The sequence below is a fragment of the Ranitomeya variabilis genome, chromosome 7 (genome assembly GCF_051348905.1).
Source record: "Ranitomeya variabilis isolate aRanVar5 chromosome 7, aRanVar5.hap1, whole genome shotgun sequence".
Lineage (NCBI taxonomy): Eukaryota > Metazoa > Chordata > Amphibia > Anura > Dendrobatidae > Ranitomeya > Ranitomeya variabilis.
Window position 1 is genome coordinate 204,302,210 of NC_135238.1, and position 236,771 is coordinate 204,538,980.

The 236,771-nt window shown below is 43.5% G+C and overlaps 1 protein-coding gene across 1 annotated transcript; it reads left to right on the plus strand.

The window, feature by feature from the left end:
- Window positions 1-22,671: 22,671 nt before the first annotated feature.
- On the plus strand, window positions 22,672-182,928 carry SLC25A12 (solute carrier family 25 member 12). The gene is made up of 18 exons (XM_077272706.1): window positions 22,672-22,822; window positions 26,011-26,058; window positions 80,996-81,138; window positions 83,519-83,634; window positions 86,983-87,122; window positions 88,840-88,986; window positions 90,976-91,114; window positions 93,100-93,193; window positions 94,013-94,097; window positions 120,651-120,735; window positions 123,826-123,978; window positions 155,054-155,106; window positions 157,378-157,458; window positions 168,757-168,897; window positions 172,172-172,310; window positions 175,793-175,951; window positions 177,555-177,645; window positions 182,278-182,928. Exons 1-18 carry the CDS (start codon window positions 22,811-22,813, stop codon window positions 182,471-182,473), a joined length of 2,022 nt encoding a protein of 673 aa, XP_077128821.1. The 5' UTR covers window positions 22,672-22,810; the 3' UTR covers window positions 182,474-182,928.
- Window positions 182,929-236,771: the final 53,843 nt, after the last annotated feature.

Sequence of the window (236,771 nt, forward strand, 5' to 3'; positions counted from 1 at the left end):
TACTGTACAATGTATTAGGGATATATACTGTACAATGTATTAGGGATATATACTGTACAATGTGTGAGGGATATATACTGTACAATGTGTGAGGGATATATACTGTACAATGTATGAGGGGATATATACTGTACAATGTATTAGGGATATATACTGTACAATGTGTGAGGGATATATACTGTACAATGTATGAGGAGATATATACTGTACAATGTATGAGGGGATATATACTGTACAATGTATGAGGGATATATACTGTACAATGTATGAGGGGATATATACTGTACAATGTATGAGGGATATATACTGTGCAATGTATGAGGGGATATATACTGTACAATGTACGAGGAGATATATACTGTGCAATGTATGAGGGATATATACTGTACAATGTACGAGGAGATATATACTGTGCAATGTATGAGGGATATATACTGTACAATGTGTGAGGGATATATACTGTACAATGTATGAGGGGATATATACTGTACAATGTATGAGGGATATATACTGTGCAATGTATGAGGGGATATATACTGTACAATGTACGAGGAGATATATACTGTGCAATGTATGAGGGATATATACTGTACAATGTATGAGGGGATATATACTGTGCAATGTATGAGGGGATATATACTGTGCAATGTATGAGGGATATATACTGTGCAATGTATGAGGGGATATATACTGTACAATGTATGAGGGATATATACTGTGCAATGTATGAGGGATATATACTGTACAATGTATGAGGGGATATATACTGTGCAATGTATGAGGGGATATATACTGTGCAATGTATGAGGGATATATACTGTGCAATGTATGAGGGGATATATACTGTACAATGTACGAGGAGATATATACTGTGCAATGTATGAGGGATATATACTGTACAATGTACGAGGAGATATATACTGTACAATGTATGAGGGATATATACTGTACAATGTGTGAGAGATATATACTGTGCAATGTATGAGGGATATATACTGTACAATGTGTGAGGGATATATACTGTACAATGTATGAGGGGATATATACTGTACAATGTATGAGGGATATATACTGTGCAATGTATGAGGGGATATATACTGTACAATGTATGAGGGGATATATACTGTACAATGTATGAGGAGATATATACTGTGCAATGTATGAGGGGATATATACTGTGCAATGTATGATGAGATATATACTATACAATGTATGAGGAATATATACTGTGCAATGTATGAGGGGATATATACTGTACAATGTATGAGGAGATATATACTGTACAATGTATGAGGGGATATATACTGTACAATGTATGAGGGGATATATACTGTACAATGTATGAGGGATATATACTGTACAATGTATGAGGGGATATATACTGTGCAATGTATGAGGGATATATACTGTACAATGTATGAGGGGATATATACTGTGCAATGTATGAGGGATATATACTGAACAATGTATGAGGGGATATATACTGTACAATGTATGATGAGATATATACTATACAATGTATGAGGGATATATACTGTGCAATGTATGAGGGGATATATACTGTACAATGTATGAGGAGATATATACTGTACAATGTATGAGGGATATATACTGTACAATGTATGATGAGATATATACTATACAATGTATGAGGGATATATACTGTGCAATGTATGAGGGGATATATACTGTACAATGTATGAGGAGATATATACTGTACAATGTATGAGGGATATATACTGTACAATGTATGATGAGATATATACTATACAATGTATGAGGAGATATATACTGTGCAATGTATGATGAGATATATACTATACAATGTATGAGGGGATATATACTGTGCAATGTATGAGGGGATATATACTGTACAATGTATGAGGAGATATATACTGTACAATGTATGATGAGATATATACTATACAATGTATGAGGGATATATACTGTGCAATGTATGAGGGGATATATACTGTGCAATGTATGAGGAGATATATACTATACAATGTATGAGGGATATATACTGTGCAATGTATGAGGGATATATACTGTACAATGTACGAGGAGATATATACTGTGCAATGTATGAGGAGATATATACTGTACAATGTATGAGGGATATATACTGTGCAATGTATGAGGGGATATATACTGTACAATGTATGAGGGGATATATACTGTACAATGTATGAGGAGATATATACTGTGCAATGTATGAGGGGATATATACTGTACAATGTACGAGGAGATATATACTGTGCAATGTATGAGGAGATATATACTGTACAATGTATGAGGGATATATACTGTGCAATGTATGAGGGGATATATACTGTGCAATGTATGAGGGGATATATACTGTACAATGTATGAGGGATATATACTGTGCAATGTATGAGGGGATATATACTGTACAATGTATGAGGGGATATATACTGTGCAATGTATGAGGGATATATACTGTACAATGTATGAGGGGATATATACTGTGCAATGTATGAGGGGATATATACTGTACAATGTATGAGGGGATATATACTGTACAATGTATGAGGGGATATATACTGTACAATGTATGAGGGATATATACTGTGCAATGTATGAGGGATATATACTGTACAATGTATGAGGGGATATATACTGTGCAATGTATGAGGGGATATATACTGTACAATGTATGAGGGATATATACTGTACAATGTATGAGGGGATATATACTGTACAATGTATGAGGGATATATACTGTACAATGTATGAGGGGATATATACTGTGCAATGTATGAGGGGATATATACTGTACAATGTATGAGGGATATATACTGTGCAATGTATGAGGGATATATACTGTACAATGTATGAGGGGATATATACTGTACAATGTATGAGGGGATATATACTGTACAATGTATGAGGGATATATACTGTGCAATGTATGAGGGATATATACTGTACAATGTATGAGGGGATATATACTGTACAATGTATGGGGAGATATATATACTGTACAATGTGTGAAGGGATATATACTGTACAGTGTATGAGGGATATATATATACTGTACAGTGTATAAGGTGATATATATACTGTACAGTGTATAAGGTGATATATATACTGTACAATGTATGGGGAGATATATATACTGTACAATGTATGGGGAGATATATATACTGTACAGTGTATGGATGGGGAGTTATATATAGTGTACAATGTATGGGGAGATATATATACTGTACAGTGTATGAGGGGATATATATACTGTACAATGTATGGGGAGATATATATACTGTACAGTGTATGGAAAGATATATATACTGTACAGTGTATGGAGTTTGGAGTGTGACTGAGGTTGTGGACAGGTGTCTTTTATACTGATAAGCTCATACAGGTGCCATTACTACACTCCCTGACAGAAGTTATGTCGCTTATCCATGTTATGTAAATAAAATCTTATTGTCACGATCCAACAAGTCTGTGGCAGAACTGGTTTCCCTCAGATTAAAACCTTTTTTCCTTTCAGGTCATCGGGGGTTAATGCAGTTTTCCTCCCCCGGTGGCCGCTGGTGTTATTGCATTGCTGATAGGTCAGCTGATGTTTGTGACCACTCCCACCATCCTTCAAAAGGTCACCTGATGCATCAGCTGACTGTTGGTTATACAGGTCCTTCTGGAGATCAACCAAGTTGGAGAAAGAGCTTGCTGAGTGCTGCGGTTCTTCAGCTGAATTCTTATCTCGTGCCTCACTCTGCTGTTCGCTGCATTGCAGCAGAGAAAGCTAAGTTTGATGTCATTGTTTCTTTGTCCCTTTGTTTTCTGTATCTTCCCCAGTGTTCTCACCTGCCAATTCCCTACTTAGGGATAGGTGCAGGGCAAGTGAGGGACTAGGTATCCTGCTCGGCGACAGGTTGAAAAAACCTGTATAGGGACGTCAGGGAGATCAGGGCACATCCTTAGGAGAGTGCAGGAGGTGTCTATTTCCCCGTTCCCAATCGCAGGGCCCACCGTTGTTAGTGTCCCCGGTGTTCCCCTGTGTGTTTCGCCGTTTTGTAAGCAACCACCCGTTGGGTCGTGTCACTTCGTGACATTATAACCAACCATCCCATTTCTTCAGGTGTGCCATGTAGGCCTTTGCCCAATTGCTTCAGATCCTCACCGAGGAGTGTAAGGTGCTGCGTGGTGAGGTGGTGCAGCAGCTGCAGCAATTGTTGGGGTTTTGGGCTTCGGCTCAGGTACAGGCTCAACCAGAACCCAAGATTTCTCTTCCTGACAGGTTCTCTGGAGGGAGAGATACATTTTTTTTTTCAGGAGGCCTGCAAGTTGTACTTCAGGCTCCGCCCTCGTTCATCAGGGAGTGAGGAACAGAGTGTGGGGATTATAATCTCCCTTCTTAAGGGTGATCCCCCAATCCTGGGCTTTCTCCCTGCCCGCCGGTTGTCAATCTGTACGGTCGGTGGATGAGTTTTTTTGTGGCATTGGCGCTTGTGTATGGGGATCCTGATGGCGTCTCCCTGGCGGAATGCCGACTGCGTAAAATCAAGCAGGGGGGGGCGGCTGAGGAGTACTGCTCGGAGTTCAGGAGGTGGGCCACTGACACACAGTGGAATGACCCTGCCCTTGCAGGATACTCTTGTGCAGTACTCCTCCCCCAGGTCGTTGAGGCCGCCATGTCCCTTGCCATCCGGGTGGATAGACGCTTGAGGGAGAGGCATACACCAAATGTGCCCCCGGTAGTCCTTGCTAGGGAGAGGGACACTCCTGAGCAGGTGGACGAACCCATGCAGGTAGGAGGAGTTGGTTCCCAAACGGTTTTGCCTGCGGTTCACCGTGGTGTGGGGGCATGTTTTTACTGTGAGCCGGCTGGTCATTTCATCAATGTCTGCCCAGCTTTCGCCAAAATACCTGTACAACCTAAGAAGCCGCGTCCCCCTGGTCATGTGGAGGGAGGCAAGCAGGGAGTGTATATTTCCTCCATTTCTTCCCCTCAGTGTACCTTGTCTGCTGAAGTGATAGTTGGCAGGGTAACTAAGTGTATACCAGTGCTTGTGGACAGTGGATCAGGTGTCAATCTGGTGGATGCTCATTTTGTCCAGACCCATGACCTGAGGTGTAGGACACTAACTAAACCTCTAAGCGTCCAGGCCATTGACTCTGTACCACTCAGCCAGGGGTGGGTGACCCAAGTCGCAGATGATATACACCTGCGTATAGGGACTCGTCATGAGGAGTCCCTGTCATGCTACATCTTGGGGGGAATGCCAACACCCATCGCTTTAGGACTCACTTGGTTGAAAAAGCACAACCCGGTCATAGATTGGCGGTCAAGGGAAGTGGTCAGCTGGGGTCAGTCGTGTGAGGACTGCTGCCCGGGGGCTACTGTCTCTGCTGTTCTTCTACAACATACCCCTCTTTCTCCAGTGGGGGCAGCAGAAGTGTTGTCAGGGAGTAGGGGCAGGGCTCAACCCTCACCACATGCTAACCCTGAGTGTTGTAGTCCCCTTAGGAGGAGGGGTCAGGGGAGGGTGGTGGTTGCCTCTGAGCTTGGTGGGGGTGTGAGTGTGATGACACAGTGGGACGCCTCTGTTGTCAATTCCTCAAAGAATTCACCGTCTTGTGGCAGACGTAAGCGTGGAAATAAACGTTCAGGTCCGGACCTGTGTGTGTGTGTGTGTGTGTGTGTGTGTGTGTGAATGAGTATGTTTGGGTGTCCACCAAAAACTTCAGGTGGAAGTGTGCAACTGTGACCTGGAGTTCCAGGGTGATTGGGCCATATCGAGTGTCAGCCATTCTCAGCCCGGGGACTTTTCAGTTGAAGTTACCCCCAGTTATGCATGTGCACATCTCATTCCCCAGGTCGGCGCTCTGGAGATTTGTGGCGCCTCCGGAGCCTACGTTATTGGCATTTCCATCAGGCCACGTTTGCCATAAACCTGAGGGTCAAGTGACTGCCGAGATGAACTCTGGTGGATCGAGGTATCCTCACCATAGGTTGTTATTTGGTGAGGTCCGGTGTTGACTGTCCAGAGGCCCCTCATTGAAAGGGGGGTACTGTCACAATCCAGGTTTGGTTCTGTGGCAGATCTGGTTTCCCTCAGATTAAAACCTTTTTTCCTTTCAGGTCATCAGAGGTTAATGCAGCTTTCCTCCCCCGGTGGCCGCTGGTGTTATTGCATTGCTGCTGGGTCAGCTGATGTTTGTGACCACTCCCACCATCCTTCAAAAGGTTACCTGATGCATCAGCTGACTGTTGGTTATACAGGTCCTTCTGGAGATCAGCCAAGTTGGAGAAAGAGCTTGCTGAGTGCTGCGGTTCTTCAGCTGAATTCTTATCTGGTGCCTCACTCTGCTGTTCAGTGCATTGCAGCAGAGAAAGCTAAGTTTGGTGTTATTGTTTCTTTGTCCCTTTGTTTTCTGTATCTTCCGCAGTGTTGTATTAGTGCAGCGGTGGGACCAGTGCTCTCACCTGCCAATTCCCTACTTAGGGATAGCTTCAGGGCAAGTGAGAGACTAGGTATCCTGCTCGGCGACAGGTTGAAAAAACCTGTATAGGGACGTCAGGGAGATCAGGGCACATCCTTAGGAGAGTGCAGGAGGTGTCCATTTCCCCGCTCCCAATCGCAGGGCCCACTGTTGTTAAAGTGTCCCGGGTGTTCCCCTGTGTGTTTCGCCGTTTTGTGAGCGACCTCATGTTGTGTCGTGTCGCGCCAGGACAGTCACTTCGTGACACTTATAACCTGATGTTAAATTCATCCATTGCTTGTATCAATTATTATTTTGAAAGCTGAAACCCTCCAAAATGTGGTTTAGGTTAAGAAAATAAATTGGCATCAATGCAGAAATATTGATCAGTTAATGGACACAGAATGGTCAGATTTTGGCAAGACAAAAGTTTTGTCGCCTGGTCATATAATACACCCAATCCTAGTTTACATCCTCACCTGTGCTCAGTAAATGATTGGTTAATTAGTGTGTGTGTATAAAAAGAAACCCAGCACCCCAGACCTTAACTTGAACTGCAGCTTGAGCTCTAACAACATGCCAAAAATCCACGCTGCGACCAAAGCCTGGATTATCAAGAGGCTGAAGACCAGATCCACTGCAGAGTGTCAGGACTCTGAACATTTTTTACCTTTTGTGCATTACTGCCCTTTTCCAAGATGGCATCTTTGGTCTCATGTGCACTGTCTTCCTGCTATAAAACTCCACCCCAGCCTTCAGTCTGTGCTAGAGCATTCTGCCTTGCATCCAGCTCCTGACCTCTGATTACTCCCTGGCTATACCCCTGCTCCAGTGAACCTGTGTGGTGATCCTGCTACTCTCCTCTGAGTTCCTGCTGCATACACAAGTTTCCAGTAATCCTCCTTCATCTGCTGCTCGTGTTTACTTCCATCTGCATTTGCTGGACATGTAAGGCTACTTTCACACTAGCTTCGTGCACTGCACGTCGCTATGAGTCGATTTGGAGAAAAAAACGCATCCTACAAAAGTGCTTACAGGATGCATTTTTTTCTCCATAGACTTTTATTAGCGACGCAGTGCGACGCATTGCCACACGTCGCAACCGTCATGCGACGGTTGCGTCGGACCGTCGCCACCAAAAAACGTTACATGTAATGTTTTTTGGTGCGTCGTCTGCAGCATTTCCGACCGCGCATGCGCGGCCAGAACTCCACCCCCGCCTCCCCGCACCTCACAATGGGGCAGCGGATGCGTTGAAAAACAGCATCCGCTGCCCCCATTGTGCGGCGCTTCCACATTATGCGTCGGTGCGCCGCAACATCACATTGCGATGTGCAGTGCACGACGCTAATGTGAAAGTAGCCTTAGCTGTTGCTGCTTTGCAATAACCTGAGACTATTAACCAGGCCTCCCTGGTTGAGCTAAGATATGATTTGAACTGCCTAATAAGCATATCTATCTGTGTCTAGACTAAGTCAAGGATTTATTCATGTCAAGTATCCTCAAGAATAACTGTGCTTCATAGACTTTCTGCTTGATTGCATTTCCTCTGAAGTTTCCTATAGACTGCTAAGCTGCGTTTATTATTTGCACCAAGTGTTGTGGACTTGAGTTTCTCTCTGCACCTGTTTGAATCACCGTCTGATAATATAGACTTTACCACTTATAAAACTGTGTCCTGTAGTTGTCTTTTTCCACGCAAAGAGTCTCCTGAGTTATCCCCTATAATTATTACACAGAGGTGGCTGGCACCTTTAACGTGTCTCAGTGTCAAGTACAAAGAATTAAAAAAAGATTTGAAGAGAATGGAGATGTGTTTGACAAGCCCAGGTCCAGCAGACCCCGCAAAGCAACTGCTCAGGAGGAACGTTTGTTACTTAGAAAATGCAAAGCAAGCCCCTCTTCCACTGCAGCAGAGCTCCAACAGGCCTGGTCACCTCAAGTCCGTGTGTCAACTAGAACAGTTTGTAGGATTCTGTCTCGAAATGGCCTCCATGGTCGAATCAGTGCCCAGAAGCCAGCACTAAACAAAAAGGCAAATTAAAAAACCGTGTGGCATTTGCAAAGTCCCACAGCCTGCTAAACAGATGGATGCTGGGAAAGTGGCAGACGGTGGATTTCTCTGATAAATCTTCAGTAGAATTACACCACAGCTGCCGCAAATACTGCAGGAGACCTACTGGAGCCCGTATGGATCCAAAATACACCCAGAAAGCAGTTCAATTTGGTGGTGGAAAGATCATGGTCTGGGGTTACATTCAGTATGGGGGTGTGCGAAACATTTGCAAGGTGGAAGGCAATATCAATAGCCTAAAATATCAAGAAGTATTAGCTACCTCTTATATTCCAAATCATAAAAGGGGTCAAATTCTGCTGCAGGATGGTGCTCCATCTCATACATCCATCTCTACAACAAAGTTCCTCCAGGCAAAAAAAATCAAGGTGCTCAAGGACTGGCCAGCCCAGTCACCAGACATGAACATCATTGAGCATGTTTGGGGTAGGTTGAAAGAGGAAACTTGGAAGACAAAACCAAAGAATCTAGATGAACTCTGGGAGGCATGTAAGACTGCATTCTTTGCTATTCCTGATGACTTCATTAATAAATTGTATGAATCATTGCTGAACCGCATGGATGCAGTCCTTCAAGCTCATGGAAGTCACAGAAAATATTAAATATGACTCTAATAGCACCACAACTTCATTCATCAATGTTATGCAACATATATTTATTTTAAGTTAATTATTTGTTTGAATACCACATTACTTTCTGTGGGCGACAAAACTTTTGTCTTGCCAAAATCTGACCATTCTGTGTCCTTTAACTGATCAATATTTCTGCATTGATGCCAATTTATTTTCTTAACCTAAACCACATTTCGGAGGGTTTCAGCTTTCAAAAGAATAATTTACACAACCAATGGATGAATTTAACGTCAGGTTATAAGCTTTTATTTACATAACACAGAAAAGCGACATAACTTCTGTCAGGGCGGGTACAGGTAATGAGTGGAGGACAGAAGAGCCTCTTAAAAAAGAAGTTACAGGTCTGTGAGAGCCAGAAATCTTGCATGTTTTTAGGTGACCAAATATTTGGACCAAATATTTATTTTCCTGTTATGACCCCAATGGCAGAGGGTCTCAGGAATAATGCTAAGTCTGTAAATACAGAAAACCAGCTCATAGGGCAGTGGTAACTGGGCTGACCATATAACTAATCCTAGCACCACAAATACCAGCAGCCGGGGAACGTTCCTACGTTGAACCTAGACGTCTCGCGCCAGCCGGAGAGCTAACTACCCCTAGAAGGGAAAAGAAAGACCTTTCTTGCCTCCAGAGGAAATACCCCAAAAGTTGGATAGAAGCCCCCCACAAATAATAACGGTGAGGTAAGAGGAAAAGACAAACATAAGAATGAGCTAGGTATTTAGCAAAGAGAGGCCCACTAGCTAATAGCAGAATATAGAAAGATAACTTATATGGTCAGCAAAAAATCCTATCAAAAATATCCACACTGGAAATTCAAGAACCCCCGAACCGTCTAACGGCCCGGGGGGAGAACACCAGCCCCCTAGAGCTTCCAGCAAGGTCAGGAATCACATTTAGTACAAGCTGGACAAAATGATAGCAAGCAAATAACCCAAAAAACAAGGAAGCAAGACTTAGCTTAATTTTGCACGAACCAGGACCAGCAAACAGGAGCAAACAGAATGTGTCTGATAACACCGATGCCAGGCACTGGACTAAGGTTCCAGGAGGTTTATATAGCAACACCCCTGAAGTAACGACCCAGCTGGGTGCAAACTGAGGGAAGGAAATCCCAGAGTCATATCACTAGTAACCACAAGAGGGAGCCAAAAAAGTCTAATTCACAACATTTTCCACCATAATTTGCAAAATAAATCTTGCCAAATCAGACAAGGTGATTTTCTGGATTTGTTTTCTCATTTTGACTCTCATAGTTGTGGTCTACCTATGATATCAATTACAGGCCTCTCTCATCTTTTTATGTGGGAGAACTTGCACAATTGGTGGCTGACTAAATACTTTTTTCCCCCACTGTACCTTTAAGAGGATATTGGGAAGTCTGCTAATTGATGTGGATGGCCAGAATAATAATATGGTGGTGTGAGCAGGTGGTTGTTTAGTGGCCATAACAATAAGTGGAATAAAATGAAGAGAAATATACATTCAAATTTGCACCAAATCGTGGAGTTTTTGCCTGAGATTTTCCTGTGGACTTGGGAGTTGTAGATTGTCTAAAATAAATAATAATTTCAGCTGCGCTCCCACGATGACTTTTTGGTGCATTTGAGGTTGCATACTTTTGCTGCATCAAAAACACAGCATCTTACAGTTCCAGCAAAACTGAATGGGATTAATAAAAATATCACGTCCACTGTGCTTCTTTTATACTTGGCGTAATCTGACTTGCACAGTGTGTTTCAAATCCACATGTCAATTTCTTTTGCGGGTATGTAACATGGCGCGGAGCGGTAGCTGTGGGCAGCTACTCATCTCTTACGCCCCAGCACGTTACATGAAGGTGGGGGTCCTGGCTGGTTGTGTGGACTTTTGGTGTGAGGGTGTTATGCTCGTGCAGGCTGCATGTAACCGTTATTGCTAGTTTGCCAGGACCAGATGTTTCACAGTTCAAAGAGAGAGACCACCATTCAAAAATAAACTTTTTACTGAATGGGAACTTGGTAAGGAATATGTACAAAAAATAGCGAGTACACAACTTCACGAACGTTTTCTTCACAACTCGGAGCATTTTTCAACATACTTTCGACTCCTTACTCTCTTTACTTGTCCTCTGCAGTCAGTGTTCCTCATTGCTCCACCGCACTACAACTCAGCTCGACACCACAGTTCAGGTTCGCAAGAGTCCTTTACTCAGTCCGTGGGTTCATGTTTTCTTTCCTCTTAGGGGAGCTATGGTGCCAGTGTGGCCAATACTTATCTTCTCTAATGTTAACGCTCTGTAACTTCTGCCGGGGCACTCTGTTTTTCTCATGTACTCAGTCCTGTCTAGGCCCATTACCTCTAGGAGTTAAACTCTGGCCTGCTAGGCATCCTCTCCCAGGACCCGTCTTCAGAGAATCACTCAGACTCTCACTTTTCCTCTTTACTGCTCCAGATCACGCTATCTCTTACTCCTGGTCTCCTTTCATGTTTGAGACACCCGAGAATGCAGCACTGCTCACATTGCATGTCAGGTCCTTTCTTGATGCACTCCAGGCCCTATCGGACTCACTACCAGGAAACAGTCTTTCTCACTTCAGCTTGGCTCCTCCCACTCTGGGCTAGTCCCAAACTTAACTCTAACTGTCCCTATTACCTGTCTGTTGCTGGGCAGAATACAGCTTCATCACCAACAACACAGATCAGTACATATACAAACATCATCAACACATATTACTACTCACATTACACAATATTATATTACACATGTTATTCCAGGGTGAACATGGGCAAAATCCATCTCCTTGCAGGTACGCTGAGTTTTATGTGTGGATTTTCCCCATAGACTTGCATTAGGTGAGTAAATCCGTAGGTAAAAAACGCACATGCAGCAGAAACACATAAAAATGCATACAATGTGCACCTAGGTACTGTATCAAAGTTTTCTCAGAGCCAAATACCGGAAACTTTCAAAAACAAAGCAGCTGTATTTAAAGCATGACACCTCCAAAAAGAGACAAAAATTGCAATGTCAAAAACTTGATAAAAACGCATGGGAAAAAAACGCACTGAAAAACGCAAGTAACCTAATTTAAATAGCTGCAGAAATTCTGCAGCATCAAAAACTCACCAAAAGATCATCGTGGGAATGTAGCCTAAAACAGGTTGTTAAGGCGTGGAGCTCTAGTCTGCAGGCACTGCATGTGACTGCTAACTTGTGACTCCTCAAGGCAATGTGAACATGACGTCTTATAAAATTGGGTGAACTTTTTGTGTCTTTTTTTCGTTAGTTTCCTAATTGTTATTCCAACAGTTTTGGTTGCCGCCATTTTTTAGAGGGTTTTCACATGGTATTTATTATGTCTTTTTTTTACATGGTAGTACTCCATATATCAGATACTATATGGCATTAGACCCTGTATCAGATACTACATGGCACTACCCCGTATTACATACTACATGGCACTACCCCCTGTATCAGATACAGGAGGTAGTGCCATGTAGTATCTGATACAGGGGGTAGTGTCTTGTAGTAGCTGATACAGGGGGTAGTGCTATATAGTATCTGATACAGGGGGTAGTGCTATATAGTATCTGATACAGGGGTAGTGCCATGCAGTATCTGATACAGGAGGTAGTGCCATGTGGTATCAGATACTGCATGGCACTACCCCTGTATCAGATACTATATAGCACTACCCCCTGTATCAGATACTACATGGCATTACCCCTGTATCAGATACTACATGGCACTACCCCCGTATTACATACTACATGACACTACCCCTGTATCAGATACTACATGGCACTGACCCCTGTATCAGATACTACATGGCACTGACCCCTGTATCAGATACTACATGGCACTGCCCCCTGTATCAGATATTATATAGCACTACCCCCTGTATCAGATACTACATGGCACTACCTCCTGTATCAGATACTACATGGCACTGCCCCCTGTATCAGATACTACATGGCACTGCCCCCTGTATCAGATACTACATGGCACTGCCCCCTGTATCAGATACTACATGGCACTGCCCCCTGTATCAGATACTACATGGCACTACCTCCTGTATCAGATACTACATGGCACTGCCCCCTGTATCAGATACTACATGGCACTGCCCCCTGTATCAGATACTACATGGCACTGCCCCCTGTATCAGATACTACATGGCACTGCCCCCTGTATCAGATACTACATGGCACTACCTCCTGTATCAGATACTACATGGCACTACCCCCTGTATCAGATACTACATTACATCAATGAGCTGGCTACCGCCCTGGAATCCTCCTCAGCACCAGGTCTCACCCTCCACGACACGCAGGTGAAATTCCTGCTGTATGCAGATGACCTGCTGCTGCTGTCACCAACCGAGAAAGGCCTCCAGGACAACCTGAAAATCCTAGAGAAATTCAGCTCCACCTGGGCTCTACCGGTCAACCTAAAGAAAACCAACACCATGGTGTTCCAGAGGAGAAAGAGAAAATCAGACCAGAACCCATCATTTGTCCTCAACAACTGCGACCTCACAGGAACGGACAAATATACCTACTTGGGCCTAGAGATTCACCGGTCAGGGAGCTTCAAACAAGCCATAGAGACCCTGAAAGACAAGGCCTGCAAAACCTTCTATGCCATCCAAAGGAAACTCTACCATCTGAAGCCACCAGTGAGGGTCTGGCTAAAAATCTTCGACTCCATCATGGCCCCAATCCTCCTGTATGGCAGTGAAGTCTGGGGTCCTCACACCTACCCAGACTGGTCAAGGTGGGATTCCAGTCCAACAGAAATATTCCACCTGGAATTCTGCAAACACCTTCTCCAGGTCCACCGGAGCACCACCAACAGTGCTTGTCGGGCCGAGCTGGGCACATTCCCTCTACACCTAACAGTTCTAAAGAGGGCGCTGTCATTCCGGGCTCACCTGCATAGGAACAATCCAAGCTCCCATCACCATAAAGCCCTGATACATGTAGGTGAAACAGAAAAACCAGAACCCTCGGAACAGCCAAGCCAAACCCAACTGGACCAGAACACCAATCATAACAACCTGACAAAAGCCGGAATCAGGAAGATGGCAGAAGAAGGCCAGGAGAGGTATGTCAGTGACTGGAGGAATGATATCAACAACTCACAGAAACTGATCATGTACCGGAGCCTACAGAGAGACTACAGACTGGCCCCATATCTGGAGAAACTCCCGGACCCCAGAGATAGCAAGATCCTGAGCCGATATAGACTCAGTGCCCACAGTCTGGCCATCGAATGTGGCCGACACAGGCAGAACTACAAGCCCAGGGAGGAAAGACTGTGCCAACACTGTGATCAGGAGGCCATAGAGGACGAAACCCACTTCCTGCTACACTGCTCCAAATACTCAGCAGTGAGGGACACTCACTTCAGGAGACTCTCACATCTTTTCCCGGACTTCATCACCATGAAGGAGGAAGAGAAGACATATATCCTGCTGGGGGAAGAAGAGAGCGCGGTGGAGATAGCAGCGCGGTATGTGAGCGAATGTCATAGACTGCGAGAAAGAGAACTATGATGCCATGGACTATAGCCCCCACAATTGATCTGCCCCATCCACATTCCCTATGCCATGGACTATAGCCCCCACCCTGGATCTGCCCCCATCCACCTCCCCTATGCCATGGACTATAGCCCCTACCCTGGATCTGCCCCCATCCACCTCCCCTACAGCTCCTACCCAACATCCCCACAGTCCCTATTCCAATTGCCTTTATACACTTGCTTTGGCAAAACTGATGTGTATTTGGTCCTGCCAATAAAGATTCTTTGAATCTTGAATCTACTACTAGGGCACTGCTAGACCTAATATTAACCAACAGGCCAGACCGCATATCAAATATAAGGGTTGGGGGTCACTTGGGGAATAGTGATCATAAAATAATAAGTTTTCATGTCTCCTTTAATAAGATGTGTAGTAGAGGGGTGACAAAGACCCGAAACTTCAGGAGGGCAAATTTCCAACGGATGAGAGAGGATCTTGGTGCAATTAACTGGGACGATATCCTGAGGCATAAAAATGCACAAAGGAAATGGGAGACATTTATTAGCATCCTGGATAGGACCTGTGCACAGTATATACCGTATGGGAATAAACATACTAGAAATAGGAGGAAACCAATATGGCTAAATAGAGCTGTAAGGGGTGCAATAAGGGACAAAAAGAAAGCATTTAGAGGATTAAAGGAAGTAGGTAGTGAGGAGGCATTAAATAAATACAGAAAATTAAATAAATTCTGTAAAAAGCAAATCAAGGCAGCAAAGATTGAGACAGAGAGACTCATTGCCAGAGAGAGCAAAAATAATCCCAAAATATTCTTTAACTACATAAATAGTAAGAAACTACAAAATGATAGTGTTGGCCCCCTTAAAAATAGTCTGGGTAAAATAGTCTGGGTGAAATGGTGGATGAGGATGAGGAAAAAGCCAATATGCTAAATGACTTTTTTTCATCAGTATTTACAAAAGAAAATCCCATGGCAGCCAATATGACTAGTGATAAAAATTCCCAATTAAAGGTTACCTGCTTAACCCAGCAGGAAGTACGGCGGCGTCTAAAAATCACAAAAATTGACAAATCTCCGGGCCCGGATGGGATACACCCCAGAGTACTGCAGGAATTAAGTACAGTCATTGATAGACCATTATTTTTAATCTTTAAAGAGTCCATAATAACAGGGTCTGTACCACAGGACTGGCGTATAGCAAATGTGGTGCCAATATTCAAAAAGGGGACAAAAACTGAACTCGGAAATTATAGGCCAGTAAGCTTAACCTCTACTGTGGGTAAAATTCTGGAGGGCATTCTAAGGGATGCTATACTGGAGTATCTGAAGAGGAATAACCTCATGACCCAGTATCAGCATGGGTTTACTAGGGACCGATCATGTCAGACTAATTTGGTCAGCTTCTATGAAGAGGTAAGTTCTGGACTGGACCAAGGGAGCCCAGTGGATGTAGTGTATATGGACTTTTCAAAAGCTTTTGATACGGTGCCACACAAAAGGTTGTTACATAAAATGAGAATAATGGGGATAGGGGAAAATATGTGTAAGTGGATTGAGAGCTGGCTCAGGGATAGGAAACAAAGGGTGGTTATTAATGGAGCACATTCGGACTGGGTCGCGGTTAGCAGTGGGGTACCACAGGGGTCAGTATTGGGCCCTCTTCTTTTTAACATATTTATTAATGACCTTGTAGGGGGCATTCAGAGTAGAATTTCAATATTTGCAGATGACACTAAACTCTGCAGGGTAATCAATACAGAGGAGGACAATTTTATATTACAGGATGATTTATGTAAACTAGAAGCTTGGGCTGATAAATGGCAAATGAGCTTTAATGGGGATAAATGTAAGGTCATGCACTTGGGTAGAAGTAATAAGATGTATAACTATGTGCTTAATTCTAAAACTCTGGGCAAAACCGTCAATGAAAAAGACCTGGGTGTATGGGTGGATGACAAACTCATATTCAGTGGCCAGTGTCAGGCAGCTGCTACAAAGGCAAATAAAATAATGGGATGCATTAAAAGAGGCATAGATGCTCATGAGGAGAACATAATTTTACCTCTATACAAGTCACTAGTGCGACCACACTTAGAATACTGTGCACAGTTCTGGTCTCCGGTGTATAAGAAAGACATAGCTGAACTGGAGCGGGTGCAGAGAAGAGCGACCAAGGTTATTAGAGGACTGGGGGGTCTGCAATACCAAGATAGGTTATTACACTTGGGGCTATTTAGTTTGGAAAAACGAAGGCTAAGGGGTGATCTTATTTTAATGTATAAATATATGAGGGGACAGTACAAAGACCTTTCTGATGATATTTTTAATCATAGACCGGTGACAGGGACAAGGGGGCATCCTCTACGTCTGGAGGAAAGAAGGTTTAAGCATAATAACAGACGCGGATTCTTTACTGTAAGAGCAGTGAGACTATGGAACTCTCTGCCATATGATGTTGTAATGAGTGAGTCATTACTTAAATTTAAGAGGGGACTGGATACCTTCCTGGAAAAGTATAATGTTACAGGGTATATATATTAGATTCTTTGATAGGGCGTTGATCCAGGGAACTAGTCTGATTGCCGTATGTGGGGTCGGGAAGGAATTTTTTTTCCCCATGGTGGAGCTTACTCTTACCACATGGGTTTTTTTTGCCTTCCCCTGGATCAACATGTTAGGGCATGTTAGGCTATGGGTTGAACTAGATGGACTTAGGGTGTGTGTCCACGGTCAGTAAACGCTGCTTGTTTGACGCTGCGCAGAGCTGCAGCGTCAAACACGCAGCGTCCAGATGTTCCAGCATAGTGGAGGGGATTTTTTGAAATCCCGTGTCCACTATGCGTGGAAACCCGCATGCGGCGGGCCTGCGACTCCGGACATGCTGCGCGTCTTTTCAGATCGCAGCATGTCCGTTCACCTTGCGGGGACACAGCGTCCCCGCAAGGCATAACACAGGGCCCTATGGGAGGGGGGCGATGATCCCGGATGTGTACAGTTAACACATCCGGCATCATCGCATCCCAGAAGGGGGCGGGGCTTGGCGCCGAGCGGCTTTGCCGTTCCGGCGATACCGCCGGACATCCTGAACGTGGACACGCAGCCTTAGGGTATGTGTCCACGTTCAGGAAACGCTGCGTTTTTGACGCAGCGTTGATCCGCAGCGTCAAAAACGCAGCGTCCAGATGTTACAGCATAGTGGAGGGGATTTAAAGAAATCCCGTCTCCACTGTGCATTAAAAAACGCATGCGTTTTTCCTGCGAAAACGCACTTGTGGTGCGTTTTTTCAGAACGCAGCATGTTGCTACAATGAGCAAAACACGCAGGAACACCGCAGGTGACCTGTCAGTGACCTCAGGTGCATTTTTGGTCAGGATTTTACCTGCATAAAATCCTGACCAAAGCCTGAAGCAAACCTGAACGTGGACACATACCCTTAAAGTCTTCCTTCAACCTTAATAAGTATGTTACTATGTTACTACATGGCACTACCCCTGTATCAGATACTACATGGCACTACCTCCTGTATCAGATACTATATAGCACTACCCCCTGTATCAGATACTACATGGCACTGCCCCCTGTATCAGATACTACATGGCACTGCCCCCTGTATCAGATACTACATGGCACTACCCCCTGTATCAGATACTATATAGCACTACCCCCTGTATCAGATACTACATGGCACTACCCCCTGTATCAGATACTACATGGCACTACCCCCTGTATCAGATACTACATGGCACTACCCCCTGTATCAGATACTACATGGCACTACCCCCTGTATCAGATACTATATAGCACTACCCCCTGTATCAGATACTACATTACACTACCCCCTGTATCAGATACTACATGGCACTACCCCCTGTATCAGATACTACATGGTACTACCCCCTGTATCAGATACTACATGGCACTACCCCCTGTATCAGATACTACATGGCACTGCCCCCTGTATCAGATACTACATGGTACTACCCCCTGTATCAGATACTACATGGCACTGCCCCCTGTATCAGATACTACATGGTACTACCCCCTGTATCAGATACTACATGGCACTGCCCCCTGTATCAGATACTACATGGCACTACCCCCTGTATCAGATACTACATGGCACTGCCCCCTGTATCAGATACTACATGGCACTACCCCCTGTATCAGATACTACATGGCACTACCCCCTGTATCAGATACTACATGGCACTGCCCCCTGTATCAGATACTACATGGCACTACCCCCTGTATCAGATACTACATGGCACTGCCCCCTGTATCAGATACTACATGGCACTACCCCCTGTATCAGATACTACATGGCACTACCCCCTGTATCAGATACTACATGGCACTACCCCCTGTATCAGATACTACATGGCACTACCTCCTGTATCAGATACTACATGGCACTACCCCCTGTATCAGATACTACATGGCACTACCTCCTGTATCAGATACTATATAGCACTACCCCCTGTATCAGATACTACATGGCACTGCCCCCTGTATCAGATACTACATGGCACTACCCCCTGTATCAGATACTACATGGCACTACCTCCTGTATCAGATACTACATGGCACTATCTCCTGTATCAGATACTATATAGCACTACCCCCTGTATCAGATACTACATGGCACTACCCCCTGTATCAGATACTACATGGCACTACCCCCTGTATCAGATACTACATGGCACTACCTCCTGTATCAGATACTACATGGCACTACCTCCTGTATCAGATACTATATAGCACTACCCCCTGTATCAGATACTACATGGCACTACCCCCTGTATCAGATACTACATGGCACTACCCCCTGTATCAGATACTACATGGCACTACCTCCTGTATCAGATACTACATGGCACTACCCCCTGTATCAGATACTACATGGCACTACCTCCTGTATCAGATACTATATAGCACTACCCCCTGTATCAGATACTACATGGCACTACCTCCTGTATCAGATACTACATGGCACTATCTCCTGTATCAGATACTACATGGCACTACCCCCTGTATCAGATACTACATGGCACTATCTCCTGTATCAGATACTACATGGTACTACCCCCTGTATCAGATACTACATGGCACTACCCCCTGTATCAGATACTACATGGCACTACCCCCTGTATCAGATACTACATGGCACTACCTCCTGTATCAGATACTACATGGCACTACTCCCTGTATCAGATACTACATGGCACTGCCCCCTGTATCAGATACTACATGGCACTACCCCCTGTATCAGATACTACATGGCACTATCTCCTGTATCAGATACTACATGGCACTGCCCCCTGTATCAGATACTACATGGCACTACCTCCTGTATCAGATACTACATGGCACTGCCCCCTGTATCAGATACTACATGGCACTGCCCCCTGTATCAGATACTACATGGCACTGCCCCCTGTATCAGATACTACATGGCACTGACCCCTGTATCAGATACTACATGGCACTGCCCCCTGTATCAGATACTACATGGCACTGCCCCCTGTATCAGATACTACATGGCACTGCCCCCTGTATCAGATACTACATGGCACTGACCCCTGTATCAGATACTACATGGCACTACCTCCTGTATCAGATACTACATGGCACTACCTCTTGTATCAGATACTACATGGCACTGACCCCTGTATCAGATACTACATGGCACTACCTCCTGTATCAGATACTACATGGCACTACCCCCTGTATCAGATACTACATGGCACTACCTCCTGTATCAGATACTATATAGCACTACCCCCTGTATCAGATACTACATGGCACTACCTCCTGTATCAGATACTACATGGCACTGCCCCCTGTATCAGATACTACATGGCACTGCCCCCTGTATCAGATACTACATGGCACTGCCCCCTGTATCAGATACTACATGGCACTGACCCCTGTATCAGATACTACATGGCACTGCCCCCTGTATCAGATACTACATGGCACTGCCCCCTGTATCAGATACTACATGGCACTGCCCCCTGTATCAGATACTACATGGCACTGACCCCTGTATCAGATACTACATGGCACTACCTCCTGTATCAGATACTACATGGCACTACCTCTTGTATCAGATACTACATGGCACTGACCCCTGTATCAGATACTACATGGCACTACCTCCTGTATCAGATACTACATGGCACTACCCCCTGTATCAGATACTACATGGCACTACCTCCTGTATCAGATACTATATAGCACTACCCCCTGTATCAGATACTACATGGCACTGCCCCCTGTATCAGATACTACATGGCACTGCCCCCTGTATCAGATACTACATGGCACTGCCCCCTGTATCAGATACTACATGGCACTGACCCCTGTATCAGATACTACATGGCACTGCCCCCTGTATCAGATACTACATGGCACTATCTCCTGTATCAGATACTACATGGCACTACCCCCTGTATCAGATACTACATGGCACTACCCCCTGTATCAGATACTATATAGCACTGCCCCCTGTATCAGATACTACATGGCACTGCCCCCTGTATCAGATACTACATGGCACTACCTCTTGTATCAGATACTACATGGCACTACCCCCTGTATCAGATACTACATGGCACTACCTCCTGTATCAGATACTATATAGCACTACCCCCTGTATCAGATACTACATGGCACTGCCCCCTGTATCAGATACTACATGGCACTGCCCCCTGTATCAGATACTACATGGCACTGCCCCCTGTATCAGATACTACATGGCACTATCTCCTGTATCAGATACTACATGGCACTGCCCCCTGTATCAGATACTACATGGCACTACCCCCTGTATCAGATACTACATGGCACTACCCCCTGTATCAGATACTACATGGCACTACCCCCTGTATCAGATACTACATGGCACTGACCCCTGTATCAGATACTACATGGCACTGCCCCCTGTATCAGAAACTTACTACATGGCACTACCCCCTGTAATACATACTATCATTTGTGTAACGAATATGAATGGAAAAGTCTTTCTCTTCCCTTGAATTAAAGGGAACCTGTCACCACGTTTTTGGAAGATGGGATAAAAATAGCGTTAAATAGTGGCAGAGGTGGGCGTTACATTAGTGTGTGTGTTATGCGTTTATTACCCACCTAAGTTGCCGAAATAACTTTGCAAAGTCTCCGTTTTCGCCTGTCAATCAGGCTGGTCAGGTCGCATGGGCGTTGTCTTCCCCCAGATTTGGCGTAGTTTTCCGTTGGTGGCGTAGTGGTGTGCGCATGCCCAAAGTCCGGAATCCTCTTCCAGGGGATTTAAAATAGCGCGGTGTTCGTTATTGCATTGGTGATCGGTGGGCGCGGCCATCTTCCTTTGGCCGCGCGTGCGCAGAAGCGGCGCTCTGCTGGCCGCGGCTTCAGGAAAATGGCCGCCGCGATATCCATCTGCGCACGCGCGGCATCCCGCGGCCATTTTCCTGAAGCCGCGGCCAGCAGAGCGCCGCTTCTGCGCACGCGCGGCCAAAGGAAGATGGCCGCGCCCACCGATCACCAATGCAATAACGAACACCGCGCTATTTTAAATCCCCTGGAAGAGGATTCCGGACTTTGGGCATGCGCACACCACTACGCCACCAACGGAAAACTACGCCAAATCTGGGTGAAGACACCACGCCCATGTGACCTGACCAGCCTGATTGACAGGCGAAAACGGAGACTTTGCAAAGTTATTTCGGCAACTTAGGTGGGTAATAAACGCATAACACACACACTAATGTAACGCCCACCTCTGCCCCTATTTAACGCTATTTTTATCCCATCTTCCAAAAACGTGGTGACAGGTTCCCTTTAAAGTGAACCCCCGTCAGTGCTGTCAGTGCAGCTGACCAGTGTCAGTCGGTAGGGCTGCAGCCTGGAGGAGATGTAACCCTAGCCCTGACGTTACCAGGTGACACATATAAATAAACTGCCCATTCTGGCCGGGCTCTGAGGAAGGGGGAGTGGGCGGAGGAGACACGTTCCCGAGCAGCAGTGCCAGGCGCAGAGTGGGCAGCAGCAGCAGCAGCACAGGACGCGCGGGCCCGAGCTCCCGGGAGCGCGCCTTCACCAGCTCTGACATCACACAGCCTCAGCATGGCGCTCAAGGTGACTCCAGCTAGCTGCTCTTATTGCTTCATTGCTTCTCCATGCTTTGCCTCTTCTCCTAGCCCAGCTGCCACAATGGCAGAGGCCTCCTGCCCGTGGGGGCGCAGTGCCTGCAGCCTGAGTGTGTGGAGCTGGGGCGCAGGGCTGCTGCTGCTGCCGGGCCCTCACATCGCTGCTTTGTGCTGTCATGTCCCAGTGCTTGCTTCTATGTGTCCTACCTGCCCAGTGCTCAGGCTGGTGCCCGAGCTGTGTGGTGCCCATAGCTATGTGCCAGGATGAATGAGGCAGGAGCAGGGCTTCCCAGGTGCAGCTGCCCATAGACCTGTGGAGATTGTGCGGAGCTCCTGATTCTTCCAACAATAGCCATTTCTGTTCTTATGTATTGTTTCGTTTTTTTTTGTTTTTTTTTTTTATTATCTATCTTTATCATGTCATTGTGATGAGATATTTTTTTGTATTTTATTTTTAAAAAATGTAACAGTATCATTATTATGTACTGCAGGTCATAGCCTGAAAATAAATTCCGCCTATGGAGAGAAGGCTATATATCTGAAATGCACTTTATAATAAATTCTTACAAAATGCAGTGCAAACCTGTGCAGTTGATAAGATTTTCCCTTTTTTTTCTTTATAAAGTACATTCTTCCCCCCCTTATTTTTTATTCCCCCATGCATCTTTATTGCACTGGGTGTAATGATTTTTTTTTGCGTGTGTGTTTTTTTTTTTTTTTTTTTTTTTGTTTTTTTTTGTCATAGGCTTGTTTGTACACAAAAAAAAGCATAAAATAAAACCAGTCTAAGAAAAAAGAAAAATTGAACAAAATTCATGGTTGTCTTTAGAAGTGAAAAAAGGGGGTTCAATAAAAGGCTAAGCTCCCATGATGAGTTTTTGACGCTGCAAATTTTTAAAAAAATGTAAGTAACCTATTTCACTTAATGGGTGCAAAAAATCTGCAACGTCAAAAACTCATCATAAAGCTCACCTGGAAATGTAGACTTACTGTATGGTCTCTCATTATATGTTTGTTGCAGATTGTGTTGTGGAAGGTTCTGTCTGTCCTTCTCACCTAAAACAACTCCGTTGAGAAAAATGGAATAAATTGGAATTCACCCTTAGGCTGGGTTCACATTACGTTTAAGCAGTCCGTTAACGCTGCCATTAAGTATTATTTCGGGCGCATTGCTAGCGCACACCCAAAATGGGCATGCGCTAGTGATGTGCCGTCATTGAGTGACGGACCCTGGGACGCGGGCTGCAGGGTTTCCGGGTCCGTCACCGCTAGCGCAGATAGAGCATCTGCTAGCTCTATCTGCGCTAGCATGTCGGCACTTGCGTTAAAGCAGCCCATTTAACGCATGTGTTGAACGGGCTGCTTTAACGCAATGTGAACCTAGCCTTAGGCCGGGGTCACACTTGAGAGTGTGCGAGAAACTCGCGCATTAATACCAGGCACTGCCGCCAGCACTTGGGACCGGAGCATGTATTTCTATGCAGCCGCACGCTCCGGTCCCGAGTGCTGGCAGCAGTGCCGGGTATTGATGCGCGAGTTTCTCGCATCACACTCGTAAGTGTGACCCCGGCCTTAGTCTGTATTCACACACAGTGCAAATGCTGCTTTTTTGCTGCTCTTTATCCGCATGTTTCCGTGCCAAAATATACAATAACTTCTTTGGTTTTTTCCTTTTTTTTTTTTTACGATGGAAAAACTGATTTTTGCTCCGTCTTTTCATTTACTTGATGTAGATTTGAAGCAGCCATTTTTGTTGCACTTGTTTAGTGTAGAGCAGCTTTGATTCTGCAATTAAAAATGTGACTACTTTTTTTTTACATGTGTTTTTATTTCACCCCCCTATAGAGGGAAAAATATGCACCAAAAATGCACAATTCAAGCAGAGTCTTTATACGCACAGTGGGCCTCAGGTTTCATTTCATCTGCTTTGCTTGGACATAAAATGCAGCAGAACGCAGAACAAAAAGCCCTACGGGAAAAAAAATAGTATTTATGCTACATGAGAACATGGCGTCAGAGTACCTTCACACGGCGGATTTAATGTGGATTCTCTGCAGTCTATTTACAATGTTTCCGCACCGAAATTTTGTTGAAAATTTCACCCAATTAATTGCAAAGTGTTAGGTGAATTCTCCCGAGAGAATCGACATGCTGCTGCTTTTTAAATCTGCACCGCAGGTCAGTTTATGTGTGGAAAATGTATACACGATCTACAAAAGATTTTTAAAATTACAACTTAACTCGCACTAACTATATTATGCTGCTGGTTTTCCCCACTGAAATTTTGCATAAAATACACATTCTATACATTTACCCAGTTCACACAGGCAAGATGTTCTGCAGATTTTCTGTCTGGATTTTTCGTATTACAGTACCAATGTTTTATGAAATTCATCCACATGCTGAGGATTTTCCATGATTTTTATGCTGTGGATGTTCATTGTGATTCGCAAAGCAAATGGGAAAATCCACAATGTGGACCTACCCCAAAAAGAGAAACTCTGACATATAAAGAACTTGCCATTCCTAGTGTCATTATTCTAAAGAGTCACCCACCATTAGAAATCTGTCATCTTTTGACAAAGATTCTTGGTGAGAATTAAATTTTTCTTCTTGCCCGCTGCCATTTAAAAGGGTTTGCAACTACTGTCCAACTCAGAATTAAAGGGCTATTCTACTCTTGTACTGATGACCTGTTTTAAGGATATGTCATCAACATCCGATCGGTCCGACACCTGGTACCCCTACCAATTGGCTGTAAACCCTGTATGGAGCGGAGCATCTCCACTGTGTAGTGGCAGCTCCCCAGTCCTGCAGAGCAACTCCTATGAAATTGAATAGTAGTTGAAAACCCCTATAAGGCTATGCTCACTTCTGCAAAAGTATTACTGTTTTATTGTAAGGACACAAATATGACAATCACGGCAGTGCAAGACCCCATTTATCCATCAAACACACTCAACAGACCCCTTAGTCTAAAATGGGCTTTATAGGGTTTCTGTCATGGTGTCCGGTGGTGTTCTGATCTAAACCCACTGAATGACCATTTATCACTCTGTAAACTATTTTCTCTCCATCTTTAGCCATACTCAGTCTAGCAGATCTGCAAACTAATAAAGGGTTATTAAAGGAGTGCCCCCACAAAAAAAATAACTTATTCATTTATGTTCATTGCAGTTTACCAAAAGAGCTGATCCCAATGAGTTGAAGACCATCTTTCTTAAGGTAAAGACAATGGTTAAATATTTTCATTATAATTAATGATGTTTATAGCAATCATTTTGTTATTATGGGTAAATATTTGGGTGATGTAGACTAAGTGAGAGTAATTAGTTTTATATTGTATCGCAAGGTGACATCCCTCTGGAGAACAGTGCATTTTGATTTGTTCTTTTGACTTACTCTTTGCAATTATAGTTGTTTTGTTTTTTTTAGTGCATAAATAGAAGATGTCAGATAAGTGTCAAATTCGGGGATGCCTGAAACCCACTAACACCAGGAAAAATGTCATCTCCATTTTCATTGGAGAGTTGAGTGAGTGCATATAGAGCATGGATGGGCAATTAATTATCCCAAGCCCTCACATAGACCCCTATATACAGTATGAGCCCCCAAATAGCCTCTCTATATACAACATAAATTCCCAAATAGCCCCCTGTATAGAGCATGAGTCCCCACATAGGCGCCTGTATGCAGTATGAGTCCCCATATAGCCTCTCTATATAAAACATGAGCCCTCATATAGCTTCTCTATATACATGAGCCCCCCACATAGTTCTCCTATATACAACATGAGCCCCCACATAGTTCTGCTATATACAGTATGAGACCCCACATAGCTTCTCTATATACAACATGAGCCCCCACATAGTTCTATATACAACATGAGACCCCACATAGCCTCTCTATATAAAACATGAGCACCCATATAGCCTTTCTATATATCATGAGCCCTCAAATGGCTTCTCTATACAGGTAGTCCTCGACTTACGACGTTGATCCGTTCTTACACGGCGTCGTAAACCGAATTTCGATGTACGTCGGACCATACATTCATACAGTACTGTACCATAATAACAGTACAGTACTGCAAACACTTAGCCTATCCAAACACCTATCCTAACACAGTACCGTACATAATTAGGGTGTTATGGCGTGCAGGAGACTCGTTTTCCTCGTGTAACCGGGTACAGTGTAGAGTACTGGACTCTATTCTTCTGCCACTGCACGTAGTTGCATGTAGTTCGACTTACGACGCAAAACCGTGTAAGTCGGAATGAGGCATCGTATAAAGCGTTGTAACCACGAAACGATGTAACTCGAGACCGTTGTAACCTGAGGACTAACAGTATACAACATGAGCCCCTCACATAGTTCTCCTGTATACAACATGAGAGAGAGAGACCCCAGAGTAGGAAATGCTACACATGCTCAGTTTTAAAAACGGAATCTGTTGCCGGATTCAATCATTTTACGGATCCGGCGCCATAGGCTTCCATTATAGCGGACCCCGCCGGATCCGTCGCTGTCCGTTTTTTTTTTTGACGGACACAAAAAACGTTACTATGTCAATTTTCTCCGGACGCCGGAAAACAAATATTTGACGGATCAGGCGAAAAACGGATGAAACGTGAGGCAATCTGTTGCTAATACAAGTCTATGAGAAAAAACGGATCCAGCAGCAACTTTTGCCCGATCCGTTTTTTTCAGAATTTGCCAGATTGTGCCTGACGGCAAAAAATGGTGTGAGTAGCCTATACAGTACAACATGAGCCCCCACATAGGCTCTCTTTATACAACATGAGCCCCCACATAGTTCTCCTATATACAACATGAGCCCCCCAAATAGTTCTCCTATATACAACATGAGCCCCCTCATAGCTTCCCTGTATACAACATGAGCCCCCACATAGCCTCTCTATAAACAATATGAGCCCTCATATAGTTCTATATACAACATGAGACCCCACATAGCTTCTCTATATACAACATGAGATACCATTATAGTTTTCCTATATACAACATGAGCCCCCCCACATAGCTTCTCTGTTTACAACATGAGCCCCCACATAGGTCCACTATATGCAATGTGAGCCCCCCACATAGTTCTCCTATAGACAACATGAGCCCCCCACATAGTTCTACTATATGTAACATGAGCCCCCCACATAGTTCTACTATATGTAACATGAGCCCCCACATAGTTCTACTATATGTAACATGAGCCCCCCACATAGTTCTACTATATGTAACATGAGCCCCCCACATAGTTCTACTATATGTAACATGAGCCCCCACATAGGTCTACTATATGCAATGTGAGCCCCCCACATAGTTCTATATACAACATGAGACCCCACATAGCTTCTCTATATAACGCATGAGCACCCATATAGCCTTTCTATATATCATGAGCCCTCAAATGGCTTCTCTATATACAACATGAGCCCCCCACATAGTTCTCCTGTATACAACATGAGCCCCCACATAGCTTCTCTGTATGGCTTCTTTCACACATCAGTTTTTTGCAGTCAGGCTCAATCCGGCGTATTCTGAAGAAAAAAAAAACAAAAAAAACCAGATCCGTCGCAAATTTTGCAAAACTGATGTAACGGATCTGTTTTTTCTGCCGGATCCGACAGAGAGAGAGACCCCAGAATAGGAAACGCTACACATGGTCAGTTTTAAAAACGGAATCTGTTGCCGGATTCAGTCATTTTACAGATCCGGCGCCATAGGCTTCCATTATAGCGGACTCCGCTGGATCCGTCGCTGTCCGTTTTTTTTTGTTTGTTTTTTTTTCCGGACACAAAAAACGTTACTATGTCCATTTTCTCCGGCCGCCGGAAAACAAATTTTCGAAGGATCAGGCGAAAAACGGATGAAACGTGAGGCAATATGTCTCTAATACAAGTCTATGAGAAAAAACGGATCCAGCAGCAACTTTTGCCGAATCCGTTTTTTTCAGAATTTGCCAGATTGTGCCTGACGGCAAAAATGGTGTGAGAGTAGCCTACACAGTACAACATGAGCCCCCACATAGTCTCTCTATATACAACATGAGCCCCCACATAGCTTCCCTGTATACAACATGAGCCCCCACATAGCCTCTCTATATACAATATGAGCCCTCATATAGTTCTCCTACATACATGAGACCCCACATAGCTTCTCTATATACAACATGAGATGCCATATAGTTCTCCTATATACAACATGAGCCCCCCACATAGGTCTACTATATGCAATGTGAGCCCCCCACATAGTTCTCCTATGTATAACATGAGCCCCCACATAGCTCCTCTATATACAACATGACAACATGAGCCCCCACGTAGTTCTGCTATATACAACATGAGCTCCCCACATAGTTATACTATATACATGACCTCCCCACATAGTTTTCCTATATGCAACGTGAGCCCCCACATACATAGTAACATAGTTATTAAGGTTGAAGGAAGACTTTAAGTCCATCTAGTTCAACCCATAGCCTAACCTAACATGCCCTAACATGTTGATCCAGAGGAAGACAAAAAAAAACCCATGTGGCAAAGAGAAGGCTCCACCTTGGGGAAAAAAATTCCTTCCCGACTCCACATACGGCAATCAGACTAGTTCCCTGGATCAACACCCTATCAAGGAATCTAGTGTATATACCCTGTAACATTATACTTTTCCAGAAAGGTATCCAGTCCCCTCTTAAATTTAAGTAATGAATCACTCATTACAACATCATACGGCAGAGAGTTCCATAGTCTCACTGCTCTAACAGGGTGTGGATCGCTGTGACATCAGACGGCAGTTGAGGGCATAATGCAGCACGTGGGTCGCTGTTTTTGGCTTTTTGGTATTCTCGGTCCTTGGACCGGAGTGGCACAGCCGGAGGGCCGGATGCAGTTTGTGGGCTGCACTTTGCCCAGCTCTGATATAGAGAGTTCTCCCCATTGTAATCAAAGTAAAATACTTTTTATTTTGGAGAGATGTTATCAGTCACAACTTTCACATTCCCATATGACATTTATAACATATTTGATAACAGATTTAAAAGGAATCTGTCACCTCATTTTTAGTATAAGCTGCGGCCACCGCCATGCAAAGTACTGCAGTGCGCAGGCGCTGGGCTTCTCTGACCTTTCCCGGGGCCTGCGCACTGCAGTACTTTGCTCTGCCCTCAACAGGGCAGACAAAGTATGCCTGCGCGGGAGCCGTGACAGGAAGCAAGGAAGAGGATGTCATCGTATGAAGATGGGAGGCTCCAGACCATGACGCCCATCGGACCGGACCGCACTGCATCTTTCAGGTTACATTGGGGGCTTATCTACAGCATTCCAGAATGCTGTAGACAAGCCCCTGATGGTGGTGGCCGCAGCTTATAGGCGAAAAATGGGGTAACAGATTCCCTTTAAGAGAACCTTCTGCATACCTACATGGAACAAAATGCCGTTTTCAAATTAAGGTCTTTAATATTAAGGGAAAAAGAAATCTAAACCTACAGGGTCCTGTGTGAAAAAGTGATTGGCCCCTAAACCTAATAACTGGTTGGGTCATCGATAGCAGCAACAACTGCAATCAATCATTTGCAGTAACTGGCAATGAGTCATTTACAATTCTCTTGAGTATTTTGACCCACTCATCTTTGCAGAATTGTTGTAATTTAGCCACATTGGAGGCTTTCCTAGCATGAACCACCTTTTCAAGGTCATGCCACAGCATCTCAATCAGATTAAAGTCAGGACTTTGTCTAGGCCACTCCAAAGTCTTAATTTTGTTTTTCTTAAGCCATTCAGAGATGGACTTGCTCGTGGGTTGTGGATCATTATCCTTTTACATAACCCAAGTGTGCTTCAGTTTGAGGTCACGGACAGAATTCATGGTTCCATTTACCACAGCAAATCTTCCAGGTCCTGAAGCTGCAAAACGGCCCCAGACCATCATATTACCACCACCATATTTTACTGCTGGTATGATGTTCCTTTTCTGAAGTGCACCTTCCAAAAAGTTAAACTTTTTGTCTTGTCAGTCGACAAGTCTTGGGGATCATCAAGATGTTTTCTGGCAAAACTGAGACGAGCCTATATGTTCTTATTGCTTAGCAGTGGTTTTTGCCTTGGAACTCTGCCATGAAGGCCATTTTTGCCCAATCTTTCTTAGGGCTCATACTCACTTGCGTGAAATACGGCCGAGTCTCGCATGGTAACACCTAGCATTTCCGCTGGCAATTGGGAATGGAGCGTGCAGCTCCATGTATTGCTGTGCGGTCGCACGCTCCGCTCTGGAGTGTCGGCGGCAGAGCCGGGTTTTAACCTGCGAGACTCGGCCGTATTTCACGCAAGTGAGTATGAGCCCTTATGGTGTAGTCAGAAACGCTGACCTTAAGTGAGGCCTGCAGGTCTTTTGGTGCTGTTGTGGGGTCTCTTGTAACCTCCTGGATGAGTCGTCGCTGTGCTCTTTGGATAATTTTGGTCAGCCGAACACTTCTGAGAAGGTTCACCCCTGTTCCTTCCATGTTTTTGCCATTTGTGGATAGTGGCTCTCACTGTGGTTTGCTGGAGTCTCAAAGCTTTATAAATGATTTTAATACCTTTTCCAGATTTATAGATCTCAATTAGTTTGTTTCTCATTTGTTCTAGAATTTCTTTGGATCGAGGCATGATGTCTAGCTTTTGAGGATCATTTGGTCTACTTCACTTTGTCAGGCAGGTCCTATTTAAGTGATTTCTTGATTGAGAACAGGTGTGGCAGTAATCAGGCCTGTGTGTGGCTAGGGTATTTGAACTCAGGTTCCCAAAGATGTGATAAAACACAGTTAATATATATTTTAAAGGGGAGGGGGCAATCAGTTTTTCACACAGGGCTCTGTAGGTTTAGATTTTTTTCCCTTAATAATAAAGACCTTCATTTAAAAACTGCGTTTTGTTTACTTGTGTTATATTTGTCTAATATTTAAATTTGTTTGGTTATCTGAAACATTTTAAGTGTGCCAAACATGCAAAAGAATAGGAAATTAGGAAGGGTCAAACACTTTTTCGCACAACTGTACGTGTGTGTGTGTGTTTATATACATACATATTTCAGTGTGAGCAATAGTTTATTAAGACAAAAGGGATGGGCTATCAATAATATAGGGCCCCTATAATTCAAGGGTCAACAGACATACAGCTCTGGCAAAAATTAAGAGACCAGTGCAAAATGTTCAGTTTGTCTGATTTTTCTATTTATAGGTATATTTTTTTTTTAGTAAAATGTAAATTGTTCATTTATTCTATAAACGTCTGACAACATGTCTTCGAATTTCCAAGCAATAATTTTTGCATTTTTTTTTTCTGACAAAGAAAAATGGTCAAAATAAAAAACAAAACAAAAAAAAACCCAGGGCTTTCAGACCTCAAATAATGCAAAGAAAAGAAGTTCATAATTTATAAACAACAATACTAATGTTTTAACTCAGGAAGAGGTCAGAAATCAATATTTTGTGGAATAACCATGATTTTTAATCACAGCTTTCATGCGTCTTGGCATGCTTTCCACCAGTCTTTCACACTTCTTCTGGCGCAAAAATGTAAGTAGTTCTGGCCTTAGTATAAACTGGTACAAAACCCAGGCTTGCCGCAAAGGTTAGCACCCTAAATTAGCGCAAATTGCACCTTGTCGGCAGACCCTGATGTGTCCTATAAATACAGCTAAGTCCATATATATTTGGACAGAGACAACATTTTTCTAATTTTGGTTATAGACATTACCATAATGAATTTTAAACAAAACAATTCAGATGCAGTTGAAGTTCAGACTTTCAGCTTTCATTTGAGGGTATCCACATTAAAATTGGATGAAGGGTTTAGGAGTTTCAGCTCCTTAACATGTGCCACCCTGTTTTTAAAGGGATCAAAAGTAATTGGACAGATTCAATAATTTTAAATAAAATGTTCATTTTCAGTACTTGGCTGAAAACCCTTTGTTGGCAATGACTGCCTGAAGTCTTGAACTCATGGACATCACCAGACGCTGTTTCCTCCTTTTTGATGCTCTGCCAGGCCTTCACTGCGGTGGTTTTCAGTTGCTGTTTGTTTGTGGGCCTTTCTGTCTGAAGTTTAGTCTTTAACAAGTGAAATGCTGCTCAATTGGGTTGAGATCAGGTGACTGGCTTGGCCATTCAAGAATATTTCAATTCTTTGCTTTAATAAACTCCTGGGTTACTTTGGCTTTGTTTTGGGTCATTTTCCATTTGTATAATAAGAAATACCGTGCTACAAGTGCCTAGGACTAAAGCAAATCTGTGATCTTAGCAAATCATAAAAGAACCTTCCCAAGCACGAAGGTTACAACCACCACCTACTGCAAAATGGTGGTATATATATATTTCACCCACTTATGCTGCAACTTGCTATACCATATAATAATATTTAAAAATTTAAATTAAATTATATATCTGCAGACCGCAATAGGTTAAGTGCAATATGGGATGGCTCCATAATTCCCAGAGTGCTATTATGGCAGAAACAAATCCTAAGCAACTAACACATATATATCCAAACAAACACCTTGTAATGTGGGATATGCATTGGGTGATTAAGAATTTTCCTTCTATATAGAGGGATAATACATAAGTGCCGTTTCTGAGTTGGCAGTTCTAAGCAGATATGAGGGTGTAATTGAACTAAGGGTGGAGTACGCAGTGGGGTACATGCAGAGTTTCTATATATGGAGCACTGAACAATGGGCGGTAACCCTGATGAAGGAGTGCTTTACACACTGAAACGCGTTGGTTAGAATTAGCCCTGTTGAGGCTCCATAGGCCAGTGACGTCACACACTGGTTGTCAGTGTCGGCCATTTTCCTCGTGCATCCAGGGACGCCGCCGGCCGGGACGTCTCTGGCTCTGCACGCAGTAGCGCTTGTCCTCACCTACAGTACCCGCTGCTACTGATGCCGGTACATGCGTGTTTATCCTCAGAAGTGGACGGGGGTTGTATTCAGCCACAGCGAGCACTGCCGTGTGTGGGTCCCGCACCTCGGTCCTCTGGAAGGAGACTAGCCGCTCAGTATTCTACACACCCCTCCATACATTAGGTATGTAAGCAAACATATTACCAACAGGCACTGTCAACTGTTCTAATATTATTATATGGTATAACAAGTTGCAGCATAAGTGGGTGAAATATAGGGAGTTCAGTGTTTCCCTTCCCTCATTTTTTATATAATCATTAAGCTGGCTTGCAGATTAACATTATGCAGTAGGTGGTGGTTGTAACCTTCGTGCTTGGGAAGGTTCTTTTATGATTTGCTAAGATCACAGATTCGTTTTAGTCCTAGGCACTTGTAGCGCGGTATTTCTTATTATTCAATTGATCCTTGCTTTATTGACGGATTGGGCGCAGTATCTGTCTGATATACCCGCAGCACTTGTGTGGTTTTCACTTTTAGTTATAGCGCCAGTGTATTTTATCAATTTGTGTTTTCCATTTGTAGTATGAAACGACGACCAATCAGTTTGGCTGGATCTGAGCACACAATATGGCGGCTCTGAATACCTCAGAATTCATTCGACTGCTTCTGTCCTGTGTCACATCATCCATAAACACTAGTGACCCAGTGCCACTGGCAGCCATGCATGCCCAAGCCATCACACTGCCTCCACCGTGTTTTACAGATGAGGTGGTATGCTTGGGATCATGAGCTGTACCGCGCCTTCGTCATACTTTTCTCTTTCCATCATTCTGGTAGAGGGTGATCTTGGTTTCATCTGTCCAAAGAATGTTCTTCCAGAGCTGTGCTGATTTTTAGATGTTTTTTAGCCTTTTTATTCTTGATGCTTGAGTGGCACCCTGCAGTGAACCCTCTGTACTTACCTTCATGCAGTCTCCTCTTTATGGTAGATTTGGATATTGATACGCCGACCTCCTGGAGAGTGTTGGTCACTTGGTTGGCTGTTGTGAAGGGGTTTCTCTTCACCATGGAGATTATTCTGCGATCATCCACCACTGTTGTCTTCCGTGGGCGCCCTGGTCTTTTTGCATTGATGAGTTCACCAGCGCTTTCTTTCTTTCTCAGGATGTACCAAACTGTAGATTTTGCCACTCCTAGTATTGTAGCAATTTCTCGGATGTTTTTTTTCTGTTTTCGCAGCTTAAGGATGGCTTGTTTCACCTGCATGGAGAACTCCCTTTACCGCATGTTTACTTCACAGCAAAACCTTCCAAATGCAAGCACCACACCTCAAATCAACTCCAGGCCTTTTATCTGCTTAATGGAGAATGACATAACGAAGGGATTGCCCACACCTGTTCATGAAATAGCCTTGGAGTCAATTGTCCAATTACTTTTGGTCCCTTTAAAAACAGGGTGGCACATGTTAAGGAGCTGAAACTCCTAAACCCTTCATCCAATTTTAATGTGGATACCCTCAAATGAAAGCTGAAAGTCTGAACTTCAACTGCATCTGAATTGTTTTGTTTAAAATTCATTGTGGTAATGTCTATAACCAAAATTAGAAAAATGTTCTCTGTCCAAATATATATGAACTTAACTGTAGCTGGGTACTCACCTGGTAACACATAACTAGTAAGCACCAGGCAGACCAGGAGGTAAGGGGGCCACTACCAACTCCATGGCAGGTAAAATTGAGCATTATGATGTGATATTGACCTGCAAAGGGCCCATATATTCTTGCACAGGGGCCTTCTTCTGTCTGTGTCCGCAAGTGGTAACCATGTAGGGTGAAGCCCACATATGTGCATAAAATACCAATCCTTCCAAAGGGTTCATTTGTAAATGTGGCACAGATTTTATATTGCTAGATCTTGAATAAACTCTAATGGTGTCTGTTTCAGTCCGTTAGTAAATTCCAGTAATTTACATTGCATCAGTCACCTCGGTTTATTAACACTCTCACATGCAGTAACATGTTATTAACCGGTTTCACCACTTGCATAGTACAGTGTGGCGCTGGCCCACATACCTAAGAGGTCTTTTGCAACCTGATTCCCTCCCAATAGCTCTGTCTCCTAAAGAAGGTCGACTGAATATTGTATCATTATAAAGCTTCATTGGAAATCAGCCAGGCTCATATGAATGGTGAATGGACAGATCAGCATCCGAAACAAATGATTTATATACTGTAAAGCTTCTAAGGATTATAGACTAATTGCCATGCGAGCATGTCACAGTAGCTCTTTATTATATCACACATTGTTCCATTTGTGACACGTCCAATTTTTCTTGGCGGTAGACGTTCTCTTTTAGTCTTTTGGATATCTTTGAAGATGACATTGAATAAATTGACTGGGCATCTGCTTTATATCAAATAGACGATGGATAGATTAAAGATGTGGTCACGGGCTACAGGTACCGCAGACGTATTTTGGGGATTCAGACACCGCCAAAGCGGTCGTAGGAAACAAGGACTAACTAGGGCGAACTAACGGAAACATGGGATACGGGACACTAACAGGCTGTGGAAGGGGGACCTGGCAACATACAGTTGCATAACAAAGCACCTAACAGAACTACAGGGGTTGCTCAGGCACTTCCCAAAAGGGGTGGGTGCCTTATATAAAAGGTATATCCCAGCACTTGACTGGTAGACACCAGGTGCAGGTGAACACACATTAAACTAAATGCCTTCCAGCAGTTTGCTGGGAGCATTTACCATGTGCGCGCTCTGCCCAGTAGCGTAGCTACTGGGGGGGCAGAGGGGGCCATCGCCCCGGGCCCAGTCACATGGAGGGGCCCACTCAGAGCCGCGGTCGCTTTAGTCATTAAGCAATAAGCGGCCGCGGCTCTCTGATGTTTCAGAGTACAGGAGGAGGCAGAAGTGCAGGCTGCAGCATCGTCCCGGGCCTTGTAACATGATGCAGGAGGGGCTGGGGCCCACCCATCCAGAGCCGCGGCTGCTTCAGTGTTAAGCAATAAGCGGCCGCGGCTCTCTGCAGGCCAGACATGGCGACGCGCTGCTGCCTGGTCTCCGCTCAGCTGGACTGGAGAGTCTGCACGCTGCACAGCAGCCAATAGCAGAGTCTCACTGCGAGCGCACGGTGAGGGCTGGAGCTGGAGCGCTGCAAACCTGATAACATCTTGACAGGCTGGCAGCGCTGCAGATAGCTCCGCCTCCACCCCAGGTCTGCTGCTCCTATTGGTCCGCTGTTCTCAGGTCCTAGTCAGCACTCAGCAGCATCTCTTATTGTGCCAGGAGCCCAAGATGGTGCCTGGCCTGCCACCTGGACAAACTGACGGACGGGAGAGAGAGACAGGAGTCAGAGGACGGACATTTTCATAAATGTAAGGGCTGCTGACTGTGAAACAGTGCAATGTTCGACTTCTTTTAAATAAATTAAAGCACAAATGACACTGCACATGATGTTAGTAATGCTGCTGTACTGTGGGAGTGAGGTGAATGTTAGGGGGGAGGGGGAGTTGAGTTAGGGTAGTGGGGGGTGGGGGGTGCTGTAGGGGCCTGCCTGCTGTATTTCTTTTCATGGAGTACTATCTAATAGTTGTCTGGGTGGATGTAGGGGGCTTATTATATTTTCAGATGTTAGGCTATGTCTCCACGTTCAGGATTCCCTGTGCTTTGGATGCAGCAAATACCCCGCTCCACCAAAAGCGCTGCCCCCTGTTGTACGCGCGGTGATTCCGCATCGTATTCATAGACTGTGTTATTCATCTTGTGGAGATGAAGCATCTTCACAAGATAAACAGACATGCTGCGGTCTATAAAAACGCGCCGCATGTACGGTTACGCAGGTCTACCACCTGCGTGTTTGCCCGCATAGTGGAGACGGGATTTCATAAAATCCCATCCACTATGCTGTAACATCTGGATGCTGTAGATTGGATGCTGCGGCTGTACACAGCGTCCAATCCGCAGCAAATCCGGAAGGTTTCATGACCATGGAAACACAGCCTTGGTATAGCAAGCCCTCATACAATAACCATGGCTCTAGCTGCACTTTATTTAAAGGGATTGTCTCATCTCATGCTGCAAGTTTGCAGGTACTCCTATGCGGCTGCAAAATTGTGACCCTTCACAACTCACATACTAAGGATTCGCCATTACCCATATCGACAAGTATGTGATTTGCTTACTCCTGGCCATGTTCTAACTGTGCAGCCTCAATAAGGCCTCTTTCACACGTCCGTTTATTTCCAATACCAGAAAAAACAGTACCAGACATATCCATGTCCGTGTGTGTAATACGTGCGGCACACATGTAACTGAGAGGCCCACAAGAGTGTTTAAAACCACCATAAGGCTGTGTGCACACGTTGCAGATTTTTCGCGTTTTTTTCACCTTTTTTGCGCTATAAAAAGGTGAAAAAAATGCATACATTATGCATCCCATCATATAGAATGCATTCCGCAATTTTTGTGCACATGATGCGTTTTTTTCCGCAAAAAAATGTATCGCAGTAAAAAATGCAGCATGGTCATTAATTTTGTGGATTTTTTGCGGATTTCCCACTATATTATTGCATTGGAACCTCCAGAAAAATCTGCAAAAAAACCGCACCAAAAACGCGCAAAGAAACACATGCGGATTTCTTGCAGAAAATGTCCTGTTTTGCTCAGGAAATTTCTGCAAGAAATCCTGAACATGTGCACATAGCCTAATTATGTAAACAAACATTACTCCGGTTAAGGCCAGGATCACACACCGCGAGATACGGCCAAGTCTCGCAGGTTAAAACCAAGCTCCGGCACTGTGCCAGCGTAGCGTGCTGTCGCACAGCAATACATGGAGCTACACGCTCCGCTCCGGAGTACCGGTGCCAGAGCTTGCTTTTAACCTGCGAGACTCGGCCGTATCTCGCGTATGTGTGACTCTGGCCTAAGGGGCCCACTCAGATGTGTTTCGCCCCCCCCTAGCCTGAACCCTTAGCTACGCCTCTGGCTCTGCCCCTTTAAGAACAGGTGAGTGCTTGCACCTGCGCCCTAGGCAGAGCGCCGAGACAGTGCGGCGTGCACAGAGGAGTGAGGAAGAAGGAGCATGCCGGGGATCGCACCGCCAATCGGGTCGGTGACTAAGCTGGCATCCCTGCATGGAGGCATAATGGGACACCATGCAGGTGCGCTGGACATAGCTCTATACTGTATGCATGCCCCCAACCGATCTGCAAGACAAGAAAATGATCTTTTTTCTATTCGCCACGACAGCACCCACTGAGAGAGGGGATCCGCCCCTGGAAACAGGAAACCTACAGAGAGATAAAAGGGGCGGCCCCCCCTCGCTCCTCAGTTTGGTTTCCTGTTCCTAGGTGGGAGACCTCAGAGAAACTCTGCTACGATTAAGAAGAGGATAGTTTGCCTGGACTGCCGCCTGTACGTCTCTGTTGAGCGACAGGGGCTCCAGAGTGAGTATCAGAGTCGGGGATATTCCTGTTGGTTTCCCCCACTTCTGTTCGCATCCGCATGATGCCGGATAAAACAACAGATTCCCTGCTGGGATACTGTTGTGTCGCCCCCCCCCCCGCAGAATAATGGACGACCCTTCGACTATAGGGTAAGTGGTCGCTGGTAGAATTTCACCTTACCCCTTCTATCTGCGGTGGTGGTGCGGCACGGGTAGCGAGGCAGCCTCGGTAAGCGGTGGCTTCAGCCGCATGAAGGAGAGGAGCGCGCGCATGCGCGGTGTGGCTGGCGTCCCGGAAGTGGATGGTTAAACTTCCGGGGGCGCGAGGTCAGCTGGCAGTGAGGACAATCCTCCGATATAGCGCAGGTGATAAAAAACTGCATGCCGCACTCGGGGACTCCCTGCTGAGCAGGTACTAATTAAAGGAGTGCCTGTATATTTCAATGTCTTCGTGTGTAGCGGACTGCAGCTCCGCAATTTCATTAGAGCGCACCCATCCCCCATCAGGAGTCTACGTCTGGAAAAAAAAAAAAAAAAAAGGGGGAAGGGGTGTGTTCCCTTAGGAAGCCTACACTATATATGGCAGATAGAATATTAGTGTGTGCGCAACATGTCGTCCCAGGAGGATATCGAGCGCCCACTGGAGGATTTAATCCTACCTAGTGGTGATGCAAAAAAAAAGGCAGTGGACACTCGAAAATGAGTGACTCCACTGAGAAATCGGTGAAAAAGTCAGGCCGTTCTGCACCAAAAGCTGATCGTACGACCCGGCAGCCGGTATTTAACTTTATTCCTGGGTGAATGCGTAGGTGGCTTTATGGGGGCTAACGGTAGTTTCTCCTACTTCTGTCTTATAGGCTAAGCGGACGGAGAAAACTAGGCACAAGCAGTGTGCGATGTGTAAAGAGCCCCTGCCAGACTCCTATATTAAAAAATTATGTCAAAGTTGCATAGATTACACCCTGCAGCAGGAGAGTTCGGTCAGAATGAAAGAGATACGTCTCATGATCAGGGAAGAGCTTCAGTCCTTGGGAGATAGTCCGGCTGTGAGTGTTGAGAGGAGGACCAGGAGAGCACCTTCACCTGCAGCAGACACGTCAGCAGAAAGCGGGGAGGTTAACTCAGACATCTCTCAGAAGTCGGGTTCCTTGGATGACGAGGATTATGTCTGTTTCCCTACAGACAGTGTAAACAATTTGATTAAGTCAGTGAGAGGTACTATGGGGGTGTCAGAGTCTAAGGAACCTGAGACGCCTCAGGACGTTATGTTCGCCGGTCTTTCACAGCGGAAAGGCCATGTGTTTCCGGTAAATCAGGCCATCAAGGACCTTGTTAAACGGGAATGGAGCAAAGGACAAAAGGGATTTGTGCCAGTCTCATGTAAAAGGCGGTACCCCTTTGACGATGAGGACTTGACCACTTGGTCTAAAGTACCTAAAGTGGATGCGGCTGTGGCATCCACCTCTCGCCGTTCCTCCCTGCCGGTGGAAGATGCAGGTTCCTTATCAGATCCTATGGACAGGAAGTCAGATGCACTTCTTAAGAAGTTATGGGAGGCCTGTGTAACGGCGTTTAAACCTGCAATCTCAGCCACATCTACTAGCAGGTCTATGCTAGTTTGGCTGAACCAGCTGGACCAAAACATCAAAAGTGGTGTATCCAGGGAAAAATTGCGGGCTGCTATTCCTTTGATTAAGGGGGCTGCGGCGTTTATATCTGATACCTCTATAGACTCGCTCCTTCTGGCAGCCAGAACAGCTAGCCTCACTAATGCGGCTCGTCGTGCGTTATGGCTAAAAAACTGGAAAGGAGATGCCCAGTCCAGGTCCAAGTTGTGTGCCATACCCTGTCAGGGTGAGTACCTCTTTGGAACCGTATTAGATGAAATACTCACTAAGGCGGGTGAAAGGAAGAAGGGGTTCCCTAATCCCTTTATTCCTTCTTACAGAAGGGCGTTCAGGAAGCCACCATTCGGCAAGAGGGGAGGCTTTAAAGACCGTTGGAATAATAAAGAATTCAAACAAAAATGAAATGTATTCAATAAACGCCCCTTTAAGCCAACGGATAAATTCCGTTGATCCTGTTTCACCAGTGGGAGCTAGACTTCTAAAATTTATTGATCAATGGAAGGAGATAACGGTCAATCAATGGGCCATCAATTTAGTATCTTCGGGCCTTGTTTTAGACTTTATTCGAACACCTCCGGACTCCTTCCTTCTCACTTCCTTAAAATCTAGGCCTCAGCAGGAGGCCCTTGAAAACGGAAATTAAATCCCTCATATCCAAACAAGTCTTAATAGAGGTTCCGCCATCTCAGATAGGGAGGGGATTTTACTCTCCCTTGTTCCTGATTACTAAGCCTGATGGCTCTTTCAGAACTATAATTAATTAATCTGAGAAAATTGAACACCTTTATAAAACCCAGAACATTTAAAATGGAATCTATTCGTTCAGCTATTAAAAATTTGTTTCCAAATTGTTACATGGTAGTACTGGATCTTAAGGATGCTTATTACCATCTCTCTATACACCAGTTACACCAGCAATTTCTTCGGGTGGCAGTGGTTATAGATGGGCAGGTTTGTCATCTGCAATACCGGGCAATGCCATTTGGTTTATCCATGGCTCCAAGGGTTTTTACCAAATTATTGTCGGAAGTAATGTCCTTTCTGCGGGTAAAAGACACACTTGTAAATTCCGTATTTAGATGACCTGTTGATTGTAGGTAAAAGCTTCCTACAGTGTGAGAAGAGGTTGGAGGAAGTAGTGTTTTCTTTACAGACACTTGGCTGGATTGTCAACTGGGAAAAATCCAGACTCACGCCAGTAACATGTCAGAAATTTCTTGGGCTCCTTCTGGACTCAGTTGACCAAATATGTAGGCTTCCTGATGATAAAAAGACCGCCATAATACATAAAGTGAGCTTAGCCATCAGGAAGCGTAGTATGTCATTAAGAAGTGCCATGTCCTTACTAGGTTCACTGACTTCTTGTATTCCTGCGGTTCAGTGGGCGCAATTCCATACTAGACAGCTGCAGAAATTTGTATTAGAAGAGGACATTTAAGAAGGAAGGAAGTCTGGATAAAACAATTCTTCTAACATCAGAAGTAGTACACTCCCTTAGATGGTGGTTAAATTGGGGAAATCTGTCGAAGGGAGTTTTATGGGTGATCACTCCTTCCAGTAAAGTAACCACAGATGCTAGTCCCGAAGGCTGGGGGGCGCATTTTCAGAATCAGACGGTTCAGGGTCTCTGGTCTAGATCAGAGCTTGATGATTCCTCTAATGTGAAAGAGTTGAGAGCTATATTTTATTCCCTACTCCACTTTCTCCCTCAGCTGAGAGGCTCTCACATAAGGGTCTTCTCCGACAACACCACCGCAGTGGCCTATCTGAACCATCAAGGAGGTACACGATCAGACAATCTTATGAGGGTGACTTCAGACATCATGGAGATAGCCGAAGGTCATCTACTATCCTTGTCAGCGGTACATATCAGGGGCATAGACAACTTTCGTGCCGATTTCCTCAGCCGTCACACTCTTCATCAGGGGGAATGGATGCTCAACAGGAAGATTTTCAGGTTAATAACAGCCAAATGGGGTGTACCCCAGATAGACTTGTTTTCCACACGAGCCAACCGTCAGGTCAAAATGTTCACCTCTCTATGCAGAGAGGACGATCCGGACATATTCGATGCCCTACATATAACATGGACATTCGACCTGGCTTATGCATTCCCCCCATGGAATCTGCTGCCCATAGTAATAAGAAAGATAAGAGAAGAAGGGGCAAGAGTTCTGTTGATAGCCCCATTCTGGCCCAAGAGGCCTTGGTTTTCGTGGCTCAGGGCAATGTCAATTACAGACCCCTGGATTCTGCCTCAGACCAAGGACCTTCTGTCTCAAGGACCATTCCTACATCCTCAAGTAAAAGGCATGAACTTGACTGTCTGGAATTTGAGAGGCGGTTACTAAATCTTAGAGGGTTTTCTAGAGGGTTAATAGATACCTGTTGTGAATGCCGTTCTCAGGCTCCCTCCTGTGGTCATGAGTGGTACTGTGTGAGTTCTGTTCTTGGGCTCTCTTGTGGCCTTTAGCGATACGGCTGGTTTGTAGGTGGCTCAGCTGTCTCGTTTCCTGCTATTCTGGTTCCTATTTAATTCACCTGGACCTTTACTGGTTGCCTGCTGTCGTTGTATTCAGTACTGGTTCTGATCTCTCTGGACTTCGCTTGTGACCTGTCTCCTCCTGGAGAAGCTAAGTCTTGCTAGTTCATGTTTGCTCATTATTTCCTTGAAAATGTTTCTCAGTATATGATGAGTTTAGTCCAGCTTGCTTATATGTGATTTTCTTGCTTGCTGGAAGTTCTGGGGTGCAGAGTTGCGCCCCTCACATCGTGAGTCGGTGTGGGGGTTCTTGTAATCTCTGCGTGGATTATTTTGGATAGCATTTTAATACTGACCGCACAGATTCCTTGCTATCTTCTGACTATTTAGAGTTAGCAGGCCTCATTTGCTAAATCTGTTTTCATTTCTACGATTGTGGTTTCCCCTTAACTCACCGTTATTATTTGTGGGGGGCTGTCTAAACTTTGGGGTATTTTCTCTGAGGCAAGTGAGGCTTTGTTTTCTCTCTAGGGGTAGCTAGTTTCTCAGGCTGTGAAGAGGCGTCTAGGATTTTAGGAAACGCTCCACGGCTGCCTATAGTGTGTGTTGATAGGATCAGGGTTGCGGTCAGTACAGCTCCCACATCCCCAGAGCTTGTCCTTTTACTTAGCAGGTCAGTTTTAGTGATCCTTGCCATCAGGATCATAACAGATACCCTCATGAGGAGTAGAAAGCCTTCCACTACTAGAATTTATGTTAGAATCTGGAAGAAATTTCTTGAGTTCCATACTGCACAACTTTCTTCGGAAGTTCCTATATTCTCAATACTAGAATTTCTACAGAAAGGTCTGGAATTGGGACTCTCGGTTAGCACTTTAAAGGCCCAAATTTCGGCTCTAGGAGCTCTCTTTAATTTTGATGTTGCGGGCAATAGATGGATATCTAGGTTTATTTCCGCATGCGAGAGATCGAAACCAATTAAGATACCACCGGTTCCTCAGTGGGATCTAAATTTAGTCCTGGATGCATTGACACAAAGCCCTTTTGAGCCTCTTCATACGGCCTCATTGAAACATGTCTCATTGAAGACGATATTATTAGTGGCATTGGTATCTGCTAGAAGGGTGAGTGATCTCCATGCCTTATCAGTAGATCCTCCATTCCTATCAGTGACTTCTGACAGAATAATTTTGAAGACAGATCCATGTTATCTCCCTAAGGTAGCCACTAGTTTTCATAGGTCTCAGGAGATTTTCTTACCTACTTTTTATAAAGACCACTCAACTCCAGAAGAAGTAAGACTTCATACCCTAGATGTTAAAAGGACTGTTCTGGCCTATTTAGAAAGAACTAGGGACTGGAGGAAGAGTAGGGCTCTCTTTGTGTCTTTCCAGGGTAAAAACAAGGGATCCAGAGTCACAAAGAGCACGCTATCACGCTGGATCCGAGATGCTATAATCTTGGCATACAGATCTAAGGGAAGAGATCCTCCTCTGCATGTGGGAGCACACTCCACTAGAGCCTTGTCGACTTCCTGGGCAGAAAGAGCGAACGTGCCAATACACCTTATATGTAAGGCTGCAACTTGGTCTTCGCCTAATACCTTCTATAAGCATTACAGATTAGACCTGTCTGCTGCTTCTGATCTAACCTTTGGGGTTTTGGTTCTTGACTCAGTTAACCCACCCAATCTATAGTCTCTGTAAATCTCTCAGTGGGTGCTGTCGTGGCGAATAGAAAATACCGGATTACTCACCGGTAATGCTCTTTTATAGAGCCCACGACAGCACCCATTCACATCCCTCCCTTTTTCTTTAGTTGCACGTGGTGCCTTGGTAAGGAGGTGTAAATAATAGAATTATATAGTGAGCCTATTAACTAAAACTCCTGGCGGCGGTTCCTCCTATTCTCTGTAAAACAAACTGAGGAGCGAGGGGGGGCCGCCCCTTTTATCTCTCTGTAGGTTTCTGTTCCCAGGGGCGGATCCCCTCTCTCAGTGGGTGCTGTCGTGGGCTCTATAAAAGCGCATTACCGGTGAGTAATCCGGTATTTTTTTTTATACTTACCTGCGGGGCGGTCCGGTCCGAGGGGTGTCGCTTTTCTTGGTCCGGCGCCTTCCTGTTTTTACCGTGCCGCTTTCTCCTTCTTGCTTCATGTGGAAATGTCCCTACGTCATTCACACAGTGTTTCCCGGCATTGCGCTCCTGCGCAGGCGTACTTCTCTACCCTGACTATGGCAGAGTAAAGTACTGCAGTGCGCAGGTGCAGGGGCCCTTTGACCTTTCCCAGTGCCTGTGCACTCCAGTAATGTGTTCTGCCCTCAACAGGACAGATAAGTATGCCTACGCAGAAGCGATATGGTGGAGAGACTGTGTGGATAACACAAAGCAAGAAAGAGGACGGCATGAAGAAGGTAGGCGCTGGACCAAGAAGAGCGACACCCTTGGGACTGGACCGCCCTGCAGGTGAGTATAGTAAAAGGTCTTTTCCTTGTCTTGCAGGTTGGGGACAGGTATACAGCATTATAAAATGCTGTATATCAGGCCTGAAAGGTGGTGGCTGTATCTCATATCGGACAAACCTGGTGACAGGTTCCTTTTAAAAAGATCTGTTAGACCTGATAAGGCTGGGGTACTTTACCGACTGGCTGTATAATCCTATAATAAAAATGAGCTGGGCATGTAAAATGTTTATTTTAATATTCTTCAGGGAAACTTTCAAAAAGGATTCAACATCAATTCTTCAATCAATTTTCAAAGTAATTACAGCAGTCTCATCAGGTCTAAGAGAGCTATTTAAAGAAGCACTCCCATCAAAATTGTTATCCTCTTAATATATTGTTAATATATTGCAGTCATCCTATTATATAGCACTGTGTACTTACAATTGCTAATTTTACCCTTCTGCCCAAATAATTCTTCTCTTTTCCGTTAGGTTTATGACGTCACGTGATTAAAAACTGTCTAGCTGAATCTTTCTAAGCTTTATGGAGAAACAGGAGGTCAATCAATTTTCCCAGTATGAATCATTACTGCAAAAGTTCCTGGCGGGAGGGAGCACCTGGGTCAGGAGTTGAAGAAAGTAATGATAAATTCAGGGACAAGAGTCTTCCTGTTTCTACATAAAGAAGAGAGAAAAGAGAATTATCTTGGTAGAAAGGCACAGTTAGCAATTGTAGGTACACAGTGCTGTATAATATGATGATCGCAATATATTAAGTGGATAAAATATTAAAGAAGTCCTCCTATCAAAGTTTTTGCCATGCTCACAGATGGCGCACGTAGTTTGTGGACACACTGTGCCACGAGGCCGGGCTTACCTAGGAGGGGGGTAGCTCAGCGGCTAGCTAGTGTTCTCAGGAGCTCCTGATAGTCAAGTCAAACTTGAGCTGCAGGTAGCCATCAGGTACCGCTTCTAGGAACTTCCTGATACTGCAGCAGTTGACCCCAAGGGTCATGCACACATAAACCGACTGGTCTCAGGCTCTGAGCAGACTGCTCCTCGGGCAGGACAGATACTGACCCAGAGTCACAGACAAAGCTGAGTTCAGAGACTGCTATAACAGTCCGGATATACGAAGTACACGTTCAGACACGCAGGTCTCGGGAAACTGATTCAGGCACTGGCCACACATGGACTTAGGGTAGCAGGTTCAGGCATTGGCCACATACAGACCAGGGGAGCAGGTTCAGGCACTGGTCACACAAGGATCCGGGGTTCAGGTTCTGGCATTGGCCGCACAAGGACGAGGGTTTCGGGTTCAGGACCTGGCCGCACAAGGACTAGGGTTCAGGTATTAACTTCAGGATACTAGGACACGGGATGATCTGGCAACATACAGTTGCACACACTACCAACTACTATGAAGCTATTGGGGTTGCTCAGGCACCTCCCTAATGGAGAGGGAGCCTTTTATACTCAGATGCCTCCCTGCTATTGGCCTTGGGGCATTTTACCATGTGCGTGCGCTGCCCCCTCTAAGAGCAGGGGAGCATGCACGCACTAGACACGCTGCCGGAAAGTGTGCCACAGGAAGCAGGGAGCACGTCGGGGACCATGATGTGCGGTTGGGGCGGTGAGTATGACGGCACCCCTGCATGGAGGGAGAAGGGGGAAACCATGCAGGAGTGCCAGCATTAACGTTACACCTATGCAATTTGTATTGTGAAATTTGGTGAGAGATCTACCTAGATAGAAAATATATTGATTAGAATTAGATAGTCGATAGAGACAAATAGATAGATGGGATACAAAAAATACTGATTCTGTTTAGCCTGTGTGGCGACTTTTTATCTCAATAAAACAAGGCCTTTTTCAAGTTTTGTTGGAGTATTTAGGAAGAGGTGAGAGAATTTGCCATCAGGATTATTCTTCTTCCCCTCGGAAGAAGCTGCACGCGAAACGCGCGTCAGGGGTGTTCTTGTCGGCTGATTACCACACAGGTCTTGCCTCTTTTGATTAAGCTATGCATTTTGCAATTACTATATCAGGCAATTCTTATTCCCTTTTTCTTTTACTCCTACTTAGGATTTCTTCTATCCGTCTTATGTTTCATTGACCAGTTGGTTATATTTACATAAGGATGCTTTAGTGTAGTGATTTCATATTACACTTTGGCTTTATTCCTATTTACCGTAGTATTTTCCTATCCGTTTCTATGTCTCATTGAGCATTTGTTTATACTAATATATGGATCTAGTGTAATAACTGTAGAAATGTATTCCACTATTTATTGTTATAAGCGTTTGGATCCTCCTGCTTATTAATATGCATTTGTTTCTGCGGGATTTCCCCATGGAGTTTGCCACTTGGCATATTCCCTGGCAGGTTTACCATTATATTGTTTGCGTAATATTTATTTGCCAATACAATTTGTCTCTTTGTTTTTGCCTGAGTAGCTTTTGTAACTTTGGCATTGGGGCTCCCTGTACATCTTTAGTCCTTTGTCTGACATCCTCTTTTTATGTATTTTTTACTATGTTTGTATTTTTTTCAATAAATAATTTTTTTTTTATTTGGCTGTTTTATATTCCTTGTTCTTTGGAGGTTTCTGGTTTCTACCTGTTGTACCCAGCATCGGCACAGAGCTCCTGCCGGTGATTTAGCTGCTCCATGTCAATAGAAAGGCTCTTCTTCTTCCATGCTAGTCTGTTGATGGAGTATGAATGGTAGCGTCATGCTGGGTTGACGGTGGGCTTCCCGCAGATAGGCAGCGGGAAGCTGGCTGTCAATCAACATAATGTCAGCAGTCCCGTCCCGTCAACAGAGCTGAAGAGAAGCCGCCTGTCGACGTCACGCCAGAGGAAGGCACTGAATCGCCAGCAGTAGTGGTCTGTGACTGCTCTGTGTCAGCAGAGATCGACATCGAGCTTGACAGGCTAGTAGGTAGCAACCCCCTGCCTGTTAGTGCATGGGCACATTGTAAAAAAAAAAGTCTCTGGTAACACTTTTAAACTTCAGTTTTTCAGCAAATACTTAAAGATATTTAATAAAGACCTCATTACAATCGTCATTAGGAGGCTGATGCAACACTTCTAACACCTTTCAGGTCTAAATCCTACTATTAGGTTTTCTTTAGTAGTAGTGGTCTTCTCTTATGGGCGCTTTTGAGCTCCCCACGACTCGAGTCAAAAGACAACTTCAACCCCTGTATCCACTACAGTTATGTCCCCTGTTAATGCCTTACAATTTTGGATTATCATATACGACTTCCATAGAAGCAAAATGGGAAAATGACTGTAAAAATTGTGCAGAATCGACTCTTAATAATAGATACAAATGTTGTGTCGTGTGACCTGTTGGTTGTGGGTTTGGGGGGAGCCATGTCTGTGACATTTCAGTGAATGGTCTTTAAATGTCATTTTAAATGTCGTAACTCTTTCTATTCTGCAGCTCATGATGGACATTATCTTACATTGGTGGTCTCTTTATTATAGAGTATAGAGAGATACATTGGAAAGTTTCTTATTTTCACATGTTCTATTCATTTATGAAATAAAAATTAAAGCAATGGCTATTCTTTAACTTAAATTTTTTTAAATATTTTTCACCATTCATTGAGAAGTAAGGCTATATGCACACGTTAGGAATCTTTGCAGAAATTTCCTGACTCAAACCGGACTTTTTCCGCAGGAAATCCGCATGGTTTTTTTGCGCATTTTTTTTTTTTTTTTGCAGATTTTGCGCATTTTTTTTTTTTTCCGGAGCTTCCCCAATACAATATATAGGGGCAAAAACTTGAAAAATCCGTAAAATTAATGAACATGCTGCGTTTTTTACCGCGATACGTTTTTTTTCGTGGAAAAAAAAGGCAACATGTGCACAAAAATTGCGGATTGCATTCTATTAATAGGATGCTTAATGGATGTGGGGTTTTTTTTTGCGTTTTTATAGCGAAAAATCCGGAACGTGTGCACACAGCTTTAGAGCAGAAAGAAAACAGTGCAATATTTCTACTAAAGTGTAATTTAATAAAATCAGTATGTTTTGTCAATGACCCAGAAATATATATATTTTTTTTAAATCAATGAATGTCTCTTTGCTTCAACAATCTGCATGGTTCTGTATGAATATACAGTGCCTTGCGAAAGTATTTGGCCCCCTGGAACTCTTCAACCTTTTCCCACATATCGTGCTTCAAACATAAAGATACCAAATGTTAATTTTTGGTGAAGAATCAGCAAGTGGAACACAATTGTGAAGTTGAACGAAGTTTATTGATTTTAAGTTTTTGTGGAAATTCAAAAACTGAAAAGTGGGGCGTGCAATATTATTCGGCCCCTTTATTTTCAGTGCAGCAAACTCACTCCAGAAGTTCATTATGGATCTCTGAATGATCCAATATTGTCCTAAATGCCTAATGATGATAAATATAATCCACCTGTGTGTAATCAAGTCTCTGTATAAATGCACCTGCTCTGTGATAGTCTCAGGGTTCTGTTTGAAGCACAGAGAGCATCATGAAGACCAAGGAACACAACAGGCAGGTCCGTGATACTGTTGTGGAGAAGTTTAAAGCCGGATTTGAATACAAAATGATTTCCAAAACTTTAAACATCCCAAGGAGCACTGTGCAAGCGATCATATTGAAATGGAAGCAGTATCATACCACTGCAAATCTATCAAGACCCGGCCGTCCCTCTATACTTTCATCTCAAACAAGGAGAAGACTGATCAGAGATGCAGCCAAGAGGCCCATGATTACTCTGGATGAACTGCACAGATCTACAGCTGAGGTGGGACAGTCTGTCCATAGGACAACAATCAGTCGTACACTGCACAAATCTGGCCTTTATGGAAGAGTGGCAAGAAAAAAGCCATTTCTCAAAGATATCCATAAAAAGTGTTGTTTAGTTTGCAACAAGCCACCTGGGAGACACACCAAACAAGTGGAAGAAGGTGCTCTGGTCAGATGAAAACAAAATCAAACTTTTTGGCAACAATGCCAAACGATATGCATGGCGTAAAGGCAACACAGCTCATCACCCTAAACACACCATCCCTACTGTCAAACATGGTGGTGGCAGCATCATGGTTTTGGCCTGCTTTTCTTCAGCAGGGACAGGGAAGATGGTTAAAATTGATGGGAAGTTGGATGGAGCCAAATACAGGACCATTCTTGAAGAAAACCTGTTGGAGTCTGCAAAAGACCTGAAACTGGAACTGAGATTTGTCTTCCAACAAGACAATGATCCCAAACATAAAGCAAAATCTACAATGGAATGGTTCACAAATAAACGTATCCAGGTGTTAGAATGGCCAAGTCAAAGTCCAGACCTCAATCCAATCGAGAATCTGTGGAAAGAGCTGAAAACTGCTGTTCACAAAAGATCTCCATCAAACCTCACTGAGCTCAAGCTGTTTGCCAAGGAAGAATGGGCAAGAATTTCAGTCTCTTGATGTACAAAACTGATAGAGACATACCCCAAGTGACTTGCAGCTGTAATCATAGCAAAAGGTGGCACAACAAAGTATTAAGTTAAAGGGGTTGAATAATATTGCACGCCCCAATTTTCAGTTTTTGATTTTCCACAACAATTTTAAATAACTAATAAATTTCGTTCAACTTCACAATTGTGTTCCACTTGTTGATTCTTCAACAAAAAGTTACATTTGGTATATTTATGTTTGAAGCATGATATGTGGGAAAAGGTTGAAAAGTTCCAGGGAGCCGAATACTTTCGCAAGGCACTGTACCTCTCAAATAGGTCAAATCTGGGATGACACTGGATACAAACCCATATGTATAGGCTAATAGCAAAGAAAGGAAAGGAAATCCAGCTTCACAAACTCATAATCTTCTTCATTTAGGTAAGTATATACAAATGTACAACATGGTTAAAACAAGCTTGCTACTGACTTTATGTCCATGTTGTCCATTTGTGTATACTTGCCTAAATAAATGTTCCGCACCTGTTCCGGATTCTTGCCTTGCTTCCCTCTCCCCGTTCTGCTATTTATTGGCTGAATTGGTTGTCCCTCCCCCATTCTTCGTTTTAATTTTATACTATAGTGAGATTTTATCATATATTTGTGATTGGTTGGTAATATACTACTGTATATCCCAAGCAAATATCAGCTACCGGCAGGTACGACTAAGGATAAAATTATCTGTTTGAAATGCATCAGTAGGGGATAACGCTAGTGACTTTCTTAACGATGTTTGCAATGAAGACTGAAAAATGTTAACTTCTTAACAGGTCTGGACCATATTTCTTTATTAAATTATGCTTTTCTCTGAATATCTACCAAGACTAGTCTATGCCCATACATTTCTGTGAGCTGCATATTGCTTTTTTTTATATGTGATATGCTGTATGTGAGCAATTGTTCCCTAAATTATAGCAGAACCTGTATAGCAACCTCAAGAAGACCTTTCCTCGGATTCTTTATTTTAAATCAAGTACCTCTTGTAACTGGTGCTGCTCTGCTGTTTCTGGAACAGTTCTTCTTCTTCTGTGCCCCACTATTCCAAAGTTATCCCCTCTAGTGTTACACACCTGTCCCGGGTCCTGGCTCAGCTCCTTTCGCCCCTGGTCCACTTAACTTTCTGGTACTCCACATCAGGCTTTGCAAGTAGCCCAGCATGCTCTCATGTGATCATCTACCAAGGTCTACATAAGGCGTACCAAGATGCACACGTGTCTTGGTATTAAGATTCTGTGCACAACAACTTGCTCAGTACCTTTCTGCGGGCTCCAGGACCTCTGCTACCTGTCTGCAGGCTCTGGGACCTCTGCTCCTTGTGTGTGGTCTCCAGGACCTCTGCTTCTTGCCTGCGGTGTCCAGGACCTCTCCTACCTGTCTGCGGTGTCCAGGACCTCTCCTACCTGTCTGCGGTGTCCAGGACCTCTCCTACCTGTCTGCGGTCTCCAGGACCTCTCCTACCTGTCTGCGGTCTCTGGGACCTCTCCTATCTGTCTGCTTTCTCCAGAACCACTGCTATTTGCCTGTGGTCTGCAGGACTTCTGCTACTTGTCTGTGGTCTCCAGGATCTCTGTTGCCTGTCTGTGGTCTCCAGGACCTCTGTTGCCTGTCTGTGGTCTCCAGGACTTCTGCTACTTGCCTGAGGTCTGCAGGACCTCTGCTACTTGCCTGAGGTCTGCAGGACTTCTGCTACTTGCCTGAGGTCTGCAGGATCTCTGCTACTTGCCTGTGGTCTCCAGGATCTCTGCTACTTGCCTGTGGTCTTCAGGACCTCTCCTACCTGTCTGCGGTCTGCAGGACCTCTGCTACCACCTGTCTGTGGTCTCCAGGACCTCTGCTACTTGCCTGTGGTCTCCAGGATCTCTGCTACTTGCCTGTGGTCTTCAGGACCTCTCCTACCTGTCTGCGGCCTCCAAGACCTCTGCTACCTTGGTCTTTTTTTGTTACAGGGATTAATATATTAAAATAACTTAAAGGGAACCTGTCACATTGTAGATGCAGTCCAATATGTGGACAGCATAGTGTAGAGAAGGAGAAGCTGAGCAGAATGCTATGTAGATTTTTTTGGAAAAGATTCACTGTAACGCGTATTTTATTCACTGAAATCCCTGATGTTTGTGGGCTGTCCTACAAGTGATTGACAGCTATCTGCATGCACCGTCGCACAGGAATGACTGTCAATCACTGAATAGGATGGCCCACTGGACTCATATACTTACAAACATCAGTGATTTCAGTAAACAATATACAAGATATATACTGAAACTTTTTTCACAAAAATATATTATAGTAATCCGATCAGCTCCTCCTGCTCTATAACCACCTGCCTGTAGATCAGATACCATTGTCAACATGTCAGGTTCCCTTTAAGCTTCAATATAAATTAGTCAACAATATTTATGATGACTTTCCAATGATATATTGTGTAGTTATATTTGCAGTAAGCAAAAAAGCAAAATAACAAAAATCTTTTCCTTTTGTTGGAATGCACGAACATAACTTAAGACCCCAAGAAATAAGATATATATCATATGGACAACCATTGTGCCGTCAATCTATAAGCTATAAACCATTGATTATATTCTGCTGCAACTTCTTTCCCTGTGGCAGATTTGTAACCGGTAAATGAGCACACCCATATATCAGTATATTTTTCTCCTAGAATTAACACTTTACTTATTTTTCAGTGCTGAGCTATAGTTTTCTGTACACATGCAGTAGCTGTCCGATGAGCACTTGAACTTGAATGTTTGGCTTAGCCAAGTTTGCATATATTTGCAATGGTAACCCAATGTAATCAGACTGTTTAACCCCTTAAGAAGCGGGCGATTTTTCTTTTTTTGTTTTTGTTTGCTTTTTCGTCCACCCCCCCACCTCCTTGGTCCAAGAACCATAACTTTTTTATTTTACAGTCCACATAGCCATGTGAGGGATTTGTTTTGCAGGACGAGTTGAACTGTTGAATGACCCCAATCATTTTATTCTGTGATGAAAGTGGAGAAAAAATTCCAAGTGTGACGAAATAACAAAAAAAGTGCAATTCCGCAATAGTGTGTTTTTGTTTTTTTTCTCATTTACAGCCCTCATTTTATGGTAAAAAAATTACCTGGCGATATGATTCTATGTCATTATGATTACAGACATACCAAACATGCATAGTTTTTGTTTTATTTTTGTGGTTAAAAAGAAAAATGTATAAAAATTTTTTTTCTCATGACGCCATTTTCCTATGGCCGTAATGTTTTCAATTTTCAGTATATGGAGCTGTGTGAGGGCTTGTTCTGTGTGCACATTTTTTATTTTTTTTTTTGCTTTATTGCAGCTGCCGAAAATCTGCATTTCTGGCAATTGATTCCCTTTCTGCTCACACTGTTTATTAATCGGATTAATTTTATAGATATAACTGTGTGTATTTTTTTTTATTATTAACTTTTAAGGCAAAAGGTGATTATTTGAACTTTTACTTTTTTATTCCCGTCTTTTTTTAAAACATTTTTTTTTCTAATTTTTCACTGCATTAAATTAGTGTATGCAAAGGTCACTGTAAATGAAGGTAGAACTGTGACATAATACAGAATTCACCAATGATAACACCTCTATACACATCTGATAATTATCTGATACTTTAATCCTGCCTGTGACTATAATGAGGCTTCTGAAAAGTCTTCTGTAAAGCGGAGGAAGTCTTAATCACCAAAAAAACAAAACTTGCCAGTGTGAATTGCAAGATGATTTTTTTTTTTTTTTCAATACAGAAAGTCATTTGAATAAAAAATGTTAAAAGTTTAAAGAACATGTGCCGTATAAATACATGTGGTTTTTCTGACAATGGATATCTTTAAAATTCCTGACCATTTTGAAACAAGAACTATACTTTGGAGCAACACCACACCATTGATATAATGGTATCAAAGTTCATAGTACCCATAGGTACATAAAAATGAAGGGCCCTATTCATCAAAGCTTTCTCCCAAAAATTGTAACGTAAAAGCGCTGAAAAAGCACTCGACTCTGAGTAACACCAATATTTTGTGTCTATGTAGGGATGAGCAAGTGCTCTTTACTCGAATTTGCCTAGATTGCTCAGGTCTGCACTAAGTAGTGCGGGTGCTCAAGTAAGATGTTCGTGGCCACATGTTTTGCTGCTGTTAAGCATCCACAAAACATGCGGTGATTATCTGACAAATACGGGCAATCTCTGCGTGTTTTGTGGTTGTCTAACAGCTGCAAAACATGGGGACGCAAATATGTCACTCGAGCACCCGCGATACTCGGTGAAGACCCGAGCACTCTTGGCAAACTCGAGTCACGAGCACTTGTGCTCATCATTAGTCTTTTGGTGTTTTCACACCAGTTTTTCCCAGCTCGGACAAAATGGGCAGTGCTGGGGCGGGACGGTGTTGTGGCAACCGCCACTCATAAAATTCATGATCTTCAGGGGCTGGAGTTTCATCAAGACTGCCAAAACTGACATGAACAAGTGTTTGCTATAACCCCAGAATGCCTGGTGCTACACAATATGAAATTCTATAGAATACCGTATACTGTGGTGTGTATATATATATATATATATCTATACGGTGTGTGTGTGTATGTGTGTGTATGTATGTGTATATGTATGTGTGTGTGTATATATATATATATATATATATATATATATATATATATATATTTTTTTTTTTTACATTTTCCATGAAAACTCATACTTTTATTAATCAAATGAGTTGCCAAATGAAATGAAAATCTAGTCCAGACATTGACAAGGTTTGAAAAAAAGATTTTTATTTGAAATAATTTTATCCTTCAAACTTTGCTTTTGTCAATGAATGCTCCCTTTGCAGCAATTACAGCATTGCAGACCTTTGGCATTATAGCAGTTAATTTGCTGAGGTAATCTGGAGAAATTTCACCCCATGCTTCCAGTACCCTACGGTCAAGCTGCTCCCACAACAGCTCAATGGGGTTGAGATCTGGTGACTGCGCTGGCCACCCCATTACAGATAGAATACCAGCTGCATGCTTCTTCCCTAAATAGTTCTTGCATAATTTGGAGGTGTGCTTTGGGTCATTGTCCTGTTGTAGGATGAAATTGGCTCCAATCAAGGGCTGTCCACAGGGTATGGCATGGCGTTGCAAAATGGAGTGATAGCCTTCCTTATTCAATATCCCTTTTACCTTGTACAAATCTCCCACTTTACCAGCACAAAAGCAACCCCAGACCCTCATATTACCTCCACCATGCTTGACAGATGGCGTCAGGCACTCTTCCAGCATCTTCTCGGTTGTTCTGCATCTCACAAATGTTCTTCTTTGTGATCCAAACACCTCAAACGTGGATTCGTCTGTAAATAACACTTTTTTTCCAATCTTCCTCTGTCCAATGTCTGTGTTCTTTGCCCATATTAATCTTTTCCTTTTATTAGCGAGTCTCAGATATGACTTTTTCTTTGCCACTCTGCCCTGAAGGCCAGCATCCCAGAGTCGACTCTTCACTGTGGATGTTGACACTGGCGTTTTGCATGTACTATTTAATGAAGCTGCCAGTTGAGGACCTGTGAGGCGTCAATTTCTCAAACTACAGACTCTAATGAACTTGTCTTGTTGCTCAGTTGTGCAGTGGGGCCTTCCACTTCTCTTTCTACTCTGGTTAGAGCCTGTTTGTGCTCTCCTCTGAAGGGAGTAGTACACACCGTTGTCGGAAATCTTCAGTTTCTTCATTTCTAAGAACAAGAATAGACTGTTGAGTTACACATGAAATATCTTTTTTTTTTTCTGGCCATTTTGAGAGTTTAATGAAACCAACAAATGTAAAGCACCAGATTCTCAACTAGCTCGAAGGAAGGTCAGGTTTATAGGTTCTCTAATCAGCCAAACTGTTTTCAGCTGTGCTAACATACTTGCACAAGGCTTTTCAAGGGTATTCTAACCATCTATTAGCCTTCTTACACAGTTAGCAAACACAAAGTACCATAAGAACACTGGTGTGATGGTTGTTGGAAATGGGCCTATATACACCTATGAAGATATTGCATTACAAACCAGAGTTTGCAGCTAGAATAGTCATTTACCACATTAACAATGTATAGAGTGTACTTCTGAATAATTTAATGTTAGCTTCATTGGAAAAAAAACTGAGAAATTTACTTATTTTTTAAAGAAAAGCAAAGTGAACCTAAACTTTGGAACAGTAGTGTAAATACATACTAGCTATTGAACCCGTTCTTTGCCCAGGTGGCAAGCATTTTTTTATGAAACAACACCGACTGTGAATCAATTTCTCCTGCTGTTGTGCAAATGGAACAGACAACAGGTAGAAATGATAGGCGATTAGCAAGACAACCCCTATAAAGGAGTGGTTCAGCAAAGGGTGACCACAGACCATTTCTCTGTTCTCATCCTTTATGGCTGTTGTTTTGGTCACTTTTGCATTTTGTCATTGTTCTCACCCCTAGAGGTACAGTAGCATGAGACACTGTCTACAACCCACAGAACTTGCTCAGGTAGTGCAGCTCATCCAGGATAGCACATCAATGCGAGCTGTGGCAAGAAGGGTAGCTGTGCCTGTAAGCACAGTGTCCAGAGCATGGAGCAGTTAGCAGGAGACAGGCCAGTACACCAGGAGACGTGGAGGGGGCCTCAGGAGGGCAAGAATCCAGCAGCAGGACTGCTATCTCCTCCTTTGTGCAAGGAGGAACAGGAGGAGCACTGCCAGAGCCCTGCAAAATGACCTCCAGCAGGCCACAAATGTGCATGTGTCTGTTGAAACTGTCAGAAAAAGACTCCATGAGGATGGTATGAGGGCCCGACATCCACAAGTGGGTGTTGAGCTCACAGCCCAACACCGTGCAGGGTGATTGTCATTTGCCAGAAAACACTAAGATTGGCAGATTTGACATTGGCTCCCTGTGCTCTTCACAGATTTGAGCAGGTTCACACTGGAGACACCATGGAGAACACTATGCTGCCTGCAACATCCTCCAGCATGTCCAGTTTAGCAGTGGGTCAGTAATGGTGTGAGGCGGCATTTCTTTGGAGGGCCGCACAGGCCACCATGTGCTGGCCAGAGGTACCCTGACTGCCATTAGGTATCGGGATGAGATCCTTAGACCCCTTGTGAGACCATATGCGGGTGCAGTGGGCCCTGGGTTCCTTCTGATGCATGACAATGCCAGGCCTCATGTGGCTGAAGTGTAGCAACAGTTCCTGCATTATGAAGGCATTGATGCTTTGCACTGGCCTGCCCATTCCTCACACCTGAATCCAATCGAGCACATCTGGGACATCATTTCTCGTTACATCCACCAACGCCACATTGCAGCACAGACTGTCCAGGAGTTGTCTGACACTTTAATCCAGGTCTGGGAGGAGATCCCTCAGGAGGACATCCGCTGCCTCATCCGGAGCATGCCCAGGCATTGTAGTGAGGTCATACAGGAACGTCAAGGCCACACACACTACTGAGCATCATTTCCTTGTCTTAAGGCATTTCCACTGAAGTTGGATCAGCCTGCAATTTGATTTTCCACTTTGAGTTTGAGTATTATTCCAAATCCAGACCTCCATGGGATATTCATTTTGATTTACATTGATCATTTTTATGTTTTATTGTTCTCAATGCATTCCACTATGTAATGAATAACGACTTGCAACTGGAATATTTCATTCAGTGATATCTGGGATGTGGTATTTTAATGTTCCTTTTTTTTTATGAGTAGTGTATAATGTCTTCATCTGAAAAGTAACTGGGGTATGACCTGGCTAGCTATCGCTAACTTCATGTCATTTCTATTGTATACTGTCTCTTTCTTTCTCTGTACATATAAATATATTGCAGTCTCTTTCTTCTTTTATATTAATATTTCTCTAGATGATTTGTGATGGGAATGTGCAGCGCTGATCGTTGTTACTATTGTTTCTCAGTGTAGTTGCGCTCAGACAATTGTATTCAGCAGTCAGCAAGTGGTCTGAGCCTACGTATAAGAAAGAACGCACATGCAAAGTTGTTCACAAAAGAAAGATACAGTTGAACCCGTACATTTTGTACAATGCAGCAGACGCTGTTCTTTTATAGACGTGAAACAAAGGAGATAGATTTTTCAGTTCTGAGCAGGTTAGTCGTTCACATGACAATTTGCTGGAATTGGTGCTTCATTCTCCAGTACTTATGGATTACAAAAGTTATTAGCTGGTTGTCACTGCTGTAATACAGGGTTTTTTTTTCAAAAAGTTTTAAAAAATCTCGACAAAAAGACAATGCATTTTTAACATGGATTATGGTGCTGGGGAGCACAACTTGTCTGCAACGTATGAACTTGGCCTTCGTACGAAAGGGAGGTTTTATGAGATAATTATCGTTTGCACAGACTAATACAATTGGGCACATACTCCAATTTGTTATGCTGTAAGAATCAGGCTGCACTCAGATGTCATCCAAGTGCAGTCCTATTGTGAGTGTGACGATTCAAAGAGGGAAAAACGGAAAGTGGACCCTCTAAACCGTGAAGACGAACCCCTCACGGACGAGCTGACCAGATAGACCGCCCGCTATACAGGGAGAGTTAGGGGCAGGCCCGTAAGGGACTATCGCCACGGAAGCTGGAGGACCAGGACGGGAGAAGACCAAGAAGAGGCGGAGATAGTAGGACCACAGGATAGGTGAGTACTGCAGAGACACAGGACTGGTGGGTAAACTGCAGCAGTGCAGGGACTGGCGGAGGAACTGCGGGAACGCAGAGGCTAGCAGGATACAGGAAAGACAAGATAAACCCAAAGTCAGAGGGAAAACAAACTTCACAGAGACTAAAGGTACCGTCACATTAAGCGACGCTGCAGCGATAGCGACAACGATGCCGATCGCTGCAGCGTCGCTGTTTGGTCGCTAGAGAGCTGTCACACAGACCGCTCTCCAGCGACCAACGATGCCGAGGTTCCCGGGTAACCAGGGTAAACATCGGGTTGCTAAGCGCAGGGCCGCGCTTAGTAACCCGATGTTTACCCTGGTTACCAGCGTAAAAGCAAAATAAACAAACAGTACATGCTCACCTGCGCGTCCCCCAGCGTCTGCTTCCTGACACTGACTGAGCTCCGGCCCTAACAGCACAGCGGTGACGTCACCGCTGTGCTTTCACTTTCACTTTAGGGCCGGATCTCAGTCAGAGCAGGAAGCAAACGCTGGGGGACGTGCAGGTGAGCATGTACTGTTTGTTTTTTTTTACTTTTACGCTGGTAACCAGGGTAAACATCGGGTTACTAAGCGCGGCCCTGCGCTTAGTAACCCGATGTTTACCCTGGTTACCAGAGTAAAACATCGCTGGTATCGTTGCTTTTGCTTTCAAACACAACGATACACGGCGATCGGACGACCAAATAAAGTTCTGGACTTTATTCAGCGACCAGCGACATCACAGCAGGATCCTGATCGCTGCTGCGTGTCAAACTAAACGATATCGCTAGCGAGGACGCTGCAACGTCACGGATCGCTAGCGATATCGTTTAGTGTGACGGTACCTTAAGAGCGGCCAGGAACACCTGAAGGAACAAATGATAACCAGGCACAGAGGGACGGCAGGAAGCAGTTTAACCCCTTCCCGACCTTTGACGCATACGCTGCGTCATGAAAGTCTGTGCCTTCCCGACCTATGACGCAGCGTATGCGTCATGGAGGGATCGCGTCCCTGCAGATCGGGTGAAGGGGTTAACTCCCATTTTACCCGATCTGCAGAGACAGGGGGAGTGGTGCTTCAGCCCAGGGGGGGTGGCTTCACCCCCCCGTGGCTACGATCGCTCTGATTGGCTGTTGAAAGTGAAACTGCCAATCAGAGCGATTTGTAATATTTCACCTAAAAAACTGGTGAAATATTACAATCCAGCCATGGCCGATGCTGCAATATCATCGGCCATGGCTGGAAAACCTGAAGTGACCACCCCCCACCCCACCGATCGCCCCCCCCAGTGCTCCGGTGCGTGGTCCGGTCCCCTCCGTCCTGTGCTCCGCTGCCCCGTGCTCCTGCCCGCTCCCCCGTCCTGCTGTCCGCTCCCCCCGTCCTCCGATCACCCCCCCTGTGCTCAGATCCACCCCCCCACCACCCCTTCATACTTACCGATCCTCCCGGTGTCCGGCCGTCTCCTCGCTGGGCGCCGCCATCTTCCAAAATGGCGGGCGCATGCTCAGTACGCCCGCCGGCCGGCAGATTCCTTTCAGGTACATTTTGATCGCTGTGGTAGGTTCTACCACAGCGATCAAAATAAAAAAAATAATAAATAAACCCCCCCCCTTTATCACCCCCATAGATAGGGACAATAATAAAATAAAGAAAATATATATTTTTTTTTTTTCCACTAGGGTTAGGGTTAGAACTAGGGTTAGGGTTAGAACTAGGGTTAGGGTTAGGGTTATGGCATGTGCGGATTTGGCAGCGGATCCGCAGCGGATCGGCCGCGGATCCGCAGCGGATCGGCCGCGGATCCGCAGCGGATCGGCCGCGGATCCGCAGCGGATCGGCCGCGGATCCGCAGCGGATCGGCCGCGGATCCGCAGCGGATTGGCCGCTGCTCCGCAGCGGATTGGCCGCGGATCCGCAGCGGATTGGCCGCTGCGAATTCGTAGCAGTTTTCCATCAGGTTTACAGTACCGTGTACACCTATGGAAAACCAAATCCGCTGTGCCCATAATGCGGAAAATTCCGTGCAGAAACGCTGCGTTGTATTTTCCACAGCATGTCAATTCTTTGTGCGGATTCCGCAGCGTTTTACACCTGTTCCTCAATAGGAATCCGCAGGTGAAATCCGCACAAAAAAACACTGGAAATCTGCTGTAAATCCGCAGGTAAAACGCAGTGCCTTTTACTTGCAGATTTTTCAAAAGTCGTGCGGAAAAATCTCACACGAATCCGCTACGTGGGCACATACCCTTAGGGTTAGGGTTGGAATTAGGGCTAGGGTTGGAATTAGGGTTACGGGTGTGTTGGGGTTAGGGTTGTGGTTAGGGGTGTGTTGGGGTTAGGGTTGGGATTAGGGTTATGGCTACAGTTGGGATTAGGGTTAGGGGTGTGTTGGGGTTAGTGTTGAAGTTAGAAATGAGGGGTTTCCACTGTTTAGGCACATCAGGGGTCTCCAAACGCAACATGGCGCCACCATTGATTCCAGCCAATCTTGCATTCAAAAAGTCAAATGGTGCTCCCTCCCTTCCAAGCCGCGACGTGTGCCCAAACAGTGGTTTACCCCCACATTTGGGGTACCAGCGTACTCAGGACAAACTGGGCAACAACTGTTGGGGTCCAATTTCTCCTGTTACCCTTGCAAAAATAAAAAATTACTTGCTAAGACATAATTTTTGAGGAAAGAAGAATGATTTTTTATTTTCACGGCTCTGCGTTGTAAACTTCTGTGAAGCACTTGGGGGTTGAACGTGCTCATCACACATCTAGATAAGTTCCTTGGGGGGTCTAGTTTCCAAAATGGGGTCACTTGTGGGGTGTTTCTACTGTTTAGGCACATCAGGGGCTCTGCAAATGCAACGTGACGCCCGCAGACCATTCCATCAAAGTCTGCATTTCAAATGTCACTACTTCCCTTCCGAGCCCTGACGTGCGCCCAAACAGTGGTTTACCCCCACATATGGGGTATCACTGTACTCACAACAAACTGGGCAACAAACATTGGGGCCCAATTTCTCCTGTTACCCTTGTGAAAATAAAAAATTGCTTGCTAAAACATCTTTTTTGAGGAAAGAAAAATGATTTTTTATTTTCACGGCTCTGCGTTGTAAACTTCTGTGAAGCACTTGGGGGTTGAATGTGCTCATCACACATCTAGATAAGTTCCTTGGGGGGTCTAGTTTCCAAAATGGGGTCACTTGTGGGGTGTTTCTACTGTTTAGGCACATCAGGGGCTCTGCAAATGCAACGTGACGCCAGCAGACCATTCCATCAAAGTCTGCATTCCAAAACGTCACTACTTCCCTTCCGAACCCCGACGTGTGCCAAAACAGTGGTTTACCCCCACATATGGGGTATCAGCGTACTCAGGAGAAACTGGACAACAACTTTTGGGGTCAAATTTCTCCTGTTACCCTTGTGAAAATAAAAAATTGCTTGCTAAAACATCTTTTTTGAGGAAAGAAAAATGATTTTTTATTTTCACGGCTCTGCGTTGTAAACTTCTGTGAAGCACTTGGGGGTTGAATGTGCTCATCACACATCTAGATAAGTTCCTTGGGGGGTCTAGTTTCCAAAATGGGGTCACTTGTGGGGTGTTTCTACTGTTTAGGCACATCAGGGGCTCTGCAAATGCAACGTGACGCCAGCAGACCATTCCATCAAAGTCTGCATTCCAAAACGTCACTACTTCCCTTCCGAACCCCGACGTGTGCCAAAACAGTGGTTTACCCCCACATATGGGGTATCAGCGTACTCAGGAGAAACTGGACAACAACTTTTGGGGTCCAATTTCTCCTGTTACCCTTGTGAAAATAAAAAATTGCTTGCTAAAACATCTTTTTTGAGGAAAGAAAAATGATTTTTTATTTTCACGGCTCTGCGTTGTAAACTTCTGTGAAGCACTTGGGGGTTGAATGTGCTCATCACACATCTAGATAAGTTCCTTGGGGGGTCTAGTTTCCAAAATGGGGTCACTTGTGGGGTGTTTCTACTGTTTAGGCACATCAGGGGCTCTGCAAATGCAACGTGACGCCCGCAGAGCATTCCATCAAAGTCTGCATTCCAAAACGTCACTACTTCCCTTCCGAGCCCCGGCATGTGCCCAAACAGTGGTTTACCCCCACATATGGGGTATCAGCGTACTCAGGAGAAACTGGACAACAACTTTTGGGGTCCAATTTCTCCTGTTACCCTTGCAAAAATAAAAAATTCTGGGCTAAAAAAATATTTTTGAGGAACGGAAACACATTTATTATTTTCACGGCTCTGCGTTATAAACTTCTGCGAAGCACTTGGGGGTTCAAAGTGCTCACCACACATCTAGCTTAGTTCCTTGGGAGGTCTAGTTTCCAAAATGGGGTCACTTGTTAGGGAGCTCCAATGTTTAGGCACACAGGGGCTCTCCAAACGTGACATGGTGTCCGCTAATGATTGGAGCTAATTTTCCATTCAAAAAGCCAAATGGCGTGCCTTCCCTTCCGAGCCCTGCCGTGTGCCCAAACAGTGGTTTACCCCCACATATGGGGTATCATCGTACTCAGGACAAACTGGACAACAACATTTGGGGTCCAATTTCTCCTATTACCCTTGGAAAATTAAAAAATCCTGGGCTAAAAATCATTTTTGAGGAAAGAAAAATTATTTTTTATTTTCACGGCTCTGCGTTATAAACTTCTGTGAAGCATCTGGGGGTTATAAGTGCTCACTATGCATCTAGATAAGTTCCTTGGGGGGTCTAGTTTTCAAAATGGGGTCACGTGTAGGGGAGCTCCAATGTTTAGGCACACAGGGGCTCTCCAAACGCGACATGGTGTTCGCTAACGATTGGAGCTAATTTTCCATTCAAAAAGTCAAATGGCACGCCTCCCCTTCCGAGCCTTGCCGTGCACCCAAACAGTGGTTTACCCCCACATATGAGGTATCAACATACTCAGCAGAAATTGCCCAACAAATTTTAGGATCCATTTTATCCTGTTGCCCATGTGAAAATGAAAAAATTGAGGCTAAAAGAAATTTTGTGTGAAAAAAAAGTACTTTTTCATTTTTACGGATCAATTTGTGAAGCACCTGAGAGTTTAAAGTGCTCACTATGCTTCTAGATAAGTTCCTTGGGGGGTCTACTTTCCAAAATGGGGTCACTTGTGGGAGCGCTCCAATGTTTAGGCACACGGGGGCTCTCCAAACGTGACATGGTCTCTGCTAGCGATGGAGATCATTTTTCATTCAAAAAGTCAAATGGCGCTCCTTCCCTTCCGAGCCTTACCATGTGCCCAAACAGTGGTTTACCCCCACATGTGAGGTATCAGTGTACTCAGGAGAAATTGTCCAACAAATTTTAGGATCCATTTTATCCTGTTGCCCATGTGAAAATGAAAAAATTGAGGCGAAAATAATTTTTTTGTGAAAAAAAAGTACTGTTTCATTTTTACGGATCAATTTGTGAAGCACCTGGGGGTTTAAAGTGCTCACTATGCTTCTAGATAAGTTCCTTGGGGGGTCTAGTTTCCAAAATGGGGTCACTTGTGGGGGAGCTCCAATGTTTAGGCACACGGGGGCTCTCCAAACGCGACATGGTGTCCGCTAAAGATTGGAGCCAATTTTTCATTCAAAAAGTCAAATGGCGCTCCTTTCCTTCCAAGCCCTGCCGTATGCCCAAACAGTGGTTTACCCCCACATATGAGGTATCAGCGTACTCAGGACAAATTGGACAACATCGTTCGTGGTCCAGTTTTTCCTTTTACCCTTGGGAAAATAAAAAAATTGTTGCTAAAATATCATTTTTGTGACTAAAAAGTTAAATGTTCATTTTTTCCTTCCATGTTGCTTCTGCTGCTGTGAAACACCTGAAGGGTTAATAAACTTCTTGAATGTGGTTTTGAGCACCTTGAGGGGTGCAGTTTTTAGAATGGTGTCACTTTGGGGTATTTTCAGCCATATAGAACCCTCAAACTGACTTCAAATGTGAGGTGGTCCCTAAAAAAAATGGTTTTGTAAATTTTGTTGTAAAAATGAGAAATCACTGGTCAAATTTTAACCCTTATAACTTCCTAGCAAAAAAAAAAATTGTTTCCAAAATTGTGCTGATGTAAAGTAGACATGTGAGAAATGTTATTTATTAACTGTTTTGTGTCACATACCTCTCTGGTTTAACAGAATAAAAATTAAAAATGTGAAAATTGCGAAATTTTCAAAATTTTCGCCAAATTTCCGTTTTTTTCACAAATAAACTCAGAAATTATCGACCTAAATTTACCACTATCATGAAGCCCAATATGTCACGAAAAAACAATCTCAGAATCGCTAGGATCCGTTGAAGCGTTCCTGAGTTATTACCTCATAAAGGGACACTGGTCAGAATTTCAAAAAACGGCAAGGTCATTAAGGCCAAAATAGGCTGGGTCATGAAGGGGTTAAATACCTAAAGGCAGGGTAGCACTTCCGGGTAACAGACCTCCAGAACCATAGGGAGGACAATAAGGAGGACCGACTTCTGGGTACTAGTCCTCCAGGACCATAGAGGAGACGAAGAGGAGCGCCGACAGAAGATCAGAAGTGCACACGCGCAGCACTGAACCTGGTATGGGCGCGCGCACGAGAAGCAGAGGCCGGGATCGAGCGAGGAGGCGGCAGCAGCGGTATGATACAATTCTCTGGTGCAAGTATCCTAGGACCGCTCATTTCCCTATAATCAGCGTAAACAGGTGGCTGATCGCCTGACAAACTAGCAATCTGCTCTTATTGGGTAGAATTAATTTTTAGTTTCAATATTTTATTTAAAGTTTTCATAACAAATTACAACATTAAAACATTGTCAGCCCTCCATACAAGGAAGTACGTAAATGATTGAAAGAAAATATCACAATAAGGATATATGACAACAAATAGCCTCGAGGAGGGTTGGACACGAATACCAACAAAAAGGACATGACGAAGACAGACTAGGGGTAGTAACAAAAAGGGAAATAGCACCAATACAGTCAGGAAAGAATAAGAAATAAATTATAGGGGTAGACCAGGTATTTGAGTGGGATTGAAATCCGAAAAGTAGTTGCATCCAGGTTTATTTTAACACAGAAAGCAAGGACAATCTAACAGTTATCAAACATATAACCACATATGGAGGTTCTGGGCTAGCACTCCTCAGTCAAATTATGTTAGTTTCACAAAGTCTAGAGTGGGTCTAAACCTAAGGAGACAGTATAAGCGCCCTGCCTAGAGGGGCGCCAAGGTCAAGGTCAAGCCACGGGCTCCATATCTGAAAGAAAGCATTCCAATCGTCACTTCTAATTGCTTGGATTCGTTCACAGAGCATTATCTCGTTCATTCTATCTCTGACCATCGAAATGGACAGTGACGGGGATCTCCATTTAGCAGCTATGTGAAGAATTAATTTTTAAAGAGAATCTCTCACCAGGTTTTTGTCACCTAATCTGAGAGCAACATAATGTAGAGACAGACACTGATTCCATTGATTTATTGCTTACTGGGCTGCTTGCTGTAGTTTTGATAAAATCACTGTTTTATCAGCAGGAGGTTATCACTAGAGGACTAATGGACTAAGCCTGCTGCCATGTAGTCTTCCATATTCATGAGTTGTATATAACCCCGCCCCCATCACTGATTGGTAACTTTCTGTGTGCTACCAATCAGTGGTGTGGGTGGGGTTATACAGAGCTCAGCATTCAGAGGACTGCTAGATCTACAGTGGATAAAACTGTGATTTTTATCAAAACTACAGCAAGCAGCCCAGGAAGTGATACATCGTTAGAATTGAGATCTCTGCCCCTACATGATACTGCTCTTGATGGAGAAGCAAAAAACTTGCTGTCAGATTAGATTCCCTTTTAAAGGGGTCATTATAAATTTTTTGAAACGGCACTTTTATGAGGACACTATAGGGGAATCCTTTTTATTTTTATATAGTAATAGCATTGTTGTTCCCACTCTAGGGTCCAACTCTGCAGTTGTGTGCATGCGGTATGTGGATTAGTAGCCCACTCATGTACTTACCCCTTCTCTACTAAACCTTGATTTCGGAGTATTTGTTACTGCCCCCCTATATGGCCGTACAATCATCCAAGTCATCAGATAAGTGGCCCGCCTACAGGGTGTTCCTTGCTAAATACAGTTATCTCTTATCCACACAATAGCTGATAACTGTGTGATGGGTGCGGAACGGCACAAAAATTGGGAATTCCTCTTTCTGCTTCTCTAATGTCTGCAGCCATTCGGCATTGTGCGGGAACGTGACAATAGTGGGAAAGGTCCCGTTTTCTTGTCCCAAATTGTATGATGGATCTGTAGGTCACTGCTCCTTGAGGTCAGCACCTGTCAAAGGTCAGTGACTCTGTTCTAAAGATAGAAGCAGTAGTCCTCTAAAGGAAGGGCTGCAGAATAAGTGAGGGATGGAGCGCTGCTCTGTGTCATCACCAGTGCTGGGAGATTGGCTTCTTGTTTAGAGGGCGCCAGTGGTCCTCTTATTACACTCAGCACAGTTTTCTCTGGGTGCTGCACTTGCACCCATATTTTTCTTTCATAACAAAAGCTCCGTTAAAGAGAAGTCACTTGCCATAAATATGTAATTTTTTGCTAGTGTAAATGCCGCTGTTTTCCTGAATCCGGCCTTGTTTTTCCTTTGTTTTTATGCCTCTCCATTCCTGAGATACGGCCTCCTCTTCCCTTTATGTAAATTTTTTTTTTCCTTGCCAAGTGGGCATGATCTTCAACTCTTCTGTGGGCGTCTTCTTGAAGACCATGCCCAGTTGGCTAAAACATACAGATTTAGAAGGAGACCTATCACAGGAATGGAGAGGCACAGGAACAAAAGGAAAACGACGCTGGATACAGAAGAAGAGTGGAATTTACATTAGGTAAAAATATATATATTTATTTATGGCAAGTGGAAAGTCCTTGTTCAGCCTTTAAATTCAGCTAATGTGTAAAGAAGCCTATAATAAAGATACATATACCACATTTTTTTTCCTCATTGGAGCATTTGGAACCTGTGTATGATATTTCCCTATTGAATACACCAAACATGGCCTATAATGTAAAAAGAGTGTAAGAAATGCATAAATAGACCATAAAGGGGGGACCTGTCGCCTTAAAGGGGTGGTCTGGCTCCTAAAATGTATTTTCTAACGATCTATCCTTACACCCTAACCACTATTGTAATTTTGTTTTATTACACAATTCTCTACACTTCTCCCTAATATTTAAATGTGCCTTTTTTATCTACTGTACTTCCTGTAACTTTTCATTTCAGAGAACTCACAACCTGCAGCGTCCACCTCCCCTCCTGGAACAGGGTGACACAGGGGGCAGCCGTGCAGTTACTAGTTTCTTGCACTGCCCCACCCTCTAAAGACGTCCTGGGTGATGGACGCTATTAGAGATGCGAGTGCAGCTCCGGCATTCTGCTTCTTGACTCCTCTCAAATTAAATGTCACAGGAAGTACAATAAATGCAAAATAATAATTTAGGGATGTGCTAGATAGGGAGAAGTGTGTACGGTGTTGTGTATTAAAGGGAAATACAAAAGTGGTTAGGGTGTAAGGATAGATATTTAGAAATTATATTTTAGGTGCCAGACCACCCCAGTAAATGTAGATGAAGTGTGGAATGGGGTGGTAGCCGTGGGCAAGGGACTGACTCCCGACACCCTGGCACACTATGTGGAAGAAGTGGTCCTGGCTCGGTGTGTGGGCTTTGGGTGTGTTCGTACAGGCTGGCCAGGACAATAAGACAACTTATCAGACCAATAGTTCACCGTAAACATTAATTCTTTGCTTAATGGTTCCAACAGTTCCTCAGTTACTCCTTTATGCACGGGATAGCAGTCACATAACTTCCAATTTGTTTCAGTTTCATGGCCCATCATCAGACGCAGTTTCAGTTCCCGCTGGGTTGTTCCCGATGTTCTGGTCCCATGAGTTCCAACCCAACACAACAGTACAGTTTGTGACAGTCACCTTCCCTTCCAGCGGTTCCACATCTAGTCTCCTTAGCGGTCCCATCATGATCAGAGTAAAGCCTTGTGCTCCCAGACGCTTGGGGACAACCTACTCAGGAACTTTAGTATGCTCACCCGCCAGTGAAGTTAAGCCAATACGTTGATGTTTAAGGGGCCTGGCCATTAGTCTGTTCTCCGGCTCATTCACTCTAGGACCATTATTTAGCGCGTCGGTCTCCAGCCCCCTCGTTCTCGTCCAATACTTAAACTACTGCTCATTGATCATACTGTCTACAGTCCGGTCTCCTTCTGCTGCAAGTCACCCAGTGCATATGGCCTCGTCAGCCTACAGACTAGATGTCTGTCCTTATCACACACTAGGTCTACCTCTCCTAACGACCACACTGAGGAACAGTCTCTGTCTCTAGCAGTTGACGCCTCCCACAGTGGGCTAGTCCCAACATTATCTGTCTCTGACCCTGCAGTCTGTTGCTGGGCAGACTTAACCTTTCATACAGTTCAATGCAAACATAATAACACCTATCTCGATCATACATTACTATACATTATAATACCTTACATTATCACATCCTACATTATACATTACCTATAGCACTGCTATACACTATGCATATTATACTTCATATTACTATACATTATACAGGAACAATACATTTAAAAAGGCACATTACATCACGATATTCACAAAGACACAGGACTCTGTTCACAATACACAACATTGACGCGATTGGTGTCTTCAGGGGTCGGAATGCAACAGCCATAATCCAACACTCTCAGGCTGGTTTCACACTTGCGTTTTGATCTGCAGCGTTTTAGCGCTAAAAAACGCGTGCGTTTATTTTCTATACTTAACATTAAAAACGCATGCGTTTTTTAGCGTGCGTTTTTTAGCGTTTTTTAGCGTTTTCGGCAACGCATGCGTTTTTTGACGCGTGTGTTTAGTTGCAGAAATGCAACATGTAGTAATTTCTAGCGGCGTTTTTTTGACGCAAAAAAACGCATGCGTTTATTCGCGGAAAAAAAATGTATTGCTGTCTCTGTCTATGTAAACGCATGCGTTTTTAAGCACATGCGTTTGCATGCGTTTTTAAACGCATGCGTTTCTATAGAAAAACCCAAGAAAACCCAAGAAAACCCTAACCCTAACCCTTGGGTTACTAGGGATCCTAACCCTAACGTTAGGATCCCTAGTAACCCTAGGGATCCTAACCCTTAGGGTTAGGGTTAGGATCTTAACCGTTAGGGTTAGGATCCCTAGGGTAAGGGTTAGGGTTAGGATCCCTAGTAACCCTAGGAATCCTAACCCTAACCCTAGGGATCCTAACCCTTAGGGTTAGGGTTAGGATCCTAACCCTTAGGGTTAGGGTTAGGATCCCTAGGGTTAGGGGTAGGGGTAGGGTTAGGGTTTGGATCCCTAGGGTTAGGGGTAGGGTTATAGTTAGGGTTAGGGTTAGGATCCCAAGGGTTAGAGGTAGGATTAGGGTTAGGGGTAGGGGTAGGGTTTGGATCCCTAGGGTTAGGGTTAGGGTTTGGATCCCTTTATCACCTTGATGGTGGGGGGTGGCTTATCAGTGACCTGGTGACCAGGACATTCTTCTAATAAAAAGCTACCCTAAAACCCTAACCCTAGGGATCCTAACCCTAAAGGTACCTTCACACTAAGTGACGCTGCAGCGATATCGACAACGATGCCGATCGCTGCAGCGTCGCTGTTTGGTCGCTGGAGAGCTGTCACACAGACTGCTCTCCAGCGACCAACGATGCCGAAGTCCCCGGGTAACCAGGGTAAACATCGGGTTGCTAAGCGCAGGGCCGTGCTTAGTAACCCGATGTTTACCCTGGTTACCAGTGGAAATGTAAAAAAACAAACACTACATACTTACATTCGCGTCCCCCGGCGTCCGCTTCCCTGCACTGTGAGTGCCGGCCCTAACAGCAGAGCGGTGACGTCACCGCTGTGCTCTGCTTTTACTTTACGGCCAGCACTCACAGTCAGTGCGGGAAGCGGACGGCGAGGGACATGTGACAGACAGCAGAAGGTGAGTATGTACTGTTTGTTTTTTTACTTTTACAATGGTAACCAGGGTAAATATCGGGTTACTAAGCGCGACCCTGCGCTTAGTAACCCGATATTTACCCTGGTTACCATTGTAAAACATCGCTGGCATCGTTGCTTTTGCTGTCAAACACGACGATACACGCCGATCTGACGACCAAATAAAGTTCTGAACTTTCAGCAACGACCAGCGATATCACAGCAGGATCCAGATCGCTGCTGCATGTCAAACACAACGATATCGCTATCCAGGACGCTGCAACGTCACGGATCGCTATCGTTATCGCTGCAAAGTCGTTTAGTGTGAAGGTACCTTTACCCTAAGCCTAGCTAATTCTATTAATAGTGGGTTTTCTAGTTGATTTTGATGATTGGCAGCTGTCACACACTTCTCAGCATGCGTTTCAAAAACGCAAACGCAGGAAAAAACGCATGTAAATGCGGTAAAACGCCGCGTTTTTTTTTGCAAAAACGCATGTGTCTAAAAAACGCTGCGTTTGCATGCGTTTACATGCGTTTTTTCACCACATGCGTTTTTTTTTTAAAAAAACGCTGCAGATCAAAACGCAAGTGTGAAACCAGCCTTACCCAGGCAGAACGTTATGGAGCAGATGAAGCTACATTGATTTATATACAGTCTTGTGGTTAAAGACTCAGGACAACTTTATTAATTTAATTTCCTTTTTTTTCCATTTAGTACAATTGAGTGTGAGCTTTCACTGCATGGTTGTGGGAAGTGTAAAACTGTTATTAAAGTAAAAAGGGAGTACTTTGAGGAATCTAAGGTTTAACACATATTTTAATTTGTTTCACACCAGTTTTTTTTTTAATTCTCACCTCTATATGTTTTCTCATATGGTTTTGCTGCCTTCAGTCTGAATTTGCAATGTGCACATTACAATAAGAGCAAGGAAAACCATTGCATGAACAGTGGAGTCCAAACTTTTGACCGCTACTGTATGTGTTGAGCAAATATCTCAGCTGCACTCTTCATAAGCTTACGTCAGATGTAAGCTGCAAATCTGATGTTATTATTATGCATTATCAGAACGAATCACAATTATGCCGAAACCATTGAATTCGTTTTCATCCAGGCCTTCACCCCCTATTATATTGCAGGCCGTCTTTGTTCAGTGAAACACCCCCTATTTTATTCCATTTCTCCCCAATAGAAACCATTTGTCATTTTTGCATGTATATAAGTGTGCTTTTATTACCTTTTTGTTTATGGAATATGGCTTATGTGTGGAACAATGTCTTGTTTGTTAAACTAAAAGGAATAAAATAGAACTGTACAAGTGCTATAATTTACAGTATAATATTGCTGGTGAATATTTAATGTGTGGGTAAAAGCTTCATACATAATAAAAAATGTATTATTTTTGGCAGAAGAAAAAAAAAAATATATATATACAAATAATATTGATGATAGATGAACAGGCAGCTCGGAAGGTCACATGAGCTTGTGTGTAGGACATTTAATGTTCGTGCTCTTAAAGGCCACACATTCCGGCCTAAATTTGGCTCCCCTTCCTGAAGGAGCTCTGTATAAAGACGCCTTGCCTTCCACTGACTGGCACATTATGTCCTTTAACCGCTGGCATTCTGGATTACAAACAAAATCTATGTTACATTGGCAGACATGCAAATCCAAAAATATTCCAGAAATCACAAAATACCTTCTGAATGCCCAACACCAAGTCTCGATTTCTGGTTTGTAAGAATGAAGCAAAAAAATCCTTCTTTCTTTGTTACTTCTTACAAATACTGGGATCACGGTGTAAGTGATACGTCTTACTGTATAGTGTGTAGTTTTATTCACACGTAGGATATGTGATAGCCAGAACCTCCCTGACCTGGTCCCAGTGACCTTGGCTTGTAGGTGGATTTCAAGTACCGTACTACACAGAAGTCATTCACATAAGGGGTTAGGTCTTCAGACGCATTTTTGTTTTCTACAACTTTCCCTCCAACAACTTCTGCTAAGTGCACAGCATTATTTTACCCTACCACATGCTATGACTGTGTGCTTTACATGACAGGCAAATGTAAATTTGCTTCCTTCCAAGAATAAATCCAGTGTATCCTTTATAACTGATTGACTAATAAATCTTACCCTTTCCAATAGACATGAAAACTCTGAAAATGCGTCAAAATTGATCACAGTGGCTCATGCCGAATCATAAATGTGGTACATCTTTGGACACTTTTGTCTAACTTTGCACCACCTATTGGTACGCTTACTTTGTGGCACTTTTTTCCCCTTAAGCTACAAAATTTAAAACCACAACCCTTTCCGCTAAAGACTTCTTGATGAATGCAGTGCCCCAAAAAGTGTATGAAACACATCTTAAATAGGTCTAAAACCTAATGATGTTACAAACTCTGATACATTTCGGTTCATTTTCTGCCATGGTCTGGTTGCGAAAACATTTGCAAGACTAAGTTCACATTTCCATTTGAACATTTAGTTTTTATTTTTTTGTTTAAAGGAACAGACGGAGGAATTCATGTGCCAAACAGATCCCTAGCATTACTCCTGCAAACCAAATTAGAGGGACCCTATTGATTATTATGAGGTCCGTCTTGCTTCTGTTATGTTTCCACCTTTAAAATGCAACAATAAAGTTCTGTACGATGGCTTTTTCTTATTCTCTAAAATAGGACACATAATGAAATCCGGATGGACCCCATAATAATCACTAGGGTCCCTGTGCTTCTTTTTGCAACAGTAATGTAGTGGATCTGTTTGTCACATGAAGTCCTATTATCTTCTTTTTTATTTGGAGGTATATTGGGGAGGATATCCCTTTATCCCCTTTCCATGGGATAGGTTATAACTTGCTAATGGCTTGTAATTGTAAGTCAACTGCTGGGGCACCCAAAACAGGGCTCTTCAACGCCGAATGGAGCGGAAGTGCAGCTTCAGTGCTTGGTTAGTACCATAGAGTGAATGGAGCGGAGGCCGCACATGTGCACCTCTGCTCCTTTGAGGCTGCAGGACCTTGTTCTTGGGGTTTTAAAGCGCTGATCTTGGGATTGATGGTGGTCTCAGCAATTGGACTTTCAGTGATCAGCAAGTGATCCCCTATACAATCCGATGGATGCAGGATAACTTTTTTTTTTTTTTTGGGGGGGGGGGGGGTTTGGTAACCCTTTTAAATAGAGGCTTTGTAGGTCAGTTGAGGTTGTATATAACATGTGGATCAGTCGCTTTTTGGCGTTACCTAGTAGTTGTGTGGATCAATGGTCTGTTTCTTGTCCATGAAAATTGGGCTGTAGGTTCTTATTTGGTCACGGCCTTGTATTTAACTGTATCATCTAACTCGATACTTAAAGGGGTTGTTTGGCCTTGGGGTACAAGTCAGGGGTGTATAGTCACTATAGACGTGTGACTGTTCACATCATGTGCATCGTGGGTAATTATATGACCACAAATATGTGATTTGCATACTTCCAGCCACATTCTGACTAGACGTGTCCAAACTTGCTCAATTTACTTGCATTGAGCAAGGCTGAGCACGTCTAGTCAGCAGGTGACCGTTTGCATGCAACTTGCATCTTTTGTGGTCATGCTCCTGGCACCATCAAATACAGTGACTGCAGACTTATATCCTAAGGCCGGACAACCCTTTTACGTCCAGGATTGGGAGCAACTTCTTATATTATGTAATTTTCTCTGATCTTTCCGAGATTGGGGCAATGGTACAGATGTAGATAGTATATTGTGGGGATAGTCTCTTATATCCATACCCAGTTCCCTCAAAACCTTATATGCTTGTTATTTAAAGAACCACATCTTATTAAAAAGGATCGTACTTGCAAGATAAGATATCCGGGACAGTTATGGGCATGATATTAGCTCACATAAGGATTGTTACACAGATTTCTCAAACTTCTGAACTACTAATCTTGCGAGTTTTGTCCATGTTGCTGTATAATTACCGTAAGTAGATTTGTCATTCAGGACCACGGAAAGTGTGATTTTCTGTATTGTGATGACAGCATCTCTTATAATGCGCACTGTTAACCTGCTCTTTTCCACAGTCCCCAGTGTTATGACCAGTTCTATACGACTATTATTTCTGATGTCGACCCTGTCACTTTCCTGAACATGTAACGCAATATGTTTGTGTTTGAAATTAGTGTGTAACTCGAGTTTCCCCTGTGTATTGTCAGTCCGCTCCAAACCATCAGTAACGAGGTGAATACAAGGTTCGGCTACACCAGCGGCCTATTGCAATCACAGACTTCCATTACTAAGAACTTACAAAGATTCTCTTTTCAGAAGGAAGGAGGAGATTGTGTCCTGGGAGATATGAATAATTTATATCTGGGTTGTACAGTAAGCTTTTATATAAACCAAGTGTGGATCAGAACTGATCAGATTGCATCTCCTTACGGCATAAACCAATGACCTCTCGGAACAGAAGTTGTTTCAATGCAGAAAGGAAGAAAGCTTTTTTTTGCTCCTTCTTGTCATTCACTGAGTCTTGTGACTTGTGATCATCTTGATGGATGCCGACAGCTCGCTCTGTGTAACAGAAGATGCTTTCAGAGCGAAAAAAAAGTTGTGTGTCTTCTGTGTTCCCAAGAATTGAAAGATATCTTGTTGAGCTTTAAATATATGTTTATATATAATACTTGTGTGGGTGTGTGTGAATATATACATATGTATATGTAAATATATATATATATATATAATGTGTGTGTGTGTACACTCGTTAACATTAAAACTGTAACATCAAGAAGGAAAAGTTATGAAATTATGGAAATCACAGAACGATGATGATACACAAGTGATAAAAAAAATGGAAGGAACATTTTCAAAACATCTCGATGTATTGCATATGAGTGCAGAAATTCCCACACTTACAGCCTCGAGTGCTATCAGCGAGGTTATTAATTATCTGAGGAATGTTCTGCCATGCTAAATGCACTTTGGGCAACAAATCATCAAGATCCGCTGCTGGCAGCTCCCAACTAATGAAGTCCCAGATGTGCTCGATGGGAGACAAGTCCGTAGACGCTGCAGGCTGTGGTAGCACGTTTGAGCCATGCAGACTTCTCACAGTAACGCGAGCATCGCGCAGCCTGGTGTTGTGTTGAATAATGACTTCTGGGACACTTTGGGGAAGAGTTCTCCAGTTCTCCATAGTCATTTCCTAATAAACTAAAGGGAAAAACTATATTCACTATATTCACAGATTTTACCCACGAATTGAGAATTTTGAGAATGAGTGAGAAGTCCAGGAGGAGAAAGAAGCATATTTCTTTGAGATGTATTATTATTTATTATGCTCACTTATATAGCGCCTTTATAGTCTACAGCACTGCACTTTATAGACCTCATTATCGCTGTCCCCATTGGGGCTCACATTCTAGATTCCCTATCAGTATGTCTTTGGAATGTGGGAGGAAACCAGAGAACCCGGAGAAAACTGAAGCAAACATTCAAACTCCTTGCAGATGTTGTCCTCGGTGGGGCGTGAACCCAGTACCCAGCGCTGCAGTGCTAACCGCTGAGCCACCTTGCTGCCCACATTAAAAAGTATCTCGTTTTCATTGTAGGCTGTTGATTTATGAAAAAGTAAATTAAAACGACAGCTACTGTTTAAAGGTTAAAAATGTACCCTTATCTTAAGATATTGTCACCGGTCAGGAATCCTGCCGCCTACACTTTACGTTTTTATTCTGACACAGGAGAGGGGTTCCTGCGTTTGCACTAATACTGTAGATGAAGGGGGCCACATTTCTTGCACTTTACAAACTTAAAAAAATATCTTTACTTAAAGCTGGACAATTACTTTACTTAAATGAACTGGAAAATCCTCTTTGTGCGTTATTTCTATTTAAAATAAAAAATAAAAAAATTCACAAACAAATCTAATTTTCACACAATAGAAATGACATGAAAAGTATGTGCTTGTGTCCTTAGATGCCCTGTCTGTCATGTTAGTGAGTACTGGATAAAACAATGTGTGGCGTGTCCAAGCTGCAGTGATGCCGTGATATACATCAAGCAGAATTTCCCCAAGGCATATATATATATATATAATATTTTTTTTTTTTTTTTTTTTACAAAAAAATCTTGTATTTGACACTGCATCCAAATTCCTATTCTTCACAGATGGCACCGCCCGATGTATGACCAGTTACAGCAGATACATTATGTATCGGTGGAGGCTGAAAACTGACTCATTCTTGCTGGTAACCAAAGCAGGAACCATCTGTGACACAATCTGCAGAAATAGAAAATTGCTGTTAGTTATGCACAAAGCATGTATATATTTTTTTCAATATATAATTTTTCTTGCAATTTTTTTTTTAAAAACGATAACTTCAACAAATCCAACATATTTGATTGATAACATTTTCATCCGGTACGCAGACTGGAAAAACAAGAGTTTGGTCTATGACATACTTTTGGGATACTTATTGGAGATCATTCACTCAATTGGTACCCAAACTCTTAGTTGGAAGGACATAAGGGAAACATAAATAAAAGTTAAAAAAAAAATATAAACAATAAAATTACAGCAATCATCAATGCACAACATGTTTTAACATCTTTTGCTTAATATTTACAATTTTTAACTGTAATATTTACTCGTTTCAATCGTTTCAAAGTATTTATTCTGTGAAAGTATTTATACCTGTGAAATGTGAGAAATTCTCTTCTCATAGTATACAGAAAGGTTCAGCCAAAGAAAATGTTTCATGCACTTGGACAGAAGTCCTCATGGAAGTCTATCACAAGTACTACAAATAACTCCTATATTTATATATTTAGGAGGTCAGGTCTTTGGTCTGTACATATTCTGCTGTACATATTTATTTAGGTGTCTAGTCGGATGGGTATATTTATTCTGAGGTCCATACTTTAAATTTAGAGGGTTTGGTCTGGGGTCTATATGCTTCCCATGCCATAAATGTTTAGCTGGTGTAAAAGCTGCTGTTCTCCTGAATTCGGCATCGTCTTTCTTTTGTTTCTACTCCTCACCGTTCCGGAGATATGACGCCATCCTCCCTGTATATAAATCTAGTGTTCTAAGCCAAGTGGGTGTGAAATTAGCTCTTCTCTGTGGGCGTATTCTTGATGCTCACACCCAGTTGGCTAAAAAAAAAACTAGATTTGTATATAGGGTAGATGGCAGCGTATCTCAGGAACTGGGAGGCGCAAGAGCAAAATAAAAACTATGCCAGATTCAGGAGAACAGCAAAATTTGTACTAGGTATAAAAAATATTTATGGCAAATAGACCTTTTTTTTAAAGTTCGTATTTATTTGGAATTTCGATCCAGTATTTGTATTATGCTGTATTTATATATTATATATAAGGGTCTATATTCTGGTCATGTAATATTTTCTGGGGTCTGTTTAGTTAGTGGTTTTGAGTCTGTAGTGATATTTGGTGTCTATATTAATTTTTTTTAAATCTGTTTTTATTCTGGACTTTGTATATGTTCAGGGCATGATGAAGCTCATGGAGAGCTATATGTTAAAATAAATGAGATGGATTTTTTTTCTTATTCTGCATTTTGGAACCTAATTTGCCACTGAAATGTTATTTGCAAAACTAGGATGTGGATTTTTATTTCAAATATAGGACTTTAGTCTGGATGTTTTTTACTTACAATATGACTATGTGGTTAGTAATGGAGAGGCATCTTGTAGAGGTCTCTCCATTACTAACCCCTGTGTTTGATGTCACTGGATTATCCAAAGGTGACATCAACAGCACAAATATTACCCCACTTGCCACCGCCTCAGGGCAAGTGGGAAGAACATCGGAAAGCGCACATGACCCCTTTCCAGCCTGAGAATACCAGCCCCCGGCTCTCTGCTTTAACTTGGCTGGTTCCCACAAATTGGGTGACCCTATGCCATTTTTTTAAATTACCGTATTTTCCGGCATATAAGACGACTGGGCGTATAAGACGACCCCCCAACTTTTCCAGTTAAAATATAAAATCTTCTTAAAAGTCGGGCGTCTTCTTATACGCCGTATGTCATCTTATAGGGCCGGTGACTAATGTGCCTTTTGGGGGGGAGTGGTCCTGATGAGGAAGAGGGGGCATCTCACAGGAAAGTGTGAGTGGAGTATCCCCCATTACCTCATTGTAGCTGCAGTGTGGGGTGCTGGGGAGCGGCGGCGGCCACCACCCCACAGCACAGCACCCATGCAGCACAAAGAGGAGCAGCAGCTGCCGCCTCTCCCCAGCACAGAGACCCCATGCTGCAGCTACAATGAGGTAAGGGGGGATACTCCACTCACACTTTCCTGTGAGACGCCCCCTCTTCGTCATCGGGACCACTCCCCCCCACCCACCATATACACATTGGTGTCTGCACTCGGCGTACAAGACGGCACCCGGCGTATAAGATGACCCCCGACTTTTAAGAAGATTTTCAGGGGTTAAAAAGTAGTCTTATACGCCAGAAAATACAGTATTTATTGAAATACGTTAAAAACCTGCATGAGGACTCCTCTATTTCTGATAGCTAGGCATGATAAAGCTGACAGCTGAGGGTTGCAGCCTGCAGCTGTCGGTTTTGCCATGCTGGTTATCAAAAATAGAACATACCCCAAAGTCATTGGTTTTTATTTATTTATAGCACAGGCGCCGGCTGATGAATACTCCCATCAGTGGCGCTGCTCTCGCTGTTATCAGCGACAGCATGTGTAGGCTGATGTGAGTACTACTCCTATCAGCTGACGTCTCTGTGACCAGCGGTAAACTGTGTACTGCTGGTCACAGCTGCTGGCTCATGCTGTCTTCTGATGATCTTACCGCCAATCAGAAGCAGTGTTTGCCGCACTGTCATGCGGATGACAGCGTGGCAGACAATGGCGGTTTGGGCCCACCATACATTTGAATGGGGTCTGGGTTCCAGTTCGCGTTCCATTCGGGTACCCGAAGCAAACTTTCTTTTAAATGTTCGTCCTAACACTCCGGACCCAAACACCCAGTGGTTTGCCCATTACTAGTTACAACCACTTGATACTAATATTTTTATTATAGAATTTCACAATATATTGGATCCCAGGTACCACATTAATTACATTTTTTTTCTCTCCTATTCTTAGTATGCCAGCGTTGAGCAAGATGGGGAAAATTACATGACTTCATCTGACTTTGTGCAGAAATACCTCGGACTGCACAGTGACAAACCTTTCAATCCCAAGACTGTGGAGCTGTTGGGAGGAGTTGCTGATCAGACCAAGGATGGGTGAGGCGTGATATGTATCTTTTTATCTGTTTTATCAGGTCATTGTTGCTTTATTGCTTTGCATTTACATTGCTTGTACTCTGTAATGTGGTCGCAATTGTAGGATACAATGGAGAGGAGCCAATAGTTAATTCTAGATGTATGTAACCAGATATGTGTCATATGAAGATTCATATAGATTATGTGTTTTATTTCTTATTTCTGTGTATCGCATCCATACCAGTTATGGAACCATTCCATAAGGTTCTTAATTGGCATATGATATTCAAGAGGGAATCTGTTAGTAAGATCAACCCCTTCTCACCCCCTAAACTGCTTATATGGACATGCAGGTCTTTGAAATATAAAATCCATTGACAATTTTATCTTTTATCTGTTGCTGCATTTCTTGAGTAATTAGCCTTTTAATTCATATGCAAATGATGTATTAAGTGCACTTAAAGTGCCTCTTACTCCCCAGGTTATTTCCTCCACCAAACATCAGCCTTTTTTAGTTTGATTGATAGTTGACTGTGTCTGTTTAACATCAGGCACCAGGCAAGAAACTCAGACAGTGGGCTATCAACCAAACTAAAGAGGCTAGTACTGGGCAGGGAAACAGTCTGGAGAGGCAGTGGCCCAGGAAGTGGTCTGTCATGCCCAGGAAGTGGTCTGTCATGCCCAGGGAACTTACAGCAACATTTGCATGTGAATGGAAATACTAATTGCTTCGGAATGCAGCAACAGATAGAAGATATAAAGGTTTTGATGGATTTACATTTCAAAGACCTGCATACCAATGTATGTGGCTTGGAGAGGTTGATCTTAATGACAGATTCTCTTTAATATCAATGTTTCATAGACACATTTTACGTAGTAGACTATTAACAGAATTTTAGATATACTATAGTATATTAAAGGGGTGGTCAAAAAAGAAATTTTCATTCCAAATCCCTATCTATATATAGTCATAATCTAATGTAATTTCTAATATACTTTATTTAAAAATTCCCTATCCTTCCCTAACTACACTACCTACAGCTTTTCTTTTTTTTTTCCGGAATGATTCTTTGTTTGAGAATCCCAGTGCATGCTGGAATACTGAAACAAAGCGTTATTAGGAGGCAGAGACTGGGGCTGCTGCCGCAGCCTCTGCCCCATCCCTGCAGCAATCAGTAAGCTTCGTTTCAAGGGCTGGTCTAGTCCTTGGTCTGTCACTGTGTACAATGACAGTGCGCTCTGTCACTGTGTGATGTGTACAATGACCGTGCGCTCTGTTGCTGGCTCAGATCAGTAGTAATGAGCCAGCAACAGAGCGTACACTGCCAGTGTGTGTTGTAAGTGACCACAGAAAAGAGAAAAGCAGTTAGATAATGTAGTTAGGGAAGGAGAGGGAATTTTTAATTATAGTATAATATAAAATAAATTAGATTGTGTCATTAAGTAGATAATCCTAAATGACTAATACTAATTAGTGTTTCGGAACCATTCCTTTAATTTATCATCCACAAATCCCAAAGGAGACCTCTCATTAAAAAAAAACAAAAAAAAAACATTTTATTAAAAAGAAAAAAAAAAAAACATTCCCACTTCTGCAACAAAATACAAATTTTTTCAAATTTGCTTAAAAAAATAAAGATGATTCCTATTAATGTGTGAACTACCCAGTAATCCCAGGCAGGAGTCGGGTCTGAACTCGTTGGTTGTGTGCTGCCGCAATGTTCTGCTATCACGTATCTAAAAGGTATGAGAAATAAAGCATCCGGGGGCCGTGTACAGCAAACAAACCCCGCACTGCATTTGCATAAAAAAAATCCAAGATCTATTTGCACATAATCCGTGGGTGTCAAAATATTTATCTGCTGGAAGATATTTCTCAGTTTTGACAAATGGGGCCTGAACACCGTTACTTCCATCTTTACTTAGTGGCTTAAACCTGAAATCACCCCGGCTAAAATGTGTCCCGATTATAAAGATCTGACCAAATCTGTTCGTACTTTATTTCCCAGTATTGACAAACCTCCGATCAGTCCGCACTTTTGTAGCGCAGTCACAAAGCCATCAGTGTTTCGGATTGCGATCCTCGCCATCAGATAGACTCGCTAGCAAAATGTAAATCGGAAATAGAAAAGCGCCGTGTTACCTGAGCGGTACATTAGCCTCCCGGCCCGTCTGCTTCCCCTGCTCAGAGCTCCATCTGCTTAAATCTCTGTCAACACATGCGGGGTCTGACACAAGATAACACACTGCACTGTGCATTAAGTAAAAAGTGAACAAGTGCAGAGATTGCCAGCGAGATAATAACGGTAAATGTTTACAGAATGTATCACTTTGTTAACTCGAGACCTCTGCCGCCTGTTCCCGCTCCTCTGACAAAGTGCATTTATTTTCTTATCCGCAGGTTGATCTCTTTCCAAGAGTTTCTGGCATTCGAGTCGGTGTTGTGTGCCCCCGATGCTATGTTCATTGTGGCTTATCAGTTATTCGATAAGAGCGGCACTGCAGAGGTAACATTCGGTAAGAATACATTAACGGAAAAGTCAAAGAGCACAAAGAACCTGGGGATTTTAAGTGTTTTAGGGGAAGAGCGGCCTTTCACCTGGGGGGAAAGAAAATTACTTTGTACCCATGCAAGATGCACTTGTATTACGATGTGTTTCAGCGGGCAAACGTGATCGTTACCATAACGTTGTATTTGCCCCATGAAAAAGTTAAAGAGCCCCCGAAGACGAAGAGTTAAAATTTAGGTCCGAATTGGTGTTGGTTTGTTTTTTTTTTGCTATTTCAATGCAGGGATAAGAGGGGACATTATGGGTCAATCACTTATTTAGTTGAGGGAAGTAAAGATAGAAAGAAACATCTTCACATGAGATCTGCCTCTGCCAGAAGCAGCGTGTGCAACCGACCGGATGCTGGGTAATAACACAGAGCCGTAGGCCGAACCAGAGATGCCCATAGGCTCGTCCCTGCCAACCCGATCATTTCACCCCGTAGGTCGCTCAGCCAGTACTACTTTCTGTACCACCTGAAGCTGATGTGTGAAATTGTAGCACCATCCAGCAGTGATCAGAGAACGACCTGGTGTGATGCAGATAAATATAGAAACATTTTAGCTGTATTTTTTTTTTCATGTCCATAGCATCTAATGCTTCTATCTTAATCTAATGCTTCTAATTTAATATATCCTTTTTTTTAACAAGATATTGAGGCATACTTTTTTATCAAGTTACATATTTAAAGGAACAGTAAACCTAAAATCTGCAGCATCACAATAACTATTCTGTATGTACAAATGCATCTTATATCTTTTCCCATAAGGGCTCGTGCAGACGGCCGTGTTTTCGGTCCGAGCGCGATCTGACAAATCATCAGATTGCGCTTGCACCGATGTTATACTGCGGGGCCGTGTACATGTCCGAAATTGCAGCATGCCCGAGTTTGATCCGATATTTGGATCCCATTCGGCCATGCAAACTGGGTTGCCAACCTTGCAGAAATCCCAGGACCATCGCTAAAAATAAAGCACTTTTTTGCACTGTAAAAAAATAAAAAATAAAAATTTGAAGGCGTCTGTGATTTTTTTTTTTTTAAAGCTGAAGAAACTTGTATAAATAATTCTGACTGTAATTATCATCATTTGACAGTTTGCAGTGAATGCAGCTGATGTCTCATTATGGGCTGCAGACATGTATTCATTTACTTTATTTTTTATCACTTATAATCATAATGATTTATTATGGCTTTCCAATGTGTCCGTAAAAAAATACTGTCTGTTCTGGATTTTTTGATAAGCTGTCCAGAAAAAATGAAAAATCAGGTTGGCAAGTCGATGAGTGCGTGAAAATCATCGGACTGCGCTCAGATGACATCTGAAAGCAGCTTGATTTCCAGACTGAGAGAAGATGGAGCAATTTTTTTTCTATCTGCTCCACATCTGAGAGAATCAGAGACTGATCAGACTCTGATCAGCATAATCGGCCCAGTTGTCTCAGATAAGAGGATACATGGTTATCTGCACCGTCACCCAAATGTTTCTAGTATTTTGGATCTGCAAGTAGTTACTATGGCAAGTGTGTTTCTTATGATGGCCATACACGTTATTTTCGGGCAAACCCACTGATTTCAGTACTTCAGGGGCAAACAACCTGGGAAGTGAGGGGAAGAGTGTTCCGATACTTAAAGGGCTGGCAGACTGCTGATGAAGATTTGATGGCCAATTACAGAGAATTAAGACAGTTCCTGTACGTAGTAGACAGTTTTATCTTGTATGATACCAGCAAACCATGATTTTATTGTGGTGTTGTGCCCAAAGACTCTTTAATTTAATGTTAACATTTACTTTAGTGATAATATATTTATTATTTGTCCTATTGAAACATCGCTGTTATTTACTGTTTTTTATTAGTTTGTCTGGTTCAGACCATCCAGACTGCACTGCCCAGGCTCTCACACGGCGACCTCTCCACTAACACATTGATCTATGTGTGGTATGAAAACCAACCAAGCAGAAATATCATCCTATTATTTTTATTAAATATATCTTTAATTAACACTTAATTTTCAATGGGAATGAGAATAATACAAGTTGCAATTCTTCATTTGTGAATCCTATGCAGAATAACAGTAACAATAGTTGTCAATTATATGGTAAAAATACTGATCTTCCTTTTTTAAAGGGAAAATGTTATATGTCGGTTAAAATCCAAAACCTGGAATCAAAATCTTAAAAGGGTCATGCAGCACTGCTCATTTCTGCATGGGCTGTTGGGAGACGGAGCTGCACTTCAGGCAGTGATCAGAAACCAGAAATGTATCATATTTCCTATCTTAATTAATACGATACTTGAATGAATGTTTTTGCCTTAGAAAATATCCCACTCAAGAGTCTCTCAACGCTCAGTGCATAAATGACAAGCCCTGCAAAATCCCTTTAAAGAGGACCTTTCAATGAATTTTTTAAAATTTAAATTTAACCCCCCTCTGATTTCTGCTGCCTCGCTGATTCTGGAACAGTTTTTCTTTTTTTTGCTGCGCCCCTCCATTCCTACGTTATGCCCCTTTGTAATAATGCTGCAAATTTTCCCTTCAACCAACTGGGCGTATACATGGAACTTCTCTGTCTTTTGATTGGCCATCAACAGAGGAGAAAAAGCAGATGCCCAAAGAAAAATTTAAGGGAAAATTTCTACCATTATTACTGGGGGGCGTAACTTTAGAACGGAGGGGCACAGACGAAAAAGAAAAACAGATCCAGAATCAGTGGAACAGCTCTAATTAGAGCAGTCACTCAGATTATATTTAAAAAAAATTATGAAAAATCCTCTTTAATTAATTAAGCAACGGCATTTAGTCAGCACTGTATGATTCTCTTGTCTTGCCATCTATGATCTACGTATGGAAGAGATTGCAAAATGTTAAATCAGTGGATGATCAATAGAATATACAATAATTGGGTCCATATCTCCCATTGACTCATATGAGCAGCAGCGATGGTGCTCGGCCACCGCTGCATACAATGATCTTTCCCAAAATGCAAACTGTTGGCGCATAGATAGTCTAGAAGGATTTGCAGAAGTTCTGGACTAATACCGATGGCAATCATAATTTGCTCATTACAGTTGTGGCAGTACTTTGTCATTGGACTAATCTGAGCATTGGTTTATTATGAGGATTAGCAATGTGATTGTCTAAAATAAAATTGCAAGACGCGAATCCTGCAGTGTTGCCATTAATTCCTGTAAATGGTGAGTTGCAGAATTGCCGGAGATCATGTGTAATTCTATCTCCGCATCATACAATCCAGCATCTTACTGACCTTTCTAGCTGTGAAGACAAAATCTAATTTCATCACTTATTTTTCTAAAGAAAATGTTAAGGAAATCTTTGGACAAACCATCATTCATCACCATATCCCATTTAACTGGGACTGCGAGTTCATCAGACTTCACTTCGGGCACAACCGGAAAAAACATCTTTCCTACTTGGAATTCACAGAATTTTTACAGGTAAGATATTTTTTACTTTTAATTATTAGGAAAGAAAGAAAAAAAAGAATGCAATCTTAAAAGTTTATACAATTTGATGGTGCCTTTACCTGGCACTTGGGCTTTTCCTATAACAGTAAAATTGCAGGGACTGGAAACATAAGCAATCTCAAGAAGAGATGACTAGTACCACATCCGATACACTGTAGGTGGATTTAGATCTCTAATTTCTGATTGTTTAATGGATCAATGTATTAATTATGTAAAATGTAATTGGAAACTGCAAATAAAACTGATTTGATTCTAATTTAGTTCCCATATGGCTTGCCTGTTTATTAAACAGTAACCGTCATTTTTATTTAATAAATCAATACTACCCATAAAAAAAGAACCATATATATATATATATATATATATATATATATATATATATCTCTTATCAGAGATATCTGCTTCTTTCTCCTCCTGGTTTGATCTTTGAGTGAAGACAGATTTTCCCATTACTCATATAGGAGATGACAGTTGGTGCTTAGAAGATTCTATGGAGGGAGGAGCTTGAGACCCAGACATTCCGCTATAAGTTGTCTTGAAATGACAGTTACAGTTTTCCATAGAATGTTATGAGCACCAGCTGTCATCTCCTATCTTCGTGATGGGAATATCTGCAGACACTGAAGACAGATTTTACCTGTGAACTGAAAATTTTGAGAATGGAAAATATTAGTGTTTCACGTATACTGGTGATTTATGAAAAAAATAGATTAAAACTACAGTTACTCTTTATATCCTAATGTCTGAGCCCAATTCACTTGAAAACCATAAACTACATATAAATGCTAAAAAAAACCAAACAGATAAATAGTTCTCGGAATAAATAAAATAGATTTTTTTCCCCTTCAGTATTTTTAGAATTTGACAGATTGTTGTCATTTTAAATAACAGAATCAGTCCTGCTCTGTTAGTTTTACTATTATTTAATCTACAGATCCTCTTACTAATTAAAATAGAAGAATAAGTAATATTTACTTTTATTCAGCCAAATTTAAAAAGTTGCTACATTTTTATTTATTTATTTTTTATTTTTATTTTGACCAGCATAGACGCTAGGAAATTTTGCAAATCGCTTTATTAAGGAATTTGTCTTTACATGCACATTTTTACAGGGATTAAGGGAATCTGTCAGCAGATTTTTGCTATGGAATCTGAGAGCAGCATGATGTACGGGAAAGATACCCTGATTCCAGGGATGTGTCACTTATTGGGCTGCTTGGTACAGTTTTGATAAAACCTCTGTTTTCTCTACTGTTGATGTAGCAGTGGGCTGAATGCTGATTGGCAGCTTCGTTTGTACATTCTAAGCAAGCTGCCAATCAGTGGTGAGGGGCAGAGTTACACAAATTAGCCTGACTGTCTTGCACATGAGACCTAGTCCTGCAGTGATAATCTCCTGGTGATGAAACCCTGATTGTATTAAAATTACAGCAAACTGCTGAGCAAGTGACACATCCCTGTAATCAGGCTCTCTGCCCCTACATTATGCTGCTGTCATATTTAATAAGAAAAACCTGCTGACAGATTTCCTTTAAATGGCTTCCCTGCTTTTCCCCAGTCTGTTTGCCTGCCTTTAGCTGCACTGATATCAGAATGTACGGTACTCATCTGGAGTACTGACCATGGCAGTGAAAGAGATTGTATGGAGGAACACACAATATTAATTTCATCCTTCTCTGAATTTCAGGAGTTGCAGCTGGAGCATGCTCGACAGGCCTTTGCTCAAAAGGACAAAAATAAATCTGGCTTGATAACGGCTTTGGACTTCAGCGACATCATGGTTACTATACGGTCACATATGCTCACATCGTTTGTGGAGGAAAACCTCGTCTCTGTAAGTGACAGGCGCAGCCACTACTGGTTTAATAATAAGTGAAACACCCTAATTTAACAATTTTGGAAATATTGTATGTTCACACGCGGCAGAAGTGCAGCACGTTTGGTGTGTCAAATACGCAGCATTCTACATTACCAGCAAAATCGACGAGTTTGGTGAAATCTCAGGCACACGCTGTTTTGGGGGTTTTTTTTGCGCATATTGGGAGCCGTGCTGCCTTTTTTACCAAATTCTCACCCATTCAAATGACTGGTTGAAAACTCAAGGATAAAGCATGAAAAACGCATGTAATGTAAGCAGCGTTTTTTTCCCCTGCCAACACCTGCATTTTTCATGCAGAAAAAAAAACACTGCAAAAACTCAGTGTGAACACACCCTTATATTATATCCAAATAGTAATACAGAATAAGATAGTATTTTTTTATTTTTTATTTTTACAAATGGTCTAAATTCTGTTCCTTTATTTTTTTAACCACTTACCACTGCAGTTGATTTTTGTTGTTGTCTTTTGTTTACTAAGCTTCTGGGACCCACTAGGTATGGTGCAGATTTAGCTTCTTCTGCACCTACTCCCATACCTGCTGGACATGTACCGCAGATGTTGCATCCATTAGTTTACAGCTAGCATCCATCATTTATCTTTCTGATAAAATAAAAGCTTACTCATTTGCTTTCCAGTTGCTGCACCTTTTCCTGCTCCAGTTCTTGCACCCCATTTCCACACAACATAAAAAGTGCCGGTCTCACCTTGGACAGTTCTCTGTTACTATATGTAGATTCTGGCAACTTTTAAGATGGCTTTCAACGTCTTTATACTAGTCACTCCACTTAGCAGGATCCAAGGAGGGATCTCGCCTTTCCTGCATAAACCCTTGGGTTGAGTCCATGTCGTAGCTACTGGCCGGTTGAGTGAGTTGGCAGTAGCCTGTTGAAAACCATCAGGACAGTAATAAATACAAAATCAGCAGGCAGGGATGAGGTTGAGGTCAAGGAACGGGTCAAAACCAGAGTGACGTAATAAAAGACTAAATCAGCAATCGAGTCAGGCTTCTGGGAAGCCCAAGGTCAAGTCCAAGTATCAATCCAGCTATGGCCGTAGAGTAGTAGTTCACAAGCCAGGTCAGTTATCAGGAATACCTATCTGGAATCTAGCACCATGAGCAGAAGAAACTCTTGTAGCAGAATGTTTAAAGAACATTTGTCACCATTATTTTTTTTGCTGCCCCATCTTTGAGAAGCGAAAAGTATGGGCAGAAATACTTATTTCAGCAGTGGCACCTTCCTGTAGTTTTGATAAAACACTTTATCTGCTGCAGCTCTGCTAGTCCTCTCAGTGATGAAATCTGGCTATGTAGTCCTTCATAGTCATGAGCTTCATCCACCATTGATTTTCAGCTTTCTGCCTATGCACAGTATACACAATAAGCTGTCAAATCAGTTATGTAGGCGGGGATATACAGAACTCATCACCGAGAGGACTAGCAGAGCAGTAGCAGATATATGAATTATCCCATTAAAAAAAGATCACCTATCCACTGATGATGACTGTATGTTTGACGGGGTTCCTACTGCTGACACACTCACCGATCCCGAGAATAGGGGTCCCATGTGAGTGGAGCTCAAGTGTGACTGATGGCCACTGTTCCATCACTTCTGTAGGTCTATGGGAGCCATAGTGTACTTGTCTACCACCCACATGCCACCACTGCTTCCTTTACACTGGACCCCCATCTTTGTGATCAGTGCAGACCCCCCCCCCCCAAATGTTTATTTTTTTTTTTACTTTTCTTTATTTTCAGAAATGCTCTATCTCCAAATAGGTTTATAAAATCATAAATGGGAAAGTTTGACGCTGTATAACCCAACGTTATATGGTTAATTAGTAAATTCTATGAGCAAAAGCTGGAAAGTCTGGTCACATAAAGCCAAGATTATCTAAATTACCCGCAGCAGCACTTCTAATCATGCATTTTTCTTCTTTTTTAGGCTGCAGGAGGAAGCATCTCCCACCAAGTGAGCTTCTCCTACTTCAATGCTTTTAACTCTTTGCTCAATAACATGGAGCTTGTAAGAAAGATATACAGCACTTTAGCAGGATCCAGAAGAGACTTGGAGGTCACCAAAGGTAGCGTCTTTTTCTTTTAGGCTTTCTCTTGTGTATTGTTAGACATTTCCAAATAGCGGTGAAGAAGTGCCACCTTTTACGATCACCATATCATTCTTCTTTTCTTCTCTTCGATCTGTCACCAGGTTAATTTTGGCCAGTTTTTATTCTATTATTCCCACTGCTCCCCTGAATATTCAGTTTTCATTTATATTTTTCTTATAAATTCACAATATAGTTCCAGTAATATGGTCTCTTTTTTTTTACTGCTATATTTTATGGTCTTTCCGAGGGGCTGTAGCTCACAGGTCTGTCTAGGATTATCCAGTGCGAGGTTTGCACCCTGATTTTTGCTTCAAAAGCCAAAGGACTTGCAGTGATGTTCATACTGCTATCTTTATTTAAAATAAAGGGAAACTGTCAGCAAAAAATGACTGTTCAAACCAAGCACAAGAGCTTGGTGCACCATGGCGTGGCCAGTCAGTTCCCACCTACTGGTTTTGCATCAATTTCCGCCTTTCTCTGTCTTGATTAACAGCTTTGACTTTACGGGATCCAGCGAAGAACAAAGATAGATTGAAAATAAGAATTGCTCGGCCACATCATGTGAGCACATGTGCTTGGTTTGAACAGTCATTTTGTACTGATAGATTCCCTTTAAACATTTTATAGTTTGTCAACAGTATAAAAAAAGAAGTTTGATAGGTGCAAGTCTTACTTGTAGGGCCCTGTTTAGGTGGAGAAAGGACGATTTCTCCATTGAAGTCTGTGGGAGTTAGAGAGGCGAAATTATATATCGGGCATTTATGGCATATTTTATAGAATTTGGCTTTAAGTACATTATCTCTTTAATGTTACCAAAAGTTAATGTATTATGTCAAAAGCCACAAGCAAATTGTAGAATACTATACCAATATGTTGTTAATTAAAGGGAGACTGTCAGCACAGAATGACTGTTCAAACCAAGTACAGGCGCTCGGACAATCATTTATATACACCTTCCACCTGCTTGGTTTCGCCTCTGTCTCCACCCTTCTTTGGCTCTATGAAGCCAGAGCTGTCAATCAAAGAGGGGGGAATGGAGAAGGGAAAACAAGCAGGTGGGAAGGTGCGCCTAAATGTTTGGCCACGCCATGGTACACCAAGCACCTGTGCTTGGCTTGAACATTCTGTGCTCATAGTCCCTTTAAAGGGGTTGTCCACTACAAGGACAACTCCTTCTCATACCGCACGCTTGACCCCAATAGAAAAGCCTGTACTTGCCTCTCATGCCGATGCCGTTCCCGCAGAGTCGGCACTCTCTCTCCCCGGGGCTCTTGTGCGGTTGCATAATACGTGGTGCCCTGCGCTGGAGTCACTGTTCTCGCCTTCGGACAAATTGAACATGAAGAGGAAGTCAGTGATCAACTGGACTTCCTCTTCATGTTCAATTTGTCCGAAGGCGGGGACGGTGACGCCAGCACTGATTGGGCGCCAGGATTACGTGTCACAACAAGTGATGAGTGATCGTGCGCTTAGTAAGTGTTATCTGAGCATGCTCATGTTCTAATAGAGTATCTTCGGCGTGCTCGAATACTATGTTCGAGTCGCTGTTGCTGCATGTGTTGCGGCTGTTGAACAGTCGCAACATATGCAGGAATTGCCTAACAAACAGAAAATCCCTGCATGTGTTGCGACTGTCGAACAGCTACGAGACATGCAGCCGCGGGGACTCGAACATATTATTCGTGCACACCAAAGATACTCTATTAGCATGCGATCATGCTTGGATAACACCTAATCCGAGCACACTCGCTCATGACTAGTCACAACAACCGCACAGGAGCCCCAGAGACAGCGAGTCCTGACACTGCGGGAACGGCATCGGCACGGGAGGTTGACCATAAACTTTTTTTTATTGGGGCCAATCCTGGGGTGTGACAAGGAGTTGTCCAAGTAGTGGACAACTTCTTTAAGGGCTTCAAAAAGTAACATTTTAAAAATTATTTTCCTGTTGAATTTTGCAGAGGAATTTGCAAATTCTGCAAACAAATTTGGGCAGATCACTCCACTGGAAATTGACATTCTCTATCAACTATCAGATTTATTCAATGCTACTGGGTAAGTTGTTGTGGCTCTGTTTTTTTTTATTCTTTAAAGAAAGAGTAAATGTGATTTTTGTTTTAAAGTTACAGACCACCTTTGCAACCAGTTTTTACATTTTTGTTGCCCATTAAAAAAGGGGAAAAAATTAGGATTTGCAAATCCTCTTAATTAAAAATATATTTTGTATCTACAGTGTTTTTGCAGTTTTTTTCGTCACTTGGAAACAAAATGGGAAAAAAAAACCCTAAGTCTAATAGTGCAGTCGCACCGCCTTCCATGTGTTCCCCAGTTCTTGCAAACATAGAAAGGATAGATCAGCAGGAAAGGGGGACACATTCATGGCAAAAGGATTTTGATCAGACTACATGTTTGTTATTTTGTAGTCTGTTACCATGGAGATACATAAGTCTCCAAAGGAACTGAAGGCATAAAATTCTAGTAGAATTTTAATTTCCCCAATGCTGAAGAAATGTAGTAATACATGGTAAAATGAATGGTCATTCATGTGATAAAAGGACCGCTCGAGCCAGAATGGAAACCATATGTACACAAATGCTCTCCATTCTGGCTCATACAAAGGGGTCTTAAATGGGGGGAAAACCCCTCTATGATGTCCTTATTTCCTGGCGTGACATAAAAACATGGGTTTTCTTTGTAGGGCTACCCCTTCAATTTTGTAATATGCTTTAACAATTGGGGGAGGAATAAGGATAATCCAGAGGAAAACCACATAAACATGTAAATCCTTTTGTCTCGCTCCTTTTTGTTTTTGTTATTTTATCAGTATTTTTTTTGTGTTACATGTTATATATGTTTTTTGCTGTTTCCTTGCAGACGTCTTACTCTTACAGATATTGAAAGAATAGCACCATTAGAGGAAGGGGCATTACCTTATAACCTCGCTGAACTCCAGAGACAGGTAGGCGAAGGCTCAACAACATCGGACAGTAAAAAATACATAAAATATAGACCCAAAACATCACAGTGTCAAGAATGTAAAAAAAATATGAACAAGTCTTTCTTTATTACTTCAGCTTGTGAAAAATGGTCACATTTCAGAATATGTGACAAACGATATTGAAAATAACTGACATTTAAACAATAGAAAACGTTAGGGAAAATTGATTTCATAATTAAAGGGAAACTGTCATGTAAAAAAAGCGCTTTTAACCTGCAGGTATGGGGTTAATCTGCAGGTCAACGGGCTTTAAAAACCACACAGCAGCCGCACTGGAAGCCCGACTAACGGAAGGAAATGAACTTTACTTCCTCCCAGCAACCTCCAACTTTCAGTCATAGAGGCATGGTCAGAGAGATTTCAGTTACTGTTCACTACATAGTGAACGGTGGCTGTAACCACACCCCCTGGCACTGATTGACAGCTGACTCGGTAACGTATCCATGCTGAGTCCGCTCTCAATATTTGAACAAGAGGCCCATCATGAACTTTATGCTACCCAGTTCTTATGTCTATGGTACTTTGAACATAAGTAATTAATTTAAATAATTTTGTTGAGAATGAAAATGCAGGTTATTATGTTATGCTGTTCACAACAGATCCACATGTTTGCATGATTTTCTGTCTCTAATATGTCCTTAGCCAAAATAAATATTGTACAAACTAATATACTTGTTGTCACAACATTTTGTTTAGTGCAAAAAACATTCACCTATTGGACCGATTCTCATGATGTGTGTGTATAGTAATTGGAGTCATAATTGATAATTCAATGATGAATTGAATACATTGGTAATTAAAGGGGTATTCACATCTGCATGATCCTATCCCAATATATATTAGGTGTAATAATAATTATATCAGCAAATAGCTCTAAATAGAAATGTAGTATAGTTCTTCTGATTCGCTAATCTGCTTTCCTCATTGGAGCAGTTAACGTATCCATGGTTATGACCACTGGCAACTAACTAACTGTCACTATATGAGTGGTTGGAACCATGGATAACTAAGCTACTGCAATGCCACGTAGAGTAAGCAACCTAGCGAATCAGAAGAACTATACTACATCTTTAATTGGATGTATTTTCTCTTATTATTATTATTATTATTATTATTATTATTATTATTACCAGGGGTGGATTAAGGGTAGCCAGGGCCCCGGGCTGTTCAGACACTGTGGCCCCCCCCCCCCGGTCATGTGACGGGGGGTCATGTGACGGGGGGTCATGTGACTGGGGGTCATGTGACGGGGAGTCATGTGACGGGGGGTCATGTTATACCTGAACCAGATTATTCCAGAAAAATGGCCGGGCCCTACTCTACTGTAACCTATTAAATATTTGGTACAATATGCAATACAATTTAGCTATATTTTGATTTATTTTTCAATTTTTAAAATGACCAATATCACATACAAGGAACAAATACCACCGCACCATGTCAAGACCACATATTACCACCACTTGGTGACCAAATAGCATATTCAAGGGACAAATACCACAACACCATTTCCAGACCACATATTACCACCACATAGTGAATGAATACTACAATACTGATCAGTAATAAAAAAAACCAACACAATACTATCACCATAAGTGCCAGTATTCACAGGAGATCTGTACTTGGTATGCAGTGTCTGTGTAGAGGTAATACAGAGATCACGGGTGACATTATACACAGGAGCTCTGTATATAATGTATAGGTAATACAGTGATTACTGGTGACATTGTACACAGGACCTCTGTATATAGTATACAGTGTATAGTGTCAGTGTATAGGTAACACTGACTCACCAGTGACGTCTCTAGGTGAAGTCCTTCATCTTTCATCCAGCACAGACCGCCATCATTTCTTCCAGCCAGGACTCGTTTCTGCAGGAAATAACACAGTTATCTCGAGCTCCGCTTGCAGAACACATTACTTAATTTTTCCCAACTTCTACATTACACCACATGAAGAAAAAAAGGCGACATAGTGTCACTCTGCACAGTAACAGGACCGCTCCCCCATTTAAAACAGTATACTGAAAAAATAAAATAAATACATCACTGCAGTAATAATATCCCTTAATTAGCCCCTATGTCCAGCATTGCCCCCAGACAGTGTGTTCAACAATCTGCCCCAGTATGTCCAGCATATTGGCCCAGAGTGTCCAGCATTGCCCCCAGAAGTGTGTCCAGCAATCTGCCCCAGTGTGTCCAGCAATCTGCCCCAGTATGTCCAGCAATCTGCCCCAGTGTCTCCAGCATTGCCCCAGTGTGTCCAGCAATCATCTGCCCCAGTGTGTCCTCCAGCATTGCCCCCAGTGTGTCCAGCAATCTGCCCCAGTGTGTCCAGCATTGCCCCCAGTGTGTCCAGCATTGCCCCAGTGTGTCCAGCATTGCCCCAGTGTCTCCAGCATTGCCCCCAGTGTCCAGCAATCTGCCCCAGTGTCTCCAGCATTGCCCCAGTGTCTCCAGCATTGCCCCCAGTGTGTCCAGCAATCTGCCCCAGTGTCTCCAGCATTGCCCCCAGTGTCCAGCAATCTGTCCCAGTGTCTCCAGCATTGCCCCAGTGTCTCCAGCAATCATCTGACCCAGTGTGTCCTCCAGCATTGCCCCCAGTGTCTCCAGCATTGCCCCCAGTGTGTCCAGCAATCATCTGCCCCAGTGTGTCCTCCAGCATTGCCCCCAGTGTGTCCAGCAATCTGCCCCAGTGTCTCCAGCATTGCCCCAGTGTCTTCAGCATTGCCCCAGTGTGTCCAGCAATCTGCCCCAGTGTGTCCTCCAGCATATTGCCCCGGGCCCCCCGGATTGCCGTTCGCAAAAAAACCCCCCCAAAAAACGAGTTCTCCTCACCTGACCGGCGCTCGCTGCAGCGGCGAGCTCCCTCCAGCAGCGTGGACTCGCCGGCGACTGACAATGACGTCAGACGCCGGCGACGTGTGCGCTGCGCATGCGGCCGACTTCAGCTGCCAGCCTCCAATTGGCTGGCGGCTGTTGTTAACTATTGACGTGCGGGCGCGCGCCCGCACGTCAATAGGAAGCCGCCGCAGCGCCGGTAGGGGCCCGGTGAGCAGATGAGACGGGGCCCGATGCGGGCCCCCTCTCTCTGCCCACCGGGCCCATAAATGATACCCAGTCAGGGCACGGGGGCTCTCGGGCAGTAATGTCCTGAATGGCGGCGGGCAATCTGTGCAGTAGCCCAGGGCCCCCCCACACCACTGGGCCCTGGGCTACCGCCCAGATTGACCCTCTTATAATCCGCCCCTGATTATTACACCTAATATATCGTTATAGGATATTGGAGATGGGATTACCCCTTTAATTTTCAAATCTGTGGTAAAACCTGTACAGTTAAAGGCATTATTCGTTTTTCGCAATCCCTTTTATCAGGAGAGTTACCAAAGATATGGTGATCACAGGAACACTGTAGAAGTAGGTGTTTAGCTTTCCTACAGCGCCACTACAGGACACATAAAGCATTACATGATTTTTATTAAAATAAACAAGTTGTCTCATTTTATGCACAGATTTGATGAGTTCTAAAGGGAAGAAACACTTTATAGCTGATTTTTACTTTATCTAATAGAGCAGATTACTCAGTTTCCTAAGGGAGCAGTGCCAAGTAGCAACCATGGAACACAAGTGTTTCTGACGAAACTCGTGTGTCCTTATGATTCACTTTAGTTTTCAAATTTTATAAAAATTGTTTGATTGTTAATTGGCTATTTTTTCGTGGGTAAATATATTTTTATTAAAGAGAAAAGAATTTTAAAAGAAAAACAGTAGTCGAAAACTACGACAATGATCAAAGTACTTTTCCTTATAATATAGAATTCAAGAAGAGTAACACAAAAAACACTCGTTCACAAACCTTGCATAAATCTTACATAAAAGAGAGAAAAAAAAAGAAAAAATTAGAGGGAGTAAACCCTCTAGAATGACCACGGTAACTTGAACATATAAGCAATAACTCCTTGCCCCCGCAACAGGCGACTTTCATTACCGTGAATAAAAATAAAAAAAATAATAAAAAAAAAGCATACCTAAAATCAGTTCGCCCATGTCCCCTAGAGCGAGACATGCACGCAAATAGTATCATTATATAAGTAACTGGTAAATCATGGTACAGACCTATCACACCGAGCTGGTGGAAGGTGAACAGCTCACCCAGGGGGGAGATAGAAAGAAGAGGAAATAGAGGGGGGAGCCCAAGTCGGTGGGGCTCAAGAAAAGAAATATAGAATTAGAACCGAAAAGAAAAGAAGAGTAGCTTAGTAATCGACTGAAGAATAGACAGGTGTATTCAGGTAGTTAATTGGCTATTTTTGATTAACCATCAGTTGTGTTTAAACCTGCAAAACCTCTGCAATGCAGAAGCACATATGTTTTTGTTTTTTTATCCTGTGGTATCTTGTTCTAATTTCTATCATCTTTAACAAGGGGGCGGTGCCTACAGGATTCTCTGGGGGAGATGAGGGGGACTTTTTTATGCTTTTCCCTTCTGCTTATACCCTGTGAGTAACTGCCCCTTACTAAAGTCAATAGAAAGTAGCTTATTGGACGCACCGAATAAAAAGATCTGTATTTCTGAAACTTTAAAAAAAAGCAAAAAACCCCCCCAAAGAAAACAAATAACGACGGAATGCAATGGGGGATCAACAGGAATAACATAAGCAAAAACTGGCTGCTTTTGACCTGGGCCAAGGTTGTCTTTAAACTTTTAGCATTTACTATATATTATGTTGCTATTCTGAAGTTTTTAAGAGAAGCTTAAAAGTTAATTTTGGGAAAAATGGAAAGCGATCACATCTTCCTGGCTCTTGCTTCTCCCATGTACCGGCTAGGTTTGCTCACTACTGCAGAAGTGTTAAGAACAGATGTTCAGGAAGTCGGGTTCTAGCTTATTTTTAAAATTGCTCACAAGCTGTCGCTCCAGGCTGGTGAATGTCACAACACAGAGCTTGGCTGGCCCACCAACAGAGAGAAATGACACCGAAACGTAATCTTATTCTTTCCCGCTCCTTTCTTTCCTTACATTTTACAAACAGACTTTATTGGAGAAGGCAAAAGTTATTCCAGTAAGCCGGTGCAGAACATCATCAAAGTCGAGGGTTTGCGCTAAACAGAATGGTTAGATCATCTGGGCGCACGGAGATCGGCAGTGACATAATAGTAAATACTCACAAATTATAGCGTGGCTCTCTTAGCTTGCACCTGTTCACATTTGTATTTCTGTTTTGAAGTGACGATCAGTGTTTTGATATTTATAATAGTAAATACATCTTTTTTCCAGAGTTCTCCCAAAATTAATGGAACATGTCAAACTTGTTTTTTTTTTTTAGAACTTAATATTTTCATCTTCGGGACCACACTGCCTTGCTGCCTTACAGCTTCCTTTTTGCCTCAGGTAGTTGACTCGTAAACATTAAGAGTTTGTACCGGCAGCAGGGGAGTAACGATTGATATCATGACTGCGTCCATGCAGGTGAGGGGCCCGCCGACACCAGTGCAAACTTCAACTGGATGTGCACCTTCGGACGCACATTCAGCTGACTAGTATTGCAACTCGGGGGTCCGTGCCTTCTATGAAAAAACAGAACAGCGGAAGAACTGGTGACATATACCAGGAAAGGGATATATATACCAGGATTAGGGATATATACACCGAAAAGTGGCCCAGGATAAAGGACAAATATACCAGGATGGGGGATATACAGTGGGGAAAATAAGTATTTGATACACTGTCGATTTTACAAGTTTTCCCACCTACAAAGAATGGACAGGTTTGTAATTTTTATTGTAGGTACACTTCAACTACGAGAGACAGAAAAAAAATCCAGAAAATCAAATTGTATGATTTTTAAATAATTTGCATTTTATTGCATGAAATAAGTATTTGATACAATAGAAAAATAGAACTTAATATTTGGTACAGAAACCTTTCCATGCCATTAGAGGTCAGACGTTTCTTGTAGTTCTTGACCAAGTTTGCACACACTGCAGCAGGGATTTTGGCCCCCTCCTCCATACAGATCTTCTCCAGATCTTTCAGGTTCTGGGGCTGTTGCTGGACAACATTGAGTTTCAGCTCCCTCCAAAGATTTTATATTGGTTTCAGGTCTGGAGACTAGCTATGCCACTCCAGGACCTTGAAATGCTTCTTACGGAGCCACTTCTTAGTTACCCTGGCTGTGTGTTTTGGGTCATTGTCATTCTGGAAGACCCATCTTCAATGCTCTTACTGAGAGAAGGAGGTTGTTGGCCAAAATCTTGCGATACATGGTCCCATCCATCCTCCCTTCAATACAGTGCAGTCCTGTCCCCTTTGCAGAAAAGCACGCCAAAGTATGATGTTTTTTCCCCATGCTTCACAGTTGGAATGGTGTTCTTGGGGTTGTACTCATCCTTTTTCCTCCAATCACGGCAAGTTGAGTCGATACCAAAAAGTTCTATTTTTGTCTCATCTCACCACTTGACCTTCTCCCATGCCTCCTCAGGATCATATATATGGTCATTGGCAAACTTCAAACGAGCCTGGACATATACTGGTGTGAGCAGGGGGACCTTGTGTGCTCTGCAGGATTTTATTCCATGATGGCATAGTGTGTTTCTAAGGATAATGTTTGAGACTGTGGTCCCAGCTCTCTTCAGGTCATTGACCAGATCCTACCATGTACTTCTGGGCTGGTTCCTTACCTTTCTCAGAATCACCCTTACCCCACCAGGCAAGATCTTCCATGAAGCTCCAGACCGAGGAAGATTGACAGTCATCTTATGTTTGTTCCATTTTCTAAAATTGTGCCAACAGTTGTTGCCTTCTCACCAAGCTGCTTGCCTATTGTCCTCTAACCCATCCCAGCCTTGTGTAGGTCTACAACTTTGTCCCTGGTATCCTTAGATAGCTCTTTGGTCTTGGCCATGGTGGAGAGGTTGAAGTGTGATTGATTGTGTGGACAGATGTCTTTTCTACGTGTAATGAGTTCAGACATGTGCAATTAATACAGGGAATGATTACATATTTAGATTCTGTTTCTCGCAGTTTGTGTACCTACGATAAAGATTACAGACCTCTCCATTCTTTTTAGGTGGGAAAACTTGCAAAATCATCAGTGTATAGAATACTTATTTTCCTCACTTTATATACCAGGGTGTGCCCAGGATGTGGGACTGAGTAATATAATACAGATCATTAATAAAAACCACAGTACTAATAACACTAACATGATCACCAGTGACATTATACAGAGGGACTCTCTCTCTCTCTCTATCTATCTATCTATCTATCTATCTATCTATCTATATATATATATATATATATATATATATATATATATATAGTGTGTATAGTATACAGATAATACAGTGATAACTGGCGAAATGCACAAGAGCTAGGCTCTGAATATAGTGTACAGGTAATACAGTGACTCCTCAGTCAAAAAGTGACATTGTACTGCCCTGCGCAGTATCCTCAAAAATAAAATATACTACAGCAGTAATAATGTCCCCTAATTGGCCACCATAGTAATTATGTCCCCCATTTGTGACCATACACCAATAATCTTTGTTCCTCATTCTGGTCACCGTACAGTAATTCTGTTACCTATCCTGGCCCCTTACTGTAATAATGTCTCACATCCTGTAATAATTTCCGCATTCATGGGCCCCTTCCTGTAATAATGCCCTCCATCCTGGCCCCTTTCTGTAATAATGTCCCCTATTCTGGGCCCTTCCTGTTATGTCCCCCCCATCCTGATACCCTCTATATTCATTAATGTCCCCCATCTTGGTCCCCTTTATCTCCCGTCATGGTCATCCATATTGCCACTCTGCTGTAATACAATAAATATATATATATATTCTTATTTCCTTCCCATGCTTCCTCGTTGAGCCCCGTCCTCTTACTGCTCCATATGTGGTGCATACAGAGTGGCACATAGCAGTGACGTCTTACGCCGCCTGTAACGTGCACGCCGTCGTCCGCTGCCGGCATCTGATAGGCCTGTGGCTTCTTTAACTATTGGAGTGCAGGGAGCCGGGGGTTTTCGGCACCACAATACATTTCAACTGAATGTGTGTGCAAGGATGCGCATTCAGTTGAAACTGGCAGTCTTCAGTACTGGATCAGGACACAGCTTCTTGGCAGTTGGCTAACTGGTCGTAATTTTAACAACTTGCCTGTCCATTAATTCCTTGTTGTCTCGTGCAATGTGATGTCCAGGCAGCGAGGAGCGCACCCTTCCCATTATATAGAAGTAATAAATGCACATGGCGACATTGTAACACGGCTTCGCTAGATTTATTTTTCTATTTTGCAGCTTCCATGTATAGCTGCCGTTTGCTCATCCTTGGCCGTGTGCTTCCCCTCGATGTGCTGTTTTGACATGTACGGAGACTGACAGAATCACATCGCTGATGACTGTCGGCTGCTTTCTATATATTGCTGCTCTGAATGCCGTTTATCAGACACCTGTTGGGGCAGAAAAATTAGTTGTCTGAGCAAAGCCTGAGAGAGAATCCAGACTGATTAATGTCACAGCGGTGATTAATCAAACCTAATTACTGTATTCATGCGGCAGAATCCTAACCGTACCCCCTTCCTTCCCCGTACGGTGGGTCTAGTAAGCTGCTGGATAATGGGCAAGGAAATGGTTAGACATTTTGTAAGATTTGTTGTATTAAAGGGAAACTGTCACATCCAGAAATGCTTTTTCAGATAAAGGGATAATCTGTAGGTACAGCAGTTAAATCCTGTATAGCCGACATACTGGACCAGCGGCTACAGGGAGACGATGTAGTAATATTCTCCCTGCAGCCACTTGTTTCCAGCCATTGGGACGGTGCAGTTACAGTCACCGCTCACCACATAGTAAGTTGCAGCTGTAATCACTCCCCGGCAGTTTGATTGACAGCTAACTCTGAGCACACATGCTGCAGAGCAAGCTGTCAATCAATGTGCAGAGCAGTAGTTACAGTGCACTCACTGTGTAGTGAGCGGTGACTGTAACTGCACCCTGCACCGTCCTGATAAATGGGAGTGAGCGGCTACAGAGCGGATAGAACTATTTTTTTTACCTGTAGATGTTTCTCCAGTTCAATAAGTGGGGTGTGTTAAAGAAGTATTGGGCATGTTGGATTTCTACATGCCCAATTGTTTCTTCCCCTGTGTGATACCTTCTGATAAAACTTATCCTTCTGCAGAAAACATACATGCCTGACTAGTGCCCTAAAGCAGAAATGTGAGCAGAGTCCATCAGACGTATAATGCGTGTAGGCTCTATTGTTTAGCCAGGAAAAATATTGCTAACAGACTCCATTCTAAGGGCTCATTTCCACATGCGAGGCTCACGTCCGTATCTCGCATGTGGAAACCAAGCTGTGGAGCCGGCACTCCAGAGCGGAGCGTGCGGCTGCATAGGAACACATGGAGCTGCACAGCTCCGCTCCAAAGTGCCGGCGCCAGAGCTTGGTTTCCACATGCGAGATACGGACGTGAGCCTCGCATGTGGAAATGAGCCCTAAGTCAGGATGGTTCAGAGGAGAGCTACCAGGATGGTGAGCAGACTGCAAAGTATGTCCTACGAGGAACGGTTGGATCTGGGAATGTTTAGCTTGCAATAAAGAAGGCTAAGAGGAGACTTCATATCGGTCTACAAATATCTGAAGGGTCGTCACCATGTAGAGGGATCATCATTATTGTCATTTGCACATGGAAACGCGAAAAGTAATGGAATGAAACTGAAAGGGAGAAGATACAGATTAGATATTAGACAGTGAGAGTGATCAATGAGTGGAACAGGCGGCCTCGAGAGGTGGTGAGTTCTCCTTCAATTGAAGTCTTCAAACAAAGGCTGGACAGACATCTGTCTGAGATGCCCTAACATTCTATGAAATGGCATCCATCATGTGATGGACACAACAATGCATTTTAGTTCGGATTGGAATTACGCCCAGGATGCAAGTGACACCATAGCGTAACCAGCGGCGTCAAGAATGATCGAATGCGCAACCTTAGTCCTAATTCAGACATCCATTTTTCATGTACTTGTTCTATTTTCACTGATGGGATTTGTTAGTAAAAAAAAGTGGTAAAAACGGACACATGACCTGAACACTGATGGCACCATTTTTTTTTGCATACGTGATCAAACATAGATGTCTGAATGAGGACTTATGGGTATGGCCAGTATTAGCCTAGATGGTGACCGGATATCCTAACTATCTGGAAAACTGTTTGCTACTATATGGACACAGCACAATATCTGATGGTAGTAAAGTTCTGCTATTTTGGACATCAAGATAGCAGGGGGCAACCTGGACCAGTAGGTGCATGGTCCAGTAGCGGATATTTTGTTAATGGGAAAAGTTTTCTTGCAAGCGAATGAGGCTGAGCTGCAATGTCCAGAATAAACCAATGGACAAGAATGCGTTTCTGAAATAAATAAAAAATAACAAGTTTTTTAAAAACCCAAGTAAACCCCTTTAAATTACAATTTAATCTCTGCTACATATGTATAACACAGTGACAGATCAGTTTGATCAGCTGTCAGACTTTGACCACATGTGGCCGGCCGTGTACCAAAGTCAACCAGTTTGCAATCGAGAAAGATAAATTTTAGCAATTTTGTCGTCATTGATGTAGGTCACCTGCCATATTTATTTATTCCCTTATGTGACCTCCTTACAGATGCTTTCCATTATGGTGTGTGTTTTTTTTTTTTTTTTTGCGGTTTTAGAAGTAAAACAGGCTCCACCGATCTGCAGCAAAACTCCGCTAACTAAATATTGTGTCTAATCTGCTACTATTAAATTGGACAAGAGACATTTCCTTCAAAGAAAATTACAGTATTATTAAACAACATAGAAGTTTGAGCCGAGAAAGTGATTTCAGACAATGCAGAATATAATCCTCCGGTTTCTGTGTGACTGGAGGAAGCTTACAAACAAGCAGAGGAATTGTCTTTGAAGGGGATAAAGATAAACAGGTGTGTCTAAGACGCGGAATCCTCCTCAGAGATGAAGAAAGCGGCATGTCTGAGTTTTCAGATCACCTCCTATAACTGCCAGGCAGCCATAGCTCAATCTTCAGAGACAGTCCTGCATATTGTGGGATATTTGGCTGCGGTTATTCTGCACTTTTTAATCCTTAAAAAATACTTTAAGGAATTTAACAGCAACAAAAAAAAACGAAGGCTCGATTCATTATAGCATTTGTACATTTTTTTGATTAATTTTTTGTCTTTTTATTATTTGCGCCTAATTCTTTTAATTTGCAACTTTTTAAAAAATCAATTGTGTATGTGCTTGCGTATTTGTTTATTTTATGTTCGCTGATTAATTGCGACTTTTTAGAAAATAGCAACATTTTTTTCCCCCCTGGTATGATTTTATGTACGATAATTCTTTTGGCACAATGTTTGTACTTTTTTTTTATTGCAAATTAAGAGTCGCAAAACTGATCAAACATAAGGAAAAGAAAGTGCATTTTTAATTTGTTGTAAAATTCAGGAACCGCAGACACCTGCAGAAGAAACAAAGCGTAAAAAAATGAGTTTTTGCAAGTAGGAACATAGCCGGAGGCACCTGAGTATTCTGTGCATGTGCAGCCTCTGTCCTCTTGTAGCTTTTAGGCCGGGGTCACACGGCTGTCGATTCTCTCATGCAAGAGAATCGGGACCAATTATGCTAATGTTACTCTGATCAAACCCTGTCAGAGATTAATCTGAGTGTGATCCAATTTTCTCGAATAAGAATCACAGCGCAGGTGTGGAGAAGATGGACAACTTAACTTCTCCATTGTCTCTGTGTCCGCGGTAATTGGACTGCACTTGGACAACATCAGAGTGCTGTCCGATGTTTCACCCTCAACCATAGACTTGTATGAGTGTGCGTGATGCAATTCTCAGGTGTACTCGCACAAATTGGCATGAGAAGAATCGCTGGTCGGGACCACCCCATATTATGTTATTAGGCCAAGGGCTATGTGATAAAATATGGCTAGCACTCAGCCATTTTATACGCTCGTGTGGGAGAACTCTAATAGAAAAGAAGGCAGAACTCCATTGAAGTCCAGACATGTGCGGGCTGACTCGATAAGACTGGCGTTTTGCAAACCAGTCTTAATGAAGGGGGTCTGTTGGAGTACAATAACTTATCATGAATTTGCTGGGCTGATGTAGTCACCGTCCATGTCCCACCAATGAAACGCCCATGTTGGGGTAGCTGGCCAGGGCCGGGGTGTAACCTCCTAATATTGCAATACTTTTGCGTAACTTCCCAGTTGCATAAAAATATTGTGACTTCTTAAGATGTTTTATCTTAGTACCAAAAAATATATTACTGGAGTATAAATTAGGTATAAACCAAAAATCTAAAAGAATACCCCTAAAATATAACCTTTAATTTACTGAGTAAAATTACCCTATATAGGGTCAGGAGACAATAACAGCCTTAATACTATAGTCTTAACACTCTTATACAATACTAAAAAGGATAGAGACTAATGTGGTGGTGGGGGCTGATCTCTCCCTACTCACCCTACCTCACAGCGGAGGTTGGCACCCTAAATTCGACATGGCGCCCCCGCTCACCGACGACTCTCCCTTCAGACCCTAGAAGGAAACTTAACAAAGAAAAACCACCACCAACACCAATGATTCCCTAAAGTGCAATTGTGCAAAAGTGCTTAATCAGAGACTGCATCAGTCTATTTTAGGTAGTTACCAAATTTTCTTCAGGGTTTTTATAGTTTTCAGAAACCCTGATAACTCGTATATGCTAGGGGACTATTTGTGCACAATACCAAAGACAGAGACAATTCTCCAATTCTCAAAATTACCATAGCTATTATAAATAACCCCCTTTTTTTCAGTTAGCCTTACATCAGGTAATACATAAACAAGAGTAAAAGAATAGCCTAAACGTGCATCTTTAGAATATCATGATTTTACTTTCTCAATGCACATGGCCCCTAGTTTCACTAACCAGACTGATGCAGGGAAATAGTCATAAAACAAAAATCAGAAAAATGAGATTGTACTCATCCAAATAAGGCTTCTTTCACATTTCCGTCTTTTGCCAAGCGTTGCAATGCGTCGTTCTGGTGAAAAAACGCATCCTGCAAAGTTCCCCATAGACTTGTATTACCGACGCATCGCGACGTATGGACACACGTTCCATACGTCGTGCACTGGATGCGTCGGTTTTTGGTGAAAAAACGTTCATGAGAATGTTTTTTTCGTACGTCGTGTCCTGCAACTTTAAGTGTGCAGGCGCAGCCGCAACTCCACCCCCTCCTCCCTGGGACTTTACTATGGGCAGTGGACACGTTGAAACACTGCGTCCGCTGCCCACGTTGCACAGAATTTTCACAGCATCCGTCAGTACGTCGCGCTGACGCTTAGCGACGGCCGCGTACTGACGAAAATGTGAAAGAAGCCTAAGGTGCCCATCTCGACGCGTTTCCCCCCAGGAAAATAAACCAGGGTTCATCAGGGGAAGGAACAGGGCTTCTCCCAGCACGAGGCAGCTACAGTGAGCTGCGTCTCGCCGTCACTACTTGCAACAAAGGGCTACACGTGTCATGTCATATGTTTGCTTAAATACCTTTTGCCGCCATGATTATCGTATGCTCGGCCCGGAAGTGACGTATCGCTACTCGGGGCGCGTCACCATACTTCTGGTACGTGAACCGCACAGCGTTCCACTCAGCCGACACTCCCACCATCTAGGAATTAGGGGCGGTACCAGCCGACGTATCGCTGCTCCAGACGTACCACCATGATTCCGGTGAGTGAAGCGCAAAGCGTTCCACTCAAGCGATGTGGAGGTTAGGGGCAGTACAAACGAGCATCATGTGTATCATCACATGATACTAAATTGGCCCCTTATTTGGATGAGTACAATCTCATTTTTCTGATTTTTGTTTTATGACTATTTCCCTGCATCAGTCTGGTTAGTGAAACTAGGGGCCATATGCATTGAGAAAGTAAAATCATGATATTCTAAAGATGCACATTTAGGCTATTCTTTTACCCTTGTTTATGTATTACCTGATATAAGGCTAACTAAAAAAAAGGGGGTTATTTATAATAGGTATGGTAATTTTGAGAATTGTCTCTGTCTTTGGTATTGTGCACAAATAATCCCCTAGCATATACGAGTTATCAGGGTTTCTGAAAACTATAAAAACCCTGAAAAAAATTTGGGAACTACCTAAAATAGACTGATGCAGTCTCTGATTAAGCACTTTTACACAATTGCACTTTAGGGAATCATTGGCGTTAGTAGTGGTTTGTCTTTAAGTTCCCCTCTAGGGTCTGAAGTCAGAGCCGTCGGTGAGCGGGGGCGCCATGTGGAATTTAGGGTGCCAACCTCCGCTGTGAGGTAGGGTGAGTAGGGAGAGATCACCCACCACCACACTAGTCTCTATCCTTTTTAGTATTGTATAAGGCTGGAGTCACACTAGCGAGCTTTACGGATGTATGAGCGCCGAAAATACGTCCGTAAAACTCGCCAAACGGCCCTATTATTCTCTATGGGGCTGCTCCTATCAGCCGTATATTACGCATCCGTAATATACGGTCTTGTACGGCCGTAGAAAATCGCAGCATGCTGCGTTTGTCACCGTATTGCGCAAAAAAATCGCCAATGAAAGTCTATGGGGGCGAGAAAAATACGGATTCCACACGGACCAGCAGTGTGACTTGCGAGAAATACACACCGGTGTTAGTGAAAAGCCGGTAATTCAATTGCCGGCTTTTCATTTCTCCTTCCCAAACCCGACAGGATATGAGACATGGTTTACATACAGTAAACCATCTCATATCCCCCTTTTTTTTGCATATTCCACACTACTAATGTTAGTAGTGTGTATGTGCAAAATTTCGGCGCTGTAGCTATTAAATTTAAGGGTTAAATCGCGGAAAAAATTGGCGTGGGCTCCCGCTCAATTTTCTCCGCCAGAGCGGTAAAGCCAGTGACTGACGGCAGATATTAATAGCCAGGAGAGGGTCCATGGTTATTGGCCCCCCCCCCTGGCTACAAACATCTGCCCCCAGCCACCCCAGAAAAGGCACATCTGGAAGATGCGCCTATTCTGGCACTTGGCCACTCTCTTCCCACTCCCGTGTAGCGGTGGGATATGGGGTAATGAAGGGTTAATGCCACCTTGCTATTGTAAGGTGACATTAAGCCAGATTAATAATGGAGAGGCGTCAATTATGTCACCTATCCATTATTGATCCAATTGTTTGAAAGGGTTAAAAAACACACACACACGATTAAAAAGTATTTTAATGAAATAAACACACAGGTTGTTTTAATATTTTATTGCTCTCTCAATCCATTTGAAGACCCTCGCTTGGAAAAATAATAAACCCACAATATACATACCCTTTGATGAACTGTCACGTCCCACGAGGTAATCCATCTGAAGGGGTTAAAATATTTTACAGGCAGGAGCCGTGCTAATGCAGCTGTGCTCGTGCCTGTAAGCCCCGGCGAATGAAGGAAATGTAGGTCAATGACCTATAGTTACCTTCAGTCGCGGTGATGCGCCCCCTGGTGGATGTCCTCATATGATCTGGAGCGTGGGAAAAAGTTCCCAGGCTGCAGTTCATGAGGACATCCACCAGGGGGCGCATCACCGCGACTGAAGGTAACTATAGGTCATTGACCTACATTTCCTTCATTCGCCGGGGCTTACAGGCACGAGCACAGCTGCATTAGCACGGCTCCTGCCTGTAAAATATTTTAACCCCTTCAGATGGATTACCTCGTGGGACGTGACAGTTCATCAGAGGGTATGTATATTGTGGGTTTATTATTTTTCCAAGCGAGGGTCTTCAAATGGATTGAGAGAGCAATAAAATATTAAAACAACCTGTGTGTTTATTTCATTAAAATACTTTTTAATCGTGTGTGTGTGTTTTTTAACCCTTTCAAACAATTGGATTAATAATGGATAGGTGACATAATTGACGCCTCTCCATTATTAATCTGGCTTAATGTCACCTTACAATAGCAAGGTGGCATTAACCCTTCATTACCCCATATCCCACCGCTACACGGGAGTGGGAAGAGAGTGGCCAAGTGCCAGAATTGGCGCATCTTCCAGATGTGCCTTTTCTGGGGTGGCTGGGAGCAGATGTTTTTAGCCACGGGGGGGGGGGGGCCAGTAACCATGGACCCTCTCCTGGCTATTAATATCTGCCGTCAGTCACTGGCTTTACCGCTCTGGCGGAGAAAATTGCGCGGGAGCCCACGCCAATTTTTTCCGCCATTTAACCCTTAAATTTAATAGCTACAGCGCCGAAATTTTGCACATACACACTACTAAAATTAGTAGTGTGGAATATGCAAAAAAAGGGGGATATGAGATGGTTTACTGTATGTAAACCATGTCTCATATCCTGTCGGGTTTAGGCAGGAGAAATGAAAAGCCGGCAATTGAATTACCGGCTTTTCACATATATCGCGCTGAATTAAATATAAATACAGACTATATATATATATATATACTAGCTGTACTACCCGGCTTCGCCCGGGTTAATGACTGCTGTTAGCAAAATAGAATGTGTTAACAAAAATTTATTCTGCACACAAAAACCACAAAACAAATAGATAGAAATGTAATTATTAAAAGGCAAAAACTAAGCAAATAGAAGCATTTCACAACATATATTAGCTTTGTTATACTGAGAATGTCTTTGTTGCCTATATTAACCAATCAGAGCTCAGGTTAATTAACTGTAGCAAAATAGAAGCTGAGCTGTGATTGGTTGCTATTGGCAGCCTGATAAATCCCCAGCCAACAGGAAGCCCTCCCCCCTGGCAGTATATATTAGCTCACACATACACATAATAGACAGGTCATGTGACTGACAGCTGCCGTATTTCCTATATGGTACATTTGTTGCTCTTGTAGTTTGCTTATTAATCAGATTTTTATTTTTGAAGGACAATACCAGACTTGTGTGTGTTTTAGGGCGAGTTTTATGTGTCAAGTTGTGTGTGTTGAGTTGCGTGTGGCGACATGCATGTAGCGACTTTTGTGAGATGAGTTTTGTGTGGCGACATGCGTGTAGCAACATTTTGTGTGTTGAGTTGCATGTGACAGGTTAGTGTAGCAAGTTGTGTGCAGCAAGATTTGTGCATGGCGAGTTTTGCGCGTGGCGAGTTTTATGTGTGGTGCATTTTGAGTATGTGCAAGTTTTGTGTGAGGCAACTTTTGCATGTGGTGCAACTTTTGTACATGTGGCAATTTTTCTGTGTGTGCAAGTTTTGCATGAGGTGAGTTTTCCATGAGGTGAGTTTTGCACGTGTGGCGAGTTTTGCGTGAGCCTAGTTTTGCATATGGCGAGTTTTGCATGTAGCGAGTTTTGAGTGGTGACTTTTGTGTTTCGACTTTTATGTGGCGAGGTTGGTGTGTGTGTGTGGTGAAATGTGTGCTGAGGGTGGTATATGTGTTCAAGCACGTGGTAGTGTGTGGCGCATTTTGTGTTTGTGTTCATATCCCCGTGTGTGGTGAGTATCCCATGTCGGGGCCCCACCTTAGCAACTGTACGGTATATACTCTTTGTCGCCATCGCTCTCATTCTTTAAGTCCTCATTGTTCACATCTGGCAGCTGTCAATTTTCCTCCAACACTTTTCCCTTCACTTTTTCCCCATTATGTAGATAGGAGCAAAATTGTTTGGTGAATTGGAACGCGCGGGGTTAAAATTTCACCTCACAACATAGCCTATGACGCTCTCGGGGTCCAGACGTGTGACTGTGCAAAATTTTGTGGCTGTAGCTGCGACGGTACAGATGCCAATCCCGGACATACACACATACATACATACACACATTCAGCTTTATATATTAGATATACCTGTATGTAATCTCCTGTATATAGTATATACCTGTGTGTCATCTCACCTATATATAGTATATATCTGTGTGTCATCTCCTGTATATAGTATATACCTGTATGTCATCTCCTCCTATACATAGCATATACCTGTGTCATCTCCTCCTGTATATACTATATACCTGTAGGTAATCTGCTCCTGTATATAGTATATACCTGTGTGTCATCTCCTCCTGTATATAGTATATACCTGTATGTCATCTCCTCCTGTATGTAGTATGTACCTGTATGTCATCTCCTCCTCTATATAGTATATACCTGTGTGTCATCTCTCCTGTATATAGTATATATCTGTGTGTCATCTCCTCCTGTATATAGTATATACCTGTGTGTCATCTCCCCTGTAAATAGTATATACCTGTGTGTCATCTCCTGTATATAGTATATAGCTGTATGCCATCTCCTCCTGTATTAGCCCTCGTTCACACGTTATTTGGTCAGTATTTTTACCTCAGTATTTGTAAGCTAAAATGGCAGCCTGATAAATCCCCAGCCAACAGTAAGCCCACCCCCTGGCAGTATATATTAGCTCACACATACACATAATAGACTGGTCATGTGACTGACAGCTGCCGGATTCCTATATGGTACATTTGTTGCTCTTGTAGTTTGTCTGCTTATTAATCAGATTTTTATTTTTGAAGGATACCAGACTTGTGTGTGTTTTAGGGCGAGTTTCGTGTGTCAAGTTGTGTGTGTTGAGTTGCGTGTGGCGACATGCATGTAGGGACTTTTGTGAGATGAGTTTTGTGTGGCGACATGCGTGTAGCAACTTTTTGTGTGTCGAGTTGCATGTGACAGGTTAGTGTAGCAAGTTGTGTGCAGCAAGTTTTGCGCATGGCGAGTTTTGCGCGTGGCGAGTTTTATGTGTGGTGCCTTTTGAGTATGTGCAAGTTTTGTGTGAGGCAACTTTTGCATGTGTTGCAACTTTTGTGCATGTGGCAATTTTTCTGCGTGTGGCAATTTTTCTGCGTGTGCAAGTTTTGCGTGTGGCGAGTTTTGCACGTGTGGCGAGTTTTGCATGTGGAGAGTTTTGCGCGTGGCGAGTTTTGAGCGGCGACTTTTGTGTTTCTACTTTTATGTGGCGAGGTTGGTGTATGTGTGGTGAAATGTGCACTGAGGGTGGTATATGTGTTCGAGCACGTGGTAGTGTGTGGCGCATTTTGTGTGTGTGTTCATATCCCCGTGGTGGTGTGATTATCCCATGTTGGGGCCCCACCTTAGCAACTGTACAGTATATACTCTTTGGTGCCATCGCTGTCATTCTTTAAGTCCCCCTTGTTCACATCTGGCAGCTGTTAATTTGCCTCCAACACTTTTCCTTTCATTTTTTCCCCATTATGTAGATAGGGGCAAAATTGTTTGGTGACTTGGAAAGCGCGGGGTTAAAATTTCACCTCACAATATAGCTTTGACGCTCTCAGGGTCCAGACGTGTGACTGTGCAAAATTTTGTGCCTGTAGCTGCGACGCCTCCAACACTTTTCCTTTCACTTTTTCCCCATTATGTAGATAGGGGCAAAATTGTTTGGTGAATTGGAAAGCGCGGGGTTAAAATTTCACCTCACAACATAGCCTATGACGCTCTCGGGGTCCAGACGTGTGACTGTGCAAAATTTTGTGGCTGTAGCTGCTACGGTTCAGATGCCAATCCCGGACATACATACATACATACATACATACACACACACACACACACATTCAGCTTTATATATTAGATATATATATATATATGTGTGTCTCAATGACATATATATATATACTGTATATATGTTTTACCGAACATTTGAGCACATAAATCCATTAGATGTCGGTTTTGCAAGCCTGCGAGAAAATATCGCAGTACGGATGCCATACGGATTACATACGGAGGATGCCATGCGCAAAATACGCTGACACACCCTGCCTACGGATGACATACGGACCACTATTTTGGGGACTTTTCTGCGTATTACGGCCGTAAAAAAACGGACCGTATTGTCTTACGCTGAGTGTGACTCCAGCCTAAGAGTGTTAAGACTATAGTATTAAGGTTGTTATTGTCTCCTGACCCTATATAGGGTAATTTTACCCAGTAAATTAAAGGTTATATTTTAGGGGTATTCTATAAGATGTTTTATCCCAGAATTTTGGTGTAAATGAAATGCCCTTGTGGTGATAATTCACCTATATTTGTGCAACGTCTACTTCTCTTTATCGAGCTTTGGAGGTTGACACATTGCTCATGCTTTGATGACCAAACACCACTTTTGGACTTGGGGTCCGGCAATCTTCTTCTCTACTGTTGGGTTCCATTCCCACAATGAGTATCTTGCGCTGCATTTTTTTTTTTTTTTAAATGCCAGTAACCTATTTTCCTTAATGGGTGAAGAAAAGGTGCTGAAAATCTGCAACATCAAAAACTCACCAAAAACTCACCGTGAGAACGTAGCCTTACATTGACTATAACCAGAAGACCAGGCATTGGCTATGGCTATGTTCAACTTTCTAATTTTTTTTTGGTCACTCCGCAGTTCTGATAATTTAGCTAGTAGTACTTCGATCTTTACTGATTTCTTAATTATTCTTTTCCGTCAGACATGTCTTTTCGATGCTGATAGCAGACGCTGATATTACATGTACGAACCGTAGATAAAAATCATGGTGGCTTTTCTAGCGGGTGCGTATAGTGAGAGGTTAAACATATTACGAAAAACGTGCAACAAAGGGCTAGTGACACGGCAACTCTACAGCTATCATCAGAAGAGCGGGTTTTAATCCCTCTCTGAAAACATAATTATACGTGGCCTTTTGAACTTTTGCAATTATCTTTGTTAGTTAGCAAGTGCTGGAGCAAGCTTTGCCAGGGTAGAGCTCTGCCGATGGCAGCGCGTCCGTATTGAGTGAACTCCCTTACAGCTGAACTTTTCAAGCTTGACTCGGCCTGATAAAACTAGTGGGGCACATGTAAAGGAGCTGTCATCGCTCAGATCACATTGGAGCAGCCATGTAACCCTGCATTTCCTATACTTAATGTTTGATGGGAGTATTAATAGCAACATATAAATAGCTTTTCTGAAATTCCATCCTCCGCACATCAGGATTCCTCCTCTTATTATGCATTCCTCTGCAAGTACAAAAATGAGAAAGTCTGAGGGGACCTGGGATAAAATGTTATATTTTGTTTTGAAGTATTTGGGGAAAAAATGGGTAACATATTTTTTTTTTCAACTTAATTAACAAATAGAGGGCCTTTTACTTTATTTTTTTTTTATTTAGGTACATCTTCATATTGTCACTGTCCCACTTATTCTGGCAAAGTTTTTCTTTTTTTATTCTTTTCCCTTCCATTCTAAATGTATGCTTCTTCGGTAGTAATGGTGCAAATTATCTCTTTAACCAACTGGGCTAATACTGCAGAACTTCTGGTTGTGTTTTGATTGGAAAAAAAATTGGGTGTATACTACAGAAAGTACTCTTTTTCTTCTCCAAGTGAAAATTAGCAACATTATTGCTAGAGGAGGGGAGAGAGCTTTGGAATAGAGGACCCAGAAAGAAAGAAAAAACTTCCATTATCAGTGCGTCAATTGGAAAAGGTACTCGGTTTAGATAAAAAAAAAAAAATCAAGTGAAAGGTCCTTCATTAAAACAAAAAAATACGGTAATTTAAGAAAAATCACTTTTTTGTAAATTTGTGCAGAATGCAACTTTGCTTTTTATTTATCCTTTGGGGTTTTTCTAATACAGAAAATCCCTCTTATATTTCAAAAAATGTAAACACTTTATTCTGAATCATTAGAAAGCGACAAAAAAAAAAGAACATCTAATGTCTTTTCGGAGGACCATGAACATCTGTGCATTAGGCCGGGGTCACACTTGCGAGTGCAATACGAGAAACTCGTGCAAGTCTCTCATCAATACCTGGCGCTGCCACCGGCACTCGTGACCGGATCCTGCTACTGCATAGAAATACATGCAACCGTACACTCCGGTCCCCAGTGCCGGCGGCAGTGCCGGGTATTGATCCGAGAGACTTGCGCGTGTTTCTCGTATTGCACTCGCAAGTGTCACCCCGGCCTTAGGTACAGTTCATGGTCTTCAAAGGAAACCATGTAAGGCTATGTTCATACATTGAGATTTTGCAATGTTTACCCTCCCCCAGCATTTTTTTAAATGCAGATGAAAAGCTGCCTTTAATAGTGCCAGCAAAAGCTATGAAATGTCATGCGCATGATTTCTTTCTTTTTCCAGACTAAATTGCTTTATTAAACATGTACTGTAGACAAACGACACATATACTCCGCGCTAAAAAAAAAAACGCATAAAAAAAGCCAAAAAAACCCAGCAAAACACGCATAAAAACTGCTTGCTGAAAAAAATTATTGCAAAAACACAACGTGTGAACATAGCCTAATGCTGCATTTTACACTGGTGGTACTACAAGAAATTTTAGCAGATGCCGGAATCAACTATAGATTGCAGATGACTGCTGAGGATTCTCTGTGATTTGCCTATTTTTAAGGACTCTAAAAAAAAAAAAAAAGGGAAAAACTCCTGTAATTTTCTTAAACATACTCATTGATCATTTTAGTCACTTTTTTAAGACCTGTGGCACAAGTTGCGCTGATGCAATCAAATAAAGTTTTGCCTTTTTATATCTCTCTTATCATAGAATCATAGAATGTTACAGTTGGAAGGGACCTCCAGGGTCATCATGTCCAACCCCCCTGCTCAAAGCAAGATTCACTAATCCATCTCAGGGAGATGTCTGTCCAGCCTCTGTTTGAAGACTTACATTGAAGGAGAACTCACCATAGAATCCATAGAATCTTTCATCATGGCCAAAAGTTTCCATTTTAAGGGTTGTGAATATTTATTTATCCCACTTGCGCTGACTTTATAAATGATATTGATGCATGTCATCTAATAAAATAGAAACCAATTTAAAATTATCTCTGATATATAGAAAAAATGTTATTGCGTGTAGAGTACTTTTTTTTTTACCATATGGATATAGATATCCCATACCATAGAGATAGCCTTACTATAGCACCCAAAAAGGAAAGTAATACGGTAAATCTTACACATCTCCGATAAAGGATATTTTATTTCTTTAGAAACTTTGCTCGTTTCCGTAAAAAGACAAAAACACAAGAAAAGGCTTATCCTGTCTCTTAATGGCATGTTTCTATTAGTGCATCAATTGTATCACTGAGACAAAACCTTGAATCTGACACGTAGCCAAACCCTAAGTTGAAATGCTGCAATTACTTCATATAAACGTATAATTTCTGTTTATGATATTCTAAGTCTGTCCATTGCTGCAACTTCGCAGCGGCCACTTTGGAGACTCATGATTCATGGCAATTTTGTAGCATCGAGTAACACCTACAATGTGTAGGGCATCACACAAAAACTACATGTTAAAACTTGCATTTCTATACACTCCCCATGTGAAAGACTTTGAAAGAGTTTTCTGAGAAAGTAATAGACCAACGAAATCCGATAGACAGGGGTGCTGGATAGTGTCCCGGGTTAGCGGTGCACCTATGTGCTGCTCCCTGTAAAATCCCCAAACTGACGCAAATAAATAGTTCCGTATAGAGCCAAATAATTAGCCATTACTACCTCTGGTATTTACAGGAATATGGTGATGACCCATGTGGTTGTGGGCAGAGAAGTTAAAAGGGTTGTCCATCTTTGGGAACATGTACTTTTTGAAAAAAAAATTGGGGGAGCTATAAATGCTTTTTACATTTGGGCTTCACTAAAAAATTTGCACCATTTGGCCTTTGCGTGCTTTTGTTTCTACGCACATTCAACTATGATGTGGTCTGTGGTCTTAAATCTGTCTGGGAAGACAGAAAAGTGTTGAAAATTCCCTGCCAGACTGTCACGGCGGGCATACTGAAGATTTCTCAGTTGAAGGGGTATTGTCAAGCTTGGAGCTCTGCAGTCTTTTTACACTCTCTACTTTTTGGTTTCTGGCAGGGAAGGCTCTCATTGAGACAGTTCTGATCAGTAGCTGAGCTGTAATATAAGGGCTCATTTCCACATGCGAGACATACGTCCGTGTCTTGCAGGTTAAAACCCTCTTCTGGCGCCGGCACATGGAAGCGGAGCATGCAGCTCCATGTGTTGCTGTGCGGCTGCACGCTCTGCTCTGGAGTGCCGGCGCCAGAAGAGGGTTTTAACCTGCGAGACACGGACGTATGTCTCGCATGTGGAAATGAGCCCTTAGTAGAACTATATATCTAAGGCCGGTTTCACACGTCAGTGGCTCCAGTACGTGAGGTGACAGTTTCCTCACGTACCAGAGCCACTGACACACGTAGACCCATTAAAATCAATGCATCTGTGCAGATGTCATTGATTTTTTGCGGACCGTGTCTCCGTGTGCCAAACACGGAGACGTGTCAGTGTTCGTGGGAGCGCACGGATTACACAGACCCATTAAAGTCAATGGGTCCGTGTAAAACACGGACCACACACGGACCTTCTCCGTGTGCAGTCCGTGTGGCGTGCAGGAGACAGCGCTACAGTAAGCGCTGTCCCCCCCACATGGTGCTGAAGCCGCCATTCATATCTTCTCTGCAGCAGCGTTTGCTGCATAGAAGATATGAATAATAGTGTTTAAAAGAAAGATCTATGTGTCTGCCGCCCTCCCACCCCCTGTGCGCCCCCCCCCCGCTGTTCTGAAAATACTCACCCGCCTCCCTCGCAGTGTTCTGTGCTGGCCGCCCCTTCTACTGTATGCAGTCACGTGGGGCCGCCGATTAGAGTCATGAATAGGTGGCTCCACCTCCCATAGGGGTGGAGCCGCCTATTCATGACTGTAAATGAGCGGCCCCACGGGACCGCATACAGTAGAAGGCGCGGTCAGACCAGGAAGCATCGACAGCCAACGAGGGAAGCTGGTGAGTATTTTCAGAACAGCGGGGGGGCGCACAGGGGGTGGGAGGGCGGCGGACACATAGATCTTTCTTTTAAACACTATTATTCATATCTTCTATGCAGCAAACGTTGCTGCACAGAAGATATGAATCGCGGCTTCAGCACGATTCAGTGTACCACACGCGTGGGTACCACACGCTCCGTGTGGTACCCACTCGGCACACGTGTGCCGCACGTATGGCCTACGTGAGCTCACGGGCACACGGACACGGATAACTCCGGTACCGATTTTTTCCGGTACCGGAATTATCTGGACGTGTGGGACAGCCCTAAGCACAAGTTCTACTATAAGACATTCAGCTGTCAATGGTTTATTCTGGAGTATGCACTGTTATCACTGCATATAAAGTAGAGATAACAGGACACTTGGGCAAGCACACGGCTCTGGACAGTGAGAGTCATGATTAGGAAAACGGGCTCTGGGAGAAGTGATTTTGCAAGACTTATAACAGCAGGTTGTCAGGAGCTGAGTGGGAGGGAATTGAACAGCTAACTACTGTATAGAAATCAATGAACTGGAAAAATGAGACTAGTGTGGTAGCATGAATTAACCCTTCTTATGGATAGTAACTATTGTGCACTCTCGGTCAGGGTCTGGGAAGGCTCTGGTGGCCAAACTCCCTGGAAATCAGCTGTGCACTATGAAAGATAAAAGCTCTCGTATGAGAATGACAGCAGATAGAAAAAGCAAATCAATTTCAAGCCTGTTTATTTTTATTCTAACTATTTAAAGGAATTTTTATAACTTGAGAATAGCCCTGTGGCCGGGGTCACACTTGCGAGCGCAATGCAAGAAACTTGTGCGAGTCTCTTGCCTCAATACCTGGCACTGCTGCCGACACTAGAGACTGGAGCGTGCAGCTGAATAAAAATACATGGAGCCGCACACTCCAGCCTCGAGTGCCGGCGGCAGTGCCGGGTATTGAGACAAGAGACTCACGCAAGTTTCTCGCATTGCACTCGCAAGTGTGACCTCGGCCTTTTACTCATTCTGCAGCTAGGAATAGACAGAGTAACACAGAAGGCAAATTGGGCAACACTTACAATGATTTTTAGCCCCAATTAAATGGTGGCTAACCTTTATTTAATGTAATAATCTCTTGGATAGAGAAGAAAAAGTTAATCATAGCATCTCTTGTGGTCTATGGCAGAGATAGAGTTCATTTTGAAATCCCTAGTGGTCTAGAGCAAAGTAGTGGACATTCTTTTTTAATAACCAGGGGTTAATGAAAGTGTATAGGTTAATCCTTCTTACCTGGGGTCATCTTAATGATTGGGTTCTGACAATCTCAAAAGAGATAACTTTAGGAAATTTGTGCCGGAGCAGGCTTTCCTTGAGCGGTTCTTCTACACCGCTTATTTGAAGAAGTGGTCTGCGGGAGTCCGTGCCAGAGTACTGCTGTTGGTTCCTTCATATAGCTAATCGCCAAGACCCCCACAATCAAATATAAATAGTCTATCATATCAGTATTATAGTACTTTTTTTTTACAATTTTTTCCCCTTTTTCTCGCTATTTACCACATATGAATCTATTAGCTATCAGACATTGCTTTCTGTACAAGTCATTCTTTATGTATTTTGATAAATTGGTAACAGAATTCATTGTTCCCGTAAATTCCTTCTCTCTGAAATGTTGAGTTTTCTGCATTTTCCCATAAACTTTTCCCATATTCTTTCCTATAGCAATCCTACAGTGACATGGGTAGGCCAATCTGGCTCCAGGTTGCTGAGTCTGCCTACAGATTCACATTGGGCTCAATTGCTGGAGGTGAGTGATATGTCTGCATGCTTGGGTTAATGTAATATAATCTCCGACCGGCACAGATCAGCGAAGGTGCACTGCATTGTTCAATAGAGCACAAACTGGAGACCTTTATTTTATTTTTTTTTGCCCATGATCACAAGGCCCCGCCAGTACGGCCGTGCCACCTCTGGCTCCAGACTGTCTTGAGAGTAGGACTTCTATAATAACACAGTACTTCCGGATACAGTACTCTCCGCTCATGCTAATTATGTGTGATGGCAGTAGTACAAGCGAACCAGAGCCGAAGATGAAAGAATACAGGAGTGCAGATAATTTAGAAAATTAAAAGGAAGGTAAAAGTTAATGAAATTCAATTAAATGTGTATTAAAAATTACATTTTATGTCATTATAGTCTCATAAAAATGAATGTGAGAATCGGGGTTTCCTATCAAATAAAACTACATTATATAGAAATATTGTTTTCAGAAACTTTTACAATAATATAAAAAATCTATCAACATTGAAAAGTTTTGAAAGTAAAGATTTATGGGCAAATTAAATGGTATTATAGGATATTTTTTCATTCCTGTGGGGCGCTGCTTTCTCACTTTTCAATCGACATTATCTATAAATGCACCTATATTATAACAGGTAATGCATAACACTCACAGTGTGGACGTCAAACCATCAATAGTTGTTTTTCTTCATTGTAAATCAGATCTCTATAGGGAACCTGTCACATTTTTTCTGCCTTTATTGCTTTTTTTTTGGTTTGTTGGAAAAGATTTTGTGACTTCTACTTTTATTTATGAAAATCCATGCTCTTTCTATGCTTAGTGATCCAATGGGTGGTCCAAATCAGTGATTGATAGCATTCTCCGTATAAGTCTACATAGAGATAATTGTCCGTTACTGATTAGGACCGCTCACTGGATTGGTTACTTATTAGGACCGCCCACTGGACTTGTTACTGATTAGAACTGCCCACTGGAGTTGTTAGTGATTAGGACCGCCCACTGGACTTTAAACTACAGTCTGCAGGAATTTCCATAAGTAGTTAAATGGAACTGTGAGGCAATTCATGCTGCCCAAGTCGTGTCCAGATAGACACCAGGTACTACTCCAGGACAGACCTCGGACATATGGCAGCTAACCCTCAAAGAGGTAGGAAGCTGAAACAGGTACAGCTGATATACCGAAAGGCACAGCAGGTACTGGTGGGCACAACTGGTATGCAGGAAAGCACGACAGGTACTGCTGCTATACATGAAGGCACGACAGGTGCTGGCTGATACGGCTGGCCTACAGGAAAGCATGGCAGATACTCCTGGAATACAGGAAGGCACGGCATGTGCCATCGGGCATGGTTGGTATGCAGGAAGGCACAGCAGGTGCTGACAGGAACGGCTGGTATACAGGAAGGCACGGCAGTTGCTGGCGGGCACGGCTGGAATACAGGAAAGCAAGGTAGGTGCAGGCAGGTATAGCTGGTATACAGGAAGGCACAACAGGTGAAGGCAGGAACGGCTTGTATACAGGAAGGCACGTTAGGTGCTGGCGGGCACAGTTGGTATACAGGAAAGCACGGTAGGTGCAGGCAGGTACAGACAGGAACAGGCAGGTACCAGCAGATACAGTCAGGTATACAAGAACAGGGGACCTGACAGCTAGCAAGCTCGCAGAAAACTGACAGAACAAGTTGCTCAGGCGCTTCCCAACAGGTGGAGGTGCCTTAAATAATATGTGTGTCCCAGCCATTGGCTGCGGACACTTTAGGATAGTGCACTGTCTCTATAAGAGACTGAGAGAACGTCCTAAGCGCAGTGCCTGGGGACCTGCCAGACATGCATAGAGCCAGGGAGAACGCAAGAGCAGAAGGAAGTGAGGGCCGGGGCGGTGAGTGAGTCGGCATCCCTGCAAGGGGAAAGACGGATGTGGATCATGCAGGGACGCTGGGGCTAAAGTTTGGCCCTGTTAAAATAAAATCTCTTATACTCGCCTCCCGTGCTGACTCAGTTTCATCAGTGTCGGCAGTGTCTTGGGACGCACGTGAGGTTGTTATGACACTTGAGCGGCTCTTCCTAGTGCTGCAGCAGTTGATTGATAATAATAATAATAATAATACATAAATAAAATTATTATTATTATCGCCAACATATTTCATAGCACTTTACAATTAAGCGGGGACATGTACGCACAACAAACACAATACAAAGTAACAAGTGGTTTAACAGTTCCATTAGGAATGAGGGCCCTGCAAGCAGCTGACAATCTATAAGGAAACGCGGGGATTGATAGGTTTTTCTCTATGGACAAGTAAGGGAGAGACCTGTCAATCACCTGAGGTGGTGCAAGATTAGTCTGGTCTCCGGCTATGGTCCTAACCAAATCTTCAAAGTATATTTGAGTGGCTCTGGCATTTCAGAGAATAATATGCCTAGCTGTTATTCATGCTGTTGTCTTTGGGCAGCATAAATCACCTGACAGATTCCCTTTAAACTGATCTATAGATTTGTAGAAAAAAAACAAACAATCTATTTTGCTTCTCTTGCCCTGTACTATACTTCTAATAGACGGCCCATCATTTTCAAAGTATGTCCAAGGGTCCAAGGCAACACCAATGAGAGGTTAAAAGAAAACTTCATTTTTTTTTCATTCTATTAAATTAAAAGATAAAATTATCAATAAAACCAATGTGTTTCATCCATATTGTGTTTATCAAGCAAGACAAGAATAAAAAAAACTTTTGCTACTGAGTTTTATTTTTGTTTTGCTTGATAAGGGTCATATGGCCGAAATTATCACTGCATTGTCTTGCTACTGTTATTGTCTTTTTAACTTGATGGAAAAGTTAAAAGTTCATCTTTTATTCAATCTCCAATGCCCTGTACCCTTGGACATTGTTTGTTTCTTTGGCTGAGTGGAAGGTTGAGCCAAGGTCACACAACATGGCACATGTTTGGAGGTTGTAAAGAGCTGAACTGTGACCACTTTAATATTCTCTGTGTCCTGCACGCCATTATTAGGATTCTTCAGTTGCTAAATTAGGGAATATTTTTACTTTTGAATATTATCCTTTTTTATACTTACTTTTTTTTTCATCATATTTTTAGCGGTTGGAGCTACGGCTGTCTATCCTATTGACCTTGTAAAAACTCGGATGCAGAACCAGCGGTCCTCATTTGTTGGGGAGCTTATGTATAAAAGCAGCTTTGACTGCTTCAAGAAAGTACTGCGCTACGAGGGCTTCTTTGGACTTTACAGAGGTATGTGTTTTATGTTCTAATCATAGCCAGTGTTACTTTTTAGTAATTGGTGATCATGTTGTTTATGCCCATGTTGAAAATTCTTGAAAAGTATTGAGAAGGACTCGTTCTGACGAGCATATAATTAGTCCTTGTGCACCATGGACCACACACGGCCCTTTAAAGTCAGTGTGCAAGCGCGCACAACAGATGGTCTGCATGGGGAAAAAAAACGAAGGATGCACTACGTTGGTCCATTTTATGAACCAGAAAAATGAATGCAATGTTGCACCCATTACCTATACACTGAGCCAGTCACATCTGTAACTTGCGGTCAAGACTGGCCTTAGGCCAGGTTCAGACGTCCGTACTGGAAATGTTAACATCTACAGTTGTGCGCAAAAGTTTACATACCCTGACAGAATTTTTGCTTTCTTGGCCTTTTTTCAGAGATTATGAATGATAACTGTTATGGACCTGGTTGTTAGGAGCACCCGGAATGACCTGATGATTAAACTGAAATTGGGACAAGCTCTGGGGAAGTGGGAACACTGCTGACCGCAAACCCTACTCCTATCACACACACTAGAAATAGCCGTGGAGCGTACCTAACTCTCCCTAGACGCCTCTTCACAGCCTAAGAGCTAACTACCCCTAAAGAGAGAAGTAGAAGCCTTACCTTGCCTCAGAGAAATTCCCCAAAGGAAAAGGCAGCCCCCACATATATTGACTGTGAGTTAAGAGGAAAGTCACAAACACAGGAATGAAACAGGTTTTAGCAAAGGAGGCCAGTCTACACTAAATAGTCAGAGGATAGAAAAGGGAACTATGCGGTCAGCACAAAAAGACTACAAAAGCCACGCAGATATGCAAAAAGACCTCCACACCGACTCACGGTGTGGAGGTGCAACTCTGCACCCCCAGAGCTTCCAGCTAGCAAGGAAATATCATGATAGCAAGCTGGACTAGAATTTAGCAGTACTAAGAAATATATTCAGGAAGCAGTAACAACAAATGAACTATCAGGGACTTAGCTTCTGCTGGAGTAGACAGGTCATCAGAGAAGTCCAAGAGAGATCTGAACCAATACTGAGACATTGACAGCTGGCAAGAAGTAACGATCTGAGTGGAGTTAAATAGGGAAGCCATCATAGCAATAAACGAGGGCAGCTGAGAAAGCCAACCTCAAGGACCAGCAGTTCCACTCAAAGCCACCAGAGGGAGTCCAAGAACAGAACTCACCACAGTACCATTCATGACCACAGGAGGGAGTCCGAGAACGGAATTCACAACAGATAACACCAAAACTTTTTCTCCACTCATGGTTAGTGGTTGGGAAAATCCATTTATTGTCACTCACACTGCTGTGTTTTCTCTTTTCAAATCATAATGACATCCCAAAACATCCAAATGACCCTGATTAAATGTTCACATACCCCATTTCTTAATACCGTGTAATGTCCCCTCTACCATCAATAACAGCTTGAAGTCTTTTGTGGTAGTTGTGGATGAGGTTTTTTATTTTCTCAGATGGTAAAGCTGCACACTCTTCTTGGTAAAAAGTCTCCAGTTCCTGCAAATTCCTTGGCTGTCTAGAATGAACTGTGAGCTTGAGATCTCCGCAGAGTGGCTCAATGATATTGAGGTCAGGAGACTTAGATGGCCACTCCAGAACCTTCATTTTGTTCTTCTGTAGCCAGTGACAGGTCAACTTGGCCTTGTGTTTTGGATCGTTGTCATGTTGGCACGTCCGAGTACGTCCCATGTGCAGCTTCCAGGCTGAAGAGTGCAAATTTTCCGATTTGCCGATAACATGCTGCATTCATCTTTCCTTCAACTTTTACCAAGTCTCCTATACCTTTGTAGCTCACACATCCCCAAAACATCAGCGATCCATCTCCGTGCTTTACAGTAGGAATGGTGTTCCTTTCATCATGGGCCTTGTTGACCTCTCTCCAAATGTAACATTTATGGTTGTGGCCAGAAAGTTCAATTTTGGTCTCATCACTCCAAATTACCTTGTTCCAGAAGTTTTGAGGCTTTTCTGTATTGCGTATTGTAGGTGAGATACTTTTTGGAATCTTCTCAGTAATGGCTTTCTTCTGGCAACTCGACCATGCAGCCCATTTTTCTTCAAGTGCCTCCTTATTGTGTATCTTGAAACAGAAACACCGCTAGTTTTCAGAGAGCCCAGTATTTCAGCTGATGTTATTTGTGGGTTTTTCTTTGCATCCCGAACAATTTTCCTGGCAGTTGTGGACAAAAGTTTTGTTGGTCTACCAGACCGTGGTTTTATTTTTACAGAGCCTCTTATTTTCCATTTGTTAATCACAGCTTGAAAGCTGCGGACTGGTATTATCAACTCCTTGGATATCTTTTTGTATCCCTTTCCTGTTTTATACAGTTCAACTACCTTTTCCCGTAGATCTGTTGACAATTCTTTTGCTTTCCCCATGATGCATAATACGGAAACGTCAGTGGCTGGATGAAACATGCAAGAGTCTGTCTGGATTCCAGACAGACTCACTCAGCTTTTATGCACACACACTGATTACAAGCAAACAGGTCACATGTTACCTTTAGTAGCCATTCAAACCCATTTGTGTCAATTTCTGTGCATGGTATCAGGCCAAAATCACCAGGGTATGTGAACTTTTGATCAGGGTCATTTGGATGTTTTGGGTTGTCATTATGATTAAAAAAAGAGAAAACACAGTAGTTTGACAGTAAAGGGCTTCACCCAACCACTAACCATGAGTGGAGAAAAAGTTTTGGTGTTATCATTCATATTCTCTGAAAAAAGGACAAGAAAGCAAAAATTCTGCCAGGGTATGTAAACTTTTGAGCACAACTTTATGTTCTAAATTCCATTTTTTATCCCTCTTCATAGTAGAAGAACAGAAATCCTAAGTGTTATGGGTTTGTAACATCCCGATCATGATACCTCACCTTGAAGACCAGATTGACTATGGGGTCTGTAGGGTACCTGTAATGATTTCCATAATTTTTCTGCAGCCAGGAGAAGATGAGGAGATTTGCAGTTATATATGTGGAAAACTGAACCCCAAACGTTATAAATATATATTTTTTCAGCAAAGACTTTTCCAAAGTTACGAAAGGAATGGAAAGCTCTTTACAAATAAATAGGAGAAAGAGAGGTCGCGCTCCAAAACTGGCAAAAAATGTATTCCATGCCAAAGGTACATAACTTTTCAGCTCAAGGTGCGAGCCCTTATCAAATTAGAAAGGCTCTCACCTTGAGCTAAAATGTTATGTTCCTTTGGCATGGACTATGTTATTTTCACGTTTTTGCTATTTTTGGAGTGTCACCTCTCATTCTTCCTTTTTTTTTTTTTTTTTTTATCATTATCTACTTGCCTGTGAATTTGGGGGACTGCACCCACATTTTACAAGACCAGTGGAACTCTACTTTCATATTTACCGAATTATATGCATGTGTTTTTTTTTTTTTACAAAACATTTATAGAAAGGTAAAAATTCTGTGTGTATATGTATGTAAGAAAAAAAGATATATACCGTATGTGTGTGTGTGTGTGTATATATATATATATATATATATATATATATACAGTGGGGCAAAAAAGTATTTAGTCAGTCAGCAATAGTGCAAGTTCCACCACTTAAAAAGATGAGAGGCGTCTGTAATTTACATCATAGGTAGACCTCAACTATGGGAGACAAACTGAGAAAAAAAAATCCAGAAAATCACATTGTCTGTTTTTTTTATCATTTTATTTGCATATTATGGTGGAAAATAAGTATTTGGTCAGAAACAAAATTTCATCTCAATACTTTGTAATATATCCTTTGTTGGCAATGACAGAGGTCAAACATTTTCTGTAAGTCTTCACAAGGTTGCCACACACTGTTGTTGGTATGTTGGCCCATTCCTCCATGCAGATCTCCTCTAGAGCAGTGATGTTTTTGGCTTTTCGCTTGGCAACACGGACTTTCAACTCCCTCCAAAGGTTTTCTATAGGGTTGAGATCTGGAGACTGGCTAGGCCACTCCAGGACCTTGAAATGCTTCTTATGAAGCCACTCCTTCGTTGCCCTGGCGGTGTGCTTTGGATCATTGTCATGTTGAAAGACCCAGCCACGTTTCATCTTCAATGCCCTTGCTGATGGAAGGAGGTTTGCACTCAAAATCTCACGATACATGGCCCCATTCATTCTTTCATGTACCCGGATCAGTCGTCCTGGCCCCTTTGCAGAGAAACAGCCCCAAAGCATGATGTTTCCACCACCATGCTTTACAGTAGGTATGGTGTTTGATGGATGCAACTCAGTATTCTTTTTCCTCCAAACACGACAAGTTGTGTTTCTACCAAACAGTTCCAGTTTGGTTTCATCAGACCATAGGACATTCTCCGAAAACTCCTCTGGAGCATCCAAATGCTCTCTAGCAAACTTCAGACGGGCCCGGACATGTACTGGCTTAAGCAGTGGGACACGTCTGGCACTGCAGGATCTGAGTCCATGGTGGCGTAGTGTGTTACTTATGGTAGGCCTTGTTACATTGGTCCCAGCTCTCTGCAGTTCATTCACTAGGTCCCCCCGCGTGGTTCTGGGATTTTTGCTCACCGTTCTTGTGATCATTCTGACCCCACGGGGTGGGATTTTGCGTGGAGCCCCAGATCAAGGGAGATTATCAGTGGTCTTGAATGTCTTCCATTTTCTAATTATTGCTCCCACTGTTGATTTCTTCACTCCAAGCTGGTTGGCTATTGCAGATTCAGTCTTCCCAGCCTGGTGCAGGGCTACAATTTTGTTTCTGGTGTCCTTTGACAGCTCTTTGGTCTTCACCATAGTGGAGTTTGGAGTGTGACTGTTTGAGGGTGTGCACAGGTGTCTTTTTATACTGATAACAAGTTTAAACAGGTGCCATTACTACAGGTAATGAGTGGAGGAAAGAGGAGACTCTTAAAGAAGAAGTTACAGGTCTGTGAGAGCCAGAAATCTTGATTGTTTGTTTCTGACCAAATACTTATTTTCCACCATAATATGCAAATAAAATGATAAAAAAACAGACAATGTGATTTTCTGGATTTTTTTTTCTCAGTTTGTCTCCCATAGTTGAGGTCTACCTATGATGTAAATTACAGACGCCTCTCATCTTTTTAAGTGGTGGAACTTGCACTATTGCTGAATGACTAAATACTTTTTTGCCCCACTGTGTGTGTGTGTGTATATATATATATATATATATATATATATATATATATATATATATATATATATATATATATATATATATATATATATATAAAAGAAAGACAGCACAAAAAAAAATTGAAAAAAAAGCTTGAAAAAGGATAAAGATATCCGAAACGTCGCCACGCCGTTCAGGCATTAAAGCCCTTTTTTTTTTTTGTGCTGTCTTTCTTTTTTTCATCTATTACCAAAGACCATTTCAACAGTGATTGGGAAGACGCTGCACTACAATTTGGTAATATAAGATGCTGTTCCGATTTTGAACTATATATATATATATATATATATATATATATATATATATATATATATATATATATATATATATATATATAATGAAAGAAAAAATATATATAATGTGTATATATTTTTTTCCATAATGAAACTTCATATAATATATATATATATAGAGAGAGAGAGAGAAATATATAGATATATTTTTTTCATAATGAATCTACATATACATGTGTGTAGATTTATTATGAAAAAAATATATGTAGCTCCTTTCCTTCCCCCCCCCCCCCCCCCAAAAAAAAAAACACTGCTATTATTCTCGGTAGATCATAATGAATCTGAGACTGAGATGTAATTTTAGCAATTTAAAGGTCCACCTTGATACTTAGAAAACATATATACTTGGTGAAGACAGGAAAAGTAATCGCCATGCTTCAGTTACCTGGATGGAAGTGGTTTCCAAAGTGCAATATTCTTCTGTTTAGATGAAGCGATTCTCCGAGAAGGTCGATGTTCTTCACAAACTCACAAAACTAATTTTGAACTGTGCTATAATGCTCACTATATTTAGAAATGATTGGAGTGTATACCGCACATCTCTTAAGGTGCATTTAAAGGAAACATTCATTGTTATGCCTTGCAACATCGGCAGTTGTGGCGGTGACAATAGAGTGCAGACTGCACTGGCTGTGTTCTACAGAGCAACGTTAATGGATGGCGTGGGAGTGCTTGAAAAGCTGCAGAGCTCTATGTAACCCAGTGTGTTCAGATGTGAATGTATCGGGTTGAAGTGGGAATTAATAAATACAAAGTCTTTTTTTTTTGTTTTCTAAGCTTTAATAGTTTTGGATAATATTAGTGACTATAGCAATAAGTGCACTATTAATTTAATATACATTATAAGCTATTTACTGTAGTTTTTAATTATGTATTATAACAATCTATTTAAAAATACGGGTTGCTGTAATATTAAACTTTTTTTTAAACAAACTGGCATTATCTCAATTTATACAATGGGATATTGTAATGCAATTAGAATAACAAAAAAGATGAAATCTATGCAGTGTTTGAGCATTTAATTCTTCATATATCTTAAAGGGGTTGTCGTCTGTCAGAAGTCCATTAGGGCAAACAGACATAATTACATAAGCAATACTGTAGGGCAGGGGCTGGCACTGACCGTTTGGGGTCCCTGTGCCCGGCATGCCGCTCATGATGAGGACAATCTGGCCATGGCATCCCCGGTGTCTTGGGCTCTGAGCAACAGGCCAGATTGCCCTCATTATCGCCGCCCTGCAAGCAGGGGCGTACATAGAAATCACAGGGCACCATAGCAAAAGTTCTATTTGGGCCCCTACACCTCTAAAAATATATGCATTTATATTTTTTTTTACTGAGATGGAGATATATACCTGCGTTAGGAATCATGTATGCTGAGCCCAACCATGTATATATTATATTATATGTCTGGTATTTACACCTTCTGGTATCTGATAAAGGGTTATTCACCAGATAAATCAAGTTTTCCCCAGTCCCGATGATAAAGGATATCTTACTGACTTTTCGGGTACTGACCTCTGGGAGCCCCAGCAATCCTGAGAACAGGACTGCAGCTCAGCCATGAATGGATTGGAGGGCGCATGCCTGACTTTTGCTTTATTCACTGTCTATGGAACTGATGGAAATGGCCGAGCGCAGCCAGGGCCGTATTTAGAGTTTCTGCTGCACTAGGCACTTTTAGTGCTGCCTCCCCCTTTGGTGAGTATGATACTATCGGCAGTGACTTTGGCAAGAATTGCTGATGTGAAAGTCGCCTTTTGCAGCAGATCGGGCAGTTTTTCTGCATCTGCCGCGTAACGGATCACTTACAGCAACACTGTGTTCGGCCTCATTCATTCCCTATAGGATTTGCGGCACTTGCCGTGATCTGGCAAATGCATTACCATACCCCCCAACTTTTGATGAAGGGAAGGAGGAATAACATTTGCGGTGCACTTAGTGCGCTGCGGCAAATTTTAGGCCACGCCTCTGACCACACCCATTTCACAACTAGTCACACCCATATCCACGTCCCAACCACAGCCATTTAGCACTGCTGATCACACTGTTTCATATACAATAATTATAAACAAAAAAATATGGCCACACAGTGCTCCAATACTGTATAATGGCCACACATGATGCTCTATACTGTATAATGGCCCCACATGATGCTCCATACTGTATAATGAACACACATGATGCTCAATACTGTATAATGGCCACACATGATGCTCAATACTGTATAATGGCCACACATGATGCTCCATACTGTATAACGGCCACACATGATGCTCCATACTGTATAATGGCCACACATGATGCTCAATACTGTATAATGGCCACACACAGTTCTCCATACTGCATAATGATCCCACATGATGCTCAATACTGCATAATGGCCACACATGATGCTCCATACTGTATAATGGCCACACAGTTCTCCATACTGTATAATGATCCCACATGATGCTCAATACTGTATAATGGCCACACATGATGCTCCATACTGTATAATGACCTCCCCTCCTGTATGCATGGCTCATCTCCCTCCCATCCCATATGCATGGCTCATATCCCCCCCTCCTGTATGCATGGCTTATATTCCCCCTGTATGCATGGCTCATATTTCCCCCCCCCCGTATGCATGGCTCATATTCCCCCCCTGTATGCATGGCTCATATCCCCCCTCCTGTATGCATGGCTCATATTCCCCCTCCTGTATGCATGGCTCATATTCCCCCCTGTATGCATGGCTCATAGTCCCCCTCCTGTATGCATGGCTCATATTCCCCCCTGTATGCATGGCTCATATCCCCCCCTGTATGCATGGCTCATATTCCCCTCCCTGTATGCATGGCTCATATTCCCCCCTGTATGCATGGCTCATATTCCCCAGGCCCTGTATGCATGGCTCATATTCCCCCTCCTGTATGCATGGCTCATATTCCCCAGGCCCTGTATGCATGGCTCATATTCCCCCTCCTGTAAGCATGGCTCATATTCCCCAGGCCCTGTATGCATGGCTCATATTCCCCCCCTGTATGCATGGCTCATATTCCCCCCTCCTGAATGCATGGCTCATATTCCCCCTCCTGTATGCATGGCTCATATTCCCCCTCCTGTATGCATGGCTCATATTCCCCCCTGTATGCATGGCTCATAGTCCCCCTCCTGTATGCATGGCTCATATTCCCCCTCCTGTATGCATGGCTCATATTCCCCCCTGTATGCATGGCTCATAGTCCCCCTCCTGTATGCATGGCTCATATTCCCCCCTGTATGCATGGCTCATATCCCCCCCTGTATGCATGGCTCATATTCCCCCCCCTGTATGCATGGCTCATATTCCCCCCTGTATGCATGGCTCATATTCCCCAGGCCCTGTATGCATGGCTCATATTCCCCCTCCTGTATGCATGGCTCATATTCCCCAGGCCCTGTATGCATGGCTCATATTCCCCCTCCTGTATGCATGGCTCATATTCCCCAGGCCCTGTATGCATGGCTCATATTCCCCCCCTGTATGCATGGCTCATATTCCCCCCTCCTGAATGCATGGCTCATATTCCCCCCCCTCCTGTATGCATGGCTCATATTCCCCCCCTGTATGCATGGCTCATATTCCCCCTCCTGTATGCATGGCTCATATTCCCCCTCCTGTATGCATGGCTCATATTCCCCCCCTGTATGCATGGCTCATATTCCCCCCCTGTATGCATGGCTCATATTCCCCCTCCTGTATGCATGGCTCATATTCCCCAGGCTCTGTATGCATGGCTCATATCCCCCCCCCCCTGTATGCATGGCTCATCTCTCAACCCCCCCGCTCCCATCTGCATGGCGCCGCTTACCGTTCTCCTTCATCCCCCCCGTCCCCGTCCCTCATACTCACCTCTCTTTCCCACACCGCCCGGCCGCGCTGACATCCCTCTCGCTCTGTCCCGACTCCCGGCGCAGCACCTTCTTCCTGCGTGAGCGTTCATGTGATACCGCTCATTAAGGTCATGAATATGCGCATATTCATGACCTTAATGTCAATTGTCGAGCTGCAGACGATGAGACCAGGCATCGCTGGAGCAGGGTGAGTATGACGTCTTCAAGGAGGGTGGGAGGCGGGCGGGCTGGGGGGGCGGTCGGTCGGGAGGTGACCTGTTATGACCCCAGTGGACAGGGTCTCAGAGGAACGTGTAAGTCTGCAAGATACAAAAATCCAGCTCATAGGGCTGTGGTAACTGGGTTGACCAAATAGCTACTCCTAACGCCAACACTAGAAGTAGCCGGGGATCATGCCTACGGTGATCGCTAGATGACTCGCGCCAGCCGGAGAATCTAACTACCCCTAGGAGAAGAAAACAAAGACCTCTCTTGCCTCCAGAGAAAGGGACCCCAAAGCAAGATACAAGCCCCCCACAAATAATAACGGTGAGGTAAGAGGAAATGACAAACACAGAAATGAACCAGGTTCAGCAAAGAGAGGCCAGCTTACTAATAGCAGAATATAGCAAGATAACTTATCTGGTCAACAAAAACCCTATAAAAATCCACGCTGGAGATTCAAGAACCCCCGAACCGTCTAACGGTCCGGGGGGAGAACACCAGCCCCCTAGAGCTTCCAGCAAAGGTCAGGATACAGATAGGAACAAGCTGGACAAAAATACCAAACAAAAGCAAAAAGCAAAGAAGCAGACTTAGCTTGAAAAACAGGAACCAGGATCAGAGGACAAGAGCACAACAGATTAGCTCTGATTTCAACGATGCCAGGCATTGAACTGAAGGTCCAGGGAGCTTATATAGCAACGCCCCTGAACTAACGGCCCAGGTGAGGATATAGAAAAAGACAGACGCTCCAGAGTCAAATCACTAATGACCACTAGAGGGAGCAAAAAGCAAAATCACAACAGTACCCCCCCCTTAGTGAGGGGTCACCGAACCCTCACCACGACCACCAGGGCGATCAGGATGAGCGGCGTGAAAGGCACGAACTAAATCGGCCGCATGAACATCAGAGGCGACCACCCAGGAATTATCTTCCTGACCATAGCCCTTCCACTTGACCAGGTACTGAAGCCTCCGCCTGGAGAGACGAGAATCCAAGATCTTCTCCACCACGTACTCCAACTCGCCCTCAACCAACACCGGAGCAGGAGGCTCAGCAGAAGGAACCACAGGCACAACGTACCGCCGCAACAAGGACCTATGAAACACGTTGTGGATAGCAAACGACACAGGAAGATCCAGGCGAAAGGATACAGGATTAAGAATTTCCAATATCTTGTAAGGACCAATAAAACGAGGTTTAAATTTGGGAGAGGAAACCTTCATAGGAACAAAGCGGGAAGAAAGCCACACCAAATCCCCAACACGTAGTCGGGGACCCACACCGCGGCGGCGGTTGGCAAAGCGCTGAGCCCTCTCCTGTGACAACTTCAAGTTGTCCACCACAAGATTCCAGATCCGCTGCAACCTATCCACCACAGAATCCACCCCAGGGCAGTCAGAAGGTTCCACATGACCCGAAGAAAAACGAGGGTGGAAACCAGAGTTGCAGAAAAACGGCGAAACCAAGGTGGCGGAACTAGCCCGATTATTAAGGGCAAACTCAGCTAACGGCAAGAAGGTCACCCAATCGTCCTGATCAGCAGAGACAAAACACCTCAAATAAGCCTCCAAAGTCTGATTAGTTCGCTCCGTCTGTCCATTAGTCTGAGGATGGAAAGCAGACGAAAACGACAAGTCAATGCCCATCCTACTACAAAAGGATCGCCAGAATCTGGAAACAAACTGGGATCCTCTGTCTGACACAATATTCTCAGGGATGCCGTGCAAACTAACCACGTTCTGGAAAAACACAGGAACCAGATCGGAAGAGGAAGGCAGCTTAGGCAAAGGAACCAAATGGACCATCTTGGAGAAGCGATCACATATCACCCAGATAACAGACATGCCCTGAGACACCGGAAGATCAGAAATGAAATCCATGGAGATATGTGTCCAAGGTCTCTTAGGGACAGGCAAGGGCAAGAGCAACCCGCTGGCACGAGAACAGCAAGGCTTAGCTCGAGCACAAGTCCCACAGGACTGTACAAATGACCGCACATCCCTAGACAAGGAAGGCCACCAAAAGGATCTGGCCACCAGATCTCTGGTGCCAAAAATTCCTGGGTGACCTGCCAACACCGAGGAATGAACCTCGGAAATGACTCTGCTGGTCCACTTATCAGGCACAAACAGTCTGTCAGGTGGACAAGAATCAGGCCTCTCAGCCTGAAATCTCTGCAACACACGTCGCAGATCAGGAGAAATAGCTGACAAGATAATACCATCCTTAAGAATACCAACAGGTTCAGCGACTCCAGGAGCATCAGGCACAAAGCTCCTGGAAAGAGCATCGGCCTTCACATTCTTTGAACCTGGTAAATACGAGACAACAAAGTCAAAACGGGAGAAAAACAATGACCAGCGGGCCTGTCTAGGATTCAGGCGTTTAGCAGACTCGAGATACATCAGATTTTTGTGATCAGTCAAGACCACCACACGATGCTTAGCACCCTCGAGCCAATGACGCCACTCCTCAAATGCCCATTTCATGGCCAACAACTCCCGATTGCCCACATCATAATTTCGCTCCGCAGGCGAAAACTTCCTAGAGAAAAAGGCGCAAGGTCTCATAACAGAGCAACCAGGGCCTCTCTGCGACAAAACGGCCCCTGCTCCAATCTCTGAAGCATCCACCTCAACTTGAAAGGGAAGCGAGACATCAGGCTGGCACAAAACAGGCGCCGAAGTAAACCGACGTTTCAACTCCTGGAAAGCCTCCACGGCAGCAGGAGCCCAATTAACCACATCGGAGCCCTTCTTGGTCATATCCGTCAAAGGTTTCACAATGCTAGAAAAGTTAGCGATAAAACGACGGTAGAAGTTAGCGAAACCCAAGAACTTCTGAAGACTCTTAACTGACGAGGGCTGAGTCCAATCAAGAATAGCTCGGACCTTGACTGGGTCCATCTCCACAGCAGAAGGGGAAAAAATGAACCCCAAAAAGGGAACCTTCTGTACACCAAAAAGACACTTTAAGCCCTTGACAAACAAAGAATTTTCATGCAAAATTTTAAAGACCATCCTGACCTGCTCCACATGCGAGTCCCAATTATCAGAAAAAAACAGAATATCATCCAGATAAACGATCAGAAATTTATCCAGATAGTTCCGGAAAATGTCATGCATAAAGGACTGAAAAACTGAAGGGGCATTAGAGAGCCCAAAAGGCATCACCAAGTACTCAAAATGACCTTCGGGCGTATTGAATGCGGTTTTCCATTCATCCCCTTGCTTAATGCGCACAAGGTTGTACGCACCACGAAGGTCTATCTTGGTAAACCACTTGGCACCTTTAATCCGGGCAAACAAGTCAGACAACAGCGGCAAAGGATACTGAAATTTGACAGTGATCTTATTTAAAAGCCGATAGTCAATACAAGGCCTCAAAGATCCGTCCTTTTTAGCCACAAAAAAGAATCCCGCACCAAGAGGGGAAGAAGACGGACGGATGTGTCCTTTCTCCAGAGACTCCTTGATATATGAACGCATAGCGGTATGTTCAGGTATCGACAGATTAAACAGTCTTCCCTTAGGAAATTTACTGCCTGGAATCAAATCTATTGCACAGTCACATTCCCTATGAGGAGGCAATGCACTGGACCTGGACTCGCTAAAGACATCCTGATAATCAGACAAGTACTCCGGAACTTCCGAAGGCGTAGAAGAAGCAATAGACACAGGCAGGGAATCCTCATGAATACCACGACAGCCCCAACTAGACACTGACATAGCCTTCCAGTCAAGGACTGGATTATGGGTCTGTAACCATGGCAGCCCCAAAACAACCAAATCATGCATTTTATGTAGAACGAGAAAACGTATCACCTCGCGGTGTTCAGGAGTCATGCACATGGTAACCTGTGTCCAATACTGCGGCTTATTTTCTGCCAATGGCGTAGCATCAATACCCCTAAGAGGGATAGGATTTTCTAATGGTTCAAGAATAAAACCACAGCGCTTAGCAAATGAGAGATCCATAAGACTCAGGGCAGCACCTGAATCTACAAACGCCATGACAGGATAAGATGACAGTGAGCAAATCAAAGTTACAGACAGAATAAACTTAGGATGCAAATTACCAACGGTGACAGGACTAACAACCTTAGATATACGTTTAGAGCATGCTGAGATAACATGTGTAGAATCACCACAGTAGTAGCACAAGCCATTCCGGCGTCTATGAATTTTCCTCTCATTTCTAGTCAGGATTCTATCACATTGCATCAAATCAGGTGTCCGTTCAGACAACACCATGAGGGAATTTGCGGTTTTTCTATCACATTGCATCACATCAGGTGTCTGTTCAGACAACAACATGAGGGAATTTGCGGTTTTGCGCTCCCGCTACCGCCGGTCAATTTGAATAGCCAGGGGCATGGTATCATTCAGACCTGTGGGAATGGGAAAACCCACCATAACATTCTTAATGGCCTCAGAAAGGCCATTTCTAAAATTAGCGGCCAGTGCACACTCGTTCCAATGTGTCAGCACGGACCATTTCCGAAATTTTTGGCAATACACCTCAGCCTCGTCCTGGCCCTGAGACATAGCCAGCAAGGCTTTCTCTGCCTGAATCTCAAGATTGGGTTCCTCATAAAGTAAACCGAGCGCCAGAAAAAACGCATCAATATCAGCCAATGCCGGATCTCCTGGCGCCAATGAAAAAGCCCAATCCTGAGGGTCACCCCGTAAGAATGAAATAACAATTTTTACTTGTTGAGCAGAGTCTCCAGACGAACAAGGTTTCAGGGACAAAAATAATTTACAATTATTCCTGAAATTCCTAAACTTAAATCGGTCTCCTGAAAACAGTTCAGGAATCGGAATCTTGGGTTCAGACCTAGGATTTCTGGTAACATAATCTTGTATACCCTGCACACGAGCGGCAAGCTGGTCCACACTTGTAATCAAGGTCTGGACATTCATGTCTGCAGCAAGCTTAAGCCACTCTGAGGTAAAGGGGAAAAGAAAAAAAAAAAAAAAATGAGAGAGGGAAAAAAAAACTCAAAATTTTCTTTCTTATAATCCCACTTCTGCAATGCATTAAACATTTAATACTGGCCTGGCATACTGTTATGACCCCAGTGGACAGGGTCTCAGAGGAACGTGTAAGTCTGCAAGATACAAAAATCCAGCTCATAGGGCTGTGGTAACTGGGTTGACCAAATAGCTACTCCTAACGCCAACACTAGAAGTAGCCGGGGATCATGCCTACGGTGATCGCTAGATGACTCGCGCCAGCCGGAGAATCTAACTACCCCTAGGAGAAGAAAACAAAGACCTCTCTTGCCTCCAGAGAAAGGGACCCCAAAGCAAGATACAAGCCCCCCACAAATAATAACGGTGAGGTAAGAGGAAATGACAAACACAGAAATGAACCAGGTTCAGCAAAGAGAGGCCAGCTTACTAATAGCAGAATATAGCAAGATAACTTATCTGGTCAACAAAAACCCTATAAAAATCCACGCTGGAGATTCAAGAACCCCCGAACCGTCTAATGGTCCGGGGGGAGAACACCAGCCCCCTAGAGCTTCCAGCAAAGGTCAGGATACAGATAGGAACAAGCTGGACAAAAATACCAAACAAAACAAAAGCAAAAAGCAAAGAAGCAGACTTAGCTTGAAAAACAGGAACCAGGATCAGAGGACAAGAGCACAACAGATTAGCTCTGATTTCAACGATGCCAGGCATTGAACTGAAGGTCCAGGGAGCTTATATAGCAACGCCCCTGAACTAACGGCCCAGGTGAGGATATAGAAAAAGACAGACGCTCCAGAGTCAAATCACTAATGACCACTAGAGGGAGCAAAAAGCAAAATCACAACAGTGACCCACGACTTAAATTAAAAAAAAAAAAAAATCAACCTTGCTCAGGTGCCGCCCCCCGCATTGTCCCGCCCTAGGCACGTACCCTCAAGTGCCTAGTGGCAAATACGGCCCTGAGCGCAGCGCTCAGCAGCTCTATAGATAATGGAGCATCTGCTCCATTCAGGATGAGACTGCAGACCCCTGTTCTCATCATCTCTGGGGGAGCAGTGGTTGGATCCTATGGATCAGAGAACTTGACTAACCCTTAAAAGAGTCTGGTTGATTTTCCAATTCTTAGAGTATCATACATGAACCAAAAACAAATATGTACATTAAAAATGGGTCGTGGCTGGGTCTTCCAGCAAGACAATGACCCAAAACATACTGCCAAGGCAACAAAGGAGTGGCTCAAAAGAAGCACATTAAGGTCATGGAGTGGCCTAGCCAGTCTCCAGACCTTAATCCCATAGAAAACTTATGGAGGGAGTTGAAGCTCCGAGTTGCCAAGCGACAGCCTCAAAATCTTAATGATTTAGAGATGATCTGCAAAGAGGAGTGGACCAAAATTCCTCCAGACATATGTGCAAACCTCATCATCAACTACAAAAACCGTCTGACTGCTGTGCTTGCCAACAAGGGTTTTACCACAAAGTATTAGTCTTGTTTGCCAGAGGGATCAAATACTTACTTCTCACTGCAAAATGCAAATAAATTTATATCATTCATACAATGGAATTTTCTGGATTTTATTTTTGACATTCTATCTCTGTGTTAAAATGAACCTACCCTTAACCCCTTCACCCCCGGACCTTTTTCCGTTTTTTCGTTTTCATTTTTCGCTCCCCTCCTTCCCAGAACCATAACTTTTTTATTTTTCCGTCAATAGGGCCATGTGAGGGCTTATTTTTTGCGGGACGAGATGTACTTTTGAACGATACCATTGGTTTTACCATGCCGTGTAACAGAAAACGGGAAAAAAATTCCAAGTGTGATGAAATTGCAAAAAAGTGCAATCTCACACTTGTTTTTTGTTTGTTTTTTTTGCTAGGTTCACCAAATGCTAAAACTGACCTGCCATTATGATTCTCCAGGTCATTACGAGTTCATAGACACCTAACATGACTAGGTTATTTTTTATCTAAGTGGTGAAAAAAAATTCCAAAGTTTGCTAAAAAAAAAATAAAAAAATTGCTCAATTTTCCGATACCCGTAGCGTCTCCAATTTTCATGATCTGGGGTCGGGTGAGGGCTTATTTTTTGCGTGCCGAGCTGGCGTTTTTAATGATACCATTTTGGTGTAGATACGTTCTTTTGATCGCCCGTTAATGCATTTTAATGCAATGTCGCGGCGACCAAAAAACGTAATTTTGGCGTTTTGATTTTTTTTCTCGCTACACCATTTAGCGGTCAGGTTAATCCTTTGTTTTTATTGATAGATCGGGCGATTCTGAACGCGGTGATACCAAATATGTGTAGGTTTGATTTTTTTTTTAAATTATTTTATTTTTATTGGGGCGAAAGGGGGGTGATTTGAACTTTTATATTTTTTTATTTTTTTAATATTTTTAAACACTTTTTTTTCTTAATTTTGGCATGCTTCAATAGCCTCCATAGGAGGCTAGAAGCATGCACATCTTGATCGGCTCTGCTACATAGAGGTGAAATACAGATCACCTCTATGTAGCAGAAATGGTCGTGTACTTTGAGCGCCGACCACAGGGTGGCGCTCAAAGCATTCGGCCATCAACAACCATAGAGGTCTCAAGGAGACCTCTGGTTGTTATGGCGATGCACTGCTGACCCCCGATCATGTGACGGGGTCAGCAGTGCGAGCACTTCCGGCCGCGCGGCCGGGAGCGCTAGTTAAATGCCGCTGTCAGCGCTTGACGGCGGCATTTAACTAGTTAATGGGCGTGGGCGGATCGCGATTCCGCTCGCGCTCATTGCACGCACATGTCAGCTGTACAGAACAGCTGACATGTCGCGGCTTTAAGGTGGGCTCACCGCCGGAGAAGATGCAAACTTGTCCTTAGTGTGATTTGACACCAGCGCTGTACAGCAACAGTGCTAACCACTGAGCCACCCTACGGTGCTAACCACTGAGCCACCGTACAGTGCTAACAACTGAGCCATCATACAGTGCTAACCACTAAGCCACCATACAGTGCTAACCACTGAGCCGCGGTACTGCCCACAATTTTTTATATGAAGCATTGAGCGCCTGAGATATTTGCTCTCGCTGCCCCCTCTACGCTCAGGGGGTACTATGATAAAGTTTTCTTGTCTTCTGGTACAGAAGGGGTCTGTTGGGGTTGTACAGGAGATGAGAAGGGGTATGAGTGCACTTTTGTGACTTGTCTCCCTCGTAATATTCAGTGGGAGTTCTCCTAGAACGGTTCACAGACCATGGAGGGAGGATCTCTTTCTTTGTATTCTCTTCAACTCCCCTTGCATCTAATAACTACCTTTCTCCTACACAGAAGTCTTTTAAATTACTGACATGGGGATGGAAATGGAGGCAGTTTCATTAACTATTGGCTGATTTCCGCTTGGTAAATGTTAAAAGGAACGGCTCATCCCTCTCTTGTCCTCGGTACGTCAGTGATTTGTTATTTATATGCTCCGTGAATGGAAGCCAGGAAATCGGTATTCACCGGCAATGTCACTTACTCATTGCAGATTCCCACTTGTGACGATGTAATGGATGTATCTATAGGGAAAGTGCAATTCTGTAGGTCACTGACTATTGGGGAAGATTATCGCCTGGATTCTACATGTTTTGGGTTTGGAGGGATGCTGCTTTTGTTTTGTTTGTTTTTTTAATAACACACTATACGCAAATTGTGATAGCGCTGCTTAGAACATATTTTCCCTTTTTTTTTTTCTTTTAATGTTTGCAATAGTTCATCTGAATAATGAGCAAGTGTCTGTATACCCTTTGTATTTTTGCATTACGGTGAAACCATATTTTATTCTGGTCCACCATTTTTTTTTCCCCAGCTTCTTATAAACTGTCCTTTTTTAAAGTGAGTTTGTCAGCACAAAATGACTGTTCAAACCAAGCACAGGCACTCTGTGCACCCTTGGTGTGGCCAAATAATTTAGTGCCCCTTCCCGCCTACTTGTGTTCCATTTTTTTTTCTCTTCCTTGATTAGCAGTTCCAACTCTAAAGGAATCGGAAGAGGGCGGAGATAGATGGCAAACAAGTAGGTTGGAAGGTGCGCTGAAGTGTTGGGTCACGCCATGGTGCACTGAGCGCCTGTGCTTGGTTTGAACAGTGATTTTATGCTGACAAACACTTTCTAATTTGCATTATTTAGGGAAAAAAATTGAATTGGGTTCTGCTATTGTCTATGTTGTGATTTGCTTTATTATTAGGAAACACAATACAGATATGGAATTAAGACATGGTGGATACCGCTGGGGCCAATTGTATTTTTATTTTTATTTTGTCTGATAGTAAAAAAAAAAATGCTGCATATTGATCTATTGTTACGTCAAGTGTGATGAAACCCAACGGACCGCGTTAAGTCATTAAGCTCCTTTAGAGTCCATTGTATCTCACATGTGAGGTGGATTTGAACAGAACCTGATAGGAATTTTCCTTTAACCTCTAAAAAAAACTTCTAAAAATAAATAAATCTGAAAAAGCATTTTAATTCTGTGAATACAGCAGTGCAAACATAAATTATTATTATTTTTATTGTTATTATTGCCATGATTACATCCAGGGACATTTATATAAGTAAAATACACAATTATAATATATACCCAAGTATCTAGATGTAACTACATGAACTATGAACTAGCAATCTGCAATGGGAAAGAAAACTGTATTTCTACTTTACAGCTTTTTAGTTTGTTTAAATAGAATTTTTCATTAAAAAAAATCTAAACCTCATCAAAGAGAATCTTTCACCAGGTTTATAGAAGTCTTTGGTTCATGTGACACATCGCTCTGCACTCGGATATTACCCGAGTGCAGTGCTATTCCCGCCAACACCGGCAGCAGAGGAGATGGAGAAATTACTTTCTCCGTCTCCTCCGCACAAGTGCTGTGATACTCTCATGCGAGAGGATCGGAGCACTGGGCACTGGCTCTCGCATCGGATGTGATGCACTAGTGTGGCCCCAGCCTTAGTTTGGTGCCAGGGTCCCGTCAGCCTGCTGATTCTTGTGGTGTTAATCAGATCTCTACCAATCTAATACTGATGATCCGTAATAGGGCTAAGTAATCGATATCAAAGTCCCGGATAAATCAACTTTTTGAGATAAAAGATGACAGTTGGTGCTATAGAGGGGGAGAAAGAGAGAGGAGCTAGAGGCAGACTCAGACATTCTGCTGCATGTTCTTCTGAAATGTCAGATACAGTCCTCCATAGAACTTTATGGGAATATCTTTATTCACTGAAGACAGATTTTACCCTTTAATTGAAAATGTTTTCAAAGTGACTGATCAGTCCTTGCACGGGAAGAAGCAGATTTCTGTGATAAGATATTACAAAGTTTCTTAGGTTCACACGTACTATTCATTTATGAAAAAAAAAAAAATACAAAATGACAGTCCTTAGAACTATAAAACCATCACCGTGTAAGTTGAAAATTTCCATCTCCAATGACTTGCAGCTTTATTTATTGCTTTGTTCTCACCCGATAAAGTGTACATTCTTATTCTAATCCCTCACTACAACCACTTAAGGGTTATAAACGTCCCTGCTGAACCCTATATTGTTTACTTCCACATTAATTTTAATCCGGATTATGCTTTTCCTCTTACAATGACAAAATGCATCCTCCTACTCACGCCCTGTCCATCATTTGTTAACCTGGAGGAAGGGAGGGTTAAATAATCAGGTAGTCAGACAGTACTACTGTGCCTAATCCGCAATCTGTATTCTAGATGTTATTATTTAGTTGTAATGGGAATGTTCATGGGAAATGTTCTAATTGTTTGAAACCTTCATGTTTATTCTTCAAAGATGAGAATGTTCTAGTAATTCAATGGGAAATAAAATGGGATTTTCTTTTTTTTTTTATTGTCCTATGTATAGTAGACATCATGATTAGGGTTATCCGAGCATGCTCTGGTGCTAACCGAGTGCCTTTGGTGTGCTCGAAAAAAAGATGTCCGAGTCTCCACGGCTGCATGTCTCGCGGCTGTTCGACAGCCACAACACATGCCTAACTAATAGGAAATCCCTGCATGTGTTGCAGCTGTTGAACAGCCGCGAGACATGCAGCCGCAGGGACTCAAACATAGTATTCGATAGCTTATATAGACTGTAACAGTAGAGCGCCATCAGTTGTTCTGAAATCATAGTTGGCTGTCAGTGAAAAATGAATGAAGATCTGATTTACATGGCTCTCACTTTCCTAAAATAACTTTTTTTTTCCAAGTTTCTGGTGACATCTAGTCCAAGAAGCCGAGCTGTACGGTTAGCAGATGTGACTCTCTGGTGGCTACCTTTTCTCATCCATAGGGTTCGTGCAGACAACCGGTTTAATCGACGAAGGCTAACTGTGGTTTTGACGGATAACACTCGTACCCATGTTATTCTTTGGGGCCGTGCAAACATATCCGATTTTTTTTCTTCAAGCGACTAGAGGAAAGATATTGCAGCATACACGATTTGCCTCCGATAATCCGATGGCACTCGCACATTCAAGACTATGGGTCAAGGGAAAAAAAAATCAGACTGCATTCGGATGACATCCTAGTGCTGTCCGATTTTCATGGACTGACTGTTTGGACAAGGTGGAGAACCTTCGGGTTACGAGGTCCACAGTTGGGACAGAACTTGCATCCGTAATGAGAGCCTTCCCATATGGAGTGGATTGTTGGGGCCCTACGTTGTGATTGTTATCATCTTGTTTCCTTATGAAACTTTCCAAATCTGGTCACAAACATATTAACCCCTCCCCGACCTGTGACACAGCGTACGCGTCATGAAAGTCGGTGCCAATCTGACCTGTGACGCATATGCTGCGTCACAAAATGATCGCGTTCCTGCAGATCGGGTGAAAGGGTTAACTCCAATTTCACCGACCTGCAGGGACAGGGGGAGTAGTACTTCAGCCCGGGGGGGGTGGCTACGATCGCTCTGATTGGCTGTATCACTTTCAACAGCCAATCAGAGCAATTTGTAATATTTTACCTATGAAACTTGGTGAAATATTACAATCCAGCCATGCCCGATGCTACAATATCATCGGCCACGGCTGGAGACCCCGATCTGCCCCCGCCTCTGACTGACAGCAATGATCTGCCGCCGCCGTCAGTGTTTCCTACCCTTCAGTCCTGCCCTCCGCCCCACCCGCTGTCCGATCCCACCCCCCCATACTTACCGAGTCCCGGTGTCCCTCCGTCTTCTCCTATGGGTGCTGCCATCTTCCAAAATGGCGGGCGCATACACAGTGCGCCCGCCGAATCTTCCGGCCGGCAGATTCATTCCAGGTACATTTTGATCACTGTGATAGGTTCTATCACAGTGATCAAAATAAAAAAATAGTAAATAAACCCCTCATTTATCACCCCCATAGGTGGGGAACATAATTATTATTATTATTTATTATTATAGCACCATTTATTCCATGGCGCTGTACATGTGAGGAGGGGTATACATAATAAAAACAAGCACAATAATCTTGAACAATACAAGTCACAACTGGTACAGGAGGAGAGAGAACCCTGCCCGCGAGGGCTCACAATCTACAAGGGATGGGTGATGGTACAGTAGGTGAGGATAGAGCTGGTCGTGCAGTGGTTTGATCGATCGGTGGTTACTGCAGGTTGTAGGCTTGTCGGAAGAGGTAGGTCTTCGGTTCTTTTTGAAGGTTTCGATGGTAGGCGAGAGTCTGATATGTTGTGGTAGAGAGTTCCAGAGTAGGGGTGATGCGCGAGAGAAATCTTGTATGCGATTGTGGGAAGAGGAGATAAGAGGGGAGTAGAGAAGGAGATCTTGTGAGGATCGGAGGTTGCGTGCAGGAAAGATGAGGTCACAGATGTATGGAGGAGACAGGTTATGGATGGCTTAGTATGTCATGATTAGGCTTTTGTACTGGAGTGTCTGGGTAATGGGGAGCCATTGAAGGGATTGACAGAGGGGAGAGGCCGGGGAATAGCGGGGGGGACAGGTGGATTAGTCGGGCAGCTGACTTTAGAATAGATTGGCGGGGTGCGAGAGTGTTAGAGGGGAGGCCACAGAGCAGGAGGTTACAGTAGTCGAGGCGGGAGATGATGAGGGCATGGACTAGGGTTTTTGCAGACTCTTGGTTTAGGAATGTATGGATCCGTGAAATATTTTTGAGTTGAAGGCGACAGCAAGAGGAAAGGGCTTGGATATGTGGTTTGAAGGAGAGATCGGTGTCAAGGATTGCCTCGTGACAGCGAGCTTGTGGGACTGGGGAGAGTGGGCAGCCGTTTACTGTAATGGATAGGTTCGTGGGGGGGGTCGCGTGAGATGGAGGAAAGATGATGAATTCTGTTTTGTCCATGTTAAGTTTTAGAAATCTAGCGGAGAAGAAGGATGAAATAGCGGATAGACTTTGAGGGATTCTGGTTAGTAGGGTGGTGATATCTGGTCCAGAGATGTAGATCTGTGTGTCGTCAGCATAGAGATGATACTGAAAACTGTGAGATTCTATGAGCTGTCCCAGGCCAAAAGTGTAAATGGAGAAGAGCAGGGGCCCTAGAACTGAACCTTGCAGGACTACGACAGATAGGGGGCGAGGTGAGGAGGTGGTGTGTGAGTGGGAGACGCTGAATGTCCGGTCAGTTAGGTATGACGAGATCCAGGATAGGGCCAAGTCTGTGATGCCAAGGGATGAGAGGGTCTGCAGCAACAGGGAATGGTCCACTGTGTCAAAGGCAGAGGACAGATCCAGGAGGAGGAGGATAGAGTAGTGTCTCTTGCTCTTGGCGGTTGATAGGTCATTGGTGACCTTAGTTAGGGCAGTTTCAGTGGATTGGTGTGACCGGAAACCTGATTGTAAGCAGTCGAAGAGGGAGCAGGAAGATAGATGGGAGGACAGTTCAAGATGGACATGTTGTTCCAGTAGTTTTGAGGCATAGGGGAGAAGTGATATAGGGCGATACAAAGGATGGGTCAAGAGAGGGCTTTTTTGAGGATAGGTGTGATTGAGGCATGTTTAAAGCTTGACGGGAAAACACCAGTTGCTAGTGATAGGTTGAAGAGATGGGATAGGGTTGGGATGAAGACTGTGGCGAGGTTTGGGATGAAGTGGGAAGGGATCGGGTCAAGTGCACAGATGGTGAGATGCGATCTTGAGAGTAGAGTGGAGAGTCGATCTTCTGTAATGGTGGATAATAAAATAAAGAAAATATTTTTATTTTTATTTTTCCACTAGGGTTAGGGTAGCAATTAGGGTTAGGGTTGCAATTAGGGTTAGGGTTAGAATTAGGCTATGTGCTCACGGTGTGGATTTGGCTGCACATCTGCAGCGGATTGGCCACTGCAGATTTATAGCAGTTTTCCATCATGTTTACAGTACCATGTAAACCTATGGAAAACCAAATCCGCTGTGCCCATGGTGTGGAAAATACCGCTCAGTATTTTTCGCAGCATGTTAATTCTTTGTGCGGATTCCGCAGCTTTTACACCTGTTCCTGTATAGGAATCCACAGGAGAAATCCACACAAAAAACACTGGAACTCCGCAGTAAATCCGCAGGTAAAACACAGTGCGTTTTACCCGTAGATTTTTCAAAAACGGTGCGGAAAAATCTGCACACAAATCCGCAACGTGGGCACATAGCCTTAATGTTAAGGTTGGAATAAGAGTTAGGGTTGGAATTAGGGTTAGGGTTGGAATTAGGGTTAAGATTAGGGTTAGGGATGTGTTGGGGTTAGGGTTAGGCTTGTGGTTAGGGTTATGGTTAGGGTTGGGATTAGGGTTAGGGGTGTGTTGGGGTTAGGGTTGTGGTTAGGGTTGGAATTAGGGTTAGGGGTGTGTTGGGGTTGTGGTTAGGGGTGTGTTGGGGTTAGGGTTGTGATTAGGGTCATGGTTAGAGTTGGGATTAGGGTTAGGGGTGTGTTTGGGTTAGTGTTGGAGTTAGAATTGAGGGGTTTCCTCTGTTTAGGCACATCAGGGGGTCTCCAAACGCGACATGGCGCCACCATTGATTCCAACCAATCTTGCGTTCAAAAAGTCAAATGGTGCTCCCTCCCTTCCGAGCCCCGACATGTGCCCAAACAGTGGTTTACCCACACATATGGGGTACCAGCATACTCATGACAAACTGGACAACAACTTTTGGGGTCCAATTTCTCCTGTTACCCTTGTGAAAATAAATAAATGGCGGGCTAAAAAATTATTTTTGAGGAAAGAAAAATGATTTTTTATTTTTACGGCTCTGCGTTATAAACTTCTGTGAAGCTCTTGGGGGTTCAAAGTGCTCACCACACATCTAGATTAGTTCCTTGGGAGGTCTAGTTTTCAAAATGGGATCACTTGTGGGGGAGCTCCAATCTTTAGGCACACAGGGGCTCTCCAAACGCGACATGGTGTCCGCTAAAGATTGGAGCCAATTTTTAATTCAAAAAGTCAAATGGTGCTCCTTCCCTTCCAAGCACAGTCGTTTGGTTCTCCTTTGGAGTGGCCGAGATGTTTAATTCAGCTGCCCAGCTACTTGTTTTTCATTTATCTCCCCCTATCTTTGGGTCCTGTAAAGCCAAAGCTGTCAATCAAGGAAGAAAACAGTAAAGTCATTTTGAGCTGACAGGCATTGAAATGGGTCTGCCTCAATGTGCATTGCTTGTCCATTGCTTCACGTGTATTTTGGGGGTTGGTATGTTAACAATTCTAAAATCAAAGGCAGAGAAAATTAAGAACAAGATTTTTTTATGGCTAGGACAACAGTTTTCTGTTTTTAAAGCTTTTTTTTTTTTTTTTAATCTCATACACGTAACAATCAATTATTAAGGAAAAATAATAATAATTGGACACGCCAAAAGACCCATGGACTATAAAAGGTACAAAGCAAAGATAAAAAACGGAGCAACCGCATATTCAAAAATCAAATGTGTGGTTGAGGATTCATTATTCAATGGGGGTCTCAACGGTTGGACCCCCGGGCCCCACCCACCCCACCACTCTAGTAATTATCGCCTATCCTTTTTGTAGGAGACAACGTTTAGTAACTAGAATAACCTTTTAATGACTATCATGAGTTTTATAGTCAATAACACCATTTAATGGCCCACCTATACACAGTATGGAGGTGGCAAGTACACATGGGGCGCCTTCAGATATTTATCGCTATCAAAAGAATTCTTTTTTTTTTTTACCAAAAAATTGTAGGTGTTTTCTGATTGAGTTGAAATGATTGTGTGGCTGTGAATGTGCCGATGATTTATTTGATGCTAGCTGAGCGACATCTGCAGCACAGCTGGGAGGATGCGTATATACTCGTTCTTATAATTTATGATGTTTAATATTACAAATACCAAGTACAATAGAAATTGGAAGAAAACAACTAGTGCAGTGAACCTATACCCAAAACACAACACGGATCCTTATGATTGAGCATTTATATCATGATTATATTAATATTATGATCTGTATGATCCAAGCATTTATGCTTTTGTGCTGCAGACAATTTTTTTCCTTTTATGTTCAATTGGTGTCGAAATAAGGAAGATTGTTCAAGGAGGACTAACGTCTTTGTTCTTGGCTACAGCGGTGAAGTCACGTCGACAACGCTGCCGCCAATCACTGAGCTCAGAGGCAAGTGCTGTCAGCCTATGAGATTAGCTGCAGCGCTGTCTAAGTGAGCTCAAATAGCCAAATGACCGAGACTGCGGCAGCGACAGACGCGCAGAGCCGCTTGACTCGGGGAGGGAAAATTAGTACAGTTTCTCTTTTTACACCTATCTGATGCTGCAGACAAAAGTTTGCTGAAAAAGGACAACCCCTCTTTAAGGGTATATTCACACACTTCTATTGGAGAAAATTCCTTAGTCTGCAAATCAGTTACATGCGGCTGAATGAATTTTGTGTTTTCGGCAAATCCATCCATTTCTGAAAGCCAAATTTAGATGGGACAGTTGGAGGAAATGGGAAATCCTCTATGGGAAAAGTTATTAGTTCCCTGTTCGACCCCAGTCAGACGGACGTATAAATTCGACTGAGATTAGACGGTAGTTTTCAGACTGGCCGACGACTCTGATGACCCGACCGTGACAGCTGTATGGAAGTACATGAAGCTGTCACACTTGGGTTAGGAGAGCCGCCGTCAAGTCTGAGCACTGCAGTCCGATTTACACGGTTTTCTGACTGCACCCTATAAATAAGATAGTTTTGTTGAAATGGTAATATATTGGAGGGTGGAATGTCCTCAACTGGTGGACGTCATAGGAGCAATTACCTTGATTTATTGATAAATTCAACCTGGCATCCAAGCCTGAAAAAAAAAAATATATGCACATAGGCAAGTTCAATGGCCTAACCAATATAGGGGAGGATAAAATGGGGGGAATCATGGGCCCCTGCCTGAAAAACTGTCTAGGAGAATAGGAAGGTCATCTCTTCCTCCGAATGGTGGCTCAAGGTGTGTTTTGCCTTGAAAGCTTTTCTATGTTCAAACAATCCTTTGGCACCTGATCTTCAATTCTAATCAGGACCCATGAAGGAAAGGAAGACACGAAGATGGTAAGACAGTTGTGCACCTTGCCACCTGCTTGTTTTCCATCTATCTCCTCCCTTCCGTGGCTCTATGAACTCAGAGCTGTTAATCAAAGTAGATGGGAGGAGGTGGAGAAAGAGGGAAATGAAGCAGGTGGGAAGGTGCACGTAAATGTTTGGCCACTCCAAGGGTGCACCGAGCATCTGTACTCAGTGTGAACGTTCTATGGTGACAGAGGCCCCTTTAGTGCAAACATCTCGTCTAAAATGTTCTTCTTTTGCAATGGTCATATTTATTTAAGTTAATTCGTTTTGTATAGGGCTGGGTGGTCTGAGTGCCTGGCGGTGGGTGCCAACAAACCTGTCTTGACCATGTATTAAGACCCTGGTGCATCAACGCCTGGATAACACTCTTGATTATTTATCTATTATGTATAATATTCTATATTCTATGTAATCTACAGTATGTTGGATGTATTTGCGTTAACACTTTTATTTCTTGCATATAATGTGTTATTTATTGCTCTATGATGTATCATCAGCCAATCGCTGGGCTGTACAGGGAACGCTCTTCTATTTTATTGTCACTTTAAATTGCATCTTTAAAGACAACCAGCAATCAGGGGATCTCTGTGGATGGAGAATAGCTGCTCTCCATGTGGTACGACGTCGGTTTAGCAAACATCTGCTATGGGGTTGAGCTTGAGGTTAGAACACACATGCTATGAAATTGGTTGGGTCCCAGAGTAGTTTTTCCTTACTCCTATTTTTCAAGTTTTGTCGTTTTTTTTTTTTTCTACTTAAAGTTCTTGAAATAATCATAATTTATCTGCATTATAATATATGGATCACTGAGTCATTTATAATCCTATATTACTGTATAGTCGGCGGTAATTTACCTTTACAAATATATTTTATGTTCTACACCTCTTTCTTTAACTACACTGGGGAAAATAAGTAATTATTTTATACACGGACTATTTTGCTAATTTTCCCACCTACAAAGAATGGAGAGGTCTGTAATTTTCATCGTAGGTACACTTCACCTGTGAAAGGGAGAACCTAATTAAAAAAAATCCAGAAAACTACATTGTATGACTTTTACATAATTTGCATTTTATTGCATGAAATACCGTAAGTATTTGATACAATAGAAAAACAGAACTTAATATTTGGTACAGAAACCTTTGTTTGCAATTTCCTGTAGTTCTAGACCAAATTTGCACACACTGCAGCAGGGATTTTAGCCCCCTACTAAGTACAGATCTTCTCCAGATCTTTCAGGTTTCGGGGCTGTCGCTGGGAAACATTGAGTTTCAGCTCCTTCCAAAGATTTTCTATTGGGCTCAGGTCTGGAGATTGGCTAGGCCACTTCAGGGCTTTGAAATTCTTCTTAGTTTCCTTGGCTGTGTGTTTCAGGTCATTGTCATGCTGGAAGACCCAGCCATGTGCCATCTTCAATGCTCTTACTGAGGGAAACAGGTTGTTGGCCAAAATCTTGCGATACATGGGCCCCATCCATCCTCCCTTCAATATGGTGCAGTCATCCTATCTCCTTTGCAGAATAGCACCCCCAAAGTATGTTTACCCCACCATGCTTTACTGTTTGTTCTTAGGGTTGAACTCATCCTTCTTCCTCCAAGCACGACAAGTGCAGTTGATACCAAAAAGTTCTATTATGGTGTAATCTGACCACATGACCTTCTACCATGCCTCCTCTGGATCATCCAGATGGTCATTGGTGAACTTCAAAGGGCCTGGACATGTGCTGGCTTGAGCAGGGGGACCTTGCGTGCCGTACAGGATTTTAATTCATGACGGTGTAGTGTGTTACGGTAATGTTTGAGACTGAGATCCAATCTCTCTTCAGGTCATTGCCAGTGTACTCACGTGTAATTTTGGCCTGATTCTTGACCTTTCTCAGACTCATCTTTACCCCACGATGCGAGATCTTGCATAAAGCCCCAGACTGAGGAAGATTGACCGCCATCTTGTGTTTCTTCCATTTTCTAATAACAGTTATTGCCTTCTCACCAAGCTGCTTGCCTATTTTCCTGTAGCCCACTGAGCCTTGTGCAGGTCTACAATTTTGACCCTTAGACAGCTCTTTGTTCTTGGCCATGGTGGAGAGGTTGGAGTGTGATTGATTGTGTGGAAAGGTGTATTTATTTTCCCCACTGTATATGCTGGTATAGTCAAGTGAAATTGCTTTTAATAAAGCGTCTGATAATCCAGAGGATCTGATTATCCTGCACAGAAATAAAATATATTGTGAAAATGTGTTAATAAATGATAATTATTTTAAATTGATAATAAAAATTATTATTATTAATAATAATAATAATAATAATAATTGAACAAGCATTTTTAAGCTGTTTACCCAGGCAGTGTTTGGGAGCGATCATTCCTGTGTACATGGGTTGTGCCAGTCATAGCCTATGGAAAAGGGGCTTTAGACCTCTACATGCATTAAAGGGGTTGTCCACTTTTCTGGATATTTTTTTTTTTACCTAAATGCATTTATTTGGAGCTAAAAATAAATTTAGCAATTTGAGCTTTATTAAATATTTTGCACTGTTTAGTTTCTACAGGCTCTAGGTATCCCTGCAAATTCAAATTTTATGTGGTCTGTAGTCATAAATCAGCTGAGAGGATACAAAAAAGACAAATAAATAAATGAGTTGCAAACTCCCCGACAGGCTGTCATAGCAGGCTGATTGACTGATAGATTCTGTTAGCTCTTCCTGCAGCCAGTGCAGCACTGAGGCTATAGAAGGCAAACAGAACAATTTTTTTAAATGAAAATAAATTGTAAAAATAATTTTTAGACTACATTACAATGCATGTAATTGAGTCTAAAAATTATTTTTACAATTTGTTTTCATAAAAAAAGTTGACAAATAATTGTGCCCAAACTGAACAACTCCTTTAATGCCATTGCCATGCGCCTTGAAGAAAAGGGGGTGATAGGTTTTTCTAATTAAAAAAAAAATGTTGAGGGTAAAACTATTAGTGTTAGGACTTGGAAAGAGCTTATGGAGCCCTTGTGGGACTGACTGTTGGGGACAGTAGGGTATCTAGGTTCAGAGTGTAGCGGTACACCAGCAAAAAGAGGGCTTAAAGTAGAGGTTAATTGGGAGTAGTTCTGGCATTCATCAACTGGGGACTCTAAATTATTTTTACTATTTGTGTTCCATTGGAAAGTTCACCTCGCTCTATGTAATATCTCTTTTTACATTAGGGAATATGTTGTCTCTTTATTAGGAAACTGATTTTATCAATACTATTAATGACTTGTGCATTGTTACGTGATCTGAAAAAAGCCTGCAATTTTCCCAGTTTCTGCCTTTCTAAAACTAAAATGACTAAATATTATTGAGCTATGATTGAATATTCTTCAGGTTAATTAATCCATGGAGTGTTGTTGCTTTCTGCCGCGTACAGTATTGAGAAACACATTTCTTGCTGTTTGAATAAATCTTTTCTGTACTTAATTGTGTTTCCTTTCTATTGGGGAGCAATGCCTATAATATTCTATGAATGGGAATATTTGCATTTTATGAGAAGACAGCATGAAACCATTATTTGATTGGATTAATTGCCTCTCACTGCCACCACAAACAAAATCATTATTAGCGGTGACATACTGAATGCTTTATAGGTTAAAAAAAAACAAAAATCAAAAATAATATAAAACATTTTCCACCTTCGATGCACAAGTAAGCAGCAACTCCTTTAACAAGACAGTCCCTTCAATAAAGACCAGACAATCAGGCGCATGGTGATTTTATTTTATTTTTTGGATGGGTCAATAACCTTTTTACCAATAACAATTTTCTGGCTGACAGAATTGTAAAACCTTCTTAGGGTGGTACACGATATCAAACATGATGCAGAACATACAATTACTGTGCAGTACATACGTAACAGGTCTGTTATAAACCTGAAATAAATAATGCATTTTGGAAATTGGTGGTGAACATTTACGGTATATGTGAACGATTTTTGTAATGTTTTCTCTTCTGTTTCTTGTACAGGTCTGCTACCACAACTTGTAGGAGTGGCACCAGAGAAGGCTATTAAATTGACAGTAAGTGACATAAGTTGACACTAGACTGACTAGACTGAGAGCCGCTTTCCCCACCTTTCCTATATATATGTGGTCTGCCATTTTTAATTGGGAGAGGATAGTAGACTGCTGCCAGACACCTACGGCGGTTACTTGTCTCCATTGAGAACAAAGGATCAGGCATGTTGACATACAGCGTGCCCAAGCTTGTTTCCTTTGATTTCTTTCAGTGAAGGCAACTTAGGACACTCTCTTGAACATTAGACTGCCAGGCGGTCATTAACTGTGGTTCCGGACAACGTTCAGGCATTCACTGTCGTGGTATGGCCACAATTTCCCGACTCCCAACAGGTATCCTGATTTGAACTTAGCACCTTTATATACGACTATAAGGCTGTTGAGTTCAAGTCAATAGACCCCTGGCCGGTACAGACATGATGGTCCCTACGCCAACATTGAATCTCGAAAGTGTGAAAACGGCCTAATGTCTGTACGCAGCTTGAAGATGATCCTAGTATCTATCTACAAGAAGTAGAACAAGAAGAAGTAAATGTTTGGCTTGAGGTTGTTCAGGCGTAGGATATCCTCAAGCTCAAACATTGTAATAGTGCCCCCCTGTGAGTCCATATATGATAATAGTGCCCCCTCTGAGTCCATATATGGTAATATTGCCCCCTCTGAGTCCATATATGGTAATAGTGCCCCCTCTGAGTCCATATATGATATTGCCCCCTCTGAGTCCATATATGGTAATAGTGCCCCTCCACTTTGCTCACAAATGGTAATAGCGCTTTCTCTGTGCCACCACACACGATAATAGTGCCCCCTCTGAGTGATCACGTGATAATAGTAACTCCTCTGAGTCCCCACTTGGTTCTAAAGGCCCTTCACTTTGCTCACAAATGGTAATAGCACCAACTCCATGCCACCACACATGGTAATAGTTCCCCCAGCAGCAATCCAGTAAGAAACACTTACCTCTTCCTAGTCTTCACCACCAAGCGTGACAACTCGCCGGTCTTCTCTTCCTTCGATGCTCCAAAATGTAGGCGGCATGCTTTACTGGGAAGGCGCTAGTGTAGGAAACCACATGGCGGTTGCTTGCACCTGGCATCACCGGTAACATTTTCAGTTGTATCTGTGCTATAAAGACACAGGTACAATAGAATCCTGCAAGAAAACTGAATAAGCTTCTTGTATTTCCAGCGGTTTGCCGAATTGCCTATCTTATGGGAGTGCGAAGACCAGCTGAGTTCTGCGCTCGGCTGCCTCCAGCAGTCCTATTAAGAATGATGGGAGCGGCACTGTGCATGATCGACCGCCGCTCCATTCACACAAGGCTTATCAGGGCTCCGGTTCTTAAGATCGCTGGTGGCCCCACTGGTCAATCCCCCAGTGATCAATACTGTATCCTAGAAGATAACTTTCAAACTTGAGAACACCATTGTAGTAGAATTATGATTCTCTTGGAATTGCTTGTTTTTTTTTTCTGTTGTGACCTCCCAATAGTATTTTTTACCAGTGTATCCACGGTAGAATATGTCCCCGAACCACAGACCGTAGGCTACCTAACTGTATCTTGTGCATAAATCCATTCCAGATCATGAATTTCATACTCCGTAAATCTTGTAGTCATAACTGAGTTGCCCCTAAATATATGTTGCATGCACAGATCCAACCTCATTCACTAAATCTTTCAAAATCCCGGTGTAGAATTTGCTTTCAACAGTCAGTACTCAGTAGCTTTTCATCTTCAGTACTTTACACTTGCAAGACACTGTAAAGATAAAATCATCCCTCAAAAGTCTAAATAATTCCAAAATAAAGCTATGTATCATCTTATAATAAAGCGCCATATATTTCTTTTGTCGTGGATCATTTTTCATGTAATAACAAAATTGAGTTTCGGCTCTGCTCTCCCTCTGAAGTTGACAATAGCAGACATATGTTAGCAAAGTTTGGTGTCCTGCCGTCAATAATTTTGCCTATTTCTCTAAATTCACTCCTTATTGGCTTTCATTTGTTATAAAAAGTTAAAAAAAAGAAACCAGTCGTGTGTTTTGTCAGTTCTTCAGCTACAATCTAGGCCTGCGGAGCCCATTATGGGAGTGTGAAAGGCAGATTGCATCATGTAGCGGCTCTTGTTTATAGATAGCATTATAAATTGTTATGTCTGTTTTATAAAAGAGCGGCGCTGCCAATAATCTGGTGGAAGACGCCGCGGCCCAGGAGATGTTCAGGGGATGTAATCATTTTGTTTACTTATGTCACAATTTTCCTTTCTTTATGTAGGTTAATGATTTTGTTCGAGACAAGTTTACTCAGCGAGATGGATCCATTCCGCTCATGGCTGAAATAATGGCTGGTGGCTGTGTGAGTATCTTGTTTAGTGATGCAATTGAGGAAAGAAAATGTTGATGGTCCGATCTTATTTATTTTGCACTGGGCTACAGAAAAAAAAGTTAAGGTCTTTTATAAATTTGCAGCCCATATATATTGATTTATGCATATATGGACCTGATACAGTGGCACATGGAGCCATGTTAGCCATAGGCACTTTTCATGTTGTCATATGGTGCCTACCTCTGTAACGGATGCATGCAGAAATGGAGAAAAAACTTCTGTAGGCTTGTCTATAAGATCAGAGTCACATAAATATATAGTATGAGACCATTGCAATTTATGGGTATCATATTGCTGATTCATACAACATGGATGTGTAATACTGCTGTGTGCATGATGGCCCAAAACACTGTTATATATAATTATTTACTTAGCCTGGCTTTTGCTTTTCACCTGATCTGAGAAAGAATTTCTGTCACGGTACTGTTGAAGGATTTCTTGGGGAAAGGGGCTTCTTCCCTATCCCTCAAGCTAGGTTGCCCCATGTCTATCCCTGTTCCCCAAATTAGCCCGGAAGGTGGAGATGCCGGGGTCATATGCCTTGTTATACTCCTGACTTACCCCTATCTGTTACCTCCCACACCCAGGATGGTGTGAGGCCAAAATGTATAGGATTACACTAACCAGACGGACAAGGGAAGACAAACAAGATAAATGAAATCATAGAAACAAAATGCACTAATCAAAAAACAGAGTGGAACACAAGGGAGGTATATAAAGGTGAAACCAAATAGGAGAAGATGAGGATGAATACGCAAACAAACCACACAGAAATTGCCAGAACAACTCTCCAAATGCCAACTCCAAACACCGAACAACTTTATCAACTCCAAACCAGGCAGAATGAACTATCACTGGCAATTCCCAAATGCCAGTGGCAAGCATATATGCCAGGGGGGAGTGTCCAACACAGAAAAGCTGAGCCACTCCATGATGGAGAGCTCCAGGAGAGCAACTGAACTGACTAACCCTAGCAATGGCTACCACTTTTTGGCTACGAATGCAAGACCCACATATTCTTTCGGAGGGCTGTTTGTGGGAAAAAACTGTCTGAAGTAATTCACCAGGGTTGTTCAGATCTCCACGTGAAAAATATTTCAGCATAATCTTTTCTATGTTCCGGGTGAGACTTGCTTATTCAGATCAACCGTGTCGCCTCCACTTTTTACGGATGCATTGTAATTTTTTAATAAAGGAAACTAAATTTAGTCTTGTAAATTGTATTCACTGTTGATATACTGTATAAAAACGAAAGTTTTTTTCAGTATGAAAATTGGACAATTTTTTTATATGCTCTTGTGAATTTATCCATTAGGTCGGTTTGCATAGACTAAGTTTGGACTGTAAAATCCGGACTTGTCTCAGGTCTCTTGACTCGAACTAAACAGCCTCATATTCATATATGGGGCTGTTATATTTAGGTCATTGGACTGTGGCCGGTCCAAATATTGTGGTCCATACTGGAACTGTGGAACACGGATGATGCCAACATTGCAAGAATTGCCAAACATCTAGGCAAGTAAGAAATAATGTGAAGGATATTAATTTCAAGGTGGTGCTTATCTAATGGATCATTAACAGGAATGATGGTTTAGGGCTAGTGTAGATGACCGTATTTATTATTATTATTATTTATTATTATTTTAGGTCCAAGTGAGACCCGACAAAACATTGGATCGCACTAGGACCAATGTTATTCTATGGGGTCGTACACATGGCAGATTTTTTCCTCGACAGAGATGGTCTGAGTAATTCTCCAATATTCGCATCACTCTCAGCCATGCAAGTCAATGAGTGCATGGAAGTCATCAGACTGCACTCGGATAACATCTGACAGACTGACAGAATGGAGAAAATGGAGTTCTTTTCATCTGATAAAATCGGATCACACTCTGATCAAACTTTGACCAGCGTTTCATCAGAGTGTGATTTGCATAATCGACCCGATTCTCTCGGATGTGACAATACACGGTCGTCTGCACCTATGCGCAGCGTAAACCTCTGAATATGTTCTGAGCCTCCAGTAAAAATAAAATAAAACAAAAAAACTGTGATGTTTTGGGATATTTAATGCACTGTGGATTCCCATTGTGTTCTTACTTGATATTCTTTCACACATTTTCTTTTACGTATTGATTTATTCTGGAGATACGGAAACGGCGCTTACTTGGAAAAGTGAACGGAGTACCTTTATGCATGCTTACAATGCCAAAAGTGGGCTTATAAAAGTGAATTAGATTTTTTTAATGTTTTTGACTATTTGGGAGAACAGGCTTAGTCCTAAAAATTGATCTCCTTGCATGTTTTTTTTTTGTGTGTGTTGGGAATATCCTGGAGATGTCATTTTTTTCCAAGCTTTTGATTTCTAATGACTTCCATTTGAGTGAAGCTGACAGGCTTGGATTACATAAAAAAAAAAAAAAACAACTATCCACTCCCAGAAATCAGGGCAGTGGGGTTAATGACCCCGGCTGGTTTCTACTTCAGAGACACATCCCTAGGGGGCCCCTGAAGGAGGCTGCTTCTAGTCTCCCGTGATTGGATCTGGCAGCCTTGTGCATACCTAGGCCTTCACCTGTCACTACACAAAGTTTGCATTCAGCGCCATATGAGAGAGACAGTGTTGTGAAGAAAGTGGGGGCAATCCGTAAAAAAGGAAACAAGTACAGCCAGGGCTCTATTTTCCATGCAGATCACGGCTATCTCTGCAAAGACTTCACCGGTCCAATATACCCAATGACGGGTAAACTTTGTACACAGTTCAAGTACTCCGCACAATGGTATTTCCTCTTTTCTTTTTGTTATTATTTTGCTGGGAAAGCGTCAATATGGTGGAATTGCAGCAGGTTTGCCTTCCGGTTTTTGCACTGCAAATACACAGAAATGTATAGTACAATACAAGTGAGTTGAGTTTTCAACACCCAAGACCCAATCCACATGTAGCAGAAATATTAGCATGCTGTAAAATTTCTTTGCAACGGATAGGGTGAAACCTGCCATGTGTGGAATTGTCCTAAAAGTATGAATGCCCCTTAAATGCAGATTTGTTATTTGTTTCCCTTAAAAATGTATTAATTTATTTTTATATAGCAGATATGAAATGAAAAAGAATGTATAAATAAACTTGAATTCCAACAAACATTATTTTGTAGGTCGATTTTGTGTTGCCAAAACCACTGTTGATGGCACGGACTTTACAAGACATATAAATGTGTGCAGTGGTGTCTGGCACCAAGATGGTGTTAAGAGATCCTTTAAAGGGAATGTACCAAGATATCAATGGCATAAAGAATAACGCTGGGGGTTCGACTGGTGACACCCACCTCTGATCCCGAGAACTAGAACTTTGAAGAGCCCTGTGTGAATGGCGCAGTGGTCAATCATGCACACCTCCACTCCATTAATTCTTAATGGTACCACCAGAGAAAGCAAAGCGCAGTAATCGGCTGGTTTTTAGCACTCCTGCTGCTCCATTCACACAGAGCTCTTCAGGTGGGGGTCCCAGCAGTCAGGCTCCTGGCAATCGGGAAGTTATACCCCTATACTGTGGATAGAGGGATAATTTCCATACTTTGTGCAACCTTTGCCTCCATGGTTCCGACTCGTTCTTCCACCACATCCCATGGATGCACAATCAGATTGAGATTTGGGGAATTTAGAGGCCAAGTCAAGACCTTGAACTCTTTGTCATGTTCCTCCAAACCATTTCTGAGCAATGTTTGCAGTGTGGCAGAGGCATTATACCACTGAAAGAGGTCACTCTTGTTGACAACTTTGTGTATTGTGGCTTATGCTTGTATACAACAATACGTTAATTTTACGCTGTGGCAACCATATTATACCACTCTCCTGTATCCATCCACTGTAATCACGTTCTATGTTTAGATGGATATTCTTTTTTTATTTTTTTTTTATTTGGTTTAATGCCGGTATCTTGCACATCTTCTCAGTGACGTCCTACTCACTGCGGTCACCGCTCTGCTTCTCCTCGTGTCAGGTCGTCTCAGTAAGTTTGCCTCTTGCAGCGCTCTCAACACTGCTTCATCTTCCTGCTGTTTCCACCTGGCTACAGGGACAATCAGCCAGACTCTGCAGTAATTTAACCCTGCTGTGTCCTCCAGAGATTAGCTTCCCTGGCCTATCTCCTGCTAGTAGGTGATATATTACACAGCTCATCCTTCCACTCCTTGGCTGAGCTTTGGTTTCAGTTTGCAGTTAGCATCTAGTTCCCAGTCAAAGTGTTTTGTTGTTTATCTCTCCCATTACTGACCCAGCTTGTCATCTCGTCTTGTCTCTCCGCTCCTGAACCCAGCTACGTATTTGAGCCTGTGTTGCCTGCACCAATCTCAGACTGTCTGAATATGTCTGTCTGTACCTTCTGCACCTAGTGTCTCTGCCTTCACCCATTGGTCAGCTGTTGCAGGTCCTGGCACTGCCCTGGAATGGCACCTGGTGGCTACCCTAATGACACAAGCCTAACCTCACCATCAGAGGCTCTAGTGAAGAACAGGTAGTCACTTACTCGCGCTCATCCAGAGTAAGCCCGGCCAGTGGCACAGTGTGTCCAAACCCATTGCTGTCACAACTGGTAACATAATAAAAGTTAGGTTTTAAAGTTTTTTTGTTTTTTTTATTGCTTCAAATTAGCATCCTCATGAATACCAGGACCCAAGCTTTTCCAGCAGAACATTGCCCAGAGATTCACACTGCCTTCTAAAGCCTGACTTATCTTCTTAAAAAAGTGCATCTCTGATGCTATTTCTTCCCCAGATAAGCAATGAACACACACCTAACCATCCACTTGATTTTACATACCGGACCGTACTCGTCATTGCTCAATGTTGCTGATATGTCCATTGTGTTAGCGTTCCATGGAGCACATTGAGCTGTGATGCTCTTTGTTTTCTTATGTCTTTCGTTCACAGCCAACAGTAATTGTTTTAGCCATTTGTGCTACAGTAGTTTTATTTGTAGGATTATTGGAACATACAAGCTAACCTTCTTACCCCATGCACATCAAAGAACCCTTCCTTCGACACTGGTCAGGTCCTTCCTTGGACTATATTTTATATGGATTAACCTCTATACAAGGAAAACAGCTCAAAAGATCTGCTGCTTAGGAGATGATGTCATCCGGTCGTCCAGCCGTCACAATTTAGCCCTTGTTAGTTGCTCAGATCCTTATTCTTACTCATTGCTCCTGCTTCCAACACATCAACTTTAATTCCATTGTTCACTTACTACTCAATATATCCCACCACTTGACAAGTGGCAAGCCTATGTTTAAAGTAGACTGCCTAGGAAGCCCTTGCTTTCTACCAGATCCGTACTGCGCTCTGTGCGCAATCAACAGCAGTTGTGCAGTGTTCAGGATATTATTTGTGTAATCGGTGAGGTCTGAAGACCTGGATGGCCACCGATCTCCAGGCATTTTAAAGGCCTCCCGAATATGAAAAAAATACTATGAAAGTTGACCTTAACGCTTTGTCCACAGGGACGTTTGAATACTCCGTTTGCCTGTTGCAAATAGAAACAGAAGGGCCCCATTGATAATGATGGAGTCCACTTCTTGGAAGAAAAAAAAGAAATCCAGCATGCTAAACATTCTAAAAAGTGGAACCTAGACAAAATCCCATAATAATGAATTGGGTCCCTTCTGCTTCTGTTTCCAAAACTGATGCCTCAGATCACTTCGTCCATTTATCTGTCCCTAAAATGAATGAACAGAACCTCAGAATAAAGGTCATAATGGAGTGGACTCTAGACTTCTGTGATCAGTTTTCTTTCCAAGACTGTAATTACTTTTGTTTTTTCTCTTTTTCATACAGAATTTTTCCTGAAACATGGATTTACTTCTTTTAAGAATGGCTATAGTGATTTTAAAAAGGAAAAAAAAAACCTGCACAAATACTCAATTGTGGTATTAATTATGCAACATTTCTACCAATTGAATCTCTTATAGTTTACCTGAATTACAGATTGAGGATCTTTCAGAAAACTGACACATCAAGTAATAAAATGATGAAGGATTCAGGATTGCAGACACTTCATGTTTTTTTTTTTTTTCAAACGAAGTCCCTTCACCCACACAGCGCATGTAATTCATTGCTGGAAGTGATGTTGATTGAGCTCTACAGATTTGATCAACTCTTTGTTCTTGAGATCATCATGGTGACATCTGTCCTGATATTATTAGTGGAGAATATATATATATATATATATATAAAAATAAGTGGTGCCCTGTAATCTGATTTCTTCTGCTTGTGACCAAGATCCAATTAAATTATCAGATGGGAACACTGCACAGACATAACATGTATATCACTTATGGGCTATGTCTGCATTTTCACCCCACAAGATCTCTGTCTTATATCATTCTTTGTCGTTCCATTTCACAATCTGTAGCCCAAGACTAAGGGAGCAGAGCCGCTGTAATGTATGGGGAGGAATATGTTCCCTTTGCAATGACACAATTCAGTCTATTACTTTGCTCCCAATATCTGGTTGATTCTTTTAGGACACTTAAGCTTTTAAAGGAAGATATGTTTTTCCTACTAGCAAAGTATACAATGCAACGCGTTTCAGTGCCTTATTAGCCATATATGTGTATAGTCTGAGTCAAGCGCTAGTAGTGTCCATGTACATTGCACTTATTAGAAGTAATGCGTTTTGGTACCTTATTAGCCATATATGTGTGTAATCTGAGCGAACTACTAGTAGAGTCCTTGTACATTGCACTTAGTAGAAGCAACGCGTTTCGGTACATTATTAGCCATATATGTGTGTAATCTGACCTAAGTACTAGTAGTGTTCTTGTTAGGGATGAGTGGACCTGTGGAAATTCGAGTTCTTGTACACGACCCAAACTTTATTTCAAAGGTCAGGTACCAGGACTGTACATGAACTTGAACCCGAAATCCATTGAACACAATGAGGACCCCATACTTTTCAGCTAGGAAAATGCTTTCTCTCTCTCTCTCTCTCCCCTCTCTGACTTCCCCCAGAACTCCAATCATTGCAACGGACTTCCGGGAGAATTCAGTGTCCGGGCCGAACTCTGAACTTTTAAGTTTGGGTTGACTCATCTCTAGTCCTTGTTCATTGCATTAAGTAGAAGCTGCACTTTTCGGGGCCTTATTAGTCACATATGTGTATAGTCTTACTGAAATACTAAATGTGTCCTTGTTCTAAGTAGAAGCAACGTGTTTCGGAGCCTTATTAACAGCATATGTGTAAAGTCTGAGCGAAGCACTAGTAGGGTCCTTGTACATTGTACTAAGTAGCAACAAAGCGTTTCAAGGCATTTACTGGTCCTTATATTGTGCTATATACATGGGTAAGTGGTAGGGTAGGTAGCTAATGGTTCCACGCTCTACAGCAGGATCAAACAGTATCGATGTCATGTAGACAGGATATTTCAAAGTGGTGCCCTCGCGAGGCTACGCGACTGCACCAGAATGGGAAGATGCTGAACTATCGGACATATGCAGTTTTACTATGTGCTTGTGTCTTCATATATAAATATAGTGCTTTGAATTATATTGGTGTTATTATTGGAAATATTTTTTTTCTTCTCAGTATTTAATTGCATCATTAATAGAAAAAAAAAAGTGATAGGAAAAATGGAAATCTTTTTACAGTGTCAAGAATACTCTTCATGCAGGAAAACAATTTCCCCCAGATGTAACATTACTGCCCCAAGAGGCAGAAAAAAGAATTACACCCTTCCATAAACAAACAGTTAATTGACGGGGATGTGTAGGTTGGAAGTAGGAGGATCTGATTGACTTTCTTTGGGACATCCTAATATTTGAAGGATTTGCCTTTGGGTGGAATTGTAAAGGGCAATAGGTCTAATGTGTCGGGTCACATGTTTCCACCCTGCAGCAATAGAGTGGCACGGGGTGTTGTCTTCCGGATATTAGTGTGCATATTTTTGTGCCCGATTCTTTTAGGTTTTCTTTTTTCTCTTTGTTTTGCTTAATTGTTCGTTGTGGGCGTTTTACCCCATTTGGTTGACACAAAGGTTAAACAGATGACTCCTGCTATTTACATTGATGCTCTCGGTAATGAGTATTTATAGTGTAATTTGTCAACACATTGAAAAGTGTCTGTTACCAAACTGATTATTATTTATTTTTTTTTTTAAGAATCCCAGAAATGGCAAAAATGTTACCTTTGAATTCTAATTATTGGCCGTTTAATCATTTTCCCTATTTACCTCTGGTCATAATTGTGTTATAATGCTTTAAATAACAAACACATTTAGAAACTGCCCATTTTGTGATATATAGATTAATGGCATTCCACAAAAACTGAGTGACAGTATATATAGTCATGGCCAAAACTGTTGACACCCTTGAAATTTGTCCAGAAAATGATGTATTTCTCCCAGAAAATGATTGCATTTACATGTTTTGCTATACACGTTTATTTCCTTTGTTTTTTTCACACAAAAACCCCAAAATGGGCCGGACAAAATTATAAGCACCCTTAACTTAATATTTGGTTGCACACCCTTTGGAATAAATAACTGCAATCAATCACTTCCTATAACAATCATCAAGCTTCTTACACCTCTCATCTGGGATTTTGGATCACTCGCCTTTTGTAAACTGCTCCCGGTCTCTGATATTTTAAGGCGCCTTCTCCCAACTGCAATTTTAAGATCTCTCCACAAGTGTTCAATGGGATTTAGATCTGGACTCATTGCTGGTCCATTTTGATGGTCCAACTTCAAACTGGCATGAAGATACCAAAAGGCGCAAATTTTTTTGTGCAAGTCCTTGTGCAAAAATGTTGCCACCTTTTTCAAAAAGTTTTACGCCAGTTTTGAGAAACATGGCCCTAGATTTTCATTGAGCCATACAATCATCAGTTTTCTAAACGGGTCCGTGAGAATCAGCACTCATCCTATTCTCATCCATTTTTTGCAATTATACTCGTCCATTAATAGGGTTTCTTATAAAACGGATGTAACTAGGAAGATAAGCTTTGTACTTCAGAGTTCCATCCGTCTGTCTATCTGCTCCGGTGGAAAAAATTAGAAAAAAAAAAAGATTGAAGTGACACTTGAGATAAAAATCGATCCATTTCAATAAAATGGTAACGCACAATAGAATGTGTGAATGCAGCCTTAGGCCGGTGTCACACATCTGCGTTTCACTGTCTGGAGTGTGGACTGCGATGTACGGACTGGCCGCTGGTCTTTGGATCCAAACTCGAAAGGCTCATAAATGCTGTCAATTTCAAGCCGGTAGACCTGTGGCCAGTCCGGTCCATGCTCGGACGGTAAAAGACAAATATGGGAAACTGTCCCACAAGGGATATACTGTAGGTAAATTGTTTTATTTATCCCTTTGTTCTTTGACTTGTCCTGTTTGCAAACCTAAAAAAATTAAACACCAGTGTATAGGAAATATATACTGGATGCTAGTAAATGCACTTTAAGCTTAGATGAAGAATTCTATGTTCCGGTAAGGGCTTTTGTCATGTATCGGGTGACTCTAAGCTGTCGGGGTCACAAGGTCACTATTAAACCATAATTGTAAGTGACTTATCCTGTGATGACATCACTCATAATTCTGTGTAATTGAGATGATGTCATATAAAGCCCCTCCCTATTTAAAATCCTTCTTCAGTCTAAAGAAACCGATAGAATCTTGAGAGTTGGGTGGATAAAAGTTACTGAAATTGCTGGGGAAAAACTTCTCTGCTGATAGTGAAAGTTTTCCCGTTGGAAAGATATAATTTAATTTTTAACAAAACTTTGAAAAGTTTATGCTTTTATTAAATCCACGACTTTTAATTCAGACAAGAGACTGCAGGAATGAAGGTTTAATATGTGTTGTGTCACAGTAAAATCTTCATAGATAAACAAAGAACAATCACAGTCTTGTGTCGGGAAGTAACCTGCGGACATTGTGCCGACCCCAGAAGGTCACCGGTCACAACACATCCACTCATCTGCTCAGGGCAGACTGATGACTGCAGAATTAACTTCTGAGTGTTTTATCCTATATCCTGTATCCAGCATCTTAATTCATATCTACGTTTATTATTATTTCTGTACTTTTTTTAATTTAAAAAATATATCAAACTTCCGAACTTTGAGATGAGCTGAAATCGCATCTGAAACTTTCTTGGAAGCAGTCCACGAACTACAATAAAAATTATAAATAAAACCCAGAAAGTCATTAATTTCAATAATCTCTTCTCCTGTAGTGATGGCTGCAGCATCCAGAAGTTCTTCACGTTAATTGAACTTTTGAACTGCACTGATTTATAATCTTTTGTATTACAATGTGCAGCATGCAGGTGATAAAAAAAAATTGCAAGCCCAGACGTCCATTCAGATTTTTTTTTTTCCCTTAACATCGTCATATGAGGACTTGTATTTTTGCGGGATGAGTTGTAGCTTTGAATGACAATGAGCCATACTAGGACCTGTCTTTTTGCGTTGTGAACTGACATTTTTATTGACACCTACTTGTGGTGCATACAACAATTTGGTCACTTTTATTGTTTAATTTCAATTCTAACATTTGTTTTTTTTCCCCTCTTTATAGTGTTTACCATACAGGGTTTGTTGAAAATGCATTGAATCCATTCTGCCCTCTACCAGTGAAATGTTCTCCGTGCCATTGGCTGCAACCCCAAATTGCCTGAGATGTTAGCCTAATTTTATTGGACAGGACATGTAAATTTACCCCCTTGTATTTCTTTTTACCTTGATAACTGTTTAGTTTTTTCATTGTAATTTTTATTGAAATTTTTCCAATTTTACAGGAAAAGAAAAACAGCCAATATTATACTATAGTAATGGTTAAACATTTTCAAGTAGATAAAGAGTAATGATAACTGGTTTTAACAATAATGGGGGTGCAAATAAACCCTCCCCCAAAATAACCATTTTCCCCTATAGATTATCATGTTTTCAGGAATATTGATTAACCTGTGAACAAACCTCTCCAGCTGCCACATTCCACATACAAATATTACACGTGAGATGTTTAAATTAATTTTCCTCGTTTCGCAGACGAGCTTTAATCCCTTCCAGATACAAGACTTCATCGTTTTTATGGTGAAGCTCAAGGGATCAAGATCCAGAATTTATGACACAAGTAATATCATTAGTATTTAACGACTTTATACAGGGCACTGGAGGCGAGGGAATGAGTTTATCTCAGCATTCTCCTTACACAATCTAAAGGTCTGCTCCCGTAACGGCTGGTAAAGGATCTGACGGAATTGTCTATTTGTGTGCAGGCAGGAGGCTCCCAAGTCATTTTCACAAACCCGCTGGAGATTGTCAAGATTCGCTTACAGGTCGCAGGAGAAATTACTACCGGCCCCAGAGTCAGTGCAGTCACTGTACTCAGAGACTTGGGTTTCTTCGGCCTTTATAAGGTGAGTCCTTTATATTATACATATTTATTGTATACTTATGTATTTATATAGTTATTCCATCTTCATATTATGCAAAGACTTAAAGTGTAACCGTCAATTTTTGTTTATTTCTTTTTATAAATCAGGAGTACATGTAAAAATAACAAACTTTGTAAAATATCTTGTTAGAGAAATCTGCTTCTTTCTCCTCCTGTACTCCTCTTTTACTCTCACAATTCTCAATTCATGAGTAAAATTCAGTGAATACAGATTTTCCCATTACTGAGATAGGAGTTTTGCGTCCTGTAGATTCTCCCTTTTACTCCATATAATTTTAAAAGCACCATTTGTCACCTAAACTGACATGTGAATGAGGCCTAACTGTCGGTTCAAGAGAACTTGCGGAATGTCCATGTCTGCCTCTAGCTCCTCCCCTCCCCATAGAACTTTAAGAGCACCAACTGTCATCTCCTATCTCAGTAATGTGCACATTTGTCTTCACTGAACACAGATTGTATCCCTGAATTGAGGGTGAAAGATCAATCCAGAAAGAAGCAGATTTCTCTGATAAGATATTTTACAAAGTTGCTTATTTTGGTGTGTACTGTTTATGAAATAAAAATGAAACATAGAATGTTAGAGTTGGAAGGGACCTCAAGGGTCATCGTGTCTAACACCCCTGCTCACTGCCGGTTTCACTAAACCATCTCAGACAGATGTCTGTCCAGCCTCTGTTTCGTGAATTCCATGGAAGGAGAACTCACCACCTCTCGTGACCGCCTGTTCCACTCATTGATCACCCTCACTGTCAAAAAGTTTTTTCTAACATCTAATCTTTATCTTCTCCCTTTCACTTTCATTCCATTGCTTCTCGTGTTTCCATGTGCAAATGAGAATTAGGATGATCCTTCTACACTATGACATCCCTCCAGATATTTGTAGACAGCTATTAAGTCTCCTCTTAGCCTTCTTTTTTGCAAGCTAAATATTCCCAGATCCTCGTAGGACATACTTTGCAGTCCGCTCACCATCCTGGTAGCTCTTCTCTGAACTTGCTCTAGTTTTTCAATGTGTTTTTCTAATATGTGGTGCCCAGAACTGGACACAGTATTCCAGATGAGGCCTGACCAAAGAGGAGAAGAGGAAGGGGATAATTACTTCACATGATCTAGACTCTATGCTTCTCTTAATACATCCTGGACCTGTGTTTGCCTTTTTTCCTGCTGTATCACACTGTTGACTCATGTGTAGTCTGTGATCTATTAGTATACCCACATCTTTTTTACACGTGCTGTTGCTTATTTCTATTCCTCACATTCTATAGATGTAATTTTCATTTTTCTTGTCCAGATATAGAATCTTGCATTTATCCCTGTTAAATACCATTCTATTAGTAGCTGTCTATTGTTCAAGCTTATCTAGATCCTTCTGAATCCTTTCTCCGTCTTCTCTAGTGTTAGCTATCCGTCCTAGCTTTGCATCGTCTACTTTTTTTAAACTTTCCTGGTCAAAATTACTGTTATTGTGAGCAGTTAAGCAAGTTGAAGATGAAATGATCTCTAAAAGGCCTAAAATTAAAGATGACATATTTCCTTTGTATTTTAGACAAAAAAAAAACATTTTCATTTTTTACATTTTAAAAATTACAAAAGGAAAATGGGCCGATGCAAATGTGTGGCCACCCTGCGTGGGTAGTATTTAGTAACACCCCCTTTTGTGTAACAGCTTGTAAATGCTTTTTGTAGCCAGACAAGAGTCTTACAATTCTTGTGTGAGTGATTTTCATCCTTGGAAAATTCTAACAGTTCTGTGAGATTCCTGGGTCGCCTTGCATGCACTGCTATTTTGTGGTCTAGCCATAGATTTTTAATGAGGTTCAGATCAGGGGGACTGTGAGGGCCATTGTAAAATCACACCATGCACCTTTTGAGGTAATCTGTTGTGGATTTTGACCTGTATTTAGGATCATTGTCCATTTGTAGAAGCCATCCTCTTTTCACCTTCAGCTGTTGTACACATAGTGTTATGTTTGCATCAAGAATTTGTTGAAATTGCATTGAATCCATTCTTCCCTCTACCAGTGAAATGTTCCCTGTGCCATTGGCTGCCACACAACCCCAAAGCATAATTGATCCACTCCCATGCATAATGGTTGGGAAGATGTTCTTTTCCTGAAATTCTGTGCCCTTTTTACTCCATAAATACTGTACCTGTTGATCATTGTGACCAAAGAGTTCTATTTTAACTTGATCCATCCACAGGATTATTTAAAAAATGCTTCGGGCTTGTTTAGATGTTGTTTTGCATACTTTTGATGCTGAATTTTATGTTGAGGACACAAGAGAGGTTTTCTTCTGATGACTCTTCCATGAAGGACATATTTGTGCAGGTGACTCTGAACGGTAGAACAATGTACCACAATTCCAGAGTTTGCTAAATCTTTCTGAAGGTATTTTGCAGTCAAGCGTGGGTTCTGATTTGCCTCTCTATCAATCCTGCGAGCCGATCTCCCTAAAATTTTGCTTGGTCTTCTAGACCCTATCTTGGCCTCCACTGTTACCGTTAACTACCATTTCCTGATTACATTTTGAACTAAGGAAAGAGCAACTTCAAAAACATTTTGCTATTTTCTTATAGCTTTCTCCTGCTTTGTGGGCCTCCACCATTTTCATTTTCAGAGTGCTAGGCAGCTGCTTAGAAGAACATATGGCTTTGGTTTTTTGCATATGGTTAGAGGAGGCTGATTTATATAAAGTTCGGAAATTTGCATCACCTGGCCTTTCCTAACGATGATAGTGAACAAGCCATGACCCTAACAGGCTACTTAATGTCTGAAACCTTAGTCCTAGTTATCAGAGCACACAAATCTCCAAGGGTGCCCAAACGTTTTGTAATTTTTAAAATGTGAAAAATGACTATATGTATTAGTAGTTTGTCACATTTTAAAAATTACAAAACGTTTGGGCACCCTTGGAGGTTTGTGTGCTCAGATAACTACGACCAAGGTTTTAGACCTTCATTTCCTTTATATTTTAGGCAAAGAAAAAAAAAAAATAATATATATATTGACTGATTTTTTTTTTGCCTAAAATACTACAGAGAAAATGTGTAATCTTTAACTATCTTTAGGACTTTTAGAGATGATATCATCTTCAATTTGCTTAACTGTTCACAATAACAGTAATTTTGACCAGGGGTGCTTAAAACTTTTACATGGCACTGTACATTCGGGCATCGAATAGAAAGTTAAGGGGTCAAAATGAAACTACCAAACTAATACGAACGCTTGTTGCAGGGTGCCAAAGCCTGCTTCCTCCGTGACATCCCATTCTCTGCCATCTACTTCCCAGTTTATGCACACTGTAAATCGCAGTTTGCCAATGAAGAGGGACATATAGGAGCGTTGCAGTTACTAACAGCTGGTGCAATCGCAGGTAAGACCCTATTTTTGGATATCTTTTTAATTTTTTCTTCCTTAGTCTGTTTTTGTTAATAGAGAACATGAAAATTGTCCTCATCAGCCCGTTTATACAAAAGCAGTATCAGTCACCACCGAGGAGCAGTAAATATATGCTCGCGGTGGGTGATGTCGTTCTGTTAATGAGCGCTAATTACATTAGCATAACTGGTGTAAACAGCTTAACTTCGTTCTGAGATTTGGCGCAGCATTATGGGTGTCCATCTGTAGCGAGCTTCTGTCAAAAGAGGCTTCTGAGATGTTGAGGTTGGTGGAAAATATTTCGGTAGAGAAAGCAAGGCGGCTGATTACCTGATGTGTGTGTATATGGCTGAACACTCAAATTGTCAACTTATGAGCAGTGTTGTATAGTTGCGTGATCCACCTGAACCCAGGCCTATCATGGACTAAAGCTTTTTTTTCTTTTTTTTTCATGAGAATTTAATTTTGTAAACTGTTAATGCAACAGTTCGGGTTCAGAAGTCAACAAAAATGGATTGTCAAACTTGTAACGGAAATTATCCAAGTGTTACCGTTAAGTTTATTAACATTTGTCAACTATTTCGCCCCAAAAAAGAGACAAATTTCAGTAATGCTGCAACAGCGGTGCCAAATTTTCACCAAACCTGCAGCTGTGTACGGTTAGGGAGCATATGGCCGGAAGTCGAAGAGCCACATACAGCTCCCACCTTCTTCAGTTTGGTTGAAAGAAACTAAAGTCTGTCCATTCTTAGACTCAATCTTCAGAAATTAATACATCTTCATGCTACCCTCAACGACATTATCCATACATTAAATATATCCCCCTTTTTTGTAATTTTTTCACCCCTTTTGCCTTTTACCGCTTAACATAAGTTTTTTACCACTCTTACTGTAAAGAACTCTTTCCCATATGGATGATAGAATTACATTTTTTACACATACAAATGATGTTATCAGAAAAAAAATTGCTTCTATGCCTTTTCTTTAGTGTAATATAAAGTTTACAAGCGAATATAAACTTTGTAAAACTTGTAAGACGTAACGTGTGACGCAAGACACATTTTTTTTCTCTCTACTTTCTCCACTCGCACTTCTCAAGCCAACATGGCTTTTCTAGACAATTCCTGGCAGGCATCTTTTGTTTCAACTACCAAATTGACTTATACAATAAAATAAACCCTTACAGCAGTCATACACCAAAATGACCCGTTCTTCCTTTGTCAATCCACTAAGGTACCTAGGGCGGCCATGGACTTAATGCTTTTTGATAATTCCGCTGCCTGTGGTCTCACTAAGCAAGTTAAAGGGGTTGTCCATTTTGGCCAATCTTTTTTCTTAGAAGAGTTATTTGACAATAACCTAAATATTTCAATCTGCTCTGAGCTTTGGAGTAATTGGGTAACGGGCATTAATTTGCACATCAACATCAATGGACGGTATGTAATACTTAAGTAGAGTATGCCGGGTTCTCGAGAGAGAGAACTAGAACAATGCCCTGTGTTGCCATTTTGACTAATAAATGAGGGTAATTGTAATGCGCTTTTTTCATCAGACTTTTATTACAAATTGTTTTATTATTTGTAAGATGGGTTTTGTAATCCAGACAGCCCTTTTAATTTACAATTTGCACCTTGCTGCCCCATTCTACCCATTTTTCTATTTACCTAATGTCTGCTTTATATAAAAAAAATAAAATACTTGTGATAGCTTTTACATAAATCATTAGAATATGTGAAAATAACAAACTTTGTAATATATTTTATTATTGAGATCTGCTTCTTTCTCCTCCTGGAACGATCGGTCATTCTCAAAATTCTCCAATTCACAGGTAACATCTTTCTTCACTGAGATAGGAGATGACAGTTGGTTCTTATAAAGTTCTATGTAGAACTGTAACCGACGATTCAGGAGAACTTGCAGCAGAATGTCTGTGTTCCACTAGCTCCTCCCCTCCCCATAGAACTTTAAAAGCACCAACTGTCATCTCCCATTTCAATAATGGGAAAATCTGTCTTCACTGAATACAGATTTTATAAATGAATTGAGAAACAAAGGTCAGTCCGGGAGGTAAAACAAGCAGATTTCTCTGATAATATATAAAAAAAATTAAACTCTTTAAATTTTTTTTTTTAATGAGGGACATTCTCATCAGAATTTTTACCAGATTTTTTTAATTTTTTTTCATAAGTTAATTTTCCAGCTCCTTTGATCTAAGATTTGTCAGCACTTTGCTGCCATGTGCTGCTTATTTTTACACTGTCCTAATGGTGCTTAAAAAAAAAAAAATTGAAAAATTACTTTTATAGTTTATTTAAGAAAACTTTTTCTATACTTTCTGTGACTGAGTTTATCATTCCAAGTTTAGTACAGTAAGATAATGATCTCATATAAAATGTCTCCGTCTTAATGCACAGTTGACCGTATTGTAATCCATACTTGGCTAAGAAGTTTTTTTTTTTTTCATTTTCCTTGACAATAACGCCATCAATTGAGCCACAGATTGAAATTAAGGCCATAAAAAGTCCAGCTTGTATTTTCATTACATAAGACCTATATCAATTTCCTCCCCGATTTAAAAAAAAAAAAAAAAAAAAAAAGTCACCCTTCTTCATGGAATATGAAATCATTCCTCTCCTTCTCCTTCCATATGTCACATTCTGTTTCCCAGGAGTCTATGTGACACGGTTTGAAGACAGTCGGGGGGGAATAGGTGGCGCAGACAAGGGTCTGTCCTCTCCAATAAACCACATTGTGCTCAAGTACTGGAACATCCTGACTTCCAGGCAAATCGGGGCAAAAGCCGCCTCGTGCCCGGGGCCAAGCTGATGGCAGGATGCGGCCGCTCTGCTTCCTGCTGACCAGTCATAGAGGTGGCATTGTCATATTTTTTTTACTCCCGAAAAAGCCATCTATTCATGTGCCTGCTAGCAATGCAGCATTCCCCGGCTCTATTGAGTGTCACTAAATAACAGAGCCCCCTGTAGATGTGAGTACAGCGAGGGGCTCGCGGCTCGTAGTCTAGGAAAGAAAACCATTCAGGTAACAAAAAACCCAGCGAGCGTTCTAGACGGATCCATCATCGGGATTCTCCCCTTACGGATTTGCCATAGATAAGTCATTCACAGCTCCTCTGCGTGTGACACAAGCGTGCTAATCAATTTGTGTATCCATTAAGCTCACTTTGTTTAGTGCCGGGTGTGTGTAGCAATCCTAACAAGCGTGTAATTTACTACCCAAGGAATCTGCCTTGGAACACATGGATTGAGTCCCAGAAGAGCGTGACGTATCGGCGCTGTACATCGGGCAGTCATTTTTCACCATCAACTACCCCATAGCTTCCTTACCTAATACATATATAATATATACTATCTTGCCATCCCGATATTGACTGCGAAAAAATTATCAGACATCTTCGGATTTTCGCCCCCGAGATCTTCTAATGTTCTTTTGTGTCTTTTTCTTTCCATTTTCGGTTAGGCGTACCTGCGGCTTCTTTAGTAACCCCTGCCGATGTCATCAAGACGAGACTGCAAGTGGCAGCTCGGGCCGGTCAGACGACGTACAACGGTGTTATCGACTGCTTCAGAAAAATCCTCAAAGAAGAAGGAGCAAGGGCATTCTGGAAAGGAGCCGGAGGTTTGTATCGTATCTGGTGGTGTCTTGTGTGTCATATTAAATGAGTCTGAAGATGCCGGCCTGTAGAATAATCGTGGTGTGATATAATACACGATGATAATAATTTACTGTATCTCCTATTTAGGGATTTCACTGTAACGGGTGCAATGTTTGGATTCGCACCTGGGACCTGGAGGATATTGAATCCCAAAAGGTCCGTTTGGTCCATATGAGAAAATACAGATTTTGGAAAACCCTTGTCCCTCCTTTTGCAGTTTGTTTAAAAAAATGTGTCAAACTGAGGCTTACTCACCCTCCCCCGGTCCACACTCTCTGCTGCTGTTCCCAGTGTCTGTTGTTACCTGTCACATCAACAGTACTGCAGCCAATCACTGAGCTCAGCAGCCGAGTCAACTCAGGCAGAGCCGCTGAGTTCAGTGATTAGCTGCAGTGCTGTCAAAATGATGTCAGCGCTGCAGAAAATAAGACATCGCGATCAGCTAGTGAGATTTGTGCCGCTCCCGGGGAGGGTGAGTAAAGGACAAGTTGTTTATTTTTATTTTGTTAAACAAACTGCAGAAGAAGGACAGGTTTTCCAAAACCAGAAAACCCCTTTAAATCTTTATCTAGACCTTATTGGAGATTTGGCTTCAGGACCGACGATCTTCAAGTTACGCTTTTGTTCCTATCCATTGGATAGATTATTTTGAATCCCCATCAATAGAAAAAATGGAGGAGTACACTTTTTGCCCCCAGCCATAAGACCACGTGTAGGAGGATTTGACGCTGAGATGTTTGTGTCAGTGCCATAAACTTGGAACGAAGGGCAATGGGCACAACAGAACGCCACTTCTATCTACTTTACCGGCAGTCTTGTTGTAGGGGGAGTAACAGGTCCGCTGATCTGAGGGTTGGCGGGCCTCCCAGCCAGAGACTGTGTTTTATTTCATGGGTTAATTTATAAATAAAACCCAAGTCCATATCGCTGATACTACCGTATATATCTACATACAAGGCCGGACTGGCCATTTGGCAATTCTGACAAATACCAGAAGGGCCTGTCTAGTCATGGGCCGCCTTGTCTGCTACGTTGTTAACAGAATTAACATTCTCAAGACACCCATACTGTTAAAAGTTGTGACGGGGCACAAAGTCGCTGACTTCATCACTTACCCCAGCAGGCCATGGGTATCATTAGAAATATTGGTCTTGTAGTAAATCTTCCTTTCATCCATCCAGGGTAATACTAGTGATATATCCCATCTGGTTCTTGGGGACGGAGAAAACATGGGCCTGTGTGATTTGAAATGCCAGGGCTGAATTTCTGCATCAGTCCGTACCTGTCTACATATCAATGGAATCCACATGCCCTACAAATGGAGGGTGGTCCCTCAAAACATTCTCCTCCTGATTCGATGCTGGGAGTACTAAATAGACATAAAAGATGTTTCCAGACTTGGCAGATAGGGTTTGTTTAGTTCGGGTGGAGCTGCAATGGCTAATGCAGACCATAGACACCGTGTGGTGCCATACGATAAACCAGTTTATGAGCAGCATGTTCTAGATTAATCTTATGTCCTCTCTTAATTACTATAGTGAAGTATTACATCTAATCCTCCCGCAGCTCGAGTGTTCCGATCCTCCCCACAATTCGGCGTGACACTGGTGACCTATGAGCTACTGCAGAGATGGCTGTACGTGGACTTTGGAGGGGTGTAAGTATCATGGATGAATTTTGTGCGCACGGTGCATTTTATATATATATGTAGCTGAAAATAAGCCTGATTTCTGAGATGTGAACATCGCCTGTCTGCGCTTAATATAGAACATTTTATTTTTTTCCGGTCTCTGGCTGACATGAGAGGCATGTCTCTCCGAAAGTCTGGATTCCTGTGCAGAATGATATCAATTCAGAGCGCGGAAAAAAAAAAAGCTATCATTTAGCCGAACACATCTCAAATTGAAACTGTGTCCTTTAACTAAACCCATTTTCCTTTCTTTCCTCTGTTCCATACAAATGAATGTCTGATAGCTTTCCCAGGATCCAGGAGTAAACCTAACATACTGTACCTACATATATGTACAATATGTATGTGTATATACAAGTATATGTTTGTATGTATATATGAAAAAGTATTCATCACCTGTGGGCTTTTCCACATTTTTTCACTTTACACCCACAAAATTAAATGTATTTTATTGGGATTGTATGTGATATACCAACACAAAGTAGCAAGTATTTGTGAAGTGAAAAGGAAATGATACATGGATTTCTATTTATTGTGAAAATATAAATCTGAAAATTGTGACATGCATTTGTATTCAGCCTCCTGTAGTCTGATACCCCTAAATAAAATCCTGAGTGACCATTTCTCTCTAGAAGCCACATAATTAGTAAATGGAGTTCACCTACGTGTCATTTATTCTCAGTATAACTACAGCTGTTCTGTGAAGGCCTCAGAGGTTCTCTTGAGAACATTAGGGATAATACAGCATCATGAAAACCAAGGAACACACCAGACAGGTCAGGGATAAAGTTGTGCAGAGGAGTAAAGCAGGGTTAGGTTATAAAATAGCCCTAGCTAAGAATATCTCACAGACAAATTTGTCAATCCATCATCCAAAAATGGAAGGAGTTTGGCGCAACTGCAAGCCTACCAATACATGCGGTCCACCTAAATCCCAAGCAAGGAGAACACTAATTAAACAGCCAAGAGGCCCATGGTCACTCTAGAGGAGCTGCATAGATCACTGTGGACAACTATTAGTGGTTTATTTCACAAATCTGTCCTTTGTGGAACAGTGGTACAAAGAAAGCCATTTTTGACAGCAAGCCATAGAAGTCTGGTTTGCAGTTTGTAAAAGGCCATATAGGAGGTCACAGCTAGCATGTGCAAGAAGGTGCTCTGGTCATATGAGATCAAAGTAGAATTTATTGGGCTAAATGCAAAATGTTATGTGTGGCTGAAAACTGACACTGGACATCACTGTGAAAACACCATCCTCACTGTCAAATATGGTGGTGGCAGCATCAGAGACAGAAGTTGGTCAGAGTTGATGGGAAGACGGAAAGTGCTAAAAACAAGGCAATCCTTTAGGAAAACCTGATAGAGGCTAGAAAAAAATTGAGACTGAGGCATAGATTAACCTTCCAGCAGGACACAGACCCTAAACATACAGCCAAAGCTACAGTGAATGGTTCAGGTCAAAGCATAGTCATGTGTTTGAACTGCCCAGTCACAGTCCAGACCTAAATCCCATTGAGAATCTGTGTCAAGACTTGAAAATTGCTGTTCACGGACACCTCCATCCAATCTCACTTAACTAGTTTGCGAAGAAGGAGCAAAACTTTCTCCACCAGCTTTCACATCTAGAGACTGAAAGACCCCAAAAAAGACTTGCAGCAGTGATTGCAGCGAAAGGTGGTCCTACAAAATATTGACTCTGGAGGGTGGGCTGCTTAATACAAATGTATGCCACAATTTTAAGATTTATATTTTTAAAACCATTAGAAAACCGTGTATCATTTCCTTTACACTTCACAAATACTGGCTACTCTGCATTGGTATATCATATAAAATCCAAATAATATACATTTAAGTTTCTCGATGTAACGTGAAAAAAATGTAGAAAAGTTCACAAGGTATGAATACTTTTTCAAAGGCACCGTATATGTATGTATGGATATATGTGTCTGTGTGTGTGTGTGTTTGTTTGAAGAAAATATCCTTATAATGGAAGAACCACTGCATCATTTTATGTCCCCCCCCAAAAAAAATAAAAAATAAAATTAAAACATTGAGCACCAGTTCCCAATTATTGGCTTGTTGCACAGCATTTCCTGTGTCCTAAAACTACCGTATATTCAGACTTCCATTTTAATCTTTTTTTTTTTTTGCATTCAAGAACAAACTATCCATTTTCTAAATTTCAATCTATTCCTACCATGTAAATTTATTTCAAATGAAAAATGGATGACATCTGAGTGCTGTCTTTTTTAAGTGTTTTTTCTTTTGACCCATTAACTTGCATTGACCAGTATGATCCATTTCTGGATTGAAAAATTAGTTTTGGATTTTTTTTAAATAAATTTATAAGTTGCCCCATCAATCAGAACAGATTCCCCACCACAATCTACAAGATAAGATGTGCTACTTGTTCATTGCCGGGGGAAATTATGGCAAGCTGCCACTTCCCTCGGCAATAACAGCCGATCTGTGCATCAGCCTCATTGTCGGAAAGAGTTGACGTGTTGAGTCAACCCCTTTAATTACTGATAACGGTGAACGGTGCTGATGACGATACAACCCCACACACCCGCCGGGTGCAAGTATCATGTATATGTCCTATTGTACTGAACAGGACACGTGCACAATAATTGATGATTATGCACAAGTCTCGGCAGGAGCGAAGGTCAAAACGTCATCGGCATCACTTGCCTCCAATGTGGAAGTGAGCGGCACCGTTAACCCTTTTAATATAAAATGCTTCTGCCTTCAGCAGAATACGGCCATGTGTACCTCACTTTTAGGTTGCATTTGGTTGTGCAAACAAATCGATCTGAGATTGGCCCGCATTGGGTCTCCTGATCCGAGCGCGACTTCTTCATATATTCTGTGCACTGCGGTCCAATCTCGGATCCATTTTTGTACGGATGTCCGAATGCGCCTTAGGGTAAGTTCACACAACCGTATTAAAAATAAAACAAAAAAAAAACGGTCCAACTTACATCCAGAAAAGTGGATGATTTTATTCTCACTTGGGCAGTTTGTATTCAATCCTTTTTTTTTACAGCAGTTATTAATCATTTACAAAACCATTTACAGTTCCCTGTGTTACAAGAACTTCAAATTATCTGTAAAAATTGGATGTTACACTGTGGTTCCATATGGCATCCAATTTTTCTTTTACACACCCATAGATTTCAATGAGTGAGACTCATCTGATTTATGGAGGAGATTAGTGTGTGCTGAGATTTTGTTTTTTTAAGGCAGATTCTCCCTAGAAACCCCCTGATAAATTGCTCAATAAACATTAAAAGTAATAAACATATGCACAACAATGTCAGAACGACTTACAGTGCACATGCTCTATTTTTTTTCAGCTTCTTTTAATCACTTCAGGCCTAGAAAGCCACGAAGAGGCTAAAAGGCGCGACATGATCATTCTTACAAATTGTCTCTTCAGAGAGGAAGAGAACTAGAACTCTAGCGCCACCTATAGAAAGTAGCAATCCTAAAAGTCAAGATCAACTCTCTAACGAGCCTTGTCTCATGACTTAGGATAAAAGCCAAAACCAAAATCTTAATTTGCAGACACTGTGCACTTTCTAGGAGCAGTGCCCCGAAACAAAGTGTGAGATCTGGTTTCCCAGGGAAGCATTGCAGCTTAAATGTCCCCTCACCTCGGCATGTTAGGCTTGACGTGTCGTTCTCCACAAGGAGGAACGTTACCCCTTGGATTCTGGTCGGACGCCTGTCATCCAGCCAAACCAGATCTCACACTTTGCACTGACAAGGCTCAATACTCTGAAACAGTGTCTGCAAATTGAGATTTTGGTTTTGGCTTTTAGTCTAAGTCATGTGACAAGGTTCGTTAGAGAGTCGATATTGACTTTTAGGATTGCATCTTCTCATTGGTGGCGCTAGCGTTCTAGTCCTCTTCCTCTCTGAAGAGACAATTTGTATATTTCCCAGAGGAGCACAGTGGCTTAAAAGTCTCCTCACCTCGTTCACGTCAGGCTTGACATGTCGCTTTCCGCAAGGAAACCCTAACCCTAACCCTTGGATCACGATCATTCTTCACACGGTTTCTGATTGAAAGCCGTCACTATTTTATAGGTAGAATGAAAAAAAAAAAAGAAGTTACCACTGCAAAAGACGCTTCAGAAAAGACACCGCTGGCATTTTCTTGAAGTGTCTTCTGCTTTAAAAACTCAGCCGGTATGCCTGCGTCTGAGATGCCGTGGGAACATACCCTTTGTGAGATTCAGGCTCTTCCACACCATCTAGGTGCTTGCGTCCTATCCCCTACGTCAGTGAAAAATAAGTAAAATAAGTTGATGTGTGAATAAATGGTGAATTCTAACGAGGAATTTGGTTTGGTGTTTGCGAGTCCTTGCAATATCCTTGAGAACTGTCCAAGTAAATCAGTAAGTCTGATGTGTAAATGTTCCATGCTCCGGCCTCTTTCCGAGCCACATAATGATGCTTGTGAGCTTAGTCCATTCGATAAAATAAACAGCTCTGTAAGCCGCGGCTCGCTGATTGCCTAGTGTCAACGTCTTGTGTTGTGTGAGATGGCACACCACCGACTTGTTTATTGATAGAAAATTTCTTTTTCTGCAGCAAACCTTCCGGGACAGAGCCTTCTCCAAAGACGAGAATCTCCAACCTGCCTCCTGCGCACCCCGACCATATAGGAGGCTACAGACTGGCAACCGCAACCTTTGCCGGAATAGAGAACAAATTTGGCCTTTACTTACCAAAGTTTAGATCTCCAGATGCAGCTCCTGCTAAAGGCAAAGCTGCGCCCTCTGTATAATGCAGACGCCTCCATGGGGGCGACACAGCGCAGGTGCGGCACAGTGCGGTATCTCTTTGGTCAATTGCATGTGAGTTTTCTCCAAGCTGCTTGTCCCATTTTCTATGATATATTCATTTGTTGGGAGGTGAATCACCTGTTTGCACAGACGAGGTTTCCCGCCTTGTTCAGCACATAGAATGTATCTTTGTTTCCGGAAAGAGAGCATGCGTTTTGTTTTTTTAATATCCGGCTTTCCATAGCTTTGCACTTATTATTAATGTACATATTGTACATCTGTACAGACACCGCGGCACATAAGACATCTGTTACTTTTTGTACGAGGGGTGGCGGAAAATGTACAGAACATATTGGAGGTGTTTTATTAAGAACCATGGAATAATATAATGTATTATGATTTCATAATTTACTCGTTTTAATGTATTTTATGGAAAATAAATCATTGTTTGATTGTCTTTTTTCTTTGGTGCATGCGGCTGTAATAAATGGACTCTGTCAGCAAAATCACTGTTCAAACCAACCACTGGCACTTGGTGCACCCTTGGTGTGGCCAAACAGTTCAGTGCAACTTCCCACCTACTTGTTTCCCATCTATCGTTGCCCTTTTCTGGCTACTGTGAAGCCAGAGCTGTCAATCAAGAAAGATCAGGGCAGTGATAGATAGAAAACAAGTAGGTGGGAAGTTGCACTGAAGTGTTGGCCACGTCAAGGGTGCACCGAGTACCTGTGCTAGTTCTGAACAGTCATTTTGTGCTGACAAACTCCCTTTAAAATTGCTGTAGGCATCTATCCCACCTCTGGGAGCATAACTCATCAGCATGACCAAAAATAAGAGACATGGACATGGATGCATGTGGCCTTGTCCAACGAGAGCACCACATGGAAGTCTGGCCACCTCTTGGCTAGATAGGATCACCAAAAGGTGAGATGGATGCAAGCTAGGATTAGCCTGAGTGTATGGCAGGACAGTGAGCCAAGTGCACCCCCTGAAAAACTATCACTCCTGACTGGGCTTGGGTAGCCTGGTCTGGAAGGATGAATGGTGGAGGCTCCAAGCACATGCTCCTTGTGGTTCTCAAGTGTCCAAATGGCTGTAACATACAAAAAAAAATCTGCTCCTGTTAGTGAAATTATAGGGGTTGCAATTAGAAGTAAATTACTTGCTATGACTTGGACAATCCCACCAAACTCTGATGCACGTCCTGCTTCTTAAACAATTAAAGGCGTTGTCTAATATTTACTGTATAGGTGGGGGGGCATCTGACATTACTCTTATGACTGTCTCCAAAACTACAGGACGTAGACACATAACAGAATGTGTAATTCGGCACCTGTCACTACCTTGTACTGGGAGACGTGTAACGGGAATATGCCGCCGGTGCGCTGTCCGTTCTGGAAGGGAAACCACATAGCGAGTACTCAGGACATACCTTTATTAGAAGTCCTGAAAGCGCAGACTGGTTTTTGGTCCGGACCGAACCTTTTGTCAGCTGCTGGGAGGACTGAAGGGGTAGGAATTGGTGCTGCATAGGTGATTGCATATACTCCGCTCCCGCCACCACAGATCCATCCCAGCGCCACCACAAACCTCCTCTTCTACAACTACCATATACGTCTCTCATAGAGGGCAGCATAAGGGAGGTGACAAATTCCCTTTAAATTGTCACGCCAGCAAACAAACCTATCACTGACTCTAAGACTGATTTTGAATGGGCTTTTGCCTGATACAGGAATTATTGTTAGCGCAGCAGCTTCTCGCTGTCTTAGCTGCAGGCAGCATGAAATAGCGGCTCACTACCTCATTGCAATAAATTATGGTCTACTTTGAAACCCTATAATGTTTCAAAGAAAACACAGTTTTGAGACACTTTTTCCAGTCGGTGGCACTTTCCAAATTTGTCAAATCAAAGAGCAAAGAACGCTTTAGGAAAAAAAAAATCTCTTCCAAAACACTCTAAAAACTTTTCAGAAAAAAAAGAAACTCCTTCACAAAAACACCCCAATAAGGGAGCCTTTCCTGGAGCAGCTTCTACTGGAAAACCTCATGACTTTTGAGGGGGTCAGACAAAAAAAATGTAAGTCTGAGAGCCAGAACGAGGATCGCATAGGCTTACAATGAGAACTTGTGACCGATACCTCTGAGTTCCGGTCAGTGAGAAGCTGCAATCACAAAATGGCGGCATCGGGAACGTGGCTGGTAAGTAGAATACTAGGGTCAGGGAACTTAGATTAGTAACACCACTCCAGCACTGAAATTAAAAATTACCCTAGTGATGCTTTAAAGTGTATCTTCCTGTTACGTAGGATTATAAAACACTAAACGAATTTGTGTGTTGATTTATTGTATTTCTATTTTGTATATTTTTGAGATGTGGGCCTCTTTAAAATTAGCAGTTTTATTTTCAAGTATTATTATTTTTTTTTTAAGCCATAACAAGTGGCACTGTCCAGATAAAAATGCAAGATAGAAACATTCATTAGGTGACGCGTTTCAGCCTCCACTTACACATGAAATAACAACAAGCATCTTGCAGAAAAATAACAAAAACAATAATCTAAAACAGAAACAGGTTTCTCATATGATGAATAGTGCAAAATTACATCTGAATTATAGACGATACTTAAAGTGAATCGGTTAAATCAGATTTTTGGGTTCCATGTATTTAAAAAAAAATGTCAATGATGGTTTTTTTTTTTCATATCATGATCTCTAAATTAGTAATCTTAAGATTAAGATTTTCACACTGGTCCCATCCCTTCTTTCCCCTCCCCCTTATTACCCCCTTTTTCTCCACCCCACCGTCCTATCCCGCCCTTATTCCCTTTTCTTGCCTGTTATTTTAAAATCCAAATAAAATCTTTGGAAAAAGATTTTCACACTGGCCACTGGGGCTATTTTAGACTCCTACTTCCTGTCTTTTTAGGAAGAGTTTTCAGCAGTCTTATCATCAGAGACAGGATTACAATAACATGTAACACCTCTATAATACAGGTGAAACACAGGATCAACCATTCACAATAGTCAATGTCACCCTCCCTTCACAATCATCTCGGCACATGCTCATTAGTCACTTCAATACAAAAGATAGGGACGGGGGTCTAACCATTGTGGCTATGTACATGTGTTGTTTCCTGAAACCGCAGGAAGTTAGAGTCTAAAAAAAGCCCTAATGGCCATTGTGAAAATTGCAAGATTTTTTTTTACAAATTGTAATATGGAAGGGGAAAAACCCTATTGCCAAAAAATGTTTATCAAAATGTATTTAACACAAAAACTTTATTTAAACAATAGGTGATTGCCTGATGATAGCTTCCATTTAAGACCATGAAGACCACGTAAGATAAATGTATCTGATAGACCTCACAATTTTACAATACATGCCTCCAACCCTCTGTTCTAATGGCTTGATTAACCTCTTCAATACCATGGAAGCGATTATTACAATATAATGTACGTGTAACGCACAAGCACATAACTTTTTAGTAGAAAACTGAGCGGCGTCCTGTAGCAGATGATGTAAGAGCTTCCTACCGTAACATTAGGACACGTTACATAAGAAGCATGTAAGAGCTGAGTAATGTCTCCTGATAGCTGTGATATTGGAATTATGTTGCCCATCAGTCTTAATAATAAGCGTGACTAATTGATTACATTGCACATTTATAATGGCTTACATCACCGGTCTCTGATAACACTGATAGCATTTACTGGTGAACTTTCACAATGGACGCATTATTCGGATATTGTCATTGTGTTATTCCTTATTTAACAAATTAAGGGTTTTTACAAGGCAATAACGGAGATGTCCAATCTATTACATCAGCTCCATTTGCACTGAACAATGTCATGCTGGGCTTTCTGGCTGAAAGTAATTATATTTGACATTACGTAGAAATGTAATGGCCTAAGAGACTCGTTCACACTAAGTCAGGGACCAAAACATTTCTAAATATTATTTTAAGCCCCGTAATATTTTCTTTCCACTTATAAAATCTCCTAATTCACTTGCGGAAAAACGCTCACTCAACAGTTGGTGGCCGGAGGAGGAGACGTCTGGGATGGTCGTCGTTAAGGTTTTAGTGACCAATTTGATCTAACGAGTGTGATATTACCAGCATTGTGCGTCGTGTCAGCACCAGCGACAAATGAATTCCTGCTGGGATGCCAGTACTAGCAGTAATATAATAACTTGTGTCTCTCTAGCGCCTTTCAATTCCAACGTACATCACTTTTCTGATTAAGAAGAGGAATTCACTCAACCATCTTCAAGCTGGAAATTGGAGAACCCAACCCCCAGGTAACTACCCGGCCCCTCTCATATAGATCATCCAGGATTAGGGTAATTACAACTTTTATCTTACTTCAAGGGTTTCTACATTAAAATACTAGTCCCTAGCAAATCAACTAAGGGCCCGATTCATCGGTTTAAAAAAAAAAGTCGTCTTAAACTTTTTTTTTTTCTTTTAGCGCCAAATTCTTCAAACTGTCACATGTGGTTCCTAAATTTGGTGCAAATGAAAAAAAAAACTCTTCATGTTTGTCTTGTTTGAGCCTTTTTAGAACCCCCTCCAAAAATGCAACGTTACAAAAATTCCAGATGTATATAAAATCACTCCAAAGGAAGCGGGACTGGAGTACGTTTGCGCCAACATTTTGCACTCTATAAAATGTTGCAATTGACGAAGCAGCTGAAAAAACTATTTCAGTCTAAGGGTTCATGCAGACGTTTGTGAAATTCAGTTCCTACATAGACCACAATGCATGGACTGTCCGCGGGGTCTCCTGTCCCAAACTCAACAACTCCATATATGCCTGTAGGCCAAGGATGTCAAACTCATATACACAGAGTGGAAAAATTAAAAGCTTGGACAAAGTCTCGAGCTAACCTTGATATTTATTAAAAAAAAGTCTACAATTGAGGAAGTTTTTCCTTATCATGAAATATATTATATTTAACTTTTTCATATAGAAATAAATTTAAAGGGGTTGTCCTACAATCAAAGTACATTTTAATTGGGGGCGTGGCGATGTAACGGAGCTGAACAGACGCGTCAGGCTGGAGCTCCCATAATCCTGCAGAATCCTGCATTATATACTCACCCCGGAGGGATTCGGTGAGCACCGCTGGAATCCTCTGGGTGCCTGGGGGTCCCCGGCTTCAGAGAGGGCGCGAGGTGCGGCTTCGGTCGGGTGAGATCCCCGAGGCGCGCGGACGGAGGACAGAGAGGACAGGAGGCGGCGGCCATTTTCCTTGCAGCACGCGGCTCAGGAGGGAGCCGGCTGAAACTTGCCACAACTAACGGAGGTACTGAGGGGAATTGTGCGGTGTGAGTCCTGGAAGACGGACCCCGTACTCCCCCTTGTTGCAGCCGCACTATATTATACAGAGCCGGCTGGCTCCGGTGCCGCCCATAACATTAAAACCTCTCCCCTGCACGGCTACCCAGACAGGAGTAATAAATCTCCCGTGATCCCCGGACGGCCGACCCTAAAACTTGCGCTCTGGGAGACAGAGCCTACAACTAATATAAGAAACTGAGCCTTATCTGTGGTGGGGGCTGCTCCTGGGACTCTCCCCTCCTTTGCATTCATAGTGGTGAACTCTGCACTATACTGCTGCTTTGGCGAGGTTGCACAGGGAAAACCCTGCAGGCTGTGCATTGTGACTTGGTGGCTTGTTAACTAAGTCATATTCTACTGCAGTGATATTCTAATCCTTAACACTCATTATGAGCCGCTCTAAAAACTCGGGCACAGCTGATAAACTTAAAAAGTTTGCACGAATGGATCCACCTGATAGTATACGTTCAAAAAAAACTTCTCCTTCGCCTGTGAGTAAACTTGAAAACCAATCAAAAAACTATGCCTCTGATGGTGAGGAGAATGGAGATCAGGAGGACTTGACACTGAAACAGGCGTCCGAGCAATTGATGCAAGCTATATCACTGACGAGGACATCACTATCGGGGAAGATAGAGGAGGTGCACTCTGAAGTGGGGCGCCTCAGACAGGACATGCAGACCATGGGAGGACGTATTACAGAGGTTGAATCACGTGTGTCTCGCTTGGAAGATAATTATGGGCCTATGGAGACTAAATTGACAAAGGTAGCTGGCTCTATAAATGCATGGAAACAGAAGGCGGACGATCTTGAAAACAGACTACGACGGAATAATATTCGCATCATTGGCCTGCCGGAGCGGTCGGAGGGTCAACACCCCGAAACATTCCTGGAGGATTGGCTTAAGGATACTTTGGGAGATGGATTCTCCGCCACCTTTTCTGTGGAAAGAGCCCATAGAGTGCCGACAAAGCCTCCCATTCCCGGCGCTCCACCGAGACCCTTTCTGGCACGTCTTCTTAATTGCAAGGACAGAGACACTGTCCTTCGCTTGGCTAGACAAAAAAGCCCTATCAAGTATAACAATGCCACTATCTCTGTGTTTCCAGATTTCTCCATGGAATTGCAAAAACAACGCTCCCAATTTATGGAGATTAAAAAACGGCTCAGAGAGAAAAATATCTTATATTCAATGCTCTACCCTGCCAGGCTCAGAGTGGTATACCAAGGCTCTTCTTCCTTTTTTGCAACTCCAACCGAGGCTGAGGAGTGGATGCGGTCGTGTGTGGGGGCGGGCGGGGGAGGAGAGAAATCCTAAGAGGACCGCTGTCTTCATTTATCTAGAATTTGGAACTCTCTCGCCGGATTTTCCTTAACGGTGAGGGGAGCTCCTTTGCCAGCGTCCTGGGAAACAACTTTACCGAACTCTGCGTTCAGAGATGGTATCCCCTTTTTTGAACTGGGTTATGTGGAGCATGGATTTTTGCTCCCTTATGAAGCACTTCTTGCTTTTCAATGTTTTGGTTTTGTTTATTGTTAGCTACTTAGAAATTACTGCCATGTTTTTCTCCACAACAGGTGTAGCAGAAGTTCGACGTGACACTATACATTCTAGTCTGATGAGATATGGCGTCTGACATAACATGCATGACGTGGAATGTAAGGGGCCTTGGGTCGCCTCGTAAGAGAGTCAAAGTATTTTCTCAGATACGACGTTATCACCCTCATATAGTAGCTTTGGTCGAAACACATCTGACTAGGGACTCAGCCCGCTATGTGCAAAAACCTTGGGTACAATGGTCTGTGCATGCGTTCCACACTAGTTACTCTAGAGGAGTATCTCTGTTAATTCATAAGGATATCAGATGGGAGGTCAGAGAGGTTCGGAGAGATCCGGAAGGTCGTTTTGTGTTTGTGTACGCGAATGTGAATTCAGAGGACTATGTTATAATATGTATATATAACCCTCCCCCTGCTAAGATGTCGGTTGTCAAGAAGGCGGTTGACTTTGCCTTAAATTATCCAGATGCGCATGTTTTGTGTATGGGAGACTTCAATATGCTAATGGATGAATGTATGGATAGACTTCGGCTTGATGGGAAGGCCACAGATGTAAATCCTTCACCATCTCGATTGTCAATATTCATGGAAGGTACCGGTTGGTTAGATCTCTGGAGAACATGCCACGCCGACGTAAGGGAGTTTACTTGTCACTCATCTGTCAGACGCACTTTATCTCGCTTAGACTATATATTTGGCTCTAGTAGCCTGGCGGTACGGGTGGGAGAGGTGTGTCATGGGAATAGAGGTGTCTCAGACCATAGTCCAGTGATTCTTAAACTTAAGCTGAGTCGGGTGAGGAACATTATAAATTGGAAAGTGAATCCATTCTGGCTGAAGTTAATAGGCCCGGAAGACCGGACTGTTGACCAACTGGACTGTTTCATTACATCCCACCCTATGCCGCAAAATATTACTATTCTTTGGGATACCCTCAAAGCATATCTGAGGGGTTGTTTGTCTTCTACCATCTCGTATATTAAGCGACAGACCTCAAAGGAAGACGATGACATGGATAGGCGTTTGAGAGACTCGGAGGCGGCCTATATAGCTAACCAGACAAGTGAGAACAGGACGGAGTGGTTACACTTGCACAGACTTCATAGTCAATATACGGACACTAAATCCAAGCGTAAATTATTTTTTACTAAGCAGACTTACTTTGAACTGGGAAACCAGTCCAGTAAACTCCTAGCATATATGGTACGTCAGCACAATACATCCAACACCATACTTAAAATCCGGAAGTCAGACGACTCTGTAGTGACCTCGACAGATGACATACTCCAATGTTTTTGTGATTATTATAAAAAGCTATATAGTTCCAAAGGAGATTCTGATATCTTGGAATGCCTAAATTATCTATCAGACTTAGTATTCCCTACGTTGAATGCTGCACAGCAAGCCTTTTTAGACGCAGACTTTACTCTTGACGAGGTAAACAGGGCCATAACAGATATGGCTTCTGGCAAGGCACCGGGCCCGGATGGCTTCCCTATAGAAGTATATAGAAAATATAGAGATGCTCTAGTTCCAATTCTTTTGAAAGTGTTTCAGGGGATTTGGGAGGGTGGTTCCTTGCCGGATTCTTATTATGAAGCAAATATCATAGTCTTAAAAAAGGAAGGGAAGGACCCCCTAGACTGTGGATCTTATCGCCCTATTTCATTAGTTAATGTGGACTATAAGATATTCACTAAAATTCTAGCTACTAGGTTAAATACGGTAATATTAGATATAATACATCCGGACCAGACGGGTTTTATGCCGGGCAAGAGTACTTCTATTAACATCAGGAGGGTTCAGTCAATAGCTCAATATAGTACGTTGGTACCTGAGAATAAATGGGCCATGGCCTCGCTGGACGCGGCTAAGGCATTTGATTCTCTTGAATGGCCCTTCCTATCTGCATGTTTACAACGATTTCAATTTGGTCCTAAATTCCAAAAATGGATTGCAGCACTATATTTGAAGCCAAGAGCTCGGATAATTATTAATAATTCTATTTCTGAATCATTCCCCTTAGAGAGAGGGACTCGCCAGGGATGTCCTCTATCTCCGGCCTTATTTGCCCTAGCGATAGAGGCGTTGGCGATTCGGATGAGGTCCTCCCCACTTATTAGGGGTATTACGATAGCAGACCGCACGGATACTATTGGTCTATATGCGGATGATATGGTGGTATTTCTTGATGAGGTGGAGGAGACCCTGCCACATGTGATTAACACCATAGAGGGATTCGGTAGGCGTTCAGGATTATATATTAATTGGGACAAATCTGCCTTGATGCCTCTTTTTCAAGGCTCGGTGACACACCTCAATACTTTATCCCCATTACCGGTTGTTACTAGCTTTAAATACCTAGGAATAATTATACCAAGATATAGTAGACTTGATCTACAGCTTAATGTCTTCCCGTTGCTGGAGCTTGTTAAACATAAATTTGCAATATGGAGTAAACTACCTTTATCTGTCTCGGGCCGCATAAATTTGATAAAAATGATACTTCTCCCGAAGCTTAATTATTCCCTCCAACATAGTGCAGTGCCGGTCCCCAAATCCTTTTTTGCCAACTTGAACTCATTAACTACATCTTTTATTTGGGGAAGGGCTAGACCCAAACTTAAATTATCCACCTTGCATAGATCTAAACAGATGGGAGGGGCGGCGTTGCCAGATTTCTTCTTATACTACTTAGCTGGACAACTTAGAGCTCTGGGAAAATGGATGCCGGGGGGGGATTTACCGAACTCAGAACACCATCTGGCTCAGGCTGCCAAGATCAACTGCCCGTTGGGTTTCTTGGAGGTGAACAAACCCTCTGTATCTAGATTACTGCCATTGCTTCGGCTGGCAAGATTGATTTGGCGACAAGTGAAAAGGGTAATTCATTTTGATGGCATTGTAGCTGAAATGCCATTATGGGATAATGAATATTTCCCGAGCTTGCTGAATCACCCCTCCGCTCAATTCTGGATATTGCATGGTGTTTCGTCGCTTAATGATCTTTATGAACAAGGAACCCTAATGTCCTTTGAACAAATGCAGCATAAATATGATATACCGAGACCTCAGTTCTTCCGATATCTTCAACTCAGATCAGCGATTCAGTCACAGTTTCGTAGCGTGGAAATGGCACAAATAATGTCCTCTTTCCCATTGATAGGGATCTTCAAGTCACAGGGACCCCGGGGTCTTATCTCCGTACTGTATACTTATATGTTGTCCGTAGGTGCTGATGCTACCTTACTGCCGATAAGGGAAAAGTGGAGGGTCCTGATACCCGATCTGCAGGGTGAGGACTGGGAGATGGCCCTTGAGTCCCCAACCAGGGTGTCACCCTCGGCTAACAATAAAATGATACAGTTATATATTTTGCATCAATCATATCTAACCCCTCTGCGACTATTTAAAATTGGGTTGTCCCGGTCTTCAGAATGTATTAGATGTCATATGGAGGAGGCGGATTTTATACACATGATATGGGAATGTCCAGTTATTATGACATATTGGACAGAGGTGACCTCGTTGTTGACTTCCCTTGTACAAATTCCTGTTCCCCTGACCCCATCAGTGTGTTTGTTTGGGATACTGGAGGAGGAGATGTGGGGTCACCATGTTCAAATTTTTTTGAGAGAGACACTTTTTCTGGCAAGAAAATTGATTGCCTTGCGTTGGATGGGCACTTCACATCCGTCTCTTAGGGCCTGGATAGAGTTGGTAAATCTAGTCGTGCCATATGAACGCACCTTATACCAAAATAGAGGCTGTTTGGATAAATTTAATAAAATCTGGGACTTGTGGAACTCGTCATACCTCACTGTGTCATCACGTAGTTAAGAGCCTAGATTATGTATAGTAAAGACTTGAGAAACAGAGTGTTTCACGCTGAGCTTTAAAACTGCTGTGCTAAGGTGATGGAGACTGTTTTGTTTTGTTTAGGCAGTAAGATAGTTTGAGTTTTAGGATTTTCAGTATATGTGACATACTATTATATTTCAAATTTGCATGACTCGATCGGTGTATAAAGTATTATGTTGATGAATCTATCTGTATGCTGTACCTGCACTGACATGGAAATATGTAAATTGTGTATGTTCATGTGAATTTAGTGTTTTAATAAACGAATTTAAAAAAAAAAAAAAAGTACATTTTAATTAATAGATCTTAGAGTAAAATATTTGAATAATATATGTAAGAGCAGTAAATGCACATGGCCCAATAGCCTAATTTAAATATGTATTAACAGATACAAATAAATTAAAGTATGATGCAAACAAAAGGGCTCCAAACACAGTATGATACCTCCAATGTACCCTGCACATGCACGATATGATGACCCTACTATGAGTGTGAATAATGACACTGATGCTCCCTTCATCATTCCTTTCAACTGTATGGGCATCTAGGATGTTGATATGGTTGAAAGTGCAATTCGGGCCTGTGGGCCAAATATATTTGGGGGACAAGCCCGGCGTTGTGAGCTAAATATACTCGCCCTGCCGGCCAGATTTGGCCCATGGGTCAGTTTGACATATGTGCTACATCAAAATCCACAACAGACAACCTCAAAAGGGGCAAGCTGAATGTTTTACTATGGCCCTCACAGTCCCCTGATCTGAACATCATTGAAAATCTGTGGCTAGACCTCAAAGTAGCAGAACATGCAAGACGACCCAGGAATCTCACAGAACTGGAATTTTCCAAGGAAGAATGGAAGAAAATCCCTCAAACAAGAATTGAAAGGCTCTTGTCTGGCTACAAAAAGTGTTTAAAAACTGTGATACTTTCAAAAGGAGGTGCTACTAGGTATTAACCATGCAGGGTGCATAAACTTATGAATTGGCCCATTTTCCTTTTTGTAATTTTTAAAATGTAAAAAATTACCTATATCATTTTTTTTGCCTAAAATGCAAAGGAAATGTGTCATGTTTAACTTTAGCCCTTTTAGAGAGAGTTTAATCTTCAACTTGCTTAACTGTTCACAATTAGTGTTGAGCATTCCGATACCGCAAGTATCGGGTATCGGCCGATACTAGCGGTATCGGAATTCCGATACCGGGATTCCGATACTTGCCGCGTATCGGATACCGGAATCGGAAGTTCCCAGATTCAAAATGCAGAAATTCAGCCAATGAGAATGATTTCAAGTGTGGGCACATCCTGTTCAGCATGGAGGGCATGAAACTACTGGCATGGCTGTGATTGGCTGCTGAAATGATGTCATGATGCAGTTTAAAAGTCGCTGGCGCCATTTTGCGATCACTCTGCTGTGAATTCAGTTAGTGACAGGACGCTGTTTGCTGACTGAGGGACAGTTTAGAGATAGCGATTTGCTTCTTTGTGCTTTCCAAAGGCTAATTTAGCAACCGCTGTGTTCACCTACTATTCACCTTCCTTTTGCCTTGTAGCGCTGTTTTCACAGCGATCTGCAAGGTCTCTCTGTGTGTGTGTGTGTGAGTGCAGCCCACTCTCTAGTCTGAGTGCAGCCACATAGGCCATCCATAGCTGGTTGTATTCAGTTCAGGGAGGGTGGTTCATTGCCTCATACTGTCCTTTTTTTTTTTTTTTTTGAAGTAGTGCAGGCTGCTGCACATTTTTTCCAAAAATTCCTATTAGTGTCTTTCCACCCGTCTCCAGCTAATTTGTGGAAAAACACTACATAGGATAAAGTAGAGGAGGGTTTTTGGGCCTTGCAGCGCCGTTTACGGCTGTCTGCACGGTCTCCGTGTGACTGCAGCTCGCCCTGTAATCTGTGAGCAGCTATAGCCTGGTTGTCTCCAGCTCAGGGTTTTTCACTGCGTCATACCGCCAAATCAATTTTCTTTTTTTTCAAAGTAGTGTAGTCTGCTGCTAATTTATTTTAAAAAATCCTATTAGTGTCTTTCCACCCGTCTCCAGCTAATTTGTGGAAAAACACTACATAGGATAAAGTAGAGGAGGGTTTTTGGGCCTTGCAGCGCCGTTTACGGCTGTCTGCACGGTCTCCGTGTGATTGCAGCTCTATCCGTTGTCAGTTCAGCCCCAAAAAAATAAATAAATAATAAAGTTCACCAAACACACCAGTTACACACCACTTTACATTTGTGTAGGCCACATTAGCTCATATTCAAGTCTAGTCCACACTTTAGAAAATTAGTGTGTCTTATACCTGTTAGGAGGAGTTGCTCAGGAATAAGCACACAAAGCCGTTAGTACTTTTCTGCTTATCTTTATCAGTCAACCAAGATGAAGAAGGCAGTGAGTAAGGCACGTGGGCGTGGGCGCGGAGCAGGGAGGGGACGTGGGGATTCTGTGCCTGCTGCGGGCACCGGTGAGTCATCAGCACCCACTTTCACAAGGGAACAGTCGTTCATGCGCAGCTTTGTCGCCGAGCGCCGTACACCGCTGCTGCGTGAAGACCAAATTGAAGCCGTTGTGGGATGGATGGCAGCTAATGCATCAACTTCCATTAGTGCCACATCCTCTCAGACACAGAGCACTGGAGAGCAGCCATCTGTCTCTTCACCACCTGCAAAATTGCCCAGGCAGACAGAGATCCCAGGACAGGAGCAGTCTCTACTTCTGTTCTCTGAATCATCTCTTGGCTTGGAAACAGGGGGCCAGCCAAGCAGCATTGGAGAAATGGAAGAAGAGGCAGGGTGCAGTGATGCCCAACCGCTTTTTCTGTCTTCCTCTGAAGAGGCGGGTGGGCCAGTGGCTCCGGTCACCACCTCGCAGGCCGCATCAGCTGATGATGACACTCAGGTGCCACTTACTGGTGCGTGCTCTGCTGCTGAGACTACCCAGGAGGAGCAGTTGGGGGCAGAGGGTAGTGTAGATGATGAGGTCCTTGACCCATCTTGGCGTCAGGGACAGGAAGGTGGTGGGAGCAGCTCTGAGGAAGAGATTCCCCGTACGGCCCAAAGAGGGAGAGGGAGGGGGAAGACTGCGGATCCTGCAGCCTCCGCTTTGGCACCCGTAAGGAGCATGTCTCTTCCAAAAGTCAAAAGGGGGGCTCCCAAGACTTGCAGTGCCTGGTCCTTTTTTGACACAGTTGCAGATGACATTTGCTATGTCAGATGCAAGGTGTGTCATCAAAAAATCAAAAGAGGTCAAAAAGTCGCCAACCTCAATACCTCCAACATGTGGAAACATGTGCGCAACAGGCACCCGGCGGAGTTAGACAAACACACTGAAGAGCTAGGCCAACCAACAGCGGCAGCTACCACCTCTTCAGCTCGTGTTGCCTCTTCCTCTAGCTCACACGCAGCTGGTTCGGCTTCCTCCCAGGATCGCCGTGGAAGAACCTCTGGCCCTGTTGTCCAGAGACCCGCTGTCATTCCACCCGCAGCACCACTTTCCCAGTCATCCACACACTCCCAGCCCAGTCTACAGCCATCGGTAGTACAGGCATGGGAGAAAAGGCGGCCTTTCTCGTCAAACCACCCACGAGCACAGGCTCTGACTGCAGGCATTGCCAAACTTCTGTCACTGGAAATGCTGTCATTCAGGCTGGTGGAGACTGACAGCTTCCGTGACTTGATGTCATTGGCAGTCCCACAGTACAATGTGCCCAGCCGCTTTTACTTCAGCAGGCAAGCCGTCCCTGCCCTGCACAAGCATGTGGAGGGACACATAAAACACGCGCTACTGAACGCCGTCAGTAGCAAGGTCCACCTCACCACCGATGCGTGGACCAGTCAACATGGACAGGGGCGATACCTTTCCCTCACTGCCCATTGGGTTAATGTAGTTGAGCCGGGTACAGACCGTGCGAGTGGCGCAGGACGTGTCCTGCCCACTCCAAGGATTGCAGGAATCCATTCTGTACGCATTGACTCCTCCTCTTACACCAGTTCCTCAGAATCATCGCTGCAGGAGCCGTCACAGTCCACCTCCACATGGACCCGTGATGAACGTGTACCTGTTACGACCGACATGAGCACAGCCGTGGCCAAACGTCAACAGGCCGTCTTGAAATTAATTTTTTTGGGGAATCGTAGCCACACAGCGCAGGAGCTCTGGAATGCCATCAAGCAGGAGAGCGATGTGTGGTTTGAGCCAGCGAATCTCCAGCCAGGCATGGTAGTGTGTGATAATGGCCGAAATCTGGTGGCAGCCCTGGGCCTCGGCAACCTCACTCACATCCCATGTCTGGCACATGTGCTCAATTTGGTCGTGCAGAGTTTTTTGAGGGACTATCCGGATCTTGATGCACTGCTGCACAAGGTCCGCCTAGAGTGTGCTCACTTGCGGCGTTCCAGCACGGCAAAAGCGCGCATTGCGGCTCTGCAGCGCCGACACCGCCTGCCGGAACATCGCATCATATGTGACCTACCTACCAGGTGGAATTCCACGTTACATATGTTGGAGCGGTTGTGTGAGCAGCAGCAAGCTGTAATGGAGTACCAGCTGTATCAGGCGCAAAAAAGTCGCAGTCAGCGCCGTACAGACTTCACAACCACAGAGTGGGCCACTATGAAGGATGTCTGCCAGGTTTTGCGTCCCTTTGATTATTCCACGCGGATGGCGAGTGCAGATGATGCACTAGTCAGCATGACTGTCCCCCTTATCTGCCTGCTTGAAAAATCACTGCAAGCGCTAAGGGATGATGTTGTGGAAGAGGTGGAGGATGAGGATTCACCACTTCCATCATCTTCTGGACAGTCAGCGCCACGTGGTTCCTCACAAACGCGTAGGCAGGGGACAGTTTGTGAGGAGGAGTCAATGGAGGAGGAAGACATCCGTCCAGAGGAGGGAGTTACACAATTGTCCAGTACTCAGTGTGTACAGCGAGGGTGGGGTGATGACGAGCGGGCAGAGATCACGCCTCCAGCTGGGGACAGCGTTTCTTGGGCAGTTGGCAGTCTGCAGCACATGGTGGATTACATGCTGCAGTGCCTGAGAAACGACCGCCGCATCGACCACATTCTCAACATGTCTGATTATTGGGTGTTCACCCTCCTCGATCCTCGCTACCGGGACAACGTAGAAAGCCTCATCACACCGTTGAACCGGGAGCGAAAAATGCGGGAGTACCAAGACACACTGGTCAGTTCCATCATCTTCTCCATTCCAACTGAGAGAAGTGCTGCTACTGCATTCCAAAGCAGCTCAGTGCGTCCAGGCAGTGGTGGAGGCTCTGCACAAAGAGGGAGCAGAAGCAGTGCCTCTGCCCAAGGCAAGACCAGTATGGCCCAACTGTGGCACAGTTTTGTGTGCCCCCCACAAAAGTCTACACCATCACAGACGGCTCCAGTCAGCAGGAGGCAACGGTTCCGTCAGATGGTGACAGACTACATGTCTTGCCCTCTTGCTGTACTCCCAGACGGCTCTTCCCCTTTCAAGTTTTGGGTCTCAAAGCTGGATACATGGCCAGAGCTAAGCCAGTATGCATTGGAGGTGCTGTCTTGCCCTGCGGCCAGTGTATTATCGGAACGTGTCTTTACTGCTGCAGGTGGTGTACTAACTGACCGTCGCATGCGACTATCCTCCGATAACGTTGACCGGCTTACTTTTCTGAAAATGAACAAGGCCTGGATCTCGCAGGAATTTGCCACTCCTCCTCCTGATTAAATAATTAGGTCACTGTATACGTTATCCAGGTCTCCTGTTGTGTTCATCTTTCTACCACCTGAACTTAAATTCCTGGGCTCCAACACCGCCAGTTGAGGCTCAGACGTGCCGTCTGCACAGTCAAAACATACGACCCAGTGTTATTGGGTTTCAGTAACGTCAGCTGATCCCCAGCTGTGTAGCCGGCAATGTGTCATGCGACCGCCACGCTGACACAACAACTGAAATGTAAGGGAATCTGTCCCCCCCCCCCCCAAGGCGTTTGTTACTGAAAGAGCCACCTTGTGCAGCAGTAATGCTGCACAAGGAAAAAGGTAGCTATTTTGGTTTTGCTCCTTGCACACGCAAAACTTAACACTTATAAAATGTGTCCACTGATACCGTAAAACCGTCCCGGAGGTGGGACTTTCCTTCGTAATATGACGCAGCACAGCCGTCATTCCTACCCCCCCGGCGCCGCGCCCCGGCTCCTCAGCGTTGTTTGATTCCGTCCCGGAGCCTGCGCTGTTATGTTATCCCGTGGCCAGGCACACTTAGCGCTGCCCGTCTTCTGGCATCATTTGGTGTCAGGCTGGCTGCGCCTGTGCGGCCACGCTGGCCGAGAGCCCGCCTCGCAGTGTCTTCTGATTTAATCCCACTGGGGGCCTGGGATCTATGGACATGCGCAGTGCATATCTGAACCTCCACCTCTCACTCATCTCCCTATGGCTTCTTCAGACTGTTCGGTGTCAGCTGGTCCCTAATAGCATGCCACGGCCGTGACACCGCACAGTCTGAAAAAGAAGCCGTAGGGAGGGGAGTGAGAGGCGAGGATATGCACTGCGCATGGCCATGGATCCCAGGCCCCCAGTGGGATTACATCAGAAGACACTGCGAGGCGGGCTCTCGGCCAGCGCGGCCGCACAGGCGCAGCCAGCCTGACACCAAATGATGTCAGAAGATGGGCAGCGCTAAGTGTGCCTGGCCACGGGATAACATAACAGCGCAGGCTCCGGGACGGAATCAAACAACGCTGAGGAGCCGGGGCACGGCGGCGGGGGGGTAGTAATGATGGCTGTGCTGCGTCATATTACGAAGGAAAGTCCCACCTCCGGGACGGTTTCACGGCTTCAGGGGACACATTTTATAAGTGTTTAGTTCTGTGTTTGCAAGGAGCATGATGAAAAGAGCCACCTTTTCCTTTTGCATCTTTTGTGCTGCACAAGCTGGCTCTTTCAGCTACAAACGCCTTGGGGGGGGGGTTAAAGGTTCCCTTTCGACTTTCTCAGGCTTCGGCCTACATTGTGTTCCTCTGCTTTTCCACCTGCCCCTGGGCTCCAACACCGCTAGTTGCCGTCCAGAAGTGCTGTACGCACAGTCAACAGTCCCTCCTCTGTTATTGGGGTTCAGTAACGTCAGCTGTTCCCCTGCTGTGTGTGTGGCAATCCCTCCTACCTCCTCCAACCTCCTCCTCCTCCACCTGTCCCTGGGCTCCAACACCGCCAGTTGCCGTCCAGAAGTGCTGTACGCACAGTCAACAGTCCCTCCTCTGTTATTGGGGTTCAGTAACGTCAGCTGTTCCCCTGCTGTGTGTGTGGCAATCCCTCCTACCTCCTCCAACCTCCTCCTCCTCCACCTGTCCCTGGGCTCCAACACCGCCAGTTGCCGTCCAGAAGTGCTGTACGCACAGTCAACAGTCGCTCCTCTGTTATTGGGGTTCAGTAACGTCAGCTGTTCCCCTGCTGTGTGTGTGGCAATCCCTCCTACCTCCTCCAACCTCCTCCTCCTCCACCTGTCCCTGGGCTCCAACACCGCCAGTTGCCGTCCAGAAGTGCTGTACGCACAGTCAACAGTCCCTCCTCTGTTATTGGGGTTCAGTAACGTCAGCTGTTCCCCTGCTGTGTGTGTGGCAATCCCTCCTACCTCCTCCAACCTCCTCCTCCTCCACCTGTCCCTGGGCTCCAACACCGCCAGTTGCCGTCCAGAAGTGCTGTACGCACAGTCAACAGTCGCTCCTCTGTTATTGGGGTTCAGTAACGTCAGCTGTTCCCCTGCTGTGTGTGTGGCAATCCCTCCTACCTCCTCCAACCTCCTCCAACCTCCTCCTCCTCCACCTGTCCCTGGGCTCCAACACCGCCAGTTGCCGTCCAGAAGTGCTGTACGCACAGTCAACAGTCCCTCCTCTGTTATTGGGGTTCAGTAACGTCAGCTGTTCCCCTGCTGTGTGTGTGGCAATCCCTCCTACCTCCTCCAACCTCCTCCTCCTCCACCTGTCCCTGGGCTCCAACACCGCCAGTTGCCGTCCAGAAGTGCTGTACGCACAGTCAACAGTCCCTCCTCTGTTATTGGGGTTCAGTAACGTCAGCTGTTCCCCTGCTGTGTGTGTGGCAATCCCTCCTACCTCCTCCAACCTCCTCCAACCTCCTCCTCCTCCACCTGTCCCTGGGCTCCAACACCGCCAGTTGCCGTCCAGAAGTGCTGTACGCACAGTCAACAGTCCCTCCTCTGTTATTGGGGTTCAGTAACGTCAGCTGTTCCCCTGCTGTGTGTGTGGCAATCCCTCCTACCTCCTCCAACCTCCTCCTCCTCCACCTGTCCCTGGGCTCCAACACCGCCAGTTGCCGTCCAGAAGTGCTGTACGCACAGTCAACAGTCCCTCCTCTGTTATTGGGGTTCAGTAACGTCAGCTGTTCCCCTGCTGTGTGTGTGGCAATCCCTCCTACCTCCTCCAACCTCCTCCAACCTCCTCCTCCTCCACCTGTCCCTGGGCTCCAACACCGCCAGTTGCCGTCCAGAAGTGCTGTACGCACAGTCAACAGTCCCTCCTCTGTTATTGGGGTTCAGTAACGTCAGCTGTTCCCCTGCTGTGTGTGTGGCAATCCCTCCTACCTCCTCCAACCTCCTCCTCCTCCACCTGTCCCTGGGCTCCAACACCGCCAGTTGCCGTCCAGAAGTGCTGTACGCACAGTCAACAGTCCCTCCTCTGTTATTGGGGTTCAGTAACGTCAGCTGTTCCCCTGCTGTGTGTGTGGCAATCACTCCTACCTCCTCCAACCTCCTCCTCCTCCACCTGTCCCTGGGCTCCAACACCGCCAGTTGCCGTCCAGAAGTGCTGTACGCACAGTCAACAGTCCCTCCTCTGTTATTGGGGTTCAGTAACGTCAGCTGTTCCCCTGCTGTGTGTGTGGCAATCCCTCCTACCTCCTCCAACCTCCTCCTCCTCCACCTGTCCCTGGGCTCCAACACCGCCAGTTGCCGTCCAGAAGTGCTGTACGCACAGTCAACAGTCCCTCCTCTGTTATTGGGGTTCAGTAACGTCAGCTGTTCCCCTGCTGTGTGTGTGGCAATCCCTCCTACCTCCTCCAACCTCCTCCTCCTCCACCTGTCCCTGGGCTCCAACAACGCCAGTTGCCGTCCAGAAGTGCTGTACGCACAGTCAACAGTCGCTCCTCTGTTATTGGGGTTCAGTAACGTCAGCTGTTCCCCTGCTGTGTGTGTGGCAATCCCTCCTACCTCCTCCAACCTCTTCCAACCTCCTCCTCCTCCACCTGTCCCTGGGCTCCAACACCGCTAGTTGCCGTCCAGAAGTGCTGTACGCACAGTCAACAGTCCCTCCTCTGTTATTGGGGTTCAGTAACGTCAGCTGTTCCCCTGCTGTGTGTGTGGCAATCCCTCCTACCTCCTCCAACCTCCTCCTCCTCCACCTGTCCCTGGGCTCCAACAACGCCAGTTGCCGTCCAGAAGTGCTGTACGCACAGTCAACAGTCGCTCCTCTGTTATTGGGGTTCAGTAACGTCAGCTGTTCCCCTGCTGTGTGTGTGGCAATCCCTCCTACCTCCTCCAACCTCCTCCTCCTCCACCTGTCCCTGGGCTCCAACACCGCTAGTTGCCGTCCAGAAGTGCTGTACGCACAGTCAACAGTCCCTCCTCTGTTATTGGGGTTCAGTAACGTCAGCTGTTCCCCTGCTGTGTGTGTGGCAATCCCTCCTACCTCCTCCAACCTCCTCCTCCTCCACCTGTCCCTGGGCTCCAACACCGCCAGTTGCCGTCCAGAAGTGCTGTACGCACAGTCAACAGTCCCTCCTCTGTTATTGGGGTTCAGTAACGTCAGCTGTTCCCCTGCTGTGTGTGTGGCAATCCCTCCTACCTCCTCCAACCTCCTCCTCCTCCACCTGTCCCTGGGCTCCAACACCGCCAGTTGCCGTCCAGAAGTGCTGTACGCACAGTCAACAGTCCCTCCTCTGTTATTGGGGTTCAGTAACGTCAGCTGTTCCCCTGCTGTGTGTGTGGCAATCCCTCCAACCTCCTCCAACCTCCTCCTCCTCCACCTGTCCCTGGGCTCCAACACCGCTAGTTGCCGTCCAGAAGTGCTGTACGCACAGAGCCAAACACCTCGCCAATGTGTTAGTGGGGTTCAGCACCGCCAGCTGTTCCCCTGCTGTGCATACGGCAACGTGTACTGCGACCGCCACGCAGGCACAACAAGTTAAATGTAAGGGAACCTGACCCCCCCCCCCCCCAGGCGTTTGTTACTGAAGGAGCCACCTTGTGCAGCAGTAATGATGCAAAGGGAAAAAGTGCCTCTTTTCGTGATGCTCCTTGCACATGCTGAACCAAACACTTATGAAATGTGTCCCCACACAGCGTTAAACCGTCCGGTAGGTGGAACTTTCCTTTGTCGTGTGACGCAGCACAGCCATCATTTTTACCCCCTTGGCGCCGTGCGCCCCCTCCTCAGCGTTGTTTGAATCTGTCCCGGAGCCTGCGCTGTTAGGTTAGCCCTTGGCCATGCACACATGTTGCGCTGCCCGTCTTCTGACCTCATTTGGTGTCAGGCTGGCTGCGCCTGTGTGGGTGCGCTGGCCGAGATCCCGCCTCGCAGTGTCGTCTAATGTAATCCCACCGCGGGCCTGTGATCCGTGCCCGTGCGCAGTGCATATCCTCTCCTCTCACTCCCCTCCCTACGGCTTCTTCAGACTGTGCGATGTCAGCTGGTCCCTAATAGCATGCCACGGCCGTGACACCGCACAGTCTGAAAAAGCCGTAGGGAGGGGAGTGAGAGGAGAGGATATGCACTGCGCACGGGCACGGATCACAGGCCCGCGGTGGGATTACATTAGACGACACTGCGAGGCGGGATCTCGGCCAGCGCACCCGCACAGGCGCAGCCAGCCTGACACCAAATTAGGTCAGAAGACGGGCAGCGCAACATGTGTGCATGGCCAAGGGCTAACCTAACAGCGCAGGCTCCGGGACAGATTCAAACAACGCTGAGGAGGCGGCGCACGGCGCCAAGGGGGTAAAAATGATGGCTGTGCTGCGTCACACGACAAAGGAAAGTTCCACCTACCGGACGGTTTAACGCTGTGAGGAGACACATTTCATAAATGTTAGGTTCCGCATGTACAAGGACCATAATTAAAAGAGCTAAGTTTACCTTTTCCAGCATTAGTGCTGTACACAATGGCTCTTTCAGCTACAAACGCCTGGGGGGGGGGGGGGGGTTAAAGGTTTCCTTTCAACTTGCTCGAGTGCAGGCTTCGGCCTACACTCCGCTCCCCCTGCTCCTCCTGCTGACCCTGGGCTCTAACACCGCCAGTTTTTGCCCAGATGTGCTAGCTGCACAGAGAAAAACACCAGCCAATGTGTCAGTGGGGTTCAGCACCGCCAGCTGTTCCCCTGCTGTGTAGCCGGCAACGTGTCCTGCGACCGCCACGCAGACACAAGAACTGAAATTGAAGGGAACCTGTCCCCCCTCCCCCAGGTGTTTCTATGTTTTACAGCTACCTTGAACAGCAGTAATGCTGCATGTGTTCAAGGTGGCTCAGAAACTTATTCTCCTCGCACATGTGGAACTGAAAACACGTCTGAAATGTGTCCTCTGTGTGACCATTTAACCGTCCCGGTGGTGTGACTTTCCTTTGTAATGACACGCTGCAACCCCCTTGGTAGCGCTGCCCGTCTTCTGGCATCATTGTTTGGCTGGCTGCGCCTCTGCGGCCGCCCTGACCCACACAACGCCCCTCGGTGTCTTATTTATTGGGACTGCGAGGGTGTGATTCATGGGCAGGATCAGTGCATCAGTTCGCCTGTCCCTCCTCTCCTTCCGCCTTCTTCGGACTGTGCGGCTTCATGGCCGTGGCATGCGATAAGGGATCAGATGACGCCGCACAGTCTGAAGCGGGTGTAAGGACCCGAGTGTGAGAGGCCAACATATGTGCTGCGCCAGGCCCTGAATCCCAGCCCCGCAGTGTTTTAACAATGTTAAGACACTGCGGGGCTGGGATTCATGGTCATCGCGAACCGCACCGGCCGACATTACATGATGCCAGAAGATGGGCAGCGCTAACGGCGCTAGGCCAGGGGATAACACGACAGCGCAGACTCCTGTACAGCAAATAACAACGCTCGGGAGGCTGCACCCAGCACCAAGGTGGGATTCTTGACACCTGTGCTGCGTCTCATTACAAAGGGAACTCGCGCCTCCATTACACAGTTTGACTGTATAAAGGGCTGAATGTTATACGTGTTCCATTCAGCGTGTGCAAGGAGAAAAATTACAAGAGCAACCTTTGACTTGCGCAGCACTGCTGCTGCATAAGCTGTGGCTCTTCTACTTTGTAACCCCTGAGGGGGGGTTAAAGGTGACTTTTGAAATCGGTTCAATTAGGCTTCGGCCTACACTCTGCTCCACCTGCAGAGCCCGGGCTCCAACAACGCTAGTTGCTGTCCGGAAGTGCTGGCTGCACAGAGCCAAACACCTCGCCAATGTGTCAGTGGGGTCCAGCACCGCCAGCTGTTCCCCTGCTGTGTAGCCGGCAACGTGTCCTGCAAAAGCCACGCAGACACAACAGACCCAAAGCTGCCGCCAGTGCAGGCTTCGGCCTACACTCCCCTCCCCCTGCTCCTCCTCCTCCTGCTCCTCCTCCTGCTGTCCCTGGGCTCTAACACACCGCCAGTTGGGGCCCAGATGTGCTAGCTGCACAGAGAAAAACACCAGCCAATGTGTCAGTGGGGTCCAGCACCGCCAGCTGTTCCCCTGCTGTGCAGCCGGCAACGTGTCCTGCAAAAGCCACGCAGACACAAGAACTGAAATTGAAGGGAACCTGTCCCCCCTCCCCCAGGCGTTTTTACGTTATCCAGCCACCTTGTACAGCGGTAATGCTGCATGTGTGCAAGGTGGCTCAGAAACGTATTCTCCTCGCACATGTGGAACTGAAAACACGTCTGAAATGTGTCCTCTGTGTGACCATTTAACCGTCCCGGTGGTGTGACTTTCCTTTGTAATGACACGCTGCAACCCCCTTGGTAGCGCTGCCCGTCTTCTGGCATCATTGTTTGGCTGGCTGCGCCTCTGCGGCCGCCCTGACCCACACAACGCCCCTCGGTGTCTTATTTATTGGGACTGCGAGGGTGTGATTCATGGGCAGGATCAGTGCATCAGTTCACCTGTCCCTCCTCTCCTTCCGCCTTCTTCGGACTGTGCGGCTTCATGGCCGTGGCATGCGATAAGGGATCAGATGACGCCGCACAGTCTGAAGCGGGTGTAAGGACCCGAGTGTGAGAGGCCAACATATGTGCTGCGCCAGGCCCTGAATCCCAGCCCCGCAGTGTTTTAACAATGTTAAGACACTGCGGGGCTGGGATTCATGGTCATCGCGAACCGCACCGGCCGACATTACATGATGCCAGAAGATGGGCAGCGCTAACGGCGCTAGGCCAGGGGATAACACGACAGCGCAGACTCCTGTACAGCAAATAACAACGCTCGGGAGGCTGCACCCAGCACCAAGGTGGGATTCTTGACACCTGTGCTGCGTCTCATTACAAAGGGAACTCGCGCCTCCATTACACAGTTTGACTGTATAAAGGGCTGAATGTTATACGTGTTCCATTCAGCGTGTGCAAGGAGAAAAATTACAAGAGCAACCTTTGACTTGCGCAGCACTGCTGCTGCATAAGCTGTGGCTCTTCTACTTTGTAACCCCTGAGGGGGGGTTAAAGGTGACTTTTGAAATCGGTTCAATTAGGCTTCGGCCTACACTCTGCTCCACCTGCAGAGCCCGGGCTCCAACAACGCTAGTTGCTGTCCGGAAGTGCTGGCTGCACAGAGCCAAACACCTCGCCAATGTGTCAGTGGGGTCCAGCACCGCCAGCTGTTCCCCTGCTGTGTAGCCGGCAACGTGTCCTGCAAAAGCCACGCAGACACAACAGACCCAAAGCTGCCGCCAGTGCAGGCTTCGGCCTACACTCCCCTCCCCCTGCTCCTCCTCCTCCTGCTCCTCCTCCTGCTGTCCCTGGGCTCTAACACACCGCCAGTTGGGGCCCAGATGTGCTAGCTGCACAGAGAAAAACACCAGCCAATGTGTCAGTGGGGTCCAGCACCGCCAGCTGTTCCCCTGCTGTGCAGCCGGCAACGTGTCCTGCAAAAGCCACGCAGACACAAGAACTGAAATTGAAGGGAACCTGTCCCCCCTCCCCCAGGCGTTTTTACGTTATCCAGCCACCTTGTACAGCGGTAATGCTGCATGTGTGCAAGGTGGCTCAGAAACTTATTCTCCTCGCACATGTGGAACTGAAAACACGTCTGAAATGTGTCCTCTGTGTGACCATTTAACCGTCCCGGTGGTGTGACTTTCCTTTGTAATGACACGCTGCAACCCCCTTGGTAGCGCTGCCCGTCTTCTGGCATCATTGTTTGGCTGGCTGCGCCTCTGCGGCCGCCCTGACCCACACAACGCCCCTCGGTGTCTTATTTATTGGGACTGCGAGGGTGTGATTCATGGGCAGGATCAGTGCATCAGTTCGCCTGTCCCTCCTCTCCTTCCGCCTTCTTCGGACTGTGCGGCTTCATGGCCGTGGCATGCGATAAGGGATCAGATGACGCCGCACAGTCTGAAGCGGGTGTAAGGACCCGAGTGTGAGAGGCCAACATATGTGCTGCGCCAGGCCCTGAATCCCAGCCCCGCAGTGTTTTAACAATGTTAAGACACTGCGGGGCTGGGATTCATGGTCATCGCGAACCGCACCGGCCGACATTACATGATGCCAGAAGATGGGCAGCGCTAACGGCGCTAGGCCAGGGGATAACACGACAGCGCAGACTCCTGTACAGCAAATAACAACGCTCGGGAGGCTGCACCCAGCACCAAGGTGGGATTCTTGACACCTGTGCTGCGTCTCATTACAAAGGGAACTCGCGCCTCCATTACACAGTTTGACTGTATAAAGGGCTGAATGTTATACGTGTTCCATTCAGCGTGTGCAAGGAGAAAAATTACAAGAGCAACCTTTGACTTGCGCAGCACTGCTGCTGCATAAGCTGTGGCTCTTCTACTTTGTAACCCCTGAGGGGGGGTTAAAGGTGACTTTTGAAATCGGTTCAATTAGGCTTCGGCCTACACTCTGCTCCACCTGCAGAGCCCGGGCTCCAACAACGCTAGTTGCTGTCCGGAAGTGCTGGCTGCACAGAGCCAAACACCTCGCCAATGTGTCAGTGGGGTCCAGCACCGCCAGCTGTTCCCCTGCTGTGTAGCCGGCAACGTGTCCTGCAAAAGCCACGCAGACACAACAGACCCAAAGCTGCCGCCAGTGCAGGCTTCGGCCTACACTCCCCTCCCCCTGCTCCTCCTCCTCCTGCTCCTCCTCCTGCTGTCCCTGGGCTCTAACACACCGCCAGTTGGGGCCCAGATGTGCTAGCTGCACAGAGAAAAACACCAGCCAATGTGTCAGTGGGGTCCAGCACCGCCAGCTGTTCCCCTGCTGTGCAGCCGGCAACGTGTCCTGCAAAAGCCACGCAGACACAAGAACTGAAATTGAAGGGAACCTGTCCCCCCTCCCCCAGGCGTTTTTACGTTATCCAGCCACCTTGTACAGCGGTAATGCTGCATGTGTGCAAGGTGGCTCAGAAACGTATTCTCCTCGCACATGTGGAACTGAAAACACGTCTGAAATGTGTCCTCTGTGTGACCATTTAACCGTCCCGGTGGTGTGACTTTCCTTTGTAATGACACGCTGCAACCCCCTTGGTAGCGCTGCCCGTCTTCTGGCATCATTGTTTGGCTGGCTGCGCCTCTGCGGCCGCCCTGACCCACACAACGCCCCTCGGTGTCTTATTTATTGGGACTGCGAGGGTGTGATTCATGGGCAGGATCAGTGCATCAGTTCGCCTGTCCCTCCTCTCCTTCCGCCTTCTTCGGACTGTGCGGCTTCATGGCCGTGGCATGCGATAAGGGATCAGATGACGCCGCACAGTCTGAAGCGGGTGTAAGGACCCGAGTGTGAGAGGCCAACATATGTGCTGCGCCAGGCCCTGAATCCCAGCCCCGCAGTGTTTTAACAATGTTAAGACACTGCGGGGCTGGGATTCATGGTCATCGCGAACCGCACCGGCCGACATTACATGATGCCAGAAGATGGGCAGCGCTAACGGCGCTAGGCCAGGGGATAACACGACAGCGCAGACTCCTGTACAGCAAATAACAACGCTCGGGAGGCTGCACCCAGCACCAAGGTGGGATTCTTGACACCTGTGCTGCGTCTCATTACAAAGGGAACTCGCGCCTCCATTACACAGTTTGACTGTATAAAGGGCTGAATGTTATACGTGTTCCATTCAGCGTGTGCAAGGAGAAAAATTACAAGAGCAACCTTTGACTTGCGCAGCACTGCTGCTGCATAAGCTGTGGCTCTTCTACTTTGTAACCCCTGAGGGGGGGTTAAAGGTGACTTTTGAAATCGGTTCAATTAGGCTTCGGCCTACACTCTGCTCCACCTGCAGAGCCCGGGCTCCAACAACGCTAGTTGCTGTCCGGAAGTGCTGGCTGCACAGAGCCAAACACCTCGCCAATGTGTCAGTGGGGTCCAGCACCGCCAGCTGTTCCCCTGCTGTGTAGCCGGCAACGTGTCCTGCAAAAGCCACGCAGACACAACAGACCCAAAGCTGCCGCCAGTGCAGGCTTCGGCCTACACTCCCCTCCCCCTGCTCCTCCTCCTCCTGCTCCTCCTCCTGCTGTCCCTGGGCTCTAACACACCGCCAGTTGGGGCCCAGATGTGCTAGCTGCACAGAGAAAAACACCAGCCAATGTGTCAGTGGGGTCCAGCACCGCCAGCTGTTCCCCTGCTGTGCAGCCGGCAACGTGTCCTGCAAAAGCCACGCAGACACAAGAACTGAAATTGAAGGGAACCTGTCCCCCCTCCCCCAGGCGTTTTTACGTTATCCAGCCACCTTGTACAGCGGTAATGCTGCATGTGTGCAAGGTGGCTCAGAAACGTATTCTCCTCGCACATGTGGAACTGAAAACACGTCTGAAATGTGTCCTCTGTGTGACCATTTAACCGTCCCGGTGGTGTGACTTTCCTTTGTAATGACACGCTGCAACCCCCTTGGTAGCGCTGCCCGTCTTCTGGCATCATTGTTTGGCTGGCTGCGCCTCTGCGGCCGCCCTGACCCACACAACGCCCCTCGGTGTCTTATTTATTGGGACTGCGAGGGTGTGATTCATGGGCAGGATCAGTGCATCAGTTCGCCTGTCCCTCCTCTCCTTCCGCCTTCTTCGGACTGTGCGGCTTCATGGCCGTGGCATGCGATAAGGGATCAGATGACGCCGCACAGTCTGAAGCGGGTGTAAGGACCCGAGTGTGAGAGGCCAACATATGTGCTGCGCCAGGCCCTGAATCCCAGCCCCGCAGTGTTTTAACAATGTTAAGACACTGCGGGGCTGGGATTCATGGTCATCGCGAACCGCACCGGCCGACATTACATGATGCCAGAAGATGGGCAGCGCTAACGGCGCTAGGCCAGGGGATAACACGACAGCGCAGACTCCTGTACAGCAAATAACAACGCTCGGGAGGCTGCACCCAGCACCAAGGTGGGATTCTTGACACCTGTGCTGCGTCTCATTACAAAGGGAACTCGCGCCTCCATTACACAGTTTGACTGTATAAAGGGCTGAATGTTATACGTGTTCCATTCAGCGTGTGCAAGGAGAAAAATTACAAGAGCAACCTTTGACTTGCGCAGCACTGCTGCTGCATAAGCTGTGGCTCTTCTACTTTGTAACCCCTGAGGGGGGGTTAAAGGTGACTTTTGAAATCGGTTCAATTAGGCTTCGGCCTACACTCTGCTCCACCTGCAGAGCCCGGGCTCCAACAACGCTAGTTGCTGTCCGGAAGTGCTGGCTGCACAGAGCCAAACACCTCGCCAATGTGTCAGTGGGGTCCAGCACCGCCAGCTGTTCCCCTGCTGTGTAGCCGGCAACGTGTCCTGCAAAAGCCACGCAGACACAACAGACCCAAAGCTGCCGCCAGTGCAGGCTTCGGCCTACACTCCCCTCCCCCTGCTCCTCCTCCTCCTGCTCCTCCTCCTGCTGTCCCTGGGCTCTAACACACCGCCAGTTGGGGCCCAGATGTGCTAGCTGCACAGAGAAAAACACCAGCCAATGTGTCAGTGGGGTCCAGCACCGCCAGCTGTTCCCCTGCTGTGCAGCCGGCAACGTGTCCTGCAAAAGCCACGCAGACACAAGAACTGAAATTGAAGGGAACCTGTCCCCCCTCCCCCAGGCGTTTTTACGTTATCCAGCCACCTTGTACAGCGGTAATGCTGCATGTGTGCAAGGTGGCTCAGAAACGTATTCTCCTCGCACATGTGGAACTGAAAACACGTCTGAAATGTGTCCTCTGTGTGACCATTTAACCGTCCCGGTGGTGTGACTTTCCTTTGTAATGACACGCTGCAACCCCCTTGGTAGCGCTGCCCGTCTTCTGGCATCATTGTTTGGCTGGCTGCGCCTCTGCGGCCGCCCTGACCCACACAACGCCCCTCGGTGTCTTATTTATTGGGACTGCGAGGGTGCGATTCATGGGCAGGATCAGTGCATCAGTTCGCCTGTCCCTCCTCTCCTTCCGCCTTCTTCGGACTGTGCGGCTTCATGGCCGTGGCATGCGATAAGGGATCAGATGACGCCGCACAGTCTGAAGCGGGTGTAAGGACCCGAGTGTGAGAGGCCAACATATGTGCTGCGCCAGGCCCTGAATCCCAGCCCCGCAGTGTTTTAACAATGTTAAGACACTGCGGGGCTGGGATTCATGGTCATCGCGAACCGCACCGGCCGACATTACATGATGCCAGAAGATGGGCAGCGCTAACGGCGCTAGGCCAGGGGATAACACGACAGCGCAGACTCCTGTACAGCAAATAACAACGCTCGGGAGGCTGCACCCAGCACCAAGGTGGGATTCTTGACACCTGTGCTGCGTCTCATTACAAAGGGAACTCGCGCCTCCATTACACAGTTTGACTGTATAAAGGGCTGAATGTTATACGTGTTCCATTCAGCGTGTGCAAGGAGAAAAATTACAAGAGCAACCTTTGACTTGCGCAGCACTGCTGCTGCATAAGCTGTGGCTCTTCTACTTTGTAACCCCTGAGGGGGGGTTAAAGGTGACTTTTGAAATCGGTTCAATTAGGCTTCGGCCTACACTCTGCTCCACCTGCAGAGCCCGGGCTCCAACAACGCTAGTTGCTGTCCGGAAGTGCTGGCTGCACAGAGCCAAACACCTCGCCAATGTGTCAGTGGGGTCCAGCACCGCCAGCTGTTCCCCTGCTGTGTAGCCGGCAACGTGTCCTGCAAAAGCCACGCAGACACAACAGACCCAAAGCTGCCGCCAGTGCAGGCTTCGGCCTACACTCCCCTCCCCCTGCTCCTCCTCCTCCTGCTCCTCCTCCTGCTGTCCCTGGGCTCTAACACACCGCCAGTTGGGGCCCAGATGTGCTAGCTGCACAGAGAAAAACACCAGCCAATGTGTCAGTGGGGTCCAGCACCGCCAGCTGTTCCCCTGCTGTGCAGCCGGCAACGTGTCCTGCAAAAGCCACGCAGACACAAGAACTGAAATTGAAGGGAACCTGTCCCCCCTCCCCCAGGCGTTTTTACGTTATCCAGCCACCTTGTACAGCGGTAATGCTGCATGTGTGCAAGGTGGCTCAGAAACGTATTCTCCTCGCACATGTGGAACTGAAAACACGTCTGAAATGTGTCCTCTGTGTGACCATTTAACCGTCCCGGTGGTGTGACTTTCCTTTGTAATGACACGCTGCAACCCCCTTGGTAGCGCTGCCCGTCTTCTGGCATCATTGTTTGGCTGGCTGCGCCTCTGCGGCCGCCCTGACCCACACAACGCCCCTCGGTGTCTTATTTATTGGGACTGCGAGGGTGTGATTCATGGGCAGGATCAGTGCATCAGTTCGCCTGTCCCTCCTCTCCTTCCGCCTTCTTCGGACTGTGCGGCTTCATGGCCGTGGCATGCGATAAGGGATCAGATGACGCCGCACAGTCTGAAGCGGGTGTAAGGACCCGAGTGTGAGAGGCCAACATATGTGCTGCGCCAGGCCCTGAATCCCAGCCCCGCAGTGTTTTAACAATGTTAAGACACTGCGGGGCTGGGATTCATGGTCATCGCGAACCGCACCGGCCGACATTACATGATGCCAGAAGATGGGCAGCGCTAACGGCGCTAGGCCAGGGGATAACACGACAGCGCAGACTCCTGTACAGCAAATAACAACGCTCGGGAGGCTGCACCCAGCACCAAGGTGGGATTCTTGACACCTGTGCTGCGTCTCATTACAAAGGGAACTCGCGCCTCCATTACACAGTTTGACTGTATAAAGGGCTGAATGTTATACGTGTTCCATTCAGCGTGTGCAAGGAGAAAAATTACAAGAGCAACCTTTGACTTGCGCAGCACTGCTGCTGCATAAGCTGTGGCTCTTCTACTTTGTAACCCCTGAGGGGGGGTTAAAGGTGACTTTTGAAATCGGTTCAATTAGGCTTCGGCCTACACTCTGCTCCACCTGCAGAGCCCGGGCTCCAACAACGCTAGTTGCTGTCCGGAAGTGCTGGCTGCACAGAGCCAAACACCTCGCCAATGTGTCAGTGGGGTCCAGCACCGCCAGCTGTTCCCCTGCTGTGTAGCCGGCAACGTGTCCTGCAAAAGCCACGCAGACACAACAGACCCAAAGCTGCCGCCAGTGCAGGCTTCGGCCTACACTCCCCTCCCCCTGCTCCTCCTCCTCCTGCTCCTCCTCCTGCTGACCCTGGGCTCTAACAAACCGCCAGTTGGGGCCCAGATGTGCTAGCTGCACAGAGAAAAACACCTCGCCAATGTGTCAGTGGGGTCCAGCACCGCCAGCTGTTCCCCTGCTGTGCAGCCGGCATCGTGTCCTGCAAAAGCCACGCAGACACTTGCTCTTGTACCTTCTGCTCCCCATCCTGGTTCCAGTACCGTCAGCTGGTTCCGGGCAGAGCCTTTGGCTTAGGTGCCTCCCTTTGGTATCCGAGTTCCACCAACGTCAGGTGGTCCTTGGTAGTGCTTTCAGGCACGGGTACCTCCTGCTTAGTAACCGGGTTCCAGTAACGTCAGCTGGTCCTCGGTAGTTCCATTGGCTCTTGGACCTTCGGCTACCCATCCGGGTTCCAGCACCGTCAGCTGGTTCTCGGCAGTGTCTTTTGCTCTTGTACCTTCTGCTCCCCATCCTGGTTCCAGTACCGTCAGCTGGTTCCGGGCAGAGCCTTTGGCTTAGGTGCCTCCCTCTGGGTATCCGAGTTCCACCAACGTCAGGTGGTCCTTGGTAGTGCTTTCAGCACAGGTACCTCCTGCTTAGTAACCGGGTTCCAGTAACGTCAGCTGGTCCTCGGTAGTTCCATTGGCTCTTGGACCTTCGGGTAGCCATCCGAGTTCCAGTTCCATCAGCTGGTTCTCGGCATTTTCTCAGCCTTCTTGTACCTTCTGCTACATTTCCAAGTTCAAGAGACTAAACACAATGACCCAGAAGACCACCCCTAAGATGACGACGACACCAGAGACGACAACCACCGTGATGACGACGACCCTGGAGACGATGACCCCGAAGACCACCCCGATGACGACGACCCCGGAGACGACGACCCTGAAGACCACCCCGATGACGACGACCCCGGAGACGACGACCCTGGAGACGACGACGACCTGGAAGACCGAGAAGCAGAAGAACAAGAGGCTGCAGAACAAAGAGCAGAAGAACATTAAGCATAACACTAAATATCAGAGCAAAAAATATTATCTAAATTATAAGCAGAAGAAGACTAAGCAGTGTATGGGGGTGAGTCCGTTCCTCCTCGTGGTGCCCCTGGATAAAGCCTGATGCTGCAGGCCAAACTGAACGCGGACAAATGTAACTGTTTTGTGACAGGCAGAACGGAAGGTGTAATCTTCAAACTTTTATAGATAACAACTACGGGAATGCCTGTCACAAATAAGAATATGATGAAGAAGTTGAATATGATGAAGATAATAGTAAAATAAAAAGAATATGAACAATGTAACCCAAAAAATAATAGGTAGAAGATGAAGAAGAAGATGAATAAGGTGAAGAAGTTGATGTCAAAGAAGCTGATGATGAGGATAATTAAGAAGAAAGCGTGGGAGAAGTAAAAAAGAAGGTGAAGGGCGTGGAAGTAGTGAAACATCAATATCTGACATAGAAAGAATTTGACTATGTTTTTTTTTTTTTTTTTAACGCCGAACTTCATAAAAAAAAATAAAAAATCCTGCTATTCTATTACATTGGGCTAAACCTCTGTCCCTTTAATATCTCCGCCACGTCCCCCAATACATCCTACAATATTCTTAGTTGTTTTCCTTCATGTAGAATGAACCTACAAGTGTATAAAGGGTTTATTTTAATTCCGATATTTTCGTCCCATTGACTTGCATTGGGATCGGGTATCGGTATCGGATTGGATTCCGATACTGTGACGGTATCGGCCGATACTTTCCGATACCGATACTTTCCGATATCGGAAAGTATCGCTCAACACTATTCACAATAACAATAATTTTGACCAGGGGTGCACAAACTTTTACATGACACTGTATGTATATACACTGCTCAAAAAAATAAAGGGAACACTACAATACCACATCCTAGATATCTCTGAATTAAATATTCCAGTTGCAATTTTTCATTCATTGCATAGTGGAATGTGTTCAGAACAATAAAACATAACAATTATCAATGTAAATCAAAATGAATATCCCATGGAGGTCTGGATTTGGAATGATACCCAAAATCAAAGTGGAAAATCAAATTATAGGCTGATCCGACTTCAGTGGAAATGCCTCGTGACAAGGAAAAGATGCTCAGTATTGTGTGTGGCCTCCACGTGCCTGTATGACCTCCCTACAACACCTGGGCATGCTCCTCATGAGACGGTGGATGGTCTCCTGGACAGTCTGTGGTGAAGCGTGATGTTGGTGGCTGGAGCGAGACATGATGTCCCAGATGTGCTCAATCGGATTCCGGTCTGGGGAACGGGCGGCCAGTCCATAGCTTCAATGCCTTCATCTTGCAGGAACTGCTGACACACTCCAGCCACATGAGGTCTGGCATTGTCCTGCATTAGGAAGAACCCTGGACCAACCGCACCAGCATATGGTCTCACAAGGGGTCTGAGGATCTCATCTCGGTACCTAATGGCAGTCTGGCTACCTCTGGCGAACACATGGAGGGCTGTGTGGCCCTCCAAGTAAATGCCACCCCACACCATTACTGACCCACTGCCAAACTGGTCATGCTGAAGGATGTTGCATGCAGCAGATAGCTCTCCACGGCATCTCCAGACTCTGTCACGTCTGTCACATGTGCTCAGTGTGAACCTGCTTTCATTTGTGAAGAGCACAGGGCGCCAGTGGCAAATTTGCCAATCCTGGTGTTCTGTGGCGAATGCCAAGCGTCCTGGACGGTGTTGGGCTGTGAGCACAACCCCCATCTGTGGACGTCGGGCCCTCAGACCATCATCATGGAGTCGGTTTCTAACTGTTTGTGCAGACACATGCACAATTGTGGCCTGCTGGAGGTAATTTTGCAGGGCTCTGGCAGTGCTCCTCCTGTTCCTCCTTGCACAAAGGTGGAGGTAGCGGTCCTGCTGCTGGGTTGTTGCCCTCCTACAGCCCCTCCATGTCTCCTGGTGTACTGGTCTGTCTCCTGGTAGCGGCTCCAGCCTCTAGACACTACGCTGACAGACAGCAAACCTTCTTGCCACAGCTCGCATTGATCTGAGCCACTTGTGTGGGTTGTAGAGTCCGTCTCATGCTACCACGAGTGTGAAAGCACAACCAACATTCAAAAGTGACCAAAACATCAGCCAGAAAGCATTGGTACTGAGATGTGGTCTGTGGTCCCCACCTGCAGAACCACTCCTTTATTGACTGTGTTTTGATAATTGCCAATCATTTCCATCTGTTGTCTATTCCATTTGCACAACAGCAGGTGAAATTGATTGTCAAGCAGTGTTGCTTCCTAAGTGGACAGTTTGATTTCACCGAAGTTTGATTTACTTGGAGTTATATTCTGTTGTCTAAGTGTTCGCTTTATTTTTTTTGAGCAGTGTATATATTATATATGGCCCCAATTTATTTTTGCATTCATGACTAGTTTTTTGTCTAGTTTTTTAGTTTTGCTCTCTTTTGTTTGTTTTTTGTGCCATATTAATCTTTCAATTTTCAGCATTTTTAAAGTCATTTTTTGTGCTTATCTGTTTTTTTTCTTTTATTTTGGCTTTGCTACTGTGGCCAAAGCTTAGGATATCTAGATATTTCTTAGTGACTCATACTTTGAAAACGTTTTAAAACAGTCACAAAATTTTACTTGAATCTACTCCACACACACACACACACACACACACACACACACACACACACACACACACACACACACACAACACCACCACCGTAATGATTTTATGTACACCTCAATCTTTGGCGCTATTTTTAGAACATATTAGTGTAGCTAAAAAGTCGCAAGACATGTTGATAAAAATAGCATAGCAAAATTTATAAACTGATTAATTTGAAGAAAAAAAAACCCGCCAGCAATTTGGATTGATAGTTTTTCACTACAAGTCTCAGCATGCCTTGTCAGCCTTGATTTTCCAAAGCAGCTGGTGGTCCTTTGGCTAAAAAAAAAAAAAAGACAAAGAATTACCCAAGTAAACAAGTGAATTGCCATGAAATTCCACATTTAATTTGGATGTTTGCCACGGTGCTCATAACACAGCCGGGACGCCACAGGTGTAGGTTTTTTGTTTGTTTTTTAGCCTTTGTATCAGAAATGACATGCATTATGTTCTTCCTAACAAATACTGATAGCCATATGGGCTATGCTGACATGTAAAATAAAGAACGACGTCCAATGGAAAGTGTCTTTGGTACGAAAAATAGAAAAGGGTTAATTCCATTCTCTGCTGGACAGCAATTATATGTAAATTATGAGGTCGGAGTGGCGGTGGCGGTGGCGCAGACCTGCCTCTTTCAAGTGACTGGCTTTCAGAAATGCCGGTAAAGAAGGGGGAAAAAAAGAGAGAAAGGTGATGAAAACACACAGGGCAAATGTCAAATTGAACAGCGGTGGTTTTGGATTGGAAATAGAGGGGATAGTTATGATGAAGTAACCTGTTGGAAAGCCTGGAGCTAGGCCTCTTCAAACCCATTCAGCAAGGCTAACCACCTGAAGGCACGACTCTGATTGCTGGAGAAGGACACCGCATGAGCTTCTTCTAATGGAATTCCAGAGTGGTTTTTTTTCTTTTTAGTTTGTTTTTCTCCTTTCACAATCCTTTTTTTTTCTTCTCCTGTCATGATGATGGCCAGAAAATCCCTAGAGATTTTTATTAATAGAAATAAATGTCACCTTGGTAAGGGAAAAAAATGAGTCAATGAAAAAAACAAAACTATTGACTATTTAAAGAAATAATACAGATTTGCAACAAATGATAAAGACCATGCATCAGTAATAAACGGGTCAATATATATCGTAGGGGCAAGTTCATAGGGCTATGCTAACCCATAGGAAAATATGCATCTAAATCTGGGGGAAAAAAAACCCCAATACCTCTCAATTTTGTTCAAGGGCCAATCTGCATTGCTATTCACTATTTAGCCATTTTTCTAATAAGGAAAAGTACACAATTCCCTCACTAATTTAGAAACAAAAGCTCTTGCCCTTTAAAAGAAGGAGGTTGAAGTTGGTCTCTTCACCTACAAACTATTTTCACAGCTTTGTGAGACTTCCTGATTCTAAACTGGGAGATATCACAATGAAAGGTGTCAACTGAAGGAAGAATTTTTCTGCTATTCTTCAGGCTGGCATAGTACTATGTATAGCAATATAAAATGGATTCCTGTGTACTACAGAGCAGCAGGGGAAGAAGAGATGGCTAAAAAAAATAATGCTACAAAGTTAAAACCAGTGAGAGACTAAGCTTAACTCTTAAAAAGCGGCTATGTTACCCTATAATATATTAACCCTTTAGAAACAGATAATTTCTTATTTGGATGAATAAACCTTTAGAAGCAGCTATGTCCTAATTTTTGCTGACTAACCTTTTAGAAGCAGCGAAATCTTCATCTTGTAGATTATTCCTTTAGATGCAGCTATGTCGCACTTGTGCAGGTTAACACTTCAGAAGCAGTTATTTCCTCATTTTGCAGATTAACCCTTTTCATGCAGCTATGTCACCTTTTTCCTCTTAAACTTTTAATAGCAGCTATATTCTCCTGCAGATGAACCCCTTAGAAGCAGCTGTATCCTATAGGCTGTATAATACACGGTGACATTTTAATCCATGGCTGATACATAACAATATTCTGTATGTTTTAAAAATCAGGCTCCTGGTTTGCAACTAGATCAGTTTTCACCTGATTTTCTTTTTGCTGATTCGTAACTCATTGAGAGGCACTGGTGATTTTTTTTTTACTAGGTTTGTACTTCTGGCAAAATTTATAAGAAAAATAGTTAAATCAATTCCTTTATGCCATTCTATATAGCATATACATGTCAAAATCTTCTAAGATGTGCGCACAAAGCTCCATTGAGCATTCATATGCTGTATTCATCCACTAACGATTGGTATCTGCTAGAAAGGAGAATGTAACCAGATATTTAACTTATTTTGGTAAAATTAAAGGGGATGAAAGCTACTTTACATGTCCATCTTATGTGAACTAACTCCCATAGATAAGCACTTCACTAAATCTCTAGCTTTGTCACATTCTGCTGTGACCTCAGCTGCTCTTCAGGTCACATAACCTATGTCTGAGTATCTCCTGCCTCCTGTGATGTCAGATTCGCCCACACTTCCAGGCCCTGGAATCAGACAGATGAGGGCGCAGGTAGGCTGGGCTTGCTGAGCTGATGAGACTTCCTGAAGGTGGGTGTGGCTTGCCACATGGGTGGGCGGGGCTACTTTAAGCAGAGCTCACTATTAATGCTGACAGCTCTCCCTGCAGACTTGGCTCTCTCTTCTATCTTTATGTATACAGCAGGGTATATATACATGTACACACTTATGTATACCTGTGCAATGTATATACTCCCTGCTCAATTCCATTTATAATGTGAATACATTCAGATCTCTTACTAGTATACACTGCTCAAAAAAATAAAGGGAACACTTAAACAACAGAATCTAACTCCAAGTAAATAAAACTTCTGTGAAATCAAACTGTCCACTTAGGAAGCAACACTGACAATCAATTTCACATGCTGTTGTGCAAATGGAATAGACAACAGATGGAAATTATTGGCAATTATCAAGACACCTTCAATAAAGGAGTGGTTCTGCAGGTGGGGACCACAGACCACATCTAAGTACCAATGCTTTCTGGCTGATGTTTTGGTCACTTTTGAACGTTGGTTGTACTTTCACACTCGTGGTAGCACACAAGTGGCTCAGGTAGTGCAGCTCATCCAGGATGGCACATCAATGCGAGCTGTGGCAAGGTTTGCTGTGTCTGTCAGCGTAGTGTCCAGAGGCTGGAGGCGCTACCAGGAGACAGACCAGTAGACCAGGAGACGTGGAGGGGGCCGTAGGAGGGCAACAACCCAGCAGCAGGACTTCTACCTACGCCTTTGTGCAAGGAGGAACAGGATGAGCACTGCCAGAGCCCTGCAAAATGACCTCCAGCAGGCCACAAATGTGCATGTGTCTGCATAAACGGTTAGAAACCAACTCCATGAGGATGGTCTGAGTGATCGACATCCACAGATGGGGGTTGTGCTCACAGCCCAACACCAGGCAGGACGCTTGGCATTTGCCACAGAACTTCAGGATTGGCAAATTTGCCACTGGCACCCTGTGCTCTTCACAGATGACAGCAAGTTCACACTGAGCACATGTGACAGTCTGGAGAAGCCGTGGAGAGTGATCTGCTGCCTGCAACATCCTTCAGCATGACTGGTTTGGCAGTGGGTCAGTAATGGTGTGGGGTGGCATTTCTTTGGAGAGCTGCACAGCCCTCCATGTGCTCGCCATAGGTAGCCTGACTGCCATTAGGTACCGAGATGAGATATTTAGACCCCTTGTCAGACCATATGCTGGTGCGGTTGGCCCTGGGTTCCTCCTAATGCAGGACAATGACAGACCTCATGTGGCTGGAGTGTGTCAGCAGTTCCTGCAAGATCAAGGCATTGAAGCTATGGACTGGCCCCCCGTTCCCCAGACCTGAATCTGATTGAACTCATCTGAAACATCATGTCTCGCTCCATCCACCAACATCACGTTGCACCACAGACTGTCCAGAAGTTGACGGATACTTTAGTCCAGGTCTGGGAGGAGATTCCTCAGGAGACCATCCGCCGCCTCATCAGGAACATGCCCAGGCATTGAAGGGAGGTCTTACAGGCACGAGGAGGCCACACACACTATTGAGCATCTTTTCATTGTCATAAGGCATTTTCACTGAAGTTGGATCAGCCTGTAATTTGATTTTCCACATTGATTTTGAGTATCATTCCAAATCCAGACCTCCATGGGATATTCATTTTGATTTACATTGATAATTGTTATGTTTTATTGCTCTGAACACATTCCACTATGCAATGAATAAAAATTTGCAACAGGAATATTTTATTCAGAGATATCTAGGATGTGGTATTTTAGAGTTCCCTTTATTTTTTTTGAGCAATGTATATGGCGAATACACCAGCGCCTCCAAAGAAATCACAATGCAATGCTAACACGCTGCCAGCTGCCGGAGATAATTTTTGGTTCTCCACACCTCGGAATATTTTAGCAATAACCAGTATAAGGCATTCAAAGCATATTCATGCTATTAGTATAATGAGAAGACTACTGCTTAAAAGACAGTGTCATACACTAAAGACAACTGCTTAACAGACAATGCCATAGACCAAAAACTACAGCATATAGAATCATTCAACCACAGGACAACTACTACCGATCTTTCATCGTATGGACACACGCTGGACTGTTATAACATGCATGGTAAGGGCAATTTACTTCCTATCTCTCGCTGTAATATGCGGTTTATATTTTGTTGTATTTAGCAACCTTATTTTTATTATTTCATCTGTGATAAAATAAAAAAAGCCATAATTATCCTTCAAGTGCTTTGTAAATTTTCAGTTAATGGTAGCAATTCAATCAGGTTGCTGCTTTTAGCAGTTGTCTTTAGTGTATGGCATTGCCTAATAAGCAGTTGTTTTCATTATATTAACAGTGCAGAGATTCTTTATATTCAGATCTCTCCCCATCTATGCATTAATCCATCCCATAATCCATGTCAGTGAGGGAGAGTATGGGATCATCTTTATAGTCAGTGCAGGTGTAATGGTGCTTTGTACATTACTTATATTCCCCACAGAGTACTATGCAGAAGATGGTGCTGGGCCTGTGTGTGACACTGAGGGAGGACTGGGAAGGCTCAGGCGATTTACAGGTCTGTGCTCACTGCTGGCTTGCAGCCCAGCACAACCAATGAAGGAAAATGTAGTAAGAAGGGAGTAAAGGATTCTAAAGAGGAAGTGATTGCTATGACAACAGAGCTGATGCCAGAACGCAGGAAACAAAGCAGAAATACATAAACAACATGAAACTTGGTAGAAAAGATATCAGGGGGATACATCTGCAAAGAGTTTGTATGTTCTCCCAGTGTTTGCGTGGGTTTCCTCCGGGTTCTCCGGTTTCCTCCCACATTCCAAAGACATACTGATAAGGAATGTAGAATATGAGCCCCATTGGGGACAGCGATGATAATGACTGTAAAGCACTGCGGAATATGTTAGCGCTATATAAAAATAAAGATGTATTTATTTACTTGGGGGCACTATCCTTCCGCATTTATGGCAAAACCAGTAACTAAGGGTAGTGGACAGACTCTTTAAAGTAAAACCTGCATCCATGTAAAGCTAAGGAAAATCATTTGATTTGTTAATTATATGTATTTTAGACATTTCTCAAAATGTAATCTACTGTCCCATTGTGTGTTTTTCTCAGGAGCAAAAGGTTCTCTTTAAGATTATCAACTGTAACTGTTTGGTCAAGCTGTAAAAGTAAAAGCCATTTTTTGTTTTCCAGTATCTGTGATCATTCTTTAAAGCTTTGGACGCTTGTACAGTTTATTGGAATCATCATGATTTACAGTAAATGCTGCTAATTTATTTGCATCATTATTCTAATCAATAGACTGATATTACTTATATTCTTTATACTTATCCAATGTGTCCATTAAAATTATGGCTGTCCAATAAGACGTCTCGGAAGAAAAAAAGAAAACATCAGGTTGGTAACCCCGTTCAGTTTCAGAGCCACATGCAGACGGCAGTACGGTGACACACAGTGTCCGTGCGCCTTCTTACCAAGGGCAGGGAGAAATTGTATTTATATAGCAACAAAATATTCCACAAAGTTTTACAGCCGGAGAAATAATGAATGAACGATAGGGCTGGGGCTGACCCCTGCCTTTATAATGCACAGAGGTCCATGGCTTAGAACAAGTCTTGTGTAAGAATATGCAAGTCTTGATAGTTACATAGTTACATAGTTATTGAGGTTGAAGGAAGACTTTAAGTCCATCTAGTTCAACCCATAGCCTAACCTAACATGCCCTAACATGTTGATCCAGAGGAAGGCAAAAAAAACCCATGTGGCAAAGAGTAACTCCACCATGGGGAAAAAAATTCCTTCCCGACTCCACATACGGCAATCAGACTAGTTCCCTGGATCAACGCCCTATCAATGAATCTAGTGTATATACCCTGTAATATTATACTTTTCCAGAAAGGTATCCAGTCCCCTCTTAAATTTAATTAATGAATCACTCATTACAACATCATACGGCAGAGAGTTCCATAGTCTCACTGCTCTTACAGTAAAGAATCCGCGTCTGTTATTATGTTTAAACCTTCTTTCCTCCAGACGTAGAGGATGCCCCCTTGTCCCTGTCTCAGGTCTATGATTAAAAAGATCAGCAGAAAGGTCTTTGTACTGTCCCCTCATATATTTATACATTAAAATAAGATCACCCCTTAGTCTTCGTTTTTCCAAACTAAACAGCCCCAAGTGTAATAACCTATCTTGTTATTGCAGACCCCTCAGTCCTCTAATAACCTTGGTCGCTCTTCTCTGCACCCGCTCTAGTTCAGCTATGTCTTTCTTATACACCGGAGACCAGAACTGTGCACAGTATTCTAAGTGTGGTCGAACTAGTGACTTGTATAGAGGTAAAATTATGTTCTCCTCATGAGCATCTATGCCTCTTTTAATACATCCCATTATTTTATTTGCCTTTGTAGCAGCTGCCTGACACTGGCCACTGAATATGAGTCTGTCATCCACCCATACACCCAGGTCTTTTTCATTGATGGTTTTGCCCAGAGTTTTAGAATTAAGCACATAGTTATACATCTTATTACTTCTACCCAAGTGCATGACCTTACATTTATCCCCATTAAAGCTCATTTGCCATTTATCAGCCCAAGCTTCTAGTTTACATAAATCATCCTGTAATATAAAATTGTCCTCCCCTGTATTGATTACCCTACAGAGTTTAGTGTCATCTGCAAATTTTGAAATTCTACTCTGAATGCCCCCTACAAGGTCATTAATAAATATGTTAAAAAGAAGAGGGCCCAATACTGACCCCTGTGGTACCCCACTGCTAACCGCGACCCAGTCCGAGTGTGCTCCATTAATAACCACCCTTTGTTTCCTATCCCTGAGCCAGCTCTCAACCCACTTACACATATTTTCCCCTATCCCCATTACTCTCATTTTATGTATCAACCTTTTGTGTGGCACCGTATCAAAAGCTTTGGAAAAGTCCATATACACTACGTCCACTGGGTTCCCTTGGTCCAGTCCGGAACTTACCTCTTCATAGAAGCTGATCAAATTAGTCTGACATGAGCGGTCCCTAGTAAACCCGTGCTGATACTGGGTCATGAGGTTATTCCTCTTCAGATACTCCAGTATAGCATCCCTTAGAATGCCCTCCAGGATTTTACCCACAGTAGAGGTTAAACTTACTGGCCTATAATTACCGAGTTCAGTTTTTGCCCCTTTTTTGAATATTGGCACCACATTTGCTATACGCCAGTCCTGTGGTACAGACCCTGTTATTATGGAGTCTTTAAAGATTAAAAATAATGGTCTATCAATGACTGTACTTAATTCCTGCAGTACTCGGGGGTGTATCCCATCCGGGCCCGGAGATTTGTCAATTTTAGTGATTTTTAGACGCCGCTGTACTTCCTGCTGGATTAAGCAGGTGACATTTAATGGGAAATTTTTATCACTAGTCATATTGGCTGCCATGGGATTTTCTTTTGTAAATACTGATGAAAAAAAGTCATTTAGCAGATTGGCTTTTTCCTCATCCTCATCCACCATTTCACCCAGACTATTTTTAAGGGGGCCAACACTGTCATTTTTTAGTTTCTTACTATTTATATAGTTAAAGAATATTTTGGGATTATTTTTACTCTCTCTGGCAATGAGTCTCTCTGTCTCAATCTTTGCTGCCTTGATTTGCTTTTTACAGAATTTATTTAATTTTCTGTATTTATTTAATGCCTCCTCACTACCTACTTCCTTTAATTCTCTAAATGCTTTCTTTTTGTCATTTATTGCGCCCCTTACAGCTCTATTTAGCCATATTGGTTTCCTCCTATTTCTAGTATGTTTATTCCCATACGGTATATACTGTGCACAGGTCCTATCCAGGATGCTAATAAACGTCTCCCATTTTCTTTGTGTATTTTTGTGTCTCAGGATATCATCCCAGTTAATTGCACCAAGATCCTCTCTCATCCGTTGGAAATTTGCCCTCCTGAAGTTTAGTGTCCTTGTCACCCCCCTACTACCCATCTTATTAAAGGTTACATGAAAACTTATTATTTTGTGATCACTATTCCCCAAGTGACCCCCAACCCTTATATTTGATATGCGGTCTGGCCTGTTGGTTAATAGATAGATAAGCCCATTTTCTTTTTTTCATTTCTTAAGTGGAATTTTGACTACGATTTAATTATAGGGTTTTTAGTGATTTTTGATAATTTATAGAAAATTGGTTATGAGCAGTGCCTGAGGTAATTTTAGCCCAAGACTGAAAAGGTTAGACATTGACCCCAATTTTTCAATAGATTAAGAGGGAGCAGGAGTGAAATGCACCAAATTAATTAATAGGCTTGTGCTTCTTAATGAATTTGTCTCATCTTTCAGCTGCCGTGTGCCACAGCATGAAATGTCCTCTGGGGAGGGACTGGGGCGGGACTGGGGCACATTTCTGTTGTAATTTACAACACCTTTGTGATGCTAGGCTATGCCCATCCCTCAAAGCTCTTCTCATTTATTTTTATTTTTTTACCTTTTTTTTTCTATTTTAATGTTGTTGTTTTTTTAAAGTAGGCAGAACAGATCTGAAATGGCAAAAAAACACAAAGAATTGAATTTTTTTTTTGCTAATTTTCAAATTGTTTTGGTGAAACTGGTGAAAATTGATGAATAAATCGGAGTCAGTAAAAAAAGTCAAATAATAAAATGTTGGTTGCATGCAGACACCACTAGCTTTCTGTATACATACAGCCACACACAAAGTTCTAAAATGTATTGGAGTTATATGTGGAGAGTGGAAAGTTCTCACAGTTAAAAACAAATGTCTGGGTTTTTACTTCATTTTTTTCCACCCTTGTTTGTGTCTGGCATTGCCGCTCACTACCATCCAACCTACAATACCAGACAAAATTTCATGGACAGGTTTTTGCTCAAATACAGCCATACTTTTTTTTTTTTTTATTTATTGGGAGTGGGATCATCCTAAGCCGATACGTTGATATTTATAGAATGCAAATATCACATATGTTCTTGCCTTCATGTACATTTGTGTGATATTCCTTTTGCACTATGAAATTTTTTTTTTTTTCTTACTGGAATTACGTCTACATCATCCATGTTGTTCACTACTGGACAACCTCTTATTAATTTTTTTTTTTGAAGAGTTAAAAAAGCACAAGATTTTAAAGTAGAAACTTATTAGTGAAACTCACCTGTTTGAGAGTTTAAGAGGAGATTTTATTTTAGTTACTGTAAGTGACTTTTAAGAGTTTTGGAAAAGTGTTTTTTTTTCCCCTGACGAGTTTTTTTTAAACATTTTTTTAATTGGAAAGTCAATACTTTTTGATGAGATACCCTTCGGGATCCTTTACTTTTTTTTTTTTTTAAATCAAATCATTTTGTGTTGATAAACAAAGTATCTCAACTACAATTCCATAACCCACCCTAAACCCAAATCCCACCATCCCTGAGAGGACCATTTTCATTTTCAGAGCAGTTCTAGAATAACGGAGTATAAAATTCGTATGAGGGGGAGAAGAAGGAAAAAAAAAAAGAAAAAAGAGGACTAACAATTAAAGGATAGCATCGTAAATATTCTATCTCTAATTAGAAGATTCATGAGTACCCATCCAAAGACTCCATGTATATTCATTCATAAGATTTCTTCTTGAAAAAAAAAAAAAAAAAAAAAATCACCTTAGAAGAGTAAAGTAGATTTCCCATAGAAAAGGTTTGGAAGAGTTTTCAAGCCATTTTGAGAAGGATTTTAACGAGGATCCGCTTTAAAAAAAAAAAACTCCTTGAAAAACCGTATGAAAATTTCCAAGGCAATTCCATAATTTTTTCCTCAGAATTGAGTGATTCCATCATTTTTTCCCTATGCTTGGTTAAAAAAGTAACCATTACTGACTACTAGTGTTGAGCGATACCTTCCGATATTTGAAAGTATCGGTATCGGATTGGATCGGCTGATATCCAAAAAATATCGGATATCGCCGATACCAATACAAGTCAATGGGACACAAATATCGGAAGTGATCCTGGATGGTTCCCAGGGTCTGTAGGAGAGGAAACTCTCCTTCAGGCCCTGGGATCCATATTCATGTAAAAAATAAAGAATAAAAAATATGGATATACTCACCCTCGGACGAGCCCTGGCTGTCACCGCTGCAAGCGTCTGCCTCCGTTCCTAAGAATGCAGAGTGAAGGACCTTCGATGATGTCGCGGTCACATGAGCGGTCACGCGACCAATCACAAGACCGCGACATCATCGCAGGTCCTACACTCACTGCATTCTTAGGAACAGAGGCTGCCGGTTGCACCGCTGCGAGCCGGGGCCGTCGGTGGGTGAGTATATCCTTATTTTTTATTTTTATTCTTTATTTTTTACATGAATATGGATCCTGATTCCCGATATCGCAAAAATATCGGAACTCAGTATCGGAATGCTCAACACTACTGACTACATTTTTTGTTCTTGATTTCTTTTAGTGTTTCTTAAAGCCAGAAAGTTGCCAATTGAAATGACTTTAGTTTTGTGCCATGTCTGTGATCTGCTTTTTTTCTACAACATTAAACAACTGAATGAACATCCTCCAAGGCCAGTGATTCCATAATTTTTGCCAGGGGTTGTATATAAAAATAAACTAGATAGTTTGCTGAATGAATGAGGAGATCCTGCTTTTGTCTGTGCATAGTGAATGAATGTATTGGCCAACTACTGCTCATGTTGGAGGTAAATAGCTTAAGGTACCGTCACATTGAGCGACGCCGCAGCGATAGCGACAACGATGCCGATCGCTGCAGCGTCGCTGTTTGGTCGCTGGAGAGCTGTCACACAGACCGCTCTCCAGCGACCAACGATGCCGAGGTCCCCGGGTAACCAGGGTAAACATCGGGTTGCTAAGCGCAGGGCCGCGCTTAGTAACCCGATGTTTACCCTGGTTACCAGCGTAAAAGTAAAAAAAACAAACAGTACATGCTCACCTGCGCGTCTGCTTCCTGACACTGACTGAGCTCCGGCCCTAACAGCACAGCGGTGACGTCACCGCTGTGCTTTCACTTTCACTTTAGGGCCGGCGCTCAGTAAGTGTCAGGAAGCAGACGCTGGGGGACGCGCAGGTGAGCATGTACTGTTTGTTTTTTTTACTTTTACGCTGGTAACCAGGGTAAACATCGGGTTACTAAGCGCGGCCCTGCGCTTAGTAACCCGATGTTTACCCTGGTTACCAGTGTAAAACATCGCTGGTATCGTTGCTTTTGGTGTCAAACACAACGATACACGGCGATCGGACGACCAAATAAAGTTCTGGACTTTATTCAGCGACCAGCGACATCACAGCAGGATCCTGATCGCTGCTGCGTGTCAAACTAAACGATATCGCTAGCGAGGACGCTGCAACGTCACGGATCGCTAGCGATATCGTTTAGTGTGACGGTACCTTTACTCTTGCATAGGGGGCCACCGGCGGATTCTCCTGTGGGTCAGTCCAAGCCTGACTACAATGCATATTTGGTTTTATTGTTACAATGGATTAATGTTTTTTAAAGTTCTTTGTGCTCTATTAATCTTTATTGATGTATTTCTGTTGGTCATTGTTACTACTGTTCTAATGTGACACATTTGTGCCTTACGACTGAATTATTGAAAAATTTTGACTAAAGAGAACTTTTTTTTTTTTTTTTAAATTGCCCCACAAAAGAAAATGCCAGCATTTCCTGAAGCATCTTCCTCTTGGAAAATTTGGCCAATTCGTCTGCCTAAAAGAGACTGTGTACATACTTCAAAAGGTGCTGCCCCACAATATGGTTTTTTATTTTATCCTCGAATACCCAATTGTGTATCAAATCATTGTGATGTATCAATAAATAATATTGACTTACATAATCTCTTTTTCATCCTCTTTGGGTGCCCCTTTTAATAATTTAAATTGCAATATTCAAAAGGAACAGTGGGAAGTAAAGCTTAATCTCCCACTCTTCGGTTAAACCTTCCCGGACTCAAGATCCTCATTAATCCATCCCAATATATGGGTGTTTTAGATGGCTAGAGATGGTAAATAATATTTTTTTTTCTAACTATTTTAAATCACAAAAAAAAGTTGCATTCATCATGTGAGTTTCATAACATAAGTTTTACATAAGTTTCTTAACTTTTAGGTAAGTTTGACTTTTGTAACACTAAGGCTCTTTCACATGGGAAAAAAATATGGACATCGATTGATGAGACACCAAGTTTATCAGCGCTCTTTTGCTTCCATTTACATGGCGCCATCACTGTCAATATGTGCGGATGTAGGAGTTTTATTTTTGGTCGGCAGCACATACCGTTTATACGAAGGAATGTGCTGCCAACTGCGATGACTCTTTCAAATCAGTGGAACAACTGATAATACAAAATCTTCTTCAGCAAATCACGAGCCTTTACAGTTACGAGACGTTACTCCGTACTGTATGTTAATAACTGGAGGGTTTTTGCATTTAACCTGTCTGGCTGGTTACCAGGGATACAGAATAGTAAGAGACCAATTTTCCTGCTAAAATATGAAATTTTCTAATTACGATGAAAGCCACACTACAATCACAAATATACCAAGGAATAAATATCAATAATGCCTTGTGATTAAAATTATACATCTAGTACACAGCTAGTGTTGCCGTGCTCCGGGTGCGCTGGTAAGAAACCATTACTTTGTATGTTGCCGAATCAAAAATCAACCGCCTGAATGGGACCCATTTCTATAGGATTTGTTAATTTTAATAATTCAGTGTAATTGCTGATTTACTGAGCTAAGAATTTCTAGTGGTGAGCGGTAAATGGTAAGTGCATAAACTGTCTGCAAATATTACATTTTCTAACATTTTAGGTTAGGGTTCACACGAGCGCATGAAAAATAATCCATTTCTCAAGAACAACAAAAAAAAACCCCTGACAAATCTTTCATCTGTATTGTCACCAGTTTTTATACATCAATAATTAAAAAATTATGATTTTCTATGTTAGTGATTGCAATGGATCCATTATGAACTGATGCATGCTTTCATGTATTTCAAGTATTTGATACGCTGCCGATTTTGCAAGTTTTCCCTTCTACAAAGAATGGAGAAGTCTGTAATTTTTATCGTAGATACCCTTCACCTGTGAAAGACAATCTAATCATAAAAAAACAGAAAGTCACATTGTATGATCATTACATATTTCATGCAATAAAATGCAAATTAATTATTTGATCACCTACCAACCAGCAAGAATTATGTCTCTCACAGACCTGTTAGTTTTTCTTTAAGAGGCCCTCCTACTCTCCATTCATTACCTGTAATAATTGCATCTGTTTGAACTCATTACCTGTATAAAAAACACCTGTCCACACATTCAATCACACTCCAATCTCTCCACCATGGCCAAGACCAAAGAGCAGTCTAAAAACACCAGGGACAAAATTGTAGACCTGCACAAGGCTGGGATGGGCTACAGGAAAATAGGCAAGCAGATTGGTGAGAAGGCAACAACTGTTGGCACAATTATTAGAAAATGGAAGAAACACAAGATGACTCAATCTTCCTGTGTCTGGAGCTCTATGCAAGATCTCGCCTCATGGGGTAAGGAAGATTCTGAGAAAGGTCAGGAATCCGCCCATAACTACACGGTAGGACCTGGTCAATGACCTGAAGAGAGCTGGGACCAGAGTCTCAAACATTAGTTAGTAACATACTACGCCGTCAGGGATTAAAATCCTGTAGGGTACACAAGGTCCCCCTGCTCACTCCATCACATGTCCAGGCTCGTTTGAAGCTTCTCAATGACCATCTGGATGATCCAGAGGCGGAATGGGAGAAGGTCATGTGGTCAGATGAGACCAAAAAATAACTTTTTGGTATCAACTCCAATCGCTGCGTTTGGAGGAAGAAGGGTGAGTAAAACCCCAAGAACACAGTCCCAACCGTGAAACATGGTGGTGGAAACATCATACTTTGGGGGTGCTTTTCTGCAAGGGGACTGGACAACTGCACCGTATTGAAGGGAGAAAGGATGGGGACATGTATCACCTGATTTTGACCAACAACCTCCTCCCTCAGTAAGAGCACGGAAGATGGTTTGTGGCTGGGCCTTCCAGTACGACAATGACCTAAAACACACAGCAACTAAAGAGTGGCTCCGTAAGAAGCATTTCAAGGTCCTGGAGTGGCCTAGCAAGCCTCCAGATTTGATCCCAATAGAAAATCTTTGGCGAGAGCTGAAACTCATTTTTTTTTTTTTTTTTTTTTTTTTAACACAAACCATTGGTCCCTGTGAGAAAACATTTATGGGAACTGTCAACTTTGATTAACATTGGTCCTTGTGCCGCCCATGTGGGGTCCATTTTCCATGCAGACAGCAAAAATGAATGTACCCTTACAAAAATGTTTATAGCAAAGACAACCGGACTCCAGGCCTAAACTCACCAGCCTCATATATGTCTGAGTCTATCAGGAGATCAGCGACTGGTCAATGTTTCGCAGTCCATACCTGAACCAGAAAACATGGAAGCGTAAAATGAAAGGAGCATCAACTGGGCAGGTGAAGCAGCACTGCAGCATGGTGTTTGAGAAAGACAAAGTCAGAATATGGCATTGAAGAATTACATATACATGTGTATATATATATATATATATATATATATATATATATATATATATAGTATGAATATGAAAAAAAATTGTTAGGCTATGTTCTCACAAGTTTTTTAGCATGGGTTTTGAAGCTTTCAAATCCTCATCAAAGCGTATTTGAAGCATATCAGTGTTACCATATCCTTATCCTATAATATACCTTTTGGAGAAACCTTGCATTTTTTTACAACACTACTAACTTGGTTTACTTTGCGCAAGTATTTTTTACACCAAATTCAATTTTTTTTTCACAATGTTTCAAAAACTTAGACAAGCCTTACCGTCTTTCAGCAGAACCAAAGTGTAGAACTTGTTGCATTTTTGCAGCATTTCTATCTTATGCAAATGTTGTGCGCCAATATTCTGGTGCAATTTACATTTAGAATCTGGTGTAAACGCACTATTAAATGTCCCTCATTGAGTGTCATGTAACCTTTGATCTGCAACTATTATCATATTTGCCAATGATGCTCTTCTCAGTAAAACGCTGAGCTGCTCCTCTGTTCCGTCTCGATTGTCCTACATCAATCTCTTAGGCACAAATAGAGCCATCAAATAAGAGCAAGAGACCTGCCAGGTCTTAGGACGCTTGTGACCTCATTTACTTTTGTGTCCACTAAAAGAAAAATATATTTTTTCACGTAAGCACGTTTTCGAGTTTTCTTGCGATATTCGATACCACGATAGTAGCCAAGAAGGATTTGTTTGAGACTCCTGATAAAAACATGCAATTCTGCCACATGCTCTTTTTTGCGACAAAATTTTAGCACATTGTGCAGTGAATCTATCCCACGAATGTAACTCATTTTTTTAATGTAAGTTCTTGACTATAAAATGGGTTTCAAATCTTTCGATATCCTAAGGTTAATTTAGAAGGGCTGCTCTGGATAAAGGAAAATTATTTCACATGAATTAAAACACAACCAGTGACATATTAGATGCCGGTAAGTGTTCACTGCATCGGTCAAGGGGTCTGCGATGAGGGTCTTTAAGCTCTGGAGTAATACGAAGACTGTGAAATATTCTCTCTCCACAGGAAATCGGGAATCATTGATGGAACAATTTCTTGAATCTCATTTTTCGAGCAATTTTCACTTGATATACTCCAGTCAATCTTGGAGGGTCTCACTAATCACTACCAATATATTGGAGAAATGGAGCGAGAGAGCAGATGTGCTAGAAACCAAACCGGCTAATCTCTGCATAAACCGGTGATTACAGCAGAGAACGGGTTTTCTTCCTGCCTCGAGATGCCAGCGGGAACACAAAGACTATTCAGGCAGGCTGCTGTAGAACAGGCTGTGAGTGAAGCCTCATCAAACACAACTCAACGGTAGAAGAAAACTTGACAAGACCTTAAATGCTTAGTGTTCAACCAACAATGGCTGCCGCCACCGCATCACGTCACAAACACGCCGGCGCTGCCGCATAAACAAGCCGGATCCGTGACCTTCATTTTATACATTTATGTTTTACATACATTTCATTTGACAGGTTTATGAAGGATTCTGTAATGTGTTCCATGAGATGAATGTTTATTATTTCACAATTCTAAGCCTCTGTCAAAAGTATGAAAAAAAATATGTATTTCAAAGGAACTAGTGAATGTTACCTACAGGATTCATGTGAAACTTTGCTTCTGCGTAACATAAAGGGAATATAGCGCTTTTAACTTTTGTTGTTGCGATTTACCTAGAAGGCGCGCAATACTGGATACAGTCTTCATTTATTGACTGTACATAAGATACAGCATGTTGTGAGTGTTCGGAGTTGGGCCGGGTTTTGAAGGCAATATTTCACATTCTGTGAATTACGGGTCTCCAGATCCAAATGTACAACCTCATATACACATCTGGGTCTGAAATTCATACATGGAGTATTGATGAGCGAACATGCGGGGATAAGGTGTCATCCAACCATGCTCGGGGGCTAACCAAGTGTCTTCGGCATGTTCGAAAAATATGTTCGAGTTCCCGCGTCTGTATATCTCATGGCTGTTCAACAGCGGCAACACATGCAGGGATTGCCTGTTTGGTAATCCCTGTATGTGTCTAGGATTCAAAAGACTGCAGACTTTCATCCCAAACTTGGACAACCCCATTAATAGTTTTCAGGCTACAAACACATAGTAAAAGGGGTCAAAATTTAGAATATTAGATCAGCTCTAAATCACAGCACTATACGCTGTGCACAATTATTGAGTATTTTGACCATATTTTTATACAGATTTTCCACCTCCGAGCTGTATAAACTTCAATCGTTATCGGATGAAACAGATCAGGTGATGTGTAGTGTTGATCGAATAGCTTCGGATAAGGGCTTACCCCGAATAGTTATAGCGCTTACCGAATAGCTGCATCGGGAACCCGGATTCCTAGAGCTCTCCCAATAATCAGGTGTTTAGTGCTGCAGCTGCATGTGTCGTGGCTGTGTGACAGGCACAACACATGCATGGAGAGCCTGTTTGTTGGGGTCTCCATACATGTGTTGTGACTGTCAAACAGCTGATCATCGGGAGCACTCCACGTGTCCGGGTTGGCAAGGCTGCTATTCGGATAAGGGAGTTATCCGAAGCTATTTGATCATCACTAGTGATGTGTATTTATGTAACGAGGGGGTGAGGCCTAAGGATGCACCTCCCTTTATTAAGGTATGCAGAATTATTAGGCAGCTTGTATTCCTCAGGCAAAATGGGCCAAAGAGAGGATTTAACTGACTCTGAAAAGTAAAAGAAATTGTTACAAGTCTTAGGTTACTTTCACACTTGCACTGCACGTCGTTATGCGTCGGTTTGTAGAAAAAACGCATCCTGCAAAAGTGCTTGCAGGATGCGTTTTTTCTCCATTGACTTGCATTAGCGACGCATTGCCACACGTCGGTTGCGTCATGTTGCGTCGGACTGCCACCAAAAAATGTTGCTTGTAACGTTTTTTGGTGCGTCGTGCCTGTCTTTTCCGACCGCGCATGCGCGGCTGGAACTCCGCCCCCGCACATCACAATGGGGCAACGGATGCGTTGAAAAACAGCATCTGCTGCCCCCGTTGTGCCGCGCATTCACTGCTAGCGTCGGTACGTCGCAACGACGCAATTCGTCATCCGACGCTAGTGTGAAAGTAGCCTTAGAGGGAGGCAGCACTCCTGAAATTGGAAAAATATTGAGGTACAATCACAGAACCATCAAAGAACCAGAACAGAAGCCATTAACCTCCAGTGCTGTCATATACCAGAACGGCAACCTTCCTGGAGGCTAGAGGTACAAGATGTTTAATGCTCAGAGACATGGCCGAGGAAAGGAAAGCTGAGCCCGACCACCACTGAACAAGACACAGAAGTACAAGGTGTTCAGTGCTCAGAGACACGGCCGAGGTAAGGAAGGCTGAACCAGACCACCACTGAGAAGGACACAGAAGTACAAGGTGTTCAGTGCTCAGAGACATGGCCGGGGTAAGGAAGGCTGAACCCGACCACCACTGAGCAAGACTCAGAAGTACAAGGTGTTCAGTGCTCAGAGACACGGCCGAGGTAAGGAAGGCTGAACCAGACCACCACTGAGAAAGACACAGAAGTACAAGGTGTTCAGTGCTCAGAGACACGGCCGAGGTAAGGAAGGCTGAACCAGACCACCACTGAGAAGGACACAGAAGTACAAGGTGTTCAGTGCTCAGAGACATGGCCGGGGTAAGGAAGGCTGAACCCGACCACCACTGAGCAAGACTCAGAAGTACAAGGTGTTCAGTGCTCAGAGACACGGCCGAGGTAAGGAAGGCTGAACCAGACCACCACTGAGAAAGACACAGAAGTACAAGGTGTTCAGTGCTCAGAGACACGGCCGAGGTAAGGAAGGCTGAACCCGACCACAACTGAGAAAGACACAAAAGTCAAGACTGGGCCAAGAAATATCTGAAAACAGATTGTTTTAAGGTTTTACGAACCGATTAGAGCGACTCCTGACAGACCAGATGGATGGGTCCATGGTTGGATCAGTAACTGGTACAGACCTCCACTTCCACTCAGACACCAAGAAGGTGCAGGTGGCT

What these genes read in the sequence shown, in the direction of transcription:
- SLC25A12 (XM_077272706.1), top strand. An exon ending in ATTGGGCTCAATTGCTGGAG is followed by an intron (nt 120,736 to 123,825) that starts GTGAGTGATATG and finishes TCATATTTTTAG; the next exon opens with CGGTTGGAGCTACGGCTGTC. An exon ending in AGAAGGCTATTAAATTGACA is followed by an intron (nt 155,107 to 157,377) that starts GTAAGTGACATA and finishes TTCTTTATGTAG; the next exon opens with GTTAATGATTTTGTTCGAGA.